This window comes from Crinia signifera, chromosome 4 (genome assembly GCF_055691185.1).
Source record: "Crinia signifera chromosome 4, ASM5569118v1, whole genome shotgun sequence".
Lineage (NCBI taxonomy): Eukaryota > Metazoa > Chordata > Amphibia > Anura > Myobatrachidae > Crinia > Crinia signifera.
The window spans coordinates 171,675,941-171,964,298 of NC_139220.1; the positions used below are offsets into that span (position 1 = coordinate 171,675,941).

Consider the following 288,358-nt stretch of genomic DNA (forward strand, 5'->3'; position numbering starts at 1 on the left):
TCTCTTCCCTTCCTTCAGGCTCACAATAATAATTAATTATATGGTTCTTCCTCATTTTTCCTTGTCTGATTGGCGGAAATGGGTTTCTAACCATGTCACAAATACTGAAAGCCATTTCAGTTTTTACTCCATCATATGCACTCTTCTCTTCTGGCTGGAGCAGTTCCCACATCTTCACTCTCCTGCAATTTTAAAGGCTTTTTCCTATAGGTTCTTAAACTTGGTCCCAGGATCCCAAGCAGGTCATGCTTTCCAAGTCTCTTCACAGAATCACATATGAAGTAACTAGCACCACCAGCAGACCATTAAGATGTGCCTTACATCATAAGTCATCACTTTTGCCACCATCTTTAGTCCTTTTAGTCCTTTTGCATGAGAAACATTTATTTGTGTTTAAGATATATTAGATTGAAGCCTCTTTTCATAGGAAGACACTATTTACTATATGGGGAAGCTATATTGATTCCCTCCCTACCACTAATTGCCAACTTATGATTTGTTTTCAGACAATGTGGCATGATACACTAAAATGAATGACCCTCTAATAAAGTTGGGATGGTTTCCGCAGTGAATTTTGCCTTCGTCTATTTCGTTTCCTTGCTTTTGAGGTGTACAACTCCTATATTTCTAAGTATTTGTCTTGTTGTGGCAAGAAACAAAATTTCCATGTTGTTATCTTTTTAGTTTACTGCTTGTTTTCTCCCCAATACAAGGTTTGATACCCCCCCCCCCATATGTCACAGTTATCCTTAACTTTATATACACTTCTTTTCAATTGTTAGCAGTGGACAGGATGCTCATTCCTATTGTGTCTGCATGCTTGTAATGGTTCTAAAGCTCTGTATGTGCACACAAAGCTGCATGTTTCAAAATCGTGAAGAATTAATGAATATTACAATAATGTCCCATAAATATTTTAGAAAATGTTGTTTATATAGTAATGTTTCTGCAATAATTCCAGCTCAAGCAAGAAATGATGGTTTTATCATAAACTACGCAGATGCATGGTACATTTAATGCAGTAGAAGTCATGAATGTGCCTATAGGTACCTATGTTCCAATGGATCATGAATACAGTATCACGTTTAAACCAGCTAGATGAATCAAACTTTAGCCTTTAAAATCATAAATCATGAGCGCAAGTAAACATTGGGACGGTCTTTATTTTAGATGTCACATTTGTACAATTGAATGTTTTTATTACAGAGGTATTTTTGCGCATAAAAATAAGCCTTCCTGTATAAATTGCGCCAGGTTGGTACAAAAGACATTGACAGTAATGGCAGACTCCCGATTACTCCTTAGAGGTCATGTTAAAATGAAGGGGAGCTATGTAGCCCACATAACCAGGATCTAACACTGAATACAGTATGCTCTACCAACTTTATTTTCCAATCTCAATATACTGTATGGGCCCTCTGCATTTTATATACATTTTTGTATATGGGCTCAGTATGATACATGTCCACCTTTATTCAGAAAGGAAGATATGAATCCTACTATAAGGAAGAGTCACTAAATTAGCCTCAGTCCTAGTAGGCTAATACTTACCAGTGAATCTAGGGCATCTGTGCTGACGTAGGATCATTATTTCACAAAAAACCTTAATATGTCCCTGAAATTCTGCTTCAGTGGTTAGAACACAATCTGCACAGGACATCACTGGATGGTAACCATGTCGCTCAGCTTTGCTTCAGTCCTAGTTACTCACATGCATCCAAACCCCACTTTGGGACATGTGGTTTAACAAATTCCTGACAGAAAGTATGTAATTAACATGAATAGAGCACATTCAATTCAACAATTAGGGCAAAAAGCAGATGTTATGCAGTAATACTCATACACTGTGAAGACAAAATTAGGTCATTTTCTCAAATGGGAAGAGCGATAGCTGAGGAGGAAACAGATACAAATACTGATCTTTCATGTCTTCTGAAATAATCGACTCAGTATGTGAGAAGATTGGGAATCTATAACACTGGCTATTTTGATTGTATTTTCACAGTCACGTAGCTGTAAAGGGATACATTTCTACTGCATGGTCACACTAATTACATTTACCACAAGGTGTTAGTTATACTGTTGAAAAGGCTCATAATCCAATGATGTATTCTATGAGATCCTCGATTATTATACTGCCATTCTGTGCTTAGACCTGTGAAATGGATATTAGAATATTATCTCTCACAGAAGTGAGATAAGATCTACAGAAAAACAACTCTAGATGTATTATCTAATACGTCATTTTGTTATTCATTTTACTGTCAATTACTTCCAAATCAGATAATGTATCAATACTATAAAGGAAACTGGTTTATGTCCTGAGGTATCTTGTCACCAGGATACATTATTTACTCATATGGTTTTGGTGGCCAGATATGTCAGGGCCCCCAGCATGGAAGTCAACTGAGGCACCTACTATGGGTGAAATCATTGGCATAATCATTCTATGGAATATATCACTAGAATATTAAAAGGCTCTTTCAAAATAGGTCCTCAAGGTCTGGGACCCTGGACTTCGTATTTCCAGACTCCCCCTGCATTAAATTGATCACTTTCCCTTTTATTAATTTGACTTTATTGACCCCAATGCTGGATTTGTATTCCTTTCTTTTTCATCTTTCCTATGTCTTATTCTTTTCTACAAAATGGAAAACTAGATGAGACTATGGGGGCTATTTTGATTCACTCCTTCTGGCAAATTCCTTCTTAGATGGACAAAACCATGTGCACTGCAGGGGGGGGGGGGGGGGCAGATGTAAAATGTGCAGAGAGAATTTTATTTGGGTGAGTTATTTTGTTTCTGTGCAGGGTAAATACTGGCTGCTTTATTTTTACACAATATAGATCTCACTTTGAAGTAAAACCCCACCCAAATCTAATTCTCTCTGCACATGTTACATCTGCCCCACCTGCAGTGCACATGGTTTTGTCCATCTAAGAAGGAATTTGCCAGAAGGAGTGAATCAGAATAAGGCCCTGTACGAGCAACATGTCTTTAGAAAAGAGCCTATTACAAAATGCAACTATTGAGAACATACATTATAGTCTATGTGTCTGTTATCATTTGACAACATTACTGGAAAGCTACAGTATGTAGGTCATTATGGTAATGTCTCTCATCGTACTATAAAAAAGCCTGTTTATATATAACATATGGATGGTTTGGGAATTTGCCCCATCCATGTCTTCTCTAATACAGGTTGAGTATTCTGGATGTCGGAATTTATTTTGTTTTTTTCATACTCACCTGGTCCTCAGGTGTCCCCCGGAGTCCATCTTTCGAGGCATCCCCGGACCTCATGATGTGACTGGCGCACCCACAAAATGCATTGTTGGGACCAGAAATGCCTCTGAAGATAGATTCTGGGGGACCAGGTATGAAAAACAAAAGATCTAGATGGAGGGGGAGAAAAAAAAACAAAAACAAAACAAAAACAAAAAAACGGGATATTCTGAAAACCTACTGTTTTTGGATATCCGTATAAGGGATATCCGACCTGTACCACATTACAATACAAAGTCTGCTGCCCATGTCAAATAATCACAGGGATACAGCTATTTTAAAAATGTGTCAGTAGTAGACAGTAGTGTTATAAACCAAAACACTATTAGTTTATATACAAATACGCCAGGATGCTTGTTGTGTAACTCTATGGGTGCACCAAGGAGCAGCACATACTGTACAGTATGTTCTGGAAAGATTACTAACTTCAGACACGACTTACCATTTTATGCTTCAGATAATACAATTCTAACCCTTGGCAGATGCTATTCTAAAATTTGTATACGGTGTGTGTGTGTTTTAAAATGCTTAAATGTCAGAATAGAAAGGACGTGCCTTGCTTACTACTGTGGAGTCAGAAGAGTAGTTGCATGGAGCTACAATGTGATTAGGTGCCCATACACTGCCTGCGACGTCTCGCAGCAGTGTACGGACACCCGACAGAGTGTGAGCCGGCGGGAGGGACACATGCGATCCGTTGTTTATGGATCGCATGCGCTCCTGCCCGCCTCGCCGCCTGGGGAACGGGTGGTCGGACGGCCTGCCGGTCCGACCACCTGGTCGGGTCCGATGCACAGGACCTCGCATCGGACCCGACGGCATATCAGGAGGAGGCGGTTTGGTCTGATTTAACAGGCCGATTGGTCACAATTGGCCGAAATCGGACCAAATCGCCTCGATGTATGGGGGCCTTTAGAGTGATCTGTTACCTATGCAGTAGAAGCATGCACCCATCTGCTGTCTATCATTTTGCTTGAAACTAATGACATCACTAAACCTCTTCCGAACACTCAGGACAACTGGCTCTTGCTCACTAAGCATTGCATTCTAAGGTTTAAGTGACTTGACTACTTCTGTGGGTCCATCAAGATTTATCCCAACTGGGTTGTACCAGACTTAAACATAATTTATGTGAAAGAAAGCTAATTATTGCAGAAACAAAGTATAGGAACACATAAACAGAACTCGTGGTCTACAGAATACCGTGGCATGCTAACTGGCTCATTTCTGTGTATTTACTTTCTGTAAGTAGTAATGCAGAAATGAGCGTTGCTAAGTCTATCTCATGAATATAACTGCAGTGTTCTGTGTTTGGGGGAAGCCATTACATACAGTTATCCTAACAGTAGCAGATGGATTTGTCCCATTAGCTGAGCAATGACAGTATGGAGGAGGCACTGCTCACTCTAAAGCGGAATACTGAATTTTTAGAACCTAAATGCTCAGAAAAAATGTAGATGAAGTCTGTCATCTATAAAATCACAATGTTCTTTACCAGTATACCTGGAGTAGTATGTAAAAAAAAAAAAATCAGTAAAAAAAAAGAAATTACAACCCTTAGCGTGATCAGCAAGCTATTGCAAAGCGGTTATGAATTGCAAGCTCTTGTGCCACCAAAGGGGCTAATGTAAAAAAACAAAACAAATATACTGCAGAATATGCTTGGCATCTACAAAAAAACAGACACATTCTCTGTGGACTGACCACAACTGTGCTATTTTCTTTCCAGCTCTTCCTTGCCAGCATTTTTACTTCAGGAACTTGGGTCAGTAATGTCTATGTTTGTTCCAAATAGTGCAACCAGCTGTTCTTCGTAGTTTGCAATGTTTCTTTTCATAATCTCCATACATGGTCCCAAGAGCCTTTCAAAAGCTTGCACGTCCATGACTGTGAGAAAGCAAAACACAAAATGGCTGATTATCAGATAATAATGACTAATTTTCACTTTATTAAACAAGATTTTTATAACTAGGTTACCCTCTCCATAAGGTCACCCTTGATATTAAGACATTTTTGGTCTGTGTTTTAAGCAGGCCTTATAAAGAGTAAATAAAATTTTATACAAAACTATATTTCCTTTCACATGATCCATGAAGTAACCAATTTTTGCACAAACTGCTTCAGTGTACCAATATATGCACAGGACATACAGGTACAGTATGCTCGTATTGTAGATACATTTTTGTCCATTATTTAAAAGACCTGAACAAATACTGAGGTCCTGTAATGCATAAGGCATTTGTCAAAAATATAAATGGCCCACTATACTGGTGACAGCACAGGCCTACAGGTTTTCAGAAGGTTGCTGTTTTTGTACCACACCAACTTCCCAGTTGTCCACCACAGATCTGTCATTATTTGCTGCTCTGAATGGTGATGGTCTATGTGCAATTACATCATTTGGCACAATTAAACCGATAAAATCAGAAATACTGTATATAAATATAAGACTTAAATAGATCCCCTATGTTCCTTCATTTTATCACTTTTGTGCTAGATCATTTAGGTCTTATGTGAAGAAAAGTGAAATGGGCTGTAATTGCATACATGGAATTAAGTTTTTTTTTTTTAATTCCTATGCAGAGTTGAACATGACTTTCTGAATCAACCACTTCATCTGTATGCTTGGTTTGATAGCGGACATCATCATCATATTCTATGTGCAAAAATATGTCTGAACACAGGTGTATTTATGCTTCCAGCCAACTCAGTCTGCAATTCTGTTGCCACACCTTTACTGGACACCCCATAGCAGCCCAGTCAGTTACAAGTTATGACCTGAAAGGCGTATGCTCTGCAACCCTTGTAGTTACGCTTATTTCCTGTGTACTGTACATGTAGCATGAAATGTGTATGTTCTCCATCCCCTGTAAGTGCAAATGCTTAATCCCGTGCATGCTACGGCAGTATCCAATTAGTCTCGGTAAATAACCACAGCTAATGAATCCCCTGAGGGATATCCAATTAGGCCCCTTAGCCAGCACTTATCAGGTAGACTGCGCCACGGGCCTCAGGCACACAAAACAGAATCCCTGATAAGCAGCCCCAGGAAACTTTTTTTTGCATCCAATAACACATGGGTAAACTATTATGTATCCAATGTGTTATTGCCTGATAATGGGTCATTTCTCGCATTGTAAAAAAAGATAAAAAGCCTATTTTTGCATCCCTTGTAGTTGCATATGCTTATTTCCTGTGCCTGCATAGTGTGAAATGCAAATGCTCTGCATATGCTTATTATTGATTTTATTTATTAATGACATGCTTATTTCCTGTGCTCAAGAACCGTTAAATGCATATCCTCTGCTTCTCCTGTAGTTGCATACGCTTATTTATTTTCCCTGGTTATTACCTACGGTTATCATCCCCTCCCCCCCCACCATGGAGCTGGATTGCACATGCCGCCGTTAGCACTGTCCCGCCCCCCACGGTGACAGCCGCAGTTAGCACCTTAAACCCCCCCCCCCCTCCCCCATGCAGCCGGATAGCGGCAGCCACGGGTAGAAGCCCCTGCCCCGCGCAGCTGGATAGTGGAGCGGCCCGCGGGTAGCACCGTCATCCTCCCGTGGAGCTGGATTGTGGCGGCCGAGGGAAACACCTCCCTCTCGCAGCTGGATAGCGGCAGCTGCGAGTAACAGATCCCCGTGGAGCTCGATTTGGCAGCCCAATGGTAGCACCCCCCACCACTGCCCCACCATGGAGCTGGATAGCAGCAGCCGCGGGTAACATACACACCCGATCACCCACCCCTCCTATATCCTTGTTTCAGCGCTCTGCTCGTAGCAAAGGGATTTATTTTGTGACAGGCGCCTGCACTGACATTAAAGAGGGCACTACAATTCATATATAAGTGAGTTAATTATAACTCATCATAATTGTATATTGTATGCCCACGATTCCTAATGTCCCATACCCTTGTGATTCACAGGCCCCCATACCCCCATGTAATTAACAGCCCCAACCCCCTCCTCTCCTTCCATAGCCAACCACTACTGCCCCCGCATACTCATTAACCAAGATGCTGGATGCACACATGATGACCGCATGGGCAGGCTGGTTTAGCAGGGCACTGCTAAAGGGGCAGGGTGCATTTTGCCAATTTAAACATTGGGAACAGGACAGAGTCATGCTAAAATAGTCTAGCGTGAACACATTTTGGTGGTGGAGATGGGGGGGGGGGGATGTTGGGCTAACAGTTTGCCTAGGGTGCCGAGAAACCTTGCACCGGCCCTGAGTGTGAAATACGAATGCTCTGCATCCCTTCTAGTTGCATGCGCTTATTTCCTGTGTAGCGTGAAATGCAAATGCTCTGCTCCTCTTGTAGTTGCCTACTTATTTCCTGTGCTTGAGTAGTGTGCAATGTGTATGCTCTGCTTCTCCTGTAGTTGCATATGCTTATTTCCTTTGCACACATAGGGGCAGATGTAGTAAGCCTGGTAAAGTGATAAAGTGGAAGACGATAATGCACCAGCCAATCAGCTGTGTTTGAAAAATCACAAGTAGGAGTTGATTGGCTGATGCGTTATCACCTTCCACTTTATCACTTTACCAGGCTTACTACATCTGCCTCATAGTGTGAAATGCAAATACTCTGCATCAGTGTGAAATGCAAATACTCTGCGTCAGTGTGAAATGCAAATACTCTGCGTCAGTGTGAAATGCAAATACTCTGCGTCAGTGTGAAATGCAAATACTCTGCGTCAGTGTGAAATGCAAATACTCTGCGTCCCCTTATTTCCAGTGCTCGAGTATTGTGAAAAAAACACAGCAGACTTTTTGCAGAATAATCACAACACCAACATAAATATTATAACTTCCAATACAAACCCTAACAATAAAAGTCATACAATTTACCTAAACATTTTACACTGCCAACAGCAAATGCAGAGGCAGCTCTGGGCTTGTTTGTCACCAGGGCAAGTTCTCCAAAATACTGCCCTCTGGAGTACCGAGCTATTTCCACAGCTTTATTCACTTCAGCGTCTGCTTTACTCTGGGGATATAAGAAGATATTCTTAAATATACATTATAAATAGATTAGGACTACACAATTAGGGGCTGATTCTGAGGTGGGAGCAGAGCAAAAAAACAGTCACTTTGCATCTTGGTACAACTTTGCTACATGTAAAAGGTGCAGAGACATATAAGCTCCGTACACATGTAGCAATATATTGCTCGGTGTACCGTTTTTGAAAAGAGACACTGCCGGGGGAAGCCGCATGGGGAAAGAGCCGATTGCCGGGGGAAGCTGCTGGTCGCAGGAGCATGCTCCTGCGACCAGCCCATGGCTGGTCACGGAAGCGCGCTCCTGGCGACAGTCTCCTGGCGACAGTCTCTCCATACACATGGGGATATGGTCACTCAGCGACCATATCCCCTGCGATAATGGCTGAAATTGCACCGTGTGTACGGGGCTTTAGAGTTGGAAGTGGTGTGTCCAATATCAATTCTAAATTGCAGTTTGAAATAAAGCTATCAAGCATTTGTGGACTACATAAATACATATCCAGTATTTACCCTGCATGCAAGAACAATAAATGTATTTGCATTCTTTACATTATGGGATGGTTTGTTCCAGATATGGTTGCTCCCAATTCAGAGACAGCCCCTTAAAGAGCACCTGTCATTTACACAGGCTGTAGCAGACATTTATGGCCTGAACCAATTCTCACAAGTACTGTATGCAGTGCACAAGGACACAACAATTTATATTGGTTATAAAGTACATCAGTGATGATGTAATAGCTTTCTGCAGAATATATTACATGTAAACAACCAATGCACAAATTACTCATGGGGTTCATAAAGTAATTCATTTGGAAAATGAAAACAATGCACACCAGTCTTATCTGCAAAGGTGAAAAGCTTTTACTTATCAAGGTCATAGTTCTTTAAGAATTGTTATGTTGCATTTTTACACAAATGGCTATTGCAAGCACTGGGGTAGATTTATGAAGTGGCGTTGATGTGTAAATGCGCTATCCCCGTGCGCTGAAGCAGGGGATAGCGCATCGCCTAATCTATCACACCCGCCGAGCGTTTACTCTAACGCCGGCGGTGTGGGGCAGGAGGCATAGCGCAGGGGCGATATTTTGCACTGCGCCCCTGCCTCCTGCCAGATTTATGAACGGTCAGCATCGCTGACCGTTCCGCCGCCTGCAGCTGTCGACTTCGCCAGCTGCAGACGGCGATGCCTATACCTAACAGCAGGGACAGCGCTGTCCCTGCTGCTGGGGCTGAGCTGCGCTGGGATCTCGCGAGACTAGCGAGATCCCGCGCATGCGCAGTAAGCCAGCCGGGGGGAAAGGAGACGGCGCATCAGTATTAACTGATGCGCTGTCTCCAGGAGGGACATCGCCGGAGGGGGGAGTTAGCGCTCCCCCACTCCGGCGGCAAGATCTTAATAGATCTTGTCGGTGTCCCCTCCTGCTTCGCCTTGCTAATGAGGCGAAGCAGGAACTGTTATAGCGGCGCTATAATAAATCTACCCCACTGTTACTGTGATGAGCCCTTATTAGGGCCCATACAACAACCTTGTATTCAGTGGCGTAAGTTTGCACCAGTCGCCCCGAGGCTTGATCATTTTGATGCCCCTCTAACTACTATGTATATATATCCTGGTGCTTGTATTGCACAATCTTCAATGTCTGTACAATTGACCTGAAGAAAAGACCATACCGGTCTTGAAACTTCGTCATAATGGAATATTAACTTTGTATATCATGCACCACATATAATTAGATTTTTCAAAGTCTGGTGAGTGCTGCCTACTAATCTCACTCGGGGTATTTTGGTTCACTCTTTCTGACAAAATCCTTCTTAGATAGACAAAACCATGTCCCTTATTCTGATCGGTGCGGCCGGATCCGATTATGCAGCCAGGACCGTGCGTGCGGAACCCCGCCTTCCATACGGATCGCCAACTCCGTCCGTACGCGGTAAGAAGCTGGCCGAACGGACCGCACGTGTATTTTTCACGGAATACGCCTCCTCTATCTAAGGGAACCTCCCCCATCATTCGATGGTCGCAGACCATCGAATGCAGGACCGAGTGCTCCACCAGCTCCCGCAACCTCAGACCACACGGACATTTCTCCGTGCAAAAGCAGGGATCTGGGCGGGCAGCTGACATCCGGCGATGTCATATGTCCGCCCCCTACACGTGCGTCATGGCCGCATTACCATACGTACGCCCAGCGTTTGCATGGGAACGCCCATGAAACGCGGGGCGTATGCATATGGTAATGAGCCCAAATAGCCCTTCACGCCCCTCTCCACCCCCTGTTCGGAGTGTTCACATATCATGCGGGATTTGGCCGTACGCCCCGCTCGCACATGCGCAGAGACGCCTCTGCACATGCGCAGACACAAAACATATCCACACCGACCAGAATAAGGCCCCATGTGCACTGCAGGTGGGGCAGGTGTTACTTGTGCAGAGAGAATTAGATTTGGGTGGGGTTTTACTTCAAAGTGAGATCTATATTGCAGTGTAAAAATAAAGCAGCCGGTATTTACCCTGCCCAGAAACAAAATAACTCACCCAAATCTAATTCTCTCCCTGCAGTGCACATGGTTTTGTCCATCTAAGTAGGATTTTGTCAGAAAGAGTGAACCAAAATAACCCCCTCAGCGTCTTCATAGCACCAGTGGGTGCCAGCGTATATATATATATATATATATATATATATATATATATATATATATATATATATATATATTACACATACATACACCTCTTTCACTTCAACGCACACACATACACCTCTATAACTCAGCCGCATACATATATGCTTCTCACTAAAAACGCATGCACATACACACCTCTTTCACTCAGATGGACACACATCCACACCTCTCAGTCAGACGCGCACGAACACACACACGCACACCTTTTTTCATTCAGATGCACACACACCTTTTTTCATTTAGATGCACGCGCGTACACACACACCTTTTACTTAAATATACACACTGACTCCAATTTCAATTAAACAAAAGCAAAGCCCAGTGGCGGGTGACTCCATTGCCTTCCACAGTTCCGCCACTGAGTATATTCAAGCATTGGTCTATTCTACAGGGTAACCAAAATACCCATGTTTTACTCCCTTCATCAAAAGGGATGTCAGTTGATGTACTTATATTTATTATCCTTCAGTGCTAATGGGATCTGACTTAAATTCAAAGAATCTTTAATAGACTGCTAAAATTCTCTGGATTTATTATACCCACCCAGGATGCAGCCAATGGCAGCACAGGTTAGTTCAGTTGTATTATACAGCAGTTATAGGATTAGGATTTATACTGTAAATAGATGTGTATTTTAAGCCATATAGCGCCATACGGTCATTAGTGGTTACTAGGGTTATTTAATATATTGATCATAAATTGGTTTATTAGTATAAAATAGGGGCCTAGAATACAAAGTTTGCCACTACTTGTTTGGTGCCATGACAAAATATTTTACAGAGAGCACCAGAATATCTTTAATACACAAGGATTTTGATATACAGTATGTAGTACTTTATAATTAAATCATGTAATCAATATGTGGTGCAGACTTTCACAGAAACACAGAGGGTGAGATTTAATAGGATGAGAGATTCAGAAAGTGAGAGATTTGGTAAGAAATCTCCAGGTTTTTTTAAAGCGACAATCATTTACACTGCAAAATCAAACTGGTTTAGCAGGGTAAATGATTGCTGCTTTAAAAAAACCTGGAGATTTCTTACCAAATCTCTCACTTTCTGAATCTCTCATCCTATTAAATCTCACCCATTGTGTGTTAAACAACTTTATTATTCTATTTTTTCTATATATTAAAAAAGGATTTCTGATGTCCACATATAGAAAAGTAGAAAGCACATGCAATTATCATATAATTCCTAATGAATATCTGTATAATACGGCATCAGCCCTTGTAGCACATACTGTATATAGAAATAGATAGCATATTGGCTTATCATACTGTGGTGGTGATTCTGTTTGGTGTGCAAAAGCAAACTCCTTCTTTATTGGATAAAACCATGTGCACTGCAGGTGGGGCTGATGTAACATGTGCAGAGAGAGTTATATTTGGGTGGAGTGTGTTCAAGCTGCAATCTAAATTGCAGTGTAAGTATAAAGCAGCCAGTATTTACTCTGCACAGAAACACAATAACTCACCCAAATGAAAATAAAAAGTGAATCAATCCTTCAACCAGCGCTCAAACAGGTGACCAGGAAATTACTTCCCTTTTCTCCTTGATTCCCCTTGGGTCACTTCTGGTAATATTGCTGATTATTCTCTCCGTAATTGCAGCAAGAGTGACATTAAATATGAAAAAAGATGGGGAAATGTCATCGCATAACATGTATTTAATTCACAAATGATATGCAGACATCACAAAAAAGCATAACAATAAAAACATCAATTCCACACAATAATAAAAGGGCACACAATAAAGTGACACTGTGCAAAAGGTATGGAAGGGTCGTTACCAGATGGTATTGAACTGCCAAGGTGCCTTGAAAAAGGATCCAGCAGGATCCGAAACGCGTCGGTGAGGACTTTGTGCAGCTGGACCGGGAGGGAGAACTACCCATCAACAGAGCTGTATGCTGTATGTGACCCCGGGATCCATATTTGCTTCATGCCTGTTTTGAACTGTTCCACACTCTGGCAGTTCAATACCATCTGGTAACGACCCTTCCATACCTTTTGCACAGTGTCACTTTATTGTGTGCCCTTTTATTATTGTGTGGAATTGATGTTTTTATTGTTATGCTTTTTTGTGATGTCTGCATATCATTTGTGAATTAAATACATGTTATGCGATGACATTTCCCCATCTTTTTTCATATTTAATGTCACTCTTGCTGCAATTACGGAGAGAATAATCAGCAATATTACCAGAAGTGACCCAAGGGGAATCAAGGAGAAAAGGGAAGTAATTTCCTGGTCACCTGTTTGAGCGCTGGTTGAAGGATTGATTCACTTTTTATTTTCATTGATTGTTATTTGAGGGTCTGGAAGAAAACCCCCTAGAATCAGTCTGTCCTAGCAGCTCATTTTTGTTTGCGCACTGTGGTGAATATACATTTATTGTATCAACTCACCCAAATGTAATTATCTTTGCCCATGTTACCTCAGCCCCACCTGCAGTGCACATGGTTTTGTCCATTAAAGAATTAAAGGGTTTGCTTTTGCAAACCATCCAGAATTACCCCCTGATTCGCTGACAGCCCATACACTGTTTCTTTTTTTTTACACATTTTTTATTTGAATTTAAGCGACGCTGGCATTTTTAGCAGATATTTTGCACATCTCTCACAGAGATTTTAATACTCAAAGGATTAATGATCCCCCCCAATCTTCTGAACAAGCAGTCAAATTTGACGATATCATTGGTGACTACATGTTCGGCAGGGGTCCCGGGGATTTCACTGAACAATATCGTTCAGTGTTTAAAGCACATATAATTAGTTTGGCGGAACCGCTGATATCGTTAATGACATTGGCGGACTACAATGTGATTAACGTTTTATCATTAAGCTAGTGGATGTTTTCCAATCTCTATGCTGAAGCCAGTGGCGTAACTACATACATGTGGGCCCCATAGCAAAAGTTTGTAAGGGCTCCTATTTATCACCTAATGTTAAAAAATGTATACAGCACATGATACTCTGACAAGCAAAGTAGGCCCCTTTCAGCTCTGGGCCCGATAGCAGCTGCACCCCCTGCACAGGTGTATACTATTCATTACTGACTGACACCTTTTAAAAGACCCACAGAAGGTTCTAATTATTTAGCTTGTGATTCTGTGAGGAGACGTGGTAAGCATGCACTGTTTTCTGGAAATACTGGGGGAAATTTACTAAAGGAAATTTGTAAAAAATAGGTGTATTTGTATCCAGAAATACACTTATTTTTGACACTTCCTTTCCTGAAAATACGGCAATTCGTATTCGTATTGATAGCACATCAATACGAATACGAATTGCCGTATTTTCGGGATAGTAAATGTCAAAAATGAGTGTATTTCTGGATACAAATACACCTATTTTTTTTTACAAATTTCCTTTAGTAGATTTCCCCCACTGTTACGTCACAGGGGAGGAATGCAGATATCGTGGCCATACACTGTGACAGATCTCAGTTTATGGCGACAATATATGATGGTGTTTGCATGTCAGTTAAAATGTCTGTCGCTACACCTGATTGGTCGTACTGAGCTGAAATTTGTCAGGGACGTGTGGAACTGTCACCCAGTGCTGCATGTCACATTTTTTGGTGTACCAATTGGCACAATTTTTATTTATTTAATATAGCCACAGATAGCATAATCTCCCTGGCTAGTGGAGCCCAGTGCTGCTTCTAAAAATAAGGGGGAAACCTACACATCCCCCCCCCCCCCGTATTTTTAGAACGAGAGCCGGTATCAAGATCCTGGTGCTTGTTATGCTTGGGGAGGGGAGCTAGCACAAGCTATCAACCCTGCACCCACCACCAGCTCCGGGCTTCAGCACTGGCATGGGGTTCCCAAGAGTTCCCCTCTATTTGGGGGGTCACCCCCTCCCCTAGAATCCACAGCCTAGACTCACTAGCAGGTTGGATCAATGGGGCTCATCAAGTTTTTTACCCTGGCTGTGGTATTATCTCCGCAGGTAGTGGAGCCCAGTGCTGGTTCTAGAAATGTGGAGAACCCCTACAAATTCCCCCGCCTGCACATGTAGAACCCGGGCCGGCTCCAAGAACCCAGTGCTGTATATGCTTTGTGGGGTAGCATAAGCTATCAACCCTACACCCACCGCCCAGGGTAGCCTGGAGAGGGGGGAGATAATGGAACCCTAAACATTTATTTCAAGAGTAGAAAGGAGGCAGCGAGCAGATGTAGCAACGCTCATTATTTAAACCTTCTCCATTTGACTAGGAAAATGACAATTGATTTAGGTGATGTATGGGAACTTTAAAGATGCGCAGATACAATCTTAAGGTGGCCATCTACAGATTGATTGTCAGATGATGTATATACACAAACTAATTGTAATAATCTCTATAACATTTATTGTCAGTGTGAGGGAAATGTTGAGGAGACAGAGGTCAGTTTAAAGATAAATAAGTATGATCGCTACTGTAATGAGGATGAGAATAAATATAGATGGAAAGGGAGAAAAAGCAAAGTAAAGGAAAAGATTGGAGAAAGCACCTGGAAGAAAAAATTGTTAAAAAGTGTTTACAGCTCTTTTGAGCATGGTGAAATGTCTGTCAGACTCTGTGCTGTCCCTACCTCTACTGAACAGAGCATGGCTGTGGATGGAGACGTGTAGTTGCGGCTGGAAGCAGTGCCGCTCATCTCGGAACTCTCGTTGTTTTGTGATTTGTTGGATTATTTTACAAAAGTCACACTAAATTAGCTACTTTGCCATTTAGGCATTTGCTAACTCTGCTATTTTAAGCTCCTAAATTATACACTGCTCAAAAAAACACTAACATAACACATCCTAGATCTGAATGAATGAAATATTCTTATTAAATACTTTCTTTACATAGATAAATGTGCTGACAATAAAATTATCAATGGAAATAAAATTTATTAACCCATGGAGGTCTGAATTTGGAGTCAAACTCAAAATGAAAGTGGAAAAACACACTACAGGCTGATCCAACTTTGATGTAATGTCCTTAAAACAAGTCAAAATGAGGCTCAGTAGTGTGTGTGGCCTCCACGTGCCTGTACAGTATGTCCTCCCTACAACGCCTGGGATGGTCTCCTGAGGGATCTCCTGGCAGACCTGGACTAAAGCATCCGCCAACTCCTGGACAGTCTGCGGTGCCTGGACAGTTGGTGGATGGAGCGAGACATGATGTCCCAGATGTGCTCAATTGGATTCAGGTCTGGGGAATGGGCGGGCCAGTCCATAGCATCAATGCCTTCATCTTGCAGGAACTGCTGACACAGTCCAGCCACATTAGATCTAGCATTGTCTTGCATTAGGAGGAACTCAGGGCCAACCGCAGCAGCATATGGTCTCACAAGGGGTCTGAGGATCTCATCTCGGTACCTAATGGCAGTCAGGCTACCTCTGGCGAGCACATGGAGGGCTGCCCCCCCCCCCCCCCCAAAGAAATGCCACCCCATTGTGCTCAATATATGACACCCTTTTCATTACCTATTACTGTAATTAAAAAATAGAAACATCTCAAATACTTACAGTATCTATCTTATAATTTAGAAAGATAAATGGAAACATCCCAAAAAAACACATAAAACATCTAAGTAACAAACTGGCAACTTCCAACTTCAGGTGAGCTTGGGTACTTAATAGACAGGCAGCCAATCAGGAGCAGTGTCTTACAATGATCAGCCAATCACAGAGCCCTATAATAAATAGGGTAAGATGTGAGAGAATGTAAGAAAGGGGGTATTATTTTTTTCCTGTTTGACAGGTGACATAACTTAAACAACATGCGGTTTGGCCAGTTTTGTCAGTCAGAACCCTGTATTTTCCCTCTTATATTTATTTAATATCTTACTTCCTGATATTTCCTCATGACACACCTAGGTTACAACAGTGACAACAAAGCACCATAAAACAATGCATGAGTCACATTTTGCTGTCACACATTTAGCATCAGGCGTATTTATAGAACAACAAATGCTACTACTTCACTCATAGGCATATATTCAATGCCGTGGGCGAGCGGTGACTGCGAGCGGGACTTTTTGCTCGCAGTCACTGCTCACCCTGTCAGTATTCAACTGACCCCCCTCATACGCAAATTCCCCCTCGCTCCGTTTTTTGAGCGAGGGAGAATTGGCGTATGTGCCTCCAAAAGCTGCGAGATTCGAGGCTAATTACAGCGAGTTTGCTGCACTAGCCGAGGCTCTCGCAGTTTAGGGGAATACTCACAGTTCTGTGACGGCGAGGATTCCCCCGGAACGTTGCATAGTGCGAGCGGCCGGCACGGGGGTTAAACTGTGAGGATCACTGGTTTTCTGTAATCCTCGCAGTTTAACCCCCTTGCCGGCTGCTCGCACCGGCATTGAATACATGCCTTAGAATCAAATGCCTTATCAAAGGTATTTATCACAGACAGCAATTTTATTATGCACTTGTTCTACATATCAACATTAAATTATATGATCTCAAGACGAGGAAAGGATGAAAACACTGTATGCTGAATGTGAAAACAAAAACGGTGAAAATATATTATGCAAAGAACCTTATTTTATATACTATTTTGTCATGGACTTCAGCATTTTACTTACAGTATTCATTTACTACATTTCTTATTATAAGTAATATTATTATTGGATTTAGATATTTTTTTATTTGTGCAGAACCTATTGGGGGAATTTACTAAGATGGGAATTAGACTTCACGTATGATGTTGCTATGGACAACCAATCAGATACTGTCTACTATCTTCTAGAGGGTGCTAAATAAATAAGTAGATTCTGATTGGTTGCCCAGCTCTGTAAAGCGCTGCGTAATATGTATGCGCTATATAAGAAACTGTTAATAAATAAAATAAATAGCAACATCACATGTGAAGTCTATTTCCCATCTTAGTAAATTTCCCCCATTATGCCTCAGAATTTTTTTTTACATCACAGTTTTCATGAGTAAGAATCCATATATCTACAAATGGTGACAAACAAGTTACAGATGTGGGCTCATTCTGTACATGAAGCTTCAATACACCATGCAGCATGAGATACTTGGCATGAGTGAACAGCTAGGTCCTGTAAAACTCTACTAAAGTCAGGAGTCTTTTTTTTTCTTTTTTCAGAAATGCATTTTAGAAGGTTATTTTGGTTCACTCTTTCTGACAAAATCCTTCTTAGATGGACAAAACCATGTGCACTGCAGGTGGGGGAGATGTTCCTTGTGCAGAGAGAATTAGATTTGGGTGGGGTTTTACTTCAAAGTGAGATCTATATTACAGTGTAAAAATAAAGCAGTCCGTACTTTCCCTGCACAGAAACAAAATAACTCACCCAAATCTAATTCTCTCTGCACATTTTACATCTGCCCCCCTGCAGTGCACATGGTTTTGTCCATCTAAGAAGGATTTTGTCAGAAAGAGTGAACCAAAATAACCCCCTTTGTTACAATGCAATACAACTAAGAAGCTTGAGGAGACTGTGCTCAATATATGACACTTGTATATTGTGTGTGAGTCTGTATTGTTTTTTTTTGCCACAAAAAAATGTTTACGGCAAAAAAAGAACCAAAAAAGAACACCGGACGCTAAAAGATGGGGCTATTTGATGTGGCTGCAGAACATACACTGCTCAAAAAAATAAAGGGAACACTTAAACAACCCAATGTCAATCACACTTCTGTGAACTCAAACTGCCCATTTAGGAAGCAACACTGATTGACAATCAATTTCGCATGCTGTTCTGCAAATGGAATAGACAACAGGTAGAAATTATAGGCAATTAGGAAGACAACCCCAATAAAGAAGTTGTTCTGCAGGTGGTGACAACAGACCACTTCTCAGCTCCTATGCTTTCTGGCTGATGTTTTGGGGGGAGATTCTCTAAGCGAAAAATGCGGTAAAAACCCCGTTATCTGGGTTTTTGCCGCATTTTAGGATGCTGTAAGCATCCCCCGCTGGGTTTACAGCGGCGGGGGGCATCGCCAGAAAAATCTGGCGATGCCCCATAGAAGCCAATGGGCTTCTACCGCAACCCTCCGCCGCCCTGCGCCGACCTCCTGCCGCCCCGCATCGCCCCCTCCCCTGTGTCCGGGCAGCACAGAGCTGTGCTGCCCGGACCTGTGACCTCCTCCCTGCACTGATCCTCTTCCGGGTGCAGGGAGGAGGAGAGCCCGGCGCAGCAGCAGCAGCGCCGGGTGTGTGAGGGAGGGGGGAGCAGCCGGGACCTGCTGGGAGCCGGCGACTCTCACCGCAAAGGACAGCTCTTAACGCAAGAGCTGTCCTTTGCCTTAATTATTGCATATGTTACAACATATGCGATAATTATAAATGCGATGGGCGGCGAAGGGGGGCGAAGATTCTTAGAGAATCTCCCCCTTTGTCACCTTTGAAAGCTGAGGTGCTTTCACTCTAGTGGTAGCATGAGACAGAGTCTACAACCCATACAAGTGGCTCACTTAGTGCAGCTCATCCAGGATGGCACATCAATGCGAGCTGTGGCAAGAAGGTTTGCTGTGTCTGTCAGCGTAGTGTCCAGAGCATGGAGGCACTACCAGGAGACAGGCCAGTACATCAGGAGACGTGGAGGAGGCCATAGGAGGGCAACAACCCAGCAGCAGGACTGCTACCTCTGCCTTTGTGCAAGGGGGAACAGGAGACGAACTGCCAGAGCCTTGCAAAATGACCTCCAGCAGGCCACAAATGTGCATGTGTCTACTCAAACAGTAAGAAAAAGACTCCATTAGGGTGGTATGAGGGTCCAACGATCACAGGTGGGGGTTGTGCTTAAAGCCCAACTCTGTGCAGGACGTTTGGCATTTGCCAGAGAACACCAAGATTGGCAAATTCGCCACTGGTGCCCTTTACTCTTCCCAGATGAAAGCAGGTTCAACTGAGCACATGTGACAGAGTCTGGAGACACCAAGGAGAATGTTCTGCTGCCTGCAACATCCTCCAGCATGACCGGTTTGGTTGTAGGTCAGTAATGGTGTGGGGTGGCATTTCTTTGGGGGGGGGGGGGGCAGCCCTCCATGTGGTCAGGTAGCCTGACTGCCATTAGGTACCGAGATGAGATCCTCAGACCCCTTGTGAGACCATATGCTGCTGTGGTTGGCACTGAGTTCCTCCTAATGCAAGACAGTGCTAGACCTCATGTGGCTGGAGTGTGTCAGCAGTTCCTGCAAGATGAAGGCATTGATGCTATGGCCTGGCCCACCCGTTCCCCAGACTTGAATCCAATTGAGCAAATGTGGGACATCATGTCTCGCTCCATCCACCAACTGTCCAGGCACCACAGACTGTCCAGGAGCATGCCCAGGCGTTGTAGGGAGGACATACAGGCACGTGGAGGCCACACACACTACTAAGCCTCATTTTGACTTGTTTTAAGGACATTACATCAAAGTTGGATCAGCCTGTAGTGTGTTTTTCCACTTTAATTCAGACCTCCATGGGTTAATAAATTTGATTTCCATTGATAATTTTATTGTCAGCACATTCATCTATGTAAACAAAGTATTTAATAAGAATATTTCATTCATTCAGATCAAGGATGTGTTATGTTAGTGTTCCCTTTATTTTTTGAGCAGTGTATAATTTAAGAGCTTAAAAATAGCAGAGTTAGCAAATGCCCAAATGGCAAAGTAGCTAATTTAGTGTGAGTTTTGTAAAATAATCCAACAAATCACTTAACAATGAGAGATACGAGACGAGCGGCACTGCTTCCAGCCGCAACTACATGTCTCCATCCACAGCCATGCTCTGTTCAGTAGAGGTAGGGACAGCACAGACTCCGACGGACATTTCACCATGCTCAAAAGAGCTGTAAACACTTTTTAACCATTTTTTCTTCCCGGTGCTTTCTCCAATCTTTTCCTTCACTTTGCTTTTTTCACCCTTTCCATCTATATTTATTCTCATCCTCATTACAGTAGCGCTCATACTTATTTATCTTTAAACTATCACCATTGTTGAGCTGCTTTTTATATTTTTTTAGTGCGGTGTCACACTACCTTTATCAAAATGTAAAACGTGGTTAGGGATTAGGAATAATTTAAAACATATGGATTCTGTGTTTGAGACACCTCACATTTATATTGCATCTGTTTCCAAAGGATGGCGTTTCTCTTTTGCCTTTATATGGACAGTGTGGTTGACCTGGAGGAAAATGTCAGTATTCACCACTGAACAATGTATCCTACCATTTTCTACTGTGTAGATAGGCTTAATTTTTCTTAAACACTCTCACTTCCCCTGAGACAACCATTCACCCTTGTGTTACACAAAAATACCAGATGTCAGTACTCATCTATATTCCTGACATTCTTCACGGTCCCTGGTAGGACATGATATGATTTTAGCAGGCTTGATTCTTTGGAATTATCTTCTTCCAGGTCCTTAGATGGACACTTAGGGGGGTATTCAATGTGAGGGTCACGGCAGTCGAGCTTGCTCGACCGCCGTGACCCAGTCCCGTTCTCGGTCAGCTCGACCGAGAACATGCAGGCAGGATTCAATATCTCGCCTGCCGGGGAGCGAGAAGGGGGCGTGGCCGCGGGTTTCGGCCGGGAAGAGGTGAGCTGCAGCCGGCAGCTCGTCACTTCCCGGCCGTTCTCGGCAGAACGAACCCGACAGCTTGTAATGTTGGGCTTGTTCTGCCGAGATACCCTGCTCAATGCTGTCGGGGAAGACAGCATTGGCAGCATTGAATAGGCCCTGACGGGCATCTCGCCGGTGATTGAATATCCCCCTATATAAATCAAATAACCAATAAAACAACCAAGATGGCAATCCTGTCTAATTTAGAATATTGTTTGGGGAGTGGGAGGACAAATAAACCTATTGACACCAAATCTGCCTGTGCATGGAATATTCCTTTGGCTTTCATTCCTTTTAGAATATGTAAGAATTCCTGTAGTCCAAGTGGTGCTACAATTAGGTCACTCTAGGCACCTGCCTAGGGCACCAAAGGTTAGGATGGCATGTTACTCATCCATCACATGGACACTAATATGAAGGAGCAGCACACAGTAGCTTCTTACATGTGATACTACAATCTATTTTTAAATGTGTTACACAATATGAATCACGAGTCCCCTGGCATCTAGCTATGTATATACAGCCACAGACCCAGGATACAGCATGATACCGTGGGTATTGATGTCAGATAAGTTTTAGTGAAGGAGGTTTACATGACTTAGTAACTGCACAGGGCTTAGTAAAAGAATACAATTTTAATGTTTTTAACTAATTTTACAATATATTGCAGGGTTTTATATACTGTAGCATTTCAAAGACCTGATAACTCTACTGGTGACTATTTTACTATGGGCTTAATTCAGACCTGATCATGCGGCTGCGGATTTGCAGGCCGGGAGATTATCGATAGAGCACATGCGTACAGCCCGTAGTGCACATGCCCGAGGTCTTCCTGTGATAAAATCTAGCTACTTTTTTTTTTTATCGCTGGTATTTTGCAAGTTAACTGACAGGAAACCGGCGTTTGGGGTGGTAACCAGCTGTTTTCTGTGAGTGTCAAGGAAATGCAGGCATGCCTAAGCGTTTTAGGGGACGGTGTGTGACGTCAGCTGTGGTCCAGATAAACCTGTTTGTCCTGCAGTCTGGGCTGAGCACAGACTGCACACAGTGGAAACATCATTTTATGGTGAGCAGCTTGCAAATGGATTTGCCACAAATCGCCAATCCAGCTACTATGTACAAGCCGTGCTAAGCAATTTGTGGCATGTCACTCTGCTGTCTATCACAGGGCTCTGAAACTTAGCATTGGTCCGATCAGTTCTGAATCAGGCCCAATATTAACAAAGTTATTTCTGCGAATAATATTGAACATACCTTGCTTTTCATTGTTATTTTTACTTCACCAGATTCTACAATAAAAAAGCTTTCTGCTCCATCGCCCTGTAAGAATAATACAAATATTAATGCGCCAATAAGGAATAGGTATCGTACACATTTAGGGGCTGATTCTGAGTTGGAAACATTGTCCAAAAAAGCAGTAGCTGTGCACCTAGAAAACCCCTATTGCAATACATGTGTAAAAATACATTCATTTGTTTTTGCATGCAGAGAAAATACTGTCTGCTTTCAATGCAGCACTCAAATGCTGTACAGCATTATTTTCACACTACAATTTAGACTTTAGTTAGTATACCCCTTCCCACATCAAAATCTCTCTGCATATTATATCTGCACCACCTACAGTGCAACATAGTTTTACCATAGTGCAAAGGTAAGCTGGGTACACACCTGGCTGACGGGTCACCTACTGTATTTAATGTTTCAAAAGTGCATATACGCTTACCAATTGTGCGCCCGATGTGTTGTGTCTCACATCACAACCGGGTGGGCATTTAAATGTGCCCATCCAGGTGAGGAGTCAGTCCCTGCAGCAAGTGTATGGGCAGGTGGCAAATAGCTTGTACACACAGTCAGATGTACCAATACATCTGTAGCTATATCGGCTATAGGCTGTGTTGCACAGCTAACATGATAGGTCTGAATGTCAGTCAGACATATCAGGGGTACACACCTGCTGACAGGGTCATGATTTATTGGTGGTTTACGCAAACAGTTAATATGTCTGCCAGTGTGTACACAGCTTTGCTCGATCTCAGAATCGGAATATAACAATTTAGCATATCTTGCTGAAAAGGGTACACATTTTCTATAGATCCTTGATGGCTAACCTTGACACTCCAGCTGTTTTTGCCCAACACATCCCAGCATGCTCTGAATCAGATTTAGCCAAAGTAGCAAAACTGAAGCAGAGCATGCTGGGATGTGTAGTTTAGAAACATATGTAGTGTTAAGGTTAGCCATCACTGCTATAGATAAAAGTTTATTTTGTTTTGTCTTAAGTTAGTATGTCAAATAATAAAATAATACAGAGGAATGAAAATAAAAATGTGCAATAACAATTATCTGACAAGAAGGAACTGAACAGCTGGCCATTTAGAAAAGATGTTACAAATAAAAACACAATTAGTGTACATATCGATAGGACAAGACATGCACATGAGAACAAATAAAATAAAGTTGTCAGAGAAGGGTTTGAGTTAGAATGGCAAACAGTAGGCAAACAAGACAGGCAGGAAGGTGAAAGAGAGTGTCATAAAGTAGCCCCCCGTGGGTGAGTAAATGGGTGTGAATTATTAGATAGACAGTGTCTAGAGAGACAGTCATTAGGTCTACCCCAAAAGGTCAAAATGCAATAAGCCAACAGGGTCAACAGGTCGACTACTGTCGACATGGACCCCCCAATTAGTGTAACTCTTTGCTCGCCATACTTCGGGCTTAGCACACTATTATAGTCTCCCTCTGTGGATGAATCTCGAAGGAAGATCAAGCCGGTTTAGAAGAAAATCATGAAAGACGCATGTCAACTTTTTCATGCGTCTACCTTTTTCATGTCGACATTTTTCAACCAATTGCATATCGATATGTTTCATGTCGTCCTTTTGACCCTGTCTACCTTTTGGGGTAGACCTATTGACTGTCTATTTAGATGTGTTTTTGGTGTGGAGAATAGCTGTTGGTCAGGATCCTGACTGTCGGCATCGATTATTTTAAGCAGAGAAGGTGAGACTGGAAAATTGACATCAACGTTTTCAAACAAGCTGGCTGGTAACTGGTCTATGGGAGGGGGGGGGGGGGGGTGGTAATACCATAGGTGTTAATACCATAGTGACGTAAAGCATCAATTTTATTTTGGCGCCCTCTAGGATAATATGTTAAATTGAAGTTTATCCAGACAACGGGATAGTAATTAACAGGTGTCTTTGTGCCAATTAACAAGGAGGTATAGATTAATAGATCCATGCTAAACAGACGCAAAGGATACAAGCAGCCTATATAATTAGCAAGGGAAATATGAAACTTCTCACATAATTCTCCACATATCATGGGCTTACATTGTGGGAGAAGCTACAGTAATCACATATTTTCTGGAAAGAAGTTTTTCATGTCATAATAATACCGTATGTCATATGCAAATATGCTAAGACCAATCCATTGAATAACTAATAATGGGGCTAATTCAGCATTGGTCAGTGTTAAGCAAAAGCCTCTATTAGGCATCATGTGACGTAATCAGCCCACCCGAGCAGGCTGTGAAAAGCCTGTGTTCCCTGGGGCCCTCCCAGAGTTTTTAAGGTGTATGCCCACCATTTTTCTGTCCACTCCGGAAAGCCCCCTGCCTTTCAATCAGGCAGCAAGCGCCCCGAATTAAGGCAGTGGTCTGCACTTGCGCATTAATGAATATACACAGTCCCCTACCATCGGGGGCAGGGCTGAGTTTGGACCTATGCGAGCAAGTCTGAATCGAACCTTTAGAACACTGTTTTACATAGGCGACAGGTTTGAAAAGATCTGCTCAGTAAGTTTAACCCCATGCCTCTTATTGGCCAATAAGACATAAGTACCTGAGCTATGATCTGTTCTCCGTCACGATAGGTTTTGGTGCCTATGACATCAACCACCTTTAAACGTTCTGATACCTAGAGACAAGTTGAAAGCAATGAATATATAATTGTTGACAGGTCACATTACAGTGAGATTCTCTTTTGTTTTTCGCATGAAGAGCATAACTTACTTCTAAAGACTTTAAGAATGGCAGGGATTCTATGAAATTTTCATACATTCTTCTCTTTTTGGCATTGTTTTTAACAATAAGTCTCCGGAAAGTTGCTCTGTCCTTTTATTCACAAACAAAACACACAAAAAAAGGACAAGAAAAGGGGAATTAATCATATTGTACATAAATTGTGTGTTTCCAGTTCTATGTAAAAAAACAGAGAGAACAGGAATGGACGTAGGAGCTAGTGTACAATCAGGTCCATTGCTAGAAAGCAGATGCATTCAAATAGACATTAATCAAAGCGCAAAGCATATATAGAAAGGTTTAGATCCATAAAGGCAATCCTATATCAATAACGGCTGAGCATAGTCGACGTTTCGACCCTCTTGGGGTCTTTGTGAAGACATAAATACATACCCCGAGAGGGTCAAAACGTCGACTATACTGCTGTAAGATTATGCTGCTGTGACCTAGAATAAATGCTGACTTAAATTGAAAAATGGTGAGTGCCCCGCTTTTTATTAAGCTCATTGGACGTATTCATGATTATCCTATACATATACATACATACTGTATTTCTAAAATTGAACAAAATAAGTTTGCGCCCACATAGTACATGAACCCATTAATTTAATAAGCAGAAATTAAAATTTTAAAATGCACTGCGTACCAGTATCAGCAGTAAACCACCATAACTTTAACAGATTGAATTCCCCAATTGTGGCATATGCAGCATTCAGCAATGTCCAGAAGCAAGGTTGTTCCTCCTCAAGCTCAAACACTGACAGGTCACGCCGCTATGCATTTTGTCACATGAAACATGTATAAAAATAAAGTTGTAACTTATGTTTTTCTGTTTTTCTGTTCATTCCAGTATCACAACATAACAACTGGATGAAATTGGATGGTGCATTCACTATTGTATAGCTTAGTGACCTAAAAAGAAATGGCGATCTCAATGGGTCAGACGTATCAAGCTTCAAAAAGTCATAAAGTGGAGAGTAATAAACAACCAGCCAATCAGCTCCTAATTGTCATGTTACAGACTGGGTTGAAAATGACAGATAGGAACAGATTGGATGTTTGTTTATCACTCTACATGTTATCACTTTTTTGAAGCTTGATACATCTGACCCAATGTGACACCAGGGAGAGGAGCAATAAAGGAAAAACCAGATGTTTGACACTCATCGTGAGCAGTGTACAGACTTCTTAGTATTGTTGTAGCCTTATTAGGTCATTTAAGTTAAACACATCCAGTGCTGTAGATATAAGAGTTTAGAACTTGGCTCACTATATGTAATCTAAGAAATGCAGTATATAATATACATTAGAATGTAACCAAAAAGCATGGAATTGGCATCATCTACCAGCCAATGCTTGTCTAACCATCCTGTAGTCAATCATATATCAGCCATTTGAAGCGTTAAAGCAACATGCCTGGATGTCTGAGTGTGTGCTTGAAGGGGAGTCTGACATTTTATGGGCACCCTGATGAGTCACACGAAAAAAGGATCATCAATTTTTTATTTGGTTCTACACTGTTAAAAATAAAGCTTCCTCTTACCAGTGGGATACCCTTAATCCACATAGTGGCATTCCAAATCTCTGCCTTTCACATTACTGAGTATCCTGTTCTATTTCCTCTGAACCATAGTGACATAAAGTATCCAATTTTTTTTGCACTAGCAATTTGTGTGGAGCAGTGTTTCGCCTACGCTAATAGGAAAAAATGGTGCGATCGTAGCAGGATGGAAAGTGCATGCACTGTCTAGGCCTGCTGGCAATGGTGACATGCGGGACTGCGCATCGCCATTGCTATACCTTGTACACACAGAGCAATCCGGGCTTACATTCTAAGCCAAGGGTCCTCAAACTATTTTGCTCTGGGACCCCATCAGACAATAAAAAAAATGACAGGACCCCAGCAAGTTACTGCAGAAGGTCATCACATCACATGGTAGTCAGCAGACAGCACATACATGGCAGCATTGTGGAGGCACAAAATGATGGGAGAAGTCTCAAGTAACAGACAATTCAACAGACTCCTTGAATCACTGATTGATATTAGAAAATATTAGAAAATACTAGAAAAGTCATCAGCCTTATGGTCAGCAACATGGAGTCGTGACGGTTGGGACCCACTTTAGGGTCAGGAACCACAGTTCAGATCACTTAGAAAATAGACCTAAATCGCCCCCTGTGGGCGTGCGTTAAGACACATAACAGAATCCAGTTCTTGGAGCCTGGGGAACCAACTTCCAATCCCACTCAACATAGGAACATCAACTGCTAGTCTGGTAAGGTATCATGTAGTATTTTTAAAACTATGGTGGTTTTTCTTCTTAAAGGAGAGTGATAGGGTTTCAATGTATGGTTCCCATAATCTTTTTTTCTTTCTTTAAAAGGGTTTCCATTCTATAATATGAAATTAAGTTTAGTCAACAATAGGGGTTAATTGTAGAAACGTGCTATCCAAACAGCCCTGTAATATTGTATTTCACCCTGCTGTACTTAGTGCTAACAGAAGTTTTTACTTTCCAGAGTTATGCATTGATTTGAGTCACAAACTCCCAAGATTGCCCATTCACGAGTAAATGTGACATGTTTTATGAGCATGGCTTCCTCGTATGTACGAATTACATGCCCAAAATACTGAATGATGGAGTAACCCCACAAGCAATGGAAAGTAGGTTATCAATGGTTCCCATGTGAAAACGCCTTAGTGGGGATAAATATATGTTATGATATATGTTTAAAAACAATTCTATATATATTCTGGAGAAAAATTCCCACAGGAGAATATTATAGCTCCTGAAATGATCTATTATGGTCCTGAGAAAGTTATAATGAATCGATATTGCTTTGTGCTTTGGCAGAGGGTATGTCAAGAGGGTAACCAGGGTATTACTCCAATATTTTTTGGAAAACGCCAGAGGACATGAGTCACATATTTACTGAAAGTTCTGCATACAGTATGTCAAGGGACGTTCGCTATCAACTGAAACTAAAGTACCTAAAGTAGGGGGGAGATGAAGGGAATAATATGCATTAACGCCAGCCCTATGGTGCAAATTTCTTGATCGTGTAAGTGGAAGAAGTCACGTAAAGTATAATTTTGAATTAACATTTGAGTAGCTCCAATAATATCTGATCAGTATTGATGATATATACATTTTAATCAAACATGTTGATCATGGTCTGCCAGTGTGTGCAATCTATAAATGGGGAACAACATTTTATTTAAAGCAAACTAGGGAAGCCAATCTCGGGGCATTTTTTCAATCCTGGGATTCGTGATTGAAAAATGCTCAATCCCAGGGTTTACCGGGATTGGCTACCCTAATTTAAAAAAACGCTCTATTTACTTACATGTGCAGGGCGGGTGCAACGGGGAGCCGGGTTGGTGGGTGGACAGGCTGATGCTGCCAGGTGTGCGGGATGTTTCTCTGGGAGCCAGGCACAGCACTAGAGAACAGTGCGGGTGGGCGCCAGCACGCCCAGGATCAAGTCGGCTCAGATGGACTGTGCAGCATGACCTCTGATCTTGTCACACTGTGCAAAGCCACACTGCCGGGTACAGAAGAAGCCGGGTAGCGTCTGAGCGGGTGCTCAGATGCTGCCTGGCATTAGACTGCGCATGTGCAGTCCAATCATAAAATCCCCCATTTTGGGGGCCAAATCCCAGGATCCCGCCGATCCCGGGATTGGCCACCATAATGCAAACTCCTTGTATCCTGATCGTACTGATTTACATATAACTTTTAAAAATGCTATAGAAGTTTAATCAAATGAACATGTGACATTACAAAATGATCAGTACATAAAAACATTAATAATTCCTGTAAATAGGCTAGATTATTAGACCCAATATAAAGTAGACTCATGAAGAGTTTGAGGGCAGGCTTTCCAGAATTTATGGGATTAGTTAGTAGAAGGTTTGGACATGCCATATTTTATATTGATTGTATTTAAATAATTACATTATATTGCATAATGAACACCATAAATAACATTTCTGTGAACTCTACCTTATTGTAGTCCATGACACAGTACTTACCAGACACCATATTACTCCAGCAGATGTTGAAATAATTGTAGCAGCTCTAGGTGTGTTGTACATTAATGCCAACTCCCCGAAACTTCCATGGTTATCATAACCACCAACACATCTATCCACTCCATCTATCTTTACGTTAATGTCATATGTCCCCCTGTTGTATAAAAAAAACCTTAAATGATATAAAGTCTACCATTTTCGCTATAAATAAAAGTACCTTATCAGGCAAAATAAAAGTATTTTTCCAGTTTTCTGTCCTATGTCATTTCTTAAAGCCTAACTCTCCAGTGATATCCAGGATTTTGTTCGCTCTGTGAGGAATGCAGGGCAATTAACACTTATGGGATCTATTTATCTAAAAATAGTTCCATGAAGACAATTTTTCTCTCGTCAATCAAAGCACTGTTAGAAAAGCTGTTTTCAGGGATATTTAGAATATACATTCATCAGGGCAGCTGAATAATAAGTAGGGACTCGGTATCAGACTTCCAGGTGCAGATTCAACTGAAAAAAATAACACTTAAGTACATTGTAAGATGAATACATTTTTTTATTTGTAGAAGTATTTTTTTTGTGTATGGCACCTGTTACCTATGGTACAGGTACTGTCATATCATGAATATGTGGTAACTACGGTTGGTTCCCTATGCTGCAGGAGAACCTGTGGTATAGGCACCCCTGGCGAAACCCAGTAATGGCCATTTCTGTCTGTGAGTCTTGAGAATTAGGTAAAAGCCAGAACTCGTTTCTTCAGGATTTTGGCATCAATACCTTTAATAACTAGACTTATTAGGCTGTACACACACTGGGTTAAAGAGAGGCGCAGTGAGCATTATCCAACACAAGGTGGAGGCAGCTAAAATAATAAATGCAAGTGTTGTACTCACTGGAAGCAGAATGCACTTGAAATTTAGCAATAAAGTTGCATAATTCTCTTTTTCTACCGTGATGAGTGATATCCATTGTCAATACAATTCATATTTTTGTCCACATATTTGTCCACATATTTTGTCTGAATGCATTACTAATAAAATCTGGGATGAATTTGTTTTAAAATACAACAAATACACCTTTAAACAAGATAATCTCAAAGCACGTATGGTAACCTCAAAATATATGGAATCTGTCACTAATTATTAAACATGCAAAATAACACCCGAAAATGCCAACCTTTTCTGTCCATCATTCCCATGTCAACTTTTTTTTTTGAGTCCATCTTTTGTACCTTTCCATTTTTTCAAGTGTCTACCTTTTAGGGGTGATCACTTCTCACAACCGACACAAATGGTTGGTACTTGTGTAGTTTCACAGCGCCAGCATGGCGCCGTGCTACTTCCGGGTTTTACACTCGGCACAAACTATCTAAAATAAAGTAACTTAACTCCATGCCAACATGGATAGTTCATATCCCCACTATCCATGTTGGCATGGAGTTGAATTTAGATAGCGTGGCGAGCGTAGCGAGCCACCGAGACCGCAGCGTGGGCGAGCGAAGCGCCGTGAAACTACACAAGTACCAAATGGTTTTATGTGACACTTTTTAAACTTTTCATTTTCGTTAATTGGTTTTAACTATTTGCATATCATGTATTAATAAATGTAATCGATTTTATTCTTTTTTTTTTTTTTGCTTTTCTCCCAGAGAGGAGTAAAAAAATAGGTAGATTTGTGACACTTTAAAATTGCACTATAGTAGTATGACAAAACTTCCCTGAGTCTACTTGGCTGGGTCAGGTATCATTCAACAGAAAAAAAATCAGCTGTCTTGACATACTGTATAAGGATCAGAGTTAAGATACACTTTCTGCTACAATGTCAGTATGGCTGTGTAGCTTCTTCTACTTGTTCTTTGTGTGACTAAACAGATTAAATCACTTCAAGTTAACCTGTTCTTTGATGTACAGAGTAATGATTCTGTACTTGGCGCCTAATACATGTGTAAGTAAAGCAAAAAAAGCAAGTACAGTAACGTTGTGGGGGTAAAATATTAGGGCAAGAGTTGCCAGAGATGTGGGACTTTGGGAAAGAAAGCCTGGTTGCCAGTTCCGCACCTGTGGCAACTCAGATATTATTACTTTTACCCCCCCCCCCCCCCCCCCCTGAGTCCTGAACAAACCATGTTGACATTCAAGAGGGGAAAATACATTTATATATTTTTTCTGAGCAGAGTACATACTGGCTGCTTTTACATGTAGCCCACAAATGATAAGGTGCATAATAATTATAAGATAACTTAAACTATATGCATGATAATGACCAGTCATAATGACACGTACATGTGTACACACTATATCATTAACAATGCACTCTCCAGTGAGTTGTGTGCTATGTCCATTGTCTGTACACGCAGCTCAATCTGAGGATATCGTCCACGGCAGCATACTAATGAATGTGGTCACAGATTATATTGTTTATAAAATTGCTCACAATATCATTTGTCAGGGAGTTCTAGAGAGCTGAAAGGAAATCATTAATGTCGACATTGCGTCATTTAGACAGCTTTAGTTTTCATTGCAATTTAGATTACAGTTTGAAAACACCCAAACCCAAATCTAAATCTCTCTGCACGTTTCATGTATTATTTATTTATTATTAAGTTATTTATACAAATTCCGCAGTGCTTTACATTTGCCCCACTTGCAGTACAAAGTGGTTGTGCCTAATTGCTTGTTACATATATGAATCAGGCCCTCAGTACCATATTGTTTGGTGTGTGTCTTTATAAAAGGTTATTATTATTATGTAGGCCCATTGATTCAGCGTTGAAGATTGCAGTGATATAATTTCTGTCAATGTGTTTGGATTCTCCACATCTGCAGCATGCTAAGGATGGAAATATGCAGTCCCTTTTCTAAAGTGTTAAGATCTATGTACCTGTCAATAACATAAAAGTTGTCCCCGTCATCACCTTGATCAATTATGTGGTCTCCACATTTGACCAATTTCTCGAACATGGCATCTAAAACTTGAAACATCTGTTCCTGTAAAAACAAAATAAAAATGGCTTAATTCCAGTGCAGCAATTGCTCAGTAAGTTCATTTTGTGCAGTACATCTACTGTATGTGCATCCAATACTAATCCAGACTCACCTTTATGGAGTTTAAAATGTAAAATATGTACTATAAAACAGCACCTATATCATCTGTCATCTACAGTATATCATCTGTCACACACAATAATGGAATCATCTGTGGACTAAAAACTATTAATAATAATGGAATAAATTCATCAAGAACCAATGAAAGAACTACACCAAAAGTCTTCTGTATTTCAGACATGTTTTTATTAGTATTAGGGAGGATCAGTACAGATTGGGCCTAATTCAGATGAGGTTGTAGTTACCTCCTGTGATTCCTGTGACACAGGATGCAGAATGGCAGTACATTGTCAGTGCTTGATAATCTGCATCTGGTGTGTACAACAATGGGGTTACAGAAAAAACAGGTCTCTATGTGATGCACTTTAAAGAGAAAGGAAAATAAAAATTAACCTTTATTATTATTATTATTATTATTATTTAAGATGCGAGATATTTAAAAACATACGTACAACATGTAACACTGATGGACAATCTAAAAAGGATATGATTATCCTGACGTGGCAGAGGAGAAATGTTCACTGTATCTAATTAACAAGTATATAAGCAAAGATAGGGACTGTGCCACTGTGCTTTATTTAACATGAAAGCTTGTGTGCTTTATTCACTGCGTGGTGGCTGAGTGCTGGGAAATCAGACATGGACGGCGTCCCGGCCGTTCTGATCCCACACTTTACACTGTATGCACGGATGGAGGTAAATACAATCCTCCTTAGTGCAGTCAGACTGTGCGGGTGAAGTTCTGCAGCATCTATGATCTCACTAGTGTGGATCAAATAGCAGCGCCGGCTAGAGCCTGTGTGAGCGCTTAGTACTGGAAGATGCACACACCTCTCGGCACTGTACACATGAACGGAGGTGAATAATCCTCCTCTGTGCAACCAGCGCCCGGTCTGGCAGAGATCTACCCTGCTGTGCGGATGAGATATCCCACAGTGTGTGTGTTCTCACTGATGTGAGTCACTGGCGGCGCCGACTCAAAGCCTGTAGACGCGCCTTGGACCGGAGGATGCGGGCACCAAACTTTCGCTATCTAAGCAATCAACAGTAAATACATTTGACGATACAATGTTACATTTGCCCCTGCTCACGTGGATCACTCCACATCCTCACTATATATACTCACTATAAATATTATGTTTCCTCCTTTGACAAAACATATAACCAAGCGTTATTCACATCAATAAATCAGTGAGAACACACACACTGTGGGATATCTCATCCGCACAGCAGGGCAGATCTCTGCCAGACCGGGCGGTGGTTGTACAGAGGAGGATTATTCTCCAGTAGTGAGATCATAGATGCTGCAGGACTTCACCCGCACAGTCTGACTGCGCTAAGGAGGATTGTATTTACCTCCATCCGTGCATACAGTGTAAAGTGTGGGATCAGAACGGCCGGGACGCCGTCCATGTCTGATTTCCCATCACTCAGCCACCACGCAGTGAATAAAGCACACAAACTTTCATGTTAAATAAAGCACAGTGGCACAGTCCCTATCTTTGGTTATATACTTGTTAATTAGATACAGTGAACATTTCTCCTCTGCCACGTCAGGATAATCATATCCTTTTTAGATTGTCCATCAGTGTTACATGTTGTACATATGTTTTTAAATATCTCGCATCTTAAATAATAATAATAAAGGTTAATTTTTATTTTTATTTTCATTTCTCTTTAAAGTGCATCACATAGAGACCTGCTTTTTCTGTAACCCCATTGTTGTATGTTTCTTCTTGTCCAGTGGTAGCACGCCTCAGTCTAACACTAGAAATTCTTATGATGACAATGAGGTACAATGTTTAGTTGGGAGAACTTTTCTTCCCACACCCACATCAGACCAGTGCGATTGACATCCCGTTTCCCTTTCCCCCATTTTGTTTGCAACAAAGGAGGTGTGTCGACACAGTTTAGACTGAGTGAAGTGGCCAGGGATCTACATTATTGGACAGATATATATATATCCAGGCCTCTGCAGGGGGCACCCTACATGGCACCGTGGGTGCCACAAGCCACCCGATGGTAAGGCAGAGATCCGATGCCGTGTCCTATTACTACAGCAGGAGGCGCCTGCTTGTAATAGACACCTCCAAAAACATATTAATTAAGCATGTTGCCCTTATTACTCACTAGTCAAGAAATGCGCCCATTGAATTATACCCCTTTTACACTGCCGCAAAACCCCGGGTCTTCGGCGGCTCAGACCCGGGTCAGCGGCGGTGTAAATGGGACATGCCGTGTCCCTTTACAAGGGACTTCTCCCCAAGTCCTGACCTGTGTAGAACACGGCTTGGACCTGGGTAGAGGGCGGTGTAAATGGGTACGCCGGGTCATCCGACCCGGCTCCCATTTACATCAATGGGGGACGTGCAACCTGCGGTCCACAGCATCCGCAGGTTGGATGGGGGGGGGGGAGGCACAGACAGCCTGCGCTGCTGTCTGCTATACCCTGCAGACAGCAGCAGCGGAGGAGGTGAATGGATGCCTGTGTGTGGCATCCATTCACCTCCCGGACAAGGGCTGGGGGTGCACAGGGGCTGGGAGCAGCCCAGCAGATTACCTTAGTGCTGGGCTTGCCCCCAGCGCAGCGATCCAGGTCCCAGCGGCGGCGATCGCGCTTGGAGATGACATCATCTCCAAGCGGCGGAGGGGATGCGGCGGTGGTGTAAAAGGGTGCAAATGCCGGCTCGAAGTGGGGATCAATAGCCCGGGTGCAACCCAGCGTTTTTGGTATAAAAGGGGTATTATGCAGTAGTAGGGATAAATGAACATGCAAATGCACTGATTGCACCTATGTAAAAATGGCCAACATTCCAGCAACTAGGTTTGCCAGCTTTTAAAAATATTTCATAAATAGGTCTTGAAACTGAAATATTCAGGTAACTATTTATATGCAGTTTCAAGATTAGCCCACAACTAAAATGAGAAAGCTGCTCCATAAGAAAATGGTACTAGGGTACTGTACATAACTATCTCTATAAATTCTTACTGTAGTAATGCTTGTACCCTTGCAGTGAAAGACTGCCCACCAAATGATATGCCTTATTCAGTAAGAGGCTTCTTAGGCTAGCCACTTCACCACTAAGCACAAAATGGCTATCAATATATAAATAAAAAATAACAAGATGAGCAAACAAGCAGAATTTTTGTTAGTGGGCAGAAAACAACCCTCATTAGATTCATGACAGGCCTCTACACAGCCAACAGGGCCATCTGAAAGCGAGGTCAACCAAGAACCATTAATGAACCAAAGGCTACTATATGTAAAGAAATTATAATATCATATTCAACACCAAATGAAAATAAACAATATTTTATGCACTTTTAGATTATATACCAAATATTTTTTTTTATTGCAAATAACATGTAACCTTTAAAATCTGGGAGTTTTTTTTATTAATGTCTCATCCTGTACTTTTCTGGCGATACTAGACCAATTATGTTAATACACCCTACTAGAGGCTGTATTAAAGCAGGGTTCAATTCACAAACAGTAGGATGTATTTTCAACAATATATTCTACATCCTGGAAGCCATGATCCAAAAAGCTACATAACCTACATTCACATGAATGAAACCTTAACACTCATTTCACACAAGTTGGGACGCCAGCCCGGATGGAGAATACTTTCACAGCAAAGAAGATTGCAAAGTGTATCTTCACTATTAGCTGGTTCACTATTAGCTGGTTTGCAAAGTATATCTACCATACAGAAAAGCTGGCTGCCATAATCTCCATTAAAATTAACTGTGAGGTCTTTCATTTTCATGTTGTGTTTTGACATCCTTTGCGTCTTGAGATTGTCAAAGCTAATGTTTTTAAATCATGCCATGTTAAGCTGGCCATACATCTACAGACTGTCAAATCCAGCTGGTTGGATCATAAACCTGGTAGTATTTAAATGACAGTTTTTTGCAGTTTTCAAGCATGTCAAAGCAAATGGTCAACTGTCATTTGCTCTCATCCATTTCCAGGTATTTGTTCCAACCACAAAGGAAAATCTAGTACCAACCCCATATGGGGGAGGAAACAAGAGGGAGCGCTTGGTGTGAGTGGCTAACTCAGCAGCTGCTAGGGAAACAGGTTAGTGAGACCTGTATAATTGAATTGCAAAAAAAAAGGGGGGGGGGGGGGGATAGCAGCGCTCTAGATAGTTAATGGAATGGATAAAATTGGATGATCTTTACAAATATTTATTAAGATCACACAAAGGTTAATACATATTCTAAAACCATATGAGGTAAAATCAACAGTAGCAAACAATGCACATACCCACAATGGATCAACAGAATAGGGGAGAGTCCGTTCCTATTAGGCCCAAACTTTGAAGATAGGATGATATAGTTACCACTCCTGGTTAAGCTGGAATGCTTCTACAGACACGTCCATAAGTCCAAGTGGCCAGCCCAAAGATGGCACAAATAACCGGTTTCACTGGCAGTTTTGAAGAAATGGTGGATCTTTTTGTAGCAGGAGAAGGTTGGCTGGTGCACCAGAGGGTGAAGTGGCCTCCCAGATGGAAAAGGGTGGTCAAGGCAGTTCAATTCTGTAGGGCTGGTCCGGACTACAATCCCAAATGGGTAGGTTGGTAAAGGGAAACACTCCCTGACGCGTTTTGCCGCTCCTGGCAGCTTTATCAATCTCCCCTATTCTGTTGATCCATTGTGGGTATGGGCATTGTTTGCTACTGTTGAGTTTACCTCATATGGTTTTAGAATATGCATTAACCTTTGTGTGATATTAATAAATATTTGTAAAGATCATCCAATTTTATTCATTCCATTAAATATCTGGGACAACCCCTAGAGCACTGCTATCCCCCCCTTTTTTTGAAATTTGTTCCAACCAGAGAGATCTAACAATAAATCTGTAGATGTATGGCCAGCTTAACAAGCAATATTTTCTTAACCTAATTTATTTATTTTTGACCAATTATTTATATAGTGCACACATATTACACAGAGCTTTAAGGGACATACACAGAGCGATTTTGTGCTCTTTTCTAAGCAATCTGACTAGATTGCTTAGAAAGTAAGAACAGATCTCTCTGTGTGTGCGCCCCAAGCGATTAAGGTGCGCGGTCCTGCACGTCGCTATCGTCTGCCAACTAAGTCAGTACAAATCTAGTCAAATTGCTTAGCAAGTGACTGCAAATCTCTCTGGGTGTACAGAATGAGAGATAATGATCAAAATCTCTCTTCCTGCACCACTTCCCTGCCTTTTTTTTTTTTTTGCTTAAGCAAAATTGCTTAGCACAAATCACTGCATCTGTATATGGACACAGGGAAATCGCCTAACCTAAATAGCTTAGCACACATCTCTACATGTGTATGCCGCATTACAGGATTTAAGTGGTATGACATCATACCACTACCCGAGTGTAGTTTGCAATCTATATTCCCAACCACATGTGTACGCACACACATTGGGGGTTATTTTGGTTTGTTTGGATCCTCCGTGTGCATGATGGTTTGGATGTGTGCATGTGCATGCACCAGGTGCGTGCGGCTACGACGAACAGAGAGTTCGCGTGGGGCACATGCTGGGAGATTCGTCCATGGGAACACCCAGCGTTTCATGAGTGTTCCCATGAAAACGCTGGGCGTTCGCATGCAAATGGCCAGGTGATGTAGGAGGATGCGGAGGACGGGCAGCTGACATCACCAGATGTCAGCTGCCCGCACAGTTCCTGTCGAGTGTGCATGCAAATCTAATGACCTGAGAGTCACCTAGATATGTGTGCACCTTCCACATCATTCGATGGTCAGCGAATGGATGTGGATGTGTTTCCCCATGGGCTGCGAATGGATGTTTATGTTAAACATCCATTCGGACCTGCGCGCACCATCTGGGAGACATTCAATTGTAGCAGCCTTGCGAGTCAACCTGAATAAGGGCCATTGTACCTGTATATTTTTGGTTTGTGGGAGGAAACTGGAGTACCTGAGGAAAACGAAAGAATATACAAACTCTACACAGTTAGGGCCATGGTGGGATCAAACCCATGGCCTCAGTGCTGTGAGGCAATAATGCTAACCATTACACCGTCCATGCTGCATTATTAAGCACATGTTTCCATGCAATGACTGTAACTATAATTTGAAGTTAAAAATAAAGAGAATCTCTAAAAGCATAATAAATTATAAAACACCTAAAAGGTGAATTATAACTAACCAGTTACCAGCATGTCAAAATGATGAAACTACATAACAGTAATATAAATGCCAAATAGAGCAAAACTTGAATAGCTCCATCTGTGAACATCTAGTGGCCGCTGCCGTGTAAAACAATTGAATTCCATCATACAAGTGAGCAGGTGTGTTAGCATTTTACTGTATAAGATGTTGGGTACATATATGTTAGTTAGGCGCCCACTAAGCTATTTGTTTAGTTTTACGCATCCCCACGCGGGGCTCGCTATGCTCGCCACGCTTCGGGCTCGGTGGCTCGCTGCGCTCGCCACACTATATACAATCGACTCCACACAGGCATGGATAGTGGGGGTATGAGCGTACTAACTATAGTGGGTGCCCAACTAACATATAAGTACCGGATGTTGTATCTTTTTCCACCATCTTGCGCCAATTAGAAGCCCATAACAGTTTAAACCAGAGGTTCCCAAACTTTTTTTTAATCACGGCACCCTAAAGTATCAGGATATTTTTCAGGGCACCACTAGGCCAAAGTTTGTTACCAAGAATAAAAAAAAAATTTGGTACTTATGTAATATCTGGGCTCCCGGTTTTCTTATGAGACCGTGTCCCCTCGCGGGGCTCGCTACGCTTCGGGCACGGTGGCTCGCTTTGCTCGCCACACTATATAAAATCAACTCCATGCGTAGTTGGATAGTAGGAGTATGAAAAAATGGGATGCATTTAACATGGGAGTCCAGATAATACATAAGTACCAAAAATTTTTTTATGAAATAAGTTGTGCTTAAATGTCATCCTTAGGTCCAGTTATCTGGTGAGGAACACGATTCACTTCTGTTTCCCCACATATTTTATAATTCGAAGCCCGAAGCACTAATTTTGCCTGTTTCATTGGCCATAAATAATTTGGATTGGTTCTGGCCCACCAACCTGAGGCACCCCTGCAAGTGCTCCGAGGCACCCCAGGGAGCCTAGGCGCACAGTTTGGGAACCACTGGTTTAAACAGTACTGTATGATGCTTTCTGTCATTGTATGGCTTATGGCACCCTAGTGTATCAGCACTTGCTTTACAGGATCCCTAGTATAAAAGTGTTTTTATTGATAAATTTAGTGTCTGGCTGAGACAGTTGTACAGACATGCAACAGCCTGACGTGCCTGATGTAGAGCAGCCAGCAGCAGCAGTAATCAATGCTCACTCCCTTCCCTCTCTGTGGGTCTAATTCAGCCCTGATCGCAGGTCTTAATTAGGTCTAAGACTCTCTCTGCACATGTTACATCTACCCCACCTGCAGTGCACAGGGTTTTGCCCATTTTGAGAACAAATTTGTCTAAATTAGGCCCTGTATGTATATAAAGTCAGTTTTGAAGGTATTTGGGGGGTGGTAGGCTAAAATTTTGCCTAGGGCACCTTGCATCTTTTTATTTGACAAAGAACACAAATCTCAAAATATTCTTTATTTAAAGCACAATAAAACACAAATGTAAAGGCTGGTCATATTAGTAGACAGTAAGGCTACTTACTTGATCTAAGCTCTTGAACAAAAGGATATCCTTGCAAGCTTCTTGCAATCTGTTTCGTTGATCATCTGTTTTTGGGTTGATGATCTGAATAAACAGGATAATGGTGAGTATGTATAAAACACACATAGCGTACACATTACATACAGATGGAGCCACGCTTGTTCATCCCATAGGGATGTGGCATAGGTTTCCATTTTTCATGTTGTTCACTGAGAATGGGATGCGTGTGCTTGTGAGACGCTCGCACGCCCCATTTGTGGCAGTTCGACGCGCGCATCCCCGTCCCGAGATGGTAAGCTATGGCGCCCCCGCTGGATGAACAAGCGTGGCTCCATCTGTATTACTTTTTCAATGAATTGTAACTTTTTCTGTGAGCAGGAGAGACAATTGCTGTGGCTTTATGATCATGTCCATAGCTAAACACATTATACATTTGAAAAAGTAAAAGGTTAAAGCTTTCACACTTTTATATTAAAAAAGACGTTAGTACCACATAGTTCTGCACTTTGAGGGTTATTCAGACCTGATTGCTTCTCTGCCAATTTTCAGAGCCCTGCGATCAGATAGCCGCCACCCGACCAGTATAAAATCCCTTCCCTGTGCAAGGCTGCAAATGGCTTTGAAATAATATCGCAGATCTGCGATTAGCTGCAAATCCATTCGCAACTGTCTAACCATCGAATTATGTTTTCAGTGTGAGTAGTCTGTGAGTAACCTAGGTCCTACTTGGCCGATGCAATAGAAACAGGTTGATCAAGGCCGAAGTGGACATCACACACCCTCCCTGAAAATGCTTGGGCACACCTGCATTTTTCCTGAAACTCCCGGAAAACGTCTGATTACCAGCCCCAAATGCCGGCTTCCTTTCAATCAACTTGGGATAAAAAGATGCTGGATTTTATCACTGGGTGGCCTCGCACATGCGTGGTACAATCTGTACGCATGCACAGTCCTTTAATAATTGTCCGTCCTGCAGATTTGCAGACCACCGATGAGGTCTGTAAAAACCCCTTTATTAGAACATGGTATTTAAAAAAAAAAAAATATGTTTGAACTGATATCACATTGTGGATTACAACTTTTCATTTTAGTTGATTTGATGATGTGGATACATGTTAATTATACATATTACTTGTCACTTATTTATTATCATTAGATGGCATACAGATATATCCTCTTCTAGCTTAGTTTTGTTAGTTAGCATTGCAGTAATGCTATGCAGCCGATAATTCCCACCTGCAGATCTCTGATGCATAGTGAGTTGTTTGCGGGTGAGAGCATATGCATGTACCTGTGAATCTTGAGAGACTGAATGCTCTAGAAGAGAACACATTTGTACATCCATCAGCGTCCTTTCCTATTTATTATATACAATTTATAAATTCTCATCTTTTAGGCAAAATATTTTTATTTTTCATTAAATCTTTTCATTTTGCATGGATACATTAAAACCTTTAAATAGACAATGTAACAAAACACCAGCTACAAGTCTTTATAATGCTGGATACAAGGTAGTGAAGAAAACATGTGTACCCAGTGGGATGAACGGATTTGTCAATTCTCAGGCATATTCATCTGAATGTGGATCAATATTGGTGGGCACAGTCTACGCTGGATTACTTAGTGACATAACATATGAAAGAACCAGGCTGGAGCTGGAATGGTGACTGTAAGAACCATGAAGAAACAGCTGAATAGCCTGCAGACTGCAAGAGACCAGGGGCCTGATTCAGACCTGATCGCTTATCTGCAAAGTTGCAGATGAGCGCCGACCGGACAGAAAGAACACGCCCTGTGCAAATCTGCCAATGAATTGTGAAAATATCGATATCCAGTATCCTGTTGCACATTCATACACAATTCCCAAACCATCCATTCTGTGCAAATTTAAGTTTTACCTTTCGAGGCCGGCGCTGATATCATACACGTCAACAGACAAATTACAAGGGGATTGCGATTACATATTTTCATCACTATTTTAACTTGCGCATGTGTACTCTGATCCATAAGCATGCACAATCATTTGATAATTGAACGAATTGTGAAGTCGCTCGTCAGCGATCAACTCTGAATCAGGCCCTTAAAAGATCAATGTTGCACTTTTATTGGGCTGGCTGTCTCCTGACTGGATGCAATAATCAGCTGAGTGAACAGGTGACTGGATCCAATAACGCGTTGAGGCAGACTGGGCAGCTCAATGCAGGAAGGCCTGACTATGGCAGAGGCTGCAGACCTTATGGACAAGCATGAGAGACAGTGATGATGTACATAACTGACACCAAGAATGGGGGCACACCTAAGATGATATAATGTGTATCTGCAATTTCATGTTCCCACAGGTCGGTGGTGAGATCTTTTGGTTGGCCGTGCTGCATCGCCAACTGATTAAATATGGATGTTCCGTGTATAAATGTTTGATAAATAGACATGGCTAACATAGGTACAGCCATTTGTGGGATGGATGTCGATACTGCCATAGAGGGTCATTCTTGGAGTACTATATTCTGGGTCACAATGCAGTTGTATTGTAAACCTTTACCTCTATTTTCCATCCAAGGCATCTACTTTTACATAATTATGGATGGTGTCATCAGATTGTGCTACACACGCAAGATATTTAATGCTGAACATACTGTATGTGGGCATTATGCAAAATGAAAGGCTTTCTGGTGTCTAGCCGGCAGTCCCAAAACATGTTACCAACCAACTGTGCAACCTCAGAAGTGGCATTATGCAGTGTTTCCATTTTCAATAGCATAACATTTGCTCTACCAAAGCATTGACTTGCAAACACATACAAAAAAAAGACAGGCATTGCTTTTTATTTTTACATAATCTGAATAAAATAAATTAAAAGGTTGTTACTTTTCTTCACAAATATACCTTATTGTACAATAATAAATAATTGCACGGCATATTAAGCATCACAATATCTGGAAACTGACTGGGTCATTATGGAAGTATCACGTGTGACAGTACATACCCTTTCTTCAGTTTCATCATCTTCGTCATCTGGATTATATGCTTCTGCACACACTGCAATACATAAGTGTCCAGGCTTATTAGTGTATGCTTTGTTTGCCGCACAATTTAAAAAATACAGGCTCTGTACAAAATACTATTGCATATACAATTTTCAAAACAATGGAGAAAAATGTCCATTTACTGTAGGTTATTGATAATTGCTTTGCATATGTAAACAATACCTGCTTAGATCCCTCCAGTCCCACATGCAGCCACATCCCCTATGGGATATACGTCATATACTGTACATGATTCAATGTGGGTGCGGCCTACAGTATGTGGGCCGTACAATTAGATGTCTCAATGTGCGATTTCTGGAACATAGGCGAAATATCCTGGGAGGTATAAAAAAATCACCCACTTTCAAAACACATATCAAACTGCCAAAATTCCATTAAAAAAAATATAACAGTAAAAGTTATTGAACACGTCAAAGAAACAGCTAGAGGAGGAGATTGTTTCAAGAGACTGTGTAGTAGAGAGGCCTACTGGATATTTCGCCTATGTACATTGATGCCAAACGGTCTTAATGACACAATCGAGTTGAATAATGTTTGAGAAATCTTATATAGCTGCTGTCTTCTGCTATTAAGGGTGGAGTGGGTGGGGGTGGTGGTTTAGGTGTTTTTTTTTTTGGGGGGGGGGGTGATTAAAAAGGGGGGGGTAGTGTATTGTATTGTTGTATTGTTAAATCTGTGACCTTACCATTATATCTAATTAGTATGTGGTGTCTACATGAGAATGTATAGTAATTGATATAAGTGTCCCACTAGAACCTTCTATAATTACGGAATAATAATGTTAATGTAAGACTCTGCTACAACAATGTCTGGGCCCCCTCGAATATATAAAGCACTAATACAGCAAGAGTAATGTATTGAAAAATTTGGGGCTGCAATTGAAGGACTGAGGATTACTTGATTCTATGAAAGAAAAACAAGTAAAAAGTCAAAAGCATATGCATAAATGTTGGTACCTATCAAAAAGGCTTTAAGATTAGATACAATAGGATTTGGGTATCTGCCCGGTCCATGATGTGTAATTTTATTCACTATCTTTCTCCCCTTATTTCTCTCTGCATATGCATAGCCTCATAGATCATGACCTATCTACATTGATTTTTATTAATTTGTGATTTTATCGAATTAAGATATAATATCCATGAATTTACAGTATAAAGTGTCAGACATATCTCGCTGTTTTTAGAATGAATGATTGTGGTTGAATGTTATAACTATTCCCCATAAACTAATTTGGATAAAGCTGCTAAAAAGGTAAATAACACCTGATGTCCGGTTTTCCTGTAAAATGGAACGCAAGATCAGCAGTATGACACGCAAAGATAACCATCTGGTATCTATGAACTAACCATACGCATGCGGAAATATTCCTAAATTGGAGTTGAACTACAAATCAAGGCATTATGGGTAATGTCCTGTCTCTATGGTGAGACGTAGCTGTATTACAGCAGACGGATACTTAACCCAGCGTGAATACAGGCGTGATACGCATGACGCGCCGGAATTACAGCGAGTGACGCTGTTCAGCCTTCAGAACGAGGCTTGACCCGGCGACGCAACAGACGGTGGGCGGAAACGGATGTGACCGCTATAAATAAGCACACGAGTGCAACAGCAATTATCCATTTCCTGAGGAAGCCGCTGATCGCAAGAATAGGCGGAGAAACGCGTAGAGGTATACGGGGAACGTTCTGGCAGCACAAAGACCGGTACCAGTGTTTCTTCCTTGACAGGACCGAAGCAATCTGGACAAAGTACCAGCGGTCGGGGAATATCATTGGGGACTGGCAGCCGAACCCCCATCTGCAAGTATTTACTAACAAACTAAAAACCACTAATATGTGCACATGAGTGGGGGACTGTGACTTTTATTTAACATCAAGTTGGATACAAAAATCTACAATACTAACTTGTCACAAGGACAGCATGCATGCATCTAACCCTCTTAATTTAGTATAATACAGGGGAATTGTATGTTTCATGTGTGTGAGTCTTGTCTATGTTGCTGGCCACAACAGTATTAACACTGTATTTTAATTTAAAAAATTATATTATTTTGCACAAGCGCTGCTCAAATTTTTATTTTGTTTGCCCTATGGGGATGCCTTGCTGCCAGATTTACCAATATCCAGAATGCAAATCATTCCACTACTACAGCCATCTCAGGATAACCGTGCATACACAGACCCCGGCACCCGTCATAGCAGATAGCAGGGATGGGCTCCATTCATCCTGTTCCTGTACCTACACTGTTATACCGGTAAGATCCTGCCTAGAGTGCCAGAGGACTCACCACAATTCCCTGATCTACTAAAATCTCTGGTCACCAGACATTTATAATCAGAAATATATCTGGGAATTTTAAGAAATGGTGCATGTTAAAAACACTGAACTAACCAATTTCTACCATTTTTTTTTTTTTGGGTGGGTGGGGGGGGGGGGGGGGGGTCAGAATCGTCAAGTTATGGTCCAGCAATTGCAGAAAAAGTAAACTTCACACTGCAATAGACCATCAGCCCGAGCATCTAATATTTAACATACTGTAGGATAGAAACTTCAAATATACTAACTATTGGATTTGTTAATCTGACAGAACCCACAGAAAAAGCAGTAACAGATTAAAGTTTGTACAGATCCCAGTGATTTGTGCATGTTTTGTTATGTAAAAAAAAGTTTCAACATAAATTCTTTGGACCTCTAATCTGGGTTTGCATTGAATAAAATAAACCAGCATGAGATTGAACCAGCCAGGGAGCTAACGCCATAGCGGAGACAGTGTGGGGTCCCCCTACCACACAATTCACCTGCTCCAAACTGGTAAGAATAGTGCTCAAATCTCTAGGAGAGTTGAGACCACTCTACCAGAAAAAAAGAGCCCCCCCCAAAGGGATAACCCTGAAATTCCCCACTCCCCTGGTGGAGGTGGGTACGTCGTTAGTGGTTAAAGTGTTAACGGTAAAAGGTTTGTCTATTCCATGAATACCGCTTCTTGCCAGACTTCTCCGAATAGGAGATGGGTGTACCTGGGTCCCACCGGCTTCTACCAGCTGTGAGCTAATGGCGCTGTTGGACATGTTTGTTTTTGTGCTTATTCAAACTAGCTGTGAACAGTACATCATGAAACCCCAGTTTGCTTGAAATCTTTAGGAGAGGCATTGCAGGTGCTCAGTTTTGCCATAGTGTATGCATGAAATAGTCTTCCACAATCTCACCTTTGTAGTGGAGTTTGGCTGTTATGCAGTAAGCTTTAAAACCTGACTATAATCCTACAAACTCCATGAGGTTGTGCAAGTGAAGCTAGAAGAATTTGAAAGCAATTGGTGGTCACACCAAATATTGTTTTGATTTAGATTTCTCTCATGTTCATTCACTTTGCATTTGGTTAATGTATAAAATGGATTTTTGGAAGCATTCTTACTTTTCAGCAATGTTTTCCAGACCTGCCTAAAACTTCTGCACAGTATTTGTTATTATGTGTACTTATTAATCCTTATTCTGCCCATCCGGGAAAGTGGGGAAATATTGGCATAACTGCAGAGGTGGCATAATAAAGGATATATGGGAGAGAGGGGGACAACAATGGCTATAAACTGGGGGACATGGGGAACAATTAGGTCTGTGATAGAGGGTCCAGCCTGCCTCTCCGGCTATGCCCTCTCCTGTCCATCTGTCCGTCAATGCCCCTCCCTTTTGTCCGTCTAGCTCTGCATCAATTCCCCCTATTTCTCTGGCCGGCCGGGGTTTAGGTACCTTTCAAGATTTTGCTATGGGGCCCGCAAAGTTCTAGTTACGCTCCTGGCTAGGATAAACTGAATTCCTCACTATGGGGTAAATTTACTAAAGTGGGAGTTCTATTGCAGATGAGATGTTGCTCATAGCAACCAAATGGAGTCTACAAATGATCTTCTAGAAAGTGCTAAATAAAAAATTACATTTGAGTAAATTTAATGCTGCCTGAGTTCAGCGGCAGTAGGGGATGCTGGCCAAACGCAAAAAATTTTGTAAAGGGGCAATCACTTGTTTTGTCATTTAAGTGATTGCCCCTTTAAAAAAATGTTCAAGTTGAGCCGGCATCCCGCACTGCTGCCAAACTTGCCCGTTGTGTCAAATCTGCATTGTCAAAAATGGACACTGGATTGTCAAATCTGTGGCAGTTTTAAACAATCGGCAGCTGTTTTGCCAATCCACAGGCTTTTCCACTGTCGGAAAAGATTTATATTGCATAAGTTGATTGTAAATTCTACCTATTCTTGCTGAAATGAATGATACTGTATTTCAACCAGTCAGAAATATCAGACGGGGTTGAAAACTAATATGTCTCCAGACTCCAAAGTATGACTATTCACTTTAAAAAAAAAATTACAGGGGAAAAAATTGATTATATAGTATAACATAATTATAGACTAATTATTTTGGCTAATAAACAAAAAAGTAATATACTGAAACTGGTGTATGATGGATATAAACACTAGCCTACTCTCCTGGAAAATCCAGGAGGTTCAAGAATCTAGGGTGACTAATACAGATGCCTGCAAAAGTTGGCAAGACTCCCGAAAGCAACCCACCAGACCCCTTTATCCATTCAATTCCCGAGTGAAGTGGATGGCCGGTGATACGATTCTTACATGTTTGTCTGCTCTTGTTTCTGTGTGGTACTACAAGTCTCAACATGATAGCAGCGGTTATGTTTAGAATTGGGGTGTGCAGTCCAGCTTCCCCGCCCCTTATAATCTATATTGTGTACATTTGTGTACACTTGAAGGTGGAGACTCCTTTAGCTTGGGACAGCAAGCTAAAGGAGTCCCCCATCGGACTAAACACGTTACGCGTCCTCCCGACCTTTTCATACCCCCACTATCCACGTCGGCATGGAGTCGATTTTATAAAGCACTTCGGGCACGGTGGCTCGCTACACTTTATAAAATCGACTCCACGCCCACGTGGATAGTGGGGGTATGAAAAGGTCGGGAGGACGTGTAACGTGGTGCTCACCACACATCGGCCTGACGTGGATAGTGGGGGTTTCAAATGGAGGCAATTGCCAGTATGTAACATGGAGCACTGCCAAATGCCTCCTTTATTGTGCATGAGACGAACTTGCGGAGATCATGCGGGTGCCAGCACTGTGTGAGAGGCCCTCACTAGGCTTGCCAGGGACGCCGGAGACAGAGCTGCAGCTCCTGGAGACAGTACGGTGACTAGCTGCCTGATGGGGACACTAAGCTGACTACGCAGGGCTGCTGCGGAGTCACTACGCTGACTACACTAGGCAGCCATTGGGCTATGCTGACTACGTAGCTTAGCCTACGCTGAAAACATAGTGCTGTGATACTACACAAGTACCGTAACCTTTCTTTTTATGCTGCAAATTCGACACAAAGAGAGCCTTGATGCTGAGAATAAGTATTTTTTCGGGATGCGGTCAATTTGCCGGCAGTCGGGATCCCGGCGTTCAGAATCCCGACACTGGAATCCCGACCGCCGAAATCCCGAAACTTTCTCCCTCCGTGGGTGTCCACGACACCCATAGAGGGAGAATAAAATAGCATGCCGAGCGTAGCGAGGCACCGGGCCCGCTGCGTGGCGAGCGCAGCGAGCCCGCAAGGGGGGGCGATCCACGTCCCCCCCATGTCGGGATTTCGGCGGTCGGGATTGCAGTGTCGGGATTCCGACCGCCGGGATCCCGACCGCAGGGATTACGTATCGGATCCTTTTTTTCTAAGATTAACTTGATAGTTTCATAGTATTCTTTAAGTTTTGTTGAATGACCGATCGACACAAATTTATTCCTATTGTGCAGTAATACACATTTTAAGCTCCTTTTAGAACTATCCAAGAAGAGACACCAGTCTTCTGCTTTGTATTCTGGTAAGCCCATCATCTGGAGAAAATCAGGAATATTGTTGCTATACACAAGATTGGTATGTTGGCTACAGAACGTCAGTATGTCTTGTTCTCTAGTTCAATTAACGTTATAGTAAGACCCGGCTCAAGACCGTGATTTTCTTAATGTCTGAATACTACATGCTCAGCTTTTCGATAAATTCAAGACTTGAATGAAATCGTTTAGTTCCTTTTTGAAAAAAATTAGAGTAGAGGAACTTTCATCTGTGTTGTCAATTGCACTGGGTACAATTACTCTTTCCACATCATTATATTCAACGTCGACATTAGTTAGGACATGTGTTTCACCTCTAGAGATTGTAAGCTTGCAGCGGGGCCCTCTAACCTCCAAGTCTGTCTGTTTTTACCCAGTTTGTTTTATCACTGTACTATTGTAAAGCGCAACGGAATCTGCTGCGCTATATAAGAAACTGTAAATAAATAAATAAAGCCTCTTCAAGCCAACGTTGGCTTGAAGAAGCTCTAGATGCGAAACACGTGTCCTAACTAATGTATATAGTGTTAGAAGGTGGGCTGTGAATAGTGGGTATAGGAAATGTGTTCCTCATAAATTGACATGCATGTATATACCTGTCCTAAGTACCTGCACTGATAAACCTCTGTTGAATACGGAACTGTTTGTGGAAGATTGACTATGACTATGGAGCAATACTACATGATACCATAAGGTGTCAGCATTGCACCATTTTTGTACTATAGCTCTTAGAAGCCGAGCAAAAGTATACATCCTCCGCAACATTATTACCTTTGACATTTCTGGGCAAGTAGCCAAACATACACTGAATAACAGCAACAGTATATTGAATTTAGTGGTGTCTACAGCAGGGAAAATCTAAAATGCTCCATACTGAATTAGCCAATACAGGCTAATTACCCATATAGTTGTAAAAATCTCCACATATACCCCGACCCTGATTTTAGTGGAAACACCTCAGGAGTATAAGATAGGTGTCACAAATACTACTGGTGACACTCCAACATACTCTTATAGCATACCCATTGCTTTGTAAACCACATCACGAAGGGGGGAATATTCTTGAACCACATACAGATGGGGCTGGCTTCATCTTTGCAGGGCTGGTGTTTCTAACGCCAGCCCCGCCATCACGCCAGCCCTGCCAGGGGGCGCGCGCGCACGAGATGCGCGCGTGCCCCCTGGGCAACGGAGCCTGCCTCTGGTCCCTGTTGCCTCCCCCACCGCCGCAGCCCGTCGCCCTCACCGCCCCCTAACCCTGCCCATCTCCCTGAAGCGGAGACGGGCAGGGACACGCAGCGTCCCCACCAAGAGACTAGGACATACGTGCGTGTGACACGCACGTGTGTCCCAGTTCAGTGTAGCACCTGCCGCTGGCCCTCGCCAGCAAGGAGGGTCTGGCGAGCCCCGGACAAGGATGGCAGGGGCTCCATCTGTATTGGCAAAACCCCAATTGGTGTATGATAATAAGAGTATTTACAGATGAGTGACTACTAAGGGTCCTGCAAGGATATACGTATATTCGTCTGAATGTGTATCAAACCAAGCCAATCACAGGCCAATTTATAGATGCACACACCCCAAAATGCAATAGAAACAAATATTATCATTTCCCACTCTATATCCTGGATGTGTTAATCCCAGGTCAATAATCAGCACCACATATCACAGCCCCGTCTACCTATATTTTTAAAAATCTATTAAACAGTTAATTTCTACTCTTTCATCACAATTTGTACATGTATGTTGTATGTCTTACATTTTAACCTCTACTATTTCACAACTACAGTGGGTGTATCCTGAATCCATGAATTAATAAAGATTAATAGGATTCCCCACTCAGGATATTAACTTGGACAATGCTCCCATCAATTTAATAAAAGGTCTCTGCCCCCTTGGAGTGCATCCGCCACAACTACTTTCTTTCTTCTTTTTTGTGACTACATATTTAGTTGACAGGATAGCACCCCCGCGAACAAATTCCAATATATACCCTCATTACATAGGGTTCCAATTTCTTTTTGTGTGCAGATTTCAGAAAAACTTTCTCTCATATCGAATATAGGACCTGCGAGCATTTTTTGTTCCCCAGTGTTATTAGACATTACAAACTGAATATTGGAATGGGCATCATGAATGGTACGCCTTGGATAATTTATATAATGCATGTCAAATTATATACTGTTTGTCAATATTAGCAAGGGGTCTCCTGGGTTGCTGTGGCTGGGATGCTTTGGAGCATCATTATTGCTTTTCAGTAATTAAACTGTATTTTTATTGATGCAACCCTCTAACACTTTAATTGCTACCTCTCACCTACATAACACGTTTGGCACCTATGCCTCTAAAAATGGAACATTATTAAGATTCTGAATTTGGTTAGGCTGTGCAGGCCCATGGGTTCCATTTTCTCAAGGCTGTGCAGGCCCATGGGTTCCATTTTCTCAACCTGAACCTTAGGGATCCACCTGTTGAGGTCACCTGGACATGGTAGGTGGGAGCATATTTACATAAAAATATTGTTGATGGTGTTGATGCAAAAAAATATAATAATAACCTCACCATGTTAATTTGGAGAGTTTTTTTAAAAAATTATTGTTATGATTGTTTGGTCTTAGTTCTCAGCATGTGCACTGGAATTTCTCTTTTTTTTCTGTCTGATATACATACATGCCTACTCTGGAAAATTTAGGAGGCTCCAGAATTGTATGTGGCTGGTACAGATGCTTGGAAAAGTGGGCATGTTACACATGGTGTAGCTGGGCCATGCAAACACCAATGCCATCCCACCACTGCGCTGCCCACTTGGCTATCACTGCATTGCTGACATGGTTACTACCTCCTGGATTGGGAAGTCAGAATGTTGGCATGTATGCTGAAATATAATTACTTCATGTATACTAGTTCTCTAGTCTCTGCCTTTAATTATTGTGATATGCTATATTAATGTTTAAAAGGTTCTTTTCTCTATACTTGGGGTTAAATTTACTAAAGGTTCTAAAAAATAAGATGTAATATTGCCCATTGCAGACAATCAGATTTTGTCTATAATGTTCTAGGATGCACTATGGAAATGATAGAATCTGATTGGTTAAAGACCTTTCCCAATTCTTTATCATCAAGTCGCATCTGTCTACAAATGCACATACTACATAATGCATGTTTAAAGCAATGTTTTATTTACACCATGCATAAATGCCATTAGTTTTTTTCTCAGCTTAGAAATTGTTATGTACTGAACTTTACACCAACCTTAGTATTTGTAGTATTATGAGACATTGGATAGAGAAGTTACCTTAATTGTATACAAAATGACACATTAGGTATTGCAGGGGGATATATTATTGGATTTCCATCAACACGAAGCATCTTTTAAAAAGAAAACACAGTGACACAGTCACAGCATGTGGGGGAGTCAGAATACTGAATAATACATGATCTTTTCTCCTGTCAGCAGGCAATTCAACAATTAACCTCTGCCTGGGCAATCTTTAGCTCCATCAAATCTAGCCTAGGAGAAAAGGAATTGCAAGTAAACCAGTTTCATATGGAAAAAGGCTGGCAAAATAATGTAAACTGAGAAATAGGTTTACATGTCTTTTTTTTTTTTTTTGTATTTTACACTATGTTTTTAGAGATTTGACAAATGCTTATGTCAATTCAATTCCTATTTTTTCTTACACCAGTGGTATGTCTATATGCTGGTGACCTATATAGAATATTGTAAGTAAGTCAGTAAGGACTCAGGGGACTACAGTCATGAGTCTGATAGACATTAAGGTTCCATCTTATTGCAGATATAAAATATAAAACAAGAAAAAGCAAAGTAGCTTTCAGATATCTATAAATAATTGACGGCTTAAATTACTGATGATTTTCCTGTAACATAAGATAATAGGTGTACACTATAACTCATGCTTTGGTTCCATAATTTAATGCTGCTATAAAACTTCCATCTCTCATCAGTCCTTGAATAAATTAAATCCCTTATCAAAAATAAAGTGCTCCAATTCACATGTTCTCCAATTAGCCCCAATAAAACATTGAGAGTGAAAATGTTAGCAATTTTTTTTATTTGGTTATCCAATTAGATTTGGCTGATAAAAAGCACATGTTCTCCTGAAATCACACACGTTCATTGAAACCTGTGTGTTTTCAGCCACTGCTGCTCCGTTTTCACTGAAAACCCCCGCTTTCAAGGATATTGCTTTGCCTGTCTGTGAATGGATGTGAATGAATGTTTTGCATAAACATCCATTCACAGCCTATGGGGCGACACCCACATCATTCGATGGTCACCAGCAGCACACGGCAACCTGACACTCTCAGGTATCTTAGGCTTGGGTGTGTCCTGTGCGAGAACAGGGTGGGCAGCTGCCCGCCCCCAGCACCCGTGTCTCTGGGGCATTAGCATGAGAACGTCCAGCGGTTTCATGGGAACATAGGCCCTTATTCAGATCTGATTGCAGTACAAATTTGTTTTGAAAATGGGCAAAACCATGTGCACTGTAGGTGGGGCAGATGTAACATGAGCAGAGAGAGATATATTTTGTTTCTGTGCAGGGTAAATACTGGCTGCATTTTTTTTCACACTGCAATTTAGATTTCAGTTTCAACACACCCAAATGTAACTCAATCAGATCTGAATAAGGGCCTATAAGTGACAGGTGTTTCCTTTTACAAAAATTTTTTGACTAGCATACCTTGTCATCAAAAAAGTTTTGGGGGTTGTGGACTTACTTCATTAATGTCTAACTTATACTAATAGAATGTTGAATGAATATGGTTTTAAACAATTAATGGAAAAATGAGTGGGATATCCCCAAAAGTAGACATTTGGGCTACTTACAATCAGTAAAGATAATCTGAATGTTTGTTCTATTTCCTACTATATCTGCTGCATCCCCTCATTTTCGCTTGCAAAAGTATCACCGTAGGTTTAAATGGCATTACCATTTTAGCAGAAATTGTTCGCTGAAACTTGCGCAGTCAGAATTCCTATCTGCGTCCCTTTACCTGCACATGAGTATTGGTACATTTTCAGATACTTTTTATTGCCGGAATATGCAGCGGGAACTAGTCCTGATATTTGTTAAATACTGTATGTCTTTAAGCCATCAAAATTGTTCTAAAAATTTTCCTGGATGGCCTTCCATGTAAACGACTTAAATCTGGAAGTTTTCACCATCATGTAAAGAACAAAATGGTAAACACCACATTATCCTGTTGCCTTATATTAGTTTGGCGTAATATTCTGGACAAGCTTTACAGATGCAGGATCTAGATAACAAGCAGATCTAGAAGAGAATGAATGGAGAAGACATAACTTAATATTCTGAAATGGCCAATTTAAAATAGATAGACCTAAATTCTATAAAATTGTAATGGCAGGTTCAATAATAATCAGTCCGTGCTAGAAGATAATTGCTAAAATGAAGCACATACTGTAAGCATGTAACACAGGCTTCTTTAACTGTTTTATTCTGATAACAGTTACAGGAAATATTGCAGTTCTTGGATATGGTGCACCCAATTATTTAATGTGAAGTTTTTCATTTTTGTACTTTTAGGCAGCCATCTCAATTTATACAAAGTGTACCTATCAAGTCCATCATAAATTTGTCCAGCCACAATAACATCTTGCCAGAGAAGAGAACTGTTACTTTCACACAATAACGGGGGAAATTTACTAAAGAAAATTTGTAAAAAAAATAGGTGTATTTGTATCCAGAAATACACTTATTTTTGACATTTACTATCCCGAAAATACGGCACTTCGTAGTCGTATTGATGTGCTATCAATACGAATACGAATTGCCGTATTTTCGGGATAGTAAATGTCAAAAATAAGTGTATTTCTGGATACAAATACACCTATTTTTTTACACATTTCCTTTAGTGAATTTCCCCCAACATGTTTAAACTAGAACTCCATGGGCAACATCCAATCCAAGCAGATTCTGCATGCAATACACAAGTCTCTGGTTTAACTACTTGAATAACCAGTACAGGCATTTTGAACGCTGGTTATAATACCCGATGTTGCCTGGATTTAACTATTTTTTTCCCTTTCTGTCTCCATCTTCCCTGCCTCTTTTCCTCTCTATCGCTGTCACCCACTAGCTCTCTCCACAAACATTTCCATCCCACCCAATTCTTTTTCTCCCTACCCCACTTTTCTCTAAACCTCACCTCAACACTTTCTCCCCACTTCTCCTTCTCCCTATATCACTCTCTCTTGTACATCTGTGAATCCTGACATTGATGAGGATGCTGGCATACAAAACATAAGTATAGGGTTAGGGGGGTAGTGAAGTAGTATACTTACGGGACCCCTGTCAGGATTCCCTCTATCGGGATGCCGACATTGGTATTCTGACTTCCCATCCACCAGTCATATGTATTCCTCAGACACTTGGGGTGCTGTCAGTTCATACTATCATAACATTCCAACATGATGATTTATTTTATCAGCAGTTTATTTTATTATATTGAACTGCTGAAGCATTTTTTTTTTTTTGCTCAGCCTCAAACACAGACACTGAGCCAACTAGGAAGTTTTGGGGTTGTAGACTTCTTTAATTTTTAACTTCTACTCATAGGCTGTCGAATAATGATGTTATTAACAAGCAATGGAAAATGCCAAAACGGTACTTGTGTAGTTTCACGGCACCAGTAAATTGCATGCTATATCGCATTCGATGCGATTTATTACCTGTTCATACCCCCACTATCCACTACGGCAGTGGTTCCCAACCTTTTTTCTCTCCCGTACCCCTTGATTAGGCTTTTCATTGAGAAGTACCCCTCCTCTCATTTTGAAATATGGACAGTACTTAGCGGTATGCGGATCCTTATGCATGTCCTTATATTAAGGAGGAGCGGAGGAGTAGTACACAGCCATGAATCATGCCCTTCTGTGTCTAGACACTGGTTGTGTATTATCTCCAGGATTCCAGCTAACACCGGTAGGATTAATGTCGCTGCTTCCTCCACCTTTGTCAGTGCTGGGCAGATAACTGCTGATGTCTGAGAGCAGCATGGGAAGCTCCCAGTGGATTGCTGGTCAGGCATATGACTAGAGACAGGATTATATGCAATATAAAAAGCTTGAAATATGCATGCAAATATGCATGAAAAATACTTAAAATATGCCTGAAAAGTGTTAAAATATGCTACATTAAATAATAATAAAAAGTAATTTTTAACTTTTTTATTTAAAAATCAGCATCCTATTAGTTGCAAATAATCCTCAAAAATAGGCCCACAGCACCTGCAGATGTTTAGTGCTGTACACAGGATTTTTTTTCTTCCAGGCTGCTACAGCAGACTGCAGCGTCCTAGGTTCTTCTGTTATCAACTACACAGACCCTCATCTCCAGCGCAGATGGATCAAATGTCAGCATAGCATGTGAAAGCGGCGCAGTGGAAGGCTTTCTCCCTGCGCCGCATACTCACTGTGACCCAGAGTTCCTCCACGCCGCATGATGTCACAATCCTTCCGCCCACCTCCTCTGCTGCAGAAGTCTCTCTCTTGGCGCAAAGTCCCAGGCCAGGGGCAGGCAAAGGTTCAGGAGCTTTGTGGCATAACCCGCCCTGACTGACTTTTATTAAAATAGATTGGCAGCCTAGAGCAATGTCCCCCACACTGCGCACATATTGGCCCGGCCTGCACACTCTACCACTACCTGGCCAGCAGGAGGGCAAATCAGTGCTGTGATTCGTGGGTGGAAAGGTGGTGGGTCCTAAAATATGGACCATCACTAGATTTTAGGTAAAATATGCAATAACAAGTTAGAATGGGCAAAATATGCGAATGCATATGCAAATATGCAAATGCATATAATCCTGTCTCTACATATGACACAACATGGTTTGTCTCCATGGCAATGGGTCTTCAGCCATCAAAAGACCTTTTCATCGTCCGCCATTACCAATATTATTTTCAAGTACCCCCAACTGGTCTGCAGAGTACCCCCAGGGGTACTAGTACCCCAGGTTGGGAACCACTGCACTACGGCATGGAGTTGACATTATATAGTGTGGCAAGCGCAGAGAGCCACCGAGCCTGAAGTGTGGCGAGCGTAGTGTGCCCCGCGAGGGGACACGGATTACTTGACATGTATTCCACACCCCCTCGCGGGGCTTGCTGCGCTCCGGGCTCAGTGAATACATGTCAAGTAATCCGTGTCGCCTCGCGGGGCTTGCTACACTTCGGGCTCGGTGGCTCGCTGCACTAACCACACTATATAAAGTCAACTCCATGCCGTAGTGGATAGTGGGGGTATCAACAGCTAATAAATAGCATCGCATGCGATTTCCTGGCGCAGTGAAACTACACAAGTACCGCCAAAACTTTTATGGTGACTCCTAAAATTGGGACTGCCTGTTACTTCCGCTGCTTCATAAACTGCTCTACCATAATTATATAATATTCTGCTTAGCAGTGATTGTTTCGTATGTATACTGTATATGTTTTTATATTTTAATAAATGCAATAAATGTTTCACATAATATGTTCTTGTCGCTGAGATGGAATATAAACTACTTTTTACTATGTTTATGTTTTAAATTTGGTTAGAGATCATATATATATATATATATATATATAAATATATATGTCTAGTGTCCGTGAGTCTCCGAAACACTGCCATCTGCTTGCAGACAATGAATGATATCTCTTTCTCACACACTGAAGGTAGCAGACTATCTTTCGAAGCTTTTGCTTCGAGCGGGCTTACTGGTAGAATGATAATTATTGACAGTGCTAGCTTTCCTCTATTTTTTTATGCTTAAAGGGACATCAGATTTTGTCTCTCTTGACAGCTTCTTTAAAAGATATTAAAAAAATGATGTCTACAGATTAAGGGCCCGTGGCGTGTTTTTTATTTTTGTACTAGCAATTTACCAAGAAATATTCCACGATAACACACAACTAGCTCTACATAAAGCTATTGGAAAATAATGTAAGCTGTAGCATTAGAGAAAGGAGAGCATGCCTATTCAATTGTTATTTTGTTCAATTTATTTTCCTGGTGCAAATGTAAATGTTTATGTTTGTGCGCTAACCCAGCTACAAACCATAGTGCACTACATTGCAGATGCAAAAGCAAGACAAATTGTATGTAGCACTGTAGGTGGAAATATAGCAATAAAAGCTGCTGATTTATTATTTGAATCAATTATACACCCTGTTTTGCAATATCATAAAGTACACTAATATTTGGCAAATAAAACTATGACAGCATCAAACCATATTTTAATCAATATGCCTGTAATCAAAGAAAAAGCTGATATGTACAGGAGGTATCCGGTTCTCTGAAGACATACCAAGTGAAATGGCTTGCAAAATCAATTTTACATTCACTTAGCTCTAATTAGGAAACAACATTACCGAGCTTTATCCACTCTTCTATATTTAACAATCAACAAGCTCGGATTAAGGCATATGTGTCCTTAAATATCAGACTGTGACTATGTATCATTCTACAGAGCCATATTCCTGCAAGTTTGCTTCATTTTGCCATATTGTCACAGAACATGCACATTATCATAACACACAGGAATGTTTTCATGGAGACTCTTGGAATCAAAGCAATGTGCAGATGGCTCGATTGGCAAAACATGTTTTACTGGAAGGGAGTTCACTTGTTTTGAAATGCAAAACTCAAACAACAAATCAAAATATTTGTATTATTCTTTGTAGCGGGTCAAGAGGGAAATTCTGCTTACTAATTTACCATATTAAAATGTTTGTTCAGGAAAATCTCAGGGACCAACTAATTAGTGGGGAAATGCATACCTCATGTAAATATTTTCTAGTTATGGAAGGCAGTCATTTGAACTGATAAGTGATTGCCATTACGGTAATTGTTTTTACGAACAATAAAAAAATTTTTTTATGTCCAATAATACCTTCTCAGAAACACTAGAAATATAAATGATGTGCAATGGAAGCACTTATTGATTACTTTACCAGAATTTAATTGAGGGTGAGAGGGGAGGGGGAGAGAGAGAGTTCTATGTGTGAATGGGAGATGGTGGTGGTGTTGGTGGTGGTGGGGGGGGGGTGTTATCACTGGACACATTAATGCATGGTCAACTACCATATGCCTAATGCCTCAGAAAGTTATACGCTCCTGGATTCCCTGCTGGTCTAACGCAAATTGGGACAAGTCAGACCAATTTGCCCTTGAGCTCCTCCGGCAGCTTCCCGGGAGGCTCGCTTACAATTTAGCACTTAATGTGCCATTTTTACATGCAATCAATCACATGCGATTGATTGCATGTAAAAAACTCCCTGGAGCTGGCAGCGGAAGGCAGCAGGGTCTGGCCTGCGGGTCCTAGGGGCAGCTGGGAGGTGGTAGTGGCATTCGGCGGGCAGCAGGGCATGAAGAGCTACTGAATTAAAAAAATATATTTTGAAAAAACTGGACGGCTGGTTTATTGGCAGGGAGAAATCTCTCAGCCAATGAGCGGCTGCCCATATGATTGGCTGAGAGAATTCTGTCAGCCAATCAGCGTCTGGCCAGTCTTTTCAAAATATTTTTTTTAAATTCAGCAGCCCTTTGCTGCCCGGCAATGCAGCCACCACCTCCCACCCACCACTCGGACCCACTGCTGCACACAGGTGTGTGCCAGGGGTGCTTCACCCACGATGTGCTGCTGATGGGTCTGATCCGACAGATTAAACCCACAGCAGGTACAATCTGTAGGGTCTGACCCAATGCGCATGAGACATTGGGTCGGAGGGGATGTCGAACACATCAGATTTGGGCCAATTAATTGTCCCAATCCGTCAGAATCGGGTGAAATCAACCCAAATCGGATAAGTGTATGGGCACCTTTACTATGATCACTGTCAAGCAGGTGGAATTGCACATCAGTCAGCAGTGATCTCTGCTGATGGAGCTGCTAGTCCATTGTGGGGAGGATGTGCTACCATTAGTGGAAGTGGACCAGCTGGAGAGCACCTCCCCTGCTTGACTGTGGGCATCTTTAACACAGACGCTACAAAGAGCAACTATGGGGCAGAGAGTGACAACGAGGAGTGCACGGCCCCAGGGGGCAAGTGTCTACCTGCAATGTATTACTAGGCCAGTATAGGTATGAACTGTCACCCACGTGTGTGTAAAGGATGGAACTGTACCTGTGTGTGTGTGGGCTGAACCCTTTGTTTCCAAACAATGGAGAGGCTCATTATGTGTATAAGTGTCACTACAGGGAGTATTGTGTATAAGGGGCACTACAGGGGGAATTGTTTATAAGTGGCACTACAGGGGGCCCTATGCTCATAAGCGGTATTAAAGGGGGCATTATGTGTGTAAACAGAACTACAGGGGTAATAGTCATGCATGGGGCTATCCTAAAAATAGACTTTTTGGGCATTTGCTTCAAAAATGGGGCTTTGACATTGCAAAAACACACAGGTTTCATTGAACCTGCCTGTTTTTGGACAAAGCAGTCCCCCCCCCGACAAATCTTCGGGAAAAAAAGAACATCCCAAAGTTTTAGTTTATGTTTGTGTGTGTGTGGCCGTGGGGTTTCCCCCATGATTTGCCACACTGGGTAAAAAAAATGTGCACGGGGGTGGAGGGTAAGTGACACTGGCATTTGTTTGTATATATAAGTCCACTTGAGCACATTTTTTTGTTCATTGTATCCTGAAGTCGGGGTCCCCATAGCCCGAAACGTTGGTTATTATGGATTAAAATTATCCTCATTTTATACCTTATTTGAAGTCTCTGAGTGCCACTTCATCTCGCTATATATATATATATATATATATATATATATATATATATACACACACACACATACATAATATATATATATATATATATATATATACACACACACACATACATAATATATATGTATATATATATATATATATATATATATATATATATATACACACACATACATAATCCCAGGTAAACCCAAGTCGTCAGTGTCTTCATTCGAGTGCCGCCGTACACCATTGAAATACATTAACGCCCACGCCGCTGGGCACAACAGTCGGGGGGGGGGGGGGGCACCGATTTGTGTTATTTGGTACAACAGCAGACCTAAGGAGTGCCGCATCCATACAAACTGATATATATATATATATATATACACACATACACACACATCTTCCTCTGCAATGAGCTTAAACCATGTACACACTACACAATGTGTGTACCAGGTGATTTTGTTGGCGGGGATGACAGCATCGGCAAGGACATACACACTTGCAGATGCCGGCAGGAAGGAAGCTGGGCCCATGCTGCAAGTCCTTCCTTGTCTGAACTGTACAGGGAGGGGGTCATTAAGGATACACAGGAGCACGCATTGTTAACTCTATTGTGTGCACACTGGGGCCCTTATTCAGATCTGATCGCAGTACAAATTTGTTCTCAAAATAGCCATGTGCACTGCAGGTGGGGCAGGTACAGACAAGTTTCTGATTCTGTAATTGTGCATATCTGCACTTTGTTTTCTGGGGATACATAGCCCAGTTTTGCAGATTTTACGCTCCGAAAGCTGTTTAAGCCTTTGACTGCCAACATCTCTGTGAGACATGTTCAATATATCTGCTTAAAATCACAGTATCACTCACATTTGTTATATAAATTCAAATAAACAATGTGTCAATAAAAAGATTATATTTCCTATATAATGTAAACATTACAGGTCATTATGATGATTAAAAATGTTTGCCTGGCAATTTTCACACCTATTTTGTCAAATTCACTTGGCACTCATCAGCTCATACTTGTCTATTCTTGTTGATTCCTCACCAGCATATACCTGGAGAGGACAAATCAATGGGGGTGGAGCGCAGTATAGCATGTCATTCCATAGTAATGTTTCACTAGGCCCTGTCCCCTCCCCTGATGTCTTCCTTTTCTTGGTATTAATCTCCATGGTTTGTCCATTTCATTTCATTTCGCTCGACCCGATTAACCCATTCACACTACACAGCAAACCAGCAACAAACTGGTAAGAACCCTTCTTTTTTACTGGTTTGTAATGCCGGTTTTCTGGACCCAGTAGCCCCTTTCAGATCGCACAAATTACCGGGTCGAACTGGCAACAAAATGGCAGGAACCCGGTAATTAGGTGCCATCCTAAAGGGGTATAACTGCCAATGCACTTGATACCACACCTGTGGTCCTCTTCAAAACCATTAGTGGCAAGCTGAAACCTTATAGGCCTTTTTGCAGGTGTTGAAGGGCACCCTTTGTGTATTGGGGCTGGTGTTTTGCAATACTATTTTTGGTGCCACCTTTCAAAAGGTGTCTATATTTAAGTGAAAGCTGAAACTTTGTTTCACCGTATAGATGTAATGTGTTTATTTATTTTAAAAGGTAAATTTGCTTGTCAAATTTGTTTCTATATAAAAGAGGTTGAGGGAATTAGTTGAGTTACAAGATAAATGCTTTTATGGTGCCCCCCCCCCCCTTCATTTTTGTCTGTATCCGCCTCTGCCTACAACTATTGATATGACACTGCATATAAATTGACAAAATCATGAACACAATTAAGCACATTAACAAAGTATGCAAAGTAAATTTACATTTGAAAAAATTCTAATAATTTGAATTGAAAATGCAATCGGACCTTACCAGATGCACGTCTTGCGAATCTGCTTATCACTGGAGCTGAAAGAAATAAAATATATATAATATGATTAATATTTATATCTTATAACCATACGCAATATGCTGATATACTGATATAAACATACATTTCTGATCTGTAGATATAAGTAGAGATTTAATCACCATTTCATATATTTATCAAAGAATTCATTTTACGTGTAAAACTGGTTAAACAGGCATATTAACATCACAACACATGTGGCAATGCGTTCCCTGACTTTCTGTTTCATTCTTACATACTATGGAACTGGCTCTAATTAGCATATGAACAGAGATTACAGATAACTGTACATGCTGCACCAGTTTTTATCTAATTCTTGTGCACACACATCCACAGTTCACTTGGATAGATGGGAAGCGGTCATCTATTAGAATGAACTTAGGTCTACAGTCATTAGGTCGACCCCACTAGGTCGACTGGCAGGAAGGTCGACATGGGCCAAGGTCGACATGACTTAAGGTCGAATTTGCATAAAGGTCGACATGCGGAAGGTTGACTGGTCATAAGGTCGACATGGGGTTTTTCACTGTTTTTGAGCCGACAGGCGGTATTTCATGCCCTACCATCCACTAGGGTGTGGAGGAGGTTATTAAAGCTGTGACAAGCGAAGCGAGCCACCGTGCCCGAAGCATCGCGAGCGAAGCGAGCGATGCGAGGGTCCGATTCTCATTGCCAACTGTGCCCATGTCGACTGTGTCGACATTCGGATCGGAAAACAGTGAAAACCCCATGTCGACCTTATGACCAGTCGACCTTCCTCATGTCGACCTTTATGCAAATTCAACCTTAAGTCATGTCGACCGTGGCCCAGTATCCGCTACTTTAAAGTATCTTACTCATTTCATAGAAAACTTTTGTCCCTAATAAAAAGAGACAAATACACTACAATTTTTTTACCTTCCTGGTTCCTAAATGAAAATTACTTTTTTTTGTTATCATCCAAAATAAAAAAACGACATATAATATGTGAACTATTACCGAATTAGGCTTTTTTAATCTACATATGCACAGGAATATTTTTGATATTTCCATGTGATTGTTATTTGTAACTTTTTGTTTTGCATATGTGCTTATTATTTATGTTATTGGCTTTTATATTATCCGTACAATGTCTATGATGCATTGGCACTCAGCAATGGGTTGCTGGATTCGACTGCAACCAGAGTGATGTGTCTTGTGATTATTAAATTACAATATGTCACCCACAGACCCCAGAAAACAAATACATTTTCATATGTTATTGGAGGCGGTGGAAAATAGATGCTGGTCTGTACTGTCACTGAGCCTGAACTACTCTTATGAAGACTTTTCTTGTGAAGCCAAGTTAATCCTTATACCCACCTCTTCTGTCCGGTACCCACACCTCCGTATCTATAAACCATTTTGACTACTTCAGAGGTTCCCAAACTTTTTTGAATCATGGCCCCCTAGAGTATCAGAATATTTTTCAGGGCACCCCTAGGCCAAAGTTTGTTACCAAGAATTAAAAAAAAAAAAAAAAATTGTTGTGCTTAAATCCTTAGGCCCAGTTATCTGGTGAGGAACATGATTCACTTCTTTTTCCCCACATATTTTATAATTGGAAGCCCCAAGCACTGATTTTTCCTGTTTCATTGGCCATAAATAATTTGAATTGGTTCTGGACTACCAACCTGAGGCACCCCTGCAAGTGCTCCGAGGCACCCCAGGGAACCGGGATGCGGTCATTTGGTCTACTGCATTATGGTCGACAGTCATTAGGTCGAATCCATTAGGTCGACATGCTAAAAGGTCGACATGACTCTAGGTCGACATGGGAAAAGGTCGACATGATTCTAGTTCGAAAGGTCATTAGTTCGACAGGTCATTAGTTCGACAAGGTCATTAGTTCGACATTGTCTATGTCGACATTCACAAGGTCGACATGGAGTTTTTCACTGTTTTTTGAGCCAACATGTGCCGACAGGCGGTATTTCATGCCCTACCATCCACTAGGGCGTGGTGGGAGAATAAAATAGTGTGCCGAGCGTAGCGAGGCACCGTGCCCGACGCATAGCGAGCGCAGCGAGCGATGCGAGGGGATGCAGTGCACTTTAAACTGTGTCCATGTCGACTGTGTTGACATTCAGGTAAAAAAACAGTGAAAAACCCCATGTCGACCTTGTGAATGTCGACATAGACAATGTCGAACTAATGACCTTGTCGAACTAATGACCTGTCGAACTAATGACCTTTCGACCTAGAATCATGTCGACCTTTTCCCATGTCGACCTAGAGTCATGTCGACCTTTTAGCATGTCGACCTAATGGATTCGACCTAATGACTTTCGACCATAATGCAATAGACCAAATGATCCCAACCCAGGGAACCTAGGCGCACAGTTTGGGAACCACTAGACTACTTGCTTGTAGGAAAACAAGCATTGTTATAGGTGAAGTGCATGCTAGCCTACTTTGTATAGTTTAACACTGGGGTAATTAGCTCATAATCCAACAAATTGAATATGGAAAATGTGTGTTTGTAATCAAAAGACTTGTAAACATATTTAGGGTGGTATTCAATGTCAGGAATAAAGTCTGCCACCTATTCAATGCTGCCATTTGAAGGCGGATTTCGACAAAACAGATCCGACTTGGATCTGTTTTTGTCAGAAACGCCCATGGATTTGCAAATTCACACTGTTTCCACAATCCATGGGCGTTTTCTCTGACACGCCCACTTTTTGACACTCAACAGGCGGAACATTGAATTCCACCTATCGAGTTGCAGAAAAGCTGGTCAAAAACAGCCTAGGATTCCAACTGTCACGAATACCACATTGAATACTCCCCCTTGGTCTATGATCCTTACTACCTCAGTTTCTCTTTAACCAAGTTTACTATAGTATTTATCCAATGTTTCCCATGTCTGTGAAACACTTTCAAAATCCAAAAATGTAACAAAAAGCTTTATCCATACAGACTCCTAAATCATTTATCAAACACACTGGCCCTTATTCTTGCTCACTCGCAAATGCAAATTCCTTCTCAAATGGACAAAATCATGGCCCTTATTCTGGTTGGTGCGGTAATATCCACGTGCGTTCGTGCCGCCGATGTTTTGTGTCTGCGCATGTGCAGAGGCGTCTTTGCGCATGTGCGAGCGGGGCGTATGGCCAAATCCCGCATGAAATGTGAACACTCCGAACAGGGGGTGGAGAGGGGCGTGAAGGGCTATTTGGGATCATTACCATATGCATACGCCCCGCGTTTCGTGGGCGTTCCCATGAAAACGCTGGGCGTACGTATGGTAATGCAGCCGTGACACACGTGTAGGGGGCGGACATATGACATCGCCGGATGTCAGCTGCCCGCCCAGATCCCTGCTTTTGCACGGAAAAATGTCCGTGTGGTCTGAGGTTGCGGGAGCTGGTGGAGCACTCGGTTCTGCATTCGATGGTCTGCGACCATCGAATGATGGGGGAGGTTCCCTGAGATGGAGGAGGCGTATTCCGTGAAAAATACACGTGCAGTCCGTTCGGCCAGCTTCTTACCGCGTACGGACGGAGTTGGCGATCCGTATGGAAGGCGGGGTTTCGCACGCACGGTCCTGGTCGCATATTCAGGTCCGGCCGCACCGATCACAATAAGGGCCCATGTGCGCTGCAGGTGGGCCAGATGTAACGGGGGACATTTACCAAAATGGATTCGTAGAAAAAAGGTGTATTCGTAGGGAGAAATACACCTTTTTTTTACGAATTTGTATTTTCGGGATTTACAATCCCAAAAATACAACAATTCGTAGTCCTAAAGATGGAACATTCGTATTTGTAGTTACAAATACGAATGTCTACACCATCGATAGAATACGACAGAAATCACCATTCAAAAGAATGGTGGTTTCTGATTTACTAAGCAGCCGTACTGACAATACGGCTGCTTAGTGGTGTGAAACACCCACGCAAATACGACAGGAAAATAGAACACCATTTTCCTGTTCTATTTGCGTTTTAGCCTGCACGGATCAGTCAGATCCGTGCAGGCTGCAGTGTAAAAAATAGAAAAAAAATTAAATATAAAAAAAAAAAACGGCGTGGGGTCCCCCCCACAGCTGTAACCAGCACCAGGCTGAAGGAGCCGGGGCCGGTAATTAAAAATCAGGGAACCCGACAAATAGGGGTTCCCCGATTTTTAACAACCAGCCCCAGGCTCCAGGTCCGGGGCTGGTTCCCAAAATACGGGGGACAAAATGAGTAGGGGTCCCCCGTATTTTAAGAACCAGCCCCAGGCACAACCAGCCGGCAGGGTAATGTCACAGCCGGGGGACACTTATAATATAAGGTCCCGCGGCCAAAACATTCTCCCTACCGACTAGTCAGCCTGGCCAGGGGCCCTGGGGGAGTGGGGACCCCCCCAATGAAGGGGTCCCCCCCCTCCAGGACTTACCTGACCAGGCTGAAGCCTGGTGCTGTCCTCGATGCCCCTGGGCGGTGGGCATCGAGCTGATAAATGGTGTAAAAAAAAGATGAACCTATTGTTTTTTACTGTGGCACTACAAGTGCCAGCAAGCCTCCCCAGCAAGCTGGGACTTGGAGAACCACAAGTCCCAGCCTGCTGGGCATTAAAGGGCCCGCTGGCACTTGTAGTTCTACAGTTAAAAAAATAGTGCACAAAACACACTGACACACTTTTAAAATAAAACTTTATTACACACAAAGCCCACACATACTAATACTTACCTATCTTCTTCCCATAGGTCGCCCTGGTCCTGTGTCGGCGTCTTCTGGTCCTGTGTCGTCTTCTTCCTCCATGTCGACCGTCGCTGTCGCCGTCCGGATCCGACGAAATCCATTTGGGAAGCTGTGGAAGGAAACCATACTCACCTGTCCCAGCGCGACGTAGTCCAGGTAAGGGTCTTTGCAAAAAAACAAAACGAACACCCCGAAACCAGACCGGACTGACGGAGACGCACGGTGTTTACATCGTGCGGCTCCGCCTCCCGAATGCCGCTATTGGCCGCCTTGCGGCCTAGCGGCCAATCAGGAGCCGCTAGGCCGCAAGGCGGCCAATAGCGGCATTCGGGAGGCGGAGCCGCACGATGTAAACAAACACACGTGCGTCTCCGTCAGTCCGGTCTGGTTTCGGGGTGTTCGTTTTGTTTTTTTGCAAAGACCCTTACCTGGACTACGTCGCGCTGGGACAGGTGAGTATGGTTTCCTTCCACAGCTTCCCAAATGGATTTCGTCGGATCCGGACGGCGACAGCGACAGGCGACATGGAGGAAGAAGACGACACAGGACCAGAAGACGCCGACACAGGACCAGGGCGACCTATGGGAAGAAGATAGGTAAGTATTAGTATGTGTGGGCTTTGTGTGTAATAAAGTTTTATTTTAAAAGTGTGTCAGTGTGTTTTGTGCACTATTTTTTTAACTGTAGAACTACAAGTGCCAGCGGGCCCTTTAATGCCCAGCAGGCTGGGACTTGTGGTTCTCCAAGTCCCAGCTTGCTGGGGAGGCTTGCTGGCACTTGTAGTGCCACAGTAAAAAACAATAGGTTCATCTTTTTTTTACACCATTTATCAGCTCGATGCCCACCGCCCAGGGGAATCGAGGACAGCACCAGGCTTCAGCCTGGTCAGGTAAGTCCTGGAGGGGGGGGACCCCTTCATTGGGGGGGTCCCCACTCCCCCAGGGCCCCTGGCCAGGCTGACTGGTCGGTAGGGAGAATGTTTTGGCCGCGGGACCTTATATTATAAGTGTCCCCCGGCTGTGACATTACCCTGCCGGCTGGTTGTGCCTGGGGCTGGTTCTTAAAATACGGGGGACCCCTACTCATTTTGTCCCCCGTATTTTGGGAACCAGCCCCGGACCTGGAGCCTGGGGCTGGTTGTTAAAAATCGGGGAACCCCTATTTGTCGGGTTCCCTGATTTTTAATTACCGGCCCCGGCTCCTTTAGCCTGGTGCTGGTTTCGGCTGTGGGGGGGACCCCACGCCGTTTTTTTTTTTATTTATTTATTTTTTCTATTTTTTTTTACACCATGCAGCCTGCACGGATCTGACTGATCCGTGCAGACTGCTAGAAATAATTCGTATTAGCGGCCGTATATACGGCCGCTAATACGAATCATTACACCATCGGAGGGTTACAAAGCAGTCGTATATGACTGCTTTGTAACTGATCCTCCGGAACACGACTTTGCATACGACTTAAACAGTCGTATGCAGTCGTAGGGAAAATACCAATACGAAAAACTAGGTTTTTCATATTGGTAAATTTCCCCCAACATGTGCAGAGAGTTAGATTTGGGTGGGGTTTGTACTTCAAACTGAGATCTATATTGCAGTGTAAAATAAAATCAGCCAGTATTTACCCTGCATAGAAACAAAATAACTCACCCAAATCTAACTCTCTCTGCACATGTTACATCTGCCCCACTTGCAGTGCATATGGTTTTGTCCATCTGAGAGTGAATTTGCCGTGAACCAGAATAACCTCCACTAACTAGAAGAAGAATGTGTTGTAGATACCATTTCAATGATCCAGCAGTAAAAATTATATTGACAAACAGTTTGCTTTTTCTGGCAAAGTATAGAACCTTTTTAATCAAAGGTTTAAAAAAATTATAGTGAAATAAAACAATTATTTTGCAATTATAATAAATACAGAATAAAATGTAAAACAAATATGTTTATTTAATCCGCTATAAGGAATTTGCTCCAATAAAATCTGAATGTGCTTATAATGCAGAGAGTATGCAAACTGTAAACTAGTAACATATGGCTTGACATAAGCTTTGCTAAAAAGGAAAGTGGATACGTACAAAGATGTCACTCAGAAAGACGGTAACAGATATATACTTTCTACATAAAAAAATTTCCATTTCTAAAACTAAAGTAAGAGCAAGACAAACACAGTAAGAGGTATTATTTGTAGGGCCTTAAAAAACAGAAAATATTTTTATGGGCATCAAGAAAATGTATTCATCTTACGAATCTAGAATATTCCTTACTGCTTGAAATTCTCCATAAAACCATTCAATCACAGCAGACCATTAGACATTGGGGGCCTTATTCTGGTTGGAGCGTCCGGGCCGTACGCGTACGTCCCGGGTTTTTTTACGATCTGCGCATGTGCAGATACGCTAATGCGCCGGCGCGAGCACTCCACAACGCTTACGGCCGGTGTCTCAACGTGCGAAAAAACCTGTACGCGAGCGTACGGGTAATGGGGCGGCATAGGGGCGTGTTGATGGGAGCGGCCGAAATAATGAGGGAAAATGGGCGTAAATATGGGCGTACACGGGGGTGTGCACCAGAAATGAGCGGTGCTACTACCGCACGATCGACTAAGGCACCGTTCGTTTCGGACACCAAACAGGCGGCCGCCAACCGACAGCTAAAACCACTCCTACAGATACCGCTTGCCAGCGTGCGCCTGAGTTGGCTAATTAACGCTGATTAGTACTCAAACACATACACCTGAATGTAATAAGCAATGCTGCAGTCTATTAACTCCAAACCATGATTTCACTGCCTGCAAGCCACACATGCAGCACGCAAACACATTGGAAGCTTATGTTTCTATACTTCTCCACATTTAAAGGTTTGTTTAATTTAAGGTAAGAATCTTTTTATACGCTAAGGTAGGTATTTGATAAACAGACACATTCACTACCTGCTTTCATAGACTTTACGCAGTAGCACACTCAATCTACACAAGTCGACATGTGTCAACGTGTTCACTCTAATACTAACATAGGTTTTGCATTTAGGATACAATAACATAAACCACATCTAACACCTACAAAGGATGTTTCAGCAATGTTTTAAGCCCATGGCCACTATTTTGCACATTAATTAATTCAATCAATTAATTAATTTTCATAATTATAGTTCAAAGGCAAGATTTGCAGGTCCATATATGTGAAGGGTATGCCAGCGTGCACGGACGTACGCTCACTCTCACGAGCGGTGACATAAGCTGAGTTTTCCATTGAAAACAATAGGGACCCGTCCGTGCAAGCTGGCGTACGCTCAGATCGCCGCAAGAAGGCGGTGGGGAGACGGAGGAAAGACGGCCGTAGACGGCGCCGTACGCTCAGTCGTACGCTAGTCGACGGAGTGTAAGGGCTGGGCCGACCGCGTACGTTGCCGTACGCTCATTTGTACACCACTCCCCTTCTACGTTATTTCTGCCCGTACGCAAGCGGTCGATTTGTGGGTGGACTTAACCCTAACGGCCGCGTACGGCTAGCGTGCGGTAATTGTGAACGTACGCACGTTTGGCCGCTCCGATCAGAATAAGGCCCTGGGTGTGGTATGCCGGGCTAACAGTCAGGATTTCTAAGGTCAGTATAACGACATTAGAACCCCAACTGCTGGTAAACCAACAGGGGGGCAAATGCAACAACGTCCCTTGCAGGCTTGGTGGGTCGCGGTGCTCACCACAGGTTCTATTCTCCCTCTATGGGGGTCTTAGACCCCCACAAGGGTGAATAGCCCTGGTCAGTTGGGAATCCCAACTTTCCACCTTTTTAGAGTCAGGAATCCGGTGTCAGTATACTGAGCGTTGGAATCCAAACTGTTACTCCGTCATCCGGCACCCACAGAATTATAATATACAGATACTGTATGTCCTCTTGCATCTTTGCTGCAGTAACGTGAAACTGCCTCTCATGGTATTCCAGGATGCCTGAAACTCTTGTAGCATCAGGTGTCCTGTTAATTTTATTTTTTTTGCTTGAAAACGCATAACACAATGTACTTTGGACGCATTAAGGGGGGGTATTCAATTAGTGCCGATATTTCAATGACAATACGTCAAATTTACAGTCGACCTATTCAATCTATCTGACTGCTGGAAATTTTTGGCTGATTGTATAACCGGATTGGCAGAAACGCCCACAAATTTGGATGCTAAATTGTCGATTTTGTGGCTATTTTAGCTGATCTGCGGCCGCAATGAATAGGTGTGTGTGCAGATGGAAATATCAGCACACACTGAATACCCCCCCTAAGAGATTGTGCTGATTCATTGGATATATGACACTTGCATATCTGTGTGCTAGAAGGATTTTGAGTCTGCTTCTCAGAAACATCTTGACTTCATTACATGAGATTAGGGTACTTGTTTAGTTTCACGGCGGCAGTTATGTACTTAGGGTAGTCTCTCTTTAAGAATCGGCTTTGTGTTCCGCGACCAGTGTACTCAGCGTAGTCAGTCAGAAGCAGCGTAGTGTGTTCTGTGTGACCAGTCAGCGTAGTCAGTCAGAAGTAGCGTAGTGTAGTCAGCGTAGGCAGTACGTAGTCAGCATAGGTGTCCCTGTCAAAATCGGCATAGTGGCCCTTATTCTGATCGGTGCGGATATTCCCGCATTCTTACGGTGCGGTCCGCACGCCACGGTGTTTTGCCGCGTGCGGCCATCGTCCGTAGAAACGCCCACGTGTCCTCCGCATTCGGACGGACTCACTCTTTAAGAACAGGGCGTGTTTACGGACGACATACAAAGCATGCGTGTGCGGGAGAAACACTCCGATTCGGCACGGTATTACAGAGTATTACAGAGTATGCTCGGGAATACCGCATCCGAACGGGAGCCAAGCGGTGCTACCGCACGTAAGCGGAGTATTTACGCCAAACAACCCACTATGAAGTATCTTCTGCTATACATCACATGACCCACTTATTCAATTACCTATCCTCATAAAAAACTGCTTATTTGGAATTGGAATCAATTAGATTCCAATATATCCTTACAAGCATGCCTAACACATGCATTGCACACATTAACCCTTACAGCAATGTAAGTGCAATGGTTTGTATTACACCCTGTGTAAAAGATTATAACCAATCTACACATATACTATTTAAAGTGCAAATAAAACCAACAACTGTAAACTTGCATAAAGAATTTATTTAAACAGACAATTAACAGAAATAAAAAAATATAAAATTATAAATTAAATAAGCAGGTCTTTGAGGTCCTGCAGGTCTGCTTGAAGGAGCCGCAGATGGTGCTCCACTCGCAGGAGGGCCCCACGCACCCCCTCATCTGCCGGTGTGGTGTCATCTGTGGGCATGTCAAAGGGGCAAAAATTAGTCATGTTCTTCTTGCATACATTTCACATACTGCGACATAAATTGCACAAATGCTAGGTGACATGTGTGTATATATATATATATATATATATATATCTATGTAGAGCATGAGTCCTCAAACTGCGGCCCTCCAGATGTTGTGAAACTACAAATCCCAGCATGCATTGCCACAGTTTTGCTATAAGGAAGTGTTAAAACTGTGGCAAGGCATGCCTGGATTTGTAGTTTCACAACATCTGGAGGGCCGCAGTTTGAGGACCCATGATGTAGAGAGATAGAGACACACATAGATAAATAGATATGACACATACATATATACATACATGCTAACTTATTGACTACATACTGTCTTTTTTGGCCTATACCCTTTACTCTGCAGAAGACATAACAGTCATATTGTTTCTTCTCAGTCACAACCCACCCATGACTAACCAATGACAAGCAGGTCATGGCCTCCGTCAATAAGAACTTGTCACAATCTGCTCAGTCTAAGTTCAGTGATGGTTCGTGGCATGGGAGTTATGCAAATGTCAGGAATGCACAGTACACATCCTCAAAATCATAATTCTATCTAAACCAACCTACAATTCTGTGAGGGCAAAAAAACAATCAGAACTACAGGGGGAGTTTAGGTAGAGGAGGCTCTTGGGACACTGGCAACTTCTGACTCCATTCCAAGGTAGGCCGGGCCATACTCCATTTATAGCATACATCCTATAGTTTATAAATAACATTCACCAACAATATAGATTCCACTATTTGATGGGTCATAATCAACGCTTGCAGCAGGTGAATTTAATCCACAAATGATCCACTCATCCCTTTACTCCAGGATCCTGTTTAACTACAACGGTTATGTGGCAGTCAAAATGGAGCTCCAAGCCATCCCACAAACCTGTGTAATTCAGAGGTGTCCTGGATGAAAGGGATGCCTTGGACACCCCATCTAACCCGTACCTGTATCTGTAGCTACCCACTTTGGGGTCTATATGAATAGTATGGGACACAAAATTTTTATCACCAGTGCTACATAACAAATACCAGTACAACTACTTCATGAATGATGCATTATGTTAACATACCGATCTGCTGGTACTCCGGGGCCTGGCACGCCTCCTCCCCATCGTCATCCGACTCCTCCGGGGCAACCGTGGCCTCCTCAGCCCCCTCCTCCGCCAGCTCCTCTGCCACAACAACCTCCTCCTCCAACTCCTCCTCCACCTCCTCCTCCTCCTCCTCCTCCTCCTCCTCCTCCACCACCACCACCTCCTCCTCCACCTCCTCCTCCGCCACCAACACCTCCTCCTCCGCAACCAACTCCGCAACCACATCCTCCTCCACCACCTCCTCACGCACCTCCTCCTCCTCCTCCTCCTCCTCCTCCTCCTCCTCCACCACCATCTCCTCCTCCTCCACTTCCTCCTCCTCCACCCTTGCCGCCACCTCCTCCTCCGGGTCTTGGGCCTCCTCCTGTCCCAGGGCTGCCTCCGCCTCTTCACGGGCCTGTCGTGCTTGGGCTCGTGCTGTGTGGTAGAAAAAAACATCATGGTCAATGTGGGGTCATTGGGGCACATGTATTAATCCATAACAAGACATACATGGAAGGGTGATAATGATGGCAAACGATGCAGGAAAGTAGCTCCTTACTGTTAATGGATTCCAAATTGTGACATTTAAATTATTATGTGATTGGTAGTAATTTGTTCACACATTACAACCCAGGCATTTCTCAATGTGTAACACATATTAGATCTGGCACATTGTATGCATCAGAATCCTCAATGCTATGGCATTACATATAAAAGCCACATGACTGCATGTTAACCAGGAAGAAGCACACATAACAGTCTATGGACTTTTAAACCCATGGACACCCACTTATCATGAGACACATTTTATTGTTTATATATGCTATGTTGTTAGTGCGAAATTTCATAGCTAAAATACTCACAATCAGCAATTTCGCCCCTGAGTTGCTGGAGCAGCTGGGGCTGGCGCCTGCGGAGGTCCGACCACCGCCTCTCCAGCTGCCCGAGGGACCTCCGCACCCGAGTGCGGGCGTAAATTCGGCGCCCTGCCGCAGCATAGGCCCTCCGCTTATGCCGGTTTGTGATAAAGGGCCCTGCACGGCCCAGCCTTGTCTCCATGACGGAGACAAGAACCCTCAGCTCCGCATGTGTGAAGGGTTCTGCCCTTCGTGTCTCCGCCATGTTGACAATGGCATCTATCAACCAATCAGGTGGTGGCATTGGTTGATCACAGTTATTTGTGTTAATAACTTTATTGTTCATCTTTACATGAACAGCGTCTCTGCGCCAACACAAATGGTGACAAATTCGCTTGCCTTCAAAACAGTAGTGTTGATGTATGGCAATGAACAAATCTGATATATATAAAACACAGTGTGTATGCACTTAGCAAATCCAATGACGCCTCGCTCCGCCAAGCAACGCGTGCTATAGCTTAGCAACGCATAGCTGTACTTAGCATTATTTACTCTATGCATCTATGTGTATGCGTACATTTATGTGTAAAAGACACATACACACACTTGCAGGTATCCTGAGACCAGCATTATACAACAGCCCTGCCTGCCTGCCTGCCTGCCTGGCTGCCTGGCTGCCTGCTCCTTGAAATGTTGAAACATGTGAATAAATTCTAATATCATATATATAGATATATATATATATATATATATATATATCTGCAAACAAATCAGACATCAACACATGAAAAAATCCCAAACACATTACAGAATAAATCAATGTACTCACCAGTCATCAGGGATAGTATCAACTACAATAATGAAGATATAACAAACACATAAGATCCCTTTAACAAGGTATAATAATTAGCACCAATATTTAACTTCCCCCAAAACTAAGCACATATGATAAATATCTCCTATTTCTTTGCCATTAGGAGGGCAGGCTGGCTAATTTTCGTGTTGTAACACTGACAACTAACACACTGTACTTATTTGAAGGGGTGATTTGTACAATAATTGGTGTGTTCTGTCAACTCGATAACATGTACCTGAAGTATCTTTGCGCCACAGAGTCCCGCAGCTGGTATCCCCTCCGGCATTCAGGGGCGCGGGATGGGCGCATGGGCGGATCTTGCGGCTCAGATGGTACCTCCCACTCATCAAAGGGTATCTCACGCCGCACAGCAATGTTGTGGAAAAATATACACAGGCCCACGATCCTCGACACCATTTCAGGCGCATATTGTAAGTCACCACCAGTGCGGTGGAGCACTCTAAATCGACCTTTTAAAAGGCCAATTGAGCGCTCCACCACTTGCCTGGTGGCAACATGCGCCCGATTGAATGCCTCCTGTGGGCCCGGTGCTGGGTAGCTGTACGGCGTAAGTAGCCAGGGCGTACATGGGTAACCGGAGTCACCCAGAACCCACGCATCACGGCCTTCCAGCTCTTGGAGTCTTTGCCATATCCCGGTTTGTCGGATGACATGAGAGTCATGGGCACTTCCGGGAAACTTCGAGTTGAAGGCGAGAATCTCCATGGATGGGCCACATACCACCATCACGTTCAGTGAGTGGAACAATTTGCGGTTCCTATATATCTTCTCACTTCGAGATGGAGGCACAAATGGTACATGGGTGCCATCCACAGCCCCTATCACATTAGGGAAGCCAGCAATTTGATGGAAGGCCTGCTGGCTTCTGCGCAGGGTCTCGGTGGCAAATGTCATGGCCATGAAGTGCCCCTTGCGCCTGAACATGGCCGACGTCACACGCCTCAGGATTCGGCAGAAGGCCGGCTGAGATATTCCAGCAAGTACTGCCACTACTTGTTGGAATGATCCTGAGGCGCAGAAATGCAACACCGCCAGCAGCTGTGTGTGAGGCGGAATTGCTGTCGTGATCGCGTGTAGAGGGTCCAGATCGCTCTGAATTAAGGTGAGCAGATCCAGAATTACATGTGGCGGTAACCGGTACCTAGTAAGTACCTCATCATCGGGCATAGCAAACAGAGTCACCCGTGTGCGATAGATTCTAGCACGTCCTGGCCTCCTTGGGCGACGAGTGGGGAGAGCCGCAAGTGCCCTTAGCCTCCTCTCCATGTAGCGCATAATAGCTTCTGCAACCTATAAAGAAATGAACATAAATACTGATGCACCTATGCACATAATGGCCATATCCCACTACAAATAGATTTGTAGCCTTCAATACGTACAATAGATGGCCGCCCCGTGAAATCCCGCAGATCCATTTGACTCTCTAATGATGACACAATAATATGAACTCAATACACACCGTCCAAAACACACATATAAAGGTGTCAGCATTTTTTGCCGACATCATGTACTATGAGACATTTCATCTATTGCTGGGACATGTTGTCCTGCAATAGATGAACCCACACATGTTTAAGACCTGTGAGTGAAATAGTGAACATGTGACATGTTGCAATAATGATACACGCACTTTGCTGGCCCAACAATCTGTAGTCAGTGAGGCAATGGTGCATACATGCATACACTTACATTGTTAATGGATATCATATCTACAAGGAGCATGGAAGAGCTTACCTTAGACCCTGACAAGTCCAGATCTGGAGACAAATGATTCTAGCAGGAAGTCACTATTTATAGGGCTCTCACATGTGTGGTCTATAACAGTAGAGATGAGTATTGCATGACTTGTGGGCTGGATTCTCTAAGGGATTGGGCTACTTTTAGCTTGCACTAAAACGCCACAATACCACAGTAGTCATGAATGAAATGTCATGTCATGCTAGCAAATAGCATGTGTATTGTGCAATAGTCACAGGTGTATCAGAAGATTCTATGCAATGTTAGCATTGGTGACCAGTATTTCATGTAGAACTTTCGCCAGGTTTTACACAATGGAATTTCCGCCACCGTATGCGGCGCGAAAAAACAGCGACGTACGCTCACGCACGGAACGCAGCTGCCGCTGATGTCCGCCAAACAGATTACACAAACAGTATATAAAGGTGTATTAGAAGGTGACAATGTTGTTGCTAACATGTCTGGATCCCAACCAGAGGTGGACCCAGTGCTGCAGCAACTATTTGACCAGATGGACTCCAGCACCACCTATGTGCCACTGCACATGCGGCCAGTGGGTAATGAGGAGGCTGCTGCCCCTTCTACAGCAGGGGAACCTGCACCTGACCATTCTACAGCAGGGCAACCTACACCGGGCCCTTCTGCAGCAGGCCAACCTGCAGCTGGCTCATATCCACCATCAGCAGAATTGTTTGGAACACAACAGGGGACTTCACAAGGTAGTACCATGGCCAGCACTTCAAGTGCAGCGACTGGTGCCAGGGGGCGTGGCCAGGGACGTGGCAAGGGGCGAGCCAGTGCAACAGCGGAACCACCCAAAAAAAATAAGGCATATGAAGCACAGGAGCTGGCCATCCTGGTTCCCCGAGCACGTGATTGGATAGAGTGTCCATCCGAGAAGCTGACACACACACGCAGATGGAAGATTTGGGAACAGATAACGGCAGAGATTAATGAAGTAGCGCCACAAGTTCGTGAGACGGACCATGTGAAGAAGAGGCAAGTTGTTTTGTGATACATGTGGCCAGTAATAGCCAAGTAATGATTGAATTGATGCTTAGATGCATTTAGCAAATGGGCCGTGAGGTTGTTACGATACACATACATTATTGCCATGTTATTTCGTTGAGAGTTAGAGTAGGGTGATTGTGAATGTGTATTGTAACGGTTGATATCATAGTTGCATGTAATATTATATATGGGACATTAATCACATGTTGTAATATGTAGCACAGAGCAATGGCTGCAACAGCTAACATTGGGAGTGACATGTATTAATATGTCAACTTACATTGCAGGTGGCAGGACTTCAAAACCAACCTGAAGAGGAAGATGACCAAGCGGTGGGACCACAGCCAGACATCTGGGGCCGGCCCCATGCCATCAGGGCTAGAGCTCACCCCCCTGGAGGTGATGGCCGAGAGCTGTATATCAGTTGAGGAGATCAGGGGGGTGAGCACGATGGATAGCGAGGCCCCAGCTGAAGTGTTTGCGTCTTTTCTGGAAGGTAAATATTGGTCATGCCATAAACTTGTGCAAGTAATTATCGTAGAATGTCTCCTAATTGTGTTTATCTTTTCCCACAGACACCCCACCGCTTGGTGACGACTCTGTTCAGGAGGTGGAGGAGTCCGTGCCACCTGGCCCCAGAGGTAGGCCTGTGCAGCAGCAGGCATCGGGCCAAGCCGATTTGGCCGCCTTGGCCGAGGTGCTTGGGGACATCAACCAGCAGGGAGACTTGGCATCAGAACGGGTGCGTAGGACCGAGGAGATCCTGGCGAGCTTGGTCAGCACCCAGCAGTCCATGGCTGCGAGCATGCAGGCCATGGCTGCAAGTGCTCAGGTGCTGGCCGAGCAAGCCACCCGCCAAAATGATCTCCTCCTCCACCATAATGAGCTTATGGTGGAGCTGGTTACCAGCAACAGGGTCCTAATGGCATCCGTTTCTGGTGCATTACCAGCGGCAACACTCCCTGCTGGCAGGAGGGGTAGACCAGCCAACCCCTCCACATCATCTGCTCCACCTGCCCCAGCATCTGGCCGTCCCCGAAGAGCTGCTGCACAGGCCAAGGAGCCTACCAAGGCCAAACATGGTCGGAAATGAACTTGTGGCTGCATTAATCTCCGCCGTTATGTGTTCCCAAATCTTCCATTGTGCTGTGTGTGTCAGCTTCTTGTGTCCAATCACGTGCTGAGGGTAACCAGCTGAGCCCTTGCTTCATATGTCCTTTGTGGTTCCCCTGTTGCCCTCTTTTGCCTGCCATTACTGTCAGCTGTACTTGAAGTGATGGCCATGGTACTATCTTGTGAAGTCCCCGGTTGTGTTCCAAATGATTCTGCTGATGGTGCATATGAGCCAGCTGCAGGTTGGCCTGCTGCAGAAGGGCCAGGTGTAGGGTGCCCTGCTGTTGAATGGTCAGGTGCAGCTTGCCCTGCTGTAGAAGGGCCAGCAGCCTCCTCATTTCCCACTGGCTGCATGTGCAGTGGCACATAGGAGGTGCTGGAGTCCATCTGTGTGCAATTATATTTGTTTTGTATTATTATTTATTTTGCGGCATTCCTGCCATGTTGTTTATTGTTTGTATGTATTATTTTATGGTCATTGCATCACACTGGCATTGACTGTGACATGAATATAAATAAATGTGTTTACTTTACCCAAAATGTGTGGTTTCATGAGTACATGTCAAATACACATGTGTATTGCTAGTATTAATATTCTGTCATGTCCATTGTTAGCAGTTTGAAAGTGTCTGACAAGTACAGCATATGTGGGGGACTAGTAAGGTTTCCTTGAAGCAGCAATGGTTTCAATTAAAGCACTGACAAGCGTCCTATTAGTGAGTAATGAGTAAAGGAGTAGATTCTATTGGGTTCAGGTGTTAATGGTTGTAGTCATTAGGCGTACGTTCGCCTAGCGCATGAACGAGTGGTGTCCGCAAAGCAATAGTACACTTGTGGACACCGCACATTTCTGCCCTTTTTGATCGCGTGCATTCGGAGTGGTTTCCGAATGTACGCCCCCCAACATAAGTGTACTCCCCCGTGTCCGCCCATGTTTCCTCCCCGTTTTGCCCACTTTGAAACTACGCCCATGTGTCATTCCGCATGACGCCCATAATACGCCCCTATTTCCCGAATGATAGCGGTGAACAGTTCTGGACGGGATCTGGCCGAACTGGTACCGAGTCAAGGCGTGGCACATGCGCGTTGCGTTCTCCACGCATGCGCAGACGCCGTAAACACGCGATCCGAAAGTATGCGGTAAAGTCCGCGTCAATCAGAATAAGGGCCAGTGTGTGTTCCCGCAACTAGTGTAGTCAGAAACAGCGTCTAGTTCTAGCGTAGTCAACGTAGTCAGAAGTAGCGTCCCTGTCAGAAACAGCGTCTTGTACCATCTTGTTCTCGCGCCAAAGTCAGTCAGCTGGTAGATTGAGCGGTACGCAGTTAGCGTAGTCAGTCAGCTGTTAGATTCTGTGACAGGCAGACGTATTGGAGTCATGGCTGCTGAGAAGCTGACACTCTTTAACCAGACTGAGGAGGAGGCGGTGGCATTTCTTCAGGGCTACAAATTCCTGCCTGACACACAGACCTGCCCCAATGGGCACCTATGAGGCTCAGTGACAGGGAGCGGATGTGCTGCTGCCATATCCGCAGCTGTGGCAAAAAGGTCAGTCTCAGGGCTGTGCAGTGGTTCAGAGGGTGTCATCTGACCGTTGTTACCCTCATCCGCTTTGTCTTCTGCTGGGCAGAGGAGCTTTTGTCAGTGACATCTCTCCGTCTCCCAGGCAACCACTGTCCAGTACAGCAACTTAATGCGGGAGGCCTGCACCGTTGACCTCCTGACGCTGCCTCACCGGCGAATTGGCGGCCCAGGCACCATTGTTGAAGTCGACAAAAGCCTGTTTGTCAAACGTAAGAGCAATGTTGGCCGCATGCTGCCCCAGCAGTGGATCTTCAGGGGCATCTCCAGGGAGACCAGAGAGTGCTTTTTGATGGCAGTCGAGAGGCGTGATGCCAGCACCCTCATGGTTGCCATCGAGAGGCACGTGGAACCGGGGACCATGATTTATACTGACTGCTGGAGGGCCTACAAGACAGAGCAGCTGGAGCAGGCTGGGTACCACCACGCCAGGGTGAACCACCGCTACCACTTCGTGGATCCGGAGAGCGGGGTTCACACCCAGAATATAGAGAGGATGTGGGGATCCTGCAAGTGGCGCAATAAGCGCCAAAGGGGGACTGCGCGCCATCAGCTGGACTCCTACTTGCAGACCCCTTCCAGCACATCCTGCACACGCTGACCTTGCTCCCCCAGGCAGAGAAAGACGATGCCGCAGAGGCAACTGCAGCAACTTTGGCTGCTGCGTTGACTTTGGCTGCAGTTTCTTTCAGTATACTTTCAGAGGAATTACTTTTTCAAATTTTTTGTTTATTTTTCCTTCTTATTCATTGTATTGTTATTTAATTATTTTTTCTTGATTCATTTTCTTTAACTCAACTAAAATCAAGTTAACAGTTAACACATGTTGTCAATACTGTCTCAGGTGTATGATATGGCAGGTGTGAATGTGTTCCTGAAACACCCCCATTATCCACGGCAGCCCGAAGCGTGGCGAGTGCAGTGAGCCCCGCGAGGGGACGCGGTACGCGTCCTACCGACAATTTCATACCCCCACTATCCACGTCGGCGTGGAGTTGATTTTATATAGTGTGTCGAGCTGAGCGGAATACATGTGAAGTTACCTGCGTCCCCTCACGGGGCACGCTGCGCTCGCCACACTTCGGGCTGCCATGGATAATGCAATAAACAAGGTTGACAGCTGTTACGTCCACAAGTGTCATTGTCGGCAGGTTTACTAGTGTTTTTCCAATTTTTTTGTTCTGTGTTTTTTTTTTGAATAATGCTGCACCCCTATACCCCACTAAAATTTAGACGCTCTACCATCTAAATTTAGGTGCACCTTGTTAGCAGTTTGCTGAACATCTAAATTTAGACGCAAAAGCGTCTAATTGACGGCGCTGTACTTCGACGCTATAGCATGTAAGTACTAGACACACACTTTAGACTCCCCCTTTGTTAGCGGTTTGCGGAACATCTAAATTTAGACGCAAAAGCGTCTAAGTACTAGATGCACCCTTTAAACACCCTCTTTTTTGCGCTGGGCTGCCGTGGAGTCACTACGCTGACAATGTAGTTCAAGGCAGCCTATGAGCTACGCTGATAATGTAGCTATGCTGATAACGTAGCTTAGAAAAGTAAGCCAGTGTGCCACAATGACCTGTCTCGGCTGGACTGTCGCGGAGTCACTACACTGAAAACGTAGTTCAAGGCAGCCAAGACGCCCCCCTTTGTTAGTAGTGTACCGGGCTGTCTATTTCTCTGTGGAACTACAAGTGCCACAATGACCTGTCAGCGCTGGGCTGCCGCGGAGTCACTAAGCTGACAACGTAGTTCAAGCTGCCTCTGTGAAACTACACAAGTAAAGCAGCCTATGAGCTACACTGATAACATAGCTTCAAATTAATAACGTGGTTTCAAACAAACTTAGCGTAGCACTGCTGCCGGCGCTACGCTGATAATGTAGCTTAGAGAAGTAAGGCAGCCGTTGGCGTGCTGCCAGGATTCAAACATAGTGTAGCGTAGAGCTAAATAAGTACCGAGATTAGTGTCACAGGAACTGCTGCCTACACACCAATGGCTAATTGAATTAACACTTACAATATCTATGACACAGAAGCAGTTTTTATCCTAAAGTATGGTGGTGTTAACAACTGCATTACAATTAGAGCTAACTCACAGCCGACTGCTGACACGTTTACCTATCTGCACTGTGTAGTTGAAGGGAAAAGTACCTCTCTTATTAGTGTTGTTATTTTCTAAGGGCACTGTGACACATTGAGACATACTGTGCTGACTTTTTCAAGGTCAAAATAATACAAAAAGTTATTTCTTTATTAGCCTCAGATACAGATGTAGCCACGCTCATCATTGCCACATCGCCACTGCTCATGCCCATTTGTCACACCAAGTTTGCACCCTCCATGTAGAATTGTCACAATGAGATAGTGCGGTTCAATACGTTTCTATGAGCCGCAGGAGCGGATTAGACATACACGCATGGCGACTGGATTGCACCAATCACCATGGGAGTCGCACGTGGAGATTGGTGTGGTAATGATGAGAGCAGCTACATCTCTGTGTATTAATGATAGCATTTGACAGGATTGTAATATACATTCAATTATCACTGAAATTGCATATCTTGATTTTAATATAAGATTAATGAAAATCTTTCTTTGGGATGTAAAATGACTCCAACACAGAGCAGTCTTCTTTTTATATTTAATTTTATTATCTCATCTGAAACAGCTGATGGATCTAAAACCTTCCCCTTATTTGCCAGTGCATAATGATGATTGCAGAGAACATTTAGCCTTTTTAGTCGCAAAAAAATACTTGTATCTTGCCTTATATTAGTAATGGAAAACTTTTTTTTACATTAACCCTTAGTATATCAAGGTGGGTCTTCTGAGGACCCCAGAATGTTATTTTTTGTGATCCTACCATATCTACATGTATTGTATAACAACTATTTTACTCCTGTTTTTGTGTGTCCTGCATTGGATTAAGATAAATACTGTATAATTAGGCTTATAAAATGTTATTTAAATAAACAAAGATAATAGAAAAACTCAATTGGTATACTATGTTACAAATGCAGAACATTGTTCTCCTTGTTCTTTACAGGTTCTGAAGATAAAATTCTTCAGATGCTGGACGACTGTGAGTTTTTCCACAATTTATTCCACAAGGAGATGCGTCAGAATCGGAAGACAAGCATGATGTGAATTCTGAAGAAAGTGACATTGCCAGTGCATCATCTGATGTGGATACAAGAATATACAGTATCCAATCAGATTTTAAAATGTACACACTTTAATGAAGAAGGATATATGGCTTTTATTAGCTGACTACTCTTGAAATAAATAAACAAAATTTGTAATGCTGTCGTACCCTTACTAGAACTTATCCCTTCAGAAACCCCCCAAAAACATAATTTTAGTAATTTACTGCATCAATTGAGAATTTAGACAAACGTACGTGGGATCCTCTGAAGACCCCAGCTAGGGAAAGTATGTTGATGAGGTAGTCTTGGTATATTAAGGGTTAAATTGCACTTTGTCCAGACAAACAAGTTTTTCACAATTAAATACCCTCTCCATTTCAAATAACAGCAACAAAAGCTTTGCCAGGTGGTATCCAAATATGTAAATAATATAGAAAACACACATAGGGGGAAATTTACTAAGAATACAAATACAATAAATCGTATTTGTATTCTTAATACGAATGAATATGACTGGTGTAGTCGTATTTTCATTCGTATTCCGGAGGATAATTTACTAATCAGTCGTATTTGACTGATTTGTATTATCCGATGGCGTATTGATTTATATTTTTTCTGATACGAATTCGTATTTTTAAATACAAATTCGTATTTTTAAATACAAATTCGTATTTTTAAATACAAATTCGTATAGGTTTTAGCCTGCATGGATCAGTCAGATCCGTGCAGGCTGCAGTGTAAAATTTTTTTTACAAATAAATAAATAATTTTAAAAGTGTGTATGTGTGCTTAGTGGCCTTTTATAAGTCACACATTTGTGATTTTGATCATCTGGGGGTCTTTTTCAGATTTTTTTCCTCATGTGTAAAATTCTAAGATGTGAAATACACTTCAAATCAAGGTGTATTTTTTGGGCGTATTTTTTTACCATTCGTATCCGTTTTCGATTCGTATTCGTATTTTTTACAAATACGAATTGTTAGTAAATGATTAAAGTACGTTGTTTTCATGTTAAAAATAGGCATATTCTATCGATGTTGTATTCATTCGTATTTGTATTCAAAACTCCATGTATACACCATGAATACGAATACACATCACCGTATTTTCAGTATAGTAAATCCTGAAAATACGAATACGCATAAAAAAAAAATCGTATTTTGCTGTACGAATACGAATTTTTTTATACGATTTTACCTTAGTAAAATTCCCCCATATAAGGGTGCTGCATAACCTACACACATCATATCCAGTGAAAAAGTTACATAGAATGTGCTGGAAACAATGTATATATAAAAATAGAAAAAAAAAATTCTAAAGTTTACTAGACAGTGATAAAAAATACAGAATATAAAATTATGAAGAAATCACATCAAATAAATATAAAAAGAAAAAAGAAAATTGATATTTTCACACAATTCCTCAGCCATAAATAGATAGTGGATTAATCCCAACTTGATGTTAATGGCTGTCCCAGCAGGATAAATAGTTGTGGGAAGAGTTTATATAAAAAACTATTTGTACCCCAAATATTGTATTGTCCCACTGGGGGTGGATAGATGTATTTAAGTCCACTTCACATGAGGTAGAGGCATGGGCTCTCTAATCTCACCCCATGCATTAACCCCATAGTGCTAGGGACCTGCTCTAAAGAGGTGACCTTAACGTGGTGGGCAGGTACATATCTTTGGCCAAATGCATGATAACAACCTCACAAATGAAATATAAAAGGAATATATGTTAGCAGTAATGAGTGCAAAGTGCACCTGCAAACCCCCTCTGTTTTGCATATAGCTAAAAATCTCGGCAAGGTAGCACCTCTCATTACAGGGTGTGCAGTCTAGGGCCCCCTCTTCCTCATGTCTGGCCAGACACAGTGAAAAAATAAAGTGAAAAGGTAAAAGGGAGAAACCTCCCTATACATGCAATAAGTAGACAGGGTTTTGATTCTTTTATGGCTGTATTAGTAGCAGTCTGGTTTGGTAAAATCCGGGTACCCGGGCTCCTGATTGGAGCGGAGATAGCTGCGATGTTGGATCTGTAGATCTTTTGCAGGTATAAAAGGGGCCCAATATCTGCATTCCACCTAGAATGCATGACGCCACATCCAGAGAAAAAGATCCAGTGCTTTATGTCTGGAAGTATACAGCTTCTGTGTTACAAAATAGACACGGAGTGGTAGTTCTGGCACCCTATATATACTATAGAAATCCAAATATACCATAATTGCAGTAGTTACTAATATGAAATGGTACAAATCTGATTTTTGGCTAGCTGCACTTTATAGAGCTTTTATTAGCATTCGATGCAGATTCAATCCCAATGTGTGCTCACGTGTAGTGGAAATCGAATAGAAGAAGTACAAATCTAAAGCTGCCCATACACTTATACGATTGGATCGAAGTGCGGTGTCCATTGCATCTGAATGCATTTTATGGTGCAAAATGTGCCCCTTTCAGCACCCGATGTCGCATGCCATCTTGCGATGACACATCAGGTGTTTGAAGAGGGCAGGTAGAGGGTGGCATAGTGTAGTGCTATGCAGAAGCACTAGCAGGCGGTGGGGGTCAGCACGGTGGCAAGAATTTGAGGTACTTGTGTATTTTGGCAGCGCCCATCGCATCGCATACCATAAGGCATACGATGGTATGCAATGCGACGCGATATCGCGCGATGCTGTACAATGTCATACAATTTTAAAATTGTATGACATTGTACATTGCATACAATGCCATACAATGCGATGCGACGCGCAGGGCCGGCGCCACCACTAGGCAGCTCTAGGCATTTGCCTAGGGCGCCGGCACCTGGAGGGCGGCAGTTCGCCCCTCACCCCCAGCGAACTGTGTAAAAAAATTGCTACCCCGGCGTCCCTGCAGTGCTGGGGCAATCAGGGGTGTCCGTGCCGTAGGGGTACCTGCGGCGCCGTCATGTGTATAAAGCTGGCTGCGGCCGGCGGGGTCCCTGTAGTGAATAGCAAATAACTAGCGCTATGCGCGCAGCGGCGCAGGAAGCGCTAGTTATTTGCTATTCACTACAGGGACCCCGCCGGCCGCAGCCAGCTTTATACACATGACGGCGCCGCAGGTACCCCTACGGCACGGACACCCCTGACCGCCCCAGCACTGCAGGGATGCCGGGGCAGCAATTTTTTTACACAGGGACCACCCCCCCCTCCCTCCCCCCGGCACCGGGGCGCCCCCATCCCGACTCGCCTGGGGCGCTCCGGTGCCTTGCACCGGCCCTGGCGACGCGATTAAACATTGTATAAGCACCCTAATGGGTGCTTACAATGTGAAATGCACCCCCACGTGACCCCCCCACTATAAACATGAACCCGAAGCGTGGCGAGCGCAGCCAGCCCGCGAGGGGCGGCGGTACGCGTCCTCCGACCTTTTCATACCCACACTATCCACGTCGGCGTGCAGTTGAGAATAGAAAGTGTGGCGAGCGCAGCGAGCCCGAAGCGTGGCGAGCGCAGCGAGCCCCGCGAGGGGACGCGGATACCTGTGAAGCCCGCGAGGGGACTCCGATACCTGTGAAGGTATCCGCGTCCGCTCGCCACGCTTCGGGCTCGGTGGCTCGCTGCGCTCACCACACTTTCTATTCTCAACTCCACGCCGACGTGGATAGTGGGGGTATGAAAAGGTCGGAGGACGCGTACCGCCGCCGCTCGCCACGCTTCGGGTTCACGTTCATAGTAGGGGGGGGGGGGGGCGTGGGGGTGCATTACGATCCTTTATCGCATAGGGGGCAAAAATCGCGTCGCATCGCATGCCATGCAATGTATGCCATGCGATGCGACGAGATGTAAACATCGCGCGATGCACATCGGGGGCGCCGCTATAATACACTAGTACCGAATTTGAATTTTTTTTTAAAACACTCTGATTGGGCCGTCCAGTGTTTTAAACTTTTTTTTCCAATTCTGCTGTCACTGCTAGCGCTCCTTCACATTGCTAAACTATCTTCCACTCCCCACCCGCGGTTTGCATTACAGTGATCGCATGTGGTTAAAAACATGCTCCTGCAATTCGATAATTATTATGTGCAGCACATATTATCTATCAACGCAACATTCGACCGGCGGGCCCACGCATCGCATCATCCCTAAAAAGTGCATACAATCATTCGAGTTATAGAACAAATGTGGTCGAATTCGAATAATTGCATGCAATATCTCGCAAGTGTATGGGCTACGTAATGTGTTCACTGCTTCATTCGATTTGATTTTAATCAATCGAATAGTGCAAATCGAATGCATAACGAATAGTAAATCGAATGGAAAATAGTGAAAATCGAAAAGGAGTAAAAAAAAGAACATCAGGACAGGTCGAATAGTGCAAATATAATCAAAACTTAATCAAAAATTAAACCTTGTGTATGCACTATTAGATGTACTTTAGATTTAGACTATATTGCTATTTGGCCCTAGGCCAAAAGCAATCTACAGGCAGGGGGACAGCGGAAGGCAGGGGGACTGCAGCAGACATCTTGGTGGTGGCAGGGAAGGGGAGTGGCCAGCACAGAGGACGGGTCCAGCAGCAGCAGCAGACCTCCGGCTCCGGCAGCCCCAGCCCTGACATTTACTGTCAAAACACTAAAGCAGCAGCAGCATGGGAACACTGCTTGCTCCTGTACTGCTGCTTCAGTGCGGTGATTAGTAGATGTCAGCGCTGGGGCAGCATTGCTGTAATCTGTGTAGGTGGCTGGAAGTGGAGGCTTGCAGTGACAGCAGCTGTGCTGTTTGTCTAGAATCAGCTACAGCATAAATAATGGCAATAATAAAGGTAGTGAGCATGTTAACCCCTGGCAGTGAGCATGTTAACCCCTGGCAGAGAGCATAACCCTTGCCAGAGAGCAGGTTAACCCCTGGTAGACATGTCAATCAAATGGAGGGAAAAAAAATATTAATGTGGCGCTTATAAAGAAATAAAATAATCAAGATCCCTCAAATAATAAATAAATTGACTTGTAGACACCAAAAAAATTAACAAAAAACATTTATTTAATAAGTACAATTTTCAGTTCACCTAAAAAAGGTATCGAAAGCACTTCACCAAAAAAAAGTGAACACAGTTCTCCATTTTGGCATTGAATACACTTTCGGTGAACTGCGGCAACTATGCAAAAATCCCCATAGAAATACAACAGCGAATAGTGGCGACTAGAAAACGACAAATTGGCCGGCATTCACTGTTCGTTCGTTTCTTTTCGCCAAAAAACAGCCCTGTGCGTTGAAAATAGCGATTAAACAAGAGCATTGAATATTGCCCTAAGGGCAAAATGCAATAGGGTGAGAGAATCAGAAAGTGAGAGATTTGGTAAGAAATCTTCAGTTTTTTTAAATCGGCAATCATTTACACTGCAAAACCAGTTTCATTTTGCAGTGTAAATGATTGCAGCTTTAAAAAACTGGAGATTTCTTACCAAATCTCTCACTTTCTAATTATCTCACGCTCAGAGCCAGGGCCAGATGTATCAAGCATCAAAAAGGGGCAGACTAGATGGGCCAAGTGGTTCTTATCTGCCGAGATAAAATTGAGAGTGATACACAACTAGCCAATCAGCTCCTACCTACCATGTCACAGGCTGGGTTTGAAAAATGACAGGTAGCAGCTGATTGGCTGGTTGTTTATCACTCTCCAATTTATCACTTTTGAAGTTTGATACAGCTGCATACCTCCCAACATGACCCTCTCCAGGAGGGACACATTGCTCTGTTTCTGGACTTCTCCCTTAATTAATGATTGCCATCACCTGTTTCACACAGGTTGATTGATTAGAAAGGCGCTTCAACACAGGTAATGGCAATCAACCTGTGTGAAACAGGTGATGGCAATCATACATTATGAGGGAAGTCCATAAACAGAGCAATGTGTCCCCCTCCAAAATGTCTCTCCCCGGAGTGAGCCAATACATGGGGAAGGAGAATGACCAGTATCAAGAGTAAAGGTAATACTTACTGCCCTAGACTGCCTGCCTGAACATGGGGACCCCATTGAGGCTTGGGTCCGGGTGTATTATTTTCACCATCCTGTCGCCGGGCCTGTGGGAAGACACTCGTAACCGTTACTTCTGTCAGCTCCATAGCGCCTTTGGCAGGATTGACGCTGCTGCTGGTAATGGACGGACGGGCGGGATTAAGGACGCTGCTGCAGCTAAGGGACGGATGGGAGGAATGACAACTGCGATGCTGCTGCTAAGGGGCGGGCAGGTGAACAGATGCAGATTGCTGCAGTCCAGTGTTCCTTTCCTCCCTCTTCTAGCCCTGCCACCCGCTGCTGCCTCCTCCTCTCCCTCCGTCTGCCCTTACCACTGGAAACCACGGATTTGTTTTTGGGGGCTGGGTGAAATGTGGATGCCCCCAAAATCAATATAATTAAATGTTGGGCAGAATTAAGGGGTGCCCTCCAGCGCAGCAGCTGCCTAAAGCTGCCTACTGGTAGCTCCGTCCCTGGTTACACCTGCCCCACCTGCAGGCCTGAGTGGATGAGTTTAAGAGCATATTTAACAATGAGTGATATTCTTTGTTATCACACATTACTCATCTTGAATGGAGCTCCAACCAATTAGCTCCTGTCTTTTTCAAATACATGACAGTTAGGAACTGATTTGTTAGAGTTAAAAACCCTTTCACACATAAAAATACAAGATTTTTGCACACGAATGTGCATCAACTGAGTTCTGGTATTTGTTTAGGTCCACAAACATGCTTTCCAGCTTGATAGACCAGGGAAATTCCCAGGTCACATATGTGAAATGAGTTTTAGTGAGGGGATAGAAGAGGGAATATGTCACAGACTTGAAGAGGAAACAACAATCAGTTCTCTGGAATAAAACAGAAGACGGGAAGGGAGCGGGAGAGAATTTTGGGGAACACTGGGTACTTGTTTCCTAGCACGGCGCCTGTCGCAGGTGATCGCATACCTTAACTTAAGGTATGCGATGGACGCGACCAACGCGATTTCAGGGCTATTTTTAGCCTTTTCCCCGACAATTAAAAAATCGCGTCCATCGCATGCCTTAAGTTAAGGCATGCCGACGTGGATAGTGGGGGTATGAAAAGGTCGGAGGACGCGTACCGCTGCGCTCGCCACGCTTCGGGTTGGCGTTTGTCGTGGGGTGCCGTTAACAATGGGGGGGCATTTGACCCATAAGGGTGGGTATACAATGAAAATTGGGGTCTGGGGGGCATTTAACATTGGGCCCAATGTAAAATTGGGTCTCAGGGACCAATTTACATTGGTTCCGATGTAAAAATTGCATAGATCGCATCGCATGCAATTTGGTTGCATGCGATGCGATCAACGCAATTTTTTAGGATCCGATGGATACAATCAAAATCACAGGCACTGTGCTAGGAAACAAGTACCGAACACTGCAATGCATCTACAGTATATTGTGTGCCAGTATTACAATAAAGGTATGGAAACACATGAATTGACCTTGTTGCTTGAGCAAAATCTGACATGGAAAAAAAAATAAAAGCTAGATTCTAGAAAAAAAATATTTTGTACCTTGGCTATATCACACTACACATAGATTGGACCTTGTATATACACAAACTCTTGTAGATCCACTGCAGTAGTGCAATATTGGTACTTGTGTATTATCACGGCGCCCATCGCATCGAATCGCATACCACTAAATAGGGTATGCGATGCGATTTTCGCGTGAAAAAAGGCAAAATGTACAATTAAATATCACATCGCATGCCAGTAAATGGCATGCGATGCGATCGCATGCGATTTTTAATTGTACAAGCACCCTGATGGGTGCATACAATGTTAAATGCCCCCAGAATGTTAAATGCCCCCCCATTGTCAACGCCACCCCAACTATCAACGACAACCCAAAGCGTGGCGAGCGCCGCGAGCCTGCGAGGGGCGGCAGTATGCGTCCTCCGACCTTTTCATACCCCCACTATCCACGTTGGCGTGGAGTTGATTTTAGAAAGTGTGGCGAGCTCTTCGGTTTGCCGTTGATAGTGGGGGGTGGCGTTGACAATGGGGGTGCATTTAACATTGTAAGCTTGTACGATTAAAAATCGGATCGCATTGCATCGCATCGCATGCCGCTATATCGCATGCGATGCATGCAATGTACTAAGTTCAACATTGTGGGCGCCGTGATTATACACAAATACCGCAATATTTTATAATCACTTAATGTAGTTTTTTGTTGTGAGTGCACATGCATGCATACTATCTGCACTACCACTGTACTCGCTCATGCACTGCATATCATGTTCAACCTGAATTACGATATACAACGTTTTTACAGCAGTAACAACTGAACATAACATGTAAAATAATAGGCATTGAGCAGCGAAAGAAAATTGGGAGAGTTCCAGCAGGTGAGTAATGCAGGGGCATCCTCCTGCCCCCAGTGCCTTGATAGGCTGATGTAATAATATTTAGTGTGATGATCTAATATCTAGCAAAGCAGATGGACAGGCTATTCTCTTGTTTTTGCACTACAACTGGTCACTAGATCGCAACATCGGACCACCTGTAACAGTAGTGTAAGATTGGGTGAGGAGAAGGAGATGTGAGTGAAAGGGACCGAACTCCTCCTCTTGTCTGGCTGGATTGCCTTCTTCTTTGTTATGGCTGCAGTGTACTGTAATAAGTCAGGATGCCAGCTGATGACAGCTTTGATGCCTTTGGACCCTGATGCAATCCACTGGTTGCACTGCCACTAGTTATACCGCTGAGTCCAATTTAAGCAGTACACATGTTGGACTTGAAGAAAGCCCTAAAAGATTGTCCATGGAATGTTCTTTTGGGGGCGGTAGCAGCTGAAAGTAAAAAAGTGGACTTCACTCCAGTCGCCTGGGAGATGAGCTTGTCAAGTTCAGACCCAAAAAAGAGCATCCCCTTTGTAAGGAAGGGACTGCTTCAACTTGCCAAGAATGGAGTCAAAGAGTGCATCTGGCTGTAATAGCAGATGTGGATATCCTAGAACCTAGGATCACAATATCTTGAGAGGCCTCTCCCAGATATAATTCCCTTATATGTTCTGCCAAAAGAACAAATTCTGACCTAGTGCGGTTTCCATCTGATGGCTGACACTCTACATGCTAGCGTACTCTTGAATAGGTCAGGCCAACCCCAGATGCCTGATGCCGCAACTCCCTGGCTATCTGCTGGACAGTGCATCAATGGCCCTTAGGAGAAAACTGCAATTGCAGAACTCAGTTGCAACTAAAAACAGACAGAAAGCTACAAACAACAAAGGCCTAATTTAGCATGAGTTGTAGTTTTGCGAGTAACTAGTATGCAGCCCAGCACAAGGAAAGGTGATTCCACATTCCAGGTCCTTCCCGAAACACGACTGCAATAGTCTGCAATCGTATTGCATCTTTAGGGTAGCCCCTTCCTGCGCAGCATAGTTGCGAAGGCAGGTGTAGAGCTGGGTTTGTTCCCACCACAACAGCTGCATGTGATGTCATGCATCCAGCGTGACCTGTCCTGCAAACGGTCCAGACACACCTTCAGGCTTAATACAAATACATTTACAGATGTAGCCACGCTCATCTATCCTGTTGGCCTATCCACCCTGGCTTTGATGTCGGACCTTTCATATGCCACAGTATATCACTACACCACACCCCTCTATAAACTACACTACATTACTACTACACAACATCCCATCAATATACCGCTCTAAATCAGTACAGTATATTCCCCTATATGTCGGTGCACATCCCTACATTACTTACAACCTAAACTCTGCACTACATTACTACATACCCGCCATACACAGCGCTACATCCCTACACTGCATCCAACTTATACTCCACACTACATCACTAAATATCCCCTATACACCACACTACATCACTAAAAACATCCACTCTATACTCCACACTACATCACTACACTACATCCACCCTATACTCTGCACTACAACACTACACTGCATCCACCCTATACTCCGCACTACATCACTACATATATCCTATAGGCTGCCCTATATCACTATACTACTCCAGCTTATACTCCGCAGTACATCACTACACTACATCCACCCTATACTCTGCACTACAACAATACACTACATCCAACCGTTACTCCACACTACATCACTACATATGCCCTATACGCTGCCCTATATCACTATACTACTCCACTCTATACTCCGCACTACATCACTACACTACATCCACCCTATACTCCGCACTACAACACTACACTACATCCGCCCTTTACTCCACACTACATATCCCCTATACGCTGCCCTATATCACTATACTACATCCACCCTATACTCCGCACTACATCACTACTAGTGTTCCTTCTAGGAACAGGGGCGGGCAGGGCGCCGCTACACGGGGGCAGCATCAAGGGGGCGGATCAGGCCGGCAACGGCACTGTTCTGGGCGGTCCCGGGCCGTCGCCGCCATAAAAGGGCCGTGCCCGGGCCGCGCCGTGATAAAAAGGGGCCGGCCCGGCTGCCGCCGTGACGGCCATCACTGAAGGGGGCAGGCCCGATCGCCCCTAAGGCTCTGCACTGCCGGGGAAGTGCCGGGCATCGCTATCTACTGCAGCGCCGGGCTTCCCCGGTACCACCAAAGGAATGGGAGGCAGGCTGTTTTAGCGGGGCGCTGCCAATCGGGCAGGGCGCATTGTGCCCTTTAAAAACAGCCTAGCGGAAACACTACGCCACACTACATCCACCCTTTATTCCACACTACATCACTACATCTGCCCTATACGCTGCACTACATCACTATACTGCATCCACATCTCCCCTATATGCCAAACTACATGACTGCACTGCACTAGATTCACCAAAATAATCCATGCATATACAGTCAGGTTTTTAAATATTGGGACATTGATACAATTCTCATATTTTGGGCTCATACACCACCACAATGGGTTTGAAATGAGCCAAGATGTGATTTAACTGCAGAATAATTTGGGGGTATTTACATCCAAATCAGGTGAATGGTGTAGGACTTACATAGGCGAATCTAGAAATATGGTAATGGGTGGTCCTAGATCTAGACATAATAGCCGGGGGACCTTTGTGCAGTTTAGCAGCGTGGCAAAAAGGGAACGTGGCCTCATGGGAAGGAGGCGTGGCATCACAAAAAGGGGTGTGGTATTACACTTTAGACCATACACAGTAATGCCCATTACACATTTTAGCAAACTCTGTAATACCCATTACACAAAGCCACACGCCGTAATGCCAATTGCACATAAGGCCACACACCATAATGCCCATTACACATTGTGCCACACATCATGATGCCCATTACATACTATATAACAAACCGTAATGCCCATTACATATTTGCCACATAAGTGCTGCTTACCTACGTGCTCAATGCTAGGGGGTTCTTGCTTGATGGCACCATAGTACCCATTACACATGATGCCGCACACCACAGTACCCATTACACATGATGCCGCACAAAAAAGTACCCATTACACATGATGCTGCACACCATAGTACCCATTACACATGATGCTGCGCACCATAGTACCCATTACACATGATGCTGCACACATAATGCTGCTTACACATGATGCTGCACACCTTAATGCCCCTTACACATTAAGCCACACATTATGTGTAATGCCCCACATACCGTCATTTGTAGCATCCCTTAAGCAATGCCCCCAAAAGTGCCACTTACTGTAAACTTTTATATGAGCCTTCGCTGCTGCTGCAGGGAGAGATGGAGAGCGGTGCAGCTGCTTCTAAGGGGAGAGGAGCAGAGCGCAGCGCAGAGCACGCTCCCACTCCCCTCCCAGTGTCCCCTCTAGCCGAGTGGACATTGGAAATATTGTGCGCGCTGTTGTTGTGCGTGACGTCGGGGAAGCACGCCGGGTGCCGGCACCACATGATTAAAGGGGGGGGGGGCGCTGAGGTGAAAGCGGGGAGAAGAATTGGAGCGGAAGCTGCAGGGGTGACAGTCATTGACAGCTGGGCAGAGAGCAGGGGGCTGCCCGGCTGTATTCAGAGCACTGCAGGTCACGGCTGTTTGAAATAATACCCCTTTCACAACAGAAAATGCAGGGATTTACCCAGGAATATGGTCCCAGGATCATGCAGGGACATTCCCAGGCTGACCCCTTATACACCAGCCTAGTCCCTGCATTTTCTGGTGTGAGGGGAAGAGACAACCACTCCCCTCTCCCTACCCCCCTTTAACCAACCAGCTATATCTTCGGAACCAACTGACCCATTTACATGAGACCAGTATCATATTGAAGAGCTTTTGAGTTGGCTTCGAATGATTTTGGTCCCGTGAAACTGGGCTGTTCGGTTCCAGAGAAATCTGCCCTCAAAGAACATAAACAGTCATGAAATTACATTTAAGAAATTAAAACGGTTTAACCTCAATATCCCGGGAACCAATTAACCCATATGGATCCAGCCTGGTATCAAATTGAAGGCCCAGCGATTTGGGTTCGACTGAGATCAACCTTGAGCTTCAGTGAGGCCGAAGGGGGATTTGGGAGCCTGGTGCTGGTTTTATAAAATCCACGGAACCCCGACTTGGTTGTTTCTGTGATTTTATGAAACCAGGACCAGCTCTTTCAGCCCGGGGCTGGTTATGCTCAGGAGGGGCGACCCCACGCATTTTTTTTTCCATTTTTTATTTTTAACCCTTTTTTTGGACAGAACCATGCACAGATCACAATGATCTGTGCATGGTTCGGTCAAATTCGCCAGCCAGGACCTGGTCTAATTTTTTGGCGATTTTTGGTAAACTTTACCAAAAATCGCACCCTATTACATGTGCGAGTTAGATGCTTTCCATTGGGAAAACATCTGGATGCGAATTGAAGTGTGACTAAAAATCACCACTTCAATATGTGCGATTTAGCCGCGAATCGCACCCTATAAAATATGCGATTTTCGGGAAATGCCCGAAAACGGCATATTTTGCGGGAAAAAACCCCGCCCAAAAAAAAAAATCCCCACCCATTACATTTCGCCCATAGAGTTTTTTTAAGGCAAATAAGTGGAATGTTATGCAATGGCCAAGTCAATCACCTGGCATGAATCTGATTGAGCATGCATTTCACTTGATGAAGACAAAACTGAAGGCAAAATATCCCAAAAACAAGCAGGAACTGAATTTGCAGTAGAGGAATGGCAAAGCATCACCAGGGATAAAACCCAGTGTCCGTTGATGTCTATGCATTCCAGGCTTGCAACAATGTACAGGTACTAAAAAGTGAAAGTTTGATTTAGGATTGTTTCGTTTGTCCTATTACTTTTGGTCCCTTAAAAAGTGGGAGGCACATATAGATACCGTTGTAATTCCTACACATTTACTCTGATTTCAATGTAAATACTCTGAAATTAAATCTAAAAGTCTGCTGTTAAATCAAATCTTATTTGGTTAATTTCAAACCCATTGTGGTGGCGTATAGAGCCCAAAATATGAGAATTGTGTGTAAATGTCCTAATATTTATGGAACTGTGCAGTGACAACCATAAAGGTATTGACCAATTTCTCTTCCAAGCCTCACTTGAACCATTCCTCAATCCTATGTCTGCAGTCTTAGTCTACAACAGTGCATGTATAACAGCTTTGGATGTGTTAGCTCCATGTTGTAGCCACATTTAGCACAATCCAAACGTAAACCCTGGCAATGATTTCCTCTACTATAAATATATTCTGACCACTGTGGCCAAGCAAACCTGCTTTAGATACCCAAGATTAACCTAGTCCAAAAAATTGTCCCCTTGCTGCCAACTCGCCTCTCTTCCCACCTCCACTGCATTCCTCTTCCTACTCAATGTCTATGACATTGCCAGTAACTTTGAAATGTATGCTGCCAGATCTATCACCCTACACCAGGCTTTCCCAACCACGGTCCTCAAGGCACACCAACAGTGCAGGTTTTGTAGAAATCCAGGCTTGAGCACAGGTGACTTAATTAGTACCTGAGTGATTCTGATTAAATCATCTGTGCTGAAGCCTGGATATCACTAAAACCTGCACTGTTGGTGTGCCTTGAGGACCGTGGTTGAGAAAGCCTGCCCTACACCCTACTTCTCCTCCAATTACCTTTTTCTTCACTCATTATTACTTATTTCCCTTCTTTTACTTGTTACTGGAAACAAGGTCATCTTCTCTCTTCCACTTCGCACAAAATCTAAATTCTTACAAACATGCAAATCTACCTAAGCCATCACCTGGCCTTTTTAGTCACCTCTAACTTTCCTACCAGCTCTACCTAAATGCTACAAAAAGTGCCACATATCCAAAATGCTCATTATCTTTCAACCCTTTTCCAGTTTCACTTACAGTTAACATCACTGCACTCAGTCCTGTTCCCCCAAGCCCACTGCCTTGTTTCATCCTTGACTCCACACAGTCCCCAAATCAGGTCTCTTGCAATGTCTTGTCAAATCATCCTTTAAAACAAATATGCGGGTGTATCGTAACTGCAGCGCGCCTGAATTTGGCATTTGAGAAGCTGTTTAACAATGCTAATCTCATGAATTCTTGTGCGAGACAGGGCTGGACATGCAAACAGTTGATTAGCTTCAGGGGTATTACGAAGCTACAAACAAGTCAATCACCCTCTAAGGACTTTTGTCACAGTGCTAACTATTCCATATCCTACCTTGCCTGATCCTCCCAACCTATAATTCTTCAAGTACGCTCTAAAAACCAACTGCTTCAATCATATCCTACATGCGCCTGAAACAACTTCTCATTAGGGAACAAGGTTCATAGTTATGGAGACAATTCTTAGTTTATCTCATTTTTATTATCCTGGACACAGTCCTCCACGTTAAAGTCTACAGCATTGATCACAATAGTTAAGCCCCTCACATATGTAAAAATAATGAAATAAGAGGAAAAATGTTTCAGAAGTTAACAGATTTATAGTATACAAATTAAATAGCCTCAAATATTGACATTTAATGATGTTGTTGACTCCATGCCTACTTTTTTGTTCCTCCATCTATAAAAGATGTAAAATATACCCATTACATGTGTCGCACCAAAACTTACTTAGATTATACAATATTATACTGTAACTTAGTTGATAAACCATACAGGATCATAAAACATGATCACATTTATGGAAAGTACCTTAATGCGCTAAACATTATTCATAGTATATTACAGTTGTTTGATGCTAAAATCACACACTGGGAACAGAGTATTTCAGACATGGTAATATCTCAATTAAAAATCTAATACAAAGCTCTCAAGCACATAAAAAGCAACTAACGACACAGCAAGCAAAAAAATGGCAAGAACTTTAAATCATTTATGAAACAAGAATTTTTCCAATTCACAGCTGCCCTCCAGTAACACTCTCAAAGAGGCAAAAAGCCCATCGAGGCAGCACATTAATCCAAAACATGAAAACCCTAAAAGCCACCATGATATCTGCACATCATTACAGGATCTTGTAGCATTTATTAAGAAAAAGTCTTGGTTTATTTTGGAACACATGATAAAGAAAATGTCACAAAAAAAATCAAAACTAACAATCACCTGTACAGAAAATTGTATGGAAGAAACATTCACCGCAACAAACTAATGGAACTATTTTGCTAACATTTATTATTGTAATAATAATTACAATCAGCATGTATGATTTTAAATTTTAATGTAACAAATTATTACACAGATAAGTACATGCATGTATTTCTAAGTTCCTAAATAATTACTAAAATTCATCACTTTTACAGGATTGTTTTGGAAAAGAAGAGAATAATACAATTCACAAGAAAACCTTAGCCTGTTTCAGACTGGAGTTTTACCCTGCTTAAACCGTACTCACCATTATTGGATGGGGTGACCTTTTTCGCATTATTAATTCCAGATTTAGAAGTCATTTTCAACAACGCAAAGGGATGAAAGCATTGATTCCCCCGGCATGATCATCACTCTTTTCTCTTCAATGTCAGTATCAGGTTTTGACACTGCCCGGAGTGTGACGTAATGAAGCATAACAGGGTCTAGAACCACCAGGCACATACTCCACAGCCAATCAAAGGGCAGGGATTTTCATTAATTACATACCTCATGGAATGTCAATTCAGATGCAAATTGCAGCTTGAAGAATCTGCCTGTCTCACTGTGAAGCATAAACTGTCAAGCGTGGCTTGCTCAATATTTCCTGCACCAAAGTATATTTTTAGTCAAGGAGAACTCAGGTTACACATCGATAACAATAGCATAAAACAGCTTGGGAAGCCAAGACATCTTGTATACTCTCATTACAATTTATCATGTTATCTGATTACTCCAATTTTCCAGCTGCTACAGTATGATATATAACAATGCAGACATATTTCTGCAGGTCTAAAGTATCCTGCAGAAATGAGTTATTCTTCATCACAAGCTAAACATTTCCAACTGCAAGAAATATTCAACTCTATGGACTGTACAGGTTATGTTAGCTACGTAATGTAGATTACAGATATTGCAAGTATTGAAGGCACTCTCCGATCACACAATGACACAAAGCCAGAGAGGCTTAATGCTTTTAAAATGGATGCAGAACTCCATATGACCTACACATTGCCATTTTATAGGAAAACATCAGATATAAAAAGAATTACAGTGCTATGGAAAAGCCTAGCACTATCTTCATACCATAGGCACAATGATTTGGATTCATTTGGATTCATTTGGACAGAACTAAAAACTTGAGCCCCAAATTACATTTGAGTACATAGTAATGTGGATGAAAGTAACAAAGCGGTCTGTAAAGAATCAGAAGCAGATTCAAGTACCTGGGGTTATTTAAGTCTTCAAAAGCCATAAAGAAAATGTTGAAATGGAATTGCCATCTTACAGGCAGCCTGGAATTGCCATCTTACAGGTAGACAGTGGAGAGTACAGAATGCGGGTTATGTGTCAGGAATTGGCTGGTTAGATAACAACCTGGCTTCTGCATTTTTTCTACCAGCTGCACGAGATGTAATGCTTCTGCTGTGATAACCAGGTGAAGGGCACTGCAGTAGCCCAAATGTAAGCATACAAATGTATGTATGGGTGTAGGAAAAACATCTGGGTGACTTAAGAGTTTATTCTGCTCATGTTCTTCAGAGGAAAGCATTAAGAATTAATGATTGGAATCCACAAGCTTAAGTCCATTTGGTTGGCAAAGCTACAGTTTAGTCATTTGGTTGCGAGTTTCCATCATAAGAGCCTTTTTTCATCAGGATTCAGTCAGAATCAATTGGCACCTATACCCTCCTGTAACTCGGATATACAGTCTTTTAACCCCTTCATGACAGAGCCAGTTTGTGCCTTCATGACAGAGCCCTTTTTTTCAAATCTGACATGTCTCACTTAAGTGGGGATAACTTTTTTTTGCTTTTACTTATCCCAGTGATTTTGAGATTGTTTTTTCGTGACACATTGTACTTCAAGTTAGTGGTAAATTTTGGTCGATACAGTCTGTGTTTTTTTGTGAAAAATACCAAAATATCGTGAAAAAATGGAAAATTTAGCAATATGCAAAATGTCACATTTTCTGCTTGTGAGACAAATAATCATACCACTCAAAATAGTTAATAACTAACAAAGACCATATGTCTACTTTATGTAGCAATCATTATTTCAACTTCCTTTTCATTTTTTTGGACACTAGGAGGCTTCAAATATGACTAGCAAATTCTCAAATTTTCAAGAAAATTTCAAACACTGATTTTTTTAGGGACCAGTTCAGTTCTGATGTGACTTTGAGGGACTTGTATGTGAGACACCCCCATAAATGATGCCATTTCAAAAACTGCACCCCTCACAGTATTCAAAACAGCAGTTTGGAAGTTTGTTAACCCTTTAGGTGTTTCACAGGAATTAAAACAAAGTGTAGGTGAAATTTCAAAATTTCTTTTTTTTTGCAGAGTTTCAATTTTAATACATTTTTCTAACGAATACAGTAGATTTTACTAGAGAAATGTGACTAAAAATTGATTCCCCCAATTCTTTTGTTTTCAAAAATATCCTATATGTGGCCCTAGTGTGCACGTTGACCAAACCACAGGCTTCATAATAGAAGGAGCACCTACTTGATTTTGGAGCCTCCTTTTTATGAGATTTTTTTTTAGGCACCATGTAGGTTTCTAGGCACCATAAGATGCTAAAAGTTAGGAACCCCCCCACAAGTGACCCCATTTTGCAATCTACACCCCTCAGGGAATTCATCTAGGGGTATAGTGTACATTTCAAACCCCCAGGGGTTTCACCAATTTTGGTACAACTGGGATGTGAAAATGGAAAATTACATTTTTTTACACAAACATGCAGTTCTGGCTCAAAATTTTTCATTTTCACAAGGAATGAAGGAGACAAAGCACCCCAAAATCTGTGCCCCAATTTCTCCCGAGTACGGCAATGCCTCACATGTGACCAAAAAATACCAGTTGGGCGCATGGCAGGACTCAGAAGGGAAGGAGTGATTTTTGGATTTGGCAGCACAGATTTTGGTGGAATGAATGGTGGGTGCCATGTTGCATTAGCAAGACTCCCAAAGCACCAATACAGTGGAACCACCCCACAAGTCACCCCATTTTGCAAAGTACACCCCTCAGGGAATTCATCTAGGGGTATAGTGTACATTTCAAACCCCCAGGGGTTTCACCAATTTTGATACAACTGGGCAGTGAAAATGAAAAATTACATTTTTTTACACAAAAATGCAGTTCTGGCTCAAAATTTTTCATTTTCACAAGGAATGAAGGAGACAAAGCACCCCAAAATCTGTGCCCCAATTTCTCCCGAGTACGGCAATGCCTCACATGTGACCAAAAAATACCAGTTGGGCGCATGGCAGGACTCAGAAGGGAAGGAGTGATTTTTGGATTTTGCAGCACAGATTTTGGTGGAATAAATGGTGGGTGCTATGTTGCACCAATACAGTGGAACCCCCCCACAAGTCACCCCATTTTGCAAAGTACACCCCTCAGGGAATTCATCTAGGGGTATAGTGTACATTTCAAACCCCCAGGGGTTTCACCAATTTTGATACAACTGGGCAGTGAAAATGAAAAATTACATTTTTTTACACAAAAATGCAGTTCTGGCTCAAAATTTTTCATTTTCACAAGGAATGAAGGAGACAAAGCACCCCAAAATCTGTGCCCCAATTTCTCCCGAGTACGGCAATGCCTCACATGTGACCAAAAAATACCAGTTGGGCGCATGGCAGGACTCAGAAGGGAAGGAGTGATTTTTGGATTTGGCAGCACAGATTTTGGTGGAATGAATAGTGGGTGCCATGTTGCATTAGCAAGACTCCCAAAGCACCAATACAGTGGAACCCCCCCACAAGTCACCCCATTTTGCAAACTACACCCCTCAGGGAATTCATCTAGGGGTATAGTGTACATTTCAAACCCCCAGGGGTTTCACCAATTTTGATACAACTGGGCAGTGAAAATGAAAAATTACATTTTTTTACACAAAAATGCAGTTCTGGCTCAAAATTTTTCATTTTCACAAGGAATGAAGGAGACAAAGCACCCCAAAATCTGTGCCCCAATTTCTCCCGAGTACGGCAATGCCTCACATGTGACCAAAAAATACCAGTTGGGCGCATGGCAGGACTCAGAAGGGAAGGAGTGATTTTTGGATTTGGCAGCACAGATTTTGGTGGAATGAATGGTGGGTGCCATGTTGCATTATCAAGACTCCCAAAGCACCAATACAGTGGAACCCCCCCACAAGTCACCCCATTTTGCAAACTACACCCCTCAGGGAATTCATCTAGGGGTATAGTGTACATTTCAAACCCCCAGGGGTTTCACCAATTTTGGTACAACTGGGCAGTGAAAATGAAAAATTACATTTTTTTACACAAAAATGCAGTTCTGGCTCAAAATTTTTCATTTTCACAAGGAATGAAGGAGACAAAGCACCCCAAAATCTGTGCCCCAATTTCTCCTGAGTACGGCAATGCCTCACATGTGACCAAAAAATACCAGTTGGGCGCATGGCAGGACTCAGAAGGGAAGGAGTGATTTTTGGATTTTGCAGCACAGATTTTGGTGGAATAAATGGTGGGTGCTATGTTGCACCAATACAGTGGAACCCCCCCACAAGTCACCCCATTTTGCAAAGTACACCCCTCAGGGAATTCATCTAGGGGTATAGTGTACATTTCAAACCCCCAGGGGTTTCACCAATTTTGATACAACTGGGCAGTGAAAATGAAAAATTACATTTTTTTACACAAAAATGCAGTTCTGGCTCAAAATTTTTCATTTTCACAAGGAATGAAGGAGACAAAGCACCCCAAAATCTGTGCCCCAATTTCTCCCGAGTACGGCAATGCCTCACATGTGACCAAAAAATACCAGTTGGGCGCATGGCAGGACTCAGAAGGGAAGGAGTGATTTTTGGATTTGGCAGCACAGATTTTGGTGGAATGAATAGTGGGTGCCATGTTGCATTAGCAAGACTCCCAAAGCACCAATACAGTGGAACCCCCCCACAAGTCACCCCATTTTGCAAAGTACACCCCTCAGGGAATTCATCTAGGGGTATAGTGTACATTTCAAACCCCCAGGGGTTTCACCAATTTTGATACAACTGGGCAGTGAAAATGAAAAATTACATTTTTTTACACAAAAATGCAGTTCTGGCTCAAAATTTTTCATTTTCACAAGGAATGAAGGAGACAAAGCACCCCAAAATCTGTGCCCCAATTTCTCCCGAGTACGGCAATGCCTCACATGTGACCAAAAAATACCAGTTGGGCGCATGGCAGGACTCAGAAGGGAAGGAGTGATTTTTGGATTTGGCAGCACAGATTTTGGTGGAATGAATGGTGGGTGCCATGTTGCATTATCAAGACTCCCAAAGCACCAATACAGTGGAACCCCCCCACAAGTCACCCCATTTTGCAAACTACACCCCTCAGGGAATTCATCTAGGGGTATAGTGTACATTTCAAACCCCCAGGGGTTTCACCAATTTTGGTACAACTGGGCAGTGAAAATGAAAAATTACATTTTTTTACACAAAAATGCAGTTCTGGCTCAAAATTTTTCATTTTCACAAGGAATGAAGGAGACAAAGCACCCCAAAATCTGTGCCCCAATTTCTCCCGAGTACGGCAATGCCTCACATGTGACCAAAAAATACCAGTTGGGCGCATGGCAGGACTCAGAAGGGAAGGAGTGATTTTTGGATTTTGCAGCACAGATTTTGGTGGAATACATGGTGGGTGCTATGTTGCACCAATACAGTGGAACCCCCCCACAAGTCACCCCATTTTGCAAAGTACACCCCTCAGGGAATTCATCTAGGGGTATAGTGTACATTTCAAACCCCCAGGGGTTTCACCAATTTTGATACAACTGGGCATTGAAAATGAAAAATTACATTTTTTTACACAAAAATGCAGTTCTGGCTCAAAATTTTTCATTTTCACAAGGAATGAAGGAGACAAAGCACCCCAAAATCTGTGCCCCCATTTCTCCCGAGTACGGCAATGCCTCACATGTGACCAAAAAATACCAGTGGGGCGCATGGCAGGACTCAGAAGGGAAGGAGTGATTTTTGGATTTGGCAGCACAGATTTTGGTGGAATGAATGGTGGGTGCTATGTTGCATTGCCAATACAGTGGAACCCCCCCACAAGTGACCCCATTTTGCAAAGTACACCCCTCAGGGAATTCATCTAGGGGTATAGTGTACATTTCAAACCCCCAGGGGTTTCACCAATTTTGGTACAACTGGGCTGTGAAAATGAAAAATTACATTTTTTTACACAAAAATGTACTTCTGGCTCAAAATTTTTCATTTTCACAAGGAATGAAGGAGACAAAGCACCCCAAAATATGTGCCCCCATTTCTCCAGAGTACGGCAATGCCTCACATGAGAACAAAAAATACCAGTTGGGTGCATGGCAGGACTCAGAAGGGAAGGAGTAATTTTTGGATTTTGCAGCTCAGATTCTGGTGGAATGAATGGTGGGTGCTATGTGGCATTAGCAAGACCCCCGATGGACGGTGAAATGATGAACCTAATAATCCATCGATGTGTGGTATTTTTAAAACACTCCTTTATACATAGGCCGGGTTTGTCGGGGCAAGTTTCACAGTGGAAAATAGTTTCCTTTCTTATTCCCTTTTTATAGCAAACTTTGCACCTTTTTTGTGTCCTGCCCTTTCTTGCAGTGGAGGGGATTTCGTTGGGAAAATGCTGCCCTGGTACAATACGGGGGCCAGTACTAGAAGTACTGGGGCCCTCTGCCTGCTGGTTCCCAAATATTAGGCCCTTTATGACTTCCTCTTGAAAGTGCATAAATGTCCCCCTCTGGCCGGTAGAACGGAATAGCACGTAAGCGTTATACAGTGCCATCTGGATGATATACACAGCCAGCTTCTTGTACCAGATATTTGTTTTCCGCAGGGCACTGTACGGCTTCAGTACCTGATCTGAAAGATCCACTCCGCCCATGTACTTATTGTAATCTAGGATACAATTTGGTTTTGAGGTGTGGGTACTGGTACCTCGTACAGGGACGGAGGTGGTACTGTCTCCGTGAATTGTTGTCAGTATAAGGACATCCCTCTTGTCCTTATATTTGACCAACAACATATTTTCGGTGCATATTCCCCTGCTTTCACCCCTTCTCATTACTTGGGCAATGTGCGTTTTTGGGAGGCCTCTTTGGTTCTTGCGCACAGTACCGCAAGCTGCTGTACCTCTTGAACCAAGGGCCTTAAACAGGGGGATGCTGGTGTAAAAGTTATCCACATAGAGGTGATAACCTTTATCCAGGAAGGGGTGCACTAAATCCCAGACAATTTTGCCACTAACACCTACGAGGGAGGGGGGGCATTCTGGCGGTTCAATTCTTGAATCCTTCCCTTCATATACCCTAAACTTGTGGGTGTACCCTGTGGTGCTTTCACACAGCTTATACATTTTTATGCCATACCTTGCCCTCTTACTGGGAAGGTACTGGCGGAATTTAACCCTTCCTTTAAAATGTATAAGGGACTCGTCGATGCTAATACATTTATCAGGGATGTACAGCTCTGCAAATTTGGCACTGAAATGATCAATGACCGGCCTGACTTTGAATAGCCTGTCAAAGGTGGGATCATCTCTGGGTGGGCACTGTGCATTATCGGTGTAATGTATAAATTTATGGATTGCCTCAAAACGAGTCCGAGTCATGGCCATACGGTAAAATGGGGTGCTGTACAGAACATCTGTACTCCAATATTGCCTAATTTGTGGCTTTTTTACTATGCCCATATGAAACACCAGACCCCAAAACGTCATCATCTCTACTGCATCTACAGGGGTCCACCTAGCAAATGATGACGTGGGGTTTTGAGCAATAAACTGCTGGGCATATAAATTAGTTTGGTCCACCATTAAATTTATAAAATCATCAGAGAAAAATAATTTGAAAAAGTCAATTTCTCTGAGACCTGTGGAATCAAATTGGATTCCTGGCATGGCCAAAAACTCAGGAACCTGGGGCTCAAAATTGTCTGGTGGTGGGGTCCATACGAGATCAATTATTGGGGGGGGGGTCTCAGCTGCTCTACGGGGGCGTCTTTGAGGGGGTCCCTCATCACCAGAGGAGGAAGAGGAGCTTAAGACGAATCCTTCAAATTCCCCGCTTGCCTCACTGGCTGTGTCAGAATCAGAAGCAAGCATGGCATATGCCTCCTCCACTGAATACATTCTTCTGGATGACTGGGATGACATTTGGGATGACATTTGGGATGACATTTTTATTTTTGTGTTACTGGTAGTGAAATGTTTCAACACGTGTATAGTGTAGGGGGGGGGGTACAAACTTTATTTCAACCCGGGGGGTATGTAGTGTGTTGTGTGTATGTAGTGCAGAAAAAAAAAATACTTTATACAAAAAAAAAAAAATTGAAGGGGTTAAAAAAAAAAAAATTGAAGGGGTTAAAAAAAAAAAAAATTGAAGGGGTTAAAAAAACAAAAAAAAAGGTCCTGCGCCAAAAATTGAGCACAGATGTTGGTCAGTAACGTCTGTCACTGAACAGCGCTCAAAGGCAACAGGAATTTGATAAAAAAAAAAGATCAACCCTGTGCCGAAAAAGCTGATCAGTGATGTACGTCACTGATCAGCGCACAGTGGCCACAGGACACCCACAAAATCACAGTGTGTGTAAAAAAAAAATTAAAAAAAGACCACACAGCACCCACAAAAAAAAAAAAAAGGTGATCAGTGATGCGACACTGATTACCAGTGAGGGGCAGCAGGTGCACAACCTTTGGTGCAACTGGCAGCAACTGACAGGTATATATATAAAAAAAAAACCTCTGCGCCCCCAAAAAGTTGCTGATCACCTCAGATATAGTGATCAGCACAAAAGGCGGGGGTAGCAGACACAAAATATACACTCTCTGTCACTATCTCTCTCTATCTCTCACTATCTATCACTATCTATCACTATCTATCACTATCTATCACACTGCAGCAGCAGCACTGACAGTTATATGTATAAAAAAAAACCTGCACCCCCAAAAAGGGGGGGTAGCAGACTCAAAATATACACTCTCTATCACTCTCTGTCACTATCTCTCTCTATCTCTCTATCTCTCACTATCTATCACTATCTATCACTATGACACTGCAGCAGCAGCACTGACAGTTATATATATAGAAAAAAAACCTGCACCCCCAAAAAGGGGGGGTAGCAGACACAAATCTCTCTATCTCTCACTATCTATCACTATCTATCACTATCTCTCACTATCTATCACTATGACACTGCAGCAGCAGCGACAGTTATTTATATATAAAAAACCCCTGCACCCCCAAAAAGGGGGGGTAGCAGACACAAAATATAGCTCTCTCTGTCACTATCTCTCTATCTCTCTCTCTCTATCTCTCTATCTCTCTATCACACTGCAGCAGCAGCAGGAAGTCTCAGGAAGTCAGATCCAGGAAGCGTCCAGCACGCTACAAGCAGTGATCAAGTGATCAGGTAAGGTATTTGCAAGGATCAGGTAAGTATGAGCAAGGATCAGGTCAGTATCACGGCAGATAGGCACGGTGACCGCTCTGCACGCTACTCCAGACCGGAATGGCGTCTGCAGCGCAGTCACCGGTAGTTTAAATGTCGCGCCTTGGCTGTGATTGGTCCGTGGGTCCCACGGACCAATCACAGCCTTGGGGGCAGGTGGGGTGAGGGTGGGGTGAGGTGTCATCGTCACCGATGACCCCCTCATGCCCCCTGACGCCCGGCGGTGATTGACACCTGTGTTACCAAGCGTCTGATTCGCTGGTAACACAGGAAAACGCTGTGAATGGCTGTTCACACTGAACAGCCAATCACAGCGATCGCCGACGGGGGGCGGCATCGCAGCCCCCCCTGGGCATGCAGGGACATGTCTGCTGTCAGGGACAGCAGACATCGTCCCTCTGTCACTGCGTCTCGAGACGCAGTGACAGTTTAAAGTCATGACGTATATATACGTCATGTGTCGGGAAGTACTTCCCGGCCATGACGTATATATACGTCAAATGTCGTGAAGGGGTTAAGATTGGTGCTGGATTCTTAGTACCCACACCAAAGGTCAGGTACATAAAAGTATAATTTGCAAAACCGTGGTAGACCGGACCGCGGCCTCTGATTATTTCATTCACATACAGTATATGGTAACATACATACAGCAAATAGGACAGAAGGTAAGATCGAAGCCTACGAATTACCACATGGCAGTGGAACTGGAGCCGATAAGTATACTCCTGGTGATACACCCTGTGAATATTGAACCAGACTGTGCCATCCACTTCACAAACTTTTTCAGTCCATGTTATAAACTGCTGCAGAGAGATCCAGGAGTAATTTTAAACAATCATTTCTTTCTCTTGTTATCAAAAAAACATGAAGCACCCATGAATGCTGTTTTACATGGATTCTAATTATTAAGGGTTGATAGATGGGTTTCAAGTTGGGTTGCAACTATATTTATCATTTTTTATATTGATCTGTATGCAGTCCAGATATAGAAATTCGCATCCTTTAGTGGTTCAGGAAAAATACCTGTCTACAAAGAGCATTGTACTATTTTAGCAAATAATTGAAAAATTGGGTCAGTAAAATATAATTACGAGATTTGTTGAAGCATGGTGAAGATTACAGGGATAATAGTAAATATGGAGAAAACGGTTTACAAAAGCTCTTGCCATGCATAAACAGGTGGCTGGAAACATATATTCCATTAAACAATGAAGACCCTGTTTGTTAGGCTTCCAAATGAATAAGGAAAAACTATTTATTTAGTTGTTCAAAGAGCGGCTTTGAGACTTCTCTAGAAACATACAACAGCAGAGGTTATAAATGTTTTTTGGAGTGATTATGCTATCATTTTTGCTGACATACAGTAAGTTTTAATGCACGATTAATAACAAATTAAAAATGTAACATAAAATCAAACTGTAAATGTACTGATTGCAAACAAGCAGAAGGCAAACAAAAAACTTCAGAAGAGTAATGCAACAGTAATGTAGGAAGGTGGCGCTGCACTCTGTGCCGCCCCTGAACATGTGCATCATTATCTCCCACTGAGGGTGCGGGGCCACTAGCAATGTACAAGGATCGGGCATGTGGGACAGGCTGCAGGATGCCAGAAGTGTATATAGGACATTCTGTGCAGCTCTGTATAAAGGACATTCAGTGCAGCTTCTGGAACCCTACAAGCCAAAGGCAGCTCCTGCGGGGAAACAACGTTGCGGCCTCCAGTGTCTTACACCTTGGAAAGTGGCACCACATGCACACACTCTTTGCATTCAGGATGTCACTTCTGAATACATGGTCTTTGTATTAGTAATGTGAACACCCATTCTTAATTCAAGTATTTGTCCCCAATCATACCAGAAAGGTTATCAACCCTAAGTTGAGAGCCTCTCTCAAATCCTTCTCAGTTAGTCTGGCCAAGTCATTTGGTCCCTCCTCACAGTCATGACAAAGAATGACGCTCTTCATAATATGCAGCACTCTATGCAAGACAAGCTGAAGAGCCACCTCTGACCACATAACTAGTTATGCACATCACAAAGTCAACACACAAGATATTGTTGCATGTCATGCCATCTCTTTTACTACTCCAAAATTCACTAATAGTCCGTCAGGCCCCAACACCCCCCCCCCCCCCCCCCCCCCCCCCCCCAAAGCATTCATCCCTACTGACCAGTCAGCCTGGCTGAAGCACCAGGCTTCGGTGATTGTTTAATACTGTGGAACTATGAGTCCCAGCAAGCCTCCCCCGCAAGCTGGGACTTGGAGAACCACAAGTCCCAGCATGCCGGGCATTAAAGGGCCCGCTGGCACTTGTAGTTCCACAGTATGAAAAATAGTCAAACACACTGACACCCAAGAAAAATAAAACTTTAATACATCCAAAGCCCACACATACTGATACTTACCTATCTTGAGCCCGTAGGTAGCCCTCGGTCTTGGTCCAGTGTCCTGGACCATGTCGGCGTCCGTGTCCATGTCTGCGTCAGGGTCCGGGGTCCAAAGTAATCCATAGGGGACTTGTGGAAGCAAAATATACTTACAAGTCTCTGGCAAAGATCTGTCCTCTTCTGTCCTGAAATTGTCCAGGTCTTTGCAACAACAAAAAAAAACAAAAAACGCAAGTGTCCCGGCGGGCCCCGCAAAATTTGGCTCCTGATTGGCCGCTAGGCGGCCAATAGAATCATTCAGAGGAGAGGCGCGGAAGATGAAACATCCCTGCATCTCTCCTCAGTCCATGAAAGGGGACCGCCGGGACACTCGCATTTTTTTTTTTTTTGCGAAGACCTAGACTACTTCAGGACAGAAGAGGACAGATCTTCGCCAGAGGAGACTTGTAAGTATAATTTGCTTCCACAGGTCCCCTATGGATTACTTCGGACCCAGACGCCAACACGGACACCGACATGGACCCGGACGCCGACATGGACCAGGACACCGGAGCAAGACAGAGGACTACGGGCTCAAGATAGGTTAGTATCAGTAAGTGTGGGCTTTGGATGTATTTAATACCTACCGGTAAATCCTTTTCACAGAGTTCATATGGGGTACTGAGGTCTTATAACCTTTGGGGAATAGAGGATATCCGACAGGGGACAGGCACATGACTTTTCTTCAACCAGGGTGTGCTGGCTCCTCCCCTCTACTTCCCCTTACTAGCCAGTTAAGAAACTGTGCTCGAAGGAAGGATAACATATGTGAGGTAGGATTTAGCATAATAAGTAATGTGGTGAGATTCACACCAGCACAACACAACAACACTCTCAACTAAACTTAGTTAACCCCGTTATTTTGTTATATTAACATATAATCTCTTAAGATTTGTGGGGAGCAATAAATCACCAAAATTTAGATGCTCCAACATAGGTCAACGGACCTGTAATGTACAAGAGTTGCAACTTGCAAGAAGGCAGAAACAGGATTACAAACTGTGCAATCAGAGCACCGCACTGAGGTATTAAAATCCTATTTTCACTATCATTCATATGGGGTACTGAGCTCTTATAACCTTGGGGAGGTCCCAAAGCTTCCAGAAAGGGCGGGAACGTGCGGAACCTGTTGCAGCACCGCCTGCCCAAACTGGGTATCCTCCTTGGCCATAGTTTCAAATTTATAAAATGTGACGAAAGTATGTTGACCTGACCAAGTGGCAGCTCTACATAGCTGCAATGCTCACACACCTCGAGCAGTCGCCCAGGATGCGCCCACGGCACTAGTGGAATGAGCTCTCACAGAGGCCGGTATAGTCAAATGGGCTGCCACATATGTCCGCTTTATGGTGGAACGAATCCGCCTAGCAATCGATTGTTTCGATGCCGGGCAGCCTTTCTTATGTGCATCATAAAGCACAAAAAAACACCCTTGACGTTCTCTTGACATAGACCTTCAAGATCTTAACCACATCAAGTGATTCAGGGATATCCTGATGTCCCGAACGAGAAGGCACCACAATCGACTGGTTCATGTGGAACGCAGAGACCACTTTTGGCAGGAACTGCTGTATTGTCCGAAGTTCCGCCCTGTCCTGATGGAAAATCAGGTATGGACTCTTACAAGAGAGAGCACTAAGCTCAGGAACTCTTCTGGCCGAAGCCAGAGCAAGTAGAGTCACCGTCTTCCAGGTGAGGTATTTTAAGTCAATTGTGTCCACTGGTTTAAACCAGGATGACTGAAGATTAGTCCCAAGGTGCCGTTGGGTCTACAAATGGAAGCTGTATTCTCAAGACTCCTTGTAAAAAAGTCTGGACTTCCAGAAAGCCCACTAATTTTCTCTGGAAAAAGATAGAAAGGGCCGACACTTGAACCTTTAAAGACCCCAGCCGGAGTCCTTTATCAAGGCCCACCTGCAAGAAATGCAGAAAACGGTCCAATCTAAAGTCCGCTGGTGGAAAACTCATGTGCTCACACCAAGACACATATCTTCACCAAATGTTGTGGTAGTGTGACGCCGTCACTGCCTTCCTGGCCTGAGTCATGGTGTTTATGACTGAGCAATAAAATCCTTTTAAAAGCTAAGATGTTCCGCTCAACCTCCAGGCCGTTAAACGAAGATGCCCTAAGTCCTGATAGACGAAGGGGCCTTGCACCAGAAGATCTCTTCTGAGAGTCAGTCTACCAACATGCTTTGTAGACTTGTGTACCACGCTCTCCAGGGCCAATCCGGTGCAATTAGGATTGCCTCCACCCTTTGGTGTCTGTTTATCTGCAACACTCTCCCCAGAAGGGGAAGGGGCGGGAACAGGTACACCAGTCCTAGATTTGGTGTGGACCGCGCTCTAATTGTTGTGGCAGCTCCGCTATTATATTAGTATATGGAAATGGGGGTATTGGAGCGCTCTGTGAAAAATAGGAAATAACACGAAAAACAGAATGTGTAAAAATAAAAAATAAATAAAATAAATAGGAGAATATAACGAGTGGACACCTGTAAAAGAATTAATGGGTTAAGAATTGGAAGTTCCAATGTTTACACTCTTTGGTGAAATTGTGTGGAGTTGCCCGTAGTCCTATCTAACCCTATCTAATAGCCGGCGGTGCAGCACAGAGGCTGCGATGTTATGCCGCGGCTATGTGTACCTTCTCCCGTATGGCAGCGGGGATGCAGCTGTCAGGTCCCGTACTTCGCCGGCATCCCGGCACGGCTTCTGATGTTCTTCTTGCTGGCTGCTGGGTACTTCAGAAGGGGTGAGGCAGGTGGGCTCTGAATCTGCTCCAACGCGTTTCATGCCGCAAGGGCACTTTTTCAAGGATGCAGTCTGTTTAAAAGTTCCGCTTTTTTATTCTAAAACTTTATTGGTAAAACAGGAAGTTGCTGGACGGATGTCCTCATTTTTTGGTGGGAACCTCATGGGTTCTTGATCATCGTGGTGCCACTCGTTTATTCATTGGAAAAAATATCAGTAAAAAGTAAAAAATTAAAAAGTAAAAAAATGTAATTACTAATGTGAAGTAACTGATTTGTAGGCAATTTATATACTAGAAAAACAGTAGTATTTTAGTCCAAAAAAGTTTTTAATTTGGAAGGGTATTTTATTAGTCCAGAAAGGCATTTAGTTCTATATCTATGTTTAACCCACGAGGGTGGAGGGTTTTTAGTTCGAAGATCCACCGCATTTCATTGTCAAAGATCTATTAAAAAATGAAATGCGGTGGATCTTCGAACTAAAAACCCTCGTCCACTCGTTATATTCTCCTATTTATTTATTTTATTTATTTTTTATTTTTACACATTCTGTTTTTCGTGTTATTTCCTATTTTTCACAGAGCGCTCCAATACCCCCATTTCCAGGTACACCAGTCCGTACGACCACTGCGTAGTCAGTGCATCTATTGCCTCTGCTTGTGGATCCCTTGTCCTTGAGCAATACCTTTCCACTTTGTGGTTGGTCCTTGAGGCCATCATATCTATATGTGGGAGCCCCCATAGATCTACGATGCTTCCGAACACCTGAGGATGTAAACCCCATTCCCCGGGGTGAAGGTCGTGACGACTGAGAAAGTCCGCCTCCCAGTTGTCCACCCCGGGGATGAAGATGGCAGAGATTGCCACTGCATGCATCTCTGTACAAGCCAAGAATCTTGAAGACTTCTTGAATGCTCTGCTCTTCGTACCTCCCTGGCGATTTATATAAGCAACCGTTGTTGCATTGTCCGACTGGACTTGTATCGCCTGATGTTCCAGGAGGGAGTGAGCCTCCAGAAGAGCATAGTATACTGCCCTCAGCTCCAAGTTGTTTATATGGAGCTGTGCTTCCAGGGATGACCATCGGCCTTGGAACCGCATCCCCTGGGTTACCGCCCCCCAGCCTTGCAGGCATCTGTAGTTAGCAGGATCCAGTCCTGGATCCCGAAACATCTCCCCCGCAAGGAGATTTGGCCTATGTAGCCACCATTGCAGTGACTGTCTTGCCTTTACAGACAAGCAAATCAACGTGTGCATGTGGATGTGTGAGCCCGACCACTTGCTAAAGGTCCCGCTGGAAAACTCTTGAGTGGAATCTCCAGAATTGGAAAGCCTCGAACGAGGCCACCATCGTCCCCATCAGCCTGATGCAGAGGTAGACCGAGACTCTTTCCAGAGACAGTACTTCCAGTAGCAGCTGTTGTAGTGCAGCAGTTTTTTCCAATGGGAGAAACACCCTTCTTTCCACTGTGTCCAAAACCATCCCCAAGAACGGGAGACGCTGGGATGGTATCAGTGAAGACTTGGGTATATTCAGTACCCATCCATGACCCAAGAGAAGACTTCTGGTCGTCTCTATGGCCCCCAGTAACTTTGACACTGACTCCGCTTTTAGTAGCAGATCGTCAAAGTATGGGATAATGTTTATCACCTGAGTCCTTAAAAGGGACATCATCTCCACCATTACTTTGGTGAAGACTCGTGGGGCCGTCGAAAGTCCTAATAGTAAGGCTTGGAACTGGAACTGTTCGTCCAGAATTGCAAATCTCAGGAAGGCCTGATGTGGAGCCCACACCGGTATGTGAAGGTATGCGTCCTTAACGTCGATGGATGCTAGATCGTCTCCTTCTTCCAGTCCTGCAATAACCGCCCTCAGGGATTCCAATTGGGATTTGAAAACAGTCAGATAGGGTTTCAGGGACTTTAAGTTTAAGATGGGTTGAACTGACCCATCTGGTTTTGTAACCCTTGTTCCTTTCTGAAGGGGGCACTGGTATAATCACCTCTGCTTGCACCAACTTCTGTACTGCGTGTCTGAGGATACTGCGATCCTCCACTGCTGCTGGGAGTCCCGACCTGAAATATCTTTGAGGGGGTGGTCTTTCGAACTCCAGCTTGTAACCGTGTGAAATAATATCCCCAAGGGATCAGTCTTGCTCACAATTGCACAGACATCAAAAACTCTTTGCTGGTTTGGGATTTGTGAATGGATCCATTTGCAATTCTCTTTCAATTTATCAAGAGTCATTTTCATTTTCTGTCTGGGCAGCGGCTTTCTCCTGCCAAGACAGAAAGCAAAAGTGACTCTTGATCCACTGTGAATTCTCACAATAGCAATCCATGCTGAATTAGCACCATGCTTAGAAAAGCTGCTTTGCACCATAGTATTTGCACCACACTGACTATTTTTGCAGAAATAATGGTCACTAGAAACTACTATATTGAAGAGGAATTAGGTCACAGAGAATCTATAAAGCCTTTCAGTAGCAAAATGAGATCACAAGCCAGCGGTTACCGTATATTGGGGGGGGGGGGGGGGTTTGGGGGGGGGGGGATAGGGAGTAAGATATGCCTAAAGGGATAGGCTATATAGGGAGGCGGATGGGGGGGGGGGGGTAAGTATTTTTGTAAATTTGTGAGTATATATATATATATGTTGAGTTCAAAGTCCTCGGTAACAAAATCCATGAAAGTGTTTGCACCCCTTCCCCTGAGGGAGTACTGCTCTAAGGTGAAAATCCGTTTGATTACTACAATGGGATCTCTATGGTTAAGATTATGACCTGGAACGTCAGAGGTCTAAATGATAAGATCAAAAGAGCATTAGTGCTGAAACAGTGTAAAATGTTGGAAGCAGATATTATCTGCTTACAGGAGACCCATTTAATTAAGGAGCGTATTGCCCTTCCAAAATGCTCCTGGATTGGCCATTTATATCATGTACCCTTTGCATCAAATTCCAGAGATGTATCTGTCTTGATCAAGAGATCCCTTGTATTTGAGTTTGGATCCGTTAAGATTGACATAGGGCAGTGGTTCCCACTTTTTTTGAATCACGGCGCCCTAGAACATCAAAATATTTTCAAGGCACCCCTAGGCCAAATGTTTCTTATCGAGAAATTCAGAAAAAATAAATAAAATTAAGTGCACTGTTTTTATATGTCACAGTTATCTGGTGAGGGACAGGATTTGCTTCTGTTTTTCCACCTATATAATGATTGGCAGCCACAAGCATTGGTTTTGCCTGGTACATTGACCTTAAATAATAGGATTGATCTTGGTCCACCAACCCAAGGCACCCCTGCAAGTGTCCTGAGGCACCCCAGGGTGCCTAGTCACACAGTTTGGGAACCACTGACATAGGGGGTAGATTCATCTTTTTTGGAATGTAGCATAGAGCATGTATGTTTTTGTTTATTAACAGTCTACATTCCTCCCGTTTTTTAGGATGGAAGGATCCATGGCAGATTAGAAACCCAGACTTTCAACAATTTTACTGCTACTCCTCCTCTCATAAAGTCTTTTCCAGAATAGACATTTTTGTCACTGATAAACTCCTTAATAAGGTCACACAGGTTGAATATAAATCTTGGGGGATTTCAGACCATTCCCCACTGGTCATACAGTTTGATTTAGAGGCGTCAGTAGGATTTCAGTACTGGAAACTACAGCCATTCTGGCTGGCTCAAATGGGTGACCAGGATGAAATTTAGAGTATGATAGAAGTTTTTTTTACAGTGAATAATGGTTCAACCCAACGTGAGTATATTTGGGATGCTTTTTAAGCGTATATACAGGGTTTTTTTTATTTAAAAAATTGCCTTCCTGAAGAAAATAAATGGGGAACGGGCAATAGAGTTGGAGGGTAGAATGAGCAATCTAGAAACTGTATATCTCACAAACAAACAAGACGCAGCCCGAAAGGAATGGTTGAAGGCCCAAAAAGAATGGGTAGAATATTTACAGGACGTTATATGTCGTAGGATGTCCATAACGACTCACAGATGGTATTCTGAGTAAGTGGCAAGTTTATGGCATATCTATTGAAGCAGGATAGGCCCTCTAACATAATACCCATGATCAGGCTTGTGTCTGGGGAAAAAGTTACAAATACCTCTAAAATAGTAGAAGAATTTGTTATTCACTTCAAGGAAGTATACCAATGTAAGTTAAGATATAGTGATGAGGAATTAGAGGAATACCTGGGTAATATTGATATGCCAAGTCTTTCTCCCGAGTCCAGGGAACAGTTGGAGGCCCCTATAGCATTGGAGGAAGTGGTTACTGCTATTAAATCACTTTGGAGGAAAAGCACCGGGGCTAGATGGGTTACCTAGGGACGTGTATCAGAAATACCAGAAGGTGTTGGGTCCACGGTTGCTGAGGGTTTTTCAGGACATGATAGTAGAAGGGAGTATGCCCCCATCGATGTCAGAGGCCTCAATAATTATGATCCCAAAAAGTGGCAAAGATCAAACGTGTGTGGAGTAATTTAGGTCGATCTCACTTATAACATCAGATGTAAAAATCTACCGAAAGATCCTAGCAATTAGATTGAATAAAGTTATTAATCAAATTGTACATCCTGATCAGACAGGGTTTATGGTGGGTAAATCCACCATGACCAATCTGAGAAGGGTATTTTCCTATATCCAAAGTGCAGAACAGAGGAAAGCAGAGGTAGTGATTGCATCATTCGATGCAAACAAAGCGTTTGATTCCGTGAAATGGAATTTTTTATGGGGAACATTAAGGGCTTTCGGAGTGGGGGAAGGGTTTATAAACCTAATATCTATATTATATCAGAACCCGAAAGCTAGGTTGTCTATCAACGGGTTTACATCCCCTCCCTTTTCTCTAACTAGAGGTACACGACAGGGGTGTCCCCTCTCGTCCCTGTTGTTTGCAGTGGTGGTGGAACCCCTAGCCTGTTTACTAAGATCAGCACTGGGAAGGGAGGGCCATGGTATGGGTGTCGGGACCAATTTAGTCTCACTGTATGCAGACGACCTCTTGGTAGGACTGGCAAATCCTCGTGAAGATCTACCCATGGTAACTGAGATAATACAAGTGTTTGGTAAATATTCAGGCTTAGTAATGAACTGGTCAAAGTCGCATTATATACAAATAGGAAATAACGATAGAAGTGAGTTAGATGATTAGTGTTCCTTCTAGGAACCGGGGCAGGCAGGGCGCCGCTGCACGGGGGCATCGTCAAGGGGGCAGACCGGGACCGCCGGCGTCACTGTTCTGGGCGGTCCCGGGCAGCCGACGTCACAAAAGGGGCGTGCCCGGGCCGCGTCGTGACGAAAATGGGCGGGCCCGGCCGGCATCGTCATTGAAAGGGGCGGGCCTGGCCACACCAAAGGCTCTCCGCTGCCAGGGAAGCGCCGGGCACCGCTATATACTGCGGCGCCGGGCTTCCCCGGTATCACGCTGCAATTCCCCGCCGGGCTTCCTCGGTACCGTCTGCAATTGAATGCTATCATCTAGTGTTCCCGCTAGGCTGTTTTAGCGGGGCGCTGCCAGAGGGGCAGGGCGCATTTTGCCCTTTAAAAATCGGGCAGGGCGCAGAGCCCCGCTAAAACAGCCTAGCGGGAACACTAGATGATAGCATTCAATTGCAGACGGTAGAAAAGTTTAAATATTTAGGAATTAGCGTGTCTAATACATCATTGGACTTCGTCCAGGACAACATTATCCCCTTTATTAAGGATTTAAGGATTAAATGCCGGTGCTGGACCAGGTTGCCCATTGCCCAATTAGGGCGGTTAATCTGGTCAAGATGGTCATTTTGCCCAAATTTATTTATCTAATACAACAATCTCCAGTTTATATAAAAGATGACCATTTTAGGAAAATAAATAGTATAATCTCTTCCTTTGTTTGGCGTGACAAGCAACCTAGAGTTAGGTTAGTGGTCCTTTGTAGAGACCGTGATAAGGGTGGTATTGCACTACCGAACTTTAAAACCTATTATATGGCAGCACAATTGGTCCATTTATGTTCATGGGTAAGGCAGGAGGAAATCACAGCGGAACTCCAGGAATTTATAGAGGTGGTGGATCTAGATCCAAGGCCACTCCAAAGATTAATGGCGAAGGGGCTTCGCCGAAATCTTCCACCTATAATTGCGCAAGCTGTTAAAGTATGGAGTATGGAGACGCAGATACCTCTATTTTTCCATATATACACTGATGGAAATTAGAGAACAGCAGGGATGGAAGCAGTGGCATAGGTTCGGGATAGGAATAATGGGCCAAATGTACCAGGGAGGGGTATTGAAGTCTTTTTCCCAATTGCAATTAGAGATTAATTTACCTAAGTATATTTTTTTAGATACCTTCGGAGTGCCTTGGCTCAATATAGTAGAGGTCATATGGTGTGCCCTGAAGAATCCCCATGTAAGAAGTTTCTTAAACAACTGGGAAAGGATAAACAGATGTCTAAAATATAGGGCTTCCTCCACTCACACTCACAAGCAGAGGAATTGTGGGCCTTACGGATTAAATGGGAGGAGGATATCCCTCAGATAGACGAGATGAATTGGGGAGTGGCATTATCTGCTCCTAAATATACCACCAATTCGATGCGGATCCAGCAGATACAATTTAACATTTTACATAGGATCTATATAACGCCAGCAAAGTTAATAAAGTTTGCTGGCGCTGTATCGGATAGATGCCCCAAATGTGGAGAAGGGGATGGCAAGTTCTGGCATTTGTTATGGACATGTCAACATGTAAGTAAGTTTTGGGCAGAAATAATTAGCATCATGGAAGAAATTGGAGTCCCTAGGAGCTATTTAAATGAAATTAATATGGTATTGGGGGTATGGAAGGAGGGTAGGTTATCACAAGATCTGAAACAATTGGCCAGGAATTTATCTGCCCTTGCGAAAGTGGTTATTGCCCGACAATGGATGGCGGTCAAGGGTCCAGAAGTCATAGAATGGGTAAACTTAGTAAATTCTACCTATGGCCATGAAAGATATGTATATGCCACTCGAGGCAAGCTACAGAAATTCTATAGCATTTGGGGGCTTAGGAACCGATCAATATATTATTAAGTGTTGAACTAAAATTGCTTTAGATAAGTAGGGTAATACAGTATATAGGCATTTGGAATTTGAGTATTGGAATTCACGGTTTGATATAGTGCACTTGTATAGCGTATAGTCGATAATATATATAATTTGTTGCACAGAAATTATGTAAAAGATTTGAATATAATATAGTTGTGGACACCGAGAATATAAAATGACGTATAATAATCATGGATTTAAAAATGTAAAAGAATCATTAATCTACTACTAAAGAATACACGATAGGTAGCACACTATGGTGTATTAATAAATGAATTACGTAATATTAAAAAAAAAAAAAAACGGTTTACAAATTTCATCCGACCCACTTAGCAATAGAATAAGTAAGGGGGATTAAAGTAATCGGACGAGTAGCTTGTACTATAGGTGGGGTTCAGAAAGAGGGGAAGTGGCAGGACTATGTATGTGGGGGGGGAGTTAGATACAGGTTGAGTATCCCGTATCCAAAATGCTCGGGACCAGGAGAATTTTGGATAACGGATTATTCCGTATTTTGGAATATTTTAATATTTTAATTATGTATTTTGAAGTATCTTGCATTTATGCTGTATAAACACATAAAATAAACACAAATATTTTATTACCACATAAAATACACACAAATATATTTTATTTGTTCAAAAAACAAGGTTTCAAAACATGAAACAAAATTTGTGTACTATCTCAGATATTGAATTTGAATGCCAAGCAATCATTTTCTTGTACATATATAGTAGCAGTTACATATTATGTCCTCAGTAGGGCTGTTACAGATGTCCCCAGTGAGTTTTTAGCTAAACAAAATTTTTTTTCCACTTTCTGGAAAGTATGGTTTTTGGAATAATTCGGATAACGTATATTCGGATACGGGATACTCAACCTGTAATATAACGGGTTTTGACTAGACCAAGGACTCAGAGTGTGCTTTGTCAGGTATAGTGTTGTCACGTATGTATCATTGTATGTACTGTATTGTTATGTTTTAATGTCATTGTGTAAGACTTTGAAATAACTTGTGTGTCTTATTCATAATGATAAACATGTCTTTGTGTATGTGTTATTAAAGATAAATAAAGACTCAATTAAAACAAAAAAGATTAGATCACAAGCAACTACCATGATATAATGGAAGGACACATTCTTTATAATTTGGTGTGGATAAAGCAAGTACTATACTGAATTTAGCATGCAAAAATGCAAATATTTTTTTTGTCAAGAAAGTTTTCATCACATTCCACACAGACATTTACTTTACAAGAGGACCTAACTGCTATCTGCTATTCAGCAAAACAATGGAATTTCTCCTATTAGGGGCTTCCTTTCACCAGTAAATCTCTCTAAACAGTTTGGCCTTGGGCTTAATTTGCCTGCTCCATTCCATGGGGCTCATTAGCTGCTAAAGCAATGCCTTCTGTTCCAGAACCTGGTCCAAGCCTTCTTATCTAAATGCAAAGCATGTAGTGCATTACACTCTCCCACAAGCAGGGGGTTCAAATAGCTTTCTTGCTAGCAGGAACTGCAACAGTAACACGCTGGAAACACCCCATGTAGTCAGTCCACTTACTGGATCCCGCAACATACGCAATAAATACACCACACTTTGGTTTGATATTCCAGGAATATCAAACCAAAGTGTGGTGTATTTATTGCGTTTGAAAGACCCTGCGAGTGCCGTCCGTTTCTTCCTATATATATATATATATAGGGAATGGCAAAAGGGGGCCACACAGTGCGCTCAATTGGAGTGATGCGGCAAGCTGCAACCCTGAAAGGATCCCCTGTTAGATGGGACCCGGTTAAAGAAATGGAAAAAATGGGGGGTTTTCAGGGTGCGCTAAAAACCTTATATGATTGAACTGTACAATTCAAATAACAGTAAACAACTATTTATTAAAAAGTTGCTCAAAGGAGCATAGCAGTATGTATGTAAGGTCCAATTACAGTTGCAGTGAACCGATGGTGTTACAACAAATTGTACAATTGAACAGTAGACGGATGTCCATAAACGCCAGTTAAGCCCAACGCGTTTCGTCGTACACACGACTTCCTCAGGGGCATGGTACAATACGATGGTCACACGATAGTGGTCGAACACTAGGAGTCTCCTAGGAGGCACAATTTTATGGCTGTGGAAACTCGATAGGTTTACAGAAATGAACGTGGTGTCCACCAGCCGTGTATAGTATAGAAATAGATTTCTTGGCGTGCAAAAGGTATTTTGTCTTCCAGTCAATAAAGAGTGTACTGCTAGGCTACACAAAAGTCTTTTTTATCATCTTTTTTAGTCTTACCATCACATGATTTCTCCTACTGTGCCCAGCGCTCGCAGCCGCCGCATGACCCAGGAGACACACGTGGCGTCACGGATCGATGCAGGTTCAGCGTGGACACTGACATCATCTGCAAACTCCAAGCATGCAGGAGAACACTTGTGTTTGCTGGGGCTCTCCCAACATTTGTATGGGCGCGCCCACTGTCTTTGTAGTGTTTGGGCCATGGGGAACAAATTTTTAATTTGTAAGGTGCACCAAACATGTTAGTACCAACTCTAGCGCTGCTTGCTGTCGGGGGGGGGGGGGGGGGGCGGAAGGTGAATTGTAAATTACATTGTGCTATTGTGTGGTGTAATATGAATCGTCGGTACTATTGTGTGCCCATGCTTCTTGTAAAATTAAGCTCTTTTTTTTTTTTGCTGCATAGGCGCAAATTTATATTTCGCAGGAGGGCGCCAAACACCCTAGCACCGGCCCTGCATTCCTCTACTCATAAGTGATTAATTACACTCTTTACACAGGTTCAATTGGAACCACTAAGACAGGTAAAGGGGCAACAATGAAGTAATACCACTTAACATGATGTAAGGGTTAATCTAAAGTGGTAGTAATGTGTTTAAGTATCAATTAGGAATTAATTGATTACAATTACAAACAATCCCTTTTTTATGAGGTTGCCTAATTGCATAAGTGTGTCATGTGGCAGATGTATGTGTTCCGATTACAGTCGTGGGTTTTGCGGAAATACACCGCATCGGTGCGTACGGCCAGCTTCCCGTCCGTTCGGACGCTGTAAGACCGTGCAGAATCTTTGTGTTCCCACCGCACACGCACGGATTGGATGTTGTCCAAAAACACACCCTCTTCTTAGAGAGTGAGTCCGACCGAATGCAGACGACCTGTGGGCGTTTGTTCTTACAATGTCCGCACAGCGTGGCGTTCGGTCAGCTCCGAAAGAATTTGGAATGGACCGCACCAACCAGAATAACCTCCTATGTTATGTTCTGCTTATGCACATTCAACATGTGAAAAAGTGCATGGTATTCCAGTGTTGTCAATTAACAACACTGGACCTAATTCAGCTTCATACGCTGCGGCAGTGTACATACTTGAGCTTTTTTCTGAATGCTTGCATTCAGAATAAAAGCTAGCGCAGTCTAGGGGTGTGTACACACGGCAGATCCTGCCGTGAGATGCGAGTCCTGATGCGATCAGATCGCATTGGGACTCGCATTGCACGGCATGCTAGAGGGGCACAATTGACACAATGGGTGACATTTATTAGAGATCGATGGTGGGTTTTTGGCGATTTTTATCGCAAAAACGGCCGTTTTTTTCCCAAATCGATTTTTTAATGGGTGGCGATTTGCGGCATAAATCGCACTTTTTGCCGCGAAATCGCACTTTCTTAAAGTGCAAATTTTTTTTACTCCGGAATTCGCATCCAGATGTTTTCCCCATTGAAAAAGATACAATTTGCATTTTTAATGAGATGCAAATTTGGAAATCGCCAAAAAAAATGGTCTAAAGTTCCCAAAAAAAAAATAGACCTGATCCTGACTGGCGGTTTGGTCAGAAACATGGCGATTTTGTCAGAACCATGCACAGATCATTGTGATCTGTGTATGGTTCTTTGATAAAATATGTGTAAAAGTTTAAAAAAAAAATGGCGTGAGGTCCCCCCTCCTGTACATAACCAGCCCCGGGCTCATTGAGCCGGACCTGGTTCCAAAAATACGGGGGACAAAAAGCGTAGGGGTCCCCCGTATTTCTGAAACCAGCCCCGGACTCTTGGACCGGTCCTGGTTCCAAAAATACGGGGGACAAAAAATCTGGGGGTCCCCCGTATTTTGAAACCAGCACCGGGCTCCAACAGCCCGCAGTGTCATGCCACAGCCGGGGGACACTTTTTACACAAGGTCCCCCGGCCGCACCATGAGCACCGTGGCTGGTCAGCCTTGGACGGGGTACCTGGAGGAGTGGGGACCCCCCCAATAAAGGGGTCCCCCCCCCAGGCTTCACCCGTCCAGGGCTGAAGCCCGGGGCTGTCACCGGCGTCCCTGGCCATTGGACGCCGGCCTGATAGGGTTAAATTCTCATTCCTAACATTGCTTAATACAGGAGAACTGCAAGTGCCAGCAGACCTCCCCCGCAGGCTGGGACTTGGAGAACCACAAGTCCCAGCATTCGGGCCATTAATGGGCCCGCTGGGACTAGTAGTCCACCTGTAAAAAGAATGTTAAAATAAAGCACACACACAGAAAAGTATAACTTTAATACACCCACATCCACACACCTCACTTTTACACCCACATTCTTACCGATCCAGGATCCAGCGCTGGTCTCTCTGCAGCAGAGCCGAACAGCCCGCACTGACAGTGGGCTGACCAGCTTCCTCCGATGCAGCTAACAGCTTCTGTCGCGCTGTCCCAGCACGACACAGACTGAGAGCGTGATTGGGCGATGCGTCTCCATGGAGACACATAAGCCGGAGACGCTCTCAGCCTGTGTCGCGCTGGGACAGCGCGACAGAAGCTGTTCGCTGCATCGGAGGAAGCCGGTCAGCCCGCTGTCAGTGCGGGCTGTCCGGCTCTGCTGCAGAGAGACCAGCGCTGGATCCTGGATCGGTATGTATAGCGGTGTAAAAGTGAGGTGTTTGTGTGTGTGTGTATTAAAGTTATACTTTTCTGTGTGTGTGCTTTATTTTAACATTCTTTTTACAGGTGGACTACTAGTCCCAGCGGGCCCATTAATGCCCCGCATGCTGGGACTTGTGGTTCTCCAAGTCCCATCCTGCGGGGGAGGTCTGCTGGCACTTGCAGTTCTCCTGTATTAAGCAATGTTAGGAATGAGAATTTAACCCTATCAGGCCGGCGTCCAATGGCCAGGGACGCCGGTGACAGCCCCGGGCTTCAGCCCTGGACGGGTGAAGCCTGGGGGGGGGACCCCTTTATTGGGGGGTCCCCACTCCTCCAGGTACCCCGTCCAAGGCTGACCAGCCACGGTGCTCATGGTGCGGCCGGGGGACCTTGTGTAAAAAGTGTCCCCCGGCTGTGGCATGACACTGCGGGCTGTTGGAGCCCGGTGCTGGTTTCAAAATACGGGGGACCCCCAGATTTTTTTGTCCCCCGTATTTTTGGAACCAGGTCCGGCTCAATGAGCCCGGGGCTGGTTATGTACAGGAGGGGGGACCTCACGCCAATTTTTTTTTTTTCAATCACAAAATCGCACATTTCAAAAAAATCGCAACTTTTCATGATTAAAAAAAAAATCGCACTTTTCATCCCGAAAATCGCCCTACATCGCATTTTCTCGCACTTTTCATGCCGGAATACACACCTCATTAAATATTCGATTTCTGGAAAAAAATGCGATTTTAAAAAACGGCGATAAAGGGCGATTTGAGCAAAAATCGCATTTTCGGAAGAACGGTAAACACAATAAATCTCGCCCACTATGTCTTTTATAACACGGGAGAAGACGGATGTTACTAAGTTTAAGGTCCGGATCTGACTGGACAATTGGCCAATGTTTCTTGACCACTTTAACGAATTCAGGGCTACTATTAGTATATGTATTGACAAAAGGTAAATATGTCTGCCCAGGATCTACCTGATCTCTGGCTCTGGAGGCTAAAAGCTTTTTTTCTATCCATCACAGTCACCTGTGCTTTGGCATTTATCAACTCGTTCTTACGATAACCTTGTTTAGTAAATTTGTCAACCATTGCATTCATTTGTTCTTCCGCTTTCACCTCACTGGAATTAATCCATTTTACTCTAATTAATTGTGAACGCGGGAGACCATGAATGGTGCCCGTCGGATGGCAACTAGATGCGTGTAGCACATTATTTCTGTCTGTCTCTTTCGCAAAGAGACTGGTATTTAACAGACCCTCTGCCGCTTCTATGTGGACGTCCAGAAAGTTGATGGCATTCTTGTTAAATTCATAGGTGAATTTTATAGGACTAGATCCTTCATTATGGGTATCAATAATGCTTTTAAGTATTTCCGGTGGACCCTTCCAGATAATCAATAAGTCGTCAATATAGCGGGCATAGAATAGTATCCTACCCACCATATTGACATCAGAAAAAAAACACCTCTTTTTCTATTTTGAACATAAAGGGGAATTTACTAAAGGAAATTTGTAAAAAATAGGTGTATTTGTATCCAGAAATACACTTATTTTTGACATTTACAATCCCGAAAATATGGCAATTCGTATTCGTATTGATAGCACATCAATACGAATACGAATTGCCATACTTTCGGGACAGAAAATGTCAAAAATAAGTGTATTTCTGGATACAAATACACCTATTTTTTTACAAATTTCCTTTAGTAAATTCCCCCCATAGATGTTCGCAAATGAGGGAGAGACCGAAGCCCCAATTGCACACCCAACGTTTTGTAAATAGAATACATCTTTATAAACAAAGAAATTCCTTGTGAGCACTAGTCTTAATAGCTGAATCACCAGTCCTATCTCCGGACCACTGTAATTTGGGGTGTCCATCAAGAACTGCTGCAGAGCCAGCAAGCCCTCCTCATGTGGTATTGCAGTATATAGACTGCTTACATCTTCTGAAAATAGCCATACATCATCGTCTAGCTTGGGAATCTGTTGTAATTTTATCACTGTCTTGCACCACCAGGGCACCCCCTTTGTCTGCCGTCCTTAATATCATTGTTTTGTTTTTAGCCAGATTATCCAGTGCCATACGTTATAGTCCTATATATTGTAAGCTTGCAGCAGGGCCCTCTAACCCCTAAGTCTGTCTTTTGTTACCCAGTTTGTTTTATCACTGTTTACTATTGTAAAGCGCAACGGAATCTGCTGCGCTATATAAGAAACTGTAAATAAATAAATACTTGCTTTTTTAGCCCGGCACTCACTTGAAAAAAAAAATCAGCCTGGGTGCCCTCTGGAATAAATTGTAGTATACGGCGCAGACACTGGCAGCGACACTCCCAGGACTTTTTTATAGTGCTTTTATATAATCCGACGTTTCTGGGTTCTGGGACCCCATTTTCTAGGTGTTGCTATACACCTTGAAAACGAGGTCCCAGAATCCCCGGGAGATGCGGTCTGTGTGCTCCTACCCTGGTGCCCTTCGGACAATATTGTATAGAATAGCGATGAAACAAACAGCGGCACTCCAAAACTTATCAAAAAATTGTATTGTGGTCACTAAACAGGCATATCCAAGGTTTCGGGACACAAATGTCCCTTTGCCAAGGTGCTAGTTTATATATATATATATATATATATATATACATATATATATATATATCCCTCTAAAAATAAAGTCTGCTAAATAAAAATAGTTAGTACTAAGTAATGACAGCTATCCAATATGGTGTTGCAGTTTACACTTTGATCCAGTAGAAGCCAGTAGAAGTATACAAGGTGAAGAGCTTTCATTAACTAAACTCTGTAAACGGGGACATACAGTAGTTACTTTCATATGAAAGCGGTGTTAATACAAATAAAGTATGTGTACCTGTTTGGATATTACAACCATCCACCTGTAACTGTGCGAGATTGCACCTCCCATTCACCTGACAAAAGCAGCTTCTGACATTTGTGCAATCAGCTGTGTGCCGCTCAAACTCTACCAAATTTGCATAGATACACTTTTACTGTACATGGCCAATGCTTTCCATCCCTTCCCTTCTCTCAAAGAATGTACAAATGAAATGCATACTGTTGTACATATACTAATGAATGAAACCATTTCCTAGACACGTGCAGTACAAACTTTGGTACTTATATGTTAATTGGGCACCCACTAAGCTATTTGCTTAGTTTTCCACGTCCGTTCGCCATGCTTCGGGCATGGTGGCTCGCTGCGCTCGCCACACTATTTAAATAAACTCCATGCCAACATGGATAGTGGGGGTATGAGCGTAGTAACTATAGTGGGTGCCCAACTAACATATCAGTACCCAAACTTTTATATTTTACGTTACCTTAACTGGCATTAGCTTCTTACACTTTACACTGTATAGAAGCCTTTTTATGTTCCATTTTTAATATATAATAGAATATATATATAATAGAATATGCTATGTTTTTGTTTAATACCTTATAACCCGGCCCTGGTTTTTTTACAAACAAAAAATAAAATAAAATAAAGTCGCCTCACCTTTTTAATACAACATCAATTTTCAATAAGTATATTTAAAATAAAACTGTAAAAGTAACAATTTCATTACATACGGTATATTCCTTTTTACACCACCATCTTTGTTATAGTGCCAATTATTGTATGCATTTTGAGGCCAGAGATAGAATTTATTATGTTTACATGGGATTAGTTCATATTAAGCTTTAAAATACCTAGCAGATGCTTCCATTCATTATAAGCAAATGCTACAATCAGTGATTGGCTGATGGATCCCGCACATCCTGAAAGAAAATACTCCAGCCCATTTTACAAATACATATATGAATGAACAACAGTTCAGCCAAATAAAATACAGCATCAATCACCTAATAAAAATGAAAACAATCAAATACTACAAAAAGCAATAAGCTCTGTGGATAAGAAAAAAAGAAGGGTGTGTTTGTGCATACAAGCAGATTCATATTTTAGGCTCTATCTAATTTTTCCTCCATTTTAATGGGATATGCACTGTGTAACATACATCCTTTCTAAGATACATCAGCCAAACTCTCCAATTACAGAAGACTGTCATCACTAGCCCAGTTCATGTCATCAGTCCTGCTTTTATATAGGGTGGGTGATGTGAGCGGAGGCAACAGACAAGTCTTGCATACATTTTTCTCTTCTGAGAATATCCTCGTATTTTGAATAGAACCTAGATTTAACCATCAATGGATTCAAGAAGAATGAGGCAGTTTAATGTTGTGTGTGTTTTTAATAGGCATTGTTTAACTGGCATACATGGCAATTAATATATACCTGCAAATACTAAAAAGAAGCAAAATAAGCTATCTTTTAACAATGCAATCCTAAATAAATAAGTAGGCCGGCTGGATGAATCGACTGATGTGAATGCAGATGGTGCTAGTGGCTCATGGATTACGGTCTGCAGATTTATTCCTAGACTGAACAAATTCAATGTACTGTAGACGGTTTTTTATACAAAAGGAAGTGTACAGATACCGCTCACATGGAAAAATGCCTTCTTCTGAGAGCAGAAGAAAATGTAATATCACTAAATGGCACTCACCAACAAATTCTTCATCATAATCCTCATCTTCCTCTTCATCTCCATTTTCAGAGTCGGTTTGCATGGGCTCGTCTGCAAAGTTGACCCCTTTTGAGTGTCTGTACGGTAAGTCTGTGTCATGACTTAGTGTAGCCCCTTGGCTCTGAGACTCCTTGAGCTGGGAGAAGTACTGCAGGGCGAATTCCAGCAGGTCTTCAGGCTGTTTCCTTAGCACCTCCACTGTAAACCTCTGCAGCAGCTCCGTCAGCCCCTCTGGGATTTCTATACTCATTCCTGGGGCAACGATCAAATTAGGGATTTAGGTGGCAAATAAAAAAAAATTTAATATCTATATAGAGGAATATCTAAAGTGTGTATACTGTATATTTATAGCACAGGGAAAGCTGCAGATTGTGCTTCTCTGGAAGCAGCTATACAATGACAGGTTGCCCAGGTAGGGAATGTGGAAATAAGTAAAAACATAGGGGAGTGCAAGAGAGATAAAATAGCCACTGCAATATGTATACTGCTCCAGGGGAGAGATGCCAGCTCACGTGGAAGAGCACTGTAACTCCCTGGAAGAGTAATTACACTTTGGTTTTAAATGAGAATTTCCCTAAATACACATATATCTAGAATGGGGGAGTCAGTAAGGTCCAGCAAAATAATTGTGTGGACACAAAAAGGCAGGAACCAGTGTGACAGGATTGTACTGTATGTATACAAATGGATCACACAGAGGCAAAACTGAGGATGGTCCACAAGCACTGAGGAAGTGCATTAGAGGTTACTGGTGCAGGGACATCAATCCAGGCAGACTCTGCAGGAGGGAAGACAATCCAGGGGATTTGCTCCTGCTCCAGGCTGGCACACCACTGTGCTACCATACAGAGTGGGTGATGGAAAAGGAGGAGGCACCAATCCAGAGGTCCTCAGTTGCTTAGATTCCCCATTTAATTACATCAGTGATGCAGAATACCTTCCCACGCCGCTGCTTGGATACTTGACAGGCAGCCCGCTCCCCAGTGCTAGCAGCAAACCCGCGGGTGGCAACAACAAACACTAAATCAGCAGCATACTGGTACCCAGCACCGTCATCATGGTGAGAGCCGCCGCGGCGATGTAATCCTGCCTGCTGCCCGCCGCCCTCAGTGTAGTAGTAAGTGCCCGGACACGGGTTGCAGCAGCAGCAGGGCACACTAGCATCCTCCGCCTCCTGCCAACGCCGCCTGTCAGCTACTGATGCGCCCGCAGCACACATGTGACACCACCCCCCCTCCCTAGAAACCATGACAACCAACTCTCTGTGACTGCGTCTGTACAGCGGCCACAGCGCGGGAGAGTGTTGCCGCCGGTTACTACGAGACGTCACTTTCCACGATTATTATTATAATAGCTCAGGAAACGCTCTCTATGGCCCACTGTTTCTCCAATGTGCCCTCATTTGGGGTATGGGTGAAAACCGGACCAGGACAAAACCCCCGGACCGCCGGACTGGATATCAAACTCTGCATTTTGTAGCTTGTAGCCTCTGGTCCGGGGGGGCTGCCTGTCACCAGGTAGAGGAGGAGTGGTAGAATAAAGCCTCCCTGTATGGTCAGGGCCGGTGCAAGGCACCGGAGCGCCCCAGGCGAGTCGGGGTGGGGGTGCCCCGGGGGGGGGGTACCTGTCCTGCGGCGCTGTCCGGGGGAGGGGGGGTGTACCTGTCCTGCGGCGCTGTCCGGTGCCGGGGGAGGGGGGTACCTGTCCTGCGGCGCTGTCCGGTGCCGGGGGAGGGGGGTACCTGTCCTGCGGCACTGTGTATTTAAAGCTGGCGGCGGAGGTCTCTGCAGTCCATTAGAAATAACAAGCGCTATCCGCCGGGCTATGCGGAAGCGCTTCAGTTGTGAAAACACTGGCAGCACGCTGATTGGCTGAGATCAGCGTGCGCCGTGCTGCCAGTGTTTTCACAACAGAAGCGCTTCCGCATAGCCCGGCGGATAGCGCTTGTTATTTCTAATGGACTGAAGGGACCCCCGCTGCCTCCGCCGCCAGCTTTAAATACACAGCGCCGCAGGACAGGTACCCGGGGGGCAAAATGACGCCCTCCAGTGGCCGGCGCCCTAGGCAAATGCCTAGATTTGCCTAGTGGTGGCGCCGGCCCTGTGTATGGTCCGGGCATGTAGCAAAAACCGGACGGTCCGGACCACACGAGTAGGCTGTAATCTATCTCCCCTCCCCCATGTCCCTGGTGATAGCTATCACAGGGACCCCCTGACAGAACACCCCCCGGACCGGACCCTACAAGCTCCGGACTGCAGATTTTGATGTTCTGTCCAGCAGTTCAGAGATTAGTCCGGGTCCGGTTTTTACATAGTCCCCCTCATTTGAGACTTGTTCTGGTGAACAGCCAAAAATATCACCCAAAGGCAGGGCTTAATGCATACCCTCCAACATCTGAAGGGCAGAAACCGGCACACATTCGGAAAGGGGCGTGGTCTGGAGCAGGGGTTTCCGAATGTGTACTGGCCATTTTTTCCCATATATGTATTCATTAACTTAACATAATCCAACATAAAAATACCAGCAATGCTTAGCCTTTTATTTTAAACTTAGAGCCAGCCACATCCATGATAAATAAAAAATCATCTGTGCCACTCACTCGCTTCCTGCCCTCACCACTACTCCCGTGGCCACCAAACCATATGCACACTAGTGTCCAGAGGCTATGCCTCTACAAACATGGCATGCCTCTGAGTGTAGGAGAGTCCGCAGTGCATTCATGCCTACCTGACCCTCTCCATTCGGGAGAAAATGCTCTGCTCCTGGACTTCCCTGGTAATGTATGATTGTCATCACCTGTGGTGAAACACCTTTACCTAGCTCCCCAAAGGTGATGGCAATCATACATTACCAGGGAAGTCCAGAAACAGAGCATTTTCTCCCGCATCAAGAGGGTCAGGTAGGCAAGTGTAATAATGATATTTATATAGCGCTTTTCTCCCAATAGCTCGAAATACAAAACAAGCTTAACAGTGGATGTCAGTGAAATGCTTGAGTAAATAAGTACATCTTTAGTCTATTTTTAAAGGATTCTACAGTGGGGGCTTCTCACACTGTGCGAGGAAGAGAGTTCCATAGAGTTGGTGCAACAAAGTTGCAAGCTCGACCCCCAGATGAATTCAGGGAAATTCTGGGTACTGTTAGTAGTCCTTCAGTGGATCGTAGTAATCGAGTAGGACAGTAAGGAATCAGAAGCTGCTGCAGGTACCTTGGGCTCTGGTCATGTAGGGCCTTGAAAGTGAGTAAGCCAATCTTGAAAACGATTCGCCATTTTACAGGTAGCCAGTGAAGGACGTAGAGAATGGGAGTTATGTGGCTGGAGCGCGGCTGGTTAGTTAATAGTCTGGCGGCTGCATTTTTTACCAGCTGCAAGCGGTGCAATTCTTTTGCTGGAAGACCCAGGTAGAGAGCATTGCAGTAGTCTAGTCGTGATGATATAAATGCATGTATGACTTTAAGCAGGTCTTCTGAGGGAATTAAGTGATTGATTCTGGCTATGTTTCTCAGATGGAAGAATGAGGATTTGATTGTGACTGACACCTGATGTTTAAGTGTCAGGCCACTATCCAGGACAACACCAAGATTTTGCACATGATCTTAGTTTTTTAGTGCTGTGCCCCCCAGCTTAAGACCTGTCAGTTGGCTATGCTGTCATCTTGTCCTGTGATTTATCATCAGGACTTCTGTTTTATCTGGTTTCAGTCTCATCCAACTGGCACTCATCCACTCTTGGAGCTCAGCTAGGCAGCCATTTAAGGTTGTTATTGTGTTATCGGTGCCTGGAGCAAAGGACAGGTACAGTTGGGTATCATCTGCATAGCAGTGGTAGACCAGGCCATGATTATGTCACCAAGTGGAAGCATGTATACTGCAAAAAGCATGGGAGATAGTATAGAACCCTGTGGGACACCACAAGACAACGGCACTGGTGGTGAAGAGTATACTCCCGATGAAACTCTCTGTGACCTGCCAGCAAGAAATTATTTGAACCAGCTAAGGACTGTGCCACCCAGGCCACAGAAATTCTTCAGGCTCTCAATTAGAATCCCATGGTCAATGGTGTCAAATGCTGCAGAGAGGTCCAGAAGGATTAGGATTGAACAGTCTCCTCTATCCCTTGCATTTAGAAGATCATTGAGCACACATACCAGAGCTGTTTCTGTGCTATGCCTTCTCCTGAATCCTGACTAGAATGGATCATAAATGTTATGGGTTGACAGGTGGGTCTCTAGTTGAGTTGCAACCACTTTCTCAATAATCTTTCCTAGAAAAGGAAGATTAGATACTGGCCTGTAGTTGGTCATGCAGTCATGGTCTAAATTAGATTTTCTAAGAAGTGGTCTGACTATTGCTTCCTTTAGTGGTTCGGGGAAAACGCCTATCTGCAAAGAGCATTGAACTATTTTTGCGAATGCAGGGCCGATTATTTCCATACACCCTAAAAGAAGCTTGGATGGGGCAGGGTCCAGTTCACAAGAGGAGGGACACAACAGTCCGGAAATTCCAGCAATGTATTGTACATCCACATGGTCAAAGATGTTCCATGAAGGCAGGTGTCTTAAAGCAGGCTTGGTATGTTGGTACTCCTTTTGTGTCACTGTGGGGATTCCAGCCCGGATGATAGATACTTTATCTGCAAAGAATTTAGCAAACTCATTGCATCTTGAGGGTTATATCAGGCTGCAGGCATGCTGGTTTGCAAAGCATCTCCACTGTACGGAAAAGCTGAGCGGGCCTATTTTTTGCTGTCATGATCTCATTTGATAGGAACTCTGTTTTCTTGCGGGTGATTGTTGATTGGTATATTCCAATGTGTTTGATTAGATTTAATTTATCGGTACTTGTGTATTATCTGGGTGCCCGACATATCGCATCGCATGCCACTTAATTAAGGCATGCGATGCGATTGTACCCGATTTGAGGCTTTCCCGGGCAGAGTATACAATTTTAATATCGCATCACATGCCATTATAATGGCATGCGATGCCATGCCATGCGACGCAATTATACCCGATATTACATTGTACAGGCACCCTGATGCCTGATTCCAATGTTAAATGCACCCCCAGACCCGATTTTTAATTGTACACCCACCCTGATGGGTGGTTACTATGTGAAATGCCCCCCCCCCCCTCACATTGTTAATGCCACCCCGATGTGATTGTACCGGATTTGAGGCTTTCCCGGGCAGAGTATACAATTTTAATATCGCATCGCATCACAAGCCATTATAATGGCATGCCATGCGATGCCATGCGATGCCATGCAGCGCAATTATACCCGATATTACATTGTACAGGCACCCTGATGCCTGATTCCAATGTTAAATGCACCCACAGACCCGATTTTTAATTGTACACCCACCCTGATGGGTGATTACTATGTGAAATGCCCCTCCCCCATTGTTAATGCCACCCCAGTATCAACGCGAACCCGAAGCGTGGCGAGCGCAGCGACATACAGTGACATACCCCCACTATCCACAACAGAGTGGAGTTGATTTTGAGTTGATTTTATATAGTGTGGCGAGCGCAGCGAGCCACCGAGCCCAAAGCGCGGCGAGCGGCCGCGGAATATATGTGAAGTAATCCGTGTCCCCTCTGCGCTCACCACGCTTTGGCCTCGGTGGCTTGCTGCGCTCGCCACACTATATAAATTCAACTCCACGCCGACGTGGATAGTGGGGGTATGAAACGGGCGGAGGACGCGTACCGCCGCTCCTCGCTGCGCTCGCCACGCTTCAAGTTGGCGTTGATAGTGGGGTGGCCTTAACAATGGGGGGCCATTTAACATAGTAATTACCCATCAGGGTGGGTGTACAATAAAAAATCGGGTCTGGGGGGCATTTAACATGGGAATCAGGCATCTGGGTGCCTGTACAATTGAAAATCGGATCCAATCGGTGCAACGCGATTTTTGGTTGTACAATGAAAATATTGGGCGCCCAGATAATACACAAGTACCAATTTATCCTCTGCCAGGTTTGTCTTCCTCCATCGTCTTTCAAGTATACGACCCCTTTTCTTGAGATCACAAATACTGTTGTCAAACCAGGGTGCTTGATGGTGTGGTTTGCAGGGTCGAATACGCACTGGGGCTATAGTATCCAGTGCCTCTGTCACAGCCCTGTTATAATAATGGACTAGGGAACATGGATCTTTACAGGTCCCCATTACTGCCGAGAGGTTCAAGTTAGCTGTCATAGCCCTCCTTGGGCGATATTTGGTCAATTCCATGGGCAAAGGTCTATTTTGAGGGGTTGCGACTGAGAACCATATTGGGTGGTGGTCTGACCATGTGACTGGGTTTATCTTTAGGTCAAATACTCCTAATCCAATCTGGAAGACAAGATCAAGAGTGTGACCACTTTTATGTGTATCAGAGGGGATGACTTGTGTGAGCCCGAGAGTATTCATTGTGCACATGAGATCTTGGCCAAGGCATGAGAGCTCATCATTGACCCATGCATTGAAATCCCCAAGCATGAGCCATCTTTGGTGCTCCAGAACTAGCCCAGCAACAATATCTGCAAACTCTTGTAGAAATGTCTTTCCATCTCCAGGGGGGGCGGTAGATGAGAAGTACTCTGAAACCTAATTGTGCAGAACTCCGGGCAGCAATGCACTCAAATGAGTGAGTCATTTCCATTGGGCAGACCTTAAGTTTTACTGCTTTTTTAAAGCAGATGGCCACCCCGCCTCCCCTGCGGCCCAGTCTGGGATTGTGAATGACAGAGTAGTTTGTTGGAACTGCAGCTTCCAGGATAGGTGATGCATTTTCATCTAGCCAAGTCTCAGTAATACAGGCTAGATCTGATGATTCTATAAGGTCAGCAATTGTAGCAGTCTTGTTTTTTTAAAGATCTGGCATTACAAAGGACGTACCTGATGGGACATACCAGAGAGCCTGCAATTTTCTTTAAGTTGTGTGTGTTGGCACCTTGGAAGTCATTCACAGAGCGAGTATGCCGCAGTGCCCTGTTTAGCCAGTACAGACCTTTAAAACACAATGCTGTACCGGCTAAATCGGTACAGTTTGAGGGTATGTTATACCACTTTCACACTGCCTAAACGTTTTAAAAATCTGTATTTTGAAACGGTATTTAAACGGGTCTGAGCCTTCACATTGCAGTAGATTACTGTTTTAAATACAGTTTAAATACCATTTACATCAGTCAACCCGTTTAATCCTCTGAACACGTTTCAAGGTAGAATGCAGGGGACAGCCTATCACAGGTCAATAGTCTGCTGATTTTACTAAATACCGTTTCAGAGCCATTCTCACTGCATAAAAAATGGCTCTGAAACGTGTAGGTTTTTTGAAATACTGGTTCTCTTTAACCAATAAATTGATACTGCTTTCACATTGCAGAAACGGATATTGACCCTGTATTCTTAAATGGGACTTTAAAACGGGTCTGAACCTTAAGACCTTTCACATTGCAGGTGAAAACCGTTTTAAAAAGCATTTAATACCATTCACACATTTAACCCGTTTAACCCCCAAGGGACACGTTTCAAGCCATAGAAATAGAGCCATTCACATTGCCTAAAAAACGGCTTTGAAACGTGTAGGACTCTGCTTTTTAAACGTGTTGAAATACCAGTTAACTTTAACCGGTAAATCAACTCTGGCACTTTCACACTGCAGCCTTAAATGTTTTAAAATGGAAAAAAATGGCAATATACCGTTTTAAAAGTGCAGTGTGAAAGGGGTATGACTCTGGTGCTTTCCAACTGCAGCCTTAAACGTTTTAAAATGGGGAAAAAAAGTCAATATACCGTTTAACAAGTGCAGTGTGAAAGGGGTATTAAAGTGGTCCTATAGAGGTGGTGGAACTTATTTCATCTGCCACCTACTTTATAAAGAGACAATGGTATCACAAGGAAGGGGTGTGGTCACACATCAGAACCCATAATTCATCTGACACCACATGGGGGTGGGGGAAGTTTGATGCATCCTTATGGGGGAAGGTGGGAGGAGGTTTGATGCATCCTTATGGGGGGAAAGTATCAGCACATTTTGGCCCTTATTCTGGTTCTCTTGCAAAGGCAAACTCCTTCTAAAATGAACAAAACCATGTGCACTGCAGGTAAAGCATATGTAACATCCAAATCATGAATATTATTTAAGTTTCTTTTGTATTGAAATTACAAACATTTTAAGGCTAGCAATTATTAGCACCAGTTTTACCAAGACAGACTACAGCGACTATCACTATATTGGAAAGATGGGTTTTCCATACATGCATCCTTATGTGTGCAGTAACCTGCATTGTTTCACACAAATAAAATCCAAAATATTCACAAATATGATAGGTAAAGGCCAATCATTTAAATTCACCCTGCACTAAAAAAATATTTATCAGTTAGCTATTCTAACCAAAAGTTACCCCTCTACACTTTTCATTCACACTTCTTTTTCCATGGGATTTAATCAGGGCAAACCTGTCATCCATTACATTTCTCTCATTGGGGCAGATGTATTAAGCCTTAACAAGAGATAAATGCAAGGGTGATAAAGAGAGATAAATGTCCAGACAATCAGCTCCTTACTGACTTTTTTTCAAACACAGGCTGTAAACATGGCAGTTAGCAGGTGATTGGCTAGATGTTTATCTCTCCTTATCACCCTTGTATTTATCTCTTGTTGAAGCTTAACTGACTGAGCACTGGAGGCGAGTCAGCCGCAGCGCGGGTGGGGCCATGGCAGAGATAACAAAATTCTCCCACTGATTCAATTGACTGTACACAGAGCCGGCTATTGGCTACTGTGTACAGGATGGGCGGGCTGATGGACGTGCTAGGGCGGCCTGGGATGCGTCGGAGCCAAGGGAAGCAGCAGTGTATGCTGGTCTCTCTTCCTCTCTCCTGCTTCAGCTTCTCCCATATGCGTGTGAAGTCATCACGTCACACGCTGGGGAAACATGCTGGAGAGGAGCCTGGAGGCAGGGGGGAGCAAAATTTATAGTTACGCCACTGGCAGAAGAAGATCAACCCTGTAGCCCAGCTATCTGGTCTTTTCTCATGGAATTGATTTGGCAGCAGTACCTTCGGGGACAGAGCAATGTAAGATGGCTGCTTTGAGGTTCCACGGGGGATCTGTCACTTGGATGTAAAAAAAAATAATTTCATTATTGCATTACCATTAATACACTAATATAGGTTTAGTACATATAAATGTAAAAGTTATTCCGTGAGAAGCAGAGCACTCTGCTATTTTTAAATAATCTAGAGATGTGTCCCAATGCATTGTTTACCGGTCACTGAGTGTAGTTTGTTAATTTTTTTTCCAGATTGCATTTTCCATTATAATTATGGGAAATCCAATCTGGAATGCAACTTTAAGGGTTTGGAGAAGAATTTAGCTAGATATTTTCCAATTGCCACATAGTACATGCCTGTGATACTATGGGGGTTATTTTGGTTCACTCCCTCTGGCAATTTCCTTCTTAGATGGACAAAACCATGTGCACTGCAGTTGAGGTAGATGTTACTTGTGCAGAGAGCGTTAGATTTGGGTGGGGTTTTACTTCAAAGTAAGCTCTATATTGCAGTGTAAAAATAAAGCAGTCAGTATTTTCCCTGCACAGAAACAAAAAACTCACACAAATCTCTCTGCACATGTTACATCTGCCCCCCTGCAGTGCACATGGGTTTGGCCATCTAAGAAGGAATTTGCCAGAAGGAGTGAACCAGAATAAGGCCCTATGCCCCTATGTAATCTGCTGAAACAAAAGAGTAATATAGTACATTGTCCCACGGTTGTCTTTTTGTATGGGCTTAATGGGCACTTGCCCAGGCCCTATGCTAATAGCTGAGGATCCCCTTTTTCCAGGGATACCATAATTTTGAAAATCGGCCCTGGGGAACTGGAGATATTCAACTTCAAAGCAGCAGTCCACATCTGACCTGTTAATTGCAATTCCAAGTCATATTTCTCAGGTTCTCTCTGACAGAGTTTTTCTGAGACTCTCCCTGTCGACACTAGCGGCTTGTCTCTATCATGCCCAGAACCAGAGATATCAGCCTTCCAGCAGCCGGTCCCTGCTCCAGCGGTCCCTGCTCCAGCGCCAAACGTCAGTGCCTTCTTCCACACGTTAGTTTTCACCCTCCCACCACCCATGTAGTACAGGAGTAATTAGCAGAAGTTACTGCTCCAGGTCCTACATGTTGAATGGAAGATAGAGCACCCCCTGCCACCCGTAGGACATCAAAGCTGCTGCTGATAGCACCCCCCACCCCTAGGAGGGGAGAATGGGTAAGGGCCCCAGTGCATTGCTTTACCCAGGGGCCCACACTGCTGTTAAGACGGCCCTGCATTGTCCAGTGACATGCCTACATGCAAACCAATTTTGAATTTATTTATTGGTGTCCAGCATTCATTACTGTGGCATGAAGTAGAAAAATTGGGCTGTTCATATGATTATCAATACAAATCTCATAATAAGCATAGTTTAGCAAAAAAATATGACACAAACAGGTGTTAAAGAAAGAAGTTACTATATATATATATATATATATATATATATATATATACACTGTGTAAATTGTATTTACTTAAGATTTTGAGACTGATAATATATTGCCTGATAATGTTTTCAAATTTGCTTACTAACAGGTTAAGAATGTGGCTTGAAAATGTAATAAGGTTGCATGATGAGGTGATATTTCAGGGAATGGCTAAAGTTCTAGGACCTTAAGGAAAGTCTTATTAATAAGGGAGGGAGTTCTGCAGAGTTGAGTGAGCATTAAAAAGTCGTGTAACCTAAATAGGACCAAATTATAGTTTTGGATAAGAAATGCCTATCTTGAGTGACATGACATATTGGTTCCGTTTTTATATTGTGGAAAAACCATTGGTAAAGTGATCAAGGGATTCAAAGTACCAGGAAATGTTTGTTTCTGCTAAACAAACTTGAGTAGAGTTCAGGTTTTTTGTAAAAGCATGATAATGGGTCTTGGGGTATGGCCAGGGGTGCCAACAGGTCGGGGGAGAGAATCATTTGTGGGGGTGCAGGGTGGCAGGTGGGATCAACAGCACAGCCTCACACACAGAGAAAGAGATGACAGGCTGCCACTGCAGCCGTCTCTCTCCCCATCTCAGCACACGGCACTGAGTGTGCTGAGCTGGGGAGAGAGGCTGTGCTGTGGCGGCTGCCTGTCATGTTCTAATATCAATTTTTTATTGTTAAGAATACATTGTAAAAGTGAGAACACCATCTAAAAACCTTTTTTTCAGCCTGTGCCGGTAAATCCTCTCTACGTTAGAAATAATATCTACTCAATCCTTGTTATGTAGAGTTTCAACAATATCCGCCTTCCAATTCAGGGGTAGAATGTGATAGCTTCAAGTACAGCATTGAAATAAGTCCCTTAGCACTAGTACCACAGAGGGTTAATGATTCACAGATGTTAGAGGTCTACTATTAAGCCTATGTTTAATAGTGGAGTGAAAGTGTTTAAGTTGTAGGTACTGTATGGGAAAAATATTTCTGTGGCATTTTTTTTTTTTTTTTATGTCTGCAAATGTGGGGAATAGTAGATCATGGTAAATATTGTTCAGGACTCTGATCAGAATGCTCCAGCCTGCCAATTCCTAAAGGAAGCAGAACAGCAACCTGGTTGAAAGTCAGGGTGATCAAACAGGGAAATTATGGGGCTCAGGTTTGGACCAATGTGAAATCATCTATTAACAAGATCCCATTTTTCTAAGGCGAGTGATATGATTGGATAGGCAGACACAACTTTAGGTTTAGATGACCAGGGTAGCCATAGTACAAAGTAAAGTGAGTGTACACATAAAGTGTTTGCTTCATCATAACCCATACTCTCTCTCTTTACTTTCGTTGGTTCCAAAAGACACACTGGGCGAGCTTAGCTACCATGTAGTAAAGGTTGAAGTTTTGAAGACATAGGCCACCTACTAGATGCATGTTTTTGTAAGATGTCACTTTGAACTTTTGGATGCTTTTAGAATATATAAATTTGCAAGTGATATAATGCAGGTATTTATAAAGATAGGACTGTATCCGTACCAGCAAGGTTTGAAATACATACATCAGACGTGGCAATAGGTTCATCTTGATGGCATTGATCTGAACAATCCACAAAATAGCAGCCAATATCCTTCTTAAATTGCAGTAAAAGCTTAGGATAGTTGCTAATAATATTTAGTAAGATTAATTCCTAAATACTTTGTTTTTGGTGCCATTGAATGAAATAACTGTTTCAAAGTAGTTTCTAGGATTCCTGGAATATAAAAGTCCAAAACTTCTGTTTTCAATGCATTCACCTTATAATCCGAGTGGCAGTCATATTCTTCAATTTCTTTAAATAGATAAGAAGAACAGTGTCGAAAGAATATGACTTGTTTTTTTTTACATTAACTCCCATGTTAATTTGAAACGTACTAACAATTCGTATTTATAGATACATACGTATACTAGGTGTAAACAAGTAGAAATCGTAAATAAATAAGACTGGAAAATACTACATGATTTCCAGGCGTATTTCACATTTTCAATATTTTCACATGTGAAATGACTCATATATTAGCCCACAGCTACTCCCATGAACAAATGTGTGCCTTATAAAAACCCATTATACATTGAGAAGTTTTCATTATGGGCTTTGGGCTACCTGATGTCCGGACACATGCATCGCAGAAGACTCTGGTGTAATGAAACAGAACATCAACAGCAGCTTGTGTCACGGCTAAAGGGCTGGATGGAGTCGTGTGGTGCACAGGAACTGGAGATGGACCAGGAGGAGTAGGATTGAAACGTGCCGGTTTAATAACGGATTTCATAAATGATAAACTTCACTCAAATACTTCTTTAAGTGACAGTTGGATAACTTAAATAGAGTCCAGCACAATACTAATAACGGGCAGGTAAATCTGGAAACGTATACTTGATGAGCCAGAGTACATAGAGGAAGATCCAGGAAGAGGTTGATTTGATGATAGAAGAAATGGATCCGGATGACTGAAAGATGATGGAATGAATGAGTTGAATGAAGGAGGACAGCGGAAAGCTGAGCAGGGTAATTCTGGGACACAAGCACAAGCACTAGGTAGGACTTGCAGCATTGGTGTCAGGAGAAAACTTCCTTGTAGAAAGATGAAGGGAGCAAGGCACCAGAGTCAGGAGAGAAAGAGCCAGGATCCAGGAATCAGCTAGGAGTTGTGAATGACTCCAAAGACTCATTGCACTGACACTGAACAGCCTAGGCAGATCCCCTATATCCCCAGGGGGCGGCTGCCATTGGCTGTCAGCGCAGGAAGAGGAGGGAACCTCCACTCTGGGCCAATCTGTCTCCTGCCCTTAACCAAGATGGCGACGCCGGCCTCCCGGCGCCACTATCTGCAAGGACGCCGCTACCCGACGCTCCCCTGCTGCCATCCCTACCTGGAGCTGCCCCTACCCGCACGCCGCAGCCTGGGACCTGCACATGCTAGCCGGCGGCGGGCGCGGACGGGTGAGTACTGTACCCGCCGCGCTCCGTCGCGGCTACGTGTGACAGTACCCCCCCTTTTCAGGGTGACCCCAGGGCGCCTATGGGCCTTGTGGGGATTTCTCTGAAGAAATTGCTTTATCAGCTTCGGAGCGTGTAGATCAATGGAATCCACCCAAGAGTTCTCTTCGGGACCAAACCCAACCCATTCCACCAGATACTGGGTACGAGATTTGCGGCAGCGAGAGTCTATAATGCGTCTTACCTCGAATTCAGCCCCACTCTCGGAGTTAATCTTGGGCGGTTTGGGAATCCTATTTTGATAAGAGTTCAACCTTAAAGGCTTGAGGAGGGACACATGGAAGGAATTCGAAATCCTTAGGGAAGGAGGAAGTTGAAGTCTATAAGCGACCGGATTAATGACTTGGATGATAGGGTATGGCCCAATGAACCGAGGAGCCAGCTTCATAGAGGGCAGACGGAGGCGTATATGGCGGGTAGACAGCCATACCCGGTCTCCGACTTTCAATCGGGGCGCGGCCCTTCTTTTTCTGTCTGCCATCCTCTTGTATCGGGCGGAAGATTTAAGAAGAGCGGTGTGGACATCCGACCAGATTTTAGCAAAGCGTTGTAATGAAGTGGTTGCTGCAGGAACTTCGGAAGAGGATAATTCTGAGAAATCCGGAGACCGTGGATGTTTGCCGAATACTGTAAAGAAGGGGGTGGTTCCGGAGGAAGAGTGATAGGAGTTGTTTTGCATATATTCTGCCCACGGGAGAAGATCCACCCAGTCATCTTGGGAAGACGAGACAAACAGTCGGATAAAGGCCTCCAAGTCTTGATTCACCCGTTCTGTCTGGCCGTTGGTCTGGGGGTGAAAGGCAGTGGAAAACTTGAGTTTGACCTGTACCGCGGCACAGAGAGCTCTCCAGAACTTTGCAACGAACTGTACTCCGCGGTCGGATACAATCTCTTTGGGCAGTCCGTGGAGTTTAAAAATGGTTGAGATAAATAGCTGGGCCAGTACTGGAGCAGAGGGGAGACCTTTTAGTGGGAAAAAATGGACCATTTTAGAGAATCAGTCAACCACTACCCAGATTGCAGTATGACCTTTTGAGGGAGGTAGTTCACAAATGAAGTCCATTGACAGATGGGTCCATGGTTCTGTGGGAATGGTTAGAGGGCGGAGAGGACCAGCGGGAGTTGTTCTGGGCACCTTATGCTGAGCACATCTCACACAAGAGGCGACGAAGTTGGTTACGTCGTGTCGGATGGTTGGCCACCAATAAGAACGTGACAGGAACATCAAGGTCTTTTGTGCTCCTGCGTGCCCTGCGAAGCGGGAAGAATGTGCCCATGTCAATATTTTCTTGCGGAGTTCGGGGGGTACAAACGTTTTACCTGGAGGAGGAGATGGCTGTATGGTTACTTGGGCGAAGACCACCGGATCGAGGATTGGACGAGGAGGTGTCTCTAGGTCAGAAGTAGTCTCAAAGGAGCGGGATAGAGCGTCCGCCTTAGTATTCGTGGTTCCAGGTCGGAATTTAATTTGGAAATCAAAGCGTTCAAAAAACATGGCCCAACGGGCTTGGCGGGCAGTAAGGCACTGAGCCTGTTTAAGAAAGGACAGATTTTTGTGGTCTGAATACACTGTGATCTTATGCCGTGCCCCCTCCAGAAGGTATCGCCACTCCTCTAACGCAGTTTTGACTGCAAGCAACTCCTGTTCCCCGATGGGGTAATTCTTCTCTGCCGGAAGGAATTTTTTGGAGAGGAAGGCACAAGGGTGTAATTCTTGATCCTCACCTTTTTGTGACAAGATGGCCCCGATCCCTTCCGAGGATGCGTCCACCTCGAGAATGAAGGGCCTGTCGAGGTCTGGTTGGAGGAGGATTGGTGCCGTCACGAATGCTCTTTTTAACTGCTGGAAGGCAGAGGATGCTTCTGGCGACCATCGGCTTGGATCAGCTCCTTTGCAAGTGAGAGCAGTGAGGGGAGCAGCGATAGTAGAGAAGTTCCGGATAAATCGCCGGTAATAGTTTGAGAACCCAAGGAATCTCTGAATTCCTTTGAGCGTTGTGGGGGCTGCCCAGTCTTGGATGGCTCTCACCTTCTCTGGGTCCATCTCTATCCCAGTGGCGGAGAGAATGTGACCCAAGAATGGAATGGACGTGACCTCAAAAACGCACTTCTCCAACTTGCAGAACAGTTGATTTTGGCGAAGACGTCGTAGGACTTCGGACACTGTCTGTCTGTGAAGTTGAAGATTTGGAGAGAAGATGAGTATATCGTCTAGATAGACTACGATGGAGTGGTACAGCAAGTCCCGAAAGATATCATTTACAAACTGTTGGAAGACGGCGGGGGCGTTACAAAGGCCGAAAGGCATCACCAGGTATTCATAGTGACCGTCGCGCGTATTAAAAGCTGTCTTCCACTCGTCACCTGGACGGATCCGTATCAAATTGTAGGCCCCTCGCAGGTCCAATTTAGTAAAGATTGCCGCCCCTCTGATCTTGTCGAATAGTTCTGCGATAAGGGGTAAGGGATAGCGGTTTTTAATGGTGATGTCGTTCAGGCCCCTATAGTCGATACATGGCCGAAGACCGCCATCCTTCTTTTTCACAAAGAAAAACCCGTCCCCGGCCGGAGAAGTAGATGGTCGAATGAAACCTTTGTTTAAGTTCTCTTGAATGTACGAGGACATGGCCTCAGTCTCGGGTAGCGACAGAGGATAGATGCGGCCATGAGGAGGGAATTTCCCGGCCACCAGTTCTATCGGGCAGTCCCAAGGACGGTGAGGAGGCAGGGTGTCGGCACCTCCTTTACTGAAGACATCTGTAAATGAACGGTATGGTGCGGGTATAGACAAGGGTGGAGCTGAAGAGGATGAAGGACAGTTATCCTCACGTTGTGGATGAGTCTGGTAGACCGGAAGGATCTGAGGAATGCAGGTAGACTGGCAATCTGTTCCCCAGGCCTTGACCTCCATATTGGTCCTATCGATGTGTGGGTTATGTTTAGAGAGCCAGGGAAGGCCCAGGACCATTGGATGTGAGGACTGTGGAAGAATGAAGAATTCAAGGGTCTCTTGATGTAGAGCTCCTATGAGCAGTGTCACCGGGGTGGTCTGATGGGTGATTTGTCCACTACGAATTTGACTCCCATCCACTGCAGCGAATGATCCAGGGGTTGCACCGGCAGGGCATGTTGGGTGACAAAAGAAGACGAAAGGAAGTTTCCCGCTGCCCCAGAGTCCAATAGGGCCTGAACTCTTTTTCTCCCTTGGGGACACACAAGGGTAACCGGAATGGTGGAATCAGAAGAAGAGGGAGATGGAAGCAAGACTCCTAATCGGACCTCCCTCGTGGAGATTAGGAGCGGTCGTTTCCCGGCCGCAGCGGGCAGGAAGCCAACAGGTGAGCTGAGGAGCCACAGTACATGCACAGATTCTCTCGCCGTCTTCGGGACTTCTCTTCGAGAGAAAGACGGGAGCGGTTGATTTGCATGGGCTCATCTGTTGACACCGCAGGAGGCGGGGTTGGTCTGGAAGCGGGTGCGACATTGGAAGGGAATCGAGGGCGAAGGCTATCAGAGCGATTCCTCTCAAGTTGGCGTTCTTGGAGTCGCAGATCGACCTTGTTACATAATGAAATGAGTTCAGCCAGGGTGGAAGGAGAATCGCGAGTTGCTAACTCGTCCTTGATGCGGCCGGCTAGGCCGTTCCAGAAGGCAGAGACGAGAGCCTCTTCATTCCATCTGAGTTCGGAAGCCAGGGTTTGAAATTGTACAACATATTGTCCCACTGGGCGACTACCCTGACGAATTCTTAGGATCTCCGTGGCTGCGGAGGACACTCTGCCAGGCTCGTCGAAGATGCGACGGAAAGAAGCCACAAATTCTTCATAGTTGTTGAGGATGGGATCCGCACGCTCCCAGAGGGGGGACACCCACTCCAGGGCTGGACCCGCCAGTAGGGACACGATGTAAGCCACTCGAGTCTTGGGAGAGGGGAAATTGGAAGGCTGGAGGGTAAAATGGACGTCACATTGATTCAGGAATCCTCGACACCCCCTTGGGGACCCGTCATATTTACTGGGGGTTGACAGCTGCAGATGGTGAGGAGCAACTGGCCCCGGAGGAGCAGCAGAGGCCGAAGCCCTGGAGGTAGGTGCTGCCGAAACTGAGGGAGCCGCCTGAGGTGGTGACAAGGTCTGGAGAAATTGAGCCACTTGACGCTGGGTAGCCTCTACTTGTTCCAAGCGAGCCATGATGCCTTAAAGAACATCCGTCATGGAGGCCTGTGCTTCACCCGATTCCATCGGGTCAGTGCAAACTGTCACGGCTAAAGGGCTGGATGGAGTCGTGTGGTGCACAGGAACTGGAGACGGACCAGGAGGAGTAGGATTGAAACGTGCCGGTTTAATAACGGATTTCATAAATGATAAACTTCACTCAAATACTTCTTTAAGTGACAGTTGGATAACTTAAATAGAGTCCAGCACAATACTAATAACGGGCAGGTAAATCTGGAAACGTATACTTGATGAGCCAGAGTACATAGAGGAAGATCCGGAAAGAGGTTGATTTGATGATAGAAGAAATGGATCCGGATGACTGAAAGATGATGGAATGAATGAGTTGAATGAAGGAGGACAGCGGAAAGCTGAGCAGGGTAATTCTGGGACACAAGCACAAGCACTAGGTAGGACTTGCAGCATTGGTGTCAGGAGAAAACTTCCTTGTAGAAAGATGCAGGGAGCAAGGCACCAGAGTCAGGAGAGAAAGAGCCAGGATCCAGGAATCAGCTAGGAGTTGTGAATGACTCCAAAGACTCATTGCACTGACACTGAACAGCCTAGGCAGATCCCCTATATCCCCAGGGGGCGGCTGCCATTGGCTGTCAGCGCAGGAAGAGGAGGGAACCTCCACTCTGGGCCAATCTGTCTCCTGCCCTCAACCAAGATGGCGACGCCGGCCTCCCGGCGCCACTATCTGCAAGGACGCCGCTACCCGACGCTCCCCTGCTGCCATCCCTACCTGGAGCTGCCCCTACCCGCACGCCGCAGCCTGGGACCTGCACACGCTAGCCGGCGGCGGGCGCGGACGGGTGAGAACTGTACCCGCCGTGCTCCGTCGCGGCTACGTGTGACAGCTTGTGCAGGTTCCTCGGAGGCTGCATATCCCTCGTTTAATCCTCCCCCACCTGACTACTCTCACTATCAGATGCAGACATTGCACACACAAGAACAAACAACACACTGTAAAATAAAAAGACAAACAAAGAACACCTCCTATCCTTACCTCTCTCACACACACATACACACATATAAACTTCACTCAAAAATAAAGACTTAATACAAAATTAAATTATAACATAAACCATAAGTCAACATTCAAACAAACAAACCACTCAACGCCTATTTAACCCACGCCTATTTAACCCACAATTAGTTAGGGAGCATGTGGGTTTTTTTTTTTATGTGGCTGGGAGAACACTCCCAAGTTTATATGTTAAGCCAACCACAAAGCTACTTTCTGTTAAGCAAAATTTACATGCGCATTCTTTAAAATACATATGTTTGAAACACACACATACAAGGCATAAAACAGCAAAAATACATACAGAAATCAAAATACAAATATGCAAACAAAAAATACGACTCCATACAACCAAATATGCCGTAGAAAACTATGAGTTGTAAAAATAAGACAGGTTATTGAATTTGGAAATAAAATACGACTACCAAATACAAATACACTACCGATGCCAGTCGTATTCAGTTGTATCCAAAATACAAATACAACTGAGATGTAGTCAAATTCTTAGTAAATTTTTCCCCTTTTGTTGTTGGGATTAACTGAGATTCTAGCTTCTTAAGGCTTAATAATGAACACGAAATTCAAAGGAGGCAAGGGGCATCCTTGTCTTGTACCATTGGAGAGATAAAATAATTCTTAATGTACACAGATTATTCTCTCTTTCAACTTTTGGCCTAAGTAAACTGTTTGTCTTCTATGTATATGTGTGTCATACAGCTGTATATTTATGTTATAAGAATGTCGCTGTGTATCTTTGTAGGGACTATTGTTCCTACATAGACTAGTAGCTATAGTATGTTAATTAGAATTAAGACTCCCTTTGTGTTTCATTAGAAGCCAGACAATAGAGCTATTTGATGGAAACAAATACATGTTTATTAATGCTAGGTACATACCAGAAAGATCCTGATTGTTAGCAAATCGTGAGATCTGTTGAAGCTCACAATCTGCATATGATCTGCATCTGATCCAATTCCAATCCGATCTGGATCTGTATCCAGTTTAATGGATCTTTTACAGATCCTACCTGCAGCAGACTGACATCTGACTGTTACAAGTAATTCGCTGATCATAATAGACGACCAAGTGGAGATTGACCCGAAATCTCAGGTAGCGGGTACCCTCTATGAAGTTTGCACCATCAGTGGTCCCTTCCCTATTATTAAGGTTATTTTTCCAGTTACCCTTACAAATTCCTAATACCTTTGATATCTCATTGTTGAAGCCTTTAATATAGAATAGTTTCCAGTTGGCTCTTCCCAAGACTCACACTAAGCAAGTGGAATTCAAGATCAAATAGAATCATTGCTTGTCACTGACAGTAGGGGCTAATTCAGTGTCTGGTCAATTGGTAGGGGTACAGTCCCGAAGAAAGTTGTTCACGCTCCTTATCTAATTCAGAAATTTCATAAATACAAGAGAATTATTTGTAAACTGGGAAGTGTCCAGAGGGCACTTCAAAAGGGGGGACGGAACTGTCATATTGTATTCACAGGGTGCCCCTGCACTTATATGTTCGGATGCTACAGCAGAGTTTCATCAGTGGGGCTCCCAGGTACCTTGAATGCAGTGGAGGAGCACCTGCTGTCCTGTTGGCCTCGACGGAGACAGCTCCTGCCCAATAGGCAGCTCTGACCAGGAGTCCAATCGTAGCAGTCTTCTGGGAATATTATTGTACTTCCTATTGTGATCAATCACCAGTTCAACTCTATTCACAAATAGTCTGTGCATGCAAGTTGCTGTGCTCCTCATCGTTATCCAGCAGTTTTGTCCAGATGTTCCCCTTCGGTATACAATTCAGTCCAGTCCGTCTGGTCAAAACTCCAGTTTTATCACCTCCAATATTTCTTCAGGAACCCCTGTCCAGATCTCTAGTCATTCTCTGATTCCGTCATCTTCTTCAGAGGCGTTTATCCTTAGAAATCTCTGCTCCAGTCCTCCTAGTTATTCTCCAGACTCATCTTCTTTCCAGAATAGTCTCCACTTCACAACCAGATCTAATTCCAGTGACCATGGCATGGGGCCGTGACCTGCTCATCAGACACTGCTAAATCCAAACCTCCTTGCGGTTGTCCCTGATTAAGACCGATTAAGACCGATGACAAATTAGACTCCGCATCCTTGTTCCTGGTCTCGTTAATATCGATTTCTAACTAAGTGGTCACATTATATCAAACCAACCAGCTTTCAAGTTCCCAGTTCCATTCCAGCGTCAAAACCCTGATCCGGGTCCACTGTCTTCAGGCATGATAGCGTGAATGATGCAGCCATAAAAAAGGGCACATCTGTATATATAATACGAAGGACTTCAGTGTTTAACTAATTCAGTTATAATTTGAATTATAATCTATCCATGGATCAGTTGAAAGGGATTATGTATTTCACAATTCTTTAATCTCACCTGATAAAAGTTTAATGTGTACTCATTATTTTAATGATGTTTCTTTTAATATTTCTTTCTTTTAATATTCTATACCTATTGTCTCTGTGTGAAAATCAAAATTAATCGAAACTATGGAAAGGAAAATACAATTCTTTATTATATAAGGTTTGAGACCTGTCACTAGTGCAGGACATTTCCTCTGTTTCTTCTTTGCAAGCTTCTTAAAATCCGTACATGCAAAAAAGAAAGAATAAGGAGCTTCGTGTAATACTGACACAATAGGTCCAAAGGCTTTTACAAATGTGGAATATGTATGGGTTGTAGAAATACAACCGTCCCTCCAACATCAAAATTCAAGTCGTTAACCATCAATAAACAAGAAATAAAAATAACCAATTTTTTTACATGCAACACCGCAAGCGTCATATATGCGATAGAATGTTCCTGCCAAAAATTGTACATCGGGCGGGCATCTCGCCCATTAAAAACGAGGATTTCTGAACATTTCAGGAATATAAAAAAAAGAATTAGAATCTCATCCATTGGCAGCTCATTTGAAGAAAGAACATAAATGTTCCACATATGTTTTTGGGGAATAAAACAAGTTCAAACCACTGAAAGGGATAAAAATCTACCTAAATGTCTAGCACAAAAAGAAATGCAGTGCATATATAATTATAATACTTTAGAGCCCAAAGGTCTGAACTGAGATTTTGAATTAAAATGTTTTTTTTTTTTATAATATAGTAAGAAAACATTGTTTATTAAGTAATTTTATCACCAGGAAATGTTATCCTAAAACTCTCACACTTACTCTTTTTTTAATGCACTTAAAATGTTTTATAACCAAAGTTGCCGATTTAATGCATTATATATATATTTTTTTATTATTATTTAAATTATATGCAATACAATGCTGCCAGATCTATCTATATTCTTTCTAGATGCTGGATAATACTCCCCATAAATTTCCAAATTAAAGGACATACACAATCAGATGTCTATAAAGTAAACTACAACAAAGAGCGGAAAAAGTCCAATCAAAAGATGGCCGCAGCAATGAAAACCCCAAATGTTAGAATCGCCAACTCCAAGATGGCCACTGCAACCATGGTGATGAAGAACGCCTCAATGAAAACTCCGGACAGAACTACCAGCTCCAATACGGCTGCTGTAACCATAGGAACGAGAAATGCTACCCGTAATCCAATCAGGATGAAAAACGCCAGTATCAGCAGCGGTGCGTCACTTCCGGTGGAAACAAGATGGCTGCAGGACCGGAAGTTACAGAACGGCGTGCCCCCCAGGAACCAGCATATAGGAATCAATCATATAGGACTCTATGGGATCGTTTTCTCATACACATTCCACCCTAACTCTCACACACCTGAGCAGGTTTTAATTATGGAAAGGGTATTTAAACCCTGCAAGTTTGTCAGTCAGCATCACCTTTAAAAAGATCTGATGAGCAGATCAAAACGCGTTGGTGCTGATTGACCTGTAAGGAGTGAGGCGACCTTATCACCGGGACAGAGAAATACCAGCTTACCCAGAAAATGGGGACCCAGTTTTTCTGTTTCCCATCTCACAGCTGGACTCTGGAAACCCCTAAAATAAGTACCCCACTTCACCTTTTTATGATGTTTTAACCATTTTTTTAATAAAGTAAATCATTTCAAACTAGCTGATATCTGTGATCCAATTCATCCTCGCATTTGGGACAGGGAACACTGAGGATTTACTGACATGCCAACTTTACTCCTACACTTGTAAGTAATTGGAGAGGGGGGAACCCCCGAATACACTATAGATTACACTGTATATATAAATACTGTTACAAGAGATTTTGTGAGTGAAATCAAAAGGGGATATACCCCAGTCTCATAAAATCTTAATTTAAACATCAAGAATATTTAATTGTGTCAGTATTACATGAAGATCTTTATGCTTTCTTTTTTGCATGTACGGCTTTTAAGAATCTCGCAAAGAAGAAACAGAGGAAACGTCCTGCACTAGGGGAGTAACATCCTATTTATTCATAGCGCTCACAACTAAAGTCACAGGTCTCATACCTTATATTCTCATTTAAGGGGTTTTCTGTTACCTCTCTTTCCTGTCATTTACTGTGAGCTGCTTAGGGACCAGGGGCACACCGACACAGACACACACATATACATTGATCAGAAACCGTGGGGCACACAAACACACACATATATTGCACAGGGACCAGGAGCATACCAACGACACACACATTGCACACTGACACTCTACACATATACATACTTTCACCAGGGACCAGGTGCTTGCACACAATCTCCCCCTCCCTTTCCCGGGCAAGGAGCACCTGCGCTTCCGGCTTGAGGAGCAGTGCTTTCACGACTCAGTGGGGCCTGGGAGTGCTGCTTGATATCTGGCTGGCGGTGCCGTGTGACTCAGGAGATACCTCCCATATAGGTTCAGCACTGTATGCCGACCAGCACTTGTCAAGGTAAGGGTGGGTTGGGGGGGGGGGGGTGGGAGGGTGTGTGGGATCAGATCAGTCACAATGGCAGCCAGCCACGAGCACTGGGGAAGGTGGCCGCCGCACTTTGGGGGCAGCCGGTAATTGGTGCAGGGGGAGCAGCGGCCCCTGGGAACAGCTCAGTCACCATAGCAGCTGCACCCCCTGCACCCTCGGGAGTTACGTGTGTGGTTTTGTAAAGTTGTCCACATCTATTGTAATGGACAGTTTGGGCTATATTTACTAAGCAGTGGCTTTTGCAAGTCACCGCTTCTTGGTTGTTTTGACGTCGATATTTAAAACAGCACAAATATAAAATATTAAATGCAGGCCAATTATAAATGATCATCAGAAGTTGTTTCCAATTGTTTTGCCTATAGCAACCAGGCAGTTTGTAGGAAGATGTATATGTTTTTTTGAAGGTGTACTCAGGATATAGGCGCTTTCCTCACGGACTTTGAAGGTTTCTACTTAGGTTCTTTTATAATGTGTATGAGTGAATTATTTATAGACTTTATTGTCAGGTAAGGAGAAAATATATGTATACTCCCCTTTCAATCGATTTCGGTTCCTTTCTTTTTTCCTTTCCCCCCTCAGGAGTGGTCGTTTGTATGGCTCCTCAGTTGATATATAAAGTGGGGAGACAAAAACATATACACGATCCAATGTGTAGATTTGTTTACAGCAATATTTAGGGAAACTTTATAATGTTTTCTCAGAAGTGGGTTTACTTAAATGCGTACCCAACTCACTTGAAAAAACAGCTTTATACACTTATCAAGGTATCTTTAGATTTGGGTGGCATACCCGTACTCACGGTGAGGTGCAACACATAAAAAGGTATATTTTCCAGGGAATTCAGGTCAAACGGTTTTTATTCCACAATACAAGATATTAAAAAATAATAATAAAATCCAGGATGCGGACAGTGTCAATATTGGAGTCAACACCCAGGAACCTGGACTAGTGCTTTCACCACCAGAGAAGTAGGTAAGTGTAAGATTGGAGGCCCACACAGGTTCCAGGTCCGGACCCTTGGGTACCTGGGTGTTGACTCCAATATTGACACTGCCCGCATCCTGGATTTTATTATAATTTTTTTATATCTTGTATCTTGTATATATTTTCTCCTTACCTGACAATAAAGTCTATAAATAATTCACTCATACACATTATAAAAGAACCTAAGTAGAAACCTTCAAAGTCCGTGAGGAAAGCGCCTTTATCCTGAGTACACCTTCAAAAAACCATATACGTTTACTAGGGATAAGAGAAATATCCCATTACCCGGGACGGGCGAATTCCAAGCATAATAGCGCCACAGATTTTTTCTAAAAATCTTGAAAACCAGTTTGTAGGAAGAAACTGTGATATCATAAATTGACAAAATAACATTTAAGATATTGAATGGAAAAAAAAAACAAGACAATTACAGATAAAGTGGATCACTACACAATAGCATGAACCCCCACAAAGGAGAATAGCCCCTGTGTGTCAGGATCGCGACTGTGGGACACCTTAATTGTCCGGATTCTGATTTCGGAGTACTAACCTTCGGCATCCCGACTGTTGGCCAGTCATCCGGCACCCGTGAAGTCATACAGGTCAGTCATGCATTACTCGACAGGGGCCTCAAACCAGAAATAACCGGTATCGGCCTCTCTGGTGGGGCCTGTGAGGTCATGCTGTGATGTTTAAATGGTAAATGCCTTTATCAGTGCTTTGTTGTTACTGCCGTGCTCATACAGCTCTAGTGACCTGGTGATGCACAGCTTACCAGATCTCCCCCCCCCATCCCCCTCTCTCTCTCCCTTCCTTAGCCTCTCTCTCTCCTACCCACTTTCCGGGTTTCTCACTCTTTTTTCTATCTCTCTCAGCATGGACATACTGTATGCGTCCAAATGAAGAGCAGAGGTGTTCTTCACCAGTCTGAAAAAAAGTAAATATACAAATTTGGGGTAATAGAAGGGATGACTGGGTTTTGCAAGGTTGATGGGTGGTTTGCGAAAAGGGTTGCAGAAGTAGTTTCATTATTATTGTCCTTGCACAATGACATATTTTCTTTCTATTAATTGAAAAGTAAAATAAGGTAAATGGAGACATCGGCTGATTTTATACAACAACAAAATATTAAGTACAATTTCAGTTGTCATACCCCACAAGGGCAGCAAGTGACCAGACCTGTAAAAAGGTCACCATTGTCTGGCAACTGGATTTGGGGCGCGGCTCCCCTTGGGTTGGTGTAGCCGAGTTGCTTTCAGGGTGGCACACCATAACATTTATTTAGCACTCTTTATTTTCACTAATATTATACTTCCTAGCACTACACTTTTTAACCTCTAGCTCCTGCTTCTTTCTTATTAACACACATTTATAGCTTAGTTTTTCACTTGTGTGCTGCCCTGGGGTGACTGGCTTATGCTGGCCTTTTTGGGGTTCTGCGCCCCAGATTCTTAGTATTAGGGACCCACCAGAAATGAGGTTACTGTGAAGCTGGTTGGTGGGCAAATATTTCTTGGCCAATGAATATACCAAGAACCTCTATTATTGATTGATTTTGATTAATAATATGGAGTGTGCATCTGCACCACATGTCTTTCTTTGCAGAACTACAAGTCCCAGCATGATAGCACCTCATGTAAATCGGGTGTGCATTCTAAGATCCCCCCCCCCCCCATAATCTGGCAACTGGGGCCCTGCTTGATGGAACGCAGGAAACATTACAGTACATTAAACAACTAAAATAGATCAGTTCATGTTAATACAACTACAGTAAATAGTCTGAAATAGATTTTTTTTACATTTTTAACTTTCTTTCACTTTTACACCACGAAGCACTGCACGGATCTCACTGATACTTGCATGCTTCTCCACGCACACACCAGGCAAAATCTGGTCTATTTATAAAGTGTATTTTGTGCCGATATATTGATTCTTATTTGAAAAAATTCTACTATGTTTTTTAAATTACCAAGATGCATTTTTCAACTGAAAATGCAATCTCGAATGAATACGAACGTTAGTTATTTCCCCCCCTAAGTGTCTTTATAAAATTTGGTGGAAATAAATTAATTTCTCCTTTAGAGATTGGGAAGGCGAGCTTCCTCTAGAAATGACAACTTTGTTAATGTTATTGCGGCATGTTAAATTTCTCACAATTAGTGGCAGGATCAGAAAGAACAGTACCATCACTGGGGGGGGGTCATACACATGGAGCGATCCGTTCTCTATTTCTTATGCTGTGTACACTTCTCTGTGTGTGTTTTTTTAACATTCTTTTTACAGGTGGACTACAAGTCCCAGCGGGCCCATTAATGCCCCGCATGCTGGGACTTGTGGTTCTCCAAGTCCCAGCATGCGGGGGAGGTCTGCTGGCACTTGTAGTTCTTCTGTATCAAGCAATGTTATGTATGGAAGATTTAACACTATCAGGCCGGCGTCCACTGGCCACGGACGCCGGTGACAGCCCCGGGCTTCAGCCCTGGACGGGTGAAGCCTGGGGGGGGGACCCCTTTATGGGGGGGTCCCCACTCCTCCAGGTACCCCGTCCAAGGCTGACCAGCCACGGTGCTCATGTTTCGGCCGGGGGACCTTATATAAAAAGTGTCCCTCGGCTGTGGCATGACACCGAGGGCTGTTGGAGCCCGGTGCTGGTTTCAAAATACGGGGGACCCCCAGATTTTTTTTCCCCCGTATTTTTTGAACCAGGACCGGTCCAAGAGTCCGGGGCTGGTTTCAGAAATACGGGGGACCCCTATGCTTTTTGTCCCCCGTATTTTTGGAACCAGCCCCAGCTCAATGAGCCCGGGGCTGGTTATGCTCAGGAGGGGGGACCCGACGCAATTTTTTTTGTCAAAAAACACTTTTCCACATTTTTTAACACAGGGCCATGCACATATCTCTATGATCTGTGCAGGGTTCTGGCCAAATCGCATATCAGAACCTGGTCGGATTTATTTGAGATTTTTAGACACATTTTTCAAATTCGCATCTCATTAAATATGCGAATTGTATACTTTTCAATGTCAAAACATCTGGATGCGAGTTCTGGCGAAAACTAAAAATCGCACTTCTAAAAAGTGCGATTTCGTGGCAAAACCGCACTTTTTGCCGATTTTCGCATCTCATTAAATATGCGAATTAGGGAAAAAGTGCGAAAACGGACGTTTTTGCGATAAAATTCGCCAAAGTCAGATTATCTCATCCCATAGAATGTCACCCAACAGGTCCTATTAGTACCTTAGTGGGACATGTAACATATTAAAGAAGCTCCACACTGGCTTAATGTGTCCCACATGTATAATGGTATATTTTAAAAGCAGAACTGCAATAAACTCCCAGCTTTTTATATCTGTGTTGCAGTACCAAGTTTGCAATATTAGATTATAACATAGGGAGAGAGTACAGTAAAATAAAATGACTTAAGTGAATGCATGGCTGATTGGATTATGTGCATGCCTACATTTGCAGACTGCTATAGAGTCTGCCTGTTATGTGAAACTGTTCATTTCCCAGCACTACAATAGTAATAATACAATTAAAGACCCATTATGGCTTCCTTATCCTCAGATAACTTCCATTAATAACAGATACTATTGCATGTTGCAGCCATTTACATTTTGTAACATAATTCTAGTATGGAAGGCCCAACAAGCAGAATGTTTCATGTGTACCACTGAAGTGTAGCATTTTAATTAAGCAATCTAACTCGAAGGGTACTACTGTCTGATGTCTAATTTACAAACTAACTTATACTGTACGTGCTATCTGTTGTCAAGTCATTTATAAAACTGCAATACTATAAACCAGGCAGAGAAACGTTGGAAAAGGTGTCTTATGAGCCAAAAGCACAAACACCCATATGTGGACTACTTTAAGATAGTGCTGACATGTGCCCTCAGCTCATACTTGCTTACATTTGAAAACTAATTTCAGGGAGATTATAGCTGGTAATAGAATTTAGCAAGTGCCCCATTGAGTGGATGTGTCATGTTCCACCTAAAGTTTGTGTCTAGTTCCATACATAGGGGTTTATTCTAGTTCATTCTTTCTGACAAAATCCTTCTTAGATGGACAAAACCATGTGCACTGCAGGGGGGCAGATGTAACATGTGCAGAGAGAATTAGATTTGGGTGAGTTATTTTGTTTCTGTGCAGGGAAAATACTGACTGCATGATTTTACACTTCAATATAGATCTCACTTTGAAGTAAAACCCCACCCAAATCTAATTCTCTCTGCACAAGTTACATCTGCCCCACCTGCAGTGCACATGGTTTTGTCCATCTAAGAAGGATTTTGTCAGAAAGAATGGACTAGAATAACCCCCATAGAGAGATTGTGAAAAGAGATTATGAATGTGGCACCTAGAACCGTGGGTGTGCACTGCTACATCTGAGAGGAATTTGACATATATCCAAATGTAGATGAGCAGTTAGTGAGAGCTACTATACTTGCTAAAGTGCTAGGAAAGGGTGCGGATGATTTCATGTAAATGTATTTATCTCTCCTTCCTTTTTACCCCAAAAATGTAACAGTGTAATGTGGGTTAGGTGAAATGAGGGAGATTGCTAGACTAATGAGGGAGAGAGGGAGATTGCTGCTTTTTTCGGGAGTCTCCTGCAGAATGCTCTTGGGTAATGAATAATTGGGATTCTCTATTTTACACAGTTCTGCTAAACTCTTGCAGAATTTTTGACATATCAATGTCTGATTAATGACCAAGCTGTATATAGTGCACACAGCTTTGCCCCCTGATTCTATAAAATTTGCTTTTTTTTTTGCTGATTTGGAATATCTGCCATTGATTTCACATGTTTTCATGTCATTTATGGTGTGATCTCATAGCTGCAGCAGTTGCGGATCGGCCACAGATTTTGTAGGGAAGTTTCCCGGTAGGCCGGTACACCCAGGAGGCCACCTTTCAGCCATTGACCTTTTCTTTATAGATGTTGCCCAAGGCAAGAAGAGATTTTAAGTCTGCACTCTTATGATTAGGACCTGTCAATTTAGGTCTTATCACCAATTTATTTTAGAATTTTTGGTGCGGGTGCTGTCCTCACAACTGGTTAGACTTGTATGGACAAAAAGAGAAAAAAAGGGGTTGTGGATTAGGACGCACACCTTTGTTTAGGAAGAGTTTTCGTTTTTTTAGTTGATAATTTTTATTAAAAATGTCCTTATGGTTTTTCTTTTATTGTGCGAAACCTAGAGGGCATGTAAATTCTTAGACAGTTGAAACACGTGTAGGGAGCGGGCTGAGCAGGGGGATATGTCTTAGTATAAATGAATTTAATCATGTTATAAATATACAGTCACTGTGGTTAACCAGAGAGAAGAGTCTTGGCACCAAAGGCCAAACAGATCTCTACTAAAGGCTTAGATAAAGATAGCACTAGTTCAGCTATTTATGACTGCTGATTCTGGCATTTTTTACCAACCAATATTGCCAGATTAGGCAGAAACTGCTCACATATATAAAAAAAACAATAAACGTTTTTTTCACTTGTTCTGCTCTCTCAGGACAAACAGTAATACAGTACCAACCACCTCACTCTGATTGCTGAATCCAGCACTATAACAGAATACTGTCCAGTAAGGCAGAAACTGCTATCATATATAAAAATTGGCTACTGTATTCTCTTAGAAAGATTAATTGTACATCCTATACAACCTGTTTCTATACATTTTACTGCCGGTCCAGGCAGAAACTGTATATATTGCAGGGGCTATATCTACACAGAAATCCTGTACAATGATGCATTAACCTACTGCCAATTTAAAAATTAAACAGAGAGAGAGAAGTGAAACAATGTTTTGTTAAACATCATTGCAACATTGTATAACACTCTAGAAGAAGAGGTAGAAAGCCAGTCTCTGTGCCAATAACACAGAGCAAATAATATGTGACAAAAGCTAGTAATAAAATCACATTGGCTCTCATCCCATGCATAAAGTATAAACCCACTGTGGATCAAAACTGAGTTTTTTGACACAAGGTATATACTGATTCCTAACAATTACCTGGAATACATCTGTATGGTTATTGTGAATTTATGTGAAGCAGATACCAAATTGAACCTTTACTGTGCAGAACACTATTTCTAACATCTACAAGCCACCCAATAAGGGATAAAAAGCTGGGCTCTGTATTAACAACAGAGCGGTGATATATAATACAGGCAATAAACAGCCAATAATAAAGAATCTGCAAACCAGCATTTATCCCAGATGGTGCAAAACCACAAAGACTGCACAGACATCCCCAGCTCAGCTCCTACTTTTTAAACTCTATTTTTTCTCACAACTTTAAATTCCTTGTCTCACTATATGGTCATTGATGTTGTTAATCGTATGTCATTTTTTAACCTCTTTATTTTTCACAATGTCTAAGAATTTACATGCCCTCTAGGTTTCGCACAATAAAAGAAAAACCAGAAGGACATTTTTAATAAAAATTATCAACTAAAAAAACGAAAACTCTTCCTAAACAAAGGTGTGCGTCCTAATCCACAACCCCTTTTTTTCTCTTTTTGTCTTTATAGATGTTGCCCTGCCAAGATAAGTTGCCCCCTCCTATCTCCCACACAAACTGCAGCGCAGCACACATGCTGCTGTGTGCTGCACTGCAGTGTGGCTAGTGAGGTGCCCACCAGGCTGTCTACTGACCTGGAGGTGGGGTATTATTTGAAATGTAGGCTTGTGGGTTGCCACAGCAGCTTTTAGGTCTGAGAGCCATGAGACTGCCAAGCATATTGAAATCTACAGCTTCCTCACAGGTGTAGAGCTGTATTAATCCTGCTTAATTTGGTTTTGTTTCCGCCTACATTTGCTTTGGTGCTGCCAATGTGAGCCCACTTCTAGAAAAGTTTCCAGTGCCACTTTTAGTTTCCATTCCTTCCCTGGTCCCTTGCGCTGGCATTGGAGAACAAGAAAATTAGCTGCTGGCAGCAGCAGCAGAATACTTTAGGCAGAGCGCTGCCAATGCCATCCACTTCACATAGTCTGAGCAGTTCTATTTAGTTTCACACTTCAGCATCCATTACACGTGTTCAGTAGGGACTGGCCATTATCCAATCGACACCCATTCTTTCCCAAGGGATTACTTGCCATTATACGGACTCCTGTTATGTTTACTTTTAAGTGTACAGACAGCAAAGAGGGCCTGGGGCCAAATGTAATAAGGAGAGAGTTACAGAAAGTTAGAGATTTTGGGAGAATTTTCCCATTTTATTAATGTGGCAATCAGTTACATGGCATCAAGCTGATTTTGCAGTATAAATGATTGCCACTTTAAAAAAGAAAAAGGAAAACATCTGTCATTTTCTGAAACTCTCACCCTATTGCATTTGGCCCATGGTCTTAAAATATTATTCCATCTCTGTAAATCATTTAGAAGTGAAAATATGCTAATGAGCAGGTACATTGTGGGGCAAAACTACTGTTCTACAGACACATCATCGCTAGCAGGGAAATAGTAAATTTACAGATAAAATGATCAGCCAAATAAAATGGTGAACCAATATTACATTTTAAATGATGCATTTATTTTGGGGAAATCACTGAGGCAGACATTCCAAGCTCCGTGGAAGGTGAATGATTCCCTTTAGACACATGTATAAAGTGAACCCAGGTGGTGTAAGGATCACTTTCTGACAGCTCAGCAAAATTAATGGGTCGAATAGGATCCTTGAGACATCTGTTAAACAAGAGAAATTGACCTAGAATGCTTGGGGCAGGACAATGTAATCCAGACCTCTATGGAGATGTGCAAGTGCTCGCTGCAAAGCAATATGACAAAAGAGATTGATACTGTGGACCACTCCAGAGTCATGCTGCCAAAAGCAAGACTATGGAAATTCAGTGACAATATAGTGGATAAAGCAGAATATGATTTTGGAGGACATCTCCAGGTTTGTGTATAGCAATCTCAAGGACTCATTCAGATGTGATTGGAGATGCTTTAATAGTATAGTATGGTTATGCAGCAGGAGGCATCTATTACAGGCAGGTGCATCCTGGTGCTGTAATGATCCAACCTGTGTCCTAAGTCACAGCACTGGATGACTGAGTTATCAAAAGGTGGCTTGGGGCACCTACAGTGCTGCGCAATCCGCCTGTCGCAGAGGCCAGGAAATGTCTGTCCAAAATGGATATTCCTGCCCGATTCCTACTCCTAAATGTCAGTGACACACTTCCATTTTCACAAACTGAAGTAGTCACCGCACTCTCTAGACCCAACAAACAAAGGCAGACTGTCAGTTACTGATAGTTTGCTGCCGAACCGCCGCATCCTGTGTCGCAGACTCTATATGCACAGGCTTAGAAGGGATCTTACCAATAATGAGTACTTTGTGGCACAGGGTGCAGCGCCAACCCCTTCTGAATTAGGTTCTCTATGCTGCAAGTGAATTATAAGATGTACAGTATGAATACACCACAATAATATGCAACTGGCAGTCATAAGAGAGATCATTGTAAATATTATTCAAAGTACTCTAGTACTCATGATATCCTCTAAAGGATTGACTTGGCATTCTATGTGCTTGGGCTGTTGCCATATTTCCACTGTCTTTTATTGAAGTGGAATTTGAATTATGTTTTAACACAAATGCACTAATCTTTGAGAGCTGCTGCAAAACCAAACTGTGCTAGAATGAATGCCTTTTATATCAGGCTTCCATCTATTGAAAGGAACTTTTATCCACAGTAACAATAATGCACACACCATATTATCTGGGAAGCTGAGATGCAGTATGATCCTGGCATAGAGAAAGAGAGGATAGAGCAGAGGTGAAAAATGCAAAGGAAACCATTGCAAATCAAAATAAGAAAATGAGGGACAACAGACCCTGACTAAGAAGCTACAGTATACCTTGTTTTGACCAAATCTAACTAATATATATATATATATATATATATATATACACATACACAATGGTCGAAGTGGGCCAGTATGCAACGGGATGGCTTACCATCACCTTTCTTCCACTGATCCGGAAATGCTTTTTTTTTTACATTGTTTAGGCTTCAGAGGCAGCCCTGTGCAGCAGGAGGTGGGGAAATGGCCATTCTGCTGCACTTACAAGAGGCTACTCTGTGATAGGCTGTGTGTTGTGGGTCCCCTCCCCTCTGGCATTGGCGCCACTGGAATGTCACGTGTGGCGGCAAGCTACTACCGCGGCTCACACTCCCATTTGCCCTGCCACACCCGGTCTCTCCCGTTTGTGCTGCCAGCCTGCCGCTTTTGTCTCTGTCGCCCCTGCTTGCAGTGAAGTGGCTCTTCTCAAGACTGCCGCTGGGTCCCCTGCCGGGTGGCTCAGTATGTTCCTGCTGCCGCTACTGCACCTTGCTGGCCTGCACTGAGTCTGCAAGTAAGTGCCTACACTGCCATGTCACAGACTCTTCCATCCATCTCTATCCATCTTCCTCACTCCTCACCTTCCCTGTTGCCCAGCCAGCCACTCCCCCTCCCAGAGTTTACCTTGCACTTGCAGCCACCACCATTAAAGATCATAGTCCCACCGCCTGCGCCTTCCAGGGAGAGGATGTCCCTCAGAACTTATTATTATAATATTATTATTATAATTTTTCAGAGTGCCATCCTCCCCCGGACATATACATTTATATTTGGATGGGCACTGGAACATGTTGTTTTTTATATTGTGAGTGCCGGACCTTTGGACAAAACAATACACACACACACACACACACACACACACACATATATATGTTACATATGTCCTGACGGCCGGGGATTGACCCTGAAACGTTGACCAATATGGAATAAATTTGGTCCATCTTTTTTCAATGCTACGCACAGTCCCTGAGTGCCTGTTCTTTCAATTGCTATATATATATATATATATATATATATATATATATATATATATACATATACATATACAAGGAAGAAGAATGAGCGCACACATGAGCCAAATGTTTAGATTTTACTAAAAAGTCTGTATCAAAGCTCATACATTACAATAAACATAGCCAGCATGAGAAAATAGTCACCGATAGTGTTTGCACGCTACGGGCACGGGATCTGGGGACTCCAGGCAACTCCGACCAAGATATGCAGCGGCAGCAGCGTTCTCAAATGTAGAAAACGTATGGTGCGGGATCTGGGGACTCCAGCAACTTCCGACCAGGATGGACTAGTGGTGACAGCGTACTCGGCACACCACGCTGAGGGCACAGGACCATCCTGGTCGGAAGTTGCTGGAGTCCCCAGATCCCGCACCATACATTTTCTACATTTGAGAACGCTGCTGCCGCTGCATATCTTGGTCGGAGTTGCCTGGAGTCCCCAGATCCCGTGCCCGTAGCGTGCAAACACTGTCAGTGACTATTTTACCATTGTGCTGGCTATGTTTATTGTAATGTACAGATGTAGCGGGATTCATCTTTGCAGGTGATGGCGATGGCGTCGCCATCCCCATCCCCTGCCCCGCCGCCATCTGTATGCCGGAAGGGGACGCGCGCGCACGAGGTGCGCGCGCGTCCCCTTCCGACGGTGCTGCCCTCGGTCGCCCGGTGCCCACACCGGGCGACCGCACACCCCACAGTGGCCAGGGGTCCCCCCCAGCCCCCTCGAGCGGGAGGCGGACAGTATTGCCTCACCGCCCCGCCGCCCGGATAATGAGACGCGCGTGCGTGGGGGACGCACGCGCGTCTCAGTCAGATAGAGGCGCCGTGTTGCTGGCGATCCACCAGCAGCATGCTGCTGGCGGATCGCCAGCAACAATAAGGCCCGATACATCTGTATGAGCTTTGATACAGACTTTTTAGTCAAATCGAAACATTTGGCTCATGTGTGCTCTCCTTCTTCTTCCATGTACATTTCCACTATATCTGAGGCCTGACTAGCCCCATTTGGAGTGAGCTGCACTACATATTTCTGCACGGATGTTCAGTTGTTACTATATGGTACTTGTTTCCTAGCACGGCGCCCATTGCATAGCATACTTAGTGTTGTGTGATGCGATATGAAAATAGCATGCGATGCGATTTTTCTTGTACATGCAACCTGATTGGTGCTTACAATGTTAAATGCACCCCCATTGTCAACCCACCCCCACTATCAACACCAACCAGAAGCGTGGCAAGCGTAGCAAGCCCGCGAGGGGCGGCAGTGCGTGTCCTCCGACCTTTCATACCCCCACTATCCACGTTGGCGTGGAGTTGATTTTAGATAGTGTGGCGAGCGCAGCGAGCCACCGAGCCCGAAGCGTGGCAAGCGGACACGTAATACGAGCCCAAAGCGTGGCGAGTGCAGTGAGCCCCAAGAGGGGATGCGTAATACATGTTAAGTAGTCCATGTCCCCTCGCCACGCTTCGGGCTCGTATTATGCGTCCGCTTGCCACGCTTCGGGCTCGGTGCGCTCGCCACACTGTCTAAAGTCAACTACATGGATAGTGGTGGTATGAAAATGTCGGAGGATGCGTACCGCCACCACACGCGGGCTCGCTGCGCTCGCCACGCTTCAGGTTGACATTGATAGTGGGGGTGGCATTGCCAATGGGGGTGCATTTAACATTGAAAGCACCCATTAGGGTGCTTGTACAATTAAAAATCGAATATATATATATGTCCCCTATCCGCGCTCAGAATTTTTAAAGAGCAGCACCTCTGAGGGATCCTCTGTTGTTAGACAGAATCCAAGAAACAGAAATGAAAGAAAAGTGAGGTTTCGAAGAGCACTAGGATAATAAAACAACTTAAGTTCACAGATAGTATTTAATACATACAATTGATAAAAATGACTTAAAAAATCTCCCTTTTGGGTAAACAGATGTTCACATGTGCAAATAAGTCAATACAATGACAGCTCTGGTGGATTGTTAGATTTGGTCAAAGTGGAAAGCCTGACGCGTTTCATCATAGCCATGACTTCATCAGGGGCAACAGTGCAACCGATATAACTATAGGTTTATCCAAAAATGACATCCAGAAAAGTGTTTTCAATACAATCCAGATTTAGGATGTCCAAAAGGACACAAACGAGATTCTCTTCAGAAAAAAAAACGTTTGGGCTCAGCAGAATAAGACCAACAAAATAGGGAGTTTAGAGAATATGTGCTCACAGCATGAATCCACTACAGGGAAACTTTTATGTTATTTCTATCAATTCACTTGACACTCAGTCACCTACTAGTTGTAATGTAATGCATAATGTGCAGAGTGCACTACTACTACTGTGTGGCAAAATGCGTAAGGAGCATTACTGTATGACGTAATGTGAATAAAGGACATCACTATGCATTGTATTGTGAGTAAGGGGCAATACTGTGTAGAGTAATTTAAATTGAGGATATTATTGAGAGGCCATGCCCTTTCCATACAAAATCTTGTCCTTTTTTGCTGTGCACACCTTTGCTGCATGCTGTTCGTTATTAAAATATGGGGGTGGTGTAGCATACCTCCTTCTGGCACAGGGCGCTGTAATGTCTAGTTATGGCTCTACTGATTGCTACTGTATGTGTTTCAGCATTGCTCTATATGCTAGAACCTTCACAATTTGTTTCTACAGCTAATGCCCCACACATAGATCCAAAATCCAATGTGCTTTGTTATATGTTTTCACACCCATTGCACATTATTTTAGTTTCACTGAAATGTTTTAAAGAGCTTTGGATCACTTTTCCTGAACCTATTAATTCCACCTTTCTTTTTTGGTAACCATTTCGCATTTCCCATACTTAGGCCAGTATTCAATGCCTCTGATTCTCCATATTTTCTGGGGAATCAGTCAATTCCCCGGGTTTACAGGGAATTTTCTCACTGGAAAAACAATTCGCCCTATTCAATGGACACAATTCTCTGCAAATGAAGAGCGAATGTCTGGCGATTCTCTGTTTGTGATTCTCCGCGATTTGCCAGTGGTTTTCAATGGGGTTTTTAGTGGAATTCGCCGAGAGTGTATTCAATGCTGAAGTGGAGAACTGCTTTCTCCAGTGATTTTCCCCGGATTCTCCATTTTACATTCGTCATCTTTTTCTGGAGAACTGGAATGTGATCTTTGAAAATAAAGCGTTTTTTATTTTTATTTTGGTGTCAAAAAATCTGCTATTTTTATTCATGTGCTTGCAGCACATGAATATATTTTAATTTTATTTTTTAAACAATATATATTTTTTAATTATACACATTCACCAGCAGGGGGCCGAGCCGGGAGCCGCTCATTAATATTAATATCATTAATATTCCCTAACACAGCCCCCTGCCAGCTCTGGGGGCTCTCCCTTTGTCCCCCACAGCCCTCCTTCACCCCCGCAGTGTCCAGCGCAGGCAGGGAGGCTTCCATCTCCCTGCCTGCAGCCGTTAACCAGCTCCCCGGCGGCATTCGCCGGGGGGGGTTAAAATTTGCCGCCAGGGGCAGAGAGCCCCTGAGGCGTTGAATAGGGAGAACGGGCGGCTGCCCGGCGAATCTCCCTACAGGGAGAATTGGGGAGAAAGTGCAGTGAAGCCTACACAGGATTCGCTGCAGCTCCCCAGAGCAGGCATTGAATACCTGCCTTAAAGTATAATGAGAAATTCGATCTGTCTGAATTTACTGGAAAAAAAAGAAATACCTCAGTAAGCTGCAGATAACTATGGCCCTTATTCTGGTTGGTGCGGATATGTCCGCGTGCGTTCATTCCGCCGATGTTTTGTGTTTGCGCATGTGCAGAGGCATATCTGCGCATGTGCGAAAGGGACATACGTCCAAATTCCGCATGAATTGTTTACACTATGAACAGGGGGAGGAGAGGGGTGTGAAGGGCTGTTTGGACTCATTAACACATGCATACGCCCCGCGTTTCATGGGCGTTCCCATGAAAACGCTGGGCGTACGTATGGTAATGCGGCCGTGATGCACGTGTAGGGGGCGGACATATGACATTGCCGGATGTCAGCTGCCCGCCCAGATCCCTGCATTTGCATGGAAAAATGCCCGAGTGGTCTGAGCTCGCGGGAGCTGCCTGACCACTCGGTACTGCATTCGATGGTCTGCGACCATCGAATGATGGGGGAGGTTCCCAGAGATGGAGGAGGTGTATACAAGAGAAATACACTCGTGCTCCGTGCGGTCAGCGGCTTACCGCATTCGGACGGAGTGAGCGATCCGTACGGAAGGCGGGGTTTAGGACGCACGGTCCTGGCCGCATATTCGGCTCCGGCCGCACAGACCAGAATAAGGCCCTATGTTGTAAGACAGATATCATTATCACATGGCTCATTGTCGTTCCCTTACCGCTGCACAGATTTCTCTGGCCACTGGCAGAAAAAAGCTATGCAAGGATTCGACCAGCTGATCACTGTGTATAAAAAACAAAAATAACAACAAACATGGCCAGTTTCAGTTTTTTTAAAAGCTTTTGCGGGGCGTGGCCTAGCTGCTGAACTGTGAGGACGTGGGTCACTTCGGCTTTCCATTCAGAGCGTTAAAGCAGTGCCTGGAGCCCCAAATTCGTGCTCCAGAGGACCCAACACGCATTAGCCCTCTTTCCCCCATCTGAGTGGCCGAGCCGCAGAGCCGGGGGACGATTCGGAAGTCCCCGCAGGTTGCGGCCTACACAGCAGGTGAAGCTGGGGCCTAGATTTTCGTGGTGGGCCGAGGCGCCGCTCCAGAGGAGGAGATCGCAGGCGCGAGTCACCTGAAGGCGGCGGCGGCTCTCCCAGACTCGGCCAGGGTCCTGCTGGGTGCCTGAGGACCAAAGGCTGCCTGGCTGTCAATCTGGGACCCGCTGGGGAAGCCGCAAGAGAGCCTCTCACACCGGGACCCTCTGCTGCAGTGACGAGGCGGCCATCTTGAAAACGGAGCTCTGAGGTTGCAATCACTCCATCCCTGGCTGCTGTGTCCTCCCTGGGATTGCATATTAAGGAGCCAGTAAGTGGCACTGTGTGCCTTCTCATAGCTCACCTGCAGATTGCCTTCAATTTTACATCCAGACCATGGGGGCTGATTCATTGCAGCTCTGAGCCTGGCTGTTATTGCTGCATAGCCCCCTACCTGGGACTAACAACTGTTCCCTGCCCCTACTGCTAAAAAGGACAGTCCATCTAAGCCTGAGCTGCACTGTTGCACCGGGCTATTGGTGCAGGGACTAGGAAATCCTTCACACCTGAACCCCGCAGCTCCCTAAGGCTGACCCAAGCCATCCCCTCATGCACACCTAACCAGCCCTAATGTGGTGACGTAGCATATTCAGTACAAGAGGAGCCACCCTGTACAAGCCCTTTCCTGTACTACGGTGTTCTCTACAACCTTACAATGGCAACAAAAAGACTCAGGGCTGATAAATTGGCACCCCAAGTGGCCTTCTTTAAGTCTTCACCTCAAGCTTCTAAACCAAAACCAGGCGGTCTACTAGCAATGGGCAAACAAAAACGGGTTTCACCAGTCGCACAGGAAATATAATTCAATTAGACTAAGGGCCCCTCATATAATTATAATCAGTGCTATCGTGACAATAATATTGAGGGTGTGCTACCACAGGACACTGGTTGAGAGACAGAGAATAAGAGAAACAGAATGTACCAATGGTACCTAAGGTCTAATTTTGTGATCTTCCTGAAGTGTATTGCGATACCATCTAGTTATTTACCACCATACCACTTTCATTACCGCTATTGTAATCAGTAATATTGTGTCCTTATTATACCGCCAACCACATTGTTCTCCTGTACAAAAAGGATATGTAGTAAGACATAAAAAATGACCCTGCATCATACAAGCAGGGAAAGCGTTGGTCTGTGTTCAGTTTATTAAAGATATTCCGCATTTACAAAGATTTGTATGGATAACTTTTACATCTATTTACCACTTGGATAATCAACCTACTTTAACATTCTTTTATCATCGACACGCATTTACTATGAATAATAGCGGGGAAGGGTTTAGCACCAGTCAATTATGAGATACTTAAACCGCGCTTAGCGGACTTATTTATTCATGTTGATATACTACTGCAATGAATGATAGCTTGCCATTTGGATTATCAAATATTTTAACATTTCTTTGTGCCATCGATACTCTTGCACTATGAATAAACAGCAGGGAAGGGATTAGCACAATTAACCTATGAGATACCTAAACCGCACCCAGCGGATTTGCATATTCATGCCGATATGCTACTACAATGAATGATAGCTTGGGCGGACCATACACAATGGACCAATAGGACTTCTCTCTGTACCCAGTGGATTTACATATTCATGACCAGAGGCGTAGGGAGGGCGGAGCCACCGGAGCTCACGCTCCGGGCGCTGATTGGTCGGATGGCGCCGACGGCCCGCCCCCCCTCCGCAAAAATCATCCCCGCACAAAGATCATCTGTACGGGCAGCGTGCGCCGGCGGCTGCCTTGCCCGGCGCCTGCCTCCTGCCCGGTCCGTGACGCTTGGGCGGCTGACTCACTCCAATGTAAATTGGTGCTGCTGCTGCTGCTCGGACGGGCTTCCGGGCAGCGCAGCGGCACTCAGATTCCTTCTAGTCGCCTGCTTCTCACTCCCTCCTCCGTCATCAGCCACAGCCATCCCAACTTCCCAAGCGCTGGTGAGGAGAGTTTCTGCTGCCGCCCGTGCCGCCCTGCTATAATTATTCAAGGTGGATTTTTTTTTTTCACAGCTAATTAATGATGTAATTTGCATAATAATAAACTTGGGGTTTGGGGGATTCGTGGGTCCTGGGGGAGGGGAGAAGGTGAATCTCTCTGGCATCTGCTGCTACCCTGCTGTATGTATATTTATTTATAGCTGTCAGAATGTTATATAGTGCAGCAGATTCCGTTACAGCGTCTTATATAGCGCTCCTCCTGAGGAAGCCGCTGAGACTCAATAAGGCGGAGAAACGCGTTGAGGGAATAACGGAGACTTTCTGCTTGGCAGCTATCGTTTACAGAACCGGTGGACCTTCTTTGACATGACCGCATCTATCTGGAAAGCACCAGCGGTCGGAGAGTGACACCGGGGTCTGACAGCCCTCCCCCCACCCTGCATCTGGAATACTATAAGTATTACATCTATTATACCTTGTGCACATAGGTGGGACTGGACTGCATTACTTATCAAGTTACTAACCATTCTAACAAAGTTATATGTGATCACTGAAGAGAACTGAATCCTCCAAATACTTGTGCATGCATGCAACTAATTACGCTTTACTAATCAGCTGAAGGGGATTTCAGATCTTTGATACTTACCATAGTATTGATAGCTGCTAATATTGTTGATTTTTAGTCATATATTTTAAAAGTGTTAATGTTTATATTTTAAATAAATTAGGAAGTGATTTTGCACAGCGCTGCCTCCATCCCTTTTTTTGTATTTGTCTCCAATTCTCTAAGGGGTCTGGTATTCCCCTTAATTAGAGACAGCTGCAGTGCACAATCTCACAATCTGCGCTCAGAACCCTTCTTTTGTTTTCCACTTGAAATGTGTATTTTGAACTGTCTAGCTTAAAATTTGTGCGATCACGAACGGTCCTTGGGCCGAATAGTCTGTGTGGCTAATGAGGCGCAGTGGGTGACGTCTAGCACTGCGACCTCGGTACTCCGGCACACAGTCTAATCTGCAGAGTACCGTGCTCCCTCACCTACCCGGCGGCTGCATTACCCGGCCGGTTATCAGGTATCCAGATGCATGCTGGTGCTATTCAGATGCGATAACGGAACCATTTTAACATATAGACTGTATTTGTCATATCTCGGTCTGGTGGGGGCCTCAGTTGGAAGAAGTAACCTCTTCCACTTGATGGGTCACCCCAACAGTAAAAGGTGACCTATCATTATCGCACTGCTTATCTAATTGAATAATTGTGACAGTTATCCAACATTTCTCTAATCACTATTATAGTGAATACGTACACACACTGGGAGGGGGGGGGGGGTTCACATCGTCAGGGTAGTAATATCCTTTTTATTACATGTCAAATGTCTTTATGTCTTTTTGTGTCTTTTATTTCGCTATATTTTACAATTAAACTAATAAAGGTTATATTTTAAATATCCAATTCTCTTCTGGTGCACCACATAGCGACACTCTTCTGTTTCTCTTATTCTCTCTACTAGCAATGGGCCCTGCCACCCTAGCCCCTCTGTCCACCTCGGGTCCACAGAACGTAGCTCGCGGGTACCCCCATACCGGACGCACTGGGCGATTCCGATGCGCTCACAGTGGGGTCAATGAAGCTCCAGCAGTTTAATTCGCTCCACTCTCCAAGCCTTTCAACAGACGATAGATGATCTAGGGGGACGAACAGACCATCTAGAAAACAAAATGGGCAAAGTGGTGGGCTCTCATAATGACTTGATCTCTAACCATGATTCTCTGAAGGCTGAGATAGAGACCCTGAGAGACAAAGTTGCGGACTTGGAAGATAGATCGAGACGACAAAATATTAAACTCCGAGGAGTACCTGATAATATCTCAAACTCCAGCCTGAACGATTACACAGTTGATTTATTCAAAAAGCTCCTCCCTTCCACAAATGCAGCAGATCTCCTGATCGACCGAATACATAGACTAAGTCCAGGAATGCACCAGAAGGTGCTTCGAGAGATGTGCTAATGCGTTTACACTACTTTCATATTAAGGAGGCGATTTTGAAAGCTGCCAGACCCTTGGAGACCAACCACACAGTCCTGGGTCCACACAAGTGTACGGGGACCTGTCCCAATCCACTCTTTCCAAGAGACGCTCCTTCTTCCCAATTACTTCTATCTTACGTAAGGAGGGCATCCAGTATAGATGGGGCTTCCCTACTAAACTACTGATTACTCAAGATGGCTCCACGATAGCTATTTCCACCTTGGAGGACGGTATGCAACTCCTCTCTAGATGGAACATTGCTGGATCTTCTTCTGTGTTAGCCTCTACTGAGCGCGGCCTTCAGCGGGACTGGGCCGTGGTCGGTTCAGAGAGTTAAATATCCTTTCACAGCAACATCCATATATATCAATGCAGTACTGTTTTACCATGTCTGCCGTAATCTTCAATGTCTTATTTGTTACAGGTTTATTCTCAATCGAGTTGTTAACTGTATACCTCTTTAATGCAGTTCCCATTACCATACTCCACCCCCTCAAAAGGCCACACCCCCATTAGGACTGCTTCCAAATGTTTCCTGGGATAGTTTTCCTACCCAATCTGCCCCTGAGCTGTAATATTGGAAAAATTGCATCATGGTCCATTCTGGTCAGAAGGATTGGATAGAGTTAACTACCAAAAGGGATATGTGACTATGCTTATTAATAATACCACTTAAGAGATACAGTAAAGTATACATATGAACCTTTACGGAATGATCTGGAGCCAGATGATTTAATACAGATTGCACCTACAGTCAACTGTATGTGTTTCCTTTGTGTTTAATGCTTATACTAGTTTATTTTATGCAGTTTATGTATTATCATTTTTTTTAATGTGTTATCTTGGGTATAATAAATCTTGTATTCATTAATAATTATTCTTTGTGCCTCCATGGTGATTTGATCACAATTTCCTCTCTGTATATGTACAAACCTAACTTTATAATCTTATCGTAAAGACGATGTGATTGGCTTAGTTCCCAATATAGTAATTTCATATGTGACCTGACATAGCGGAGACAGCATGGCATGTTACTAACTATAGTTATGCGGAATGATGTACCTGTACACATATGATCAAACAACAAAGTGCCGTAAAGTGACCAGTAGAGCACGAATGCTTAGGAGCAGCTTTGGTGTTATGAAACAATGAAGACCTTGAGAAGAATGTAGAGTAGTAGATATGAACATAGTTGCCTACCCTCCTGCATTCTGCAGGAGACTCCCTGAAATAGCAGCAATCTCCCTCTCTCCCTCATTAGTCTACCAATCTCCCTCATTTCACCTAGCCCACATTACACTGTTACATTTTTGGATAAAAAGGAATGAGAGACAAATACATTTACATTAGCACCATTTCCCAACACTTTATCAAGTATAGTAGCTCTTACTAACTGCTTTGGGGCTCATCTACATTTGGATATAAGTCATTTAAAAAAATTCCTCTCAGATGTAGCAGTACACACCCACGCTTCTAGGTGCCACGTGAACAATGTCTTTTCACATTCTCACCATGGGGGTTATTCTAGTTCATTCTTTCTGACAAAATCCTTCTTAGATGGACAAAACCATGTGCACTGCAGGGGGGGGGGGGGGCAGATGTAACATGTGCAGAGAGAATTATATTTGGGTGAGTTATTTTGTTTCTGTGCAGGGAAAATACTGACTGCTTTATTTTACACTGCAATATAGATCTCACTTTGAAGAAAAACTCCACCCAAATCTAATTCTCTCTGCACAAGTTACATCTGCCCCACCCGCAGTGCACATGGTTTTGTCCATCTAAGAAGGATTTTGTCAGAAAGAATGAACTAGAATAACCCCCCATATATGGAACTAGACACGCCCTTTGGGTGGAGCCTGACACACCCCCTCAATGGGGCGCTGTGCAAAATTATTTTACCAACTAAAATCTCCCTGAAACCAGTTTTCAAAAGTAGGCAAGTATGGATATGAACCACTTATGTTTATCATGTTTCACTATCACGCTGAATCATTGCCTTCATTACAATTAACTGCCTTGACAGTAGTGGCTAATTTGTAACACGTATAAAAGCCACAAAGAGATGCAGAATGAGTGGGAACATTGAGTCCATGAGTTTCTAACACCTTCATAAAAGGTGGAATCAACAAAATAGTTTTGTTCAAGTTTACACTGTATACAGAAGGAATCAGAACCACAATTAAAATACAAATAGGTATTCTCTGTAGTATACTTAAGAAAGGGCGATACCCATGTCTGACAGTAAGTAGACTTGCAAGTGAGAGCTGGCATTTAATTTGGCAGTATATGCATACAATTAACAAGTCTTCTCTTCATGTGAAGGTGCGTACACACTGGCCAATATATTGTCCTTTGGTACTTGTGGAGTATCCCGGCTCCCATCGTATGGCATCGTATGCCATATGTAGTGGCATAAGATGCGATGTTTTACCGATTTTTGACCATTTTTGCTCAAAAATCGTATGCCATCGCATGGCATCGTATGCCATATGTAGTGGCATACGATGCGATACGGTGTTTTACCGATTTTTGCTCAAAAATCGTATGCGATCGCATGCCATACGATGGCATGCGATGCGATGGCACCCGATTTTGCACTGAAATGCATCAGAATGCATTGAAATGTGTATTAAAGTAGTGAAATGCCCCCAAATGCCATTTTTCATAGTGCACCACCCCCACTATCAACGTTAACCCGAAGCGTGGCGAGCGCAGCGAGCCCGCGAGGGGCGGCGGTACGCATCCTACGACCTTTTCATACCCCCACTATCCACGTCGGCATGGAGTTGAGAATAGAATAGTGTGGCGAGCGCAGCGAGCCACCGAGCCCGAAGCATGGCGAGCGCAGTGAGCCCCGCGAGGGGACCCGGATACCTGTGAAGCCCGCGAGGGGACGCGTATAGCTGTGAAGGTATCCGCGTCCCCTCGCCACGCTTCGGGCTCGCAACACTATTCTATTCTCAACTCCACGCCGACGTGGATAGTGGGGGTATGAAAAGGTCGTAGGACGCATACCGCCGCCCCTCGCGGGCTCGCTGCGCTCGCCACGCTTCGGGTTGACGTTGATAGTGGGGGTGGTGCACTATGAAAAATGACATTTGGGGGCATTTTACAAGTTTAATACACATTTCAATGCATTCTGATGCATTTCAATGCAAAATCGGGTGCGATCGCATCGCATCGCATGGCATCCGATGCGATCGCATACGATTTTTGAGCAAAAATGCTCAAAAATCGGTAAAACATCGTATCGTATCGCATCGTATGCCATTACATATGGCATACGATGCCATGTGATGGCATACGATTTTTGAGCAAAAATGGTCAAAAATCGGTAAAACATCGCATCGTATGCCACATGCGATGCGATTTTTAGCATACGATCTGCATACGATGCAGGTCGTGGGAGCCGTGATACTCCACAAGTACCTGTCCTTTTAATTGAACGACTGATATCAATGCACCATCGGCAAGTGTGTACCATCAATATATCTGTTAGATCAGACGGATCGGGCAGCGTGTATGGAGAACACGTTGCCCAATCTGTCTGTAGATATATCTGCAGATGAATTGATCTGCAGATATATCTACTAATGTGTACCTAGCTATTGACTGGGCACACAGTGTATGATATATTGGGGTCAGACAAATATCCCTGTCGCCCAGATCACAGCCCACGCAGCAGCGTGGCGTGTGGGCGGGAGGCCGGTAAGCAAGGCCGCGGGTTCCCGGCGCCCACAGGTAAGGAGCGCCAGGAGTTAGCAGACGTTGAGGCGGGCATCGTGTGGGAGACGGAGGGGTCGACACTCACCCCCGGTCGCCTGGAGCAGGCAGACTTCCGCAGCATTCGTGGCAGCGTTGCGGGAGGCCGGAAATCGAGGCTGTGGCTCCGGACCTGGGAGAAGGCCTCAGAATGCAGATCACCTCGCCGGCGGCACCCCGATGCCGGCTTCTAGAGTGGTGGTAAGAGGTGGCAGCCGGAGATCCACTAGTGCTGCAGGGTGCTGGTGAAGCCTCCCAGGTCTGGCTCAAAAGCTGTTAATAAGAGCCTAGACTGGGAGCTCAGCAGAATCATGTCTGCCATGCATGGAGTCCAAGCCATGCCCCCAATAAATTCAGATTTTAATAATTTGTTGAAGTACTTTTCTGGGATCCACCCATCTGGGTCTCCTCAAATTTTAACCCACTGGTAACAGCATATCAGATGGAATGATGTGACATACGATGTACATAACATTACCTCTGTAACGATAAATGGTGTCAACATACATATATACATACATATTGGGCGGTATTTAATGAGGCAGATTCGCCAAGTTTTATGGCGATTCTGTGTTTTTTTCGTGTGTGCCGGCGATTTTTGGAGCTGAAAAAGCGAATCACCCTATTCAACGACCTCTATTCGCCAATGACGACCGGTGAATGAAGCACCAATCGCCAAATGTTATTCTCTACAAATCGCCGGTTTTTGTCTATAGGAATTTTCATGGGGATTCGCCGGTAGTCGACGGGAATCACCATAAGTGTATTCAATGAGAAGTTGGCGATTCTTATTTCTTGTTTCATATCGCCGTTCCTCACCGAGTGTCCCTCGTCATCTTTTTATGGTGAACTTTGTTATGAACCTGTGAAATAATTGGTTTTAAGTGTTTAATTTCACTCTGCAAGTGTAATCTAATATTATTTGCTGCCCTTGTGTGATTTGATGGTTGTAGAAGTGCTATACAAATATATATTTAATTTTTTCTGGTATTTTTTTTTTCTCCCACAAAGCACTGTTCTTACCCATGGTGCACCTCACTTACCCATGATTCTCCTCCCCACCTCACTCCTTCGTTTGGCCTTTGAGGAGATTACACAGCTTTTGCAGTCTGCTGTATTGGAATCGTTTTTTCAGGGTAATTTGCATTTTTCTTGCATTTCACTGCAATTTCTTACAGTACTGAAGCTGTTTAGGGAAACGCCGGATTGGCTGAGAATCGCCGTTGGGGGCGGCGATTCTCAGCCACGTTGAATAGGGTGACACAGCTAGTCCCGGCGACTCCCGACGAATCCCTACGCGTGGCGAATCGACGTAAAAAAACCGGCGAATGGCTGGCGAATCTGAAATCAGAATCGCCGTGTCCAACGATTCACGTCATTGAATACCGCCCATATTGTGTAGAGCAGGCATGTCCAAACTGTTAAAGCTATTGTGAAACTACAAGTCCCATCATGCCTTGCCACAGTTTTGCTATTAGGGAATGTTAAAACTATGGCAAGGCATGCTGGGTTGTGTAGTTTCACAACATCTGGAGGGCTACAGTTTGGACATGCCTGGTGTAGGGTGTATGCGGACATAATATATTGCTATATCAGGCTGTGGCTTGCTAAACATGTTGTTCAGGTGTGTCCACAACTTTATTCCTGTTACAAGCTGTGCAGCTGTAGCGAGTCACTGTTACGAGCCGCCTCTGGTGGGTCCGTGTGACTGCAACCTGAATCCTGAATCTGTGTGCAGTCTCATCTGTCACATAAATAGGCCATTACATTGTCTCAGGCTGCCCAGCTGTAGTGAGTTTATGTATCAGGAGGCTTGTCTGTTCTTGACTCTCCTGTATTGCTTCCTTTATTACCCAGCCTGCCCTAGGCTCAATACAGTTATATACACAAAAAAAGGGGAGGGAACAGTATAGATTGGGTGGGTGCACTTTATCGCATTGTACCACCCAACTTCATGGTAAGTTTGGTGGTACAATGCGATAAAGTGTGTATACAGTGAGACTATCATCCAGTGTTCGAATTGATAACCCAAAGGAAGATTGGTTAGTGTGTACTACCGATACAACCCAACCGTCACATATCTATATAGTGGAACAAGTGCACACTATCCACATATAGATCTAATAAAATCAGAGTGTACAAAGACCTGAAGGGCCCACGGGTTCTCAATATAATAAAATATCGAACCGATAACCGAAAAATAAAAAATACTTGGTTGGAGCAAAAGTATTATGGTCAGAAAAATATATATTTAACAAATAAAAGTTCCTCTCCCTAAGCGGACAAGGAAAGATTAGGAGACAGAAACACATATAAATTGATTGAGCCTCTACATCACGATCTTTTTAATCACCTTTCTAAACTTTATGCACTTCTATGTATTTGTTCTAATGAGAATCAGTAATTAGCATACAGTTGTCTTCAAAATTATTCAACCCCCACTGAAATTGAATGTTTTGGCCAGTTTGACATTGATTTTGATCATTCAGTCATCTTGCTTACATTTACATGAAAGAGGCACTTGTAGGTCAGAGAAATATAAACTTAAGTTTATAATGAAATAACCACAAATGTCTTTTCTGTGCTCACATCATTATTAGTTTTTATTCAACCCCCAAGTGACATTCAATCTTAGTACAACATCCTTTTACAGTTATAACAGCTTTTAAACGTGAAGCATAGCTTGACACAAGTGTCTTGCAGCGATCTACGGGTATCTTCGCCCATTCTTCATGGGCAAAAGCCTCCAGTTCAGTCAAATTCTTAGGCTTGCGCACTGCAACTGCTTTCTTTAAGTCCCACCAGAGGTTCTCAATCGGATTTAAGTCTGGCGACTGCGATGGCCACTCCAAAATGTTCCAGCCTTTCCTCTGCAACCATGCTCTAGTGGACTTGGAGGTATGCTTGGGACCATTGTCCTGTTGAAAGGTCCAACGTCTCCCAAGCCTCAGGTGTGTGACGGACTGCATCACATTTTCATCCAATATCTCCTGGTACTGAAGAGAATTCATGGTACCTTGTACACGCTGAAGCTTCCCTGTACCTGCAGAAGCAAAACAGCCCCAAAGCATAATTGACCCTCCGCCATGCTTCACAGTAGGCAAGGTGTTCTTTTCGTCATATGCCTTGTTCTTCCTCCTCCAAACATAGCGTTGATCCATGGGCCCAAACAGTTCTAATTTTGTTTCATCAGTCCACAGAACACTATCCCACAACTTTTGTGGTTTGCCCACATGACTTTTGGCATACTGCAGTCGACTCTTCTTATTCTTGGGAGACAGCAAGGGGGTGCGCCTGGGGGTTCTGGCATGGAGACCTTCATTACGCAGTGTGCGCCTTATTGTCTGAGCTGAAACTTCTTTACCCACATCTGACAAATCTTTTTTCAGTTCCTCAGCAGTCACACGGGGACTTTTATCCACTCTACGCTTCAGGTAGCGCACAGCAGTCGAAGTCAGGATCTTCTTTCTTCCACGACCAGGTAGCATTTCAATAGTGCCCTTTGCCTTGAATTTGCGAATGATGCTTCCTATGGTGTCTCTTGGTATGTTTAACTTCTTTGCAATCTTCTTATAGCCATTGCCCTTCCTGTGAAGACAAATCACCTCTTCTCTTGTCTTCCTGGACCATTCTCTTGACTTCACCATGTTTGTAACCACACCAGTAAATGTTTAGAAGGAGCTGAGTATCACAGTCATTTTAAAGCTGCCTAATTGGTGCTTATTATGCTTGATTGGTGCTCGGTGACATCCACAGGTGTTTTCAATACCTGATTGAAAACACCAGAATTAACCTCTCTTCTTCAGAGTGGTAGTCTTTAAGGGGTTGAATAATTGTGGCAATGAAGAAACCACAAAATACACATTTACTACTGTGTTATATAAACAATTGATGTCAGTTTAATTGCATTTGGTTCTTTAAAACGTCCTTGTAGGATTTCATTCTGAATACAATTCCAAATGTACACTATAGTCCCTAAACCCCTTTACAGCATTGGGGGTTGAATAATTTTAAACACAACTGTACTCTTTCTCTTTTAAAAGTATATCAAATAAAAGTTAAATTTTAAGCGTGTATAATCAGTTAGACGCCTTACATAGCGATCTGCAGAGTGCACCCACCCAATCTCTACTGTTCCCTCCCCTTTTTTTGTGTATATCTAAAATTTAGAGAAGGGTAGCACCACTTTTTCTCTCTTTTTTGAATGAAATGGTCAATTCAAGATAAAAACAAATAAGAGAACGCAGATACAGCCTATAAGAGGCGAACAAAAGGACATATCAGTGCGGAACTTATCCCTCTCCCTCCTTTCCCTCATACTATCAGTACAGTTATATCCTGACAAACCTTCACCATGTACACCATCTGGGTGGATATTGACCAAGTCTGTGTTATCCTATAACCTGACTCAGTTCTTGACTGTGTACCCTGATCCTGTCCAGTCCTGTGTTCACCTACCTGGATCCTGTTTCCCTGAGTTTGCTGAACCCTCCATGTACCTGTGCTGTGTTTAGTCAGGTTTTTCCCAGCTGATACTTGCTCCATTGGAGCTTCTGTTTGGGATTATACCCATGTCCTGTCTGTAAACCGTAACTGCTCCTAAGTCCGGTCCCTGTATCTGTTTGTCCTGTCTATGTCGCTCTAGAGCAGGCATTCCCAACCATGGTATTCAAGGCACACTACAAATTTGTTCTCAAAATGGGCAAAACCATGTGCACTGCAGGTGGGGCAGATGTAACATGTGCAGATAGAGTTACATTTGGGTGGGGTGTGTTGAAACTGAAATCTAAATTGCAGTGTAAAAATAAAGCAGCCCGTATTTTCCCTGCACAGAAACAAAATAACTCAAACAAATCTAACTCTCTCTGCACATGTTAAATATGCCCTACCTGCAGTGCACATGGTTTTTCCCATTTTCCAAATAAATTTGTACTGCGATTAGATCTGAATAAGGGCCACTATCCATGCAGGTTTTAGTTATATCTGCCATCTGCGCTGAAGCCTGGATATCACTAAAAACCTGCACTGTTGGTGTGCCTTGAGGACCCTGGTTGGGAATGCCTGCTCTAGAGTCTATTCCGTTATTGTGGATTCTGTAGTTAGTTGTCTGTCTGTCAGTGTGTTACTGGTATTAGCTACTTGTTACAGCTATTCCTGCAGTCTGACTCTGTGGGGGAAATTTACTAATACAAATGCAAAAAGTTGCATTCGTATTCTTAATACGAATTAATACGACAGCATACCTCGTATGCTTTGTCGTGTTCCGGGGGGGGATTTACAAAGCAGTCAAATACGACTGCTTTGTAACCCTCCGATGGCGTACTAATGCGTATTAGCTGGCCATATATACGGCCCCTAATACGAATTAGTGTAGGCAGTCTGCACGGATCAGTCAGGTCCGTGCAGGCTGCAAGGTGTAAAAAAAAATTCATAAAAAAAAAAAAAATCATAAAAAAAAAAAAAAACGGCGTGGGGTCTCCCCCACAGCTGTAACCAGCACCAGGCTGACAGAGCCGGGGCCGGTAATTAAAAATCAGGGAACCCGACAAATAGGGGTTCCCTGATTTTTAACAACCAGCCCCTGGCTCCAGGTCCGGGGCTGGATCCCAAAATATAGGGGACAAAATGACTAGGGGTCCCTCGTATTTTAAGAACCAGCCCCAGGCTCAACCATCCAGCAGGGTAATGCCAGGGACCCGGGACCCAGGGACCTACCGACGGGATCAAGATAGGTAAGTATCAGTATGTGTGTTATGTATGTATTAAAGTTTTATTTTTCTGGTGTGTCAGTGTGTGTTTATTTAACTATTTTTTTAACTGTGGAACTACAAGGCCCAGCGGGCCCTTTAATGCCCTGGGATTTGTGGTTCCCCCTGTATGTCTGTGTATTGCAATTGCGCAGCTACACAATCCCCGCTGGCTGGGACTTGTGGTTCCCCCTGTATGTCTGTGTATTGCAATTGCGCAGCTACACAATCCAGCATGTTTGCCAGTAACCAGTCTAGTTCCTCTTTACTGCACTTAGGAGCTATCAGCAACCATTACAATACCCATCAGCCATTGCTGTCCACAAACCTGTATGCTAGTGTGCACCATCCGCAGCAGTGATTCGGTGACAGTAGTGTATTCTTGTTTCTGGTTTGTCTTGTCTGTCTGGTCCTTCCTTTGTGTCCCAGCCTGACTTCAATTCCATACTTGCCGTGCCCAGCCTCCAGTAGCCACTTTGTCCCCTAGTTAGTCCTGGCGGCACCCCGGTACCAGGTGGGCCTAATCCATTTGGGAAAAGTGGATGTTAACGGTGAAGTCATAGAAAGCAGGAGGCTAGAGGACTGCTGTGCAAGCGAAATTATAACATTCAACTGCGCCACCTAGTACCACCTGGTGGCCATCATAACAGACAGGTCGATCAGCAGCAGTCTGTGCACAAAAGGTAACTAGGCTCTATCTTCCTAGCTTTCCCATCAAACACTGTACCTCTCTACATGACCTGAATGTCTGTTCACTCTGCTTACACCATTTTCCTGTAAACTACTTAATCTACTGTTACCATTATTTGTTTCTTTTGTTAGCGCAGGGGGCATGATCAGGGGCGAATTTAGGGGTCAGGCCGCCCCTAGGCACAACATTTTTGGCCGCCCCCCCCCCCCCTATTATAATGTAATCATTATGGTATGAGTCCTAACTTGCCAGTATACTGTAACCGTACAATGAGCCTAATGGGTAATGGCTGTAGGAGGGTCTAAAGACGGTGTTTGTTCCCCAAAACCATTGAAAGTCTCTGAGTGCCATTCTTATCGTCTGGATGGGGGAATTTGGAATATATATATATATATATATATATATATACATACACACACATATACATATATACACACATGTATATAAATATATATATAATATATACACACACATGTATATAAATATATATTTAATATATACACACACATGTATATAAATATATATATAATATATACACACACATGTATATAAATATATATATATAATATATACGGTACTCTTTACCTAGATGGGCGCCAGCGATTGAAATCGCGGTCGTCGGGGGTAAAAATCGCGGGCATCGCGGGTAAATCGGGATGGCCGCGATGCCCGCGATTTTCCCATAGGGAACAATGTTAAAAAGGCTGATTGACCGCGATTTTACTGTTAAATGCCTCAATGGACCCGATTTGGCCATAGGAATCAATGTTAAATGGGCCACAGAGCCCAAATAGGCACAATTAACCCTTAAATGTCCCCCCCAATTTTTAACGCCACCCCACGATCCACGCCAACCCGAAGCATGGCGAGCGCAGCGAGCCCGCGCGGGGCGGCGGTACGCGTCCTCCGACCTTTTCATGCCCTACTATCCACTAGGGCGTGGAGTGAGAATAGAATAGTGTGGCGAGCGCAGCGAGCCACCGAGCCCGAAGCGTGGCGAGTGCAGCGAGCCCCGCGAGGGGACGCGGATACCTTCACAGGTAGACGCGTCCCCTCGCGGGCTTCACAGGTGTCCGCGTCGCCACGGACACCTGTGAAGCCCGCGAGGGGACGCGTATAACTGTGAAGGTATCCGCGTCCGCTCGCCACGCTTCGGGCTCGGTGGCTCGCTGCGCTCGCCACACTATTCTATTCTCACTCCACGCCCTAGTGGATAGTAGGGCATGAAAAGGTCGGAGGACGCGTACCGCCGCCCCTCGCGGGCTCGCTGCGCTCGCCACGCTTCGGGTTGGCGTGGATCGTGGGGTGGCGTTAAAAATTTGGGGGGACATTTAAGGGTTAATTGTGCTTATTTGGGCTCTGTGGCCCATTTAACATTGATTCCTATGGCAAAATCGGGTCCATTGAGGCATTTAACAGTAAAATCGTGTCCATCGGGCCTTTTAACATTGATTCCTATGGCAAATCGGGAGCATCGCGTCGCGGGCATCGCGGGTACATTTATGGCCGGCCGCGACGCGACCGACACGATTTCCATGTTTAACATGGGTTTCAATGGGAAATCGCGGGCATTGCGTCGGTCGCGTCGCGGCCAGACATAAATGTACCCGCGATGGCCGCGACGGGCGCCCAACTAAGTAAAGAGTACCATATATACACATATATATAACATATATATATTCACTCTGGTGAAACCCTGCTGCTGGCTACTTCCTGTGGATCTCTATGCACTGGTCTAAAAACTTGATTTACCGGTATTGAAAGACATCCTTTTGAATTATCTGCTGAGAGAATTCATTTGAATTACCTGCTGTGATACATGCTAGTCACACAGGGCTAATATTCACTCTGGTGAAACCCTGCTGCTGGCCACTTCCCGTGGTTTTCTATACACTGATCAGATCAAAAAAACCTGATTTACCGGTTGTGAAAGCCATTTGTTGAATTGTCCGCTGAGAACATTCATTTGAATTGCCTGCTGTGATATGTTAAAATCACACCTATTTGATTCCGAGTATTGAAACTCCACTGGACCGTTATATGAAATTTATTCCTTCAGACTCTTTCGATATAGAACTATTATAGTGTCTGCTGGCTATGTTATCTGCCCCTGATGAAGTCAGGATCTGACGAAACGCGTTGGGCTACTCTCTACAGAATTGAACATTATCTCATGTGAAGCTGTAAATTTTATGTACCTTTTTCTGTATCTAGCAGTATTTATTTTTATGTATTTGTGATACCCCATTAAGGGAACTTGTTCACTTTTATATTAAACGGTTAAAATCGGATTGTCTTTGTTTGACATTGGATAGCGCACTCTGGAAAACCCCCTTCTTTTCCATATATATGTGTGTGTGTATATACACACACACACACACTACATATATATAGATTTCGTTCAAATGTAACTTTAGCCCACCTCATAACATGGAGTATTAACTTTATGTGCTCAGTCAGTCTCTCAGACACTGACTGACTGAGCGCAGGATAAGCTCAGCTCAGCTGCTTTCCACGCCCATTGGATACACAGCAGCCAATAGGCTGTGTGTATACATTAGCCAATGGGTGCTGGAGGCAGTGAGCCTGAGCACAAATCAGCTCACTTGGCGAAGACGCAGCCAGGGGGGAACCATGGATACAGCCTTACAGCCGCCGCCGCTGGTGATGTACTACTGTCTGTGTGCATGGCAGAGCGGGAGGGTAGCGGCGGGTAACGAGCAACGCTGCCGCTGACATATGATGATGAATCATGTCAGCGGCGCCGCCGCTTGTCACTTGCCGCTTCCCACCCGCTCTGCCATGCTGCTATGTAAAAGAATGGCAGCCCGCAAGTGCCGCCCTTGATTTGTGCCGCCCTGAGGCCCGTGCCTCACGGGCCTAGGCACAAATCCGGCTCTGGGCATGATCTCAGGGTATATAGTAACCTGCACAACACATGTATGAGAGTTCTGATTATACAGAGAGGATTGTAACTCAACCTCTCACCAAATTTGTTTATCCTTTGAGGAGCAAGCACATCCATGAGAAAGGTGTTCGATCATGTGATGCATTAGTATGCCTTGCTGGATTTTAAACAGCTAATAAAAGAAGGGACTTTGATTGCAACATTTTCCTAGGGTGCTGACTGTTGCTTTCTGATTTGCCATTTGTAACCCCAGCTCCACATTTGTCTCTACCTGCGTATTAATTCATGGATTGCAGGTACCTTGGTGTTGAACTAAACCAGATTCAGGATTAAGCCAAATACTAATGGAAGTATTGAATTATCTGTGGTAATTGATTCACGGGGTTGCTATTCCATTAGCCCTGATGCTGCCACTATTCAGGTATTATGCCTATGTGCCTCAGGATGGAGTGGATTCATAATTCAGTATTGCAGGGAGAACTAGGCATATTGGAGAGCTGAACATACTTTGTCTATCAGGGTAATGCTCAGTGCTTGGTAGGCCTAGACATACATATTAGGGTAATTTTCCATGCCGAGTAGGAGTAGTCATACATTACAGAGCAATGTACTGTACCGCCTGCAGAAGAATTAGACATACATGACAGGGTAATGGTCTGTACCTAATAGAACTAGCGGTAGCTCCAAAGCAGTCCAAAATTCAAATAGGAGAGCCCTATTTGAATTCTGGAAAGTGCTGCAGCCCCTCATCTGCAACTTCCACTGCTAGACATACATTACAGAGTAATGTTCTGTACCCACTGCAGTAGAACTATACGTACATTTCAGAATTATAGGGCAGATGTATCAAGCCTAAACAAGATATAAATTCAAGGGTGATAAGGAGAGATAAACGTCCAGCCAATCACCTGCTAACTGCCATGTTACAGGCTGTTTTTGAAAAAAAGCCAGTAAGGAGCTGATTGGCTGGACGTTTATCTCTCTTTATTACCCTTGCATTTATCTCTTGTTAAGGCTTAATACATCTGCCCCAATGTTTCATACCTAGGGGTAAATTTACCAAAGCTTCTAAAAAAGTATTGGCCCATAACAACCAATCAGATTTTGTCTATCATTTTTGTATTGCTCATACTAATAGATGATAAACATAATTTAATTGGTTGCTATGGGCACCATCAACTCTTAATTTTTAGAAGTTTCAGTAAATGTACCCCTTAGTGTCTAGTTCTACTTGGTACAGAGCAGTACCATGTTCCTAGTATGTCCAGTTTTACCATGTATTAAACATTGTGCTGCAATGTATACCTTCTTATAAGGTATAGAACATTACCTTGATACACAGAATTGTAGTTGTCCATTACACAGAAATGGACTAGCATAAGAGACTTCCATCCTACATACATCTGTAGGATATACAGTATGTCTCTGGTCCATTGCAGTGTGTTGGGGTAAAGTTTTTTTAATTTCTTCTTGTCTAGTTTAACCTCTCCCGTATATGCAACTGTTATGGGCCAATAGTTATAATGAGCAACTACCATTGTGTATATCAGGGTGATGTTCTATACATGGGAGAACCAGAGATACCTTTGAAGGTAACTTTCCTATGCCTTAGATAACTGAACATACTGTGCATTTCAGGGCAATATCCTATATAAATGAATAACTGGACATACATTTCAGGGCAATATCCTATATGAGGAGGTCTCTGCTTGCAGCAGGGCCCTCCTACCTCCAAGTCTGTCTGTTGTTACCCAGTTTGTTTTATCACTGTCTACTATTGTAAAGCGCAACGGAATCTGCTGCGCTATATAAGAAACTGGAAATAAATAAATAAAATAATAAATATGAGGAATAACTGGACATACATTTTAAACAGATTGCAGACTCACTTACAAAACAACAAAAAGAAATAGAATAAAGGATAAATATAGTAATTCCTTATATATGTGTCTATCATAGTAATGAGATGCTGCATAGCTGCTGGGATGCTCCTTATATTCAGAGGTGCTTCTGTCTTTGCCATCTTTTCTGCATTATGGGCCTAATTCATGTTTTTATGCAAATGCGATTTTCTAGGTTACGGAACAGATAATGTTAGCAAGTGATGTTGCAGCAATGGAATGAAGAGCGATGACCAAAGTAGCTATAACAAACTAATTTGCTATAGCGTTCAAAAACACAGCCTATATGCAAAAAACAGGAACATCGGAGCTAAGGGTTGGTCTATGGGCATGGAGACTGGACACAGCAGTAGTGACTCAGACGCCATGTTCACATGTATGAGCTGCACAGCCGTAAGCAGATACACACCCTGAAAGGGGCACCACTCCCTATAAACTCACGGTAACACCTGCAAACAGTCACTTCCTGTCAATCACATCTCCATGAAGTCCGCATTGTGAGCGGGATCACAGCGACACCTGTAGAGTGAAAAATAACCATTGCATACAAGCATGAATTAGGCTCAATATTGGTTTGACACAACACAGTATCAGCAGCATATGTGTAGAGGATTTTATTTTACAAAGAGCAACTCTTTTCCTTCACAAAGATCCATCTTTTTTTATTTAAATTTGCTTAAACTACAAACAGTGCACTCAGTTCTTAAACATTAAGCAATATTGTATTATAACACTGTAAGCAGCGTTAACAATAGCACGGTTTCAATAATTCAACCATACAGTATATCCATTACCAAAAACGTCATGTGACACAAACGGGAATGTCTTTTCTTTTTTTTTTTTAACTACAAAGTAATTGCAATATATGTGATTACACAGACTCTAAATTTCCTCTACACTCACCTCCCGTATTATTATTATTGATATTTAAAAAAATTATTCCACACTATTGTCAAAGTATATGTAATTGTATTATGATAAAATGTTATTCTTATGTGGTGTAATGTTTCCTGTACTGTTTCAACCTGCAATTGATGTCATTATATGGTCATGGAAATCCTGTGACTTGTAACATTGTTATAATCACCTATAAAGAATATAGGGCCCCGATTCTGTTTTTTTCTGAATTTGACTCCTGCTCTGATGGTGGGGGGGCAAACCCTGACTGCGAACGGTTGTGGTGATTTACAATGTCGCCGGGCCGTTCGCATGGAGGGGTGCAGCCCATGGGAACGTTCATGGGTGCCCCCATAAAAATGCTGAGCATTCTCATGAGATTGCGGGAGGAGATGTGCCAGGCGCACGCCCTGTCTTTGTCCCGCTGTCTGTCTCCACTGACACATTTGCGAAGGCAGGTGAAATCATTTGATGGTCGGCAACCATCGAATGATCTCTCCTGCTGCGGGCACATGCGAGGGGATGTGTCTTCGTGACACATCCCCTTGCATGGTTGCGAGGGGAAACGGCGGCAAGGTGGGGGGGGGGGGGGCAGTGCATTTGCCGGGACAGTGTCACAAGGACTCAGTAAGCTGTGAGTTTGGCAGTTTATCGAGTCAACTAAATTCAACACCATAGTTTTACCAACATTGGGGCAGATGTATTAAGCCTGAGGAAGAGATAAACTAGAGATAAAGTTGAGATAAAGTGGAAGGAGATAACGCACCAACCAATCAGCTGTGTTTGAAATATGACAGTTGGGAGTTGATTGGCTGGTGCGATATCTGCTTCCACTTTATCTCCACTTTATCTCCAGTTTATCTCTTCTCCAGGCTTAATACATCTGCCCCAGAGTTTCTTAAACCACAGATTATTTTGTGCTTATCACTACTGGTGGGAGGTAGCATTCCCTCTGATGTGGAATCTTCTGGAAATGAAATAAGGGCATAATCCAACGTACACTGTGCCCATCAGATCTGCATTAGGAATCTGCTATCTGCAGGATGGATTTTTTCCAACAAGTTTCTACTACAATATCAGAATTAAAGAGAATAGCAATGGAAAGTGCTTTGAAAAGCTAAAGAAAGGTTTTTATGTGCTATAACTTCTTCAGATTCTTACATATTTTACAAATCAATGCAAAGATTAATCCAACAAAGAATAATTAGTGCAATTAAGTCCTGAGCATTATATAATATTCCCAATTCTTCACATCTTCCTTCCTTTTGTGTGCTCTCAATTGATTATGGATATCCATATCTGGTTTAGGCAGAATGCTTCTCAACCCCTTGTTTAATGCCTAGTACAAGGTGAAGGAACCAGTTGAACTGCACAGTCCAGCCTTTATCTCTGCAGACCTCAATTTGGTCTAAGAAATGCTTTTTAGCACTGTCTTCATTTTTCCCAACAGTCAGCGAATCCCGAATATATTCAATGTCCTCTTTACTGGTAAGCTGGGGCATGCCGGTCATCAGCATCATTGAGAACAAAATGATCATAAGGTTTGTATGATGTCGCAGAGCCAAATACGCCTTAACACACACATCCTAAAGAGAATGTTTTAGGTTTAGTTGGCATAACAAATCAAGCATTGACATTTCTCCTATATAACTTATTCACGTGTGGCTGAGTGGGTGTAATTGGATGGCATGGATTCGGTATGAAATCCCGACGGTCAAAATCCCGACGGTCAAAATACCGACAGCAATTGACAGAAAGTCAAAATCCCGACATGGTCAAAATCCCGACATTTAAAATCCCGACATGGTCAAAATACCGACAAGGTCAAAATACCGACATTTAAAATCCCGACAAGTTCAAAATACCGACACATAGAATGTAGACAGGTGAAAAAGTCAACATGACTTTCGGGCGACAGCTCGCGAGGTCGATATGGGCTTTTCACAGTTTTTTTACCTGAATGTCGACACAGTCGACATGGACACAGTTGGAAGTCAACCGCAGCCCCTCGCATAGCTCGCTGCGCTCGCAATGCTTCGGGCACGGTGCCTCGCTACGCTCGGCACACTATTTTATTCTCCCACCACGCCCTAGTGGATGGTAGGGCATGAAATACCGCCTGTCGGCACATGTCGGGTCAAGAAACAGTGAAAAACCCATGTCGACCTCGCGACCTGTCGCCCGAAAGTCATGTTGACTTTTTCAACTGTCTACATTCTATGTGTCGGTATTTTGAACTTGTCGGGATTTTAAATGTCGGTATTTTGACCTTGTCGGTATTTTGACCATGTCGGGATTTTAAATGTCGGGATTTTGACCATGTCGGGATTTTGACTTTCTGTCAATTGCTGTCGGTATTTTGACCGTCGGGATTTTGACTGCATCCCGGATGGCATATCTTCATGTGTGGGTATTATTAGGTGGCAGATGGATGTTTGCATGCACGATAAGTGTTCTGAGAACACGTAGTCCGCATGTAGGCATAAATGCGGCATAACTAAGGGCTACCTTAAAAATATGACCAATTTCAGAAGGATCTCTTGTTAATAGTTCTGATGTATAATGGTGGTGCAGCCTTAGCTGTAACCAACTTTGAATACCTGCGAAGATATGCATTTATTTTCCAAGCAGGAAATGCGACCGCATCTGCAACCGACTTTGGTGCAAATCTGAATCAGACCCTTTATCAGATACATGTTTTGTTTTGTTTTTTTAACCTCTATGATTTCAATATTTATGGCACATTTGCATTAAGTGCACAAATAGTGCTCTATTTTAGATAGTGATCTGACATTTAACATGTTATTTACAGTGACTATTTAAAATATATACAATTGTATTATTATATCTACAGATCATATCTCATTGTGTTGGGTAGGTTTCAAAACAGCTAAATAGAATCTTAAGGTGCCCATACATGCTGTGATTTACGGGTGTGATGCGGGCTCTCACGCACATCACATCACACAGCAAATAAAGTATGTGCAGCCCATTATTTTTGTACTAGATTACATCGCATATAGTACAAAAAGCACGTTGCTGCAGCACATTGCGTGTTTTTTGTACTAGATGCGATGCAATCTAGTACAAAAAGAACAAAGAGCATCGCAGTGGGCGGCTTAAGTCTACAAATTGGCCAAAAAAGCTTAGGCCAATGACAGCATAACATAAATATCTGTACAATCTGTAAAATAAATAACAACGCAATGGAAACATGAATTTTGATAATAAAAAATGAATCTTTGAATCCCAAGCAAATATTTCTATTCATACTGACCTGTAATGTTTACCTTATATAGAAAATATAATCTTTTTATTTTAATTTATATAACAAATGTGAGCGATGCTGGCATTTTTAGCGGATATTTTGCGCATCTCTCACAGAGATATTGGCACTCAGAGGGTTGAGAAAAATAAAAAGTGCAAAAGAAGTAAACAAAATATACATTTTTCATTCATGCAATTAGAGTCATACATTATATTTAGCCCATTAAGTTAAAATATCTCTCATAAAATGTGCCCGGTACCTGAAATTTAAGAAAGTATTCGCTTGTTTTCTTTCCCGAGGTTCCCATCACATGCAGGAAGTCTGGAGTTAGAACAAATGGTACCCTTTCCTTGTTAATGCCCAGGAAACTTTTGTAATTTCCAAGAATGTGTCCGAAATCAATGTGAAATAAATTGCCTGACATAAAGAAATGAGGATGATTAAATACATGATCACACATATCACAGATCAAACTTTGGGTTTGATAGATTTCCAGAACCCAGTAAATTTAACACTGATCTGTCACTAATTTGAATATTTAGATATACAACACATGACTTTTTACTAATCATTAAGAGACTAAAAGGTAGATTTATCCAGTGGCGGATTTAAGAGTCATGTTGCCCCTAGGCAAAACATTGGCTGCTTCCTCCCTCACCCTGGTGCTGATTCTGAAATGTGAACTGGGAAACAGCACTCAGCCTGCATTTGTCATCAACAAGCATTAGCTGCATTTTGAAACCTACAGCATGGAATAAACTATCAGAGTGGTGTTCAGGATGTCCAGGGCAAATCTGAAAGCAACTTCAAACCAAGTACTACCTTTTATAATTTACTACCACTAAAGTTTTTCTTTCTTTCTTGTTCTCCTTCATGCATTTCCTAGATGACTATTGTGTCTGGATTCGGAAGCTAAATTATGGGCTAATGCAGAGTGAGTACTATGGTGCAATTCTGACACTCTCCGCATAAGTGTAAAGGTGGGCATACTAATGAAGGACAAGAATAGCATGGGCATGTTTGCGCAATTGCTAACAGATGCATACAGGGCAAAAGATGCAAACACACCTGGGAAATACCTATTATTTTGAGTGCGGTATGAGCTGCCGTCAGGAGGTATTCCAATGGTCATTAGACGGACATTGGAATTCTGACTGCTGGGACTCCGACAGGAGGACGAGCCCCTTGTGGGCTCACTGTGTTCACCATGCTGTGGGCTCATTGGCTTACTGCGATCACCACAGGGTGTATTCTCCCTCTATGGGGGTCTTGGACCCCCACAAGGGAGGTCCAAGACAGTCATGATTCAGACGTTGGTCTACTAACCATTGGAATCCCAACTGTCGGGAGGCCATCTGGCACCCACTATTTCCAGGTTATCATGGGCAGGTGCAAATAATGGATTACAATAAGTGCATGCCTGGTAACAGCTAACCACTTATAACTGGCTGTTTGCAAACTCTGCTGGGACCGATTAATATTTTCTTCCTTCAAAGTACAGCTTTCTGCTTTTATGAGCATATGTAAACACGTGCAAGAGTTATTTCTACTATATAAGGGATTGTTTTTTTTAATTTAAACAAAATAAATTACTTGCAAGATGGCTGCAAGTGACTGTAACATCCACCGGGTATATATATCCCCATTTCAAACTCGTGCATGTTGACCATTTGGGGTTGACCTAGATACATTTTACCTAATTAATGTAGCCCCTATGATCCACACCCTATTAGTACCATCCATTTTATTTAAAAAAAAATTATATTTTTCTATTCAATTTTGCTTATATAAGCATTTCAATTCGATCCCAATGCGTGGCCCCACAGCAACAAAATTGAACAGAAAAAAAGAATGTGCAGGCACGACTATATAGTACAGATCTGTACTATTTAGTCAAAATCAAATTTGTACTGTACACTGCACTGTGCTATTCGATCCCGATCAAATCAGGATTGAATAGAAAAGGAATCGCAATGTGTGTACACCCCTTTAACTTTAGAGAAATGACAGATTCCATTAGTCAGGAGTGAGAGTACATGGGAACTGTATTTGGTGAATATTACACTTGTGTGCCACAATGGCACGTATTCAATGCGGCCGGCGAGGGGGTTAAACAGCGAGGATTGCAGAAAACCAGCGACCCTCGCTGTTTAACCCCCACGCCGGCCGCTCGCTCTATTCAAGATTCTGGGGAAATCCTCGCCGTCACAGGACGGCGAGAATTCCTCAAAACAGCGAGACCTGCGGCTAATGCAGAAAACTCGCTGTATTTAGCCACGAGTCACGCTGCTTCTGGAGCCGCATATGCCAATTCCCCCTCGTTCAAAAAATTAACAAGTGAAAAAGTGAGGGGGAATTGGCGTATGAGGGGGGGGTGCGTTGAATACTGACAGGGTGAGTGGTGACAGCGAGCAGGAAGTCCTGCTTGCTGTCGCCGCTCGCCCACAGCATTGAATACCTGCCAATGTTTCCCCAGGAGGGCACTTAAGGCTTTCCAAACTAAAAATGCAAAAAGCATCTGATTAAAAATTGAGCCAATCTCTGGCACATTCAAGGTTCCAAAAAGATAAGTCATTATGCTGGGATAAAAGGGATGTACTGTACGTCCTAATGCACATAAGGGTACCCGTTCAAGCCCCTAGTCTCCTTTAAATAATCTCATTCCTTGAAACGAATCTAAATATCGTTTAGAAATGTGCATTATATTGTTACCCAACAGCATTCAATAAAAATACCCCCAGAAGAGGGAGATAAGGTAATAGTACCCATGTACAGTAAGTTCAACGCAGTAATGTATAGGGGAAAGCTAAGAACATTCTAGTCTTAAATCTAATCCATTTTCATTTCCCATGTGAATGAGCCATTATGAGTTCTTAAATATTTTAGTAGACATTAAATAATTAAAGCAATTCTGTGTTGGAAGACAAAAATAAGGCACGTTCAGTATATGTGAGAGGATACAAACCAAATTTCATTTTCGATGGGCGTGATTAACCCCTTCCCGACATTTGACGTACATGTACGTCATGGTCGGGAAGGACTTCCCGACATTTGACGTACATGTACGTCATGACTTCTAACTGTCACTGCGTCTAGAGACGCAGTGACAGTTAGGTGATGTCTGCTGTCCCTGACAGCAGACATCCCCCCTCGCCGCCCAGGGGGGGCAGGGGTGCCCCCCCCGGTCGGCGATCGCTGTGATTGGCTGTTCAAATCTGAACAGCCATTCACAGCGTTTCCTGTGTTACCGGCGGCTAAGCCGCTCGGTAACACAGGGATCGGTGGTGATCGGTGCTGTCAAGTACAGCACCGATCACCACCGATGTGCAGCCCCCCGTCGAAACCGCCGGGCACTCACCCGGCAGCAGCAGCAGCTCCCCCGGCTCCCCCGGAGCGTCTGGAGCGCACGCAGCGCTGCCCTCCTCCCCCCTCCCCCCCGCAGCAGCAGCAGCAGCATCAAGCTGCAGAAAAAGTAAAAAATTAAAAAAAAATTAAATATATGCACTGAAAAATATATTTTTATATATATATATATATATATATATATATACACACATATATATATATATATATATATATGTGTGTGTATATATATGTATATATATATATACACACATATATATATGTGTGTGTGTGTGTGTGTGTGTGTATATACCGCACCGATTACCACCGATCGCCAGCCCCCCCCCCCTCCCACCCGGCAGCCCCCCTCCCTCCCACCCACCCGGCTGCCGCAGCGCCAGCACCCCTCCCACCCCCCCGCCAGCCGCAGCGCCAGCCCCCCTCCCAAAGCTGGTGACTAAAATGGGGTCACTTGTGGGGGGGTTCCACTGTATTGGTGCTTCGGGGGTCTTGCTAATGCGACATAGCACCCACCATTCATTCCACCACCAAAAATCACTCCTTCCCTTCTGAGTCCTGCCATGCACCCAACTGGTATTTTTTGGTCACACGTGAGGCATTGCCGTACTCAGGAGAAATTGGGGCACAGATTTTGGGGTGCTTTGTGTCCTTCATTCCTTGTGAAAATAAAAAATTTTGAGCCAGAACTGCATTTTTCTGTAAAAAATTACATTTTTTTACACAAAAATGCAGATCTGGCTCAAAATTTTTCATTTTCACAAGGAATGAAGGAGACAAAGCACCCCAAAATCTGTGCCCCAATTTCTCCCGAGTACGGCAATGCCTCATGTGTGACCAAAAAATACCAGTTGGGTGCATGGCAGGACTCAGAAGGGAAGGAGTGATTTTTGGATTTTGCAGCACAGATTCTGGTTGAATGACCCCCGAAACACCCATACAGTGGAACCCCCCCACAAGTGACCCCATTTTGCAAACTACACCCTTCAGGGAATTCATCAAGGGGTATAGTGTACATTTCAAACCCCCCGGGGTTTCACCAATTTTGATACAACTGAGCTGTGAAAATGAAAAATTAATTTTTTTCATTTTCACTGCCCAGTTGTACCACAATTGGTGAAACCCCTGGGGGTTTGAAATGTACACTATACCCCTAGATGAATTCCCTGAAGGGTGTAGTTTGCAAAATGGGGTCACTTGTGGGGGGGTACCTAACTTTTAGCATCTTATGGTGCCTAGAAACCTACATTGTGCCTAAAAAATAATCTCATAAAAAGGAGGCTCCAAAATCAAGTAGGTGCTCCTTCTATTATGAAGCCTGTGGTTTGGTCACCGTGCACACTAGGGCCACATATAGGATATTTATGAAAACCAAAGAATTGGGGGAATCAATTTTTAGTCACATTTCTCTAGTAAAATCTACTGTGTTCCTTAGAAAAATGTATTAAAATTGCAAATCTGCAAAAAAAATGAAATTTTGAAATTTCACCTACACTTTCTTTTAATTCCTGTGAAACACCTAAAGGGTTAACAAACTTCCAAAATGCTGTTTTGAATACTGTGAGGGGTGTAGTTTTTGAAATGGCATCATTTATGGGGGTGTCTCACATACAAGTCACTCAAAGTCACATCATAACTGACCTGGTCCCTAAAAAAATCAGAGTTTGAAATTTTCTTGAAAATTTGAGAATTTGCTATTCATATTTGAAGCCTCCTAGTGTCCAAAAAAATGAAAAGGAGGTTGAAATAATGATTGCAACATAAAGTAGACATATGGTCTTTGTTAGTTATTAACTATTTTGAGTGGTATGTTTATTTGTCTCACAAGCAGAAAATGTGACATTTTGCAAATTGCAAAATTTTCCATTTTTTCACGACATTTTGGTATTTTTCACAAAAAAACACAGACTGTATCGACCCAAATTTACCACTAACTTGAAGTACAATGTGTCACGAGAAAACAATCTCAAAATCACTGGGATAAGTAAAAGCAAAAAAAAGTTATCCCCACTTAAGTGAAACATGTCAGATTTGAAAAAAATGGCTCTGTCAGGAACGCAAAAACTGGCTCTGTCAGGAAGGGGTTAAGAGATAGGAGCAAATAAAAAACATCAATGTGCTGCACTGCAGGTGGGGTAGATTTGTATTTTGCAGAGAGATTTAGGGGGTTATTTTGGTTGACTCGCTTGGATGGAAATTCACACCCTTGCAAATTCACACCAGAACCCGCCCTGTGAATGGCAGGCCGACCGCCCCCCATTCCCACGCTGTGCACGTTCGCACGGCCTGCGAATGGATGTTTTACATAAACATCCATTTGCAGGCTGCAGGGAAACTCCCACACCTTTCTATGGTCGCTGGCGGCATTTAGTTCCCAAGCAACGCTGCAAATTTCACAGCACTGCGTGTGGACCAGAATAAGGTCCTGCATTTCAGTAACAAATTATCCCAGTAGTTGCTCGTTACATGCAGAATTAGCCAGCATTTTCCCAACATGCATTTCTTTCATCCCAACATAGTTTGTTCCACTATCAAATTGTTCTTTGCTTCCTTTTTGATTTGCTCCTAGCTCTGAATCAGGCTTTGGCCCTTATTCTGGTTCGTGCGGTACGGCCCGCGTGCGGCCGTACCGCCGATGTTTTCCGTCTGCACATGCGCAGAGGTCAATCTGCGCATGTGCAGGCGAATTCGCCGCACATAACGTTAGTACGCCGCAAAGGGGGCGTATAGGGGCGTGAGGGGCTTCATGCCCTCATTTCCCTATGTATACGCCCCGCGTTTCATGGGCGTTCCCATGCAAACGCGGGGCGTACGCATGGTAATGAGGCCATGACGCAACTCATGGGGGCGGAAAGCTGACGTCGCCGGATGTCAGCTTTCAGCCCCCATACAAGCTACCACACGGACGATTGTCCGTGTGGTCTCAGCTTGCGGGAGCTGCCGCGGCGTGCGGACCTGCCTTCGATGGTCGACGACCATCGAATGCAGGGGGCAGCTCCCACCATGGTGGAGGCGTACGCCTCCACCATTTTCATGCGGATCGGCAGCCGTCCGTGTACGGACGGCCGTGCCGATCCGTCTTGTAGGCGGGGATTCGTCTGGTGCGGTCGGAGCCGCATATGCGGCTCGACCGCACCAACCAGAATAAGGGCCTTTATGCTGTTTGTCAGTGTTCTTTTTGTTTTTAATGTCGACCTGTACAGAAAACACATGAAAAAACTGGGAACATCTGAACATAAACAATAAAAATAATGTTGTATGAGTAAGCCTGTGAGTTACCTGTTTCAGTTACCATTATATTGTCATTATGTCGGTCCCCAATTCCAAGCACATAAGTTGCAACACAGTATCCAGCGCAGGAATAAACAAATCTCTCCACAGCGGCATTTAGCTATCGGGAAGGGGAGAACAATAAATGTATGACACTGACAGCAGAGGAAAAGTTCTTTGACTTGCCACAATCTCCTGTACTTATCATTGTTACTGTATGTATATAAGGTAGTAATGTTTTGCACACTTTCCCTGCAGGCTGCATTTTACAAACAGCCATACTCTAATGTGACAATCTTCCTAAGTGTGTCACAAATCCATGCTTCTCAAAGTGCTCCAGCCCCATGCTAGGACAAGAGATCGTTCAGGGTCAGGCGGCCATTAAGGATTCTTGTTAGTCTCTGCTTGAACACGATACGACCCACACGCACCTACTTGCAACTTCGGGCACAATATGTGGGGCAAGAGCACACCATGTTTTCTGGTTCAGACTTGTGCAGTCAGGATAAAATTGGGAGATTTGTTCATTTTCACAGATGCTGGGGGTTTTTCTGTGAGCGTAAGAGGACCCAAGAAGGGCCTCTCAAGTCCACAGATCCTGGCGCTGTTTCAGAAAAGCAAAAAGGCTTAACCAAAAAATTTTTTTTATATAATATAATATGAAACCGTATATAAGGAAAGCTGCTGCAGAGTGTAAGTGAGAGTGCTAGATCTCACTAAAGGGTTAAAAACAGGAAATTGATTACACCTGCGCTGCTGAGCCTATGAGCTTTTGCTGAACAAAAGGACAACCGGAAACACTCATTAATAATGTAGCAAATTTTATGTAAAAAGGATATGAAAAAAGGTATATACTTTTAAATTCATATATTAAAAACAAATACAATAAAGCATGCTCAATAGAAACATATAGCAGAAAAACACCCTCCACTTGTATTATAAATAGATGCTTGATAGCAGAGTTATAGCCAGTCTCTGCAATCAAGCATCTATTTATAATCGAAGTGGAGGGTGTTTTTCTGCTATATGTTTCTATTGCAGTGTTTCCCAAACTGTGTGCCGTGGCTCCCTGGTGTGCCTTGGGGTACTTGCAGGGGTGCCTTGGATTGGTGGTCCAGGGCTAATTCTAAATATTTATGTCTAATATAATAGTTAAATTGGGGACAGACAGTAGTGAATCCTGTCCATTCCCACATAACTGATCCTAAGGATAAGATATAAACACAATTTAAGTAACTTATATATTATATATAATATTTGTTTGTGACTTTCTTAATGATAAACCTTTAGCCTAGGGGTGCCATGGGAAAATTTCTGGTGTTTCGGGGTGCCGCGATTTAAAAAGTTTGGGAACCCCAGTTCTATTGAGCATGCTTTATTGTATTTGTTTTTAATATATGAATTTAAAAGTATATACCTTTTTTCATATCCTTTTTACATAAAATTTTCACAGATGCGTTTGACTCCATATCACCACCATAAAGTTATTTTAAGAATACAGATGTATGGCTAGCTTTACCCAGAGGATGCATGTATCATAACTGTCCCACTGTGTTGTTATTTGCTGCTGTGATAACCCAGCTATGTACAATACCATTGTGCCCACAAAGAACCCTGTGCTACAATAATAATACGCTACCTTGGGTGAATCTAATATGGCCTGTGCTGGCTAGTGTGCGGGTTGGAGATTACTGTACATGAGGCTCCAGAGAGGGTCTGGCTCATGCTGGCTAGTGTGGCAGTTGGAGGTCACATGATGCTCCAGAGAGGGTCTGGCTCATGCTGGCTAGTGTGGCAGCAGTTGAAGCGGCCATCTTACGTGACGATATGGGACGGAGTGATGACGCAGCTCCCCCAGGGACGAGCAGTGGGCAGCCTACAGAGAAGCAAGCTCTCCCTTCTGCATTTAGCAGAGATCCAGCAGCCTCCTCAGGGGATAGTAAAAAAGAGGTAACCTCAGGAGCAGTCATTTCTCCAGGATGGCTGAGCAGTACAGGAAAGAGGGCTGTAGAAAATCAATAAGATCAACCCTATATCACAGTGACACATTACAGCTCCAGCAATAATTCACTCCTCAGCATTAGAAGATAGTGAGAACTATAATTAATAGGTACAGAGATGTTGGCTAATACAGGCACATAAGATGAGAGAGACAGATTGGATGCTGCAGCCAGAAGCAGTGTAGATACCTGGAGCACCAGGGCTATTTTTCAGCAGGCTCCAGGAACTGAGGGGCAAATTTATTAAGCTTGGAGAAGAGATAAACTGGAGATAAAGCGGAGAAAAGGTAAAAGGAGATAAAGCACCAGCCAATCAGCTGTGTTTGAAAAAGACAGTTGGGAGTTGATTGGCTGGTACTTTATCTCCTTTTACCTTTTCTCCGCTTTATCTCCAGTTTATCTCTTCTCCAAGCTTAATAAATCTGCCCCTGAGGCCCTTATTCTAGTTTACTCTTTCTGACAAAATATTTCTTAGATGGACAAAACCATGTGCACTGCAGGTGAGGCAGGTGTAAAACCCCACCCAAATCTAATTATCTCTGCACAAGTAACACCTGCCTCACCTGCAGTGCACATGGTTTTGTCCATCTAAGAAAGATTTTGTCAGAAAGAGTGAACTAGAATAAGGGCCTCAGTTCCTGCTGGAGCCTGCTGAAAAATAGCCCTGTGGAGCACTATATAACAGTAGTTTAACACCTCACTGGACTTTACCTTTTCTGATTAATCCCAAGAATAATGATTGATGATACACAGCCAAGGGAATGATTGGTACATTGTAAAGTTACTGAAAGGAGAGGATGTGAAAAAAACCTAGACAGGACCAGCTACATTATTACTTTAGTCCCCCAATGGTTACGTTCACCTCAGACTGAAGGACTTTTTCAGGAGATAAACTTTAAGAAGAATTGCACTATAAATTCCAAGGGTGGTATTCAATTGTTATATTGTGCCCGATCTCCAATCAAAAATGAGAGGAGATTGTAGGGCAATATTCAATTGATCTGTTTTTTTGTGCATATCGCTCTCATTATGGTCAGGTTAAGCAACCCATTCACGCATTTTAGCTCACAGATTTATTAGTGTTCTGGTTAAAAAATTCCAGAAACAAAATTGTGAAATGATTGTCTATATGTAATCTAGCTTAAGTTACAGTGTGTTGTGAGGTGCTGCTAAAATTTGGTCATATAGGTTTTTGTTATACTTACCTCATTGGGTGTCACACTGCTCTTTTCCCCAGTAACAATATTAAACTCAGTCTTATATGTGCTGCTCTGTATCACTGAACCTGCATTATGCCATATACCAGGGGTGGGGAACCTTTTTTGTGCCAAGGGCCGTTTGTATGGGGAAAAAATCCTTCGGGGCCATATGTAAAAATTTCTCTTACAAATTGTCCTGCTGCAGCCGTTCCACGCTCTGGCGACTGCCACTGAATAGGACTGACAGTCGCCAGCTGCTGTTGGGCGGGCCACTCAAACTGGCTACGGGGGCCGCATACGGCCCCCAGGCCTGAGGTTCCCCACCCCTGCCATATACAGTATGGCTTGTAATCTTGCGTCCCACACCAGCCACAAAATACCATATCAAATACCACCAACTTGCTAGACACAGATCCAAATCTGAATCTGCACTGTGGAGATCAAAATATCATTACTGCAACTTCAGCATAGTTTATGGAGTCAGATACACAAGGGAATTGGGGCCAGTTCAATGCTGGCAGTTGAAACAAAAATCTGGTAATATCTCAAGGACTGTTTTGGTCAGTTTTTCAGCATTTCGAATGGTCAACTGTCATTTGCTCCCATAAGTGTATAAGAGTTGTGTTCCAACCAGCCAGATTGTACACTGGGGCAGATGTATTAAGCCTTAACAAGAGATAAATGCAAGGGTGGTAAAGAGACAAATATACCCAGGACAAAACATGTTGGTATAAGATCCAGAGCTCGTACTGAATATTCCAGTTCAACAACCCAAAAGGTTAGCAATTAGATAGGGTCAAGTAAATGTGAAAAAGTCATGGATATGTGTTTCAAATACTAGAAATTTTAATGGATTGTGTTATGTACAATATTTGCATACTGTTTTAATCAATTGTGTTTTATTGCAAAACCGGAAGTTTAACAGGTGTACACCCAGGGCGCCGGGAGGTGGGCATGGCCATGTCCCCATGGAAAACAAAATGAGAGGGAGAGAGATGACAGGATGCTACTGCAGCTGTCTCTCTCCCCAGCACATGGCACTATGCAGCATGTGCTAAGCTGGGGAAAGAGGCTGAGCTGTGTTGGCAGCCTGTCATCTCTCTCCCCAATGAGGGAGAGGGGTGCGGGACCTGGGACCCTCTAGCAGACCCGGGCCTGGGTAAAAAGTACCCGCTCCCCTCCCTCAACTCCACTGTGTATATTATCTAGCAGTCTCTCACTAGCGCCTTCTTAATACCCATTCCTTTGAACCATATACTATATATACACTTATATACACACACTTATAGATATATAGATAGATAGATTGATAAACGTTTATTGTAATAATATATTCTACCTTTTCTTCAATTGGACATTTTTCTTTTAACCACTGGCTCAAAACTTCATCTTTAAATGCGCCAGTGTTGCCAACGGTGCTCTGTTGTATTTGGGCAATGGTCGTGGCATCTTTCACAATTTGAATCATTCCTGAATAGTGACAGGATGAGATATTGTTTCTTTTTATTGTAAGGAACAAGGCTGAGGCAGCCAACAGCAATAAGACCGGTCATGGCAGTTTTCTTTGACTTGACCCAAAGTATACTTTGTTTTACATTTTTATAATGATTGCACAGTGCACTGATACCATAGCTTCTTTCTGCAACCTAATGAGTGACCAACAGTCAAAAATGTTTGGCTTAATATAAAAGTACAGTATATTAATAAAAATAAGAAACCCAGCCATCATCATGCAATACACAAAAAGTTATGTAACCTGGGTTACTTTTGAGCGCCAATCTTTGTATTTGTATTTCCAAAAGGAAGCAGCTGCTTGACATAGTGGGTAGTCAGTCCTCAAATTACAATGGTGAAATATGTGGAATCACATATGTACATAAGAAACAGCGCTGAACAAATGAATGATTAACAGTTTTGATATCGTATTACATTCATATTTATAAATAAAAATAATGTATAAAACACATAAAAATATACATATAAAAGAAACAAATAAATTAGGCTGGGGTAATAATGTTTGGCCGCTTGTTCCTATTTTGCCTGGCAACAGGTAGTACTGCCATGTGATGTCACTGTTTATAAAGTGGAGGTACAAGGTAGTCTCTGGAGATTTATATTTACCGAACTGGTCGCCACACAGGTAAGTTGATGGTCGGTAACCACTTGTACGGTGGGATCTGAATATACTTGGACCTATTGGATAGTCAGCATCCAGTTGGGTTCCTTTTTAAGTCATTCCTCCAAACAGAGAATCAGTACCTCAATAAAAAGTACAATTCCTCCTTAAGGGCTTAAAAAGGTAGGTGTCCCAAGGCTGGTCCACGCAGCTGTCCTTCTTTGAAAAGATGTAGCACCATCTGACACGTTTTGCGGCCCTCTCTAGCAGCTTTCTCAAAGCAACTCCATGGCTGATTGGCTGTGCATGGCTCCATAGACACCTAAGTTAAAGATTAACATGGGCGTCTATGGGCGGTCCCCACCATAGATGCCCATGTAAAGTTTTAACATGGGCGCCTATGGTGGGAACCACCCATAGATGCCCATGTTAATGTTAACATAGGCATTGGAGCCGCGCACAGCCACATCAGCCACGGAGGTCCTCCAGAGACCGCTCCTGATTAGCTGAGGGAGGACCCAGTGAATGACATCACTGGCAAATCTCGGGAAGGAGCTGCAAGTGTAAACACACTTGCAGTTCCTCATGATCCTATGGTATAGGCTACTCAGTTTTTTTTATAACATCCTTGAATGCTACATGGAACGAATTAGAGTGATCTACGCCAGAGGAGCTGGTGAGTATAATTTCCTTTCACATGTACCCATGTGGATTCTACTGGAGAAGAGGACAGGCCTATGGTGGACCCTATAGGTAAGTATGTATGGGTGTTTGTAGTATGTATTAAAGTTGTACTTGTCTCTGTGTTTTATTTGGCTATTGGTTATGTTGTAGCAGTACAGGACCCTGCGGGCTCATTAATGTCCACGTGCTGGGACTTGCGGTTCTTCAAGTCCCTGCATGCGGTGGAGGCTTGCTGGGACTTGTAGTTCCATAACATAACCCAACAGTTTATTATTATTATTTTTTTACACTTTAATGCCATCAGCCCGGTGCTCACCGCTCAGGAGCACTGGGGGCAGTCCCGGACTTTTATTTGGGGGGTCCCCACTCCCCAAGGGACCCGGTCCTGGTCAACCAGCCTGATGATCATGTTATGGCTGCGGGACCTTATATAATAAGTGTCCCCCGGCTGTGACATGATACTGCTGAGCCAGGTGCTGGTTTGAGCCAGGTGCTGGTTGCCAAAATACAGGGAGCCCTACTCATTTTGTCCCCTGTATTTTGGGAATCAGGACTGGGCCATGAGCCTGGTTTTGGTTATAGAGATACAAGGGGACCCCATATTTCCCCCCTGTATTTCTGCAACAGGTCCAGCTCAATTAGCCCAGGGATGGTTATTGCCGGTTGGGGGGGATCACACCTTGTTTTTATTTTAAATATTTATATATATTTCTATTTTTTACAATACGGGCATTCGTAGCCATTTGATCTTAGAAAATTTCCCCTTGTGTTCTACTTGTGTGTTATGTGTTTTGAAAATAAAAATAATTCAAATAAATCATGTAAACCTTGCACACACACACACACACACACACACACACACACACACACACACACACACACACACACACACACACACACACACACTACTACAGATGCCTAGAATGGGTGGGCCTATGATAGAGAAAGAAAAATATTTTTCCACTCACCTATTTTGTTTCCAGTAGAAATGCAGCCATAGGGCAACAAGCAAAGGTCCAGTGATTCAGCTTCCCAAATTGAGTCCATAATACGAAGGATCTGTAAAGAGGATGAGAAAACCAACAATTTGGAAATCCTCTTAAATATTTGTCATTTAGTAATTCCACAAATACAACTCAGGGGTGCAAATTTGTACCAATTATGGTGTGATGTAAGGGGTTCAAAATGTACTTCTGCCCGAGATTGCATGTATCCCACTGGGCAGCTTTACTTTTTACATATACTGAGGTTTAGAGTTCAGCTAGGATGCAGGGCCCCTACCTACCTTCAATCTTTCTGCCTTATTTACACTCTTGGTTCTCTCTTGGAAAAACACCCCCATTTTGGGGAATGCAGAACTCCTTTTGCCCCCCCCCCCCCTCTATGCCACTAATTGTCAATCAGCCAGTGGCAGAGGGGAACTCTGGGTGACATTGCAATGCCCCTTGCAAAGCCACAGGTTCACCCTAATTGTGAATCTGCAAGGTTCCCCTCAACAGCACATAACTCGGTATCAGGCCCTATGTCCCAGGCTTGGTCAGATGATCAAGATAGATCTGTTCATTCTGCGGGGCCTAACTGTGTCCAACAAGAATAGATACTACATTTAATCTAAGAAAGGCCAAGAAGCGAGGCCACACAGATAGTGCAGGTGTAAGCACTCTCACCGTGTCCCACTGGAATGCTGACATCTGTGACATTATAACAGAAACATATAAAAAGAAGGTACTCTTTACCTAGAACGGCGCCCATCGCGGTGATCGCGACATCGCGGGCAGCACATAAACGGCCGCGACGCGATGCCCGCGATCACCGCGATTTTCCCATAGGGAACAATGTTAAAAAGCCTAATTGACCGCGATTTTGCATTCAATGCCTCAATGCCCGCGATTTTCCCATAGGAATCAATGTTAAATGGGCTACAGAGCCCAAATAGCCCCAATTAACCCTTAAATGTCCCCCCAATTTTTGTACGCCACCCCACGATCCACGCCAACCCGAAGCGTGGCGAGCGCAGCGAGCCCGCGAGGGGCGGCGGTACGCGTCCTCCGACCTTTTCATGCCCTACTATCCACGTCGGCGTGGAGTTGAGAATAGAATAGTGTGGCGAGCGCAGCGAGCCACCGAGCCCGAAGCGTGGCGAGCGCAGCGAGCCCCGCGAGGGGACGCGGATACCTTCACAGTTATACGCGTCCCCTCGCGGACTTCACAGGTGTCCGTGGCGACGCGGACACCTGTGAAGCCCGCGAAGGGACGCGTTTACCTGTGAAGGTATCCGCGTCCCCTCGCGGGGCTCGCTGCGCTCGCCACGCTTCGGGCTCGGTGGCTCGCTGCGCTCGCCACACTATTCTATTCTCAACTCCACGCCGACGTGGATAGTAGGGCATGAAAAGGTCGGAGGACGCGTACCGCCGCCCCTCGCGGGCTCGCTGCGCTCGCCACGCTTCGGGTTGGCGTGGATCGTGGGGTGGCGTACAAAAATTGGGGGGACATTTAAGGGTTAATTGGGGCTATTTGGGCTCTGTAGCCCATTTAACATTGATTCCTATGGGAAAATCGCGGGCATTGAGGCATTGAATGCAAAATCGCGGTCAATCAGGCTTTTTAACATTGTTCCCTATGGGAAAATCGCGGTGATCGCGGGTACCCGATTTTGATGTACCCGCGATTTACCCGCGATGACCGCGATTTTTTACCCCCGACGCCCGCGATTCTGATCGCGGGCGCCGTTCTAGGTAAAGAGTACCAAAAAGAAACCTCTGACACTTTTGTGTGCTGAAAAAGTGCAAATGGAAAGAATCACTTAACACACACTGTACCTATAAAATGAGCACTGTACCTGTAAAATGAGCATATCCTGTCGAAGGTCATCCCCATGCTTAAATATTATTCCAATTGTTTCATTTGACAAAGCTGTTTTGTCAGCACATTTAAATTCAAGCCACAGAGGCTTCTTTTTTGAGGCCATTACCTTGCACTTTTCCACCTTTTGTAAAGAAACAAAACAATACATTACTTGGCATTGTTTTATTAATGAGGCAGCATTCCATTACAAGGGTGTCTAGTTTGGCTTTTGAAATTCATGAACCTGAAACATAGGGTAATATCATAACATTTACTGGAGAAAAACATCCATGGGTACAAATAAGAAATATAATTTGTCTGTAAAATACCAGAACCTACCAAATCAGCAATGGATATCTATACCAGGTTGAACTAGATGGACGCAAGTCTTTTTTCAGCCTTACCTACTATGAAACATAGGGTAATATCCACATTAACATCCTGCCAGAAGCAAAGTTCTTTGATCGGGCAATTCACACATCCTGTTACACTGAGGCAAATAGCATTTGCTGGAGGTGTGGCATGCCACGGAACAACACCATTCACCTCAGTCTCCCTGCTCGATGTTATAGAGCCGCATCCATGCCTTCCTCTGTCCACAGCAGAGGGCAAGGCTCAAAGTGGACATTGGGACAGTAGCAAAAGTATATCAATGTGAGCAGTAGGAGGGAGGAGGGTAGGCTATTATAAAGATGTGGGTTATCAGAGTGCAGATGAAGACTTAAAGGCTAGAGGAGAACTGATCAGAGGTGGAAGAGAGTTCCATGGGTGGGTAGTGACATGGGAGCAGTCTTGTAGGCAGCAGGGAATCTGAGTAATAATAGAGAAGGGGGATGCAGGTCAACGACTAATTTACGTGGGTGTGAGGGAGAGTCTGCTGGAATGAGGTATAAGATCTATAATGGGAGGTGCTCATTAGAGGTTTGTAGTTGAGGATCTGCATTAACATCTGCAGGGATTCTGAACCATATAACTTCTATAGAGTTGATACAGCATTTACTTATTCTTGCACATACAATAACCTAGTGTATCATCTATTTTTGGCAGTAATACTGGACATGTTTATCATTCTAAGGGCAGTATTCAATGAACATAATCGCGGCGTGCAGCGAATCCTGTTTAGGATTCGCTGCACAGTTGCTGTGTTCCGGAGCCTCGCTGTCCCCCTGCTATCCCCGTGTTCAACGTCGCAGGGGCTCGCTGCCCCTGACGGCGAATCATAACCCCTGCGGCGTCCCGCAGGGAGCCGGGGGACGGCGACAGTCAGGGAGATGGAAGTCTCCCTGCCTGCCCCAGAACGTATGTGGAGGGGAGGATGGCGCCCCGGGACCCAGGCAGCACAAGCTGCCCCCTGGGAGAGCCAGCAGGGGACTGGGTATTCACTGCTATGTATATGCATATGTAATGATCGAGAGCATTGAATATATGAATATCTAATGAGCGGCTCTCGGCTCCCGGCCCCCTGCTCGCTGTTACAGGTATGTGTAAAAATAATAATAATTTTTTCAATTAAATATATATTCATGTGATATAAGCACATGAATAAAAATAACATGCCCATTCACAGAATAAAAGTCCTGATTTTTTGACACCAAATGTAAAAAAAACAAAATAACTTTATTTTAAAAGTTCACATTCCACTTCACCATGAAAAGATGGTGATTTGCTACATGGCGACACACGGTGAAAATCACTTAGAAAGACGGCAAAAAGTGCACGTTGAATAGGGTGATTCACTTTCTGACACAAAAAATCACCTTCCAACGTGAAAATAGCACAAATTCGCCATAAAATATGACGAATTGGCCTCATTGAATACTGCCCTAAGTAGTTCAACATCATTTTTAATAAGTTTAGTTGCTAAACAAACAAATATGGATAAAAAATATTATTGCAGCTACAGTATAACGATTACTTCGAGCCACATATGTAAGAACACTAAACATACTGCCAATGGCAATAGTCATCCAACATAGAATATGTTTTTTTTTTTTTTTTTATTCACTGAACAATAAAATTGCAAGTATTCTGAACATATTAAATCAGTCATCCCCAGTCTCATAAGATGGGGGCAAGGTCGATCTACAAACACACCAAGCAGTTATGTCTGACTTACAACCAGTGTGCCAGCTCTAAGGCCAGGATCATAGGGCACTCTAAAGCTTTCTGGAAGAGAAGATCCCTGTAGTTTTTCAAGCTTCTGTCGCAGCTGAGTGATAACTGTGAAATAAAGAAGATTAAACAATTACACTAAATTGACGCTAAGAATATGACACATTTATCTTTTCTATTTATTAACCATTTTTTTTATACAGGTCAATGAGATCTGTGCAGACTTATCATGTACAGGAAAACACAGCAGCCAAACACTAGCACATACACCATTGTAAAACAAAAACACCTAAAACATTGGAACATTCCAGTGTTTTCGTTCTAAAAAAAAAAAAAAAATTACCCATGTGTGATGCATCTCACCCGTGTTTAAACTCAGGAAAACATGCATGAGGATTCTTTGCAAATTTACCCCTAAAAGTTGGTGCATGGCACTCTGGTGAGTGTCATGATCAACCAAGAATCACAGTTCTGGAAACCCACTAGACACAGCTTCAGATAATCTGGCTGAGGAATGGCAGATGCTATATCTAACACAATGATAGAAACCATTTATTGTTCAGCAGTCCACCTAGTGTTAGTGCCCCAATAAATAATTTTTTACATTCTTATTGGCGAATGCCCACGCCCGCCCACTGACCTGCGCTGGTACATAAAACAGCTGCACCGCTATGAGTAAGATAAGTGCGGCAGGCGGCAGCGGCACTAAGCGGAACAACGGAGGCAATGGAGCCAGTGCCCCCCTGTAAGCCAGGCGCCCGGCGGCAGATGACTCCATTGCCTCTGGAAGTTCCGCCACTGCCTTTTTTGAGTATATAACTATGGTACTTGTGTAGTTTCACGGCGCCATGTTGGCATGGAGTTAAGTTAGTTTATTTTAGATAGTTGTGGCGAGCGTAGAACCCAGGAGTAGCACGGCGCCATGCTGGTGCCGTGAAACTACACAAGTACCATAACTTAAAGCAGCAAATAACAGCTAAATATTGATTAAAAAAAAAAATCTGATGTTTTCTTCAATCTCGGCATTAATAAGTCATAAATAAGTCCATCAATATTCAATCCAAGCCACTGGCCTGCGCAGCTTCGACTTTTTAAAAATCTAATTTGCATCTGGCAGAAATATCGTCCTATATAGAAATCCCCCCCATAGTGCAGGTTTTCTGTTTGTATTTTTGGTTCGACAAGCTACAATTAATGAATTGGTACTTGTGTATTATCACGGCGCTGGCGCGCGCAACATAGTTGGCGAGGTCAGAGCTACGTAGTCAGATGCACCTTGGGAGACATAATGTGCTAGTTATAGCGGGGATGCATTGGGTAATTCAGAACTTGAAAAGGATCTAGGAGTCCAAATAGATAACAAACTGGGGTGTAGTGCTTAACATCACATAGCAACAAACAAGGCAAAAAGAATACTAGCATGTATAAAACGGGGTATGGAAACTAGGGACTCAAAATTAATTATGCCACTGTACAAAGCATTGGTTAGACCATATCTTGAATATGGAGTACAATTCTGGGCCCCATACTATAAAAAGGACATCATAGAACTGCAAAGAATCCAAAGAAGAGCCAGCGTCAGCTAACTTAGTCGTAGTAAGGCAGCGTCGCAAGAGTAGTCAGCTTAGTGTATGTCACATGCCGCTGCAGCCGAACACGGTGGGCACAGTACTCACCCGTCCGTGTCCGCCGACAGCTGGCATGCCTGGGGGTCATGGGTGGAGGCGGGGCTTGTCGGCAGTGTCTGTTCACTGCTCTGCAGGGCCGGGGCTGCAGCAAGCTGGAGGTTCTGTCTGACAACGCCAGGAGCTTTTCTTGCCCGATCCTATTGGTGGACAACCATTCGAACAGACGTTACCCATTTCATCTCCTCCTGCCTCAAATGTGCACAACATAAAGTGCCCGGACGTCACCTACTGGTACTCTTCTACCTCTTCCAATACCTACAGAGCCTTGGACACATCTGTCTATGGACTTAATCTCCGATTTACCTCCTTCAAAAGGACATTCCGTGATCTGGGTAGTAGTTGACAGATTCTCCAAAATGGCAAATTTTTATCCATTAAAATCTCTTCCTTCCGCTCCCTTTCTCGCTCAGCTCTTTATAAATACCATTTTCAAACTTCATGGACTCCCTAAAGAAATTGTCTCCAATCGATGGGTACAATTTGTAGCGAGAATCTGGAAATCTCTGTGTGCGGCTGTTCAAGTTCAACTCAAGTTTTCCACAGCTTACCATCCACAGACAAACGGTCAGACTGAACGGGTCAACCAAGACCTAGAGGCCTTCATACGACTCTTTGTAGCTTCCTCTCAAGATGACTGGCTTGATCTCCTTCCCTGGGCTGAATACGCAAATAACAATTCGTATCATTCTTCTTCTGGCACTACTCCATTCTTCACTGTCTTCGGTAAACATCCTCACTCACCTGATTTCACAAGTTTACCAGTACCTGCTGTGACCTCTTCTCTGCATCACTTCTCCAAGATCGGGTCCAAGGTCCATGAGTCTCTTCTTAAAGCTTCTGCCCGCTATAAAAGATTGGCCAATAAACTGAGAAAGGTGGTTCCCAGTCTTAAAGTAGGAGATCAGGTATGGATGTCAACTTGAAATCTGCGACTCAGCCTTCCCTCTATGAAACTGGCTCCACGGTTTATTGGCCCATATCCGGTGATTCAAGTTATTAACCCTGTGGCCTATCGGTTGAAACTTCCATCTTTCATGAAGATCTCCAATTCCTTTCATAATTCCCTCCTTAAACCTTTGAGATTGAGCATTTATCAGAACCGTATACCCAAACCTCCTACTATCAACCAGAAGACAGAGACAGAGTTTGAGGTCAAGCGGATTCTGTCGTCACAAATATTCTCGTCTTCAATTCCTTGTGGAGTGGTCCGGTTATGGTCCTGAAGAAAACTCTTGGGTGGATAAGTCTGATCTTCATGCTCCAAGTCTCGTCAAACAGTTATTTCACAGAAATCTTCACAAGCTCCATGGGTGCCTGGAGGTCACCTAGAGAGGAGGGGGTAATGTCACATGCCATGGGCTTGTCGGCAGTGTCTGTTCACTGCTCTGGAGGGCCGGGGCTACAGCAAGCCGGAGGTTCTGTCTGACGTCGTCGGGAGGCTGGCGCCGCCATCTTGGAAATGGGCAAAGCAGGGTTTGGCCAGGTTCTGGAGTTTTCCCTGCCTCATGCTCAGAGGGCCAATGGCAGCAATTCCCTTGCTATAAGGGGGATCTGTCTAGGCTGCTCTGAGTCAGTGCAAAGAAGTCTTCCTACTGAGCACTTCCTAGATCTCTCCTCACCAGTATAGCGCCTGAGCACCCACCAGTATAGCGCCTGAGCACCCACCTGACTCCTTCCTCCTCACTGGCTCCTGAATTTCACTTAAGCCTCTCCTACAGTGTTCACCGCCAGTCCGTCTGCCGCCATCAATCCCTGGACCTCGTGGGACCTCTCAGAAACCCTCCGGTTCCCTACCGCCTCCATCTCCACCCAGAATTTCTCACTCCCTGTTACAAGAGATCATCTCCCCGTGAGTTACGTCTTCAGCTACTACCTTCCTTCAAGTCCTGTTTGAACCTGCAGAGTACTGCCTATTTATTTCCTTTTGCAAAGACTTGCCATTTAAGTTTTTCTTCTAGCGAGTGCTATCTCCTTGTCAAATACGTTTTTTGTTTCAGCTTTGTTTATGAGTAATTTCATTAAACCTGCCCGTTTTAAACCCGCTGCTTCTTGTCTGCCCTCCGTCCCTGAACATCACACGATCCCATCAATATCTTCATCTGTGACAGTGTAAAGTAACAAGTAAAGTTGCCAGCGTCCACAGGGTCAGGTGCGCTGGCAGATGCCAGAACAGCATCGGAGGACACGCTTCACATACAGCGCAAGGAAACGCCAGATTCCCAACCCTGGCAGATGCAGGCAGAGAAGCGCTCCATGTTAGTTGAACGCGCAAGTGTCTCATACGCATGAGCTTCGCAGACACTCTGCAGCTGTGGACGTAAACCCTGCCCGTCTCCGCTTCAGTGAGATGGACAGGGTTAGGGGTGTGGCACATTTGCGTCTCAGGCACAATAAAGGCCAGTGCTCAATGTCAAAATCTGGCAAATGCCTCCATTTCAACCCCCGCTATCCATGTGAGCCCAAAGTGAGGTGAGTGCAGCGAGCCCCACAAGGGGACGCATTACGCCTCCTCCCGACCTGTTCATACCCTCACTATCCACATCGAAGTGGATATTTTTTAATCTGTATATTTTATTTGTTAGTCTGAGTATATGGTGGTACGATATGCGTCTGTATGCATCAGGGTGTTGGCATCATGCATCAGGGTGTTGGCATCACGGCTGGCCACTGGTGTTATGAAACATTCACCTGTCTCATGGGATATGCTACCAAAGAGCCACTGCTGAGATAGGACGTGTCCAACATGGTTCTTGCGCTGGACAAATAGAATTTTGTCCACCTCTACAATTTTTCTGGGTCCGCCATTCTGGCGTTGGGGCTGGGACATCAAATCAAGGGTGCAGGCCTCATGCATCAAACTGTTATACAAAATGGTGGTTTTGTTTGATAACTTCAGGTGTCGCCCACAAAATGAAATGCTTGTAAGCTCCTCTGCCCACAAAAAAATAAAACACAGACGGGTTAGAAACGTGATGCGACAGCCGTGAAACCAATGTGCCGCACGGAGACCGACCTTCTTTCTGCATGTTTTAATATGGCATACCTTTATGCTCAAATGTATTGGGTGGCATTGAGACAGGTTTGTGTCTGTGGCAGCAAGTGGTGATCTTGAAAAAATGCCACCGACTCCTCCTCCCTCTGCGGCAGGTTAAATATTGTCATTCGTTCAGCAGCCATTCCACATTAATTTTAACAAAGAGCTTCAGAAATACAGCCGCAGTCACAGTCGCTTCACCTCTGACTGACTACGCTGACTGCGTAAAGTTCCGTTTCGAAGCGAATGTACACACAGTCGCAGTTGCTGTTCGACTGTGTGTACATCCCCCAATAAGCGGAAGTCACAGGCGTACTACACAAATAGCGCTTACACTAAGCTGACTACCTAACTGCCACCGCCGTGCTGAAGGGATACTACGCTGAATAGGGCAGTACGTAAACTACTTAATGGGCGCCTTGATAATACATAAGTACCAATGAATTAAATAAATGTCATGTGATTTAAGCAAGTTTTGGAACACCTCAATTCATCACATGCTTGTTCACGGCACAGTTCCACCCCTCCTCCATATACATGAATGGAGGGCTCTATCTAGGAAACTAGATTAATTACTAAGGAACAGGTTTGAGTGCTAAAATGCAAGAGCGTTCCTGAAGAGAGGCTGAGGGTTATTCAGATCATAGGTAACATCATGTGTAAAGTACCTATTATCAGTACTTTACGCATGCGCAGGTCCCGTTCTGTGTGTGTGCATGAACGGGTCCTGCAAGGCTGGAAAGTGATTGGCATCAGACATTCAGTGGCTGATATTCTGATGCAACTCCAACCCCATCTGATATAGCCCCATTGGGCTTTGTAGTGACAGACATATATAGCGGCAGCCATATACAGGGTGTTAAATAATTTGGGAAGGGTATAGTGGAAAAACTATGACGAAGCAAAAAAGTTTCATATCATTTTGAAGCGGTAATCAATTACACAGCAAAATCAACCTGCTTTTCAGTGTAATTGCTGCTGTAAAATAATGGGAAAATGCCCCCAAATCTCTCACTTTCTTATCCTCTCACCCTATTACATTTGGCCCCAAGATGATTGGTAGGCAGTTTCTAACAGAAAGCTTTTTGCACACCCGTTAATGCCATTTTCTGTTATATACTGTCCACCAATAATTTGTGCTTCTGCCATCTAGCAAATTTGTTTATTAAAAGCTCCCTATAGTAATATGAAACTTCGGTACTTATGTAATATCTGGGCTCCCGTTTTTCTTATCAGACCACGTCCGCTCGCCACGCTTCGGGCACGGTGGCTCGCTGCGCTCGCCACACTATATAAAATCAACTCCATGCGTAGTTGGATAGTAGGGGTATGAAAAAATGGGGTGCATTTAACATGGGAGCCCCGATAATACATAAGTACCGAAACTTCTTTTGCTGTATTCATCATAGTTTTTTCAACAATAACATTCCCTAACCCCAGAGGGAATTACAAACACCCTGTATGTCACCCCTAATAAAGTTTTTGCAAAAGGAAAGGCTCAGTTATAACAGGATTTCCTATATTTATTTTTAATATATACAATAGACTTGCAGTTTTTAAACAAAACATCAGTCGCACTGGAACACTGACAATGGGCCATGCAATGTCTTTTTTTGCTGTAATTACTGAACACATTTCATTGAAATTAGTTGTGAAACACCAACAGGTGGAGAGGAGTTATCATTTTTTCCCCAAAATTCAACAAGATGTATCTTATCTACCACACACAAAGAACTATTAAGAAACCGGGTATGACATATACCTTGTGAAGTTACATCATACTTCTCAGCAGAAACACATTTGATCTCCATGGTGACTTTATGTAGAACCTCAGTGACTTGGACTTGCTTCCTGAAATCATTTAACATAGAGGTGCCGCAGCCTCTCAGATAAGCTTCAAGGATCACTGCAAAACGTTGCTGGTAATGCATTGACTGGGCAATCTCACTTCTTAGAAACCAAAATAAGAAGTGGCCAATTCGCTTACTCTGCAATGAATGATGAATGAAGAATGAGAATGGTGTCCATTAAGCTTGTGTGTTAGTTAGGTCAAATATTATGATTTAAAGTAGCTTATAACTCCCTTTATTAGAGTACATGCATCTGGCAGGAAATTCCTTCCCACTGCTGACTATGGGCCTGATTCAGATATGCTCGCTAGGCTGCATCTATACGTTGCCTAGCGAGCTGATAAATGCCACCCTGCCGAACGCACACTAACCCCACCACCCAAATCTTCACGCTATGATACTCGCATGCACCTGCACAGAGCAAAAATCATTTGATGCAACAGGAGAGTGGATTGGCTAGGAGGAAGCGCCGGGCAGCCTTCGGTGGGTACACCTAACAGTGGTGACCCTACACCACAAGAAGAGTATACAATAAAGCAAAGATGTAGATGTCTCCTCCAATGGGGCCCTAAAAAAAAGGTACAACCCTATAATAGGGAAACGATCCTCTTCTCCGTATTTCAGCAATGAATAGAAAAACAGATACCACACATTCCTTCTGGGGAGGTAACGTCACCTCTTCTCCAGTAAAGGACACACAAATAAGATGTAATTCCTCTGCACCGATAATGTTAATGGGAGTTCCACGATGATATCTCCAAAATGGGTACCCAAAAACAAATAATATGCAGATATATGGTGCTACACCACTTTATTTTGTAAAAATAAACACAAATAAAAACATCGGACATGAGATGAAACAAATGGCCAATTACCCGGATGGTGGAGAACTGGGGTGAAACAGCTCTCAAATGCGCTTGGAAGAAGGAGGAGATACCCGGGATATCCTCCAAAAACAGGCAAACAGGCAACAGGTCATAAATCCATCAGAAGTCCTATTCACAGTGAACTAGAGGCTCTACATCTTATTTGTAGAGGAATTACATCTTATTTGTGTGTCCTTTACTGGAGAAGAGGAGACGTTACCTCCCCAGAAGGAATGTGTGGTATCTGTTTTTCTATTCATTGCTGAAATACGGAGAAGAGGATCGTTTCCCTATTATAGGGTTGTACCTTTTTTCCTCCTGTTTATATTGGGCGCCATTGGAGGGGACATCTACATCTTTGCTTTATTAAAAATCATTTGATGGTTACTCACCATCAAATGATTTTTCCTCTGTTCGTTGTGAATACTAAGCCAGGACTTTTTATTGTTTCCTACGAATTGGGGGTGGGCGCTGATGTTGTGATGTCATCCGCTTGCCCCAAGCAGGCAGGGGCACGTCTGCATTTGCTGGGGTCCACCCAGCATTTCTATGGGCGCCCGGTGCCCAGCCCAAAAGGCCCCCAGCTGGGCAATCAGGCAGTGAGCTCTCTGGTGAGTGAAAAATTTGCTGAAGGCGCTCACTGCAGGGGGGTTTGCACACGCGCATTATCGCGAATGCGCAGACCCTTACTATTGGGGGTCAGGGATGAATACAGACCTGTGTGGACAGGTCTAAATTGGACCCTATATGCCTTAAGCTGGTTACACAATAGAGCGACAGGGATTCGGTCTGACATCAGAATGAATCCCCATCAGCCTGGATTGTGTGTACATACTGCAGCGATGTTAATGAAGAACGGAATTAATACTTTTCGTCCTTCATTAGCATGCATGTTGTCACTAATGACATTGTCAGGTTTGAGGTGTTTGGTTTCATCAAACTGAGAATTGTGGTATGCAACTGTGGAAAGATACCAACGGTACGTGCTGAGTGACATAGGAGATATTGCGGACTGCTCACTGTATACCCAATTTTTTAATGCATTGGATAGTGGTTAATGTAATTGCATCTGGTCAATAATACAATAAAAACATAGAATTTGACAGCAGATGAATAACCATTGAACTATTATTTCCTCATAAGTGTATTCATATGCTTCTCCCAAGCATGTTTAAATTGCTCTACTCTCTTAAGCCTTGTACACACATGGTGACAGGGGAGCCGGTGCTGAGCGACGAGCTTAACCATGGATCACTAAGCACACATCGCTGCACACCTGCGATGCACCCACGATGTGTGCTGAGCGATCCATGTGGAGCACTGTTTTGCCTATGCAAATAGGCAAAATGCTACAATCTGCATGCACTGTCTTTCCCTGTGATTGATGACGATGTGCGGGACCGCGCACCACCATCTGAACGATCTGAACTCCATTTCTAAGCGATCTAATCAGATTGCTTAGAAATGCAGCTGAAATCACCCCATGTGTATGCCTCTTTAGCCTCTACTGCCTCTGTCAGAACTGTAGCTATATGGTGAAATAATGCTATTTCACCATTCTCCTGAGTGTGAACAGTAGTAATATGGATTCAATTATGTGACCTGTATAAAAACACAATCTGTCTCCTATATTTATGCTATCATTGATCTCTGCTGTGTTAAACGGTGCCTTTATATTTTGTTAGTTAAACAAGGTATAAGAAAATATTGAAAGAAGGTTATTAATTACATACAGTACATTAAAGTTGCAAAATCTATTTGCCAACACATGCTATAATGTGGCACACATCCGCCACATCTATGTATATGCTAAATACTGTGCCTACTTTTTTTTAAGTTCAAATGATGTTAAAACAAAAATGTTATAAATAATACCCCACAAACCAAAAAACAAGAACATTATAATTCTTAGATTTCTGCCTGTATACAATGGGTGATTTAAATCCTGTATTCCATAATTTTCCTGCAGTGGTTCTGCCAGGAAACAAGCCCTGCATGAGTCTGCCCTCTAGTGGTCGCATCTCCGGGAATAAAACAATCATAAAAATAGGTTAAGATTCATTTATAAAAATAATTGTCTTAAAGATGAAGATAACAATGAAATAAAGTAGGTATAATGTATGGTAAATTCTGTTTAAACACAGGGACTTGTTTAGAATATGACTTTATCTTAGCACCCATACTTCTCTTATACAATATTCAAAAACTATAGGTATACCTGTATTTTAATCCCTTACCTCACAACAAGAATTAATTAACCAGCATATGTTTCCAACAATTGTTTTTCATTGGCAAATATACTTTATTTGCTTCATAATAATTTGGTTTTCAAATGAATGCACACCCCTTTGTCTTATACGTGCCAGTCATCTCCCAGTGCAAGTTAAATCTCATAACTATAATAAAACAATGAAACAGAGGCCTATATAAGGGGAAAGGAAGGTCAGCTTTATTAAATCTGAATGAGTGAAGTTATTTAGCTAGAAAGGTACAAGCTAAATTCACAAGAAAGGGCAGAGAGAATGGTGGTGCAGAAAGAACTGTCTAGAAGAAGAAATTGAGTATCAATTATCCAAATTATTCCGAAAACCATGCATTCCAGAAAGTGGGGACATCTGTAACAGCACTACTGAGGACATGATATGTAACTGGCACTAAATATGTGCAATGACATTATTGCTTGGCATTAGCATTCAGTGTCTGAGATAGTACACAAACTTTGTTTCATGTTTTGAAACCTTGTTTTATGCACAAATAAAATATATTTGTGTGTGTTTGTACAAGATTGATCACTGAAATATAAAAATATTTCAAAATACGGAAAAATCTGTAATCCAAAATTCTTCTGGTCCCCAGTATTTTGGATAAGATACACTCAACCTGTATCACCATCTGCATACATGCCATGTCCATACTGAACCTGTGAATTTCCCATCACTTAAAGCTCTGAGAAAGGCACTTACTTCCAGAGAAACAACATTGGTTTATTCAAGACAAGGTCGTGGGGTAAAATATTAAAGACATATAAAAAAAATTATATAGCCAGAGGTGAAGGTAATATGTGCATGTCAGTTTGCATGGAATATATGTTAATATGCTCTATAATAAGGGTTCTAGTATTTTGTTTTAATGTATTATTTGGAATGACAGTATTAAATTAGTAAATTTATATATGCTGCAATGATATATTTTTTAACTTGAAATTCTGCTGCTACGGAATTCATATTTTGTCACAATATTTAAAATGTGTTCTTAGATTTGATGTCGCCTTTTTACACTTGTTTATGTATTGGCACCAAACATTGATTATTTATGTGTATTGTCATTTGTTTCTTAGGTGAATGCCCCTTTTGAAGGAGATGTTATTACTATAGTAATGACTATCTGCTTGCTCAAAGAGCAGTGCCACCGGATGAAGCTGACAGATGTGAAGATATGGACAAAGTGTGGACGGACTAGATACTGGCGAGAACGCCTTACTCTGTGAGTGTCTTGCATACGTTCACTGTATGTCCTGACGATGGGGTAGCTGACTCTAAAACGTTTACTTATATAAACAAACATTGATTCACTGGAAGTAGGTCTTGGGATGCCGCCTTTCTCAGCACACTTTCCAATAAGTAATTTAAAGCAGAAATCTCATGATCAAATGAACCGTGACATGCTAAAAGAAGTAGCTTGCCAATCACCTTTTTCCTTTATGTGTTTCTTCTACTATTACTGGTTTATAAATCAGTAGATTTCTGCACAGTGTTATTTTACTTCCATGGTAACCACAGCCCCATGACACATGATAAAATGACCAGTGCAGCCTTGGAATGCCCATCTTAGCTCTATCTTCACTGTTATATACACCCACTCCTATCTCTTTCCTTCAGATAACATGTCAGCCTTGTCTGCCAAATGCCAGAAGGACCAATTTGTCCACACAGAGAGCTTGCTGAGTGGTCTCAGTCTCCTGGCATTATGCTATGCTGCCCGGCTTGGATGGGCTGGCCATGCAGCACTGCCTACAAGCACTTCGCTCGACACCCGGCATAAAGCGATAAGGTGACATGCCATGAGGCCAGGCCCCCGTGACTTGTGGCATACCCCAGTGAGCCGTGTTGTGCATTTGCATGCCGCCCAGCAATCTGCCAGTCTCTCCTTGTATATTTGCATCTATAGGACACGGATTAAGCCTGTGGCAGCCATATTTGTTTTCTCTCCAGAAATGTATTTAAAAAGGAGATCAGATGCAAGCTTAAAAGGGGCTTTACTTGTTATATTAAGAAAACAATTAATACAAAAACTACTATGGATAGCTGGTATTTCTCTAATAAGAAAATGCACAAAATCACAAAACACTTATGACAAGATAATCATCTGATAGTGTGTGGGGGTCATTGACACTTAATGGTCACTATACTACAATCTGTACTTATATGGAATCTTAAGAAAAAAAACAACAACTTTCATTCAAATCATTTTCAGTACTGGCGAACTCCTAAAACATGATCATAGTTACTTATAAACGTTGCTTTAAACTAAACTGTTAGTCACATAAATTACTAAATTAATATGAATAATTTAAATAAATATCTTACTCTTAATGCACGTTTCAACAGGAACCTGGATAATGCGCTGTCATGATATGGCTCAAATTTAACAGCCTACAAATGATAAAGAAGTTTTCAAATTATTCATTTATTTGACATTTTTATTTTATCTCAGGCTAATGTTTCACTGTATTACTAGTCTCTACATTGTATAATTTACTAAGTGATGTGGTGTACAATTGCTGCTTACATGCTTTGGTGGTCCCACTATGGGCCTACTTCATACCTGACTGTGGATGTGAGAATTCGCAGTTGACTGCGAGGAGAAAGACAAAAGCCAAGACAGAAAGAGAAAATGCCCTTAGCTAAACTGCAAAAGCATTGCAAATGGATCGCTAATCACTGTCCATTCGCAAATCCATAAGCAATTCCTGAACCACTGAAGAGTTTTTGCTGTCTGTGCAATTGTAGGTCAAGGCTTCCACTAATTTGTGACTGAGACAGGCTGGAAGTGGTCATCACTGAAGTCATAGACCCTCCTCAAAAATGCCTGGGCACGGCTGTGTTTCTACAAACACACCCAGAAACAGTCAGGTTTCCACCCCAAAACAGCAGCTTGCTGTTAGTCAAACACTGGCCACAATGCATTTACGATCCATGCATGAAGAGTAATGTACACATGCTTAGTTATTCTATAATCGCTCAATTTGTGAATTCTCTAATTAGCAGTCAACTCTGAATTAGGCCCGATGTTCATTTCAAAATGCAAAATGGTTGTGGATTTTTGTTGTAACTAGGCTGAATGGAAAGAATGTGCATTTCATAGTATTAACACTGTGTGCATTACAGTCATCTACTATACAATTCCGACCTTAATGAGTGAGTGAAATAAATCTAATGTTCATTCTGTAAAAGCATTGGTGCAGTGTGTGCAGGATACACAACAGTGGCACAGATGTACATATTTTATGTTGATAAAGTCTGCCACATGTTGAGCAAATCTGATATTGTATGCTTCCCTTAGGATGGGTTTAGAATCATTGAGTGCCAATCTGCCTTCCTCTCCCTGAGAGTCACTGAACACTGCAAGCCTAAAAGATCTAGAGAGCATCCTTGCCCCATGTCCTTGTCTTACCTATTCTGTTTTATTGTGCTATGTGTTCCAAAGTCAATTCATGTTGTAGTGTACTCTATTATAAGTCAAGTTACGCAGTCACTAAGTATATACCTTGTACAGCACTACGGACACATTATAGTGCCTTATACCAATCTCACTAGTATTACTGAGCATGAATAATTGTGTTTAAGTCTTATTTCACCATAATAATTGCCTGTTAGGAATGCTGCTGAGCCTGTAGGTACACAGCTAAACCATGGAATATTGCCCGGCAAGTTACAGATTGTGAGTTGTAAAAACAAAGGAGAAGTCCATAATCATGAATAACTCATTGTGTTTATGCAAATGAAAGTCGTAATGAGGAACTGGACGTGCAATTATGTAAAGTGTATGCATTACCTGTACTAGCTGTAAGAGATAATGCAGAACATAATCATCCTGCAAACTTTCCAACTTCTGGACAGCCATAGCACGAACATTCTCATCAGAAAAGTTGCAGTCAAGTAGCTGAATTGTTAGCCCAACATCCAAGGAGCAATTGTCCCATGCTTCTCTTTTATTTAGTAGCTGATATGTTTTGGCCACCATGTCTTGCTGCCCCCACTTTACTGAACTTAGCAACTTTGGGTAAGCATCGGGGTTCTTTATAATTTCATATCTAAAATGCCAAAGGAGCTCTTGGTCTTCTGGAGTGAGCGGATGTAGTGGATCGGTGGATATTATTTCTTCAAGCTGCTTTCGCAGTTGATTTGGCATTTCAGATCTTGCCCGGTCTAGCTCAGGATCAGAAACTGATTTGTGTTTTGGGAGAGCCACAGGATGGCAGTACTTGTCCAGACTTATGGAAATGGCCATAGATGTATCTTTATCAGGATTTGTTGCAGATGTCAGTTTATCTGCATTAATGCTCCCCTGCTCTTCTCCTTTACCTGGTATTTTCCACATGTGGAGGATAAACTCACCTTGTCTTAACAAGAATCTGTGATCAATTAACAGTAGATTTACATAGTAAAGGAGCTGGTTTTTACACTTTGAGTCTGAAGTGGCTGAGTCCGGAAACTGTAGATTTCCTTTATTTGAGACTGACTGGGCTTTGCAACAAAATATTTGCAGATTCAGAAGAGCTCCTTTTGGTAGGTCTTTGATTTTGATATCAAATTCAAGCCATGTGTTCCATAGAACCTCTTCCATAAATGGTTTACATGAAGTCCTCCTCTGGGATAGCAACTGTTGTCCATGCTGAATATTGGCTTCAACAAATACAATAAGCTCTGTATTTCGAGGCAAAATTGGAATATCAAATCCAATGATTTTAACACGAAACTTCCTGTTGCAATCCCAAAGAGATATAGTGAAAATTTTTTCATGGTCTTTTCCCTCAATGGTAAGCTGCTCATGATAACCTGTTACACCAGTGCAGTCATCAACCAGAGGCCATTCTTCTTTCTGGACTTTATCTTCTGATTGGTCGGGTGGGACATCCAGAACAAAATGTATTTCATCTCCATTCTTAATACACTGTCTTATGTAATGAAAATCTTTAATTGGCGAATTTCCAATAATAAACTCATCTCGACCACAAACACGGAGAACAAAGTCTAGTTCACTATGTTCCTCTGAAATGTCCAGTAATGATTTTTTCTTGGCCATTTTTGTAAAGAAGCTACGTAGAATTACATCAGGTGTGTCATCAATAGAGACTCTGATTGTATGACTTGTCATACCTTTGTGTATAATGATGAAAATATTATTGGAAGCCAGTTTTTTAAATACATATTCTGGTAATGGCTTTGCAGAAACCCAAGGGTCCATGGAATATAACTTGGCATCTCGTTTCACCAGTTCAATCATTCGCGGAGTGACCAATCTACGCCGGGTAAATTCAAGCTCATCATCATGCACATTACTTACATCTGTCACATCATATCCAATGAGATAATTCAATTGTTTCTGGTATTCTACCATTTCTTCTGAGGGTTTTTCTTTTTGAATAATATAGATCTTTCCCACGGTTTTTTGTAAAACCTTCCAGTACATTATGCAGTCCAATGTTTGTATTACCTGATGTTTGTCATATATTTCATACCACTGTCCCTTTTTCTGATACTGCAGGAGGAACTGGTCAGGAGCTAGTCTGTGGTAGAAATCACTATTGTGGCTTTTTTCTATAGCATTCATCCAGACCTGTGCTTTCATTTGTTCCACTGTGCAGTTACCAGCTATTTCAAGGAGAACTGTGTCTTGTACTTTGCTATTTTTATGGCTGGTGGGTAAAATAAATTCTATAGGTACGAGTTCCATGGAGAACATATTGGATGCTGCAGCTGAGTGTGGTCTCATTTTTCGCCTTCTTCGCTTATTGTCGTCTCTCAGAAGGACAGGCTGGTCATAACCCTCCAGTTCCATGCCAGCTATAAGCTAAGGGTAGACGAAAATACAAGTTAAGAATTCCTATAACTCATTAACATAAAATATAACATTTACAGCACTGCAATAAAAAAATGTTACATATAATAAATAATGCAAACAAAACAATGTTAAATACTAAATAAATTTGCTTCAAAATGCTGCAAAACTGTCAAAAACGGTCATTCAGATATTACCATGTTTTCATTACAACCAGCCAAATTGGACAATAAATCTTTAGGTGTATGGAAAGCTTTAGCCACTCACAATATACAAGTGCGCATCAAAAAATGGCTAGCAAAGTTGAACAGAACCTGGTGGCTCACTCCTGCAGGCATCTTGCGCTGCATGGTGTTTTTTGGCTGGATGAATGTGGACATATATGCACACTGCTGTGACCTTAACAATCTTTTTATTGATTTTGTGCATGTTAAAGCACCAAAAACAAATGGTATTGCGTTATAATATATGAACTGATTTGATGTGAGCAATCTCATAAGAAATCATTTATGCAATTAGAACTTTAAACAATGTAGAGGATTAAAGGGGGTATTCAATCTGGGATTCCGACTGTCGGAACTTTCCAACAGTCAAAATCCCATTTTTGTTTCTATAGACTGTGACTCAACAATTCAATGCACCTGCTATCGAGTGTAGGAAAGTCCAAAGATCTGCAAAAAAACACCCGCGAATTGTCAAAAAACTGACGTGACTTCAACAACCCGCAGCTGTTTCCAACAAAACAACTTTAAAAAAAGTCTGATCTGACACCCTTCAAAGCTGTTGGTAACGGCAGCACTGAATAGGTGAGTGCCGATATTTCCCGTCGGGAAATATCAGCATGGATTGAATACCCCCCTAAAAGTACATAAACAGCAGACAGGTGTGAGCAAGCCACAAATACATCATCCTGTTGGCAACTATTAAACAAACACCTGTAAACATATATCCCATAACCATGGCACTCTAGTTCCTCCGCTCTGCTAAGTGACTGAAGTACTGCGTAAATGTGTAAAATGCAGTTTTTTGAAAGTACAGCTTGAGAATAGGTAATTTAAATAATTTAATATACATCTATATTGCTATTTGGAAAATATAACAAGGACGTCATTCTGAAAACCAACATGGGGATTATTGCAGCAATAAAACAGTGAACTGATGTATTGTTTTTCCAGTAACAAAGAGGAATATTGTCAAGTTCCTGCTCCCAGACTTCCCATGCACGCAGTCATGCCTCATTACAACAAAGGAGAATGCACACAGACTCAGGCACACACCTTTGCCATCCTCATATGTCTTTAGATATAATCTGAGTTAAACTCTGTAAAGGGGGAAAGCTTGTTAAGAAATGAAAACAGTAGAGGTAAGGCAGCAGTCTGAGGAGTCCTCCTCAACAGGTGCCACCCTGGTGTGGCCACCCCCTTGTGACGCCACTGGATTAGACGTGTAAGTAGAGTAGGAGTAAGGGTAGGTCATTTGAATTGGATTCTGACATTTACATTTTTTTTGCAAGTCACTCCTAGTTTGTGGTGTTATACTTATGGAAGGTGTGTACCTAGAAATGCATTTACATTGTATATAAACATAAATGATTTACATTGTATATCCAGTCCTAAATTAAATACACTTTCTGTAGATGCTTATTGGATTTTTAAAACAACGCTAAAGTGGAAAGTAGTGTCAGAAAAATATTGTATGGGGCATTAGGGCCCTAAAACACATACTGGTTTGTGGCATTCCCATCTCCATTTATTCAAGAAGGAAGCCCAGGTTGACTCATGGATGATCCAACAAATATGGACAGCCAGGGTTAGAATTAGTCCTTAATGACAGATGAAGCTCAAGATTTTAGGTTTATCTAGGTGATAAAGAAGTACAGATTGGGTGACATTCACTGGAGTCGCTGCTCAAAAAACATAACACAATGCATTCCATTTTCTTCCTTTATCATACTTTCCAACTTTCTCAAAAAACCTGGGGAGCTCTTGAATTCTAAGAAGACCTGCCAGATCCTTACAGATCCTACCAAAAGGGCACTTTCACCTCAGGGTCATCATGTCATGTTATTCTCAAGGATCATGGAATGAATCACAACAGGTCATTACAGAAGATGCCTATAACTAGCTGATGATACAAATGGCATTGTCAAGTAACACCCACCTCTTTTCACAATTGTCCTCTGCATCTTCCAAAAAGAGGGATAAAAAGTAGGGAAGTAAGGTTAATGTATGATGCAGCAAAAGCATACTTAGCTCAAGAAGTAAGCCCACCAAAAAGTTCTATATATCTTCAAGTACACGGTCATGTATACAAATTAAAATAAAATAAAAAGCAAAACAATACATCTTTGAACTGACATCAAAATGTTACATTTCACAATTACAATGGCACAGATTCTGAGGTGAGAAAACAATGTGTGTACCTGGCGACCTCTCTAGCTACAGGACGTGGCTGGATGGCGGCACACTTACATACACACATATACACTTGCCAATGCTGGCACAAACAGCAGGGGAGGATTGGCTCTTAGTAGCAATATCCTTTTCATCCTGCATGTACAGATGACGGAAGATGTCGGTGACAATGCGCAAGAGTGCTCATCGTCAGCAACACTGCACATACACACCAGACAATATTTAGGAGGTTGTCATTCTAGACTCATAGGAATCGGTAAAATTATCTAAAATAGAATTCAAGTTTGCACGCCCAGTTGGCGGTCTAGGGGGACAACTGTGATGGGCCCCCGGCTTTTCTGAGGGGCCCCAGAGGCAGAGCATGGCTGTTGCAGCAGTGATGTACACCATGTGTGTCCTGCTAGCAGCTGTCCGCGTGTACTATTTGTGTAGTCCCGTTGCAGTTGTCCGCTTGGCCGTCTTCAGGCTGTGCCACTGAGACCAGCAGCTGTCGCCTTCTCAGCTGTCTGTACTGCAGTCCAGCCTGTAGATGGCCAAGCAGATGGCCACGGGACCACACCTAGTACAGATCAAATGTTGCCGCAGGCCCTAATGGCGGCGTGCTGAAGTCCTGAATCTATGCACCTATCCTGCCCTGTCAAGCGAGCATGTAAACCCCAGCAGGGGCGGATTGGGAATTAAAACCAGCCCGGGAAATATCTTGAAGCAGCCCCAACGAGGGGACGGATGATCTGTTGCGCGCCGAAGGCGCGCACAATTTTTTTGGGGGGTGTGGCCTAGCAAACTGGGGGTGTGGCCTATTTCAACGAGGCCACACCCCATTTTCGCCGCTGTGGGGGGGCATGGCTAGTGGCTCTCTGAGCTGCTGGTTATGTCCCCAGCACCTCAGGCTGCAGAATAGGCACATGGGAGGGGGGACGCAGGGTGGCGTAGAATTCTGGGAGGGGAGATGCAGGGTGGCTGAGGACGAAGGGAGGGAGGACGCAGATTGTGAGGGGGGCATGGTGGCACAGGATGCAGGGTAGGATGGGGAACGCAGAGTGACAGAGGATGCAGGGAGGGGAGTCGCAAAGTGGTGGAGGATGCAGGGAGGGGAGTCGCAAAGTGGTGGAGGATGCAGGGAGGGGCGACGCAGAGTGGCTGTATATGAACACCACACACACACACACACTGTATACGCGCACATCCCTCCCACACATGTACTGTAAATGCACACATCCCCCACACACACACACTATATACGCACACATCCTCCCACACACATACTGTAAATGCACACATCCCCCACACACACATATATATATATATATACTGTATAAGAACACCACACTGTATACGCACACATCGCCCCCCACACACACACATACTATATACACACACATATACTGTATATGAACACCCATACACACACACACACACTGTATACGCACACATCCCCCACACACACATACTATATACACACATATATACTGTATATGAACACCACACTGTATACGCACACATCCCCCCACACATACTGTAAATGCACACACCCCCCCCCCCCCAAACACACACACATACACGTTGCATATAAACATATTTCCCCTCCCTCCCCCTGAAAAATACTACTCGCACATGTGCATTCAGCTCGCCTCCAAGATCCGGGTCGGCGGCTCCCTGCTCTCTTGGGGGCGGCAGAGCCAGGCTGTTGACCTGGTGCGTGGCGTGGGTAATGAAGCCACGCCCACCACCAATCTTTGTCCTATACTGCGGAGGCTCTCTCCTAACGCTGGGCCTGGTCCACAGACTCCGCACGGCACAGCAGAATCCAGCGGTGACTGAGCGGTGCGGCAGCTATTGCAGACTTGCAGTGCTGGCAGCTAGCAGGAGCACTGTTAAGGCCCATACACACTAGAAGATTTTCATTTCAAAAGACTTTGCCAAAATCTCTGACAGATATACCTTTCACCAAAGTAGTGCGTACACACTGAGCTATTTTCACCAAAGAGCAAGAGATTTTCAGGAGGCGAAAGACTTTGCTGAAAATCTTTCATATTAAAGGCTATTTACATAATGGGCGAGGTTTGAAATCTAATGGTGGGAGCAAGGGCCATCTAATAATTCAGTGCCAGGGCCGCCACTAGGAATTTTGCGGTTCGGGACTGATTTTCAGTCTGGGCCCCCCCAGTACCTTTGCTGGCATCTGTGATGAGGGAGAGGGGAGTGCGGTGGGATGCTGGGGGGAGGAGTGCGGTGGAACACGGATGGGTTAGTGGTTCCGCTGCTGAGCTTTACGCCAGCGTCTGACATCAGGCGAAGGCGTCTCTGCTGCTGCTGGCTGCAGAGGCTCACCGGCACTGTGGGGGTGCTGGAGATAGAGCTGCCCAGGCCTTACCCTCTGTCAGAGTGGCGGGGCCCAGGACAGTTGTCCCCAGAGCACTCCCCCCTGTCGGGTGGCCCTGTTCAGTGCATATAATTGGTGGGTAGTGGTGCCAGTAATATATACATTGCTGGCCCATGCCAGCAATGTATATATTACCAGCTAATCAATATACATCGGTGGGCAGCAGCGGTGTAGCTAGGTGCCACGGTGCCCGGAGCAAGGGCATGTTTCGCGCCCCCCCCCCCCCCCGATTTGTAGTACGCGGGGCTCTTGCGTGGCAAAAAGGGGACGCAGCCTAACATTATACCACACACAGTAATGCCCATTGCACATAAAGCCACATGCTGTATTGCCAATTACACATAAGGTTACACTTGATGCCCATTACATACTATATAACAAACCGTAATGCCTATTAAACGTCACACAGACATTACATAGTATACCACATGCCATAATGCCCATTATACATTTTGCAACACATAATGCCTATTACACGCTGCGCCTCACACTGTTAAGCCAATTACACGTTGCGCCTTACACCTTGATGTCCATTACACATTATGCCTCACACCGTGATGCCCATTAGATGTTGCGCCTCACACATTACGCCTCAGACCATGATGCCCATTATACAACACATGGTGATGCCCATTACATATGCCACACACTGTGGTGCCCATTACACATTATTACACATTATTTGACACACATGATGCACATTACACATTATTTGACACACTGTAATGCCCATTACATATTATACGGCACAGGACAGACAGGGGGGGGGGGGTGGCAAAGATGGACAGATAGAACAACATAGATAGAAAGATGGACGAGGGGAGGGGGAGCACAAATGGATGAAGGGGCAGCATAGACAGAGGGAAGAGTTGGAGGTGGGGGGGCAAAGACAAACAGATGCTGGGATGCTCACCATTACTTTCTCTCCTTCATCACACAATGGCAGCGGCTCCTCCTCTCTGTGCGGAGCATTTCTGTCCAGCAAAGGCGTCAGCAGTGGGTCCTCTCCCTTTTCTCCCCCCTTCATGGTGAGGCTCTGCTCTGGGCAGCAGTGTCCTCATGATTCGGCTCTGGGCTGCGGCTAGTCAGTCCCCATCCTCCCCCCCCCCAGCTCCGGGCTCGATGACAGGAGCGGAGATAAGGTAAAAACCAGCGCCCTGGCTGCAATCGTGTGGGGGGGGGGTGCAACCCCGGCAACCCCCGTGCGCACGCCTATGCGCTGGGACGGAGACATGCACTGCTATTTAAAATTCACATCTCCCGCTGGACCGCGCTGGCCAATGGGCGCTCGCGGTCCAGCAGCCCCCAGTTGATTGGCTGCTGGACCGCAAGCGCCTATTGGCTAGCGCGGTCCAGCAGGAGACGTGAATTTTAAATAGCACCGCGTCTCCCGGACACAGCGGGGAGCCGGGAGCTAGCGGGGCAGATGGCGCGGTAGAGAGCACAGGGGAGCGGGCGAGCTGACGGTGCCGGCACAGCTCCGGCGCCATGATAGTCCCCTGCGCCCGGAGCTGGTGCTCCACCGGCACCGCCCTCGCTACGCCTCTGGTGGGCAGGGATGCCAGTGATATATACATTGCTGGCATGTGCCAGCAATGTATATATTACTAGCTAATCAATATACATTGGTGGGCAGGGATACCAGTGATATATACATTGCTGGCATGTGCCAGCAATGTATATATTACCAGATAATCAATATACATTGGTGGGCAGTGGTACCAGAAATATATACATTGCTGTGTCAGCAATGTATATATTACCAGCAAATCAATCATCATTGTGCTGCTGCGGGCAGGGGAGCCGGAGACCGGGCAGGTGGTGGACACTGGACAGCTTTTTCTCCCTGCTCTGTGAAAACACAGAGCACGGGGAGGGAGAAGGGGGGCGGGAGCTGCGGTTTTGACAGGGGACCCGGAGATGCTGCAGACATCGGGCGGCTGTAAGCATATGGAGCAGGGGGAGCCGGGAAGGGAGAAGGGACGCTATGTGCTTCCACTGCTGCGGAAGGGGGCGGGCTGACGGTGGCGGCTTTTACCTCCCTGCTCCGTGCGGCGGTATATGGACGGAGCAGGGGGAGAGAGTGAGCTGCTGCACTTCAGGGGGAGGGAGAAGGGGACGGAGTGGGGGCGGTCCGCCGGGCTCAAAGTGATAGTCTTTCAGCCCGGCGGCCGTGGGACTCGGTGGCTGCCCGGAAGCACTGCTGGCGGCCGGACTGACTCTAACCAGGCCGGCCGGCAGACATGACCAGCCGGCCCGACAGAGGGTGGATTGGGCCGGCCCAGCGGGATTTCTCCCGGTATCCCGGTGGCCCAATCCGCCCCTGAACCCCAGGGCAACGGGTATATAAACTCCCCCTAGAAACGAGTGTGTAAACTCTCCCTGGCAATGAGCATGTAATCCCCCATGGCAATGAGCATGTAAACTCCCCTGCCAATGAGCATGTAATCCCCCATGGCAACAAGCATGTAGGTAAGCAGCACTTATGTGGCATTATATATCAGACATAATGGTGTGTGGTATTATATGTAATGGTCATTATGGCGTGTGGTATAATGGGCCTTATTTTGGTTCATTCTTTCTGACAAAATCCTTCTTAGATGGGCAAAACCATGTGCACTGCAGGTGGGGCAGGTGTTACTTGTGCAGAGAGAATTAGATTTGGGTGGGGTTTTACTTCAAAGTGAGATCTATATTGCAGTGTAAAAATAAAGCAGTCAGTATTTTCCCTGCACAGAAATAAAATTACTCACCCAAATCTAATTCTCTCTGCACATGTTACATCTGCCCCCCTGCAGTGCACATGGTTTTGTCCATCTAAGAAGGATTTTGTCAGAAAGAATAAACCAAAATAAGGCCCAATATGTAATAGGCATAAGGTGTGGTATATAATGTGTAATGGGAATGACAGTATGTGGTATAATATGTGATGGGCGTTATGGCATGTGGTATAACGTGTAGTTGGCATTACACAGAGCAGCATAATGTATAGTAGGCATAAAGTGTAGGAGGCATTACAGTGTGGGGCATAATGTGTAGTAGGCATTACTGTATAATTTCTTTCGCGCATGAGGCGCATACTGTTCCTGTTTTTAGTATGTGTGTCGAGGTGGATGGTGGTTTTGTCAGATTTGTAGTGAGGGAGGTGGTACTCTCAATCCATGTAATAGGGTGGGGATAAAGGGGGTATTCATTTGCTAATAAGGGTGTAATGATGAAAGGGGTAGGTGCTCTCTCTCGCCGAGGTGGGTGGATATTTTATGAAGAGGACACTCCCATTGAAAAGAATATATGGCTGCAGCTGTTTCTTCAGAGGTGAGGCTGTCTGTGCTGGGGGCAGCCATTACATGGTCCTTCTAGCCACCAATATTCCCACTCTCCCTCCCTGCTCCCCACCATTACTAGCGCTTGAGAGGGTGGGCCCCCCAGAAACAATAGTGTATGGGGCCCCAAGATTTCTGTTGCCAGCCCTGCAAGTTTGTACCCAGCTGTACTTCATGTCTGGAATAAACTAGGGGGGTGATTCAGTAGCACTAGGAAGGGGCCGAATTCGCCCCTGTTCCGATGTTTTGGGCACTGCGCTTGTGCGATTATTTGCATATGCAGCCCCCCTGTGCGATCGCCTTGTGACACTCGCCAAAGCTTTTACACGGGTAGGGGAGGAGGGGGGGGGGGGGCATGCAGGGGGTGGCGTCAGGGGAATGTACAGCATTTTACGGGCATCTCTATGAAAACACTGGGAACGCAGGTGGGAGAATGCCTGCCGGGACATCAGCAATCGCACCCTCTTGGACAGACCCTCTTAGCGAGTGGTCCTGAATCACCCCTATGTTGCAATGCAAGGGGTGAAAATATGGTTTTTCCATGCACTGGTTTCTGTTGAAAATCAGCTGCTGCCTATAAACACACATGGAGAGGAGGGGAATTGAAACACACACACCGGGGTGTAAGACTGGAGTCTTACACACAAACAGCACTTTGGGGGTGAATAACTAAGTTCAATTAAGCTAATTTGGAAACTTGCAATTGCTTAATTAGTCATTAGGGGAAGGCAGAGGCGCAGGGAGGGGTGATGCAGGGGTGCCAAAACAATTCTTCATGATTTTTCCTAAATATAACGATTTTAGGAAAAAAATAAACCAGACTTGCTCTGGGAGTGTGAGGAAAAAAAGATGCTGTGATTTCTCATTTTCTATCTTTCAATTGAATTCAAAACTCTGCGCTTAACTGAATATGCCCCAAGGAGTGGCAAATGTTTTAAACTCCAATGACAACCTTATGTGTGAATAAACACAGGTACTGGCTTGGATTGTTAAAGCACAACACCCTTAGGGCAATATGTATCAAACATCAAAATTCGGTACAACCGAATATAACCTCTGAAAATGTACATGTTGTGTGTGTGTATATAGATATATATATATCTATATACACACACACACACACACACACACATATCCACATATCAATAAAATATATATATATATATATATATATATATATATATATATATATACACACACACACACACATATATACATATACACAGTCGGATCGTATGACTCCGAAACACTGCCATCTGTTGGCAGCGAGTGAAATTACATCTCTTTCTCTCTCACAACTAGCTTTCAAAGTTTTTGTTTCGAGCGGGCTTACTAGTATCCATTTCTATATGGATCACCATAACTATTAAAAAGGTTGGAGATATCTGCTTCAGTCCTATGGCACTGCATACCCAATATAATTTTTGGGGTTGAGATGTGCCCTTGCAGAGCGAGCTACTTATAGGAAACACCATCTAGTACTCCCAAGTGGCTGTGCATGGACTTTCAAACTCCTGCACCAAAAACTTGGAAGTCACTTCTTTGAAGGGACATCTCTATACTGCAAGAGAGTCCTGAGGTATTTATTCATACATATTGGTGTCAAAAGATGCTGGTAAGCACGCAAATAGGAGTGGGATGAATCAGAATGAAATTGTGATACATTCTGGCATATATTCAATGCCGTGGGCGAGCGGTAACTGCGAGCAGGACTTTTTGCTCGCAGTCACCGCTCACCCTGTCAGTTTTCAACTGACCCCCCTCATTCGCAAATTCCCCCTCGCTCCGTTTTTTGAGCGAGGGGGAATTTGCGAATGTGCCTCCAAAAGCTGCGAGAGCCGAGGCTAATTACAGCGAGTTTGCTGCACTAGCCGCGGCTCTCGCAGTTTAGGGGAATCCTCGCCGTTCCCTGGGAACGTTGCATAGTGCGAGCGGCCGTCGCAGGGGTTAAACTGCGAGGATCACTGGTTTTCTGTGATCCTCGCAGTTTAACCCGCTCGCACCGGCATTGAATACTCACCGATGAATCCCAATCTCAATCACAATGTACACAAATACACAATAATGTATTCCCTGCTAGCTGATTCTGACACCTGAACACTTTGAAAACAAATTTTCCATGTGTTAAAAAAAGCATTTACAGTGCTTTAACATAATATAATCACAGCAGTTACATCTAAAATCTTAATGTAAATGTTAAAAGGTAAAATGTTTAATTTCCAAAACAGTGGATTGGGTGAAAGTGCAGAGTACGCATACCTCAATGAAAAATCTCCCATGTGGTTTGACCTTTTTTGAAGAACATTCGTATTTGTGCTAGAGCCTTTAATGTTTTCAAAGAAAGGTTACCAACATATCAATAGATTTTCCTTACAAACACTTTTTTAGCTTAAGAGTATAAAAATATCATCATCAAATTATACAGTACCCACATATATTTCCATTTCCTCAGAATAGCATTAGTATGCACATATATTCTCACGCGACAAAACCACCCTAACCATAGTGGCAAAAAAATGCTTTTCATTGAAATTTCAAGCAAACATAGTAATTACATGTATTTTTTTATCTTCTGAACCACACCAAAGAAATAATTTGTGGATTTTGCTTCAGAATGAATCCACCTTTTCAAAATACCAAACAGACAAATCCTACACACACACAGGCTGTCATAATAAAAGTTGATATTACTTTAGAGAAAATCTGCTGTTATGGTCAGTGTATCAACTATGGCATAAACCAGAGGTTCCCAATCTTTTTTGATTCACGGCACCCTAAAGAATCAGAATTTTTTTCACGGCACCCCTAGGTCCAAAAAAAATTAATTAGATTGGGTTTATATGCGATTCTTAGCTGCAGTTATGTTGTAAAGGGCAGGATTTGCTTCTGTTTGTACACATTCTATGATTGGCAGCCACCAGCACTGGTTTTGCGCCTAAATAATTAACCATTAATATTTTGAGTTGGTCCTGGACCACCAAGCCGCGGCACCCCTGCATGTGTCCCGAGGCACCCCAGGGAGCCACGGCACACAGTTTGGGAACCACTGGCATAAACTGAGACGTAATAAAAATTTAAATTCTCTATTTTTGACCTTCTTAGATAATGGGGAATTCCAGCACGGGGAGGCTGCCTTCCCATTTACACTGTTTTGCCGTGAAGGTACCAAGGACATAGACTGCATAACTGACCCCTCTTCAAAAATAATACTCTCATTCCAACAAGCCTGCCAAAAATGTTCAATATTAACTAGCTATCCATTGGCATATTTTCAAATGCGTCATTTTGCTACTGCGATAGTTTCTCATCTCGCCGATAAAGATTGGTATAATGACTTGGATTGTATGCTAAGGGCTAGCCCTGCTGCTGAAAAAGCAATTACGATTCACTACAACGATCTCAGACCACTTATTGTACATTCTGATGTTCACTCAGGCATGAAGCAATGGCTGCATGATTTTCCTGAACTATCTTGTGAAATATTACTCAAAAACATGGTGAAATCGTGCCGACTAATGCCTACTGCGCAATATCAAGAAATATTTCTGAACCTGCTCACTATTCGCCTCATCGACAACACATCTGGAATCTCCAGATGAAAAACTATTACATTGTCTCTGGTCTTGCCCATCTATACGACATTTCTGGCAACAAGTCCGTAGCTATGTATTAGAACATCTAATTAATTACATACCTTTTAACGCTGAATGGGCTATATTCGGGATTGTTCCCAAATCTCAAAGAGTAGCAAAGGGATGTAGAAAGCTATTATTAGCGATTCATGCAGCCGCATGTAAAACTATACTCCAGGGCTGGATCTCTCCCCATGTTCCATCTCTTACTCTTTTTCAAAACCAAACTCCACCACATTTTTCAGATGGATTGGATTGAGACAACCTTAGATAGGGAAAGACGTGTCTCACAGTTTTTTGAGACATGGGAGAGTTATATCTCCACCTTTCCTTTAGAGTTTCGGAAAAGGATTGAAGGCACACTCAAAAACACTGAGTGGTACGAAACAAGAGGACTATGTGACGACCCCCCTATCGTCTTAAATTCTTAATTTTACACTTTGTTGGGGTCTCCTCAGGGCTCCGGGCTCCCAGCTCTACAGTATATAATCAATTCATGGGTAAAACACATAAAATATGTATGCTTTATTTTTCATAATGTACTTTATTTTATTTTATTGTAATTGTATATCTATAGAAAACAAGGATAACAGGCAAAATAAATTGTTACCATACATAATATTCATACTTTACTGTTATCGATGCTTTACCAAAGTTATTTTATTGTACTATACAAACAATTGTAAATGTTCATTGCATTGCAGTGCTTTAATAAAAAGTTATCAAAAGAAAAAAAAGTTGAACATTACTATTTTGAAAAAGACAATTGTTTATTGATGCCATGATGGATGAGTTATGGGCATTAAACTATAATTCTCTGGTAACACTAAACAAGTGCATCCAAGAATGTGTATATCTCAGAATGGGCGAGATTGTGCATATTAAGTGCCCTCCTCTACCAGACAACTCTACTGGTATTTCTACAGTGCTAGTAGATGTTGTCAGTGGATTAACATTAATAAGAGGCAACATAATTTAAAAACACTGGTCTTTCAAACAAGGTGCCCTGAGTTTATGGCAGTCAAGGAAAAAACAAATATTCCATCATCCCTAGACTTTCTGGGCAGTATTTTATGGAGAATTTTAGCTTTTTTCGCCTTGGACGGAGAATTTTGCTCTCCAAAAGTGAACCACCCTATTCAATGTGAAATATTCGCCGTCTTTCTAAGTGATTTTCGCCGTGTCTCTCAGTGTAGCAATTCTCCATCTTTTGATGGAGAGCTGGAATGTGAACTTTTAAACTAAAAGGTTTTTTTTTTAATTTTGGTGTCAAAAAATCAGGTTTTCTTTTCTGTGAAGGGGCATGTTATTTTTATTCATGTGCTTATAGCACATGAATATATATTTAATTAAAAAAAAAAATATTTAAAAAAAATTTTTTTTTTTTTACACAGTGCAGCCAGCAGGGGGCCGGAGCGCTCGAGCCGCTCATTAGATATTCATATATTCACTGCACCCGATCGTTAATATGCACGATCGGGTGCAGTGAATACTGGGTCCCCCGCTGGCTATAGGGGGGCAGCCTGTGCTGCATGGGTCCCGGGGAGCCCCCCTGCCCTCCACATTCGTCTGGAGCAGCCAGGGAGACTTTAATCTCTCTGGCTGCTTCCGTCCCCCGGCTCCCTGAAAGCTCCCTGCCGCGGACGCTCGTCCGCTGCAGGGGTTGGACTCGCCGCGAGTGGCGGCGAGTCTTAAATACATTGAATAGTGGGAGCAGGAGGCTCCGGACCATGGAGAGTGCATGGCGATAGAAAAAAATCTCTCGCCATGCACAGAGAATTTTTTTCATTGAATACTGCCCTCTTTCTGTAGGACAGGGGTGTTCTCTAATAATCTCAAAGGATGACCAAACATGAAGGGATAAATTCATCTAAAGCTTCTAAAAATAAAAAGCGGTTATGTTGCTGATAGCAACCAATCAGATTCGATCTATTATTTTCTAGGATGTAACACAGAACTGATAGACAGGATATGGTTGGTTGCCATGGGCAACATCCCTTTATTTAATTTTTAGAAGCTTTAGTAAATTTACTCCTAACTTTTTAAGGTCAACATGAAATGAAGAGGGAACTTCCCCGTGGGTGTCAGGAAGAGGGAGACCACTTTTAGTGCTCTCTTTTCTATATTATAATTTGCACAGATGTATGCTGTGAGTTGTGAGACTTATGGTTATCATTATATTCCTAGAATTACATGAATCAAGCTGTACCTTCCACCTGATCTGAGTAACAGCAACTATAAGGGGGAGGCATATACATAACTTTCCATCACATATGAACTCTTGCAGTGCTTAGAACAAGTGCTATTCAATCCGAACAGTGAATGTGTTAAAAAAATATACATTTGCCTTACTCCCTTACAATATATTAAATATGAGTACCTCTGTGGTTTATATTCATATATATTCATATTTCTCCATGACTATTAATCTCAAGAGCTCAAGGGTTTCTCAATAAATATAAAATTCATGTTACTTAGTAATCAATAGAGACAGGATTATATGCAACATAAAAAGCTTGAAATATGCATGCAAATATGCATGAAAAATACTTAAAAATATGCATGAAAAGTGTTAAAATATGCTACAATAAATAATAAAAAAGTACTTTTTAACTTATTTATTTAAACATTGGCATACATTTTGTTGCAAATAAACCTCAAAAATAGGCCCACAGCATCTGCAGATGTCTAGTGCTATACACAGGACTTTTTTTCTTCCTGGCTGCTACAGCATACTGCAGCGTCCAAAGCTCTACTTGCATCAACTACACGGACCCTCATCTCCGGCGCTGATGGATCAATTGTCAGCAAAGAGTATGAGGGCGGCGCAGTGGAAGGCTTCCTCCCTGTGCCGCATACTCACTATGACACGGCATTTCCTATGCGCGGCGTGATGTCACAACCTTTCCGCCCGCCTGCTCTGCTGCAGAAGTCTGTCTCTTGGTGTACAGTACCAGGCAGGGGCAGGCAAAGATTCAGAAGCTTCGTAATGGCATCCGCCCCGACTGACTTTTATCAACATGGATTGGCAGCCTAGAGCAGTGTCAGACATAGCATACATACAAGGTTCCCCACACTGCGCACATATTGCCCCAGCCTGCACACTCTACCACTACCTGACCAGCAGCCGCAGCAAGGCAAAGCAGTGCTGTGACTCGCGGATAGAAAGGGGGCGGGGCTTAAAATATGCACTATTGCTAGATTTTAGGTAAAATATGCAATAACCAGTGAGAATGGGCAAAATATGCAAATGCATATGCAAATATATATAATCCTGTCTCTAGTAATCAAGTAAAATTGTGACTTTGATACTGTCCTTGTGTAAGATAGTGGGAGAATGTCCAACTGATGGCCAAGGGAAGGTATATCTGCACCATCTGTGAAGCCCCGTAGACATGGTGCAATTCATTTTCTATTCAATCCTGATTCGATCGAATCGCACGGCGTAGTGCACATATTCGATTTTGACTATATAGTACAAATCTGCCTTTTGTAACATCTGCCGCCGGTCTGCACTGAGAGGAATGTCTTCCTATTAGGTGTCTTCCAAGCTCTTATGGTCCCCATATACGCTGCAATGCGACACAATACGATGCGCACTCCCGCGGGCATCGCACAGTACAAAAAGTATGTGCTGCACATACTTTTTGTACTGCCCGCGGATCGCATCACACGCAAATCGCATGCATTGAGATGCGATACGCCCGATAACGCGTTGCATTGCACGCTGATTTTGCAGCGTGTATGGGGACCTTCAGGCACGCACAGCAATACAAATATGATTTGTAATTATACCGTATATAAAGTATTGAATCCAACAGGGTTTTAGTTAATAAACAGAAGTTAAGTGTCAGGTTGCCATTAAGAATGTGTTCACATTATTAAAGCAGTAAAAGCATATTATCAGTTTAGCAAAAATAACCTAGATAGCATAGGGTAAAGCCTCATCGCCGATGAGCATTTCATTTACCTAATCCAACCATAGGTAAGAGTGTGAGGCAGTGGCATCGCTACCTTTGTATGTACCTGGTACAGTGTCTTTAGTGTGGCCTATGGGGGTTAGTGGGCGTGGTCTCATTGCCTGAACTCCTGTTCTAGTCACTGCAGTGGTCAGGGAAATGCGAGCTGGCCCCCTCAGAGTCCTTTGGCTACAGTGCCTACTCAGGGACAGGAGCCAGGTTCTGCACTTAATGTGCCCCCGGGTTGCGACACCCGGGTGAACCCCAAAGCGATGCCATTCGTATGTCGTCTTGCAGGACAGGTACTGGGGCAGATGTATTAAGCCTTAAAAAGATAAAAACACAAGGGTTATAAAGAGTGATAAACTCCCGGCCCCTAACAGGCATGTATCATGATGTGTTTGACATTGGCAGTTATGAGCTAATTAGCTCCACAAGTATCACTCTTCATCATCTGTTTGCTAGGCAGCTTCTTAAGCCTTGGAGATATATAAAATGGAGTAGTTGTCTAAAGCAACCAATCAGAGTCTGTCCTTTCAAAGACTGTGAGGTATGTGCACAAAGCATGTGGGGCGCTCTGTCTGCATAAATCATCGCTTGATTTAAAAACAAATCAAAGATATGCAAATTTGCCTAAGCATGAAGATGTTTGTGGGTAATACACTCATGTTTTGGTCAATAGGAATGCTTTTGTAGAAGTTTGGCAATTTTGAGTGCTATTGAGGGTGAATAACACATTTAAAACTTGAAATAGAACTTTAAAACGGAATAGAACTAAAACAACTGATTAGTTAGTTAGTTAATAATCGATTCTGCATAGAAACACTTTGGTTCTATTGTAGTTGATTTTAAATAGAAACAAAATGGCCTTTTAGTAAATATACCCCTGAGCCTCTTTAAAGTCAAATCTGAGGACCTAGGTCCAAACCTTGTGGAGATCATAAATTCTCCACATACTTGTGTGTGTTTGCTCTTGTACTTAATTTCTTTTCCTACACAATTCAAAAAAAGGTACTTATGTAGTATCTGGGCTGCCGATTTTTGGATTGTATGCCTTAAGTTAAGGCATACAATCCGATGCGATGCGATGCGATATCGCATCGCATCGCATACAACCAAATCGCATGCGATGCGATCCGATGCGATGGGCCCGATTTTTCACCTATTGCACCTAATTTTTAATTTAGGCTTTGGCACAGGTGGCAAAAATTGGGAGAAAGGGTATTTTAGGAGGTTAGGGAGGAGTAAAATGTGAGGGTGTTTGAGAGGAGAAAGTGCTGTTTTATGAGAGGTGATTTTGGAGGAGATTTGGATACGGATATGGCTACAGCTTCCACGTCAGCAGCTGCGTCGTCGGCAAGGCTGTTTACATTGCCGCAGACTGAAGAAGCTGCTGTTCTTTTCCTGCAGCAACATGGCCTTCTGCCCACCACAGCCACCTGCGACAACGGGCATCCCATGCGCCTGAACATGGCTGATCAAAAGTGGCGGTGTTATATCAAGGCTTGCGGCAAGAAAAAAAGTGTTCGTGCTGCGCTATTTAGTCCTGGGTGCCGACTCCCTTTTGTCACAATTGTCCGTTTCATATATTTGTGGAGCCAGGAGTTGACATCAGTGGAGTTGTGTCAAAAGGAACTGAATCTGTCAATCAAGACAGTGGTCGCATATAATGCGTTTATGCGTCAGGCCTGTGAGCAGGATATTCTTGCTCAGCCGCAGCGCAAGATTGGAGGCCCAGGAAAAGTGGTCGAGGTGGATGAGACTCTTTTTGTCCGTCGTAAGTCCAATGTGGGCCGACTACTTCCCCAGCAATGGGTGTTCGGCGGTGTCTGCAGAGAGACTGGGCAATGCTTCATGCTGCCAGTTGCCCAGAGAGATGCTGCAACCCTGATGGCTGCTATTCAAGCTAACATCGAACCTGGGTCCACTGTGATGTCGGATTGCTGGCGAGCATACCGAACCACTGATTTGGAGGCGGCTGGCTACACTCATGCCAGGGTGAACCACCGCTTCAACTTTGTGGATCCAGAAAGTGGGGCACACACCCAGAACATAGAACGTTTATGGGGTTGTGTCAAGTGGAGGAATAAGTGCCATCGTGGAACAGCTCGCAGCAATCTGACCAGCTACATGACCGAATTTGTATGGCGCAAGTCCCTAGCTGGCGATGATGTATTTGGCCGTATCCTGCATGCCTTAACATTGCTTAATAAGTCACATTAATTTGTTTGTTTGCTTTATTTTCTGTCACAAATATATCATTAATCCTTAACTACAGTTGTCATTAATGTGTCAGATGCAAGTGAGATTGAGTGAGATATGTGTTTTTCATACCCCTACTATCCAAGTGGGCATGGAGTTGGATATAAACCTGTGGCGAGCGTAGCGAGCCACCGAGCCCGAAGCGTGGCGAGCGCAGCGAGCCCCGCGAGGGGACGCAGATTTCTTAAACAGTATTCTGCGTCCCCTCGCGGGGCTCGCTGCGCTCGCCACGCTTCGGGCTCGGTGGCTCGCTACGCTCGCCACAGGTTTATATCCAACTCCATGCCCACTTGGATAGTAGGGGTATGAAAAGGACCCCTTTTTCCCATTGAATTACATGTTAAAATGGACCAAGTCTATTTTAACATGTAATTCAATGGGAAAAAGGGGTCCTTTTCATACCCCTACTATCCAAGTGGGCATGGAGTTGGATATAAACCTGTGGCGAGCGTAGCGAGCCACCGAGCCCGAAGCGTGGCGAGCGCAGCGAGCCCCGCGAGGGGACGCAGAATACTGTTTAAGAAATCTGCGTGCGCTCGCCACGCTTCGGGCTCGGTGGCTCGCTACGCTCGCCACAGGTTTATATCCAACTCCGTGCCCACTTGGATAGTAGGGGTATGAAAAGGACCCATTTTTCCCATTGAATTCCATGTTAAAATGGACTCAGTCCATTTTAACATTGATTCCTATGGAAAAATCGGGTCATCGCATCGCATCGCATCGCATCGAATCGCATGGTCGCATGCGATGCGATGCGATCTCCCGATCCGACCCGATTTAGAAATCGGCAGCCCAGTTACTACATAAGTACCCAAAAAAATATACTGGTAAGTTTGCCTAAACAGCTACATAGTAGAAGCCTGAATACAAATATACAAATATACATTTCAAATGTACCACTTATTTCAGGAGAGTAGACATTACCTCCAAAGCACTTAATAGAATATTAACAATATTAGCATAACATTATTTATATATTTTTTGGAGTGTGGGAGAAATTTCAAAGGTGACCTATACAAACAGAGCGATCATACAAAATATATACTAACCAATGTGCTATCCTGCCGCACCAGATCAGTGTACAGCAGGCATTCCCAACCACGGTCCTCAAGTCACACCAACAGTGCAGGTTTTAGTGATATCCAGGCTTCAGCACAGATGGATTAATCAGAATCCATCAGATACTAATTAAGTCACCTGTGATCAAGCCTGGATATCTACAAAACCTGCACTGTTGGTGCACCTTGAGGACAGTGGTTGGGAATGCCTGGTGCATACCTCCTAACATGCCCCTCTCCAGGAGGGACAGAATGCTCTGTTTCTGGACTTCCCTTTCAAGTTATGATTGCATCACCTGTGGTGAAACACCTTTCTTATCAATTAACCAGTTTCAACACAGTTGATGGCAATCACACATTTAGGGGGAAATCCAGGAACAGAGCATTTTGTCCCTCCTGGAGAGGGTTATGTTGGGAGGTATGCGTGGTGTAGACAATAGTATTTAACCATGCCTAGTCCAGATGGTGTCACTACTAACATTATATCCAGCCACTACATGTCCCTGATAGAGAATATAGGGGATGATTTATTAAGCCTGGTGAAGTGTTAACGTGGAAGCGAGTCAGCTCCCATGATTTTTCTAACCGAGAGGTAGATTTATTATGCTTGATGAAGTGATAAAGGGTTCTGGTTTTTATCACTGGCCAATCAGCACCTACTGTACCTGTAATTTTTCAAAGCAAGCCTGTAACTTCACAGATAGGAGCTGACTGGCTGGTGATAACAACCACACACTTTATCACTTCACCGAGCTTAATAAATCTACCCCTCAGTCTGTAACATGACATTTAGGAGTGGATTGGTTGGTGCTTTATCTCCCTACACTTTATCACTTCACCAGGCTTAATAAATCTGCCCCATAGAGCTTGTCTTGGTCTTTGGCAACAGTGTGAATTCCACCACATGTAATAGACTACTATCAGAATTACACTGTACACATGCCCACACAAACTATCAACAATCAGAGAACTCTCACAAAATTATCTGTAGATAGACATGTGTGCATACAGTTTACACTGTAGTATGGATAGTATACAAATAGCTATAGTATATTGGTTCTAATAAAAATTGCAACAATAAAAAAAAATTCTACATTTTACATTTGTAATTCCGGGGTCTGGCGCATTATAATTAAACCCAGCTTGTCCATTCTACAGAGGGCGACCTGGGTTTAATTATAACCCGGGTCGAAATGTTCGATCCAGGATATTTGGTGTGATTCAAACTGCCCCTAAACCCTGGGTTATTTGTGCAATGTGAAAGGGTAATGGTGACTTTTTCTTTAAATCAGTGTCTTTGCACCTGCAGTATGACACATCACTCAATCGATATCCAGACGATAGGTCGACAGTCAATAGATCAACACTATATGTCGACATGCAACACTATATGTCAACACTGACAAAAGGTCGACATTCACTAGGTCGAAATTGAGGAAAGGTTGACACAAGCAAAAGATCAATAACTCTAACCAAAGGTTGAACTCGATGGATGCACTTAACTATGCCTTAACTACTATGTAACTATGGTGCAGATTTATTACGCTCGGTAAAGTGAGAAAGTGTCTGGGTTTTTATCACCGGCCAATCAGCTCCTACCTGTCATTTTTCAAACCAAACCTTATACTTCACCTTTAGGAGCTGATTGGCCAGTGATAAAAACCAGACACTTTATCACTTCACCGAGCTTAATAAATCTGCCCCTGAGTAACATTGTAATGGTTGACATATGAAAAGGTTGACATGAATTTATTTTTATGGATATTTTCATGCTTTACAATCCACGTGGTCTACAATTGGGAACAAAATCGTGTTCTGAGCGCAGCGATGCATTATGCCCGTGCTACACTAATTAGGTGTCCATGTCGACATTGACGGGAAAATGTGAAAACTCACGTTGACCGTTTCATGTGTTACCCGTTTCCATTTCGGCATTTTGTCAAAGTTGATCTTTTGTCTATTGACCATTTGTTATTGACCTAGACACAATCGACCCTTTGATCCACCCCACTCATTATGTACCAGAGACTTTAACTTTAATTGCACTGGAATTTGTCTTAAATATGTGCAAAGTTGCAGATAAAGCACAACGGACTGGGCGTGAAAAAAATATATGGCTGCAGAATCGCTGCACTTCATATACAGCTTCAGACTCATTCACACGCAGATGTACAAGTGTCACAAACACATTAATCTCTGCAATCTAGTGAAGCAGTTGTGACATCCGACTGCAGTCAATATGTACATTTGAGAGAAAAGTGCACTTGTGCAAGTCTAATCACATGGGATGACGAGATGAGCGACATGACGACACATCTGTACTGTATATTCCTATTTCATATGGAGAAAAACAATATTGATGTACACAAAACTACCACTGAAATAAATGTAGAAGTTATGTAGTGTTGCAAATCAGTTATTAACAGACCAATATATTGCTAATTACGTTCCTAACTTCAGTTGTGTACAAATTTACACCACAATAAGGTATTGGGGGTTATTCAGTTGATCGCTGTTGTATGAATTTGCAATCCTATCGATTTTCGAAAGACTGTGCATGCATATAGATCATAGCGCAAATGCACAAGGTCAAATAGTGACAGAAATAACGAAAATATCGAACCGAAATCCCCTGGCAATTTGAAGGATAGGTAACCGCTGTTGGTGGGTGGTAATGGCCATTTTCTCGGAGTGTCAGGAAAAACGCAGGCGTGCCCAGGTGTTTTCTGGGAGGGTCTGTGACATCAACTCTGGCCCTGATCAGCCTGATACTGTCACAGAGTTGTGGAAGGGTCAGAGCTTCTCAAATTTGCATAGACTGGATAACTCATCGATGTAGAGTGTATTGCGTATGGATTTGCAAATAATAGTGACCCATTCGCACGGGGAGGGTTTTCTTCCTATCTTCAATTTGCAGATGAGTGATCAGGCATAATGTCAATAAAAATTCTAGATGTTAGTACAATTTTAAAATATTTCATTAAATAGTCAGTAAAGCAATTTTACATGGATGGCCGCTCTGCTCATAGCCTAGTAGTGATACAATTAAATAGTTACCTGCTTTTGTGAGAGAGGCAATTCCACTCATTTGTTTAGGATTTGCAGACTACAAGTTGCCGGTCCTGCTGCCTGACAGTGTTGTGTGTCAGATACAGCAGCTGCTCTGCTTTACTTCTCGTCTTTCTCTCTAGCTACAGAGGAAGTGTTACTGGCAACAGGAAGGAAGCTTTAACCACATTGATTATTCATTTGATTACATATTTAGAAGAGCCGCTGTGCACTTCCCCTAGCTACAGCATGAATGTACTGAGACAACCATCAATAGCTTTGTTAAAATGTATAACCCACAGTACAAATATACTATTGCTATTTAAATTCTTTAAGCTGTGTAGCGATATTTCTGTGGAAAAACACAAAGGCCTATTGTGTGGAAAATAGCAGCATCACACACACTGACTGGTACAGTAGATCTATGATAACATGTTAGTAGGCTGACACACATTACTGCTCCACATAATAATATAAACCTATGGCTGGACTGTATATGCCCCTAATGAACTGCTCATACAGAAATACCAAAGGATATATTTACCAAAAATGCTAGTTGTGTGGGGGGCTGAAATGCAAAAGGAAAGTTACAGTATTTACCTCAGACGCTTCTGTCTTCTACAGCATGCGGACAACTGACAGACACTGTGGGTACTATGCATATCAAACTCACTTGCAGCATTTAAAAAGGAAAACAGCTGCTTCAGATAGCTATTACTACAATTTAGTGGTTCCCAATCGTTTTTGAATCATGGCGCTCTAGATTGTCAGCATTTTTTTCAAGGCACCCTTACATAAAAGATTTTTTTTGTAACTCAGATTTTTTTTTAAATTAAGTAAAATGTGCCTACAGTACCAGTCATCCTTAGGTTCAGTTAAGTGGTGGTGTACAGTTATGCTTATTCCTTAATTTCCCCATATTTTAGGATTAGTAGTTACTAGTATTGGTTTTGCTATAACTGTAACTGTAAATAATTTAATTTGGTCTTGGTCTAACAACCCGAGGCATCTCTGTAAGAATCTGACAACCCCATGGTGCCTAGGCACACAGGGGTAGATTTATTATAGCGGCGCTAAGAGCGCTTCCTGCTTCGCCTCATTAGCAAGGCGAAGCAGGAGGGGACACCGACAAGATCTACGAAGATCTTGCCGCCGAAGCGGAGGAGCGCTAACTCCCCCCTCCGGCGATGTCCCCTCCAGCTGACAGCACGTCTGTTAAAACTGACGCGCTGTCTCCTCCCCCCGACCGGCTGGACTGCACATGCACGGGATCTCGCTACTCCCGCGAGATCCCTGCGCAGCTCAGAGCCAGCAGCAGGGACAGCGCTGTCCCTGCTGTAGGCATAGGGCATTGCCGCCTGCAGCTGTCGAAGTCGATAGCTGCAGGCGGAATGGTCAGCGATGCTGACCATTTATAAATCAGTCAGGAGGCAGGGGTGCAGCATGAAATATCGTAGCTGCGCTATGCCTCCTGTCCCACACTGCCGCCGATAAAGTACCCGGCCAGCAGGTGTGATAGATCAGGGGAAGTGCTATCCCCTGCCTTAAGGCACGGGGATAGCGCATATTCCCCTGATCGTTAGTTAATAAATTTACCCCAGTTTGATGTGGAAGGCACACGCACATCTAAGGTTACTCTGAGGTAACCTTAGATGTATGTGGGCATTCAGAAGGAAGTGGGCTGGCAACTGACATCCAGTGATGTCAGCTGGCCACCTCTGGCGCCCACATCACCGGGCGATTTCCATGGGAATGTCCAATGTTTTCATGGGATTGCCAATGAAATAGTGGGTGTTCCCGTGGGTTTAACTATCCGCCGCCGCCCCCCGGTCACAGCCTAGGATGCATATACCCAGGGAACAGTCTACTTGCCTTGGCCGCACGCACCCGGCGTATGCACATGCGCAGAAATGCGGCTGCACGTGCAAAACATCGGTCCCCGTGAGAACGTACAGTCCTTGTGAATGAACCAGAATAACCCCCTTAGATTAGCGGTGCCCTACTCCAAGAACAGGACGGGCAGCTGACATCCGGTGACATCAGCCACCCACCCCCGGGAAGGCAGGTGGCTGCCCCCATTTGCATGGGGACACCCATCAGTTTCCTAGGAGCAACCTGCATTTTCATGGGTACGCCCAGAAAACACTGGCTGTTGTATGCAACTACTCGATGCACCCCCCCCCCCCCCCCAGTGTGAGCACCGCGGAGACTATATTTGCTTATGTGCATTCGCAGATCTAAATTCCTGGATTGGGCCCTGGAACAACCCACGAATAGCGACTGATGTGAAAGGTTCCTGGGCCAAAATCCCGGCAAAATTTTCTGAGATTTCAACCCAGCATGGAGTAGGGTTGTTCCCGGGTTCATTGCCGGTGTGAAAGGGGTAGGGGTACTCACCCGGGTTGCCAGTCCTCAGTGCATGCGGTCATGCCGGGGATCCACACAGGCGGCGGGTGCAGATGCAAGGCGGCGGATGAAGATGATGCAGCTCTCCAGCGCCCTCACTGCAGCCGAAGAGTTGTGTCATCTGCGTAGAATGAGAAGTGGGAGGCTCCAGTGCACAAATGAGCAAGAAGACAAGTACATTACAGTCTCTAGATTGAAAGATAGACACCTCACAGGTGCTCCACTGGCATAGTGTTCCCTCTAGGCTTCTTTTGCAGGGCGCTGCACCCTGCCCATTTTTAAAGCTTTTAAATGCACTCCGCCCTTTTGTGTGCGCCTCCGCCATACTGACTATCTGCAGCTGTCATTGTCAGTTCTTCTAGCTGCCAAGAGCGTGTCACCAGGCCATCGCAGGCATCCCAGACAGGAGCCAGGACTGTGTCCTTCACGCCGCAGTGTCATCTACGTCCGCTAATTGAAACATTGTTAGTTTTCTCCCAGCCACTTATCACAAGTACCACCAGCTTTCCTAGAGACAAGGTAAGAATAGGTTAAATATATAGGGACTCCCATAAAGCTGTTAAAGAGCTGTAAACATGTTTTTTTTTTTTTTTTATATTCACTTAAGTTTTACTTAGGTAGCTGAAGGTGGTCTGGGTTTAGGGGATGGGTATCTGGAGGTGGTATGGGGGCAGAAGATGGGTAGGTGGTGGTATGGGTGGTATGGGTGCCGCCCCCCCCCCCCCACTGAAAAACTTGTCATCTTTAGTGGGGGAAGGGGGCGGGTGCCCGCTCGGTGGCCAGCACCCTGCCCTAAAAAATTCCTAGAGTGAACACTTTGGCAGCTTCATTATATGGTTCCTGCAAAATGCCCTGTCAACGTCTACAGTGAACTGGCAACTCCGGGATGCTGGCCTTCTAGGCAGAGTGGCAAAGAAAAAGCCATACTGTATGTGAGACTGGGATTTTGAATAAGGAAGGCTATAACTCAGTTTGCAACGCCATGCCATACACTGTGAACAGCACGTTATTGGAGCCAATTTCTTTCTCCAACAGGACAATGACCCAAAGCTGGGGTAGCCAACCCTAGTCCTCGAGAGCTACCAACAGTGCATGTTTTGCAGGTGTCCTCACAGAATCACAAGTGAGCTAATTAGCTCCATCTGTGTATATTTTAAAATGTGTCAGTGATTAATGAGTGCAGCTGTGCAGCAGCTAGGTTGTCTGGAAAATGTGCACTGTTGGTAGCTCTCGAGGGCTAGGGTTGGCTACCACTGACCCAAAGCAAACCTCCAAATTAATTAACTATTTAGGGAAGAAGCAGGAGAAGTGCCCATCAAGCCAATCCAACTTGTGGGAGGTGTTTCAGGAAGCATGGGATAAAATTTCTTCAGATTACCACAACAAATTCACAGCTAGAATGCCAAAGGTCTGCAATGCTGTAATTGCTGCAAAAGGAGCATTCTTTGACGAAAGCAAAGTTTGAAGGACAAAATTATAATTTCAAATAAAAATCATTATTTCTAACCTTGCCAATGTCTCGACTATACAGTATGTTCTATTCATTTTACAACTTTGATAAATGAAAGTCAGTTTTCATGCAAAACACGAAATTGTCTGGGTCACCCCAAACTTTTAAACGGTAGTTTAATTCTATTAAAATAAAAGGCCATAATTAATATTGAAACAAAAATACTTTTTTCAGGGTTGCACAGACTTTCTGGATTACAACTATTCATATGGTACAACAAGACCTTCCCATAGCCTCCAAACCTTCAAATGATCTTAACACCTTCAGTGGTGGGTTTTTCTGGGGCAGGAGTACCTAAAAAGGACAGGTTTTTCCTATCCCAGAAAAACCGTCCACTGATGGGGTAGATGAGTCCCAGCGCTCCCCTCCCCTCCTGTGAACTCCCCCAGTGGTCTTCAGTGGAGCTCCCCTGCCACTGCGGCTGCTGCCGATCATAATGGGAGGGGTTAAAAATCCAAGGGTGGTAGCAGGGGCCATTTTATTCAGTGCATTTCTTTTCTTGGGGCCTGATTCAGAACTGATTGCTGGGCTGCGTATATTCAGAGCCCAGCGATCAGGTAAATGCTGCCCTCTTTCATATAAAAGGATATTTACATAATGGGAGGGGTTAAAAATCCAAGGGTGGTAGCAGGGGCCATTTTATTCAGTGCATTTCTTTTCTTGGGGCCTGATTCAAAACTGATTGCTGGGCTGAGTATATTCAGAGCCCAGCGATCAGGTAAATGCCGCCCTGCCCAGGGAAATCCTGGCCATGTGCATAGCTACGACTTTATTTGCAGCCGTATTGCCCCTTACACGTTATGCCACACACCGCGATGCCCATTACACATTATGCCACACACCATGACGTCCATTAAGCCACATACCATAATGCCAGGGGCTTCATGCTCGACGCCAGGGGCTTAATGCTCAATCCTAGGGCCCTTCATGATCGATGCTAGGGCCCTTCATGCTCGATGCCAGGGGTGGGGGTGAAGTGCTCGTTGCCATGGGGGAGTTTAAGAGCATTGAGAGTGGCAGCCTAGTCGAGAGTGTGTATACCTTGCTGCCATAATAAATATTCATTGATGACCAGTATTGCCAGTAATATATACATTGCTGGCATGTGCCAGCAATGTATATATTACTGCAATATATATATATGTATATATATATATATATATATATATATATATATATATATATATATATATATATATATATATATATATATATATATATAAATAAATTTGGACAGCAGCGCGGCACTCAGGACAGTGTAGAAAAAAAACAAACGTAGCCAAACTTATTGAACTTCAATAAGTTTGGCTACGTTTGTTTTTTTTCTACACTGTCCTGCGTGCCGCGCTGCTGTCCAAATTTGTATTCAGCGTCCAGCTCCGGCTGCCCGCCCTGTGAAGGCACCAGGCACCTAGATTTAGAGGATTGGAGTGCTGGCATCCCCACGCATGTATGTATATATATATATATATATATCTATATATATATAGATATATATATATACTGGGAAAGACCGCACTCTCACCAAAACACACAGCAGTGGGGTGCCCAACCAAAAGTACAAACCCAAAAGGGTATGTACTCAAAAATAATCCAAGTATCTGCACACTGGGGAGCAGAACGGCGAGCACTCGCCAATCACAAAACAAATTTTGTGAAATCCAAAGAGTAGATAATCAAATCAATAAAGAGTCACCAGAGTCCAGCATAGACAAAAGAGTATATTTAGTGTGACAGCCCCGACGTTTCGGTCCAAATCATGGACCATTATCAAGGAGCCTAAGGCACACAAAAGAAAACATATAGCATAAATACACTTAGAATGGAACAGACAGTGTATAGAAACAGCAAGGTACAGGTTACAGCTTACATAGTCATCATTGAAGTCTGGTAGTCAGCGACGGAGGTAATCTCTGCCTGGTAGGAACAGAGTCAGCTACCACCATAGTGCAGTCCAGGTCCCGCTATTTATGTGTTTAAAAGGGGGCGGAGGTGTGCAGCGAGCGCGCCGAATTAGCCTGCGTGTCAGGCTGCTGGAACGCACGCTGATATCCGGTGAAACCGGAAGTGACGCGGCCCGTGGACCGCAGAATGGAACGCACAGCTTCCGGGTAGTCCGGAGCTGTGTGTCCAATGGACAGTTTAAAGGGGAAGAATTATTGCGCAGGGATACCGAGGCACTATTGTTAAACAGAACAGTGACGGTGTCACTGTGTTCATATACATCAGGGTACATACAGTAATCGGAGCGCGCAATATAAATATGGTATATACACTAAATAGCGGGGGCTGGTGTTAGATAAGAGCAGCATAGGAATGAGACAAGGGAGAGAGAAATATGTGAATAGAGAGATAGGATTAGAGTGATAAAGTATAGATGCCAAGTTTATTAAGAAAGGTGTGGGTTAACCCATGTGTTGGGGATTTAGTAGGAAATGGGGAGAATATGTGCCAGGATAAACGTGAACGCAATGAGGATATATTCCAAAGGGGTCAGAGAAGAGCGAAGTCACCATGGTAGTGAATGGACAGTCAGGACCATATCTACACAATCACCATAGAAGTTACAGAGTATACAATAAGTAGGGATATAGAGGTACAATATCAAGGTGGACTAGTAACTATGGTATAGGATACATTGCATAACTATTAAATGACATAGAGAGATACAAATACGCCTAAGGCGAAAATAAATTAAAGCTACAGAGGCTTCATGCTGTTATCCAAAGGGGTAATGGTCCACCGATAGTATGACATACAAAATCTCGAGGATAAAGATTAAAGGATAATAAAGTAACAAATGTAACACATTAGGAGGACCAAATGTATTGGCAGCGGGCATGAGAAGCATACAAACAAGAATAAATGACATTATGACTGTCTCAGAAAGATGGATAGAGGATTGTTCTCATTGAGTCCACGGGGGGCAATCGTGTCCAACCGATGAATCCAGCGACTCTCAAGTTTACGCAATTGAAGTCCCCTGTCACCACCTCGGGGTGAGGGTGGTACCCAGTCAATGAGTCGGCAGCGTAGATTGGAGTTCTGATGGCCCGCTGCGAGAAAGTGGCGTGGTATGGGTAAGTCTGCTTTCTTGGTCTCAAGTGCAGAGCGGATGGAGTTCCTATGATTTGCCATCCTTTCTCGGAATTTCCTAGTAGTCATTCCTACATATGCCAATCCACATGGGCAATTTAGGAGATAGATGATATGATCCATTTGGCAGCGGAGGCGATATCTGATCTTGATGGGCTTGCCGGAGTGGGGATGTGGGAAGGAGATGCCCGGAGTCATGCTACTGCAAGTGGTGCATCCAGTGCAACGAAAGCACCCGGGTCGTTTGGAATGGAGCCAAGTCAAATTGCTCTCTGAAGAGGGGCTCATCATAGGGCGCATGAGGAGTTGTTTTAGGTTTGGTCCACGTTTGTGGGCAATCATAGGTGGACCGAATTGTTGTAGTCTTAGAGCTTTATCTGAAGAGATGATGGGCCAGTGTTTCTTCAGGCTCTTCTGGACATTGGAAGAGACGTGGTCGTACTGATTCACAAAGACCATCCTTGATGGACTTTTGGTGGTAGTGGAAGAGTTTAGACGTGGACGCGTCATATTGGTTCTGGCCTTAGCAAGGCATCGGTTCAGAGTGGTTGCCGAATAGCCCCGTTGGGCAAATCTGTCGGTCATTTCCTTAAGTTGGATCTCCATGGTGTCATTGTTTGAGTTATTTCTGATAACCCGCATGTATTGGGAAATCGGTAAATGCTCCTTTAGTGCAGGAGGGTGCTGGCTGGTAGTTGATAGCAATGTGTTGCGGTCAGTAGGTTTTCTAAACAGGCTGGTTTGGAGAGTGCCCTCTGTGAAGCAGATGTTGATGTCGAGAAAGTTGATGGACTGTTGATCAATGAGATGGGTGAACTTGATGGGACAATTGAGCGAGTTTAAGGAATTCATCATCACGTGGAATGCTTCCGCGGTGTCGGACCATATCAAGAACACGTCGTCAATGAAACGTTTGTAGAACAGGATCTGGTGGCCATATCTTGGCAAGATGTGGGTGTCCTCATAGTTTGACATGTATAGACAGGCGTACGACGGAGCCAGGTTAGAACCCATCGCGGTCCCGGATACCTGGATGTAGTATTTCTTTTGGTAGAGGAAATGATTGCATTTGAGGATAACTTCTGCTAAGTCGACCAGGAGGTTGGTGGGGGGATCTAATATTGGTCTTGCGTCAAGTTTGGTTCTTAATACTCTCAGGCCATCTGTGTGTGGTATCACTGTATACAATGAGCACACATCCATCGTTGCTAGTAGGATCGGGTTAGATGGGATGGCGGTGGTGTTGATTTTTTCAATAAAGTCGGAGGTGTCTCTCACATAAGTGGTGCCCGTAGTGACCAGCGGCTGTAAGAAGCTGTCCACAAAGATAGCCAAAGGTTGTAGAAGTGAGAGTCTGGCGGAGATAATAGGTCTGCCTGGTGGGTGAGAGTGGGACTTATGGATCTTCGGCAGGGTGTATATTATGGGGCATACTGGGTGGTCTACTGTCAGGTATTCGTGAGTTTCTTTAGTGATCCACCGGTTGTTTAGGGCATCGAGTAGGAGTTTGTCAATTCTCCTTTTGAACTCGGGTATGGGATTTTGTGGTACCATTTGGTAGGTGTTACTGTCAGCTAGTTGGCGTAGTATCTCAGAATGATAGTCAGACCAGTTTTGTACCACCACCGCCCCACCCTTGTCTGCTGGGCGAATCACCAAGTCAGGGTCGTTTTTCAGGGCCTTCAATGCTGCCCGTTCGGCATGGGTCAAGTTGTCGTATTGGGGTTTGAGAGGTGACTGTGAGATATCATTTTCGACCAATCTGGTAAAGGTCTTGATGCTGGGGTTCAGGGAAGTGGGGTCGAATACTGATGGTCTATGGAAGTTGGTTCTGGGAGTCGTGGTGGTCGTGCCAGCGAATTGCTCATGTAGCCGCAATTTCCGGCTAAATTTGTACATGTCTATCGTTGTTTCAAAACTGTCGTGAGCACAAGTGGGAACAAATGATAAACCTTTGGCCAATAGCGATGTCATGGCTGGGGTCAAAGAAGTGTCAGACAGGTTAAAAACTAAGTCAGCACTGGTTTCCTGACTCGTTTTCCCAATTCGGCCACACCGGGGGTGTGGTCTATGCCCCTTCCCCGTCCTCTTGGTGGTTTGCGGGCTTTGGAGGTGTTGCCGGGGTCGGACCCTAAAAAATCAGACTGTGGGCCGGACAATTCAGTATCAGAGGCAGATGTAGATGACCCCGTGTTAAAACGATAAGGGTTAGGTTGGCGTCTAGGTCTATAAGGCCTCTGCGTGCGGCCACTCCCCGAGTCACCAGCCAACCACCTATACACGGTGTGGTTCTGGTAGTCGGAGGTTACTACCGTTAGCTTATTACGTTTAAACGAGATCAATTCCTGTTTATACGTGTCCACCTGGGTTCTGATTTTTTCTATGAGGTTACAGGATTTATCACTTTTGATGGCTGGTAAGTGGGCAATGCCAAATTCATCAATTTCTTGTTTCACCTTTTTGAGCTCGGTACCAACTTCCTCTATCACCAACAATAAGAGATCAAAGGAACACTTATTTAAAACGCCGCACCAACGACTGCAAAAGGTCGGGTTACGTCTACCAATGGTGGGAATGTTGGATATACGGAAGCCCCTTGGAATGTACTTCTTTCTATGATATTCTGATAGAAAGTGGCCGTGTAAGGTCAAATCGGTTTCACGTTTTTTGAGTTTGAGGAGTTTTTGATAAAGATCAGTAGGGGATTCAGTCGGTAAGGTTTCAAAGTCGGCGTGGTCAAATAACACTTTATCAGCATCATAGATATAGATATATATAGATATATATAGATAGTCCAAGTATCTGCACGCAAGGAGCAGAAAGGAGAGCACTCTCCAGTTACAAATCAATTTTTGTGAAATCCAAGTTAGTCAATAATAGTTTAATAAAGAGTCATCATAATCCAAGAGAGACAAAAATGATATATTGTATGACAGCCCCGACGTTTCGGTCCAAATCATGGACCATTATCAAGGAGCATAGCCATCTGAGGATTCAGGTAGTCAGCGTTGAAACAGTCTCTGCCAAGTCAGTCAGGACAAAGTCAGCTCTCTTGGATTATGATGACTCTTTATTAAACTATTATTGACTAACTTGGATTTCACAAAAATTGATTTGTGACTGGAGAGTGCTCTCCTTTCTGCTCCTTGCGTGCAGATACTTGGACTATTTTTGAGTGCAAGCCTTTTTGGCCTGCATTTTTGGTTGGGCACCCCACTGTTGTTCTCCTTGGGTGAGAGTGCGGTCATTATATATATATATATATACACAGCACTTACCCAACCTTGCAGAAGGGAAGAAGACAGACCAGCACTCGTTTTAAAGAAGTATTTGTATTAAAGTGTATTTACAGCATGGCAAACATCTTTACAAACATCAGACAGACCCTGTCTGATGTTCGTAAAGATGTTTGCCATGCTGTAAATACTCTTTAATACAAATACTTATTTAAAACGAGTGCTGGTCTGTCTTCTTCCCTTCTGCAAGGTTGGGTAAGTGCTGTCTCTATCATTTGCTGTGTCTGGACCCTGCACCACCGTTGCTATACGACTTTTGAGTGCCGTTATATATATATATATATATATATATATATATATATATATATATATATATATATATATATATATATATATATATATATATATATACACACACTGGATTATAAATATCATTGGTGGCCAGTGGTGCTATTAATATATACATTGCTGGCATGTGCCAGCAATGTATATATTACTGCCTTAAAACAACTTCATTGGTGGTCACTGGCGTTATGCTCCACACAGCAGGAGCACGGAGCAGGCAAGTCAGCCGGGGGCGGGGCTTTCTGCTGGGGGCGGGGCATCCCGCCAGGCTGTATGTCCGGGCGGGGGGGGGGGGGGTGGACTCAGTGGAGCAGAGAAGCTGTGCAGCCGCAGCGTTGGAGCCAGAGGAGAGGCAGGCAGCGTTGGAGCGGGGAGGGGTGAGTATGAACAGGGGGAGGGAGCAGGATGTCAGCTGGACTGAAAGACTTTCATCTTTCAGCCTGGCTGCTGTACACACTTGGCGATGATGGCTGAAAAATCAGCCATCATCGCTAGGCATGCTGGTAAAACCAGCAGATTGCCCACCTCGCTAGCGATGATGCGGGAGCGCGCATCATCGCTAATCGGCAATCTGTGGGGCATACACACTAAGCGATGTTCAGCTGAAAATCGTCAAGTGTGTATGGGCCTTAGGTGATACTTTTAGTATAATGCTATTTTAAAACCAAATATTCTGAAAAATTCTAGTAGTTTTTTCTCAAGCTAATCTCACCTCTACAAAGTGTATAAATAACTGTTGTGTTTTGTCAAATGGAAAAAAAAAAACTTTTTTGATTGTGAAACCTTGGGGGTTATTCTAGTTCACTCTTTCTGACAAAATCCTTCTTAGATGGACAAAACCATGTGCACTGCAGGGGGGCAGATGTAAAATGTGCAGAGAGAATTAGATTTGGGTGAGTTACTTTGTTTCTGTGCAGGGAAAATACTGACTGCTTTATTTTTACACTGCAATATAGCTCTAACGTTGAAGTAGAACTCCACCCAAATCTAATTCTCTCTGCACATGTTACATCTGCCCCACCTGCAGTGCACATGGTTTTGTCCATCTAAGAAGGATTTTGTCAGAAAGAGTGAACTAGAATAACCCCCCTTGGCTTCTGTAGCACTATTTACTCTAAAACCAGTATCTTTATTACAGATCTTTAATTATTAGGTTAAGCCTAATATGGCCTTGTAGAGCCCTTTATCATACACCAATGCAATTCTTTCCCCTATACGATGCCTTATTCTGTATCTTCACTGTAATAATCATATTCTTGTACAACAGAAGCATTTTGGATAACTAATTATTTCATGTTTTGGAATATTTATATATGAGGTATCTTGAGGTTTCTTGCATTTATGTTGTACAAAGACATCAAACATGAAAAACACAAACATTTATTTTATTTGTTCATGAAACAAGGTTTCAAGACATGAAACAAAGTTTGCAAAAAGATACTGTGTTTTCAAATAGTGCCACCAGTGGTTATCATCCACCACTTAACACCAATTAAGACTTTTCTCTTAACAATCAATGGTTAAAGTCTTTTCTTTCTTTACTTGTCTTTGGGTTTTTCTGAAAAAACTCCAAAAAAGAAAAAGATGGTGCAATATTGCTTATGCAACTTGTTATTTTTATTGGTCAAAATTTCCACTCACATGTTTTTGCATGAAATTTTGCATGTACAGTAAGTCCACTTTATGTGGATACTTGATAGATCTGGCTTTTTTCCTAAAGTTCTTCATCTCAGAAAGGACACTGTAGGAACTGAACATGCAGAAAAACATTGCAATATTGTTTCACAAATGTAAATGATGTATTAATAAAATGCACTCACATATAAACATATTAAAATTGCATATAACCATACGATTGGTAGGTGTCTCCTGAGGTTCCAGACCCAGAATGTGGAAATGCCCAGCTGATGGTGTTCTTGGTCACCAGTCCCGGAAACTGTACCATACTGCCTCTTAGCTGAAAATGCCACCGATGATATGGTCCTCAGGTATCTGTGTAGATTTGGTGCTTTTTAATAAGCAATATTGCACCGTCTTTTTCTTTTTTGGAAAACAGAAAAACCCAAAGATAAGTAAAGAAAGAAAGGACTTTAACCATTGATTGATAGAGGAAAGTCTTTATTTGGTGTTTAGTGGTGGATGATAACCACTGGTGGCACTATCTGAAAAAACAATATCTTTTTGTATGTCCTTGAATTTTGTAGTGTTGTATGGTGAAGGCTCCTAGTGTTTGTCACAGCGGCTATCAGTGAAGATTTTTTGCGCACAGGAAAGCATCATTTCTATATCATGAAACAAAGTTTGTGTACAGTCTCAGACCCTGAATTTGAATGCCAAGCAATCATTTTCTTGCACATATTTAGTGCCAGTTACAGATCATGTCCCCAGTAGTGCCAGTTACAGATCATGTCCCCAGTAGTGCTAGTTACAGATCATGTCCCCAGTAGTGCTAGTTACAGATAATGTCCCCAGTAGTGCCAGTTACAGATTATGTCCCCAGTAGTGCTAGTTACAGATCATGTCCCCAGTAGTGCTTTTAGCAACAAAAAAAAAAAAAAGAAAGAAAGAAAAAGGGCATTCTGGAAACTATGGTTTTCGGAATAATATGGATAACGGAAATCTGGATAATCAACTTGGGTACTTGTGTAGTTTCACGGCGGCAGTTACATAGTCAGCGTGGTGTCCCTGTCAGAATCAGCCTAGTGTTCCCGCGGCCAGCGTAGTCAGCATCCCTGTCAGTATCAGCGTAGTGTTCCCGCCCGTTCGTGGCTAGCCGGAGCTAAGGTAGTTAGCATAGTCAGTCAGTGTTATGCAGTTAGCGTAGTCAGTCAGAGCTTATTACATTGAGTGGGAACCATTGACCGTTTTAACCTGCCTGAAATGACAGGTGTGAATGTGTTCCTGAAACACCCCCACGTCAGGTAAGCCGCATGGAGTCATTTGCCAGTATGTAACATGGAGCACTGGCAAATACGTCCCTTATTTTGCATGAGACACACTTGCACACCGCACCCCCCTTTGTGCAGAAGACGCATGCGCTACCGAACCCCTAACCCTGTCCGTCTCCCTGAAGCGGACTCAGGCAGGGTTGCCGTACCCTGCCGCAAGAATTACTGAGATGCACAAGCGTCTGAGATGCTCCTGTGTCTCAGACAGATGGAGCGCCTCTCCGCCGGCGCCCACCAGCACAGGGGATCAGGTGGTTACCGGCGCTGTGTGAGAGGCGCTCACTAGGATTGCCAGGGACAGTTCGGTGACTACGCTGCCTGACGGGGACACTACGCTGACTACGCTAGGTAGCCGTTGGGCTACGCTGACAACGTAGTATAGCCTGCCGCCGTGAAACTACACAAGTACCTCAACCAGTGCTAATTGGAGTTACTTGGCTCAATTAATTAGGAACTCAGTACCCAAAAATCATATTGTACAAATAGAATCAGAGTCGGGGGTATGTGAAGACACAACACCAGAAATCACACAGGTATTTGTTGAGTACTATAAAAGATTGTACACATCTACACTGGAATATGGGGTGTAGGAAGTTAAACAGTACCTGGCAGGGATACAGATTCCAAAAATAAATAGAGAACAGTGTGTATTAATGGAGAGCCCTATTACAACAGAGGAGGTAAAAGAGGCCATAAATCAACTAGCAGGTAATAAAGCACCAGGATGCGACGGAATCCCGGCAGAAATCTACAAGAAGCATAGGGAAAAAAATAGCTCCCTGGTTAACAGACCTGTTTAATGATAGCCTGATAGATGGTAAACTACCCGAGTCAATGGACGAAGCCCTAATAATAGTAATCCCTAAACAAGATAAAGATCTATGTAAACCAGAATCATATAGGCCGATCTCATTGATAAATATGGATGCAAAAATACTTGCTAAAGTACTGGCCCAGAGAATGGAGGTAGCCACTAATGATGTCATCCACCCAGATCAGACCGGGTTTCGTAGGGGTATGAGTACAGGGGTAAATATTAGACGTTTATATACAAACATTCAGTTAAAACAAGAACAGGAAAATGAAAAGGCTATTATATCACTAGACGCGGCAAAGGCATATGACTGCATTGAGTGGATATACCTGTGGGCGGTGATGGAAGTATATGGGTTCGGGCCTAAATTTATAAGTTGGATCAAACTGCTATACAGAGATCCTAGGGCCAGAGTCCAAATTAATGGGTATAGTACAGAACCGTTTGAGTTGTCTAGAAGGACAAGACAGGGGTATCCTATGTCCCCGGCCCTGTTCAATCTTGCAATAGAGCCGGAAATGGAAAAATAGTGTCAGATACCTAAGTATCTGGCACTTTAAGAAGCGCAATCCTGCTCAGAAAAAATTGAATGTCCTTACAGTTTTATGAATATATAAATCAATTTATTAAAAGCATATAAAGTGGAATCAATCCACACAAAAAAATAGAATAGAACAATATCAATTGTGCACAATTTAACATACAGACATGACAGACAACATATAACATATAATGCAATAAAAGCTGGACTTGCTGGGATTGCCGTTTGCTTATTAGTGATAAAGTCACTCAATTGAGAATGAAATAAAGGCTTATAGGCTTCTTAATAGAGGCAGTGATAGATTCTCATAGTTACCAGTCCTGCATGAACTTTCAGTGGTGGACAACCAAGGTCAGTCTCTCCAACTGGTATATTACCAGAGATGTACTCCGGAAGAAGCTGTGTTGGAACCTTCTCCTGCTGGACCAGCCAGCTGGGTGGTAATTGTAATCCACAGGTAAAGTGCGCTTGCAAAGTATGTGCAGGACCGGCAAAGAGTAGGGCTCAAAAACGGGTTTCTCCGCCTGCTCGTGAAGTCGGCGGCTTCCTCAGTCTGAGCCCTCTGGTCACAGCATAGCTGTTTTATAGTAGCGCCGTTCGCGCCATTCATTTAGCCCGCACTTCCGGGTTTGCGCATCAAGCCTCGTTTCCGTCAGCATATATTTATAGGCTCCCGCGGCCATTTTGTTTCTATGTGTCTCAAGCCTCGTTTTCACTCAGGGAGCGTCATAGATAGTGTCCCCATGTTTACTGCCTTATAAGCCTCATTTGCATAGCCCAATAGCGAGCTCACCTTCATTCTAACAATAATTGTAATCCATATGCCCAAGTTGAAATTCATCATGCCTCATTTTAATTATATAAGCCTCATTTCTTTGTTTATTTCATTCCTTAGTGCCAGCAATTAATCATATATATATATAGAATGGCTCGCAATCCTTAAAGGGACATACACACATATAACACAAAAATCATAATATTAATTGAATATATACTAAAAATAAATACATAATGATATTTTTATATGTAAAAAGTAATAAAATAATTTATATATATATATATATATATATATATATATATATATATATATATACGTAATAATAATAATATATAATTCAAAGCAATAGTTAAAAAATACATATAACAATTATTGATAATGCATAATAGCGATTAAGTCAGTGAAAGTTGTATCAGTGGCTAAACCCTAATAGGGTATATCAAGATCACAAGATCACATGCATGGACATTCAACCCTTATCAATCATAAGCAATTAGGACCCAAAAGGGTAAACATACATAATTCCCAATTCATAAATATACCAAATTACTACCAATAATAAACTAACAATTCATAATGTAGACCAACCCCCCCCCCCTCCCCACACCCCCATTGGACCCCCCACCCCCCCTATTTTTTAAACCCCCCCCACCATACATCTTAATATTTATTTCATATTGATTCCCCCCACTACCCACCCCCCTCCCCCTTAATTCCACACTACCCATGGTCGTTTTAAATCCCGCCACCATCATGGATCATAATAATAGGTATCCATATTTATACATAATCACCCCAAAATAATAATAATATAATATTAAATTAAATAATTAATTACAGTGGATGTACCCCAAAAAATAAAAGAAAAAAAAGAAGGAAAGAAAGGGGGAGATATATATGCACACAAGGTCCCATGAACACTAGTCCAATTCTATATTCCATTTAATTCTATGGTATTGTTCAATCCCAAAGGGCTCAAGGTTTTCAAACAAAAGATCCAGTAAGAGCCATTGGCATGCATACTGAGAACTACGCATGAGATAGCGGGGTTTGGGCAGGGGCGGGGAGATAGAGAAATAATATCAATATATGCAGACGACATGCTGATCTACCTGAGAAATCAGACGGTGGAATTGCCTGTCGTGCTAAGAATAGTAGAAACAATATCAATATATGCAGACGACATGCTGATCTACCTGAGAAATCAGACGGTGGAATTGCCTGTCGTGCTAAGAATAGTAGAAACATTTGGGAAGTACTCAGGCCTAAGAATACATTGGGGGAAGTCTAATATGATGCCCTTGAGAGGGAAAATAGAAGCACAGGAAAATAATGGGGGTCTACTGAGCTGGGTGGATGACACCAAATACTTGGGCATTCGAGTTGCCAATGAGGTAAAGGAGTTTATTAAAATGCTTATTGAACCACTCATTAAGATATACCAGAGCAAGGTCCAAACATGGAGCAGAGTACCCATGACAGTAACAGGGAGGGTAAACCTGATAAAAATGGTTCAAAAATGTTACCAAAATTTGTATACATTTTTCAGAACTCACCAGTATATTTACCCATGAGTATATTTAAAAAGTTAGACAGTATCACAACCTCATTTGTAGGGGGGGCAAAGCGGGTAAGACTAAAAAGGGATACCTTAATAAGACCAAAAAAACTGGGTGGTCTGGGTTTACCACACTTTCGATTATATTACATGGCAGCTCAACTTTCTCATAATCAAGTATGGTTGAGGGGTCAAGAAAGCTCCCGGATAAGCGAACTAGTCACACAGGAATGTGGGAACATGACCCCAAGACAAGCCATTATAATAGGGAATAAAAAAAAAAAACAAAGAACCCACTGATTAAACAGGCCAAAATGGTATGGGAGAGTGCAAACAAAATAATGGGATATAAAAGCATAGACCCAGAGATTCCAGTATGGACCAAAAGAGTAAAGGGAGGAAAGAATGTAATAAGCGAAGAAGAAACTAGGATAGCTTGGCCAAATATATCAGGAGGGGGTATTGAAAACCTATAGCCAACTAGATCTGGAATACAAGCTGCCAAGGGGCTATTTTTTCCGATATTTACAATTGCGGGGTAACCTCAATCAGTTATATGGAGGAAGCAATGTAAATATAGAAGACTCCCCAATTAAGATGTTAGATAAAGAAAAAAAGGTGAAGGTGGCTGGAATATATAAGACATTAAGTAAGTAAGCTTGATAATCCCCAAATAGACAAAATTAAACAAGAGTGGGAGAGAGATGTGGGGGACATCAGTGATCAACAGTGGAACCGAGCACTTGCCTCACCAACAAGGGCCACAGAATCTATACGGTTCCAACAGATTCAGCTATATATCTTACACAGGGTATACATCACGCCAACGAAAATTAAAAGATTTGATCCAAATAAAGAGGATGTATGTCCTAAGTGTAGGAGGGCCCAGGGAACATTCTTCCATATGGTATGGCAATGTAAGATGGTATGGCGTCAATCGTGGGGGTGGCGGCCACAATGGGGGGCCATTATTTTTTACACACATGACGGGGCCATACCCAATGAGAAATGGCACATATTGGGCCTTTTCCCATTTTTTCCTATGTTAAATGGACTCAGTTTCAATGTTAAAATATTTTAACATTGAAGCCTATAGACAAATCGGGTCCATCGCATAGGCTTCAATGTTAAATATTTTAACATTGAAGCCTATGGAGAAATCGGGGGCATCGCGTCGGGCGCGCATAGGCTTCAATGTTAAAATATTTTAACATTGAAGCCTATGGGGAAATCGTGGGCATCGCGTCGGTCGCGTCGTGTGCCTTCTTAAGGGACACGACCGACGCGATGTACCCGAGTTGTGCTTTTTTCAAAGGAAATCGCAGGCATCGTGTGCCTTAAAGTTAAGGCACACCTGTCGACCTTACAGCATATTGACCCAACAGTGTTGACCAAATGATCCCAACACCTGCACAGTATGCACTGGGTTAAAAAAAGTCTCCTCTCTGCTCTTTACTTCCTGCCTGTGCCTGGTGAGATCACAAGGGAGATAGCCTATCACCCTCTGTGACCTGCTCATGACTTGTAAATACCATTGCAGAGCCATTCACACTACAAATGGATTGGCTCTGAAACGGGTAGGACACTGCTTTTAACCCGCTTTGAATTACAGGTATTTTAAAACCAGTAAATTCAGAGTGCACCTTTCACATTACAGCTAGAAACGTTAGGCCACATTAAGGAGCATACAATCTTGACTATATTTACTTGAGATTTTGCCTATAATAGAACACTAGACTGTATACAATATGGTCAAGCTGTATACACACTGTGCAATTTGTGCTAACATTTATTCTTAATTTTTTCTTTATAGTCAAAATCGGAAGCTCAGAACGTGACATGTCTATGTACCTTAAGATTCTTCATAATATGTTGCTGTATAGTTTTAAGACAAAATGATAAGTAAAGGCCCATACACACTGGGCGACTTTGAGCTGAAAGTCGCTCAAAACAGCAGGTTTGAGCGGCTTTCAGCTCAAAGCCGCCCAGTGCTGCGCGCTCCTGCAACATTGCCTGCAACATTGCCGGGAAATCCGTTCATATTTTAACATTGAAGCCTATGGAGAAATCGGGGGCATCGCGTCGGGCGCGCATAGGCTTCAATGTTAAAATATTTTAACATTGAAGCCTATGGGGAAATCGTGGGCATCGCGTCGGTCGCGTCGTGTGCCTTCTTAAGGGACACGACCGACGCGATGTACCCGAGTTGTGCTTTTTTCAAAGGAAATCGCGGGCATCGTGTGCCTTAAAGTTAAGGCACACGATGCCCGCGATTGTGGCCGTGCTAGGAAACAAGTACCAAAAAAAAAACACCTGTGCTAATTACTTACTGCTTTGCCAGGCCATAATGTAGGAATATGTACATGCATTACTCAGCTAGCAGATATAATATACCCATGTAAAAGAAAAAGTTTTTTTCTTCCATTGGATACCTTGGGATGATAATAACAGAAGTACTGCTTGATCCTAGATAAATAAGGGTCCCTGTGGCATGCTGAAGTTTTTGCTAGCAAGTACTTCTAATTCTTTCCCCAGTGGAGGCTATACTACAGCTGATAGGTAAATTTAAGTCCTCTCTCAGGTGAAAATATCCATTTATACCCCTTTCAGACCACACTTTTTACCCGGTACTTTGTTGTTTTGTTTACCCTTTACGTTAATATGTGCGGTCTGAAAGGACCAGAGTGAATTTACCGTTTTAAAATAACCGGTATTTTAAAACAGTAAAAAAGCAGGGTCCTACCCGTTTCAGACCTGTTTTTTTTTTTTTTGCAGTCTAAACGGGTCGGAAACGGTACCCAGACAGCAGTGAGCACTATTGGTCCCGCTCCGTGCATATTTAATGAGCGGGGACCCAGCGCAGCGCAGTGCATATTTAACTATAACACACACACACAAAAATCAAACTAGATCAGAGTTTTAATTTGATTAAAACAAATATTTCAATTTGGTAATGAAAATAAGATAAAAATTGCTTTTGCTAAATGAAGATTATTCTGTGCAAAAAAAAATATTCTGTGCAAAAAAAAAAAAGCTGCTTTCTTTACAGAATTTCTAACTACTTCATTGTGTGTTTATAACAGGAGCAGACCGAGATGTCGGATCATGGGTCCAGTCTTGCAGATGTTACAAAAAAAGATATTCAAATGCTGCAATAATACACTTGTTGTGAATAGAAACAAATGTGGATGTTGGGCTCAGATTATCTGCACTGTGCATGCACCAAAGCCACACTGGACACTTATGGTGTGTACACACGGCAGTTCCTGCCGTGAGATGCGAGTCCCGACGCGATCAGATCGCATTGGGACTCGCATCTCACGGCATGCCAGAGGGGCACAATTTAGACTATATAGTGCAGATCTGCACTATATAGTGTTGCCTGCCCTCTCTATCTGGCTGCCGATATGTGCTCACACGGGAGCACGCATCGGCAGCGCATCGGGTTTGCAAGCCCTAAAAGCATGCGATATGGCTTCCGAAGTTCCCTATATTGGGAACATTGGAAGCCAAATCTTACCTTCTGTACACACCATTACTGTGATCAATTGTGCAATAGTATTTGTTATACCTAACTGGAAGATGTGGGTTTTTTTGGGGTGGGGGGTGTTACAGACACAAAGCACACCTACTATGCGTCGTGATTGAAACAATATAGTGTCTCATTCGCACCGGGCATCTCTCATGGTGTACAACCAATGAGTGAGGACACATATGAATGAACTAGAGTCTATATTCCCATTCTAATGTGTGTAGGTAATAAACTGAAAAGTATACATAAAATACATATTACAGCTGCAGAATGTATATCAATACCAAAGAGCATCTTTAGAAAAATATTAGCAAATAATATCTGAGGCACACAAACCATAAATATTTAGGTTCCCTTGAATGTATGAAGAAGAGACTGCAGCAGTACCTCCATATCTGCTCCTGTCCCTCCATTTATGACAGCAGCCCCAGCCCTCGCATGTTTCTATGGAGGCTGTCTCCAGAATATGAAGCATTCTGGTGTATTATTTATTTATTTATTAATTAACAGTTTCTTATATAGCGCAGCATATTCCGTTGCGCTTTACAAAGGAGACAGTGATACAACAAACAGGGTATTTACAGACAGTCAAAATGTAGGAGGGCCCTGCTCACAAGCTTACAATCTATAGAATGTACCTGGCAGATAATGCCATCTAAAGTTGTTGTAAGCTGCTACAGATCGCAGAAATCACAGAAAGAGGGTTCCTCCAAAACCCTCACCAGCAATGGCTGCTGCACACGTCCAATTCTATCAACACTTATTGCTGCAAACTGAGGTGACGCCTTTACTTGATGCTGTTTTCTAGCATCTAAACTACCATCTTAGACCCTTTGAAACAATTTACCATCTCATCAAACTTTAGTCTTAAGGCCCATACACACCAGTATGTATGGCCAGGTTATGAGCGGTAAGCGCTGATGTGCGCTTCCAGATCATCGCCTGCCACCGCTCATCTGCTGGTATTACCAGCAGATGAATGTTGGGGTGCGGTGGACGGCTTTCCATAGTGTCCTGCTATGGAACTCCATCCACCCCTGCGAAAATCGCTTGGACGGAGGAAAACCCCATGTCGACCTTGTCCCCTGTCGACCTAGACTCATGTCGACATTCTGCCATGTTGACCTAGACTCATGTTGACCTTCTGCAATGTTGACCTAAACACCTGTCGACCTTACAGCATATTGACCCAACAGTGTTGACCAAATGATCCCAACACCTGCACAGTATGCACTGGGTTAAAAAAAGTCTCCTCTCTGCTCTTTACTTCCTGCCTGTGCCTGGTGAGATCACAAGGGAGATAGCCTATCACCCTCTGTGACCTGCTCATGACTTGTAAATACCATTGCAGAGCCATTCACACTACAAATGGATTGGCTCTGAAACGGGTAGGACACTGCTTTTAACCCGCTTTGAATTACAGGTATTTTAAAACCAGTAAATTCAGAGTGCACCTTTCACATTACAGCTAGAAACGTTAGACCACATTAAGGAGCATACAATCTTGACTATATTTACTTGAGATTTTGCCTATAATAGAACACTAGACTGTATACAATATGGTCAAGCTGTATACACACTGTGCAATTTGTGCTAACATTTATTCTTAATTTTTTCTTTATAGTCAAAATCGGAAGCTCAGAACGTGACATGTCTATGTACCTTAAGATTCTTCATAATATGTTGCTGTATAGTTTTAAGACAAAATGATAAGTAAAGGCCCATACACACTGGGCGACTTTGAGCTGAAAGTCGCTCAAAACAGCAGGTTTGAGCGGCTTTCAGCTCAAAGCCGCCCAGTGCTGCGCGCTCCTGCAACATTGCCGGGAAATCCGTTCATCTGCTGGTTATGCAGCAGATGAGCGACTTTCAGGACGGCTTTGCATAGCTCTCTGCTATGCACCGCCGCCTACCCCCCCCCCCCCGTCGCTCATACACACTGAGCGGCTTTCCCTGCAGCGTTGAACGCTACCATCGCTGCCCATACATGTTGGGCATAGTCGCCCAGTGTGTATGCACCTTAAGATCTCATTATAAAACATCTCACATGAGCATAGTCATCACTACATCTTTATTTTAGAAACATGGTGGGGAATCAGTTGTGGATGAAGGGGGTGTTTCCGCAGCGTTTAATCACCAGCAATGGCAGTCCAAATTGCATCCTTCACCCAGCCAAATACCCCTTTTGCTCAAAAGTGCTAGAAATTCTATGGGGTAACAAATACTTTTGAGAGAGATCCCACCACTGCAAAGTTGCCCCAGTAATTGAATTCCCTTCATTGATCAATTTCATCCAGGTGCTTACAGAAGTGGCCAACATCCTTCTTGCTGCCAAATAAAAAGGTGACTACAGTATTTATGACTACAGATTATGATGTCCACTCCTCTGCAATCTGGTAGAGATATGTATCTGATAAATTGCCTGTTGCAGCCATGTTTTCCTGCCATTATGTATTCTTGGAGAATTGTCAGGACTAATCTGAGCATCGGCGAGAAAGGACAGGAGAAAAGCAAAATGTTGCTGCAGAGATTAGTTTGCATCAAAAGATTCTGACAATCTGTAGTCACACCTGTCTATATGTATTAAGTTCTCATTCAATGGATTCAGCCTGATAGAAAAAAGTACATAATTTACTACTCCACAGTTTCCAGCACACTGTGTTTTACTAATTTACCCATTTTGTGGTTTATGATGTTTTTTCTTACCTATGTCTGGAAATATCTATACTAACATTATACACACGTTGCGGCTGTCTGTTCAAAGTAGGCGTAAAAACTTCTGGACTGTTTTTCATAAAAATGGCATAATTTAGTAGTGGAGACTTCTAGAAAAGGATTCGGTATGAAATCCCGACGGACAAAATCCCGAATGGGTCATAATACCGACAAGGAAAAAATCCCGACAAGGACAAAATCCCGACTTTTAAAATCCCGACAAGTTCAAAATACTGACATATAGAATGTACAGGTAAAACAGTCAACATGACTGTGTTGACATGGTTTTTTTCACTGTTTTGTTTTACCTGAATGTCGACACGGTCGACATGGACACAGTTTGAAGTGAACTGCAGCCCCTCGCTATGCTTTGGGCATGGTGCCTCGCTGCGCTCGGCATACTATTTCATTCTCCCACCACGCCCTAGTGGATAGTAGGGCATGAAATACCGCGTCGGCACATGTCGGGTCAAAAACAGTTAAAAACCATGTCGACCTCGCGACCTGTCGACACAAAGTCATGTTGACTGTTTTACCTGTACATTCTATACGTCGGTATTTTGACCTTGTCGGGATTATAAATGTCGGGATTTTGTCCTTGTTGGGATTTTAAATGTCGGGATTTTGTCCTTGTCGGTATTATGACCCATTCAGGATTTTGACCATCGGGATTTAGACTGCATCACCTAGAAATAACCTCCACTTTGTTTCATCTGGATGTGTCAAGTTGAAGCTGAGCCTTCTAACGCTGCCCGCCCCGCCATGCTCCCAACATCCCCGCCACTGGCGAATGGATTTTTTGCATAAACATTCATTGCAGGGTAGTGAACAGAGGCCCAATCATTCGATTGTTGCCGACCATCTAGTTAATTTTTTTCCCTGCTCGCAAATGTGTCAGTCAGCACAATGGCTCCAGGTCTCAGGTGCAAAAATATGATTTAGTCGCCCCTCCTACCCAACACAAGTTTACATTATGCAATACGGCAGTGGGTGACAGGAAGAGGCAGAGGGTGACAGGAAGAGGCAGATGGTGACAGGAAGAGGCAGAGGGTCCCTTAGTTCTGAGAATACACCTCTATCTGACTACAGCTTGATACAGGGAAAATGATGTACTACAAACCAGTTTTACCATGCTCTGGAGAAAAAAATGCAGGGCATTTTTTTGGCGGTGGATCTCACACAAAAGTGTTTGCAACCACATAGGGTAGGGAACATTTTTGAGGGAACTGGATTGCTAATCATCCAGGTGAAGGATGCAATTCAGCATGTAATTGCAGCAGCAATGGCAATTTGATGCCTCCACCCTCAAATTAATTCTCCCCTTCACATGCACGTCTGCAGGGTCCTCACTATTCAGCTATCTCAGAGAATAAGTTACTCCTTAAAATATCCTTTTATCAAATACTGTATTCAAATTAAGGGCCAGATTCTCTAAAGGTGCCCACACACTAGAAAGATCTGCAATCATAAGATGTGCGCATAAATTAACCTTCAAATCTTTTGCCTGTCCTGGACAAAAGATTTCAGGCAAGCGCACATCTTTACCAAAGTTTTTTCTTAAGATCCCGTGTGCGTTCCTATGGATCTTTTGTTAAATCTTCTGATCTTTCATGCAGCACGTAAGATCAGAAGATTTAGCAAAAGATTCACGGGAGCGCGCATCGGACCGTAATCGTCCGATTATCGGAAAACATCGGACGATATATCGGCAGACTTATCGGAAATCGGCCAAAAAAATCATTCTAGTGTGTGGGCACCTTTAGCTTCAAAAGTGATAAAATAGAGAGTGATAAACAGCCAGCCAATCAGCTCCTACCTGCCTTGTCACAGATTGTGTTTGGAAAATGTCAGATAGGAGCTGATTGGCTGGCTGTTTATCAATCTCCATTTTATCACTTTTGAAGCTTAGAGAATCTGGCCCTAAGGCTTTAACATAGATAGCATAGCTATGCAGTGGCTGGTGACTGTACAATAGCTTCCTCTGTGGCAGAAACAGAATGCTGGATGTTGCTGATGAGGTGTTTACAAACAAAAATAAAAATAATATCAAATGTTTAATGAACTGCTCTTGCAAGAGAAAGGTTTGCAGGGCTCCACCTAATGGCCATGAGTTAACAATATGAATGGAAAGATGCTCTATGTGTATCTAATAATGCTGCTTTCACACCGCAAAACCTGCTCAGACCAGGTATTTAAAATGGGTCAGAAGAAGTTTAACCTCTTCAGTGGCAATCCCGAGAATTTTCCAGGCTGTGCCTCAGTGCCCAGTCTGGCAAGCCCGGAAAATTCTCGGGATTGCCACTGTTTGGAGCCGGGCAGCGCTGCTGAGTTCACTCTGATCTCAGGCAGCGTCGCGCTCCCTCCCCTCTGCGGCGTCGCCTCCTCCTCCCTCCTCCCCTCCGGGTGTTCAATAGAAGTCCCCGGCGCCGGCTTATGACAAGCCGGCTGCCGGGGACAGCGATGCGGCGCGGGGGGCGCAGGTTCGGGCAGCCGCTGATTGACAGTTCAGCGGCGCTGCCCGGACCCAGGGGGGTAGTGGTGGTTTTTTTTTTAAAGGGAGCGCTCCCCATAAAAAACTCGCCCAGTGGGGAGCGCTCCCAAAAAAACCCCCCACCACTGAAGGGGTTAACCCCTTTCACATCGCATGTAAATACTTGTTCTAAAGCAGGTTTGCAGTAAGAAAGCTATAGTGAAAAGCAGTAAAGCCCCCCCCCCCCCATACTATGCTCGGAGAGACGGCGCTGAGACACAGGCAGCAGCAGCGCAGGGTGTGCTGATGATGAGAGGGACAGAGAGCAGGCAGCCACCGGTGCAGCTGATGGAGAGCGGGCTGGGGAGCGCATGGTGAGGTGATGGGGGGCATCACCTCACCATGCGCCCCCCTGCCCGCTCTCCATCAGTTGCACCGCTGGCTGCTCACTGTCCCTCTCACCATCAGCACACCCTGCGCTGCTGCCAATGTCAGACTGTCTCTCAGCACCGTCTCTCCCACCACCACCCCACCACAGAGGCAGCGGGACATCCACATCGTGCTCCCGCTGCCCCGAACTGGTGAGACAGGGCAGACAGCCGCCCGCACCTCAGCCAGAGCCGCCCGTCCCCGCTCACCTCCTCGGCGCAGTGCAGCAGCCCCCGCTCTCACCCCGGGCAGGGCAGGACACAGTGCCCCGGAGTTGCAGGGACCCCCTGCCCCCAGCGCAACCATTCCCTTCCCTGCGCTGGAGGGGGGGTGGGGGAATACCGTTTCAGACACGTTCTAGGCACCAAATAAACGGGTCTGAAACGAGTAGGACCATATTTGCCGTTTCCAAAAAACGTTTTTTTGGGGAAACGGTAAAATCACTCAGCACCTTTCAGACCGCACACATTACCGTTTTGAAACGGTAAAAAAACGGTAATAAAACGGTAAATATGTGCGGTCTGAAAGGGGCATAAATGTATAATAAATGGCATGTTTAGAGAAAAAAAGTTCCACAGAGTGGCATCACTATTACCCCTTTCAAACCGCACCTCGGACCCAAGTAATTGCTGGGTCAACTCAGGTGGATTTGCGAAAGCTCCAAAGCTTATAACCTGTGTCGACCAACCCGGCAATTCGACACGGATTATAAGAAGAGTTAAAACCGGTCACCCTCTGAATAATGGGCGACCTGGGTTTTATGTGAAAGCATTTTGATCTAAAAGGCGTACATGGGTTGTGGGTCACACACCCCATGTACCCACCAAGGGTTGACACCAAAATGCCAGCACCTGCTCAGTGACAGGAGCTGGGTGTTGCACTGCAACATTACATCACTGCAGGTAGACAAGTTTCCGGGAGCAGCCTGCATCTCCGTGACCCGCAAAGTGACAGAAACAGAGCATACTTGCCTACCTGAGTCCCTCTCCATGCGGGAGAAAATGCTCTGTTCCTGGACTTCCCTGGTAACGTATGATTGCCATCACCTGTGGGGAGATAGGTAAAGGTGTTTCACCACAGGTGATGGCAATCATACATTACCAGGGAAAGTCCAGGAACAGAGCATTTTCTCCCGCATGGAGAGGGTCAGGTAGGCAAGTGTGAAACAGAGGTTGGGGACACAAAGCCATGCCCCTTTTTCATGGCAGGCACACAGTGTTTTCAAGACCACACCGGTTGTCACTCCCCTGGTTATATAATGGACTTGTGTTCAACTTTGCACAGGTTTTATGTTGTGAAAATCTTAAATGTAGCCATAATATTTTAGAAGGCAACTGTGAAAATGACAAGACAAGGGAGGTCGGTGTAACCGAGCCCTAAGTGGCCTGATTCTCTGAGGTAGCAGGGATCCTGCTGCCTGTCACAGCAGGAGCAGCAATCCCACCATTACTACACACACATGCATGCAGTCTCTGGGGCGAGTCACTCCGGGCTCCTGACCTCCAGTTAAGGAAGTCTTTAGTCTAATAAAATGGCACCAACCTCACACACAGGACTGATCCGTCCACACACTAGTGCTCAGCTCAACACATGCACACACATACAACAGCTGCCAGTGATCTACCAATAAGAATGAATGCCGGGAGGTATCCTGCAAACACCTTGTTTTGTCATCGAAATGCGCCTCTATAACATGCATAATAAAAGCCATCATTCTGACACCATCGTACACACACAGTGAGCCGCACTCCACAGCATAGCATACACAGTATTCTAGGCAGCAGCGGGCCGAGTAGGAGGACACAGCCATCACTTACCCTATTCCCCTTCAGCAGCTAGTCAGCCTTGCCCCTTCTTGTTTATTCCGCTCACTCTTTCCGTCCTTATTAGATTTGTGCTGTGCACCTATTTCAAGATCACTGGCACCATCTAGTGGCCTTATTAATTTTCACACATATTACCGAATCACTGTACATTTAGGGCGGTATTCAATGTGAATACCCTGCGAGGTGCAGCGAATCCTTTTTAGGATTCGCTGCACATTCGCCACGTTCCGGAGCCAGCGGGCTCCGGTATTCAACGAGTCAGGGGCAGCAAGCCCCTGACTGGCGAATATGAGCTCCTGTGGCGATTGCCGCAGGGAGCCTCAGGACGGTGCCAGGCAGAGAGATGGTAGTCTCTCTGCCTAGCCCAGACCTTTGTGGGGGGTTAGGTGTGCTCCCCGGGTGCCAGGCAGCACAGGCTGCCCCCCCCCGGGGGTCCCAGCAGGCAAGCGTATATTCACTACACAGGATCGTAATGATCGTGCAGTGAATATATGAATATGTAATGAGCGGCTCCGCTCTGGCGCCACCTGCTGGCTGCTGTGTAAAAAAAAAAAAAAAAAAAAATATTATTTTTAAAATTAAATATATATTCATGTGCTTACAGCACATGAATAAAAATAGCATGCCCCTCCTCAGAAGAAAATTCCTGATTTTTTGACACCAAATGTAAAAAACAGAACACTTTATTTTAAAAGTTCACATTCCACTTCACCATAAAAAGATAGCGATTGCTGCTCGGTGAATCATGGTGACCAAAACCTTCAAATGTATTCGCCAACTGGTCATTGAATAGGGTGATTCACCGTTTTAGTCAGAAATTCGCCAAACAGCACAAATTCACCATAAAAACCTGGCGAATCAGGCTCATTGAATACCGCCCTTAATGTCCGTTTCAAAAACTTTCCATCTACAGTAGTTTGCAAGGGGACTATTTAATTTATAAGGGAACTATTTAATTTTCTTAATTATTTTATAAGTATAATCCTGACAATATATCTTGGTCAGTCCCTCAAATACTTTCAAAAACAAAAGCAGTGCCTATAGCTTTCTATAGAGCAGGCATTCCCAACCACGGTCCTCAAGGCACACCAACAGTGCAGGTTTTGTAGATATCCAGGCTTGAGCACAGGTGACTTAATTAGTATCTGAGGGATTCTGATTAAACCATCTGTGCTGAAGCCTGGATATCACTAAAACCTGCACTGTTGGTGTGCCTTGAGGACCGTGGTTGGGAATGTCTGCTATAGAGTGTCAAATGGACAATGTACCGAGGACCACATACTGTAGTTTAGCTTTTGGGATCTGGCAAATTGTAGGTAACACACTATGATGGGACTATGTAAAAACCAGACCTGGACTAAACACCGGACATTAAAATCTGCAGTCCGGAGCTTGTAGTATCCCGTCCGGGGGGTCTTATCTGGGGGGTCCCTGTGATAGCTATCATCAGGGACATGGGGAAGGGGAGATTACAGCCTCCCTGTGTGATCCGGCCCATCCAGTTTTTGCAACATGCCCGGACCATACACGGAGGCTTTTATTCTCTCCCTCCTCCTCTCCCTGGTGACAGGTGTCACAGGCAGCCCCCCGGACAGGACACCCCCCGCTACAAGCTCCGGACTGCAGATGGACGGTCTTTACATACTTTCCCCCCCAAATTCGCCGCATACATAGCTCCCTGAGTCGCCAAGGCCACCCCCCCCCTGCTGCACTGGCAATGATGTCAGCAGGCGCAGCTACTTAAGTCATGTCTGCCCGGCCAGCTGCGGCGCACCCCCACATGACGCACACGGTGACGTGGGCGGCTCAGTGCTCGCCATGACATCCCACTCTGTCCTGTGCTGGGAGTAGTGGAGGAGGGACAGCAGACAGAGCCATGCAGCAGCAAATTGTGTGTGGTGGCAGGTGCGAGCTGCGACGCCACCATCATTAGTGCCTGTGCCCCAGTGTGTGATTCCAGCCAGCCAGCCAGTGTGAGTTTTGAAGATAATAAACACTCACTGTCTATTATGTTTTATAAGATTCAGGGGTATGTCTGTGTCTGGGACTTGATACCTACACCATAATATATATATATATATATATATATATATATATATATATATATATATATATATATATATATATACCAAATTGTATAGGTGCGGCACTCCAACTTGTACAATGTAAGGGGGGGTGCCCACCAGAAAACACCGGTCTCAAACGACAGGTGCGTATTTGTAGAAACTGGATCAGCGGCGGCACTCACAGAACGAAATAAATAGTCAGCAGACCAGGATTATGTCCTATATATATATATATATACAGGAAGAAATGAGGCGGCACTTGGAGACTTGCAAACAGTATCTTTGTATTAAAGTGACAGGTGCATCTAAATTTCCCTTCATCAGGATACATTACAATGTACAAAAGAGACTTAAATAGAGTCTTACCATGTGAGACATCATCAGCATCCCGGCAGTGTCGTCCACAGCCCGTCGCGCCTCCTGTCGGTACCAGACTTCTGCTTCCTGCTTTGGTGACGTCAGTGAGCCCGGCGGCGTTGCCGTGGATACCTACAGCAACACATACATGAACAAAAGTGATTAACAACAAAACTGTGCCGCAAGGAGAATCTACAATCGGGTAGATATAAAGTGCATTGTGCATAAAACAGCATGTACTTCTCATAGGAATCCACGTGCAAACTAAGTATAATAAAACATGACATGATAATTATTTTACCAACATATAACAATGGCATACTAATGCCAGCAAAAAGTGTGTGCTGAAAAAAAAGGGTACGAAGAAAAGGATTTGGCAAATCCTCTAACATCTATGGCTAATGCTACTGCAAAACTAGGAGTATTATAAATAAACAGACTAACATCATGTGGATATAAAGCATAATCGGTATGCATACTGCTAATCATTATTCACCATATTGGATATGTAATATTTATGATATGATGCATAAAAGACTAATGTACTTTACACAAATATATATTTCACAAGAAATTTATGAGTCCAAGGGACTCATTTAAACCCTTGGGGTGCAGAGTATCCAGCCTAAAAATCCATCGGGATTCGAGCTGTAATAATTTTTTGGCTGTCACCCCCTCTAGTTGTCTTGGGGATGTGATCAATTATTTTGTGTTTTAAAGTCACCATCCCATGTTTCCCATCGGCAAAATGCCGAGCTACTGGCTGATCACTTGTGCCTGTTTGTAATGCCGTGCAGATGGCTAGACGGTGTTGTGCCATCCGGATTTTAAAAGGGCATTCCGTCTTACCAACGTAATAAAGCCCGCACGGGCATATGATTACGTAGACAACAAATTTTGTGCCGCAGGTGAGGGGCCAGTTAATGGGAAATTTCTTGCCAGAGTATGGATGAGAAATGTGGTTGCCTATAGCTATACAATTGCATGTGGTGCAACCCAGGCATTTAAAACATCCATTTTTTCGGGACAGGAAGCATTAAGATATAGGTTTAGGATCACTAACAATCAAACAATCTCTTATACTTTTACCCCAGGTATAACTGGGGAGGATCCTGGTGTTTTGTAGTGATGGTACCTCAGGGTCACTGGCAACTATGTGCCACAGTTGGTGTACTTTTTTAGACATGCTGGTACTGAACGGGCCCCCTCATGAAACGCCGTAGGCACTAACAGTAAAAGTTTTTTGCACCTACAAAGTCCCGGAGTGACATTCTTTTCTGGCTATCTACATACAACAGAGGCTTCCCCTGTATGGACGGGCACCCGGGCAGATGAAACAAGATAAAGGGCGAGTAGCTCACAAGCACTGCCGGATTTGCATATTCTCTCTCTCTCTCTCTCTCTCTCTCTCTCTCTATATATATATATATATATATATATATATATATATATATATATCAAACAAGTGGGTTGGAGGAGCGCTCAGTTCTCTGCTTTACAGGAAATTCTGAGCTTTGGTCTCTAGAATTAGCCCCTGCAATCCACGGGGTTATGCACTAGACCTGTTGTTCTGGCCGCAGCTTCTTAAACAGAGGGAATCCCGGGAACCCACGGGATTAGAATTGATCTGGGTGAAGAGATGAAAAGAAGCGCTTCATAGTGCAAATATTGCTTTTTTATTCAAAGACATTCTGTCACTTTTAAAAATTAATAAAATGTACACTGCGTACCCTGCTTTTCAGCAGTGTGGGCTTATTACCACGTTATTTTAATCAATATCAATGTTACCACGATCACAGTCAGGCACTCCACAGGTCAAGTATGGGGACGGCTGCCGCTTGTGGCGTCTGGCTGGTAGCCACGGCTTACTGGCGCACTCTCCTCCTTCCTGCTTTCCTGGTCTGTGTCGGGCACAATGGGTTTGCGTCTGGTAGGACCCGCCCAGACGCGTTTCGTCGATGACTTCGCCCACTGACGAAATTCTTCTTCAAAATATGGCGTACCTCACTCACCCAAAAAAGGTGGAGAGGGACGTCTAAAAAGGTATCTTTATAAGAGAAATTCACACAAGGTGAAGGGGGGGGGGGGGGGGGGGGCGTACCCAAAACTCACAATCAATATATATGAAGACTCTCATAAAGGTTTCTTTTGTCAAGATGGGTTAAAATGAGGGGCGTGCATACCATAACTCACAGTAAACAAGTGGTGAGGACTCCTATCACGGTTTCTTTTAGACAGATGGTGAAGTCTCCTATCACGATTTATATCAATGTATTTGGTACAGTATTATTCCTTATTCAGGGCTCAGGGAGTTGCGTTTATATAAGTACCGAAGAACAAGGGAAAAAAAACCAATGTATAGTATTGCAGAAGTATGTACAGTATTCAGTATAAGAGCTATGGTGTTACTCCCATCACCTTTATTAGAAGAAAGGGAGGGGGGCACACCTGTAGTGATTTCTTTAGCTTTAAGGCTGCCATGAATAGCGTACCTAACTCACCAATTTGTGAGTAGTACCCAATGTGTAGCGTTTACTTTATATCTCTCCAACAGCAGGGGTGTTTCTATTAGGGACTAGAGAAGAAGGGCATACCCTACTCACTGCTCGATATAGAGATCCTCCACATATAACGTTTTTTTTAATATCCAGTGATCTGAGGAGGGCCTTTTGTTTTTCTTTCTCCACCTCCAATTATTACACACTCACGTGTAAAAATTAAAATATAAATTTTAAGTACAGTAGTAGCAACAAGATAAAAAGGGTCCTGTCACGGCCTGGACTATCTGTGTTCCCGGCACTGACCTGGGTGCGCCAGTGGAGGGCGCAGGGAACCGGAAGCGGGGAGGATTGAGGTAGCTGGAGTTCATGCACGGAGGATAGATGAGGATAACCTGCCAGGGACTCAGAGGATTGGCTGAGACCTAAAGCAGAGGTGCGGGGTCTAAGCCGACAGCGGTATTCACCAGGGACCCCCGCAAGGGGATATGGACTTAGCTGCAACTGCCGACCAGGTCGCGGCCCTCTGCCCAGGTTCCTCTGTGGCTTTAGCAGGGTTTGATACTCTGGAGTCTCTAGAGCAAAGATGTTTGAGGGGTACTTAAACCATCGATGGTGATCGATGGCACTGAATGCTTGGTAGCAACCCGGAGGGCACAGAGGAATATGTATAGCAGGATGTACACAGTGATGGGGACTGAGTACCGTGAGATGCGGCCTGGGAGCCGGAGGGAACTCGATGGTGATCACTGGGGATCGCTGGAGATCACTGGGGAACACTGGAGATCACTGGGGATCGCTGGAGCGGCCTGGGAGCCGAGAGGAGACGGGCATGGGAACCCACTGGTATCCGGACGCTGAGGAGACAACCTGGGCTGCACAGAGAAGACTGGATCACACGGCAGATGGAACTCGTGGAAGCTTCTGGCAGGAGTGGAATGACCAGGGACGCTGAGAATGACACAGGTAACAGCGGACTCAGGAAACCGGACCTCTGGAGCAAGTGGGGAGTCTTGACAGGAGATGACGCTGGAGAACTCTCAGGGGAAACTGACGAGTTGTTCAAGACGGGGAGGAGACTGTGAGACAGGCTTTTATCCCTCCAGGTAATGAGGGAATCAGCCGCAGGTGAGGGAATCAGCCGCAGCAGCAGCACACAGACCAGGAAGTCAGTTAGAGCTTACCTGGATCATGTGACCCGCAATCTGATCAGGGAATACACCTGGAGCTCTAAGTAATGCAGGGGATGACTTGGAAGCAGGAGACATCACGCCAGGGATTACAGACTGTACCGGCAGCTGATCTGCGGAGTATATTACCCCAGCGTGCCGGTAAGGGGCGCACGCGAGCGGTCTGAGAACTGGGGTTCCTGACAGTACCCCCCCCATTAAGGATGGGCACCGAACACCCTTTTGGCTTGCTCGGATTGTCTCTGTGGAAAGCTGCGATCAAACGAGGGGCATGCACATCGGCAGCATTGATCCAGCTTCTTTCTTCTGGACCATAGCCTTTCCAATCAATGAGATATTGGATGCTTCCATATCGTCTGCGAGAATCCACCACTTTATCGACCTCGAATTCAACCCCTCGATGGGTATAGACTCTGGGGAGCTCAGGAGAAGAACTTTGGAATCGGTTGAGGACAAGAGGTCGTAACAAAGATATGTGGAAGGAATTTGGGATTTTCAAGTACGGTGGTAGCTTCAATTTATAAGCTACGGGATTGATCATTTGAATCACAGGGAATGGCCCGATGAACCGTGGGGCGAACTTCATGGACGGGACTCTTAAGCGGAGATTTCTAGTAGAGAGCCATACCTTGTCTCCGGGTTTCAACTGGGGAACTGCCCTCCTTTTACGGTCAGCAAAGAATTTGTATCTCTTTGAGGCTTTCTTGAGTGAGACATGGACATTCTTCCAAACTTGGGAGAAATGCTTGAGTGTGGAAGATGCGGCAGGCACTTCCAAGGCTGGTAAGGGCTCAAAGACAGGTGGTCGAGGATGCTGACCGTACACTACGTAGAAAGGAGAGTAGCCAGTAGCTGAATGGTATCTGAAATTGTGGGCAAATTCTGCCCAGGGCAATAGACTGACCCAGTTGTCTTGTGACGAGGAGACATACAGGCGGAGGAATGCTTCAAGGTCCTGATTGACTCTCTCTGTCTGCCCATTGGATTGCGGGTGGTACGCTGTGGAAAAGTTCAATTTTACCTTTAGGGCGGAACAGAGAGCTCTCCAGAAGCGGGCCACAAATTGCACTCCACGATCGGAGACAATTTCTGCAGGGAGTCCATGAATTCGGAAGTTATGCTGAATGAATATCTGGGCGAGCTTGGGAGCAGAGGGCAAACCAGTCAGTGGGATAAAATGTGCCATTTTGGAGAAACGGTCTACCACCACCCAGATGGTATTACATTCTTGAGACTTTGGGAGCTCGGAAATGAAGTCCATGGAAATGTGCGTCCAGGGACGCGTGGGAATGGGCAACGGAAGAAGAGTACATGCAGGGGACTGTTGATGGACTTTATGCTGGGCACAAATAGGACATGAGGCTACGAAATCCTGGAAATCTTTTTTCATGTGAGGCCACCAATATGACTGGCGAAGAATCTCTAGAGTTTTGAGAACTCCCGGATGGCCGGAGAAGGGTGAAGCATAATCCCAGGATAATATTTTTGGCTGGAGCTCTGGTAGTACGAGCATCTTTCCTCGTGGTGGCACAGGGGACACATGGGTGGCAGCAAAGGCAGTAGGACTGATGATAGGACGCTGTTCTTGCGGCACTGTGTCATCCTCCATAGAGCGGGACAACACATCTGCCTTTGCATTTTGGGATCCAGGACGGTAAAAGATTTTGAAGTTGAATCGTGAAAAGAATAAAGACCAACAAGCTTGACGGGAATTTAAGCACTGGGCTGTTTGGATGTAGAGCAAGTTCTTGTGATCTGTAAAGATGGACACAGGGAATTTGGCCCCGTCTAACAGATATCGCCATTCTTCCAGTGCTAATTTAATTGCCAACAACTCTTGATCACCAATGGAATAGTTTTTCTCAGCAGGCAGGAATTTTCGTGAGAAAAACCCACAGGGGTGCTGTTTGCCATCGTCAGTGACATGGAGAGCACAGCACCAACACCCACATTAGAAGCATCCACCTCAAGAAGGAATGGTCTGTCTGTATCAGGCTGCTGGAGGATGGGAGCAGAGATGAAAGCTTGTTTCAGCAGGTGGAATGCGGACAAGGCTTCTTCAGACCAGACGGCTGGATTGGCACCTTTTTGGGTGAGAGCTGTGATGGGAGAGATAAGCGTGGAGAATCCTTTGACGAATTTCCTGTAATAATTGGCAAAGCCAATAAAACGCTGGACTGCTTTGAGAGTGGTTGGTTGGGACCAACTATTGATGGCTTCAAGTTTCGAGGGATCCATTCGCAACTCTGAGCCAGACACGATATACCCTAGGAAGGGTATCTGGGGAGCTTCGAACGTGCACTTGGAGAGTTTACCGTAAAAGCACGTAAACAGGATAGCACTTCTTTGACTTGAGAATGATGAGACTGGAGATCTGAGGAAAAAAATCTAAATATCGTCGAGGTACACAACAAGATATTTGTATAAGACATCTCTGAAAATTTCATTGACGAATTCTTGAAAGACAGCGGGTGCATTACTGAGACCGAAGGGCATTACCAGATACTCGTAATGCCCATCTCTGGTGTTGAAGGCGGTCTTCCATTCGTCGCCTTTGCGAATCTGAATTAGGTTATACGCCCCTCTGAGGTCAAGCTTGGAAAAAATTTTGCACCTTTGACACAGTCAAATAACTCAGTGATCAGAGGAAGAGGATAACTGTTCTTGATAGTTATGTCATTGAGACCTCTATAGTCTATGCAAGGGCGTAACCCTCCATCTTTCTTTTTTACGAAAAAGAATCCTGCACCAGCAGGGGAAGATGAGGGCCGGATAAAACCTTTCTGGAGATTTTCTTGGATATACTCGGACATCGCTTTGGTCTCAGGTACTGACAGGGGATAAGTGCGCCCCTAAGGAGGGGACTTCCCAGGGAGAAGATCGATGGGACAATCCCATCGGCGGTGTGGAGGTAGTACATCAGCGTCTTGTACACTGAAGACGTCACTGTAATCATGGTACACTGAGGGAAGACCAGGCAGATTTTAAATCGCAGAGGATCGGACAGGAGTTACTTCACTCAAGCAATGTTTATGGCAGTAATCATTCCATTCTTCAATCTGAAGAGATCTCCAATTGATACGGGGGTTGTGAAGTTGTAACCACGGCAACCCTAACAAAATGTCGTAGGAGGATTTGGGGATGACCAGGAACTCCATACATTCTTGATGAAGTATACCCACATGAAATGAAACAGGTACTGTCCGATACACAATGTCCCTTCCGGGGATTCTACTTCCATCCACCGCAGTCAGGTAGTGAGGCTGGGGTAACGGGAGAACAAAAATTTTGCACTTGTTAACTAGCTCGGCTGAAATAAAGTTCCCTGCAGCCCCGGAGTCGGCCAGGGCTGAGACATGCGGGGTACCTACTGGTGACACAAGGGCAACAGGTAGCACTAAGTCAGTGGTGGGAGGAGCTTTACTGGAACAACCTAACCTGACTCCCCCACTGCAGGTTAGGGCTTGGCGTTTCCCGGACGCTCGGGACAGGACCCAATGAAGTGGCCGGGAGCGGCACAGTATATACACAATTTTTCTCTTTGCCTCCTGGACCGTTCCTCCGTAGATAACCTAGATCTACCTATCTGCATAGGTTCTGCTGTAGCGGGTATCGTAGGACGGTGCAGAGGCGGAGGCGGGACTCTGGGGAATACTTTCTTTTGTTTTTCTAATCCTCGCTCTCTCAAGCGCAGGTCTATTTTGACACAAAGGGAGATCAATTCTTCAAGCTGCTCAGGGAGATCTCGGGTGGCCAGTTCATCTTTGATGCGTTCTGAGACGCCCAACCAGAAGGCGGCTGTTAATGCCTCATTGTTCCACTTAAGCTCAGAGGCAAGAGTCTGGAATTGGACCACGAATTGACCCATGGGACGAGAACCCTGTTTAAGGCGAAGGATCTCTGTAGAGGCTGATGCAGGTCTTCCTGGCTCATCGAATATCCGTCGGAAGGTAGAGACAAATCTGTCATAGTCGGTGAGGATTGGATCAGATTTTTCCCAGAGGGGTGATATCCAATCTACGGCAGAACCAGTTAGCAGAGAGACAATGTATGCTATCTTGGTCCTGGCTGCCGGGAAGTTCTGCGGCAAAAGTTCAAATTGGATGTCACACTGGTTGAGGAAGCCTCTACAGGCTTTGGGATTGCCATCATATTTATTAGGAGTAGGCAACTGAAGACGAGGGATATATGCTGGGGCATGAGTGGCAAGCTGATTGGGTACCGGTGGTGGAGGTGACCTGAGAGACTGCTGGAGGGAATCCAGACGAGTGGACACTTCCTGTAGGTACGTAATCACTTGCTGCTGAGTCGCTTCTTGCGTCTCCATACGCGAGGTGACATCTTGGAGAACCACTGTCCCCACACTATGGTCGTGTGCCGAGTCCATCGGTCTTGAACAAACTGTCACGGCCTGGACTATCTGTGTTCCCGGCACTGACCTGGGTGCGCCAGTGGAGGGCACAGGGAACCGGAAGCGGGGAGGCTTGAGGTAGCTGGAGCTCATGCATGGAGGATAGATGAGGATAACCTGTCAGGGACTCAGAGGATTGGCTGAGACCTAAAGCAGAGGCATGGGGTCTAAGCCGACAGCGGTATTCACCAGGGACCCCCGCAAGGGGATATGGACTTAGCTGCAACTGCCGACCAGGTTGCGGCCCTCTGCCCAGGTTCCTCTGTGGCTTTAGCAGGGTTTGATACTCTGGAGTCTCTAGAGCAAAGATGTTTAAAGGGTACTTAAACCATCGATTGTGATCGATGGCACTGAATGCTTGGTAGCAACCCGGAGGGCACAGAGGAATATGTATAGCAGGATGTACACAGTGATGGGGACTGAGTACCGTGAGATGCGGCCTGGGAGCCGTAGGGAACTCGATGGTGATCACTGGGGATCGCTGGAGATCACTGGGGAACACTGGAGATCACTGGGGATCGCTGGAGCGGCCTGGGAGCCGAGAGGAGACGGGCATGGGAACCCACTGGTATCCGGACGCTGAGGAGACAACCTGGGCTGCACAGAGAAGACTGGATCACACGGCAGATGGAACTCGTGGAAGCTTCTGGCAGGAGTGGAATGACCAGGGATGCTGAGAATGACACAGGTAACAGCGGACTCAGGAAACCGGACCTCTGGAGCAAGTGGGGAGTCTTGACAGGAGCTGACGCTGGAGAACTCTCAGGGGAAACTGACGAGTTGTTCAAGACGGGGAGGAGACTGTGAGACAGGGTTTTATCCCTCCAGGTAATGAGGGAATCAGACGGAATGGGATCATTCGTCAGACTGCAATTAGGTCTACAGTCATTAAGTCGACCCCAC

General features: G+C 43.7%; 2 protein-coding genes across 9 annotated transcripts in view; both read right to left on the reverse strand.

Annotated features, from left to right (window-relative positions):
• Positions 1 to 1,143: 1,143 nt before the first annotated feature.
• PRKAR2B (protein kinase cAMP-dependent type II regulatory subunit beta) lies at positions 1,144 to 132,351 on the reverse strand. 2 transcript variants are annotated; one of them, XM_083182974.1, is made up of 11 exons: positions 131,133 to 132,351; positions 62,900 to 62,935; positions 43,348 to 43,400; positions 40,365 to 40,448; positions 32,465 to 32,571; positions 29,591 to 29,744; positions 25,546 to 25,647; positions 25,376 to 25,450; positions 22,788 to 22,853; positions 8,141 to 8,279; positions 1,144 to 5,173 (listed from the first exon to the last, which is right to left on the reverse strand). In XM_083182974.1, exons 1-11 carry the CDS (start codon positions 131,401 to 131,403, stop codon positions 5,040 to 5,042), a joined length of 1,221 nt encoding a protein of 406 aa, XP_083039100.1. In that variant the 5' UTR covers positions 131,404 to 132,351; the 3' UTR covers positions 1,144 to 5,039. The 2 variants fall into 2 exon arrangements, with proteins under 2 accessions (XP_083039100.1, XP_083039101.1); XM_083182975.1 differs by lacking the exon at positions 131,133 to 132,351 and adding an exon at positions 100,191 to 100,293.
• Positions 132,352 to 191,147: 58,796 nt separating this feature from the next.
• The window catches only part of PIK3CG (phosphatidylinositol-4,5-bisphosphate 3-kinase catalytic subunit gamma), a 99,721-nt gene continuing 2,510 nt past the window's right edge, over positions 191,148 to 288,358 (reverse strand). The window contains exons 1-14 of one of the 7 annotated variants that reach the window (XM_083182980.1): positions 251,127 to 251,643; positions 248,739 to 248,889; positions 242,429 to 242,686; positions 228,811 to 228,829; positions 224,644 to 226,662; positions 223,176 to 223,241; positions 217,636 to 217,861; positions 211,156 to 211,259; positions 209,035 to 209,181; positions 207,164 to 207,254; positions 204,735 to 204,865; positions 200,206 to 200,317; positions 193,826 to 193,983; positions 191,148 to 191,884 (exon numbers count right to left, since the gene is read on the reverse strand). In XM_083182980.1, coding sequence (XP_083039106.1) covers positions 191,603 to 191,884; positions 193,826 to 193,983; positions 200,206 to 200,317; positions 204,735 to 204,865; positions 207,164 to 207,254; positions 209,035 to 209,181; positions 211,156 to 211,259; positions 217,636 to 217,861; positions 223,176 to 223,241; positions 224,644 to 226,650 — 3,324 coding nt within the window. In that variant the 5' untranslated portion in view covers positions 226,651 to 226,662; positions 228,811 to 228,829; positions 242,429 to 242,686; positions 248,739 to 248,889; positions 251,127 to 251,643 and the 3' untranslated portion in view covers positions 191,148 to 191,602. Of the gene's footprint in view, positions 191,885 to 193,825; positions 193,984 to 200,205; positions 200,318 to 204,734; positions 204,866 to 207,163; positions 207,255 to 209,034; positions 209,182 to 211,155; positions 211,260 to 217,635; positions 217,862 to 223,175; positions 223,242 to 224,643; positions 226,663 to 228,810; positions 228,830 to 242,428; positions 242,687 to 248,738; positions 248,890 to 251,126; positions 251,644 to 276,924; positions 277,022 to 279,365; positions 279,489 to 288,358 lie in introns of those variants that run through there. The other 6 variants (XM_083182981.1, XM_083182982.1, XM_083182979.1 and 3 more) reach the window with 6 other exon arrangements.

What these genes read in the sequence shown, in the direction of transcription:
- PRKAR2B (XM_083182974.1), bottom strand. Translation starts at nt 131,403, where the DNA reads ATGAGTATAGAAATCCCAGAGGGGCTGACGGAGCTGCTGCAGAGGTTT. An exon ending in CTGGAGTAATATGGTGTCTG is followed by an intron (nt 25,648 to 29,590) that starts GTAAGTACTGTG and finishes TGTGAATAAAAG; the next exon opens with GACAGAGCAACTTTCCGGAG. An exon ending in GAGAACAGATCATAGCTCAG is followed by an intron (nt 22,854 to 25,375) that starts GTACTTATGTCT and finishes TTATTCTTACAG; the next exon opens with GGCGATGGAGCAGAAAGCTT.